The sequence below is a fragment of the Mustela nivalis genome (assembly GCF_964662115.1).
Source record: "Mustela nivalis genome assembly, chromosome: 3".
In the NCBI taxonomy this organism is placed as follows: domain Eukaryota; kingdom Metazoa; phylum Chordata; class Mammalia; order Carnivora; family Mustelidae; genus Mustela; species Mustela nivalis.
Genome location: NC_139022.1, coordinates 135,184,704 through 135,461,648, shown reverse-complemented (window position 1 = coordinate 135,461,648; position 276,945 = coordinate 135,184,704). Strand labels below are relative to the sequence as shown.

General features: G+C 45.3%; 6 protein-coding genes and 1 long non-coding RNA gene across 27 annotated transcripts; 4 read left to right on the top strand and 3 right to left on the bottom strand.

Moving 5' to 3' along the window:
- Nucleotides 1-28,318: 28,318 nt before the first annotated feature.
- On the bottom strand, nt 28,319-45,775 carry LOC309861829. The gene is made up of 3 exons (XR_014310223.1): nt 42,176-45,775; nt 41,711-41,956; nt 28,319-29,706 (listed from the first exon to the last, which is right to left on the bottom strand). It is a non-coding gene; the product is annotated as an uncharacterized lncRNA (long non-coding RNA).
- Nucleotides 45,776-57,416: 11,641 nt separating this feature from the next.
- LARP1 (La ribonucleoprotein 1, translational regulator) lies at nt 57,417-146,374 on the top strand. Of its 4 annotated transcripts, none has more exons than XM_082725123.1 (19): nt 57,417-57,684; nt 121,169-121,230; nt 121,473-121,538; nt 122,491-122,665; nt 123,600-123,728; nt 123,805-124,011; nt 124,111-124,273; nt 125,152-125,296; nt 128,384-128,558; nt 128,678-128,847; nt 130,857-131,249; nt 132,013-132,136; nt 132,255-132,460; nt 132,909-133,015; nt 133,743-133,894; nt 136,532-136,676; nt 140,557-140,666; nt 140,837-140,964; nt 142,725-146,374. In XM_082725123.1, the coding sequence occupies exons 4-19, from the start codon at nt 122,542-122,544 to the stop codon at nt 142,932-142,934; spliced, it is 2,688 nt and encodes an 895-aa protein (XP_082581249.1). In that variant the 5' UTR covers nt 57,417-57,684; nt 121,169-121,230; nt 121,473-121,538; nt 122,491-122,541; the 3' UTR covers nt 142,935-146,374. The 4 variants fall into 4 exon arrangements, with proteins under 4 accessions (XP_082581249.1, XP_082581248.1, XP_082581247.1 ...); XM_082725122.1 differs by lacking the exon at nt 57,417-57,684 and adding an exon at nt 86,763-87,500 and having other exon boundaries at nt 123,805-123,912; XM_082725121.1 differs by lacking the exon at nt 57,417-57,684 and adding an exon at nt 86,763-87,500 and having other exon boundaries at nt 123,805-123,933.
- On the top strand, nt 88,257-91,732 carry LOC309861828 (uncharacterized protein; the record flags this gene model as incomplete). The annotated part of the gene is made up of 3 exons (XM_082725135.1): nt 88,257-88,467; nt 90,225-90,366; nt 90,813-91,732. The coding sequence occupies 3 exons, from the start codon at nt 88,257-88,259 to the stop codon at nt 90,850-90,852; spliced, it is 393 nt and encodes a 130-aa protein (XP_082581261.1). The 3' UTR covers nt 90,853-91,732.
- Nucleotides 146,375-147,354: 980 nt separating the features above from the next.
- On the bottom strand, nt 147,355-176,020 carry FAXDC2 (fatty acid hydroxylase domain containing 2). Of its 4 annotated transcripts, none has more exons than XM_082725125.1 (10): nt 175,830-176,020; nt 165,985-166,089; nt 161,729-161,776; nt 159,649-159,740; nt 159,420-159,523; nt 155,378-155,499; nt 151,183-151,388; nt 150,584-150,689; nt 150,049-150,215; nt 147,355-149,213 (listed from the first exon to the last, which is right to left on the bottom strand). In XM_082725125.1, exons 2-10 carry the CDS (start codon nt 165,985-165,987, stop codon nt 149,057-149,059), a joined length of 1,005 nt encoding a protein of 334 aa, XP_082581251.1. In that variant the 5' UTR covers nt 165,988-166,089; nt 175,830-176,020; the 3' UTR covers nt 147,355-149,056. The 4 variants fall into 4 exon arrangements, with proteins under 4 accessions (XP_082581251.1, XP_082581252.1, XP_082581253.1 ...); XM_082725126.1 differs by having other exon boundaries at nt 155,396-155,499; nt 175,830-176,015; XM_082725127.1 differs by lacking the exon at nt 165,985-166,089 and having other exon boundaries at nt 155,396-155,499; nt 175,830-176,014.
- A 4,712-nt stretch (nt 176,021-180,732) lies between these two features.
- CNOT8 (CCR4-NOT transcription complex subunit 8) lies at nt 180,733-199,957 on the top strand. 5 transcript variants are annotated; one of them, XM_082725131.1, is made up of 7 exons: nt 180,733-181,832; nt 189,380-189,563; nt 190,716-190,909; nt 194,979-195,140; nt 195,681-195,825; nt 196,541-196,651; nt 198,444-199,957. In XM_082725131.1, exons 2-7 carry the CDS (start codon nt 189,447-189,449, stop codon nt 198,591-198,593), a joined length of 879 nt encoding a protein of 292 aa, XP_082581257.1. In that variant the 5' UTR covers nt 180,733-181,832; nt 189,380-189,446; the 3' UTR covers nt 198,594-199,957. The 5 variants fall into 5 exon arrangements, with proteins under 5 accessions (XP_082581257.1, XP_082581256.1, XP_082581258.1 ...); XM_082725130.1 differs by having other exon boundaries at nt 180,733-182,005; XM_082725132.1 differs by lacking the exon at nt 180,733-181,832 and adding an exon at nt 182,248-182,369.
- A 3,389-nt stretch (nt 199,958-203,346) lies between these two features.
- Nucleotides 203,347-246,490, bottom strand: GEMIN5 (gem nuclear organelle associated protein 5). 10 transcript variants are annotated; one of them, XM_082725112.1, is made up of 28 exons: nt 246,220-246,490; nt 245,254-245,414; nt 244,367-244,548; nt 241,375-241,526; nt 241,044-241,163; nt 239,542-239,674; nt 238,033-238,198; nt 236,942-237,154; nt 235,405-235,490; nt 232,668-232,750; nt 231,204-231,340; nt 228,571-228,644; nt 227,928-228,109; nt 225,631-225,770; nt 224,041-224,212; nt 220,598-220,825; nt 219,135-219,248; nt 218,542-218,664; nt 217,281-217,376; nt 216,728-216,865; nt 215,145-215,292; nt 212,316-212,435; nt 211,702-211,912; nt 209,623-209,871; nt 207,951-208,113; nt 206,679-207,183; nt 205,244-205,340; nt 203,347-204,664 (listed from the first exon to the last, which is right to left on the bottom strand). In XM_082725112.1, the coding sequence occupies exons 1-28, from the start codon at nt 246,383-246,385 to the stop codon at nt 204,497-204,499; spliced, it is 4,527 nt and encodes a 1,508-aa protein (XP_082581238.1). In that variant the 5' UTR covers nt 246,386-246,490; the 3' UTR covers nt 203,347-204,496. The 10 variants fall into 10 exon arrangements, with proteins under 10 accessions (XP_082581238.1, XP_082581243.1, XP_082581245.1 ...); XM_082725117.1 differs by having other exon boundaries at nt 217,281-217,379; nt 245,538-246,484; XM_082725119.1 differs by having other exon boundaries at nt 245,538-246,484.
- A 1,267-nt stretch (nt 246,491-247,757) lies between these two features.
- Nucleotides 247,758-276,727, top strand: MRPL22 (mitochondrial ribosomal protein L22). 2 transcript variants are annotated; one of them, XM_082725133.1, is made up of 7 exons: nt 247,758-247,897; nt 247,980-248,022; nt 255,902-256,037; nt 261,953-262,018; nt 262,804-262,881; nt 268,433-268,502; nt 276,433-276,727. In XM_082725133.1, the coding sequence occupies exons 1-7, from the start codon at nt 247,870-247,872 to the stop codon at nt 276,642-276,644; spliced, it is 633 nt and encodes a 210-aa protein (XP_082581259.1). In that variant the 5' UTR covers nt 247,758-247,869; the 3' UTR covers nt 276,645-276,727. The 2 variants fall into 2 exon arrangements, with proteins under 2 accessions (XP_082581259.1, XP_082581260.1); XM_082725134.1 differs by lacking the exon at nt 255,902-256,037 and having other exon boundaries at nt 247,829-247,897.
- Nucleotides 276,728-276,945: the final 218 nt, after the last annotated feature.

Sequence of the window (276,945 nt, the reverse complement as noted above, 5' to 3'; positions counted from 1 at the left end):
GGGCCAAGGAGAGCGCGCCAGGCTCCCCGACGGGCACAGAGGAGGTGTTCAGTGAATGTCACTGAGAGAGAGAGACAGGACAGGAAAAGTGAGCAGAGAAGGAAAGAATGGCCTAAAAATAGGCACTCTGGAATCAGACAGCCCTGGGTTCAAATCTCAGCCCGGCCAGTTAGCAGTGGTGTGTAGGGGGAGGGTATCTCAGACAGGATCCCTCCCCTCTCTGGGCCCACCTTCTCCATCTGACCCCCCGGGGAAGACGGTCTCAGCTCCCTCACAGGACTGTGCACACAGCCCACTGCCCAGGCTCTCTAAAGGAACAGAAGAGAATAACAATCGTTTTTACTAATTCCCATGCTCACTCTCAATAACTCCCTTCCAGAGGTGAGCAGAGGGAAAACCCAAGGTGGTTCCACTCTAAGTGCCAGAGGCAAGAATCAAGCCCAGGCACAGCGCATAGGCCTCGTACCCTCAGTGCACATAGGTTCACACGTGCACACACGCGCCCTCTTTGTCCTTGATAAGCGCTGCTGAAGCCCCATCTGACACAGGTAGGCAGAGCCCCAGGACTCAGGGTCAGTGGTCAAATCAGTGTTTCCCAGCCTCATCTGTGCTGAAGGAGAACCTAGCAAACGTGTTCAATAGAGAAATTCCTGGCCCCACCCTTGGCGGTTCTGATTCTGCGGGTCTGTTTCAGGGCCCCAGAAACTGCATGTTAACATGTTCTTGGGGATTCTGATCCACAGCCAGGTCCTTGAGACTTGCTCTGAATTCCAGCTGTTTCAGAACATGTAGGTCTGGAACATCTGATAAGGAGATGGAGGTCTGACTCACACAGGACCCTGTACTCAGTCCTGATACTGCCCCCCCCCACCATGAACCCTTTTCTCCCCAGGAAGCTACCTGCCCACCCATCTCCACGATGCCCTGTGCTACCTACCGCTCCCTTTGTGGCTTGAAGCAGGGAGAAGGGGCAGCTGTATTTTTAGGTGACTTGGATGGGGGAAAGAGCACTGGACTGGGAGTCAGGAAACGCTTGCCCCACCACCTTCAGGCACTCAAAGCCTCCAGTCCTGCATCCGTACGTGGGGCTGACTCCCCTGACAGGAGGTCAGAGGTGGACGCTCACCAGGGCCCCACACTGCACAGCAACCCTCCCGCAGCCTGCACCAAACTTGGTTTTCTCCTCTTGAAGTAAGGGCCCCATAAAATCCACCCTGGACCCTGGCTGAGATAGTGGCTCCGAAAGTGCCAAATGAGGGACAGACCCGGCAGCGGCTCTCGCCCAGGAAACTCAGCACCTTAGGAAGGGGAGAGATAAGGCCTCCTCCGTTGCTGCTGGGGGAACACCCCCTCCTCTGCCGCTTGGATTTCTCCACTCTCTCCCAGCCAGAGACGTGCCTGGGAGTTTATCAGCGGGGAATGGCAGGGCCTGCTAATCAGAGGCTGCCCTGGGCCAGGGGATTAACTCTGCAGAGCGGAGCAGGCCAGGGTCAGGGGCCCCGGCTACCAGCTGTGCCCCAAGGGTTCTCCGCTTGTGTTGGGGAGGAGGGGGGTTCTGGGACCCTCAGGGAGGAACCCAGGGCAAGGCAACAGATTAAGGCTAAATGTTGCATTTCACTGTCCTGCTTAGGACCCTCCAGGGGGCTTCCTCTCTACATAGAATAAACCCCCAAACCATGCTATGCCCACAAGGCCCTGCTGGCCTCTAGGCCCTCTCCCTGTGGGGCTCTCCAGCCCCACCTGCCTTCCTTCCCTGCTGGACAGCTGCCCCCAGGTGGTTCTCACTCTAGGGCTCTGGAACTGGCTCTTCCTGTGTCTGGGACTCCTCCTTTCCAGACTTCAAAAGACTGTCTTCTGGGTGTCTTCTCAAATGGCACATCCCGAAGAGGGCTCCCCCAGCTGCCTTCCTGCGGGAGCCCCTCCCACCCCACTGTCACACTGTCATCGCTCTGGATTTGTTCTTTCTTTCCTTTTTTTGTTGTTGTTTTTGTTTTATTTATTTGAGAGAGAGACGGCATCGTTGGGGAGGGGAGAGGCAGTGGGAGAGAGAGAAGCAGACTCTGCTGAACGTGAGACTTGATCCCAGGACGCTGAGATCATGACCTGAGCCAAAGCCAGGCAGTTAACAGACTGAGCCACCCAGCTGCCCCTCTCTGTTTTATTTTTCGGTCAGAGACTCAAATTCATACCTGTTTTCTGCTTCTTGTCTGTCTCTGCCATGTGGAGGTGAGCTGAGATTCTCTCCCCACTGTTAGGACAGTACGGGCACCGGCTGGAGGCTCAGAGCAATTTACAGGATGAAGGGTATAGATTTGGCAAGATGTCCTGGGCTCTGGTCAGGGACCAGGGTTGGGGAGGTAAGGAGGTTATGCCAGGAGCCCTACTCTGAGGAGTCCACATGCTTCCCTTTGTGGGAGAGCAAACACCCTGGGTATATTTTTTTAATTTTCTTTTTAATTTTTTAATTCAAATTCAATCGGCCAACATATAGTAAGTACATCGTTAGTCTCAGATGTAGAGCTCAATTATTTATCAGTTGCTTAGCACATCCCGTGCTCATATCACGTGCCCTCCTTACTTAATGACTCTCAGACTGGGTGTATTTAAAAAGGCAGGCAACAAATGCTGGTTTCAGGTGCAAGCCTGGGGTTGGGCTTGGAGGAGGTGGTCCCATACCTGGCCACGTGGCTCGATGCCCAGGGAACTCGTTACAAAGATGGCGACCTGAACTTCCCCTCCAGGAGCCGGTAGGATGGGAGGGACTTTGGAGCCTCAGTGGTGAAAGAAGGCTTCCCAGAGGGGCTGTGTGGTGAACAGAGCCAGCAGGTACATCTGGGGTTGAGGAGGAGAGGGTCACAGGGAAGGCTGGACACCTTCCCTTGTCCCAAGGGCAAGACCCCAGGGTGGAATATGGTAAGTGTTGGGGAGGCCCTGAAGAAAGGAAGCTGGGCAGAGTTCAGGCCCTCTGAGCTCCTCCCAGTCACCCCCTCCTCCTGGGATATCCACCATCTACTGTCCCAGATGCAGCTCTGCCTGTGGGCTCACAACCAGCTGGCATCAGAGACCAGTTCACACCCTGCCTCCTACCCACTCCCAACAAGACCTGGGCCAGCTGTCAACCCCTGCTTCCCTACCTGGTGGTGAGGTGCTTCCTGCAGAGCACAGCTGACCCTCTGAACTGGGTTGCGGCCATGGTCCTGCCACAAATTTGAGTGGCCATAAGAAAGTTACTTAAGAATCCCTGAGTCTCAGTTTCCTTATCTGTAAAATGGGATAATAAGATAATGTGAGGGTAAAACAAGCTAATGCGTGAAGGGCCCCCAGACCAGCGTTGGGCGCACAGAAGTAGTGCCAGTCCCTACCCCAGAGTCCAAGATCTGCGGGCCTGCGGGGGGCTGGGGAGGGGGGGGGGGTGCTGAGCAGGCCAACCCTGGCCTCTAGCGCCACCTACTGGCCCACTGGCAGAATGGAGGCCTCAGCAGCTGGGAGGACGAGTCTCAGAGCCGCCCGGACTCGCTCGGGACCCGGACGCGCCCCTCCGCTCCATCGGTCTCCCCTTCCTCATCCGTTACTCGGTGGTGTCCTTCGGCCCTCAGGTCAGCTTGGTTTGGGGCTTTCGGGGCGTCTTCAGGGGAGAGGGGGCGGGGAAGAATGCTTTCCTGGGGGGATTGGCTTCAGGCTAAGTGCGGAAGACGGGTCCCCAGGGCAGACGTGCACGTGCGGATGCTGCTCTGGCGGGCCATGCTCCTTGCGCCCGAAGATCAGCTGCTGCAGGGCGAATGGCCGCGGAATCCCGACGCATTCCGCTGGGGTTTACGACAGGTTCAAGGCTCGCTCCCTACCCCCACTCGGAGCGCAAGGTCAGAGGCACAGCCGCTTGCCTCGCCTCCGCTGCACCCACTGGCAGGGCAGAACGGGTGCTCCAGACCCCGGGTTCCTCCATCACGCGCGCGCCATCTCCCAGACCCAGACCCACGGACCCATGAGGTTGATTTTGGTTTTTCCTGACTTGATTTAAGGTTTGTCCCCTCGACACTTCTCAAAGTGCCCGCTTCTTGAGGGCAAGGTCCTCAACCATTTTGTCACCCTGTGTCCCTGGCACCGGCCCCCGGCTTGGCATGGGGCTGACACACAGCTAGCTCTGCACGGCTGTTTGGTGAGTTAGTAAACGGAACTACGCTCCGGGCACACACATCGCCTGCGTCCACACGCAGGCACAGAAGCAGATGAGCCCACGAACTGTCGAACTATCAAGTGTGCGCGCGTGCGCTTATACACACACACACACACACGCACGCACGCACGCACGCACGCACGCTCTGTCGCCCGTGTGTGCACCCTGGGTGCGAGCGAGCCCATCTGGCTTCCGTTCCAGCCTCATGGCGCCTCCCTCCTTTGCTTTTGGTAGGAAGGGTTCCACCCAGCCCGCTTGAGGCCATCAGAGGGAGTCCGGCAGGGCCCCAGTGACCCACCGGCAGGCACAAAGATTTTAGCAATTTGCTGGCTGTAAATTTCCCCCAAGGAATCCTATCCCCTACCCCTGCCCACCTGCCTTCTCACTTGATGGGGAATATTTCCTCACCCTCTGCACACCCCCAGGGTTCACCTCCAAATAATCAGCACAATTTTCGTGGGGCCATTCACCTAGCCATCAAGGGCACCACACCACCATGGCTATTTAGACTGATAATGCCTGAGTCCCATCTAGGCTCTGACCAGGTGGGTGTCAAGTGGGCTTGAGCACTTGAACAAGTGACTTGACCTCTCTTGGCCTCAGGGACTTCCTCTGTGAAATGTGACTAATAACAGTACTTACTTCCCGTGGGAATAAGTGACAATGAAAAGAGATAATGCACAAGCCCCTGCCTCAAGCCTTTCACCTGTGAAATGCTCAGAAAATGGAAATAGATTTATTCTTATAGGGTCCTTGATATGACTAGTCTTAGGCTGCTATGTAGACTTAAAATAGCAGAACTGAACATGCTCTTACAGAACCTCTACTGCAATCATTTCATTGTAAGCTGGAGATAAAGAAGCCTGGAGAGAGGGAGGTGGCTTGCTCAAAATCACACTGCCAGTCAGCGGTACAACCATGTCAAGAATTCTGTTCTCTCAGAGGGTTCTTAGAGACCCCCCCCCCACACACACACACACACAATCTATAAAAGAAAAAATTAATAAATTGGACTTTATTGAAATTAAGAACTTCTGTACTTGGAAAGACTTTTTTTTTTTAAGATTTTATTTATTTGTCAGAGAGAGAGCATAAGCAGGGAAAGTGGCAGGCAGAGGGAGAAGCAGGCCCCCGCCGAGCAAGGAGCTAGATAGGGGACTTGATCCCAGGACCCCAGGATCATAACCTGATGCTTAACAGACTGAGCTACCCAGGTGTCCCTTGAAAGACATTATTTAGAAAATGAACAAAACAAGCCACACAAAGGGAGATAATATTTATATTATAAATCTGATCATATAGCTGATAAATCACAAGTATCTAGCATGTATATATAAAGAATTTGTAAAATTCGATAATAAGAAAACAACCCAATGTTAAAATGGGCAAAAGATTGGAAGAGACAATTCACCAAAGAAGATATATGAATGATAAATAAACTGGTGAAAAGATGCTCATCATTAGTCATAACGGAAATGCAAATTAAAACTGTGATGAGATACTACTACACTCTCATTCAAATGGCTAAAATTGAAAAATAAAGCGGACAATACCTAGTGCTGATGAGGGTATGGAGTGACTGGAATTCTCTTACATCACTGGTGGGGATGCAGAATGGTGCAGCCACTTCAGAATATAGTTTCACGGTTTTTTATAAACACATACTGAACAACAAAACCCAACAATCCCACGTCTAAGTATTTAGCAAGGGGAGGTGAAAATTCAGGGGCACACAAAAATCTGTACATAAGTGTTTGTAAAGAGCTTTATTTATAATCACATAAACAATCCAAATGTCTTTCTACTGGTGAAAAGAGAAAAACTATAGCACAAGCTTACCCCCAGGAAATGCTGTTTCTGAAATTCCATTTGATTTGACCAGGGTCCCCTGGTGGGAAAAAAGCGTGCAAAACTTGAAAAATACTGTTTTAAATAAAATCACAGTGTATCGGGGCGCCAGGGTGGCTCAGTGGATTAAGCCTCTGCTTTCTGCTGAGGTCATGATCCCAGGGTCCTGGGATCAGGTCCCGAATCTGGCTCTCTGCTCGGCAGGGAGCCTGCTTCCCCCCTTCTCTCTCTGCCTCTCTGCCTACTTGTGATCTCTGTCTGTCAAATAAATAAATAAATAAAACCTTTAAAAAAAATCACAGTGTAGACCATAACATTATATGTGATTTATCTCCAAGACAATTCCTCATGGCTCTAGGAGAATCATCTGCAGAATTTGAAAAAACACAAATTTTAGGGTGATTGCTGGAATGGTACTCAGGAATCTTTGAGGCCTTTAACTTTTTTATTGTGATATATAACACATCCTGAAAATTGCACAAAAAGTAATTTTTATAGCTCAAGTAGTTCCCATAAAGTGAAAATACCAATGTGGTCAGCCCAGGTCAACAAATAGAACATGGTCTATCCCCCCAAATCTTCTTCACTCCCTTATGGTTCACACCACCCTCCCTCTTCCCCCAGAGGTCACACTAAACACTCTGACTTCTAACACTAGTTATGCGTGGTTGGGGACTTCATGTGAGTGAAATAATAATGCATGAACTTATCTGTGTTTGCTTCTTATTGAGCAACATGTTTTAAAGCTTTACTCTTGGGCGCCTGGGTGGCTCAGTGGGTTAAGCATCTGCCTTCGGCTCAGGTCATGATCCCGGGGTCCAGAGATCGAGCCCCCCATCAAGCTCCCTGCTCAGTGGGAGTCTGCTTCTCCCTCTCCCAAATCTCTCAAATCTCTCAAATAAATCAAATCTTTAAAATAAATCAAACAAGTCAAATAAATCAAATATTTAAAAATAAATAAAGATTTATCCTTGCCAGCATATAAAACATTTTTATTTTTTTTAACTCTTTTTTAAGATTACTTTTTAAATTCATTTGACAGAGATCACAAGTAGGCAGAGAGGCAGGCAGAGAGAGAGGAGGAAACAGGCTCCCTGCTGAGCAGAGAGCCCAACTCGGGGCTCGATCCCAGGACCCTGAGATCATGACCTGCACCAAAGGCAGAGGCCCCAACCCACTGAGCCACCCAGGTGCCCCTTTATTTTTAAATAATGTCTACATCCAACATGGGGCTCAGACTTACCACCCGGAGATCAAAGTCACATGCTCTAATGCCTGAGCCAGTCAGGCACCCCTGAATGGAACATGTTAAGTCAGCTCTGCTGATTCTTAAGCTCATCTAGGTTTGAAAGTCTTCTCCAAGAAAGCTGAGACTCAGAGGGCGGAGGAAGTTACCCAAAGTCACAGAGGCAGTCCATGAAAAACAAGATTGAGCTCTTCTGACCCACATCCTGAGCTTTTTGTGTGTCATCACATTTTAGTTGTTATTTATGGTTCCGGGAACAGAATTTTGGTTTATTAATCGCATTTAGGTGTCAACCAACATAATGGAATAAAACCATTCTTCCTAACTGGGACAACCTTCACAGGAAAACACCCAGCGCACTGAAAGAAAGCCCGGATGAAGAGCCCAGCTCTGCCACTTACGGGTGTGTGAGCGTGGGTAGGAGTCATGACCGCTCAGAGCCTCAATTTCCCCAACTGTGAAAGAGAGAGAGAAATACCAAACCTACTTCATAAGATTGTCAAGAGGGCTGAGAGAAAGCATGGGAAGTGTCTCATCAAATGGCCTCAATAACTAAATGGCTGCTTTCTAGTATTTTCATCCCCAGGGACTTGCACTGACCCACCACTCAGGGGGACAGCAGCCGCTCAAACAAAACAATGGAAAATCCCCCTAGGGTATCAGGGGACAGGGGGGCATCATGGTAGAAAGTTCAGTGTAGAGAGCATGATTAGGAAGGGCTTGCTGGGGATACAGTGGTCCAGAGACCCCATTCCGGCCACTAACTGCCTTGTAACCTTTGGCACGTTTCTTCCTCTCCCTGGACTCCAGTTTGCTCCTACTTAAAATGATGGTATCGAACTAAACATTCCCTGGGTTTCAAAGTGGAGATCTCAAGTCAGTGTACCTCCTCACGTTCCCCCAGCTTGAGTGGTGCTCCTCCTGTCTCTCCCTGAGCAACGAACGTCCTACCTGCACCTTACCAGAGTGAGAGACCCCACCAGGACACAGCGTAACCTTGAAAAATGCCCACGTACCCCTACACCACTGGCCATGGGATTTCCTCGTGCCAGGGCTTCCTGGGACCTCTTCCTAGATCCCCTCATTGCCTCTAACCCCCAGGTTAAGAGCCTCCAATCTCCATCCTAGCCTTGAGTTCCAGACCCTTTTCTCCCAGTGGTTCACAGGCACTTAAAAGAAAAAAAAAAAAAAAAAACACCTATAGTTGCATGGAAACCAAATTCACATACCCTGTTAACATGTATACTTTAGTGGTATTTAGTATATCTGGAGAGCTGCACAACCGTCATCGCCACTAATTCCAAGACACCCTCACCGCCTCTGCAATCACTCCCCATTTCCCTCCATACCTCCCAGCCCTGGGCAACCATTAATCCACTTTCTGTCTTTATGGATTTGCTTGTTCCAGACATTTCGTATAAATGGAACTGTACAGCAAGTGACTTTTCATGTCTGGCTTCTTTCCTTTATCCTAATGTTTTCAAGGTTCATCCGTATGTAGCCTGTTTTGGCACTTTCTTTTTACTGCGTAATAATATTCCTCTGCACGGCTGGGTATACCACGTAATATTTGTTCACTCATCCACTTTTGGGCATTTGAGCTGCTGCCCCCTCTTGGCTGTTGTGAATAATGCAGCTGTGAACATGGGCATACAAATAATCCGTTGGGAGTCCGTGCTTGCCGTTGTTCGGCTCTCTACCCAGACATGGTAATTCTATGTTCGATTTTTTTTGAAGAGCCACCAAACTGTTTTCCATGGAGGCTGCCCCATTTGCCATTCCCATGGGCACGAGAGGAGAGCTCCAGGTTCTCCACGTGCTCTCCAGTCCTCGTTTTTGATTACTAGTCATCCTACTGTGCCGGACGTGACACCTCACTGTGGTTTTGATTCGTGTCTTCTGGTGGCTAAATGATGGTGGCATTTTCCATGGGTTTCCTGGCCATTTGTGTATTTCTTCTGGGGAAATGTCTCTGTTTTTCCCAGTCCCACACTGCTTTTACTATAGCTTTGTAGTAAATTTTAAAATCAGCAGGCGTGAGTCCTCCAACTTCGTACTTTTCAAGATTGTTTTGACTATTCTGGGTCCCTGGTGTTTCCATATGAATTTAGGATCAGCTTGTCATTTTCTGAAAAGGAGTTGGCTTTGATTCTGTAGGCAATGCATTGGATTTGCAGACAGTTCGGGGGAATATTTCCCATGAACATAGGATGTCTTTCTATTGGGGGTCTTCCATTTCTTTCAGTAATGTTTTATGCTTCTGTTAAATGTGCTCCCGGTGTTTTATTCTTTATGATGCCATTGTTAAGTGGAATTATTTTTCTTAATTTCCTTTTCAATCTTTCCATGCCGGTGTGTAGAAATACAACTGATTTTTGCATATTGAAAAAAAAACTAGTGCATCTAAAGAGTCTTTCAAAATGCTGATTCCTGGACCCATCATAGAGTCTGTAGTGAGGTCTGGAAGTCTGCATTTTTATTTTATTTTAAGGATTTTATTTATTTATTTGACAGAGAGAGAGATCACAAGTAGGCAAAGAGGCAGGCAGAGAGAGGAGTGGGGAGAAGCAGGCTCCCCGCTGAGCAGAAAGCCCGATATGGGGCTCGATTCCAGGACCCTGGGAGCATGAACTGAGCTGAAAGCAGAGGCTTTAACCCACTAAGCCACCCAGACACCCCAGGAAATTTGCATTTTTAATCCTCATCCCAGGTGATATGCTTTAGGAAGGGCTAACCTGGTCCTTTCTGCATCATGTTCAATCTCCCGTCTGGGTCTTTGCACATACTATTCCCACTGCTTACGACAATTTTTGTCCAGGTTTCTATGGTGATGAGACCTATTCAGTCTTCAAAACTCAACTCAGTCTCCCCTCCTCAAGGAAGCAAGGGTCCCTCCCTTCCCTGATGACCACCTCCTCCTAACTGCATTGGGCATCCCCAGTACTCTGAGCTTCTCCCTCTCTCTTAGCGTATATAACACATCATGTCGACTGTCCTTTCTAAATTATTATTTTCTAGTTTTCTAAATTATTATTATATTATTCTAAAATAAACACATTTTCCTTGTAAATACTGAGAACACTGCAGGTAGATGCTAAGTCCTCTTGACAACCAGTCCCACTGTTTGGTGTGTGTTTTTTCCCCAGAAATGTCTCGATGCATTAAGACTACAGTATTTTGTTTTGCATAAGTGGTATCGTACTGTGTCTATTATTCCACGAATTGATTTTCCAGCAGTAGCATACCGAGGAGACATATCTACAAGTCAGCACCCACCGGTCCTGTTTGACTCCGGCACAGCACAGCGGAGGGTGGCCATACCCCACTGACTCCACATTCCTTTTTCCTGTTTCCCCTTCACAACTGTCTTTTCATGTCTCCAGTTCCTCGTTCGATTGTCAGCTCTTTGAACAGAACCCACAGGCTCTGGGTCAGACCACCTGGGTTCAAACAGCAGTTCTGCTATTTACCAGCCATGCAAACTTGGGCAAGCTCCCAGCTTGCCTTTCTCATCTGTAAGGTAGAAGCAACGGGGACTGACGCCTCCCGGGGCTGATTTGAGTCACAATACGGAAAGCACCTAGCACCAGCATCTGGTACACAGTAGCTGCTCAATAAATATTTGTTAGATATATCAACAGATGAAGGTGGGCAAACTGGAAGCCCCTTTGTATCCCCCAGAACATCATGCCCCTAAAGAACAAAGAGAAGTATCGTGGTTAGCAGAGATTAGGAATGGCTGGCATTAGAGTGCTTGTTTTCCGCAGCTGGGGGGCTCGGGAAGCTGGATTAGGAGGCAGCTGCTTGTGGTCATAGATCTGTTCAGCAGGACTTGCCATGGGCTTTCTAGCGTAGTCATAGGGCCTTCCATAAGTCAGGGAGCCAGAGTTTGTCTAGCGGCAAAAGGTCCAGCCTTGGAATCAAATTCCAGACAGAACTGGCTTTGAGTTCCTGTTCTACCACTTGCCAGTTGCATTGACCTTGTGAAAGTCGCTTAATCTCCCTGGAACTCAGCTTCTTCAACTGTAGAATGGGAAAGTGGTGATGCTTATTTGGGAAGATGTTATGAGGATCACTATAAAGAGTTTGCCTTGGGGCACCTGGGTAGCTCAGTCATTAAGCCTTTGGTTCAGGTCCTGATCCCAGGGTGCTGGGATTGAGCCCCACATGGGGCTCCTTGCTCAGCGGGAGGTCTGCTTCTCCCTCTCCTTCACCCACTCCTTCAGCCTGCCGTTCCCCCTGCTTGTGCATGTGCTCTATCTCTCAAATAAATAAATAAAATCTTAAAAAAAAAAAAAAGTTTGCCTTGGTGCTTCATATATGATTATGCTCACTTTGTTGGTCCTCTGGATCTAGCTGTGCCTGAAGCTATGTGCCCCCGCCCCACAACTTTTCAGCTAACTGAGCCAATAAATAATTAAATAATTTTTGCTTGAGCCCATTACAGTTGGATTTCTGTCCTTAACAGCTCGAAGAGTTTGATTAATACACAGTGTGAACTTCGTTGTAAAGCTCCATGTTCAGATGCACTGTCCAACTCCCAGTGTCCAACTTCCTTCTTTTTTTCCCTTATTGAAGCCCCACTGCACATGGTCTGGGGAAGCAGCATTTATTCCCGCACATCACGGTAAAGGCACAGTCTTTCATCCTGACCATGGGGGAGCACCTCACCAGGCTTTTTCACAAGCATCCCCCCCCCCCCAATTCTTTCTGACTAAGGATGCGGTTTCCCTCTGTGCATCACCGGAGGCAGGGATAAAAATAACTCTGGAGCCATCGGTACTTGGTTTAAAACCCAAATCTGCCACTTGCTAGATGTGTGACCTTGGTTACTTGCTTCTCTGGTCTCCATGAGGTCAGCTACAATACAAGGAACATAAAGACAATAAATTCTGTCTAGGGGGATTTTGACACCAAATATACAAAATGCTAACACAAAGCCTGACACATAGTAACTACAGAAAGGGCAACCACTGTTACTGTTAATAACAACAAAACATTAAGTGTAGTCCCTGGTAGAGAGAGCAGCCAGGCACTCAATAAATATTTCACTCAATAAATATTTGTTGGAATGAGTTAAATTCAAATCAGTGTCATGAAGACTGGGGGAGGAAAGAAAGGAAATTGTGACTTATTTTTAAGGACTTTTTAAAATATTTAAGAAAAATTCATAAATACGATGAGTAGGTCTACTCATCATATGGACCTTCGTTTGTATAAAGCAACTGAATAAGGGGGAAATTTTAATTTTGGTGAGTGCAACAACCACTTTGTGGTCACATAAGAAACTGTGTCTCTTTTTTCAGATGCATACTGAGGAATCTAGAAGTGAAAGACATGACTCCTGAGATTGGCTTTATAGCACTCCACACAAAAAGCATTAAAGGTGGAGAAGGATGGAGAGAGGAAGTTCGCCAAGGGCAGAGAGTTGTTGAAGTTGGGTGATGGTACTTAGATGCCCACTGTACTCTCTGCATTGGTATATGTTTGGAAATTTTCACAATGAAAAAGAAATGAGTTACCTTGACTTTACTAAGCTGTCTGAGAGTGAGGTGGGCTATCCCCTTGTCCAGGAACTCAGGTCTCACAGCGCGAGCACTAAGACAGGCTTTGGGCAGGTTGAATGCTGTAAATTCTGTAACAGGGGTTCCCAGGGCCCGGGGGTGCTCAGACATGCCCTTCTGGGGAGCCTGGGTTCCTGGTGGGGACATTTCCGATTTGGGAGCCACACAGGCTGACAGAAGAACCCCAGAGACCTCCTACCCCACCCACACTCACACACACAAAACTGCCATAGAAGTAGGGGAGAATCAGGGTTCCTTTTGATGAGACCCCTGATTAAATGATGGCTGGCTTTGGTTAAAGTTCCTAAGTAAGTTTCTGTTCAGGCTAGAGCCCCATTGTGAAGTTGTTGTTTCACATGGCATCTCGAATTTGTGGTCCTGTCAGAAGTACCTAATGTCTGAGAAGTTCACCTAGAGGTTCTTTCTGGGTCACTGGGGTCACTGGGGTCTCTGAACTGCTGCTGGAGAGCTCCTGGCTAGATCTTTTTTTTTTTTTTTTAATATTTTATTTATTTATTTGTCAGAGAGAGAGAGCACGAAAGCACAAGCAGAGGCAGTTGCAGACAGAGGGAGAAATAGGCTTCTTCCCGATGAACAAGGAGCCCAATGTGGGACTTGATCCCAGGACCCTGGGATCACGACATATGCTGAAGGCAGACGCTTAATTGAATAAGCCACCCAGGTGTCCCTCCTGGCTAGATCTTGAGGAAGAAACACGGCATTGGGTGAGGAGTTAGAGCCCAAGTCCCAGACCTGACTCTGAAAGTCTTCTCGTGAGCGACAAGATGAAGCACTCAGTGTAAGGATAGAGGAGTCCATGGAGACCCACAGACCAGGCACAGAACAGGTGCCAACCACTGGGAGCAAACTGATGTCCGGGCACCTCCACCCACTAGCTTAGGTGACCTTCAGCCACCTACCTTACTTGTGGGAGTCTCGGTTTCCTAGTTCATCAGATGGGGAGGCAGATCTCTCTGGGTCTGAGCCCATGTCACTTCCCTGACTTCCGGAAGGGGTCCCATTTGCGCTCTGTTCCTGCCCCTGGCTTCCCCAGTTTGCATGGCTTGTTGACCTGCTTATTTCCTGTGTCCCTCCCCAAGCCCACTCCCCACTTGTAACCTGCTGGTGGTCGTGCTCTGTTTAATCCTTTGTCGCATCACCAGCACCCAGCTCAGTGACCGACCCCTGCGTAAGTATATACTGGATGGATGCATGAAAAGGGCCTGGCCCCTGGTCTGATACTCAGTAAGTGCTCAATAAATTAGAGCTATTCTTCTTATTAGGAGCAGTATTGCTATTATAATTCCTGGGCTTCCGTTTCTTCTCTGTAGAGTGAAGAACTCATAGAGTACCTTCTGGGGAGAAGCCAGTGGGATGTCATTTTTTTCAATGTGACACCACCCCCCCCTGCCAGGTTCTGGGAGCTCACTCCCTCAGACTCTGCTGGACATTGAGGAGAGGCCTGGCTCCCAAGTCACATCTGCCGCAAAGGACTCCACGTGCATCTCTTCCCTGTCTGGGCTTGCTTCTCCCTCTGGATGGTAAGGCAGACACTCTGGAAGGGTCCATCCAGCTGTGACTCACGCGGTGGCTGCCTTGTCCCCACCCTAGAGACGGCCTTTCTTATAACTGTAAGCACTGTGTGCTGAGAAGACTCCTTTTCTCCTTTATTCCTCAGGCCAGCACTTAAAGAAAGTCTAATATGACTGTATCAGACAGGTTATACCTTCTGGGGCCATGCGACCCAGGAGGGCAGAGCAGCTCTTCGTCCTTCGTGGGTATGACACCCAAACTCTGCTGTCTGTCCTCTCTGCATTTCATTCCCTTTCCAGAACTTCCCCGTACCCTGTCTCTGCGTGGAGACCCCAGCAAGAGGGAGAAGCTGAGTGGGAGCTGGGGACACGTTGAGGGTCCTCTGCGCCCCCCCACACACCCCAGCCCCTTCCCGTCTCTGGCTTCAGTGCGGAGAGTTGGCCCACCAGTCATCCAGCCCAACCCAGGCGCCTCTAGAGGAAAACAAATAAAAATAAAACAGTCATAACTTGGGCCCCAGCCGGTGCATAGACAACAGCTTAAGCCAATTAACATTCCTTCAAGGTTTGGGGAGGCCCCCCTTCAGCAGCACCTCGTAAATGTCAGAAGGGGCTTGGGTCAGGGTTTCTCCGTGGCCTGGCTGAGGGCAGCACCCCGGGCCAGGCCAGCCGAAGGAGCTTCTCAGGGGGCAGCCTCTCTGGCACAGCCTGCCAGGGGCTGAAAGCAAACCCGAGTGAACTCCCTGCCAGGAGTGCTAATCAGCACCCCAAGACCAGGGAGAGATTTATGGCGATAACGGGAGAACCCGCCTGCCTTGGGCCTGCAGTGTTAAGCTTTGCCCAGCCAGAAAGAGGGGGAACCAAGGCAGCCCCTCCCTGGCTTGATTCCCATTCCCTTTCCACATCGACAAGAGATGATAAAATCTTGTCCAGTCTCCTCACATCACCCACTGCACCCATTTCACAGGTACAGAGAGTGAGGCCTGGAAACCGGACATGACTTGCTTCAGGAGTCCATAAGGCAGTATAAATGGCAGGGAACACAACATCGTCTGTGCCCTCCTTCTCTGTACTCCGAATGTCCGACCCTCACACCCCAGCCTGTGGGGGGGATCCGCCAGCTCCTACTTCCTTCTCCCTCAAAGCTCAGCTTCCTTGAGGCCCCAGGCAGGATCTGGGCTTTCTGGCCGCTTCTCCTGCCTCTCCAGATCTTTCTTTCAGAGCACATTTTGCACTGTGGGCTGATGACTTTCCATGTTCTCCACTGGGCTTGAAGGTTCCAGGGCAGGGGCAGGGGCAGGGTCTGCTCTGCTCATGTTGCGTGCCCAGCAAGGGGTCTGTGGATGGGTAAATTTGTAAGGGGACAAATGCCCCATCTCTGCCTGAAGTCTCCCAGGTCCCTGGGGGGACAGAGGCTTTTCTAGGGCTTCTGTTTGCGTTTCGAACAGGCAAGGATCCCAAACATGCTGGCACATCAGATCTCCTTGGGCTGCGGCTGCGTGTGGTGATGTGGGTTCCCTAGCCTTCACAGCCAGAAATCCTGAAGAAGGAGTGCTGGGAAGCTGCATTTTGCATTTTAGCAGATGCATTTAGCATCTCACATGGTTCCCATGATCCCGGGGAAGATCTCTTTACCTTTCTTCGCCTTACCTTCCTCGTTTGCGAATTGGGAGGAGATAGAACAGACCCCAAAGGCCTACGGACAGGAGTTAAGTGGGATTTTATAAAGGGCTGCAAAGTCACACACAGGCTACTGGGATCCTATTCCATCTGTGTCACTGTCATCGTCCTCGGTAGCTTTGGATGGGATCAAGGTGGCTTTGAATGCCAGGGTGAGGGATGTACATTTAGATTTAAAGTCAGAAAGGTGTGTTTACTCATTCATTTGTTCAACCAATGGTCACTGTGTTATGACTGTGTTCCAGGCCCAGTGCTGGCACTGGGGATACAGATGCTGTCCCTGTTCTGAGAAGTTGCCTGGTCAGACCAGGGGCCCCAGGGCCCACAGGGCCAGGCAGCTCATGTGGGTGGTGTCCAGGGCTGGCAGGGGGTGTTTGGCAGCAAACCAGCAGCCTGGGGACACCCCAGAGCCTCATCCCCCTCACCAAACCCCCAACGAGCACCTGCTATGGGCAGCCACTCCTCAGCCCACCCCTAGGAAGTCAAGGTCAAGGGAAGCCAAGTTTGGAGATTCACGAAAGAAGGTGGGAATGTTCTCAAATGTTGGCCTCTAATCCAGAAAATCACTTTAAGCTGAGCACTGAGACGCTGAGTGAGAATTCCTCGGGGAATTCCTATCAGCCCAGGGAGGTGGGCGCGCCCTCCCCAGAGGTGGAGCCTGATGCAGGCCCCTGGGTTTCTGCTCAGAACAGCAAAGCGGCAGGGTCTGACCCTCCTCCTCCTCCTTCCCTCCGGGAACAAATGCCCCCTGCGGCGAGGAGACAGCGCAGACCCTGCCTTACCAGGAGGAACACCGAGTCCAAGGAGCGACCAAAGTTGCTTCCAGAAATCATCACCCAGGTGAGCGGCAACACGGGCAGGCGTGTGAAATCTGAGGGGATCTTCCAGGGAGCCAGAGCCAGAGACCTAGATGGGGGCTAGACCCAAGCAAGGTCCCACAGCAAGGAGCTGTCAGGCTGGGCTGAGAATCAGCCTTCAGGGATCCCAGGGCGATTTCCGCCGTCCTAGGACACCTCCCCGATGGCGTGCTGCTGCTGCTGCTGCTGCTGCTGCCTGTCCGGGAGGTGGCGGGAGGGGGCTGGCCGGGACTGGTCAGCCAGGCCCCGGGATCAGAGGGCAGACACGCTGGACAGGTGGAGGACAGAGGCGGAGTCCGATCTTCTGTCGCACTCTCCCTCCCCCACGGACACACACCCGTACGGTCAGCACCGAGCTGGGCACGTGCCACAGGTGGAAATTAACTGCGTGCGGACGAACTTGTTCTCTCTGGCTAAGACTGGAAGCTCCCCCGTGCCTGGCCGGTGGCGTTCAGTATCTCCCCTCTCCCCGCACACCCACTCTGGGGAGCCTGGAAAGTGGGGGGATTTCTCGGAGCGGGTGTGTTGGAAGCGCCACGATCACCGTGACCTCAGCTGTTCTCCGCCAGGGGCACCTCGGAGCGCGCGGGGTCGAGCTGGGCGCGCTAACAAACGCCGCCACACGGGGGCGACAAACCCCAAGGCCTGAAGCTGGGGCCCCGGGAGGTAGGGGTCCTCGAGATTGCACGCAGTTGGGGCACTCGACCCGCTTCCCCGGACTTGGGCCGCGCCTCCGCCGACCCGTTCCTCCAGGGGAACGCCCCGCAAAGACTCGTAGCCCCGAATCCGAAGGAGGAGATGGCGCGCGTTTGAAAAGCCGGCACGGTGGGAGGAGGGGCGAGAAAATGCTGGAATACCGGGGAAGGCTGCGCTCCCGGCGCCGGCGGACCCTCTTCTGTGTTTCGTTGTCTCCCTCTAGCGGCAGTCGAGGGAGCTTTACAATCTTTGCAACCCGGAAGATTCTTTTTCTTTTTTTTTTTAAGATTTTATTTATTTATTTGACAGACAGAGATCACAAGTAGGCAGAGAGGCAGGCAGAGAGAGAGAGAGAAAAGCAGGCTTCCTGTGGAGCAGAAAGCCCGATGCGGGGCTCGATCCCAGGACCCTGAGATCATGACCTGAGCCAAAGGCAGCGGCTTAACCCACTGAGCCACCCAGGTGTCCCGCAACCCAGAAGATTCTTGTTTCCCTTTTCTCTCCCTCCCTCCCCCCTTCCCTCCTTACCAGTGCTTTATGCTTGTGTTTGTTGTTTCTTTTTTTCCTGTTGAATGGTAAGAAAACGGAGTGGAAGACAACAGATGAAATAGTAAGCTTTATCTGGTTCCCCACCGAGTTCCCAGTCCCATTGCTAATCTACAAAACCAAGCTATGGAGAAAGAGAAATACAGAACTCCGCGTCTGCATGTACACGTATATGAGTAGGAATAGCTTGAAAAGTTTGGGAGAAGATCTGCAAAAATGAACGCCCAACAGGGTGGTTTCTGGGGAGGAAGGGACGGAGAGTTTGTTTTACCTGTGATGTGTGCATGGTTACATGAGAAGGCACCTGGCCGCATTAAAGATTAAGGTAGCTTTTTTAGCATATCGTTACGCTTTTTGAAAAAAAATTACAGTATTCGATATATAGTTAAGCAAAATGCTGGTTATGAAGTAAAACATATGGTATGATTCCATATCTTTAAATATTGTGTGGGCATGTGCAGGAAAAAGGCTGGGAAAATATAAGCAAAATGTTTACCGATCATTATTTCTGAGTGGTAGGGTTAAGGCCATCTTTGGTATTTACTCAGAAATCTGTGTCAGTGCTATAGGTCTGTATTTTCGTTTTTAATCGTTTATGATCTGGTGTTGTATGGGCATACCATAATTGATTTCACCAAATTCCCTCATGGATGGACGTGTAAGCAGCTTCCAACATGCTCCTATTCTAAACAATGCTGTGAGAGACAGCTTTCATGGCATAAGGATAAATTCTGGAGGAACAGCCTCTGGGTGGGAGAGCATGGCCCCTTACATCTTAATATTATCAAATCTCTGTCCAGAAGTTTTGACTCATTCTCAGTCCCCCCGACATACACACGCACACAGCAGCGTAGAAAGGGTCTGCCTCGGTCTCCCCATTTAACCCCCACCACTGGAAACTATTGTTCTTCGTCTTTGCTAGACTGATAGGTATAAAAGGTGATCTTGTTCTAATCTATGTTTCTTTCATGACCAAAGTGGTGAAAGGTGACTGGTTTTCCTGATGCTTTTCCTTTTCTTCATCTGTATTCCCGGAGCAGTACTCTCTTAATTATAGATGAAAAGCCCTTATACTCAGCCTTGCTATTTGAGAGGAGTAGCCCTTTCAGATCTTCCAGTTCCATGAATTTCTTGATGGTCGTTCACTCTTCCGTGTCATTCTAAAATAAGTGTATTAAATCCTGCAGAAGAACTCAGTGGTGTTTTGATGGGATTCCTTCGCACTTCTAAACTGGGAAGAGTTGACTTCTTTCATCGATGGTGGTGATCTATCTTGCCATTTATCAGATTTTTTTTGTTTTGTTTGACATCCTTCCTTGAAGTTTTCTAATTGCCTTTATAAAGCTGACTCCAGGGTTCCCACCGTCAGCCACGGCACACACCCAGGGAAGCAGTAACAACCGCCACCAAAGGAGCCAAAAGCAGGAGTTGGCTGCTAATCGTGTAGTGAACAGGTGCCCCTGCCCACGGGTTCTGCTGAAGACCCAGCTGCAGGCTCCGTCCACACTCCATCCCGACACACTTGGGCAGGTCTCTTGGCCCAGTGAAGCTTTCGTAAAGCAGATTTAATGACGGGGGCCACCGTGTGCTGGCAGTTCAGGGAGGTGATGCCTATGAAAGTGTCAGTCAGCCCAGTGCCTTGCGTGTCGGAGGAAGGATTTTAAAATGTGCCCCCCCCCCCCACCGTTCAGCTGTGGCACCAAGTACTAGCTGCACGATTCTGCCACGTTCATCAACCTTCGGTTCCCGGCGGTTTTCTCTTTTGTAGAAAGGGATGACTGTAGCATCTCATCTCAGGATTTGGTGTGTGCGTTGACAGTGGCTACTCCCGGGTACAGTGCATCCCAGACGGAGGTGGCCATTTTACACCAGGGCTGTCACTGGTCAAGTGCTCAGCTGGGGGCTGGGAGCAGTGCAGAGAGGAGCCCCAGGGGATGCTCCTCAAGAAGGGAGGGTGTAACTAAACCAGATGATATGCAGTTTAAAAGGGTCAAGTGGGGGCGCCTGGGTGGCTCAGTGGGTTAAGCCGCTGCCTTCGGCTCAGGTCATGATCTCAGGGTCCTGGGATCGAGTCCCGCATCGGGCTCTCTGCTCAGTGGGGAGCCTGCTTCCTCCTCTCTCTCTGCCTTCCTCTCTGCCTATTTGTGATCTCTCTCTGTCGAATAAATAAATAAAATCTTTAAAAAAAAAAAAATAAAGGGTCAAGTGGGCGGCACCTGGGTGGTTCAGTTGGTTAAATATCTGCCTTCGACTCAGGTCATGATCCCAGGGTCCTGGGATCCAGCCGCACAGAGGGCTCCCTGCTCAGGGGGGAGTCTACATCTCTCTCTCCCTTGCCCCCGCCCCCTGCTTGTGCTCTCTCTCGGTCAAATAAATAAATAAACTCTTTTTAAAGAATACAAATAAAAATAAAGCAAAAGGGCCAAGTGGGAAAACAGCACCAGCAGAGGCACACAGGGGACCAGGCGGAGGAGGGGCTGGGATGGGGCAGGTTTGGCCTAACCAAAGGGGCCATGGAAAAAGCTCTGTGTTTCTGGGGCTGACTTGGCTGCTTGTTGGAGGGTCTCTTGCCTTGGCACTGGGGCCTTCTGACTCAAGGGTATCCTGCCTGCCACCTGCTGCAGATGAGGACGGCTGGTGGCTTTGGCTGAGTTGTCAAAGAGCACCAACACCAGAGTCACCCCCCTGGGATTGACTACACCCCCCAATCTGGGAGACTAGCCAAGTGACCCGAGATCAGACCCATCCTGCTCAATAACCCCTTGCTGCTTTTTTTTTTTTTTTTTAACTTCCCTGGGCCTCCCCTGGGTCCATTTCCCATAACCACATTGAGTCACCCCCTTTCTGGACCCGTTTGCTCAGTACTAACGCCGGAAGTGGCAATCTTCTTCCTACTATCCATTTAGCTAATGGATGCAGAAGGGACTTGTGGCGAATAAAGCACCCTACAAATATAATGTCCTTTCTAGCCTGAAACCTTAGACCCCACTGTCACTTAGCCTTGCAGGGCTGTGTTTCCTTGTGTGGGAGTTGCAGGCATATGTGACACTTCTCCACGAGGTTTTTCACTCATGTAGCCAGCCAGTTTGGGGGGTGCTGGGCACTGTGTGGGCCCTGGCCATGCTCAGGCCAGCCCCATCCCTCCTCTCTCCACTTCCCTGAGCTGGTATGCTCTCCCCCTCCGGGCAGGACGTTCCCGGGGCTGCGCCAGGCACCAGGGCTCTGCAGAGTGAAAAAAATTGGCACCATGTGTGCATTTCACACGGGGCCACATGTGTTCACCCACAAGGACTATCCTTTATTCTGAAACCCTCCCCCTGTACCTAGACGAATAGTAAAAAGGTCTGTTTCATTTGTGAGATTATGGTAGCCAGGGGTGGGAACTGATTTTCTAAGTGGGTAATTGGTGTGGCGGAGAGGCTCTAGCACGGCCCTCTATGATCCCTTCTTCCTGATATTCAAGCCCCTGTGTTCTCCCCTCCTTTGGAGGATGGGCTGGGCCCAGTGACTCCCTTCTAACAAACAGAATGCATCAAGCATCACTTCCACGATGAGGCTACAGGAGATTGTGACTTCTTTCTTGCCTTCATGCCCTGCTTTACACTCTGATGAAGCAAACTCCCACGTGAGAGAAATTGGTGGTGTGGCCAGGAGCTGGGGGTCAGTGACCTCTGACCAGCAGCTGGGAAGATGTCAGTCCACCTGTCCTTGAGAATGAATCCTGCCAGCAGCTGCCACATGACCTTGGAAGCAGGTCATTTCCCAGTTAGTGCCCTTACGATTAGCCCAGGGGCACCTGGATGGCTCAGTCGGTTAAGTATCCGCATTTGGCTCAGGTCATGATCCCAGCATTGGGCTCCTTGCTCAGCGGGAAGCCTGCTTCTCCTTCTCTCACTCTGCTTGCTTGTGTTCCTTCTCTCTCTGTCAAATAAATAAAATCTTTAAAAAAAAAAAAAAAGATTACTAGAGCCCAGCTGTGGGCTGGACTAGGGGCAGTAGGGCATCTAGGATACAAAATGGGTTTTAAAGCAATTTGTTATAGAGCAATTGTCAATCTACATCTAGGTATTACTTTTTTTTTAAGTTCCTGGTATGTGGAATCTAAAACTTAGGCACAAGTGGTCGTTGGTCGTTAAAGACAACAACAAAACCTGTGCCCTACAACTCCTTTTCAGATGAGCATGTGAAATGGTATCCTAAGCTGGGAGAGGCGGCTCCTGGCCAGACTTGGATTCTCATCTTAGCCGTTACTGGTTTAGCCAAGTAGCTTCAGGCAAGTTCCCCTGACTTTTCTGAGCCTCAAGTTCCTCCTCTGTGAAATGGATATAATACTGCTTTCATAAGCAGCAAAGAGATCTGTGTGTAAATACCAATAATTACCATTTCTCGGACATTCTTTTGTGTCGGAGCCAGTGTTAAATGCTCTACATGAATTACTGCGTTTGGTCCTCACAAAGGTATGAAGTGTGTTGTTATTACTCCCCCCTCTTGAGATGAGAAAGCTGAGTCTCACATAAGCGTGGGACCGTTCTCGAGCTTGTCCGTGTCCAACTCCAAGGCACAGGACCTCTGTGTGTCTAACACCTTCTAGACCCTTGATAAACGGGACTGGAGTGAATAAAGGCAGGAAGGGAGAATGCATTCCAATGTGTACTTTCTCACTATGACCACTAGGTGGCAGCAAAGACAGGCAGGCGAGCCTCCAGCACTGAAAATTGACTCGAAAATACAATTGTTTGGCTGAAAATTGATTCCTGCTTTACTTCCCTAAACATTTATGGACTGCTTGTTAAGTGCCCAAATGATTTACAATAATTAGTTATACTGATGCTCATCACAACCCTATGAGGTTTGTTATTACCTGCTTTAAAAAGGGGGAAACAGTCCAAGCTGTCCTTCCCCAAGTTCACGCAGCTAGAAACGGCATGCATCAATCATTTGTTGTAATTCCTTCCAGAACTTTCCATGGTAATATACTTGAGGTGCCATATGCATTCATTAAGAAAGGGAAGTAGCTTTAAGTCACGTATGTATGGTTTTCAGAGTTCCTGAAATCTTCAACTGGCTTCTTTCACCTGCGGTGAATTTTGGAAACATTTCCAAGGGACTCCACGCCTTGGTATTCCATAGGGTGGCTGGGTCACACAATGTGTGGCTAATAACTGACTGTGGACGGTCACGTGAAATACTTCCAACATTGTTTTTGCTTTTTCCCACCCCCTCCCCAAAAGCTTTCACAAACACGCATGAACAGATGACTCTGCAGGGGGAGGGGGGTTCTGTCCCGTGGATTCCCAGGAATGTGACCCCTGGGGTGGGGGTTGTGTATGTGGTTGTGTGTTGGTAAAGATATTTATCACCCCCCTGGGTGCTGTGCTCATCGTCATTCTCACCCACGCTGAGGGAGGGCGGAGCCGGTCTCCTCTGTACCCTCAACCCCGGAGGTGGTCCGTGTTCACGCTTTCTGCCAGTTTAATATAAAGAATTGTTGGTCAGTTTTTGAGCCTCCTCCTTCCTTGCTGGTGAGTAGTAAAAGTCTGTGCAAGCAAGACTGTCTTGGGGGAAAGACAAGAGAAGATGTCCCCTACTGGGCAGAGACTGTGGCTGAGCGCACACGCCCTTTGTGTGCACTGGGTACTGGTCTTTTAGGTTGCAGTGTGCAAAGCCCAGCACTGCACCCAGCCCAGAAGCCCTCTAGGTTGCCTTTGGGCTTCCGGTGACGTTAGCTGAGTAACACGTATGGTGACCCCGGCCAGGAGAGGGGACAATGGGCTCCAAGGAGAAGGTAGGATTTGCAGGTGGTGGGGGAGAACATGGAAAGGGAGGCAGACTTCCAGGCCCCACCCTGTGACTTCAGGCTCAGACGGGGGGCGGGTATTCCTAGGCCTCCTTACAGTGCAGTGGGGGCTTCCAGAATGTGGAGCTGTCCCTAAAATTAGAGGGGTGACCTGCCCACTCATCTGGCAACACCCCACCTCAGCCCCCGTGCTCCACTCTGCACCCTATCCGGAAAGAGCTGTGATTGTCCCCCATTGCACAGACAAAGCCGCTGAGGCTCCAGGAGGTGAAGGCACAGAGCAGCGTAAGGGAAGGGGTGGGTGGTACCAAGCAGGCAGAGGCTCAGGGAAACAGAGCTAAGTGGTCTCCAGGGTGCCCCTAAGCTCACAGAGGAGGTGGAGCTCATCCCAAGCAGGGCCTGCAGGAGCAGACCTGGCAGAGCCTCTACCAGGGAGGGCCTCCTGGGGGTCACTCTTGTCCCATCCCTCCCTGGGACACATGTTATCTACGTCCCCAGCGCACAGCTGCAGACTCTCACCAGCTGAGGCCCTCCCTGGCAGGCTATACCCGACCTTTGGACATGTAAACAAGCCTTGACCTGGCCCAGGGTGGCCCGGCTCAGCGTCCTTGGGGCCTGCAGATGTGAGTATGCCCAGACACGCAGGTGTACCTGCGCTCAGCGTCCCAAGGGTGCCTTGGAGCCGCCACACGTCCAGTCAGAGTTGAAGCTGGGCGCTGAGGACATCATGTCTATTCTGCTGTCTGTCCATACACTGGGGACTATCGAGGATGGCTTCAGGGTCCAGGTCACTTCCTAAAAGAGGACCAAGCTGGAACCAAAGGATCCCAAGGGAACCTGAGGATCAGAGAGTGCATGAAGTGATGAAGTGTGCCCAGGGCCTCGCAGCAGACAGAGCCAGGTTCATATAGCCCAAGTAGGTCACACCTTCTCTGGGTCTCAGCAGACTTGTCTGCCCAGCGGGGAGACACCTACCAACCCCTCTGACTTCCCACCCCAACTCCCCGCTGCAGACCCTCACGTCACTGGTCCTCACCACCAAGCCCGAAGGTCCTCTTATCTCCAGGGCCCTGGAGCCTGCTGATTTCTGGAACAGGGCCCTCCCTCCCTGGGGGGACCAGATGGATGGGCCCTTCAGGGCTGCTCCGGCCTGATATGGGGCTCAGTGGGCCCTTGTCTTTATCAGTGGAACTTGGGGCTCTTGGCAGGCATGTGGCCTCATCTAGAAGAGGGAGCGGTGCGGGGAGGCTGCAGATGAGATATAGGACAGGGATGTTTTTCAGTATTTTTTTTTTTTAATCTATACTGCTTTCTCTGATTAGGAAAGTAATTTGGGCTAATTAGAGTAAGTTCAACGTAATAGAAGTAGATAGTTTTGAAAGTGAAAGTGCTTATAAATCCACCTCCCAGACACAATGCCTGGGCCCAGATTGGGGTCATCTCTCCAGATTTTGTCCGCATGTAGACTAACATTGCCAATTATTTGCTAGATTAGAGTCACTCCATAGAGCTCAGGGTGGTGGCCCAGAGTGTGTCCAAGGTCCCAGTGGTGTGGCTCCTGGGCTTCATACCCAAGCATGTGACTTCATCTCTTTGAGCCTCAGTTGTCTCTTCTATAAAACTTCATATGGACATTGTCAAGTTTAAATAAAGTAATGCCTGTGTGGCCTTAGCCTGACCCTGGCCCATACTGAGCTCTCCACAGCCGCCCATTTACCCAGGGTGGTCCCATCACTTGCCTTTCTTTTTTCACTTAATGATACAACGTGGACATCTCTCCATATTGATGCCAAAGTTGTAGCCCTCTTTTTGACAAATCCAGAGCTTTCCTTGTGTATGTGAATCATCATTTGTCTTCGTTTTTTTTTTTCTTTTATTCACTTATTCATGAGTGACAGAGTAAGGAGGACACGGAGGGAGAAACAGACTCCCCGCTGAGCAGAGAGCCCGATGCGGGGCTCGATCCCAGGACCCTGGGATCATGACCTGAGCCCAAGGCAGACGCTTAACCAACTGAGCCACCCAGGCGCCCCCATCCATCATTTTAAATCAATTTTATTATTGTATAATTTGCACATAGTGCAATACACTCATTTTAAGAGTACTTTTCAGTGACTTTCAAAAATTACATAGTCAAAATCTAGACTATTTCTGTTACTCCAGAATTCCTTCATGCTCCTTTGTAGTCAATCTTTTGCCCCCACATCCTGCCCCAGGCAACCCCTGGACTATTTCCTGCCCTTATCACTTAGATTTCCTTTTTCCAGAATTTTATTTCAAGGGATTCATCAGGAGGCACTCGCCGGGGCTTCTTCATCTCGCACAGTGTTCTTGAGATTTGACCCATGTTGTTGTGTGACCTAGAGGTGATCGCTTGTCATTGCTGAAAAGGTTCTGTGGTGTGGTTGCTCCGGTTTGTGGGTCTGTGCACCTGCTGGAGAACATCTGGATCGCTTCCAGTGTGGGACCATTATTCCCAGATGTTTAAAATCCCAGCGAGGAAAGGACATTGAGATGGCTTCTCAGTGTTTACTGTTACTTTATAAATGATACAACAATAAATAGCCATGCACGTTTTCACGGTCATTACTGCCAGGGGAATGTCATGACGCTACAGGTACAATAGATCTCTCTTAAATGGACCCTTCCCACCCCGACCCCCATTCCAGCTGGGGCCACAGAGACCCAGACCTGCCAAACAGTGTGCCAAAACCACCCTGTCAATCAGTTTCCATGCAGAAAACAGAACACAAGTCCTCATTCACCCATCTCTTCCCGGGACCTTGAACAAAGCAGGGCCATGATGGCAGTGGTGATGTGCTCCCAGAGGTAACTACTGGCATCCAATGCTAGGGAGTGTTCTTTGTGTGGATCAACTTGCTTTAGTTCACACAGTATGCCAATAAAAGGTAAAATTGTGATTTCCATTCTATAGCTAAGAAAGCTGAGGCACAGAGAGGTTAAACCTCTTGCCTGAGGTCACACAGCCCAGAAATGGCAAGGCTTAGACTGGCACCAGACCGTCAAGCTCCAGAGCTCGCGAGTCCCTGCTGAGCAAGGAGGACAGCGTTGTACGGTGGACACAGCCTGAGTCAGACGCCAGCTGGTCTGGGCCTTTTGTCCCCACTTGCTGTGTGATGTAGGCCATCCGGTCCCCTCTCTGAGACTCAGGTGCTTCACTTACCAGCTGGGAGAGGGAACGGTTTGGCAAGATAGTTCTCAGATCGTCCAACACTGTGGTTTAGACTATGTTCTAGAGCTGGGAAGAGGAGCAAAGCAGGGAGCTGGAGTCTTCACACCTGGAAGCAGGGCAGGAGAAGAGGTGGTCTGGTGGCTCTTCTGGGCCCAAAATTGGAAGCCTGTGGCCTTGAGCAGGGGATCCCGCCTCTGCCTGGGAACGCGTGAGGCTGGCCCTCCCCTCACGCTGCATCTCTCTGCTGGCCTGGTCGCTTGAGTCGCTGCGGTTCAGGCCAGTCTGTGCCCCCCCCCTTTGAAAACAACATGCTCCTTGTCTGGAAACCCCTCCCCCACCCTCCAGGCCCCTCATCTTCTCCCTGCCGTGGCCCTGCCTTCAGGACCAATGCCATAGCTGCCCCCTGCCTCTCTCCAGCTTCAGCAAAACCACATCCACGGCCCTGTTCCCAAATCTATACCAACTCAAAGATGTGTAATAGATTTATATTATATGTATGGAGCACTGAAACAATTTGCATGAATTAACACTGAATCCTCCCCATGACTGCATGATGTAAATATCATATTATGACATTTTACAGGAGTATCTGAGGCTCAGAGGAGTTGAGCACTTTGCCCCTGGTTACACAGCATGTAAGGGCACAGCCAGGGTGTGTGTCCAGGTGCTGTTCCCAAGCCCATTATCTTAACCACCACGCTACGTCTCCCCCAGAACCTCTGCTCCTTCCTGATCCATTCCTCCTACGACATCTGTCCATCAGCTAGGGGCTGCAGTACAGTGTTGCTGTTAGGAACTCACTTTCCCAGAGTCGATGATCTTGGGTGCAGATTTTGATACCACTGCTCACTGGCTGTGTGTCTTGGAGCAAGCCTCAAACCTCTCTGAGCCTCGTTTTGCTCATCTACAAAATGGAAATAACAACAGGATGTACTCCGACGGTGTAGTGAAAATTAAATCAATAGTGTAGGCCAGTGTTTCTAAAGCATTGGTCCCTAGGGACTCCTGAGTTCCCTGAGACCCTTTCAGGGAATCCATGAAAGGGGTTGAAATTGTTTGCACCATCAGACCAAGGTGTTATTTGCTTTTTTACTCTCATTCTTTCATGAGTGTACAGGGGGTTTTCCAAGAGGCTATGTGTCCTATCTCAAAACAGACTAAATAGAGAAGCAGGTATGGGAACCCAGCTGTCTTCTTTTAAGCCAGGCAATAAAGAGATTTGGAAAAATGTAAAACAATGCTACTCTTTGCAATCTTTTTTGTTTGTTTGTTCTCAAAAATATAATTTTTCATAAAATAGATTCTTTATATTAGAATGTTTATGTTATTTTTACATTAAGTAGTACTTATTAGAGATCTTAGTTTTAATTTTTAATACAATAAATGTTGGTGGATATAATAACCACAAAAAGAAGATCCTTGGAGCCATTGATAATCTTTAAGGGTACAAAGGGGTTCTGAGACCAAAAAGTTTTAGAACGACTCTGGGAGTGCAAGGCACTGGCTGTATTTGTGGAGGGAGACGCCCTTGACCTTGGGCTTGCTAATACTCGTAGTCTTTTTCACCAGGGCTCTGTCTGCCCTGTCTGCCTGCCCTGCTGGAGGTCATTGCTAAACCGCAGGGGATTGAACACTGGCCAAGAGACACATGTCAGACCTTGGCCTTGGTTCCACCGTGCCTGATTGTATGTGACCCTGGACTAGACCATGGGATGCTCTTGGCTTTCCGCTTCCTCACCTGAAGGACAGGCATGGTCAGTCACGCAGAATTCTCGGGCACTTTGAACTGCTAACACGTGGAGAAAGTGTGAACAATAAATCCTAAATCTGCCAGCCTCGAGGTTGGAGCTTGAGAACACCAGTAGGAATGCAGCCGTTTGCCCCTAGGCTCGGAGGTGACATTTGCCATGGCCAGGTCACGAGACAGGACACCAGTGTGAGAAAACTCCACAGTGGGGTCTCCTGGTCTGGGTTTCTGGACTCTGCAAACTCTTTGTGGTGCAGGACCCGCAGCCTCACGGAGCCTCAGCGACGGCATCTGTGAATGGGAAGATTGAACCCGGGCTTGCCGATGTTCTAGCGGGAACTTGGGAAGCCCCAGTCATGCGCCCCTCCTTTGTCTTGTCACCTGGAAGGCGGCAGGTTGCAGAGGAGAAAACACTGAACAGAGGCTGGATTGGAAGCTGCGCAGCCTTATCTGGCTCTGCCAGAGTCCCCGGTGACCTCAGGCAAGTCTCTGTCCTCATCTGAGCCTTAGCTCATAGGAATTTAACATGGGCACAGCCTGGTGGGACAGAGTTGGCCTCTACCTGCCTTGCAAACTGATGGCTCGTTGGGGATTCAGTAGACACCCCATTCTCAGGGTCTCATGTCCCAGATTGGGATGCCATCCCCAGACTTCCTTGTTTTTCTCCAGACGGCCTGTCTGCTCCTGAGTTTCTCAACACAACTTTATGCAGCACTCACTGTCACCAAGCCACAGAGCAGGTTGGAGCCCAGATACTTTCAATTCTTTGTATTCCAGTCTGCTTAATCGGGACTCCAGAAACATTCACTTGGGTCCCAGGGCTGTGCTAGAAATAAGAGAGGAGTGAATTGTGGTCTTTGTCTTATAATGAGCCTGGGACCTTACTATGAGATGCGTTTGTTTGTTCATTCGTTTGTTCATTCATTCATTCAACAAATACATACTGAGCACCTACTCTGAGCCAGGTTCTACGGTATGAACAAAACAGACATGGGCCCTGCCCTCATGGAAATTATAGTCTAGTAGAGGAAGCAGACATTAAATAAATAAACACACAAATACAAGTATTATCATACATTCTGATGACTTACCTGAATGACGTGAGATGGAATAATAGGGAAGATTTTTTAGTGGGCATTTTGAGCAGCTGTTAGTAACACCTTAAAGACAGTTACATAAGCACATAAGAGTCTGAAGGTAGTGACTGCTAGTATTAGTTCACCAATTCAGCAGCAGAAGTTTTTGTTGTACCTCATGTTCCCAAGATGGCTGCTGGAGCATTAGCCTTCATGTTTGTATTCCAGACAGAAAGCTCAAAGGATGGGAGATCAAAAGAGCACACCTTGGTTCTCTATCCCCCTTTTAAGGAATCTTCACAAAAATCCACACAACCTCTACTTATATCTCACTGGCCAGAACCTAGTCACATATGCACACAAGGCTGGAAAGGAGGCTGGGAAATGAAGAGATGAGCTGGGCATCCTTCACGAGATAAGAATTCTGTAAGCAGAATGAAAGGGAGAAAGAATACTGAGTAGGTGTATTTGTTTCCTGATGCCACTGTAACAAATCACTATGGTCTGGGTGGCCTGAAACAACAGACATTTATCCACTCACAGTCCGGGATGCCAGAATCCAAAGTCAGTATCACTGGGCTGAAACCAAGGGGTTCACAGGGCTGCATGGCCTCTGGAGGTTCTACAGGAGAATCAACTCCAGCTTCCGGGGCTGCAGGCGTTCCTTGGTTTGTGGCCACGTGACTGCAGTGTTCAAGGCCAACATTTTCACATCTCTCACTGCTTCATCTTTGTGCCCCCTTCTCCTCCATGCACGTGTCCAGTCTGTCCCTGCGTCTCTTACAAGGATAGGTGTGACTGATTTTAGCCCCACTCCGCACCCCCCATCCCCACCCCTACCCCCTGCCAGATAGTTCAGGATAATTCCTGAATCTCCAATCCTTAACTTAATCACATCTGCAAATGTTACCCTTTTTCTAAACAAGGTAACACAGGTCCCAGGGATTAGGGCCTAATAGTTTTTTGGGTTATTGGTGGTTTTTTGGGGGTTTTTTTTGTTTTGTTTTTTTAAGATTTATTTATTTATCTCAGAGAGAGCAAGAGAGCCAGGGAGGAGCCGAGGACGAGGGAGAGAGAACCTCAAGCAAACTCCACGCTGACTGCAAGGCCCAAGGGGGGCTTGATCTCACAACCCTGAGATCATGACCTGAGCCAAAACCAAGAGCTGGGTGCTTAACTGACTCTGCCACCCAGGCACCCCTAGGGCCTGACAGCTTTGGGGGCCATTTACTAGCCTTCTAGAGTAGGGAACGCCAGTTTCTTTTCCCTGCCACTTCATTTAAACCGAGGTGTCTCCAAAGAAGAGATACTGCACCTGAGCTGGAAAGGATGCATGGGAGATACTGCACCCCACCTGGGGAGGGGTGGGGAAGAGAGTCCCAGAACAGCATGTGTGAAGGCCTGAGGTGACAGAGAGCTGGCCATGTGGCCAGTGGAATCGGCAAGGGTAGAGGGCGGTAGAGAAAGAGGAGCTACAGTCCACAAGCCCGGAAGCCATGGTGGGGCTCTTTGTGTTATTCTATTTTTATCCTTTTTTCAGTAATTGGTTTTGGTCTTTGTTTTGGAGGGTTTGTTTTTGTTTTTTTTGCTTTTTGTTTTTTTTTGTTTTAGTAATCTCTACACCCAATGTGAGTCTCAAACTTACAACCCTGAGATCAAGGGTCATATGCTCCTCCAACTGAGCCAGCCAGGTGCCCCTGTTCTACCTTTAAGATTGCTTAGGCAGCCATTTGGAGACTGAGGCTGCTGCCGTAGTCCGGGGTAGGGGCGGATGGCAGCTTGGTCCGGGCCGTGACTGGGGGCTGGGAGCAATGGTCAGGGGTTGGTGACAGATTGAATGGGGTGGACGTGCCCCCTTGATGCTGGGACATAGGATTCAAGGCTCTCTTTAAAAAATGAAAAAACCCAGCACCCTGTAATTCCATAGTTCAAGGACACTTAGACTTCATTTTCCGTTTGTGGAAACTGCATCCCAGAGAGGGGACTATACTGGCCCACACCACCGTGAAAGCCATGCAGAATAGGGACATACATATCTAATGATCCAAATAGAAGGAGGCCAGAGTGGGCCCATGGAGTCCTGAGGGGCTTCCTGGAGGAGGCAGAAATTGATAAGATCTGGATAGAGAAAGAAAAGGGGCTTGGAGGTTGAGGCACAAAATATGTTTGGCCTTATAATAGCACTTATTTTTTCCAGGTTTCCGATCTTCTCCTTCTAGCTTGGGAGTGCTCTGGGGATGTGTCTGAATTTATTTACCAAACCCAAGAGTCATGGGTGTGTAGAGCCGGTTAGAGTGAAGGTCACAGTGGAGAGCAGATGACCTTGGACAACCCGTTTCCTTTCTAAACCTCAGTTGCTCCATCTATGAAATGGGGTTATAACAGTGCCTACAAGATAAAATTGTTGTGAGGATTCAGTGTAGAGAATTAAATCTAGGGGTGGATTTAGTGAGAAGCTTAAACCTTTCAGAGGCCCTCACTTGCCCTAATTCTTCCCCTGCGAGGGGCCCTCAAAATGCATTCACAGAGTGATTTAGAGAGGGAGGGGCCAAAAACCTAAGCCCAAATACAAGAAGGGTGTATCAGGCAGTTAACTAATAAAAGTGTTATTTTATTTATCTGTATTTTGTCATGTTTATGGAATGTGTTATTTGCTGTGCTTTCTTTTCACATGCTATTTAGAATTTCGCAATTTGCGCCCCTTTTCCTGAGGAAGGTTCTGATGGTTGCATGAGCTCCGGGCCTCCATACACCTGCACCCACAGGCCCAGACGCATGTGCTGTGCTCATCTGCTTGACGATGGAAAGAAGGGCACATTGCTAGCAGCCTCGCCTGGTCCCCAGTCAGTGCCCTGAGCAAACAGCAGGCACTTACCGCCTTTTCTCTTGCTACTTGAAAACTCTCTCCCCGGGACTAAAGTCTCTGAGGGTGGGGGTCTGTCCCTCTTGACCCTGACCAGACCCCCAGCACTCACGCAGCACCTGGCACGGGGCGGGCCTGCAGTCCTGAGGACAGGCATGGCTGAACACAGAGGAACGATGGGTGTTCTGACCTGGTCTTCGGGAGACAGGTGCTGGAGACCAAACCTGAAGGCAGGACAGTGCATGAGCAGGCTGGCCTGGAGCTCTCCCAGGGGCTCTGTGGGGTGGGGGTAGGGGCCGACCCTAGACCAGTGGCCCAGGGCGGCGGGGGGTGATTCAGAGGGAGGACAGCACAAGACCTTGGCTGATGAGAACAAGTTCAAGACCCCATTGCTAAGCCACAAGAACACCTCTCAGAGAAGACCTCTCTAGTCAGGCCACCACACCCCTGACTGTACCTCACTGGGACCTGCCCTTTTGTCCCCTGACTTTGGACTGAACTTCAAACTCAGGGCAGGCTACCCACTGGTTCTCAGGGCATAAGGCGGGCAGAGAGCGAACTACCTGGAAGTAAAGTGGGAACTGCCATAGTTGACTTAACCTCTCTGGAGGTTGGCTTCCAGGTATGTAAATTAAGATATGTAAATGTCACCTTTCTGAACCTCAACTTCCACATCTGTGAATGGGCCAATAATAGTTTCCATTTCTGAGGCTTATGGTGAGGATTAAGTAGAGCCCTGTAGAGCATTTAGTACAAGGCTTGGCATGTAGGAAGACTCAACAAATACCATTTATCATCTATTCATTATTTCCAAATATCTGTTTGTGGAAGTTTTCTTTGATTCAAGGTCCAATAAGAAAAATTAATATGGCAGAAAGCCTAATTAATATTAATATCTTCATTTTCTTCTGTTTATTTTTTCCTACATTTCCATAAATGTACTACTCCTACAATAAGAAAAAAGGAACAGAATTTATATATAAATTAGAAATACACTATATATGTTTAATAAATACTGTGAAGAAACAGCTGAAATGTTAATGGTAATTACCCTCTGGGTGCTGAGAATAAGGGTGGGTAATTTTTATTCTGTTTGTGATAAATTTCCCAAATGTTTTGCAACGAGTATGTGTTTCTTTCACTAAACAGTATGTGCTTATTCTTGGAAAACAGGAATAAAATTTTATCCAATTCTCTATTCTGTGCTTGTGTCCTTCTAATTTCATGTTAAAATGTTCTTTCTTGTTCTGAAATCATGATAAGAATAGATCATTCCTTTTTAAAAATTTTTCCCTCCCCTCTCCCAATAATTCATCTTTTTAAAAAGATTTTATTTATTTATCTGAGAGCTCACGAGCAGCAGCGGGGGAGAGGGTTAGAGGGAGAAGCAGACTCCCGGCTGAGCAGGGAGCCTGCTGCAGGACTCCATCCCAGGACCCTGGGATCATGACCTGAGCTAAAGGCAGATGCTTAACTGACTGAGCCACCCAGGCATCCCCGATAATTCATTTTTTAAAAAACCCATTCTGGGCAAAATTTAAAACAGACATCCCTGTTGCCGATTTTTTTTCCCTGAAATTTCATTTGTCCGTGTAACCTATTATCTGATAACCACCCACATTCTAGATGAACAACCTTATTTTATTTTATTTTTTTAAAAGATTTTATTTATTTATTTGTGAGAGAGGGAGAGCGAGAAAGCGAGCACAGGCAGGCAGAGGCAGAGGGAGAAGCAGGCTCCCTGCTGAGCAAGGAGCCCGATGTGGGACTCGATCCCAGGACACTGGGATCATGACCTGAGCCAAAGGCAGCTGCTTTACCAACTAAGCCACCCGGGCATCCTGAACAACCTTATTTTAGAGATGGAGAAAGTGAGGCCTAGAAAGACCGAGCAAGCTTTTTTCCTAAAATCACAAAAAATACAAGCAGTAAGATCACAAACCTCCAAGTCCTTCTACTTAGAATTGACAACTGGTAGGAAGTAGTGATAAATGCTTAATCCTGTGTTTTTACTTTTTAATTACAAACAGAGTCAAAGCCCCATTGGCCTCCATCTCTGACCCATTCCCTCCTCCCCACTCCCCTGTGGGGCCCCCACCATCCTCTATCAAATGCAAATAACAATATGTATAGTATTGTTTAGTGTATGTATTTTGAAATTACGTAAATGGTACAAAACTATACCTGTCATTGTCACTTGCTTTTTTTCTCCCCTCTCAACATTGTATTTTCCAGGTACATCTGCATATGAACAGTGAATCATTTCTCCTTAGTATTTAGTGTTCTGGCTGGTATAGCCGTTCTCCTTTGAGATACACTGAAGTTGTTTCCAGATGACTTTTCCCAGGTCACACGGGAATCAAATGCCCTTTCTACTGCCCAGTGGCCCAGGCACATACTCCCTCTGGGGGAGATACAGTTCAGAATTCAGAGCTTCATCACGGTCACCCATGGTCATGGGTGGGATCCAGTTGTCTCCCTGGACCCACACTCCTCTGTTCTCTTTATATCCTGGAGCCCCAGAAATTTAGGGCAACTGGGATTCACAGTATGGTCAAGAGGGGGATGAGAGACCAGGGTCTTTCCTCAGGGTCAGAATGCTGACAGATGCCCAGGCACTTCTGGCCTGGACTTAATGGTTCCAAAACGTGGTGCTTAGGACTGTCAGACTGTCAAACTGTCTCTAAATGGTCAGCAGACGACAAGGCCTGTGGGGGGCATCAGTGTCGTTCAGTTCTCCCCACTTGGAGCGCATGGAAGAAAACAACCTCTCCTCCCCTCTTAAGCATACCTTAAATGTGATTTGCTTTGTCCAAAAAAAAAAAAAAAAGTGACAGGAAGTAACAAGTCACTTCCGGGTGAGGCTTGAAGAGCCAGTGGGCCACTGACTACATTCTTGCTTGCCTCCTAGAATGGCAACTGGTCGGGTTGGTGGCTGACCACGCAACAGAACCTGTCGCAGCCTCACAATGAATGTTTTAAGCCCCTGTCTTGGGGTAGTTGGTCACGGCAACATAACCTGGGCTATCGTGTCTGTTACGGGGCCGTGTCTGCTGTGTCCAGGCTGCCGGGGGCCTGGTGATAAGCTACCAAGACCTGTCCTTTCAAACCGATGCCTCTTTCAAGTCCAGTGCCACTCACAAACCTGCTGCAGAGCAAAGACAAGTACTCCTCAGGGGCGCTATTGGAATAAAGAACTTTAGGACTGAGAAAGCAGGGAATTATCCATCCTTAAAACGCACTCTGAGTTAGACAAGAGCGTAAAAGTGTCATTGTCTAGCTGAGTTTCCCTTGGCTGTGGAGGATTAAGTGAGGTGCAGCCACATCAGGGACTTAGGACAGCCCGTAGCACTCGATGAGCTCTGGGCTCCCAAGATGCTCACTGACACCTCATTATGAATAGGGAAAACTTGGAAGCTTAAGTGTACAACAGTAGGGGAAACAGTTAGCTAATTATGGCATGTCCATATATATATAGCTGTCCCTTACTTTTGAAAAGTTTGTGTTACGCCACTTGCTTTTACAAAAGACCTACATCAGGGGCACCTGGGTGGCTCAAGGTCCTCGGATCGAACCCCACTCTCCCTACTTGTGTTCCTTCTCTTACTGTGTCTCTCTCTGTCAAATAAATAAATAAAATCTTTAAAAAAATAAAAATAAAAGACCTAATCAGCACCTATGTGAGTACTTTGTCAGAGACCCCAAGCCAGAGCCCATGCAGCTAAATCACTCCTGAATTCCTAATCCATAGGAACTGCGAGATAATACATATTTGTTTTAGGTACATTGAGGTGGTTTCCAGATGACTTTTCCCAGGTCACACAGGAATCAAATGCCCTTTCTACTGCCGTAGTGCTTGTCTACACTTTAGGGTTATTTGCTACATAACAGTAAGTAACTAATACAACTATACAATCACAGTACAAGAAAAAACGACGCCTTGAATATCTTTAAAAGAAAGCAAGACAATTACCACATGACTCTCTTTGTCCCCTTTGGCCAAGTGTTGGAAGAACTAACACTTGTGCGCAGAACCACCTGGCCACGTTCTCACAGCTCCTGAAACGCACACCGTCTTTCTCTGGCATCAGCTCTAAAATGGGCCACCCATCTGTTCCTATGACTTAATGCCTTCCTTACCTTTCCTACAACCCAGTTCAAACAAAAGCACCAGAACAATATATACCCTGGCTCAGAATACAAATAAACTTTATGCACTAATAAAAACTTGGCAACACCTCTTAGAGGTCATGAGACCATGGCCCACTGTGCTAGGAATTTCATCAAAAGCTGAAAAAGGGCAACTTCTTCCCTTTTTTTTTTTTTTTTAATCTTTTTTTTCTTAAGAGAGGAGAGCACAAGTGGCAGAGGGAAAGAGAGAATCTTAAGCAGGCTCCCCACCCAACATGGCACCCAAGATGGGGCTCGATCCCATGACCTTGAAATCATGACTTGACCTGAAATCAAGAGTCAGATGCCCAACTGACTGAGCCACCCAGATGCGCTGATCCCTTTTAAGCCAAACCTTTCCTCTGCCCAGGGACCTCCACCACCATTGCCTTCTCCATGTCTCCCACATTTCTGCTGCCCACCCCAGCTGGAGAGGAGCCCCACTTCCTATGGGGAAATCTGCTTTCAGCGGAGAAGATCAGGGTGATTAGGCTTTGCAGGGACAACACTTGGGTTCAGATTCCTCTTAAGCTCCGTCACCCTGAGTAAGTCACTTAGCATCATCACATCTGAGCTTCCCCTTCGCTGCTGTGAGACTAATAATAGCTCTTTCCTTACAGAGCTGTTGAAGGGATCAAAGGAGGAAAAAAAATTGTCCGGGGCTGAGCCCAGGGCCTGGCAATTAACAAGTGCTCACGTGCCTTTCCTTGTTCCTAAAGAATAATGCCAATAGTGGGAGCCGCTGTTTATTAGGGGCTCCCTGCATACCTTGCATCCTTTACACGTACCACCTCATCTAGTCCCGCCAGACCCGCCTCTCAGTACCCCCACTTTAGAAACGAAGAAGCTGAGGCACGAGGAGGTGAAATGCTTGCCCAAGATCACCCAGACTTGGGCAATGAGATGCCAGAACCCCACCTTTATTTATTTATTTTTTTAAGATTTCATTTATTTCAGAATCCCCACCTTGAACCCCTCTGCAGCCTCCCAAGAGGAAATGGAACGAGGCCTCACACACACAGGCACGCCGCACAGGTTGCGGGAGAATGGACGGAGCAGAGGGAGAGCCGGGGCAGCAAAGGAACACACGGTGGGGAGAAGAGAGCTTCGGGGGCGGCGGAGATGGTGGTGGTGTGGAGGTCCTCTGCGACCATGGCCTGCTCTGTCTCGTCTATAGCAGGAGCCTGAGGCCTCCGGCTCCTGTGGCAGAGCTACAGCTCTCTCCTCCACCTGCCACCCAGGCCCGCCCAGCAGCACGAACACCCTGCCCAGGCCTGGACACGCCAACGGCCCTGCATAGGACTCCACTTTGCCCTTCCTGAGCACCTGCGCTGGCTGTGAGGCAGCTCTTGCTCATTAAAATCAGGCCCTGCTGGTGGGGAAAGTCAAGCTGTTTTATTTGCAAAAACAGAACAGCATAATTATGACAGCGTCAAAGGGGACCAGCTTTGGCTCAACACTATATCACCGAACCAGGAAAGCAAACTCGCAGAACCAGCAGCGTCCACAGCTCTGGGCCAGAGAGAACTGGCTGGCTTGGGGCCCTCTTTCTCCACGTTCTGACCCCCGGAAACCCCTGTGACTCACTGGATAACAGTAAGAGCTGTTGATGTATCAGTGAAGTGCCAAGTGTTCTGTGGCTGGAGTTCAGAGAGGTTGAGTTGCTGAGCAAGGTGGCCCAGCTGCTCAACCCTCTGTTTGTGGCACAGGCAAAGGGCTACCTGCATGAAAGCGATGATCCCTGTGGAGGAAGAGGGGGCAGCTGAAGCCACCGGACCAGGTGGAGAAGGTACAGCCCCTCAAGAAACATTTAGCCAGGGAGGCAGGACAGGTTTAGCACAGTGATTCTCAATCAGGGGGTGATTCTGTCCCCAGGGGGCATTTGGACTTGTCTGGAGACATTTTGGTTGTCACAACCAGGGAGGAAGGTGTGACTGGCATCCAGGATAGCTGGAGACTATCCTATGGTGCCCACGGCAGCCCTACATCACTGAATTCTCTGGCCTCCAACGTTAATAGTGCTGAGATTGCAAGCGTGTGGTCTAGCCATTGAGAAGGCACGCCTGCCTCTGGAGTCGGAGGCACCCTTCCTAGCTATGGAAATAGCAGCAGGCACTTGACCAACTTAGATTCCCCTATGAAACAGGGGATACTAGATTTCTGCCTCCCAGAGTTGAACCAATGCCAGTTCGCTGCTTTTGTGGGGGCTCACACAGCCAGTGAGCCCCCACATTACTATTGTTCATGAGCTCTGCAGAGCACCACTGCCCCTCGCTGACATGATGAACCGACCAGGGAGGAGGCCTGGAGACAAAGAGACCAAGCACCTGAGGGGGCCCCAGAAGCCAGAGGAGCTGGCATTCGAGGTCTTGCTTTAGCCTACCTTGTTCCCCAAGCCTCCCACTGCTCTGAATGGCCCCTGGGCCGGTACCACAGGAGATTTTTCTTCCTTCCACGGTCCCCGCCCCCCACTACACGCACCAAGGGCCTCTTCCTCCAGGAGGCATCTCCAGTAGCCCAACCCTTAAGAATCACATGGCCCTAAAAAAAAAAAAACAAAAAAAAAAAAACAAGGAAATCCTATCAGTTACCACAATACGGATGGATCTTGTATGCCTTATGCTGAGCGAAATCAGTCCGAGGAACAGAAGTACTGTATAATCTCATTTCAATGTGGAATCTAAAAACAACAACAACAAAAAACAAGTGATTAAAAAAAGATCAGAGGTGTGGTTGCCAGAGGGAGAGCAGAAGGGAAAATGGAAGAAGTGGTCAGAAAACACAAACTTCCAGCGAGGAGGTAAGTAAGCACCAGAGAGGTCCTGCACGGACTGTAGCTACCATCTTCGGTGATGCGTCGGAAGGCTGATAAGAGTAGATCCTAAGCGTTCTCATCACAAGGAGAAATTCTCTTTTCCTTTTTTCCTTCTTTTCCTTTATTGTATCTTGTATCTGCATGAGAAGATCGATGTTAGCTGAGCCTGCTGTGGTATCGCTTCACGATATACGTAAATCAGACCATCACGCTGTACACCTGACACTTAGGCAATGATGTATGTTATGTTTCAATAAAACTGGAAAGGATCACATGCCCCTTATCTCAGACTAAATCAGGAGAATGACTAGAGAGAGGCATTAAGACGCATATGCAACTGTATCCATTCAGACTCTGAAAAAGGAATGTGTTCTCACTTATACACACAGACACACACATGCCACCTGAAGACACACTCCAGCTTAGGTCACAGACTCACAGATGTATTCTCCTACGGACACACACAACTGCATAACACAATCTCACTAAGACACATGCAGTCCCCCATACACACACATCAGCACATAAAAGCAATACATACTCAAGGACATGTAGTCATATACACAAACCTACAAATTCATGTGCAGATATCTATTTACATTCAAACTTAGGGATGCCCGTAGATCTCATATGTACACACGTTTAACCTTGAGGTACATAAACACCTGTGCATATCCACAGAGATACATTCTAGGCACACAGACTCATACACAGCTATCAATATGCTTACATGTATAAGCACGCATATACATATATCATTCAAGACACACACACACACACACACACTCCTATATATCCCCCCAAACACACAAGAACACACGTTCGTATAAAAAGGCATTTAAAAATAACTGTGCCCTCATATACACGCATACATGCGCCCACTGCACATTTCATTCATTCATAGATTCATTTATATTATCAAAAATTTGTTAAGGAAACTTCCTTGGGGCACCTTCCAAATTCAACTTTGTGTTACAGCTATTTGTGTAAGCCCCCCAAAATGAGCCAGTAGATTATTTCTCCCTTTAAACTTGCACTTCTAGGGTAGTTGTGTGGGCTCTCTCTCGCCCCAAGCACCCCCGCCCCCCCCCCCACGCAGAGTTTAGGCTCCTTCATCTCGGTCTCTAACTGCCCAGGACCCAAGGCCCCCACCGGGAGGTGCTCCATAAAAGTCCACGGCTAAAGGTGCATTTCCTCTCGCCAATTCACCAACGGCAAGGGTGGGCCTGTCGGTGCGGCTGGGAAGCGCGCGTCCACACGCGCATTCGGGAGTGGGGCTCCTCTGCGGGGAGCGCACGAACCTCCCTTCTCCGTCTCAGCCGCGCCCCTCCGCTATTCCCCACCCAGCTCCCCCAGCACCCAGACAGCCCGAAGTCTGTAGGGTTGCGGGAGCAGGGGGGCGGGGCTTCGGCCTCCCCCTCCCCCCGCTCAGCCCCTCCCCTCCTTCCTCCTCCCTCCCCGAGCCCCTCCCCTCCCCTCCCCTCCCCCCGGGCCCCTCCTCTCCGCCTCCCTCTCCTCCCCTCTCCCTCCGCGGCCGCTTCTCGTCCCCTCCCTTTCCCGTCTTTCCTCCCTCCTCCCTCCCCTCCCCGCCCTCGCCCTCGCCCCTCCCCCGCCGCACCAGGGCCGCCAGAGGCTGAGTCATCGCTGCGGCGCTGCGGGGACGGCGGGCGAGCAGGTAGGGAGGGTGCGAAGAAAGCGACGTGCGCCCGTCGCCGCCACCACGGATGGGACCGAGTCCCTGCGCACGGCCCTCGGCGGGAGAGGCCTGGGAGGGGGCACCGATGGGCGCCCGCGCCGCGGCGGGGAGGGGCGGGCGGTCCCGGAGGGCGCGGATTCCGCCGCCCTTGCAGCAGCGGCTGTGCGGCATTCTGAAAGAGCTACACGTAGGATGGAGTCATAAACTTACACCATTAGGATGGCATCCAGGCCGGGCAGCGCGAGCGGGCGGCCCACGGGCACATCTCCCCTGCACCTGATCTGCGTTTGACCCACAGAGTGTAGTTTAAGTTGAAGCAGATGCCCGTATTTAAACACCGTGTGATACTGCGTAGGGGGAACACCAGATTCCCAACCCTTGAAAAATTAGAATTACATGGCGACACCGGTCCCCTATTTCCCAGTACAACAATAGCCTAAGGCTGAGTGAGGCCGCCTTTTTTTTTTTTTTTTTTTTTTTTTTTTTTTTAAAGATTTTATTTATTTGACAGACAGAAATCACAAGTAGACAGAGAGGCAGGCAGAGAGAGAGGAGGAAGCAGGCTCCCCGCTGAGCAGAGAGCCCGATGTGGGACTCGATCCCAGGACGCTGGGATCATGACCTGAGCCGAAGGCAGCGGCTTAACCCACTGAGCCACCCAGGCGCCCAGGCCGCCTTTTTTAGTCAAGGTAATGCATCCTCTGGTTCGCCACAGTCCCCACTACGCCTTCCTATTTTCACCGAAGCCCCTAAACTTCCTTGAGCCAAGCCTTGGATCTAGTGATTCCTGCCCTGTCCATCCTACCCATTTCTCAGATGCCAATGAGGAAGTGGAGTTGGGAGTTTCCCAGGGTCGCAGAACATGTGGCCTTAACGGGGAAAGAGAACCCAGCTTTTTCTCACCCACTCATCTTTTTCCGGCAAACCATCTTGCCTCCTTTGGTATGCGGACTGAGAAAGGGAATTGTCTTGCCAAAGGTGGGTCCCAGAACATGATCTGGGGGTCAGTGCACCCCAAATGGAAGATGATTTGGAGCAGTAATTAACCAGGAGAAGGGTCAAATCGCTTCACATTTATTCCTGGATGAGAGCAGATCATACTGAGAAATTGAGCGGAAGCGGAGTGTTTCAGCGGCCCCTCCCTGGCGTTGATGGAACATTCTAGGTCTTTCTTTTGGAGTCACAACAGAAGGCAAAACTGAGGCGGTGGATGGATCGAGCAGTTGGCAATTCCGGCAAAATTGGTTAGAATAAGCTGTTTTCAAGTCACTGGAGTCCTGCCTGTGAGACTCGAGACTGTTGTGTAAGGGTTGCAAAAGCAGTCATTGCTTGGATTAGTCTCGGTGTTCTTAGCCTGTGATGTGTACATGAGTCGGGTAAGACGCAGATTTGAGGTCAGTAGGACGGGGATGGTACGTGAAAGTCTACATCTCTGACAAGTTTCCAGGTGATAACCAATACCTCTGGCCCCCAGACCCCACTCTGAGTGGCAAGGTGCCATACTCCCTGTGCCTTCTAGTTTATTCCTGAGCGCTTCTACCTGGCAACCAAAGGAGGGGCTCAGAATCCCGGAGATCTGGGCGTGGGTCCCCGCCCACCCCTGAGTAGCCAGGTGATATTCCGGCTTATCTTCTGTGTGCCTCAATTTTTTCATCTGTTCGATTGGAATCAAAGGATACTTCCTTAGGAGGATAGGAGAGGAAGAATGGGCTAGACGTGTGGCCCCAGCATAGTGTGTGGCTCTTGGTAGGTGCTCTGCAAAGGTAGTTTTTGTTAACCGTGCACTCTGTAGGCCTGCCCAGAAGCAGTGACCCCCAACAGCAATCTGGTCAGAGAGGGGGATACAGAAAATACTTCAGAATAAGAATCAAACCCCGTAATAATGGCTTTCCAGGCTTTGCATGGGATGGTCACTACCCAGCCCACCCTTTGCTGCTCTTCCCCTTCTCTGTCCACACTGCAGCCGTGCTACCCATGTATTAGGCCCTTCAGCCATGGTACTTTCTGTCCTCAGAGGCCTGGTATGTGCTGCTGTTCCCATACTTCCACCTGCCTGTATATATCACTATATCACTTCCTCAGAGATAACCACCTTGATCCCCAGAGTCTCTGAAGTAAGGATTTAGGAAATATATTCTGGTAGAAAGCAAAAGCGGGGACTTCTTTTGAGGCTGTGTCTATATAGAGAAGTCACCCTTTTAATTTCGATTCTACATTTATTTAGAGCAGCTTTTAGGGGGAGTTGGGGGGTGGTCAGAGAAACTAAACACTGCCCCTACATTTCTGCAAAGTAGAAAAGGGCACAGCTTGGGCAGGCAAGCAGGATCTGGACTTCAGCTTTCGTCTGCCCTCTCAGCTGGTTACCTTTGTGCAGTATACGGACTGTGCAACCTTATGTGGCAGCCTGGAGTGCTAACGCTTCACCCAGGCTGCCTCACCCAGGCTGCCTCGTGACCTGCTTAATCCTCCTGCCTAGATTAAGCTCCTTTACAAACTTTCTTAACTCCATAAAAAACAAATCACCAAAAACGAACAAAAACGCATCACAATTGGAATTAGGTATCTTGGGAATAATTTTTTTAAGCTCTGTCCCCGGCAGTAGACTCCACATTCCATCAAGGCAAAGTCTGTCTTGTTCTAGGCCGCAGTCTTAGTTTGATGCCGGCAACAGAGCAGGTGCTTCTTAAATATTTGTCAAATATTCCAGGAGCTCGTTGTCTACCAGGGGAGATCGGACTCATTAAAATCAGTTGTGGCATGAGATGGGCAGGCACAGACCCTGGTGTGGCCCCAAGGAGGGAGAGGTCACTTCTAGCCAGGGTCATCCGGGGATGCTCACGGAAGATGTGGTGTCCCAGCTGGGTCTGACAGAATAGGTAGAGTTCATCAGACCCAGTTGAGTGGGAGGGTGTTCTTGGCAGTGGAAATAGCAAAAGCAAAGGTACAGAGGGAGAAAAGTTCAATGTGTTCCTATGAGAAGTCACAAATTACGATCAGCCGACTGGCCAAATGTGTTTGGTGAATTAGCTGCCAGTATTTAAAAAAAAAAAAATGAGATTTCTCATAAAGATCCAGATTTCCGGATTTTCTTTAAAAGAAAGTGGAAGATACCACCAAAGGACCGTTGCCTGGCCCTGAGAAGTGACAGGTCCTGTTGGCTAGGGGACCGTTTGATCAACTCATGGAAGATGCTTGGGAAGCTGGTTCAGATGGTAGGGGCACTTACAGGCCAGACTAAGGAGGTTGGCAGATGCCCACCCTGAGGGAAATGAGGAATCACTGAAGGATTAAGAGCTGTAAACCTTTACTGTAAATCACGGTAAAGCTGGGGGGGGACTCCGAGAAGGTCCTCGAGGCCTGTAAAGAACACACGAAGAAGCATAATAACCCAGAGTGGGGGAGAACCCATGCCCCAGCCGGGTTTTTGTTTGAACTGGTAAATAACAGGCCTCCTCAGCTCACCAAGTAAGCTGGTAACTGCAGGGACCTGGGGGTCATCTCCAGCTCCCCAGGGCACAGCCCGCAGCTTCCCGTGGCCAGGCTAGGCCTGACTACAGAAGCAGAAATTCTGGGCCAAGGAGGCTGGTGAAATTCTGGAAGATGAAGGAGTGGGGAGCTCTGCATGGGGCTTTCAAAGAAAATAAAACATGGACTGACCCATGGTTGGGGGACGGGTGCTTGCTAAAGGCAGAATTGTCATCCTAAAGAGTTCTGATTGCCCACAGATGGGTGACCTCGAACTTGTTTCAGCTTAGCCTTGACTAATTTCAAGCACATTATTTTTCTTTAAAAATCACTGTCGTCGTCTTCTATTTATAAAAATAGTATACTTGTTAGAAAGAGGGAAATAGAGAAAAGATGGAGACAATAGTTATCAGTAACCCTACTACCCAGAGGTCACTTAACATGTTGGTGGGTTTCCTTACCATTATTTATTTTTGTTTTCAGTGTATTTACACTTTTTAAAAATGTAGTAGGGGTCACACTTCGTATACACTGGATTGCTCTTTTCTGATGAACATTATATCATGAATATGTTACCATGAGAATGTATTTATAAGTCTTTGTGTAAAATCCTTAAATAAGAAATTCACAATAGGGAAGTAAGCCTTATATATTGGCATCACTTTTCCTGGTTATTAAATATGCTTTGAAAAAACACTTTGTATGTTTGTTTCCTTCCATTCTCAAAGTAGTCAGGAATCTGCTCAAAACAGATAAAAGAAGGATTATTATCCCCATTTGACAGAGAATACTGAATCACAAAGATGAAGTGATTTACCCAAGTAGGTGGGGGGAGGCAGTGCCTGAACGACAACGCCTTAGTGCCGTGGGGAGAAGGGTCCACAGAATGCTCTTCCCCACCCAGTCTTAGTACAGCTGTGCTTTAAATACTGGAAATCAAGGAGGCCTTTAAACTGTGTGCAGTTAATCTGGATGGACTTTGTAGAGGAGGCAGGTTCTATTTCGGATCTAGAAGGTTTGTCCACCACGTAAGTAAATTAGTGGCAGGTACCCGTGCCTCCTGAGTCCCAGGTTAATCATAATAACCAGCCTTTATCATGTGGCAAGTGCCTTACTAGGCCCTTAAATACTACTTATGTTATTTAATTCTCATACCGAACCCTACGAAGCACTGTTATTTTCACCAAGTTAAAAATGAAAAAACAGAAGCACAGAGGGGACGCGAGCAGCTCAAGGTTGCTCAGCTGGTGAGTGAGGACAGAGATTTAAAACAGGCAGCATGGCCCCAGAGCAGTTCCTGTCACTCCATCTGTGTGCCCTCCTCACCTAGACTGGAAGGGAGCATGGAGTCTGCACCCCCAGCTGGGGATGGGGCCTCGGGACAGGGGATGGTCCCCTGTCTGAAAGGCTGTGCGACAAAAACCAACCGGGAGGACGCCCTGTCCCTCAGAGAGGATCCCCAAAGTGGGAAAATATAAATTTAAAATGAAGTGTTCCCCAGAGTATGGGGTAACCTGGTGGCTAATCCAAAACGGTTGTGTCTTTGTCCCTCTTTGATGCTGAAATAGACTCCATCCTGAAAGAGTAGCACACTTGGAATTAAGAGACACAGTGCCACTAGTCCTGTCTCTGCTGAGATATGACTGTGTGACCTTGGGTCAATCGCTTTTCCTCTCTGGCTCTCAGAGGTTAAGGCTGGGGCTGCAGCGGGTCTTTGCAACTCACCACGTCTCACTGGGATATGGCTCACAGGTTGCTGATCTCTGGGATGAGGCTGAGATAAAGCAGTCTGCCAGGCTGCTGGGGAGTCCAGAGTGCGGAGCCAACCCGATGTTTGCCTGCCTCCTTGGGAAGACTGCAGGTGTCACACAGAACCCACCCCGAAATCCTTTCTCCCTCCCAGGCCTCCTGATGACTGGGAAAGTAAGAATCCGCACACAGGCCTGGGAGGCATCTCCCAGGTCCTGTTCATGTCTGTTCACCTCTGTTCACCAGGTCCCGCTGGCCTGAAGGGACACCTGGCTTGCCCCTGAGAGCTCCCCCCATCAGCTGTCCACTCATCCTTCACAGGGCTGAGTTCCCAAGGTGCATGTTCCCAGATACAGCCCTGCCGCCCAGACCAGGAAACCTGCACTTGCCGCTGGAATAACGTTCAAACTCAGGATGACTGAGAAGGCCTGTCTCCACCTGTCCCCAGCCTGCCTCCTCAACTCTGTTGCCCCTGTCACCGTAACACTGGAGCTTAGTGCTTCTTAAAGGCAGAGGTTCAGGAGTCAGGCAACCGGATTCAAATCCTGAGTCTGCCTGACTCTAGCTATGTAACCTTAGACAAGTTACCACGTATCACTCAACCTTGATTCCATACCCTTCAAATGGGAAAATGGAGGTGGTGGCACCCACTCCATAGGACTGTGTGAAGAATTAAATGAGTCACTTAGCATAGTTCCTGGAACGCATTAAACTCAGCTTATGTGTTTAGTCCTTACAACTATTCTCAGCCACATTCAGCTACCACCTCCTACTTCCTAAAGCCAGTCATTCTCTTCCCCAACACTGTGCCTCCATGTATGCCTGGAGAACCCTTCCTCTTCCTTTATCTCCATCCAGTAGCCTCCTACAGAGTCTATAAAGCCCTATTCAAATGTCACTGGGAAGACTTAACCACCTTTCCCAGTTCCTTTCTCCTCAATGTGTCTGTTATTTCCTTAACCCAGGGACCACACAGCATGGCCAGTGATGGGACAGCCAACGTTCCCTGCCTTCTGATAGGATGCAATAGAATCCACAGCCCCACCTGTTTTGGCTCTTGCCAGAAATGTTGAGCCTAAACCTAATCAGGTCTTTAAGGCTAGCTTCAGTTTACAGGAATTTCAGGGGCAGAGGAACATAGTGAATAACACCCAGAAAAGCAGCCAGACACATCTAAAACGTGGGACAGTTTATAAGACAACAGTTGGGATCTCTCTTAAAAGTCAATGTCATGAGAACAAAGCAAAAGCAATGGGAGAGGAGATTCTGGGTTTAAAGAGATCTAAGAAAGATGTGACTCTTGATTATATATATCTTTGTTCATTTTTTTCCCTTAAGCTGAGACCATGTATTCAGACAATGGGGGAAATCTGTGAACTGGACATCAGATGATGTAAGGAAATGATTGTTAGTTTGTGAGTTGAGGTGAGTATACTGTGGTTATGGAGGAGATTTTTTTTTTTTTTTTAATGCACACTGAAGTGTTTAGGGCTCAAGTGCCAGAATATTTGTAATTAACTTTCAGATGTTTTAGCCACAAATTTAACATAGAGTGAGATGAAGTAAATATGGTGAAATATTCACAGTTGTTGAATCTGTGTGATCAACATGTAGGTATTCAGTTTACAGTCCTATCTCCTTTTTTGTAGGTTTCCACATTTCCATAATGAAAAGAGTCTTCACTGAGATTGGTTTCAAGTGTACAACCAACAATTTGGTCTATGCATATATTACAAAATGATCACCACAATAAGTCTAGTTACAATCCATCACCCCACAGTTACAGGTTTTTTTTCTTGTCATGAGAAGTTTTAACTCTCTTAGTAACTTACAAGCATATAGTACTATTAACTACAGTCACCATATTATATGGTATAGCCCTAGGACTTATTTATTTTATAAAAAGGTTTTTTAAATGCTCCTTCTCCCGGGCTCCCATGGCGAAGTTTTGGACCTTCATTAATTTTTTAAAATTTTTATTTATTAGAGAGAGAGAGCACGAGCAGGGGGAGTGTCAGGCAGAGGAAGGGGAGAAGCAGACTCCCTGCTGAGCAGAGAGCCTGATTTGGGGCTCCATCCCAAGACCCTGGGATCATGACCTGAGCGGAAGGCAGTCAGTCACCCAACCAACTGAGCCACCCAGGTCCCCTTTGGGCCTTCATTAGAACATGAATCACAATATAGGTTGGTGACGTATACCAGTGAATCTTGCCATTCAGATTACAGATTATGAACTCCTGGGGGTAGGATCTAGATCAACTGTGTTTCTCTCAGGGTACCAAATTTATATACTAAATACCCATTAAACATTTGTCGAATGAATGAAGACTGTACGTTTGCTATAGTAGATGATTCATCAGTAAACTTAGGAATTTCCAGAATGAAAAATGATGATGGCAAACTTCTATCAAGCACTATGCACCAAGTTTAGTGTTAAACCCCTAATTTTGTTTGTCATGGATTTTTTTTGCATTAATTTTGGTTTTTAAAATACTACATTTGCTTGTTATTTATCTAGGTTACTAAGTTTGGGGGAGGTCCCTTATTTAGTGCCGGAGGCACCTTGATATGGGCCCTGATAAAACAAGTTTTGGGGCACGTGGCTGAGTAATGGCCCATTGCCCTCTGGGAATCCTTCCAGATCCTATCAGTTTGTCTGACAGAATTGAGGCTTGTTTGGCCTCACTGTAACATTGCTCTTGTCATCTGACCTGAAGAGAGGTTTGGAATCTGCAGTGCATATTTATTTTGCTGCCCCAGCAACATTCTCCCTTCTTTGGCAACAGCAACTCTGGGCTGCTTGGGGATCCTCCCCTCCGTGTCTGCAGAGTGGACTCAGGCCAGTAGCCCGAGGTGCACATGGGACTCAATTCTACCAATCAGAGCCTTGCAAATCCTGATCACAGTGATTGCTTTGGAGAGGGCATGTGACTTAGTTATAGCCAATGAGACTCAGTTCTGGGAGGTTGGCCTGAATTGGGGTAGGGAGACCTTTTCTCATTTCTATGTATCTGAGGTAGGATGGAAGCCACCTTGGAATCTTGAACCTCTCTTGAGACTGGAGCTCACACAGAAGACCGTATAGGGGAATGGAATCAGGGAGGAGACGTTCTGAAAGTGTTTGAGCTCCTGGACCAGTTGTGCACAAAGCCGCTCTGCTGTCTGGGCTTAAGGGATGTGTGGGCCAGATTTGTCTAAGTCAGTTTGAGTCGTGTTTCTGTCCCTTAGATGATTCACTCCCTCTTGCCTGTGGTCTGTCCACGCTGGCCCCAGGAGATGCCTTGGGGAAGCCCGGCACCTAGCGCCAGGCTAACGCTCTGAAGAGCTCCTTCCAAGGTGCCTTTCATCCCTAGGCAGCCTTGGAGGGCAGATTGAGAGCAAAAACAGTAACTCCACAGAGCCTTCCTGAGCACTGGGGCCCTGTCAGGTCCTATAGTAAATATTTACACATCGATTTACTCTTTGTGTCCTGTAACAGATTCCATGAACTCCAGGCTGAAATCATCCATCTGCTCCCAGGCCAACTGTCCCAAATCACCAACTAGAGGCAAAGAGAAGGCCCCAGTTAACCACCAGACAAGCCTGCTTCCCACTCCATTTTGTCTCTTTTGTAAATGGGTTGACTTTCTAGGAGGCAGGTTCTTTCAAAGAGCAGCTGAGCCTGGGTGTTAGCAAACCCCTCTGCTGCTCCCCTCACCCCCCACTTTCCCCTAATACTCTTCGCTCCTTGAAGTGAAGGGCCTAAGGGCAGCTTCCTTTGGCCTGGTTGTGTGCTCAGCACCTAGAGCAGTGTATGCTTTCAAGATTGGCATGCGAGTTGACCCAGTGGCCATGGCCATCTTTGCCATCTGTGTTCATTTGTTCGTTCAACAAACATTGAGTATCAGATCCATGCCAAGCACCAGGAATACAATCATGAACAATACCAGGGGCAGTCTCTGCCTCCAGGTTGCTGACAGTCTTGTCAGGGAGGCACACATTAAATAAATAATTGCACACGCAATTATTTAATTACAAGCACGATAAGCAGTGAAAGGGAACAGTTCGGGTTGTTAGGACTGTTATGATCGAGTGCTCACTGTGGCACTGGGTTTGATGCTGAGTGCTGGGCAGAGTGGGGAACCAGGTCTGGTCCCTGCTCACAAGGAGATCACGGTGCACCAGACCCACACCATCGGACAGGTTGTGTCCCCAGCCTGCCGCCTGTGAGCAGCTGCAAGGTGACAGCTTTGATATCCGCTCCAAAGGACAACTTCACTCCTGCTTCCACAGAGCCAAATATATTTAACCGGTTCCCTTCGCCTCACATTGGTCTGACTGTGTCTTTCTGTGACCCTCGGTGGTTTTCATTCTGTAGTGTTGGGGAAATTGGGACCAATGGTCACTGAGCCAACCAAGAATGTTTTGTTGGGCTCTGTGAAAGTGGGGTCTTGGGTGAGAAATACACATGGTTTCCCTGAGAGGAGAAGGCATCAGGAAAGGGAAGGAACTGGGTATTGAAACTCCCTATGCTCTATGGCTCCAGCAAGCTGGGGACAGGAGCTCAGCTTTGAGGGCAGGCTTTTGTGATATTTCTGGCTGCCTGGCCCCAAGGGTGCAGACCAGAGTGTGGTGCCCAGCTCACCACAGGGAACTTTCTGGATGGCTTTATTATTCAGAGCATGTGATGCTTTGGCTCTGGCAGCCAGAGGCAGTCAGGGAATCTGCAGAGCTGGGGGAATGGGGTTCTCGGCAGCAGAGGTGAGCACGTGTGTGCATTCAGACCCAGCAGGTCAGGCCTGGTCATTTTTAGAGCCAGCTTGCCTGCGGGATAAAATAGTCAGAATCACTTGGCCCCCGGGTCCCTGATCCAGGCCTGAAATGTAACGGCATGGGGAGACATGGAAAGGAAGGAGTGGCCTCTGACCGTGTCGCCCACTGGACTGAAGCACTCTGAGGGAAGGAAATGCAGTTGATTCTTTTTTGTGTCTCCCGAGCCTGACACCCTGGCATAGATGTCTTCCTCATCAGCAGCACAGCTCCTATATATTGAGGGCATAGCATGTGCTAGGCATTAGTTCATCCTGACAACAACCCCATGACATTCGTTCTTTTTTATTTTTATCTTTTTAAAGATTTTATTTACTTGTTAGATAGAAAGTGTTTGAGCAGGGGGAGAAGCAGAGGGGGTGGTGAGGGAGGAGTAAGGATCTCAAGCAGACTACGCACTGAGTGCAGAGCCTGACATGGGGCTCGATCTCACAACCCTGAGATCATGACCTGAGCCGAAACCAAGAGTTGGACGGTTAACTGACTGCACCACGCAGGTGCCCCCATGACATAGGTTCTATTATTATCCTCATTTTACAAGGAACTGGGTTTCAGGATGGTGGAGCAGAACCCACACACATCTAACCACTTGAGAGCAACATAGAATGTAGCATTTCGTCCTTTTGCCGGTGCCTTTCCTTCTATCAATAATAGTAAAAGTAAATAACCTACTCACTAAGGTCTAACTCCTTTATAGTCATGGGGTTAAGTGCTTTATGTATATCATTTCATTTAATCTTCACTTTGACCTATGAAGTAAGTATTCCTATACTTCTGAGAAAAGAGAATAACTTGGTCAAGATCACAGCTAGTAAGTTACAGGGCCGGGATTCTGCTGAAGAATGTATGGCTCCAAGATCTGATTCTGCAGAGCATCAGAGACCTCTTTCAATTCCTGGTTCCTCCACAAACCAACCATGTGCCTTGGCAAGTCATTTAACTTCTCTGGGCCTCATTTTCCCCATCTGTAAAATGGGTAGGTTGGGCTCAATGATATGTTAGGGTCAGCCTCCCTCTAGCTCTTATATCTAGACTTTAAAACTCTTTTTTTTTTTTTTAAAGATTATTTATTTATTTATTTGACAGAGAGAAATCACAAGTAGACAGAGAGGCAGGCAGAGAGAGAGAGAGAGGGAAGCAGGCTCCCTGCTGAGCAGAGAGCCCGATGCGGGACTCGATCCCAGCACCCTGAGATCATGACCCGAGCCGAAGGCAGCGGCTTAACCCACTGAGCCACCCAGGCGCCCTAGACTTTAAAACTCTTGAGGGACATCACCTCTGTATTCCCAGCACTCAGAAAAGGAGTGGGTACCTGGGTACTCCTGGGTACTCCTGCCCAGGAGTGGGTACCAAGTCAACGTGTTGAGCCAAGTCTATCCTGATGGGGTTCTGGCTCCTGTGTCCCCACAGACTTGCCATTTCCAATCCCTACATGTCATATCCTCCCCCTACCTCTCGGGGTCCAAAGATGTCAGAAATTATTCATTTGGGTTGTTTTCCATTTTTGCTATATAAAAAATGCTTCTGTATGTCTCTTAATGGACTCAAGTTTCTCTTGAGTATAGATCCGGATGGGTCAAAAATTGTAGGAATTTACATTCCCACCTTCTGTGAGAGCTCCCTTCCCTGTATCCTTTCCAAACTTCGAGTTCGTCAGATTTTAAAAATTTTGTCAATTGGTTAAGTGTGAAATGTTATAACTGTATTTTAACTTTAAATAGCAGGAATTTTTAAGTATTTGCAAAATAACAAGAGAGATTAGGGAATGAATTTCTATGTATCTGTCACCCACCTCCAACCCCTTTCCAATTTTGTTTCCTTTAGATTTCACCACCCATTCTTTTCAACCAAATCCGAGTTATCGCTCCATTTCATCTCTAAATGTTTTAACAAATAGCTGTAAAAAAAATAAGGACTCCCCCTTTTAAACATAACCACAGTGGGGGCGCCTGGGTGGCTCAGTGGTTGGGCCGCTGCTTTCGGCTCAGGTCATGATCTCAGGGTCCTGGGATCGAGCCCCACATCAGGCTCTCTGCTCAGCAGGGAGCCTGCTTCCTCCTCTCTCTCTCTCTGCCTGCCTCTCTGCCTGCTTGTGATCTCTCTCTGTCAAATAAATAAATAAAATCTTTAAATAAAAAAAAAAACATAACCACAGTGTATCATCAACTATCTCCAAATGTTAACAAGAATTCTTCCATATTATTAAGTATTCAGGTCAGTGTCCACATTTATCCAATTATCCCATATTTTTAAAAAATAATTGCTTGAATTAAGAGTCAAGTAAGGTTCATACGATGTGACTGGCTAATATTTCTTAAGTTTCTTTTACTCTAGAGGTACTCTTTTCTCTCAAGATATTTTTTTAAAGATTTTATTTATTTGACAGATGGAGATCACAAGTAGGCAGAGAAGCAGGCAGAGAGAGAAGAGGAAGCAGGCTCCCTGCTGAGCAGAGAGCCGGGTACGATGTGGGGCTTGATCCCAGGACCCTGAGATCATGACCTGAGCTGAAGGCAGAGGCTTTAACCCACTGAGCCACCCAGGCGCCCCTCAAGACATCTTTAATATCTTGACATTCATTTGTTAAAGAAATCAAGTTGATTTTCCCATTAGACTTTCCCCCAGTTTGGCTTTTGTGTATTGTCTCCCGATGGTGTTATTTCATGTGTTCCTCGTCCCCGTACTTCCTGTAAATTGGTAGTGGGGTTCAGAACAAGGGTTGGCAAACTATGGTCCATGGGCCAAATCTAATATCTACCCTTTCTTAAAAACAGGATTTTGTTGGAACAAACTGCCCATTTGTTTGGCTATTGTCCACAGCTGCCTTTTGTGCTCCAACAGCAAAGTCGTTGCCACAGAGACCAGACATAGCCTGTAACGTTTAAATTACCTGGCCCATTAAAGACAAAGTTGGCCAGTACCTACCTACTCCAAAGGCTTGATCAGAATCCTGCTTGATTCTTGGGGCCTGAGTTCTTCCTAGGAGGTGGCGGTTAATTCCACCAAGAGGCCCATTAAGTCTGGTTGTTTCTTTCTTTGGAGGATTATCAGCTAGAACAACTAATTCATAAGGAGTTGCAAAATGCTAATATTCCGAGTTAATCCTTCTTCTTTCCTATTTCATTTAATTCATTGGAATGCTTACATAAAAAGCACCTTCCTCTCCTCTACTCTTTGGTTGCCTGAGGCACAGTTCTTACAGGAAGGACAGAATAAATGCTTAATTGTCTCCCTTTATTTACCAGGTTTCAAAATATAATGAGTTGATTTCCTAATCCCTTACAGAGATGATCAGTGAGGGTTTTTTGCTTATTTTTAAAATATCATTATGAACTCACAGATTGAAATATATTCAATGTTTTCTACTCATTGCAATTATTTTCTTCACTGATGAAGTTGTCTGGACTTTGGCATATGGGAGTCTCTTCTGATTGTCTCCTGAGTCCCTTTGCTGTGACCCCAGTTTCCTTGATTTGTGGCATCAAGAGTTGATGTACATGTTGTACATTTTCTGTCCCAAAGTTGGAATCACCTTTTTTTTTTTTTTTTTTTTTTTTTGAGGAGCCTGGGTTCCTTTACAGAACATCGTATTTAGAGACCACAGTCTGGGCACTGAAGGTGCTCACTCAAATGTTGGTTGTTGTTTCTACCCCTGACAACAGTAGGCATGGCTAGGGAACATGGTGCTTGTTTTCAGATCGGCGACATCAAAAATTCACACTGGGACTTCTGATTTTAATCCAGGACTGTAAAATTTTGACTTCACCCCTTTTGTCTTTCATTTGTCTCTCCTTTCTCTCACACCAGAAGTCCTGGTTCTCAGCACTACCGACCTGAAACCCACTTGTTTTAACCCATACTACCCATTCGACAGTTTCAGAATAACAACCATAACAACTCCAGTGTTCCCACCACAAACATGATGGCTGAAAACAGGCAGCCCTTTTTAAAAATCAGAGTAAGGGGCACCTGGGTAGCTCAGTGGGTTGCAGCCTCTGCCTTCAGCTTTGGTTGTGATCTCAGGGTCCTAGGATTGAGTCCCGCATTGGGCTCTCTGCTCAGCAGGGAGCCTGCTTTCCTTCCTCTCTCCACCTGCCTCTCTGCCTACTTGTGATCTCTGTCAAATAAATAAATAAAATATTTTTTAAAAAATAAAAATAAAAATCAGAGTAAAAAATTCTGAAAACAAAAGTGGAAAGGCATTGAATGGGAAGGGGCTGTGCTGGCCCTGTGTCACCATAGGGCAGTTTGCGTTGCTGCTGCGTATTTTAGTCCCATATTGTTGGTCAGGATTTGATTCTTCAATGTGGGAAACTCCTGAAATCATAGCCCTTGCCCTTTGGGAGCTTACACATGTCTACAGAGTGGAAGAGACATGAAGTAAAAGCAGTGTAGGCTTGTGGAATGATTGTTTTATTGGTGACTCAAATGTGCTGATGAACTCCACACTTCAGTTTCCCTCCATAATGAATGAGGATAAAGAAATGGGCAAGAGGGGATCTTGGGCAAGCCTTTGCTCTGAATCATTTCCTTATCTATTGAAAAGGGAGTGCAGGGATTGGACTATGCTCTAGCCACAGCAGCTTTCATTGTAGTCTCCAAATACACCTGCCTCGGGGCCTTTGCACTTGCAGTTCCCAAAGCCTGGAACACTCTTGCTCCAGCTCTTTTAATAACTGGCTCCTTGTTATTATTCAAGTCTCAGCTTCAATATCCCCTCCTCAGAGAGGGCCTCACTGACTACATACTCTAAAATAGCCTCCCCGTTCTTTATCATATCAACCTATTTTTTTTAAAGATTTTATTTATTTATTTGACAGACAGAGATCACAAGTAGGCAGAGAGTCGGGCAGAGAGAGAGAGGAGGAAGCAGGGTCCCTGCTGAGCAGAGAGCCCGATGCGGGGCTCGATCCCAGGACCCTGAGACCATGACCTGAGCCGAAAGCAGAGGCTTTAACCCACTGAGCCACCCAGGCGCCCCTCATATCAACGTATTTTATTTCTTCATGGTACTTTTACCTATCTAGCTTGTTTACTTGTTTATGTCTGTCTTTCTTCTCTCTAGAGTGTAAACTCAATAAGGTCCTTGATTTTCCCGTTCACCGATGTAGCCCTAGGACTTAAAACAGGTGTGGCACTAATAGTTGCTGAAGAACCATGCCTGCAGAATGAGGGGATGCCTGCTGTATGAGTGGATGAGCTAGATCATCTCCCGAGTCCTTTTAAGCTCTAAGTCTCTGAGACACTCAATAAATTGAGTAGAGACCTACATACAACCATGACTGTACCGTCTTACAGATGTGGAAACTGAGGCAGTGAGCGGCTTGCCAGAGGCCTCACTGAGAGAGGGATGTGGTGTGGTCCAGGAGCAGCGTGTGGAAAGTCAAAAGCAGGAGACTCACGTTTGGGTCCTCACACCCTCCTACTCGGTCGCCCTTCCTTCCAAGAGCTGCGTGAGCTGGACAAGCCATTTCATTTCTCCAAGGACAGTTTCTCCATCGACCGAGAAGACATACGGGTAACTCTGGTCTAGGGTTACTGTGAGCTGGTGAAGCTTGGGAAACTGAATGGCACTAGGCACTTTGCAGGATGTTTGCCCTTTCTTTACCTCCCCAGCAGGTCCTGCGGTGGGGGGCGGGGATAAGGAAGGAAGCCCAGGAAGGAAGGGCTGTCTGTGGAGGAAGGGGGAGCCAGCTCATTGTCACTGTTTGTTTTCTCACCTGAGTCCCCCAGCCCTCCCCTAGCCTTGCTTCTCTCACCTGCTCAGGTAAAGAGGTAGGGGGAGCCTTGCTCAGCCAATGAACTGCAGTCATGCTCTTAAAGGCACCCAGCCACTGGCAGGAAAACCAGCCATGCCACCTGGAGAGCTCCCAGGTGGGGGCTGGAGGCAGCTGTGCCAGCTAGGTGTAATTAAGCCCTCCGTGGCCACGCCGTGACCCCAGGGCCTGGTCATCTGGTGGTGTCCTAGTGGGTGCTGTCTTCAGAGAGGCCACCTTCGCCTTTGCCCAGAGCTGTCCTTCCAGGAGGCTCCCTTGTCTAGCTGCCCTGGCAGACACCCAGGAAGGAAAGACAGCGTGGCCTTGGCAACTGCCCGCCAGGAAGGAGCCCACAGGTGTGAGGGAGAAGCCACTTCCCTGTCGTGACCCCCTGCAGCAACCCCGGTGAGTCCGGACAATCTGGGTTTCTTGATCCTCAGCCCAGCAGGGTTGGGGGTGTGGGGCGGGGGGAGATGTGTCTCTTGAGGGTCAGAAACCTTGGGTGCTGGTTTGGGCCCTGCTGTGTGACCTTGAGCAAATCACTCCAGCTTTCTGAGCCTCATGTTCTCCATCTGGGAGAATGAGAAGCTCAAATTTCCATGTCAGCTTTCTCCTTTTCTTATTTTCCCCTGTCACACCCCCTGTTTTGAAAGATTTTTGTGTTACATAATGTCATTAATTGGGACCCTATACTGGCCGATCTGTTTTCTGGGCAGCAGGAACGCACCGCGGTGATACCGCTGAGCTGATGTAAGTTAAACCAAAAGCAAAGAAATGCAGTGTTTTAGGCTGCCTGTGCGAGCTTATCTAGAGTCAATATTTGCTTTTCATTTGGCCTTTTGAAGTACGAGAAATACGGGGCGCCTGGGTGGCTCAGTGGGTTAAAGCCTCTGCCTTCGGCTCAGGTCATGGTCTCAGAGTCCTGGGATCGAGCCCCACATCGGGCTCTCTGCTCAGCGGGGAGCCTGCTTCCTCCTCTCTCTCTGCCTGCCTCTCTGCCCTTGTAATCTCTGCCTTTCAAATAAATAAATAAAATCTTTAAAAAAAAAAAAAAAGAAATACGAGAAATAGGGCAATTTTCAGGGAATGGGGAACTTAGGTGGGAGCCTCTAGATCTGGCTTGTATGGTTTATGAAGGAACCAGGCAGAAATACCGCCTTCATACCCCAGCCCAGTTTTGGTCTCTACAACACGTGGGATGTGTTCTTGAAAGAGGGCTCCTGTGGCCTGAAAATTTCCTATATGGGACTGGACTACTCCTAGGAGATCCCATAGTGGGTTCATCCCCCCTCTGCCTGAGGATGGACAATCCTGGATGGCAGAGCTGAGGTGTCCCTTAGTCCTCTGCTAGGGTTTGGCCAGTGGGGTGATGGAAACAGGTAGGTGTGAGCACAGTATCTAGAGTCCAGGAGCGGAAGGTGGACCCAGCTTGTGCTGGGAATCAGGACACAGGGCTAATCTGCATTGGCTGGCTTTGTAACCTCAGGCAAGTTACCTAACCTCTTTGAACCTCGGTTTTCCCAGCTGTAAAATGGGGATTGTAATCTTGGCAATGCTTGCCTACCAGGATTATTCTTAGGGCCAAATAAAATAGTGTATTTCATGGAAGCTCAGAGACCACAGATTTTTAAGTGCTTCCCAAACTCAAAGATTGAAAACAAAAACCCCACAGGCATGCATTTTAGAATTGACAAAATAGAGTAATGAATGTTTTATAAAATGTGACCTCCACGATAAAGAAGTATTCCAATTATGATGGGATTGTGGTTGCTTGTTAAGTTCTTTTGCTTTTTTACAATATCATTTATTGGGGCTTTTTTTGAAATACAGACTCATATAAACACAAAGCAGGGGGAAACAGCTCACTGAGTCATGGTATTTTTTAATGACTCCTGGAACTGAACCCCAGGCCGGAAACGTGGCCTTAATGCATGAGGTGGTGTGATATGTGGTTGGAACATGCACTTTGAAGTCAATCTTGAGTTCAAATACAGACCTTCAGACCTACCGGTAACCTTGGGTATAAGTCACTTTTCTCTGCCTCGATGTCTTCTAAATTCTAATATGAGGTGTGAGTGGAGGAATATCAAGAGTGTTGCTGGCTAAGAGGTAGCGATGTTGTTGTTAAGCTGAGGTTCAGCTTAGGACAAGGACTCAGAACAAACACATACTTGATCCATTAGAGAGTCCCACATCGGGAGGGCTCCTGATCCTTGGCATGTATTGGATAAACTGAGTCAGAGGAAGACATTCGTGTCTGTCTCCCCATCTGTGAAGTACAGCCCCTCATAGTCTGGCCATCATCTGGGGGTGGCAGGAGACTCCTGGAGACATGGATGGGCGGGTCTTTGGAACCAGTCCATTCCCCTGAGTCCGGGGGGCTGTTGTCGCTTCTTGCTTCAAGGGCCCAGACTAGGTTCCAAGGCCCTTCTATTCAGTCATTTGAGCTTCTTTGCCCTGTCCCTTCTCCCACAGCTCCCTGCTGAGCAAATCGGTCTCAGGGAATGCTGTTTCAAGGGTCAGGATGGTACCTCCCTTCCCAGCGAACCTGCAGGAGAATGAGAGGAGTAAGAGCTAGAATAGAAGTTTCCCACGAACAGGAAAGGCAGCCCCTTTTGCCCAGGCTCTGGGCAGATAGTGTGTGAGAGCCTATATGTGCGTGTGTACTGGTGCATATGAGCTAACAAAATTCAAGCTGAAAAATTCCAATGCTGTGAAGCACCCCAACAGGTCACGTTCGGCAACCCTCTGCACTGTATAGGCCTCTCTTCTAAACAACACTAGAGGTTGTGGCTACACTCCAGGGAAGCCTCCTAAACATCTTTCCTTGGTAACCACACTTGGCATCTCCAAATCCTCCCAAGGGTGTGTGCAGGGTATGTGTGAGCAGGTTTGAGGGCCTTGCGCATCTATGTTAGAGTTTCTTGGGCACTGAGCTCCAAGACCTTGCAGAAATAAGCTTGAGGTAGATGGGCTGTGGGGTTCATCCAATCACCATGAAGCCTAGAGGCACTTTGGTGGAGGAGCTACATTTCTTGAGCACCTATGGTGCTCATTTCTTCGATCAAGAAATGAGCACCATTTCTTGATCGAATGACTGGGCTAATTGTTTACAACTCATCACCTCCCTTAATCCATACTCAAGTCCATTTTAGTATTCCCATTTTACAGATGAAAGCTGTGGGGCCCAGAGAGGCTACAGATCTTGAGTAAGACTGCTCAGCTAACAAAATGCCAGAACTGTGACTCAGGTCTTTGTACTGCTGAATTCAGAGCCTGGGCTCTCACCTGCTCTCCCAGAAGTTGCAAATCAGGCCAAATTCTAAAGTCCCCGATCCAATCTGTTTGGTCTACTCAGTGTTTTGTTTTGTTTTGTTTTAACCTCTTAAAATTTAGACACCAACATTTGAGAATGGAGTTGTTTAATTAAAAAAAAAAAATCTCAATTCTGACTTCTCTTTAAAATCAGAAGAATGGGGCCCTCTAGGTCCACACCCTCCCATGCCAACTATCAACTTAAACTGATAATCAGCTGCTGCCTCTCAACAGAACCCATGACCTCTAATTTGACACAGTTCCCATCATTCCCTACTATCTACCCAGCACACTCTCTCTGCAGAGACCTGGGCCCTGGTCCTAACGCTTGAACTGGCTGTGACCTTAAGTAAGTTATAACACTTGTCTGGGCTTTAGCTGTAACCTAGGCTAGTGAACACTCGGAAATAACTTTCTAACTGGCTTTTTGTGCCGTTTGGGAGAGAAACCACGTATCTACAGCACAGCCACTCTTGACCACCTGGCTGTGCATGATGTCAGGCCCTGTAAATGACACTAGGAGTGGTGGGTGTTATTCACTCTTTGTCATCATCATTCTGCTGCACCACATGTCTGTTACTTCTTGTGACAGAAGACATCTGGGGACAGGTAGGGCCTGGTGGTACTGGTCCTGGCGTGATACCCATTCCCAACACTGCTCAGAGTTCGACTTCCATGTGCCTCTGCTCATCTGTTCTAGGAAGTCTGATTGAGATTTCAACATCCGAGTGTCCTCTTCTGACCCCATTTTTGCTCTAGAGTGTACAAGAGAAAATCTATAGCCCAGCTAAGAATGTTCTCTTTCCTGTCTCTCTCTCTCTCTCTCTCTCTCTCACACACACACACACACGTGTCTGAGTGAGAAATAGCCATGCTTGAGAGGTCTGCACTTCTAGCTACTGTCTGACTTGAGTTCCTGGAATCAGGTCTTTAGAGACATGGACAGACTAGTCCAGATGGAAATGTGTAGATGATCTGGTCCAGCAATACCAGATATGATACATTTGCTAATTCCAATCAACTGGTAGAGTGTTAAGATGGCTTCTGAAGCTGCCTGTGAACATGGAATGATCGTGTGCTGAGATCTCTCAGCAAGGTCTACTGTGGGCATGGTAAGGGCTCGTAACCGTACTTAGGAAGGCAATTACACCACCCCGAAAACTGCCTGGGTGAGGGAGGTGACTTGCCCAAAATCACTCAGCAAGGCAAGGAAGGGTCCCATCTGGAAACAGGTCTCTCTTCACCTCGAGGCCACTGTTGCTTCTGCTATATTAGCTCAGAGAAGACAATTGAGACTGGGCAGGGAAATGAGAAACAGGACTTGGACCTATGAGTCCTGGCTCCCTCGGAAGTCTGACTGGGGTCAGGGCTGAGGAATTCAGTTCCGTCCCACTAGACTGAGCCCTGCCATCCTGGCCCGTTGGCTTCTGCTCCACTTCTCAGAGTCCCTTTGCTCCTGCCCCACTTTCCTGTCTCATTTTCCTCGGTCTCAGAGTGTGCACGTTGGAGCATGGGGCCTCCGGGGACCCTGGGTCCTACATGCCCTCTTTTGGCAGAGCCTTCAACAGTTCCCAGCCCCCTCCATTCTGGAAGAGAAGTTCTAGAACAGGGGCTCGTAACCTCCTGATGCCCTGGACTCCTCTGGCAGTCTGTGAAGCCAGAAGGACCCCTTTCCAGACCATTTTTAAATGCACAAAAGAAAATATATAGGCATCAAGAAAAATTTTTAATTGTATGCATAATATGTACTTCTTTATTAATAACTTTAAAATGAGATTTGGCAGCAGATATAATAACTATTGTCATTTTCGAGTAATGAGCATAAATGATGTTTTGAAAGATCTATGACAACTATAATACAAAATATCTGATACAAAAATATCTGATTTCTCTTAGTGACAGAGTCACAGGAACGGTCTCTATTAGTGTGGTCACTGCTGACATTTACAATGGAACAAAGTATTTAACTTGAGTTAGAGGTCAGTGAAATAAAGATGGAATGTTTTCCTTCCAAGTTCGGAGAATTCTATTTGTGGATCCAGGTGGAGAATCCCTCACTCTAGGATGCTGAAGTAGGAGCCTCCAGCCCATGGTTTACAAACTGTGGGCCGTGGAACCCTGGGGATTCTGATAGTGTCACGGAGGCTACCAGATGGTCGGGGCAGTCAGGACAACCAGCCAACCAAATAGCCACCTCTGCCTCAGCCTGAGAAGGTTCTTTTTTATTTGAGTTCAGGTTAGTGATCCGTAAGATTCCTTCATTTAAAAAAAAAGGGGGGGGTCACCTGTTTATGTCTGAATGTCAAGAACCTTCATTTGGCCCCACCCACCTCTTCATACGATAAAGAGCAAAGCCTGAGCAGGGGCGTGAAGGTGCTGGAAGAACACTGACCTTTGGCAGCAGGCTTGGGGCTGTGGAGTGCAGGGGAGGCAGTGGGAAGCAGCTGGGCAAGGGCAAATTTCCCACCACCTCTGCCTGCCGTCAGTTCAGAGAAGCCATTTTTGTGGTCAAACATGGGGCCAAGAGTCAGGAGACCTGAATTTGACGTTCTAATTGTGCCCCTACCTTACATTTCTCATTACCAAAACAGACAAGTGTTGGGAGGGCCAAATGAGAAAACATTTCCTTAAGAAAATGTCATAAAGTGCTATTGAAGGGATTTTAATGTGTCTGTCTCTAAGTCTGAGACCGTTTTCTCTACTCTTCCTTAAGGTCTTGTTCCCCATACTGACAGAGCAGATTGTGCCTATGACTCATGGCAGTGTAGCATGTAATGTGTAACTGCCATGTAACATGTAACTGCCATGTAACATGTAACTGATTTGTGGTTGAACCACAGATCAGGAGTCACCCAGTCTGCCAGCTGTTCCTCCCCTTTGCTGGCGCTACTGCCATGTCATAGTCTCTGGCCTGCATTCTCAGACAGCCCCCCATCTCTCTCTCTCTCTCTGCCCCCACTTCTGCCCCCAAGCACTTAGTAACTGTGTCCATGACCTTCTTCTGCTTCAAGGCCCTTGGTGTCTCTTCCCTGAAGACCAGGCCAACTCCAGCCTCCAGAGAGTCATAGCCCAGGTTCTTCAGGATCTACCTCCAGCCTCCCCCCATTCCCCCAGCACCCCTCCTTCCTCTTGCTGGGAGGCTGTTATGCTCCTGCCGCTGGAGTCTTCTCTGCCTTTTCCATCTGATTCTCCCAAAGCCTGGGAGCTGTGGGAAGAAGAGAAGGTCCAGGAAACTAGGAGTGTTTCTCTCCCAGAGGCTGATTGGGAGGGCGGGAAGAAGCTGAACATGCACAGGGCTCAGGGGAGTTCTGTTGATGGGGGCCGGGGATAGGTGTGGCTCTGCCCTCTGTCAGGACCAGGCAGGGGTTAATTTCAGAGACCAGCCAGTAACGTGCTGGAAGAGCTGCAAGCACCAGCACAGTCAGAGAGAGTCTACTATTTGCTACACTTATCTGAACCAAAGGCAGGAACCAGGTTACCAGGAAAAGAATACTGCTGAGTGATGGGGAATTCACAGAATACCTGACTCATAGAATGTCAGAGCCAAAAGGGACCAGGTAGATCTTTCCTCTAGTCTAATTCTTTTCTGCTCCAGACGGAAAAGTAAGGCCCAGAGAAGGGTAATGGCTTGTCCAAAGTCACATGAGTTTGAGGCAGAGCCGGGACTGGAGCTGACATCTGATTTTCTTCCCAATCTTTATGTTCTGGGCTCTGGCCTCTGGACTCCTACTAGAAGACTGAGTAACTGATCCAGGACTGATTTACCAACAATGGGTTAATGTGTCACTTTTGGGCACTGCAGTGTTGGCTCTTATGTGGGGTTGTCAACTTCTTAGTGCCGAGGGCCCCAGACAGGTTATAATTATACTGAAATATAGAGCCCTCAGGTCTCGAGTGGCGAGGTGGAGCCTAGGCAGCCAAAGCCCCCAAATCTGATGAGATAGTCACCTGCAGACCTCTGATAGCCTCATTAGCATAGCCTAGGTGGTATCCAAATGTTATCATGTACTGCAATAGGGAAAGTTGAAAAATAATGCCTTAACCCTAGAGTAGGAGAAATTTTAGGGGTGCTGTGGGCAAAGGTGGGGAAAAGGAGAATCTGAAGACACAGGTTCTATCCTGGCAGTACAGAGTGGAGTAAAGCATGGTTTCTTCCCCTTTAAAAATATAACATAAATGTTAGATGAGCAAGGGTTCTATATTTCCAATAATTCTGTAGTTCCAATAATTACAAATAATTCTGTATTTCCAATATCTTATTAAAGACCAATCCTTACACTGAGAATTGTTAAATGAGCTGCACAAAATAAGTGTGTGTGTGTGTGTGTGTGTGTGTGTGTATTAGCATTAGAGAGCTACCAAAGCAACAAGGACCTGAGGGTTCAAGATTCCAGAGAGAGAAATGCAGAGAGGTATAGTCCATATTCAGGGGCCACTTTGCCCTTCAAGGCATATGCTGTTTCTCAAGAGATGACTAAGAAGCTAAGCAGAAGCTGAACATCTGAAGGCATTGTAAAGCTAAGATATAAAAAGTGGATTTCAGTGTCCACCAAGTAGGAGTGTCCCTAGTAAACACCAAGGCTTTCAAATGGAACCCCTGAAGGATTCTACCCTAGGATAAGAGACAAATCAGAAATAGACCAACCCCACAAAACTGGAGACAAGCATATAATCAATTCAGTCCCTTACACGACTTCTAAGACTCTTGCTTGCCAAAAAGTAAAAATTTCTCTGAAGGAAGATAAAATTTTCCTATAATATTTTTCACATATAATATCTAGCATTCAATAAAAATTTTTCAAAAAATATTAGTAGGCAAACCACATGGCCAAAAACCAGAAGAAAAAATAGACAATAGAAATAGGTCAACAGAAGATCCAGATACTGGCATTATAAGATATGGACCCTTTTTTTTTTTTTTTTTAAGATGTGAACTTTAAAATGTGATTTATGTAATCAAGAAATTAATTGACAGTATGGAGAATTTCATCAGAGAACTGGAATCTACCAAGGAAGAGTCAAATAAAATTTGATCAAGTGAAAATTCTAAGCCTGAAATACAACTGAAATTAAGAAGTCACTAGATGGATATAACAGTACAGTATCTTAAGCATAGCTGAAGATCAACTTAGTGAACTGAAAGAGGTCAGTAGAAAGTACCCAGACTACAGCACATATAATAAAGAAGAGAGTCGTATGGAACGTGGTGAAAATGTCTAATTATGTATGATTGAAGTCCCAAGGGAGAGTGGGAACAAAGCAGGTACGGGATAGAAAAAAGGAAAAGGAGGGAAGGGAGAAGAGAAGGGAAGAGAGACTCAGAGAAATGAAGTGATACTGGAGGCAATATTTTATGATAGTAATTTTCCAAACCTGATGAAAGACATCAAGCCACAGATTTAAGAATCACTTTAAACCGCACACAGAATAAATAAAGAGAAAACTAAACTAGGGTCTATTATGGTATAACTGCTGAAAACCAAAGATAAGGGGAAATCTTGAAGGCAGCAATAATGAAACTGATAGGTTCTTACCAGAAATAATAAAAGCCAGAAGGCAATGGAACAGCATCTTCAAAAGTGGTGAATGAGAACAGATACTCTGTGAGCATAGGTTAATGGTTCTCACGTTTTATTATGGGTATGAATCACCTGGGCTGGAGTGGGAGGAGAGAAGGAGTGTTAAAATTTTAGACTCCCAAATCCTACCCCAGATGTTTGGATTTAGAGGTTCTAGAGCAGAGTCAAGGAATAGACTTTCAAAGAGTGTTCTGCTGTCTCTAATGCTGTTGGACTGTGGTAGACTGATTGCAATGATGGCTGCAACATTCCCACCATTCCTGTGCCCGTGCACATTTGCAATGTGACTTTGCCATTTTTCTAATCAAGAGATAGGATCTATTTTTTCTCCTTTTAAATCTGGACTTGCTCTGTGGCTTATTTTGACTGATAGATATCACTTAACCTGATGTTATGGGACTTATGAGTTTTGGCCTCAAGAAGCCTTACATATTCAGCATTCACCTTTTGGGATACAGCTGCCATGGTAAAAAAAATCAATCAATCAATCAATCAATCAAGACTATTATGCTGGAGACATTTGGAGAAAAAGGCACAGTCAATAGCCAGACAGATAAGTGAGGCATGGGTCCAACCAGGAGAGAGAAACTGTGTAGTATGTCAAACAGGAAAAGTTTAAAGAATTGTTCATTGTAAAGGAGGTTGATGTAACAAGGGACTGACTAACAAGAAGTAAAGAGAATTCTAAAGAATTCAAGAACAGCAAATACAAGGGGCAGCTAGTATCTCTAGAGGTACGTAGAACACCCAAAGAAGAGCTTCCCCTGCCGCCCCCAGGGCTGAGATCCAGCTCTTATCACAGAGGATGTGACTGTGGCCTCTAAATGGCAGAGAGGTCCCTGTGGTACCATGCCAGGCGATCCCCTGGAAGTTGCTGGAATTGTGTCCTCTCATGTTCCAGGAAAGCCATTCATAGGGAAGTATCTCTCCAGAGACCTTGCTACAAAATCACTGAAGAGAGATTCCTGGGGAAGCTGTTGGCTGCCAGATGCTGCTGGTCCCTGTCCCCTGCCAGAGCCTGATGCTGGAGAAGCTACACACTGCAGGAGCTAGGCATGGGGACCCACAAACACCCCAGGAGGCTGATGAGATGGCACATGAAAACCAGGAAGCAAAACGCTTTCTTACTTAAATGTCTCCCCAGCTCCCTCTACTGATAAGAGGGAGGCATCCTGCTAGCTGCCAAAGAAAACAAATTTAGAAAGGGCCCAGATTAATTTTCCTGGAGCAGGCAAAAAGGGTAAACAGCACAGGCTGTCTTGGGCTAGCTAGCCCCAGTTTATCTGACTACAGTCGTTTGAGTGACCTTAGAGGAGACAGCACTGTCTGGCTAAGCCCAGCCCATACTGTCAACTTTAAGAATTCTGAGCAAATAAATGTCATTGTTTTTAAGTCCTAAGTTTTAGGGTCTTCTGTTTACGGCAAAATGTTGTAATACCAATGTTGCAAGCAAGCTGGACTGCTTCTTGCAATCTTGCACTCTTGCAACTTTCTCTGTGCTATTTACTCTGCCTGAAGTGATATCCTTGGCCTTCTTTACCTGATGGATGTATTTACCTGGGCTTGCTCTAATTAGTTGGTGTTTTAATTGACTTGTAGAACATATGTAGAAAAGCACATAACCAGAAATGTATAGCGTGATACATTTCACCAAGTGTTTATATGGTCTTACCTACAGTCAGATACCTACCCCCACGGTCCCTTCCAGTCACTAACCATGCCCCCAAATGTAAACAGTGTCCTGACATCTGTTTTTAATTTATATTCAATTAGGCCACTTATAGTACTTCATTAGTTTCAGATGCAATGTCCAATTACTATTAGTTGCGTGTAACACCCAGGGCTCGTCACATTGGGTTGTTCTGACATCTTACAATCTGACATCTGATGTCTTAACCATATCATGGTTACTTTTGCCTGGTTTTGCACTTTATATCACCAGATTGTAAGGTATGTTCTTTTTTGTGCCTGGCTTCTTTTGCTCAATGATATATCTGTGAGATGCATCTGTGTTGCTAGGTGTAGCTATCGTTTATTTTCATCACTGTATACTTTTTGATTAGGGAAGTATAGCACAATTTATATATCTATGCTATTGATGGATATTCAGGTTGTTTCCAATTTGGGGCTGTTTTGAAAAGTGCTGCTTCCATATGCCTTTGGGTGAACATAGGTATGTACATATTTGGTTATTCTTAGAATTAACATTGGTTATTCTTAGAATTAATGGGTTATGGAGCACTCTCATAGTATATTAAAAGTTTAAAATCAAGGAGTACCAAGGTGACTCAGTCAGTTAAGCATCTGACTCATGATCTCATCTCACATCTTAATCTCAGGGTTGTGGGTTCAAAGCTCCATATTGGGCTCCATGCTCCACTAAAACAAACAAACAAACAAACAAACAAAACTTTATAAAAATCAAAATATGAAATGACACACATAGATTAACAACCATGAGAAAGGAGGGGGAAAAACCCAAATATCTATGCATGGAATAAAAAGATACTAGAAGAGAAAAATAAAACAAAATGTTGACATACCTTATGGATGAAGGAACTAGAAATGATTTTACCTCTCAATAGTCTGTCTTTTCAAATAATTGTGAAATGACCATGTATTATTTTTATAGTTGAAGAATAATTTAGGCCATTTGATCTCCAAAGTCTTACTCAAATGCCATCTCCTTCCAAGTAGCCTCACCATGGCCAGATCACTGTAGCCGGCCACTGTCTTACTTCATTTTTGTAGTCTGGAGCAAAAACACCTTGCACCTAGAGAAGGTGCTCTCAAAATATCTGACCCTTTGCCTACAGTCATAGAAATTTCAGCAACAGCTCACATTTCTCAATAGAGCACCCAGATTTCCAGTAAGAGAGGCAAGGATATGAATCCAGACGACAGTCTCCATTTTCAACTTGAAAACACCCAACACAAAATTTAAAGGGATAGGTTGCCTGCCTTGGCAAATCACTGGTAGGGGCATTCTAAACAGCTCAGCCAGGAAAGAGGAATCTAGTGCAAAACATATGATCTACCAAGTATATTCTGAACAGAGCAAAAAAGCAGGGGTGGAGATTAAGAAAAAAGCAAAAGTTTGGAAACGGGGGCACCTAAGTGGCTCAGTTTGTTAAGCATCTGCCTTCGGCTCTGGTCATGATCCCAGAGTCCTGGAATTGAGCCCCACATCAGGCTTCCTGCTCTGTGAGAGCCTGCTTCCCCTTCTCCCTGCCACTTCCCCTGCTTGTACACTCTGTGTGTGAAATAAATAAATACTAAAAAAAAAAAAAAAAAAGAATTTGGAAACCTCAGCTTTATATTACCAGCAGTGTAACTTTGAGCAAGTTAATTTACCTCTCTGAACTCCAGTCCCCTCTCTGTCACATGGGAAGGATGGGAATGGACCAATTTCCAGGACGGCAAATAGGATTTGAGTCTGATTAGGTGGGGGTAGCTGCTGAGACTGCTATGTTGAGAAAGATTCTGAGATTAAGTCCAGGCTTAGTGAGAAAGAGTGCTGTGATTGATTAAATTCCATCATAAGCAGGGAATCTGAAATTGATTTTATGTTTATTACATATTTATTTGTCTTTTTTAAATAAACTGCTTATCAAGATCCTTTCCAGCCTTAAGTTCAACTCTTCCGAGTTTAGATCTATTTAGGTGTCTAGTGGTATCATATTCATCCCACAGGGAATTCTCCTAATTACAAAGGCAAAGGAATTTTAGTTATCTTCTAAAACTCTAAAACTATAGTCTTTAGGGTGCCTGGATGGCTCAGTCAGTTAAGCATCTGACTGTTGATTTGGGCTCAGGTCATGATCTCAGGGTAGTGAGATTGAGCCCCATGTCGGGGTGGAGCCATTTTAAGATGCTTTCTCTCCTGGGGGTGCCTGGGTGGCTCAGTGGGTTAAGCTTCTGCCTTCAGTTCAAGTCATGATCAGGTCATGATCTCAGGGACCATTGGGCTCTCTGCTCAGCGGGAAGACTGCTTCCTCCTCTCTCTCTGCCTGTCTCTCTGCCTACTTGTGATCTTTCTCTCTGTTAAATAAATAAATAAATAAATAAAATCTTAAAAAAAAACACAAAAAAACATTCTCTCTCTCCCTCTCCTTTTCCCCTCCCCCCCCACTCTCCATCTAAAAAAATTAAAATGAATAAAAAATAAAACTATAAATTTTGTCTCCAACAATGTATGTGATATATATTTAAACAACCTGACTCTCAGAGATCCTTAGAGATGAAAATGTTTGAATACAAAGTGTTAATTACATAATCATAATCATTCTTTTGAAATCATATTATTACAGTGACCATCTTTGACAGCCTTTCTTTCCTGTCTGCCCATTGGCTTCCCCTCAGGTTGAAGTTGGTCCTGGGAGGTGGGTGTGTGTCCTGCTTGGTTGTAGTGGGTAGTAGAGTTAATATCTACACGAATAAGCTAAGTGTCCAGGATACAGTCCCACAAGCCCAAACCACTCAGAGTCCCTAGGATTGGCTCATTCATTTGCTGTTTGTGGACCTATCTGGAATGTAACGTGGCTTGAGATTTCTGGAGAGAGGTTGACCTTTGCCTTATCTGAGAAACAAACATCCTACGACCACCAGGAGAGTGGTAGGAGAGCTTTGGGATCAGACTGCTGTGAATGTCAACACAGCCTTGACATTTGTAAATGAGTTTGTACCAGCTACTTAACCTCTGTTTCCTCCTCTGCAGAATGGGTTTATAGTGGTACCTACTTTGAAGGGTGATTGTCTGAGATAATTCATGAGAAGCCCAAATGTTGAGCACAGATTAAGTTTGCCCTACATAGGAAATTTTACTGTTGCTATTGTTTTCTTAAAATTATTAGCAGTGATTTCTAATTATATACACAATAAAACCTCAGGAATGTGAGTTTTGCTTATGAAAATTTTGTGGACGTAAAGACAAGGGCCAGAATGGGATCAGGTTTTTGCTGTTGTTTCAGTAAGGAACAAAGTGCTTCCCTAAAAAAGTTAGAAAAAGGGCGCCTGGGTGGCTCAGTTGGTTGAGTTACTGCCTTTGGCTCAGGTCATGATCCTGGAGTTCTGGGATAGAGTCCCATGTCGGGCTCCCTGCTCCATGGAGAGTCTGCTTTTCTCTCTGACCCTCCCCCATCTCATGGTCTCTCTCTCTCTCTCTCTCATTCTGTCTCTCTCTCAAATAAATAAATAAAAATATTTTTTTAAAAAAAAGCTAGAAAATACAGATGGTAAAAAGAACAAAATCAGTACTCAGAAGTAGCCATTGTTAATCATTTGGTGTATATTTGAATAATGAATATGTATTAGAATAAAAAGGGACATTTGACAAAAATAGGATCATACTGAACAGGCTATTTTATAACCAGCAGTTTTTCAGTGAGTAAAAGGAGGTCTACAGGCAAATGTATTGGTTTCTTTTTTTTTTTTTTTTTTTAAGATTTTATTTATTTATTTGTCAGAGAGAGAGCGAACGAGAGGGAGCATAGGCAGACAGAATGGCAGGCAGAGTCAGAGGGAGAAGCAGGCTCCCTGCGGAGCAAGGAGCCCGATGTGGGACTCGATCCCAGGACGCTGGGATCATGACCTGAGCCGAATGCAGCTGCTTAACCAACTGAGCCACCCAGGCGTCCCTGTATTGGTTTCTTATTTATTTGTTGTAATAAAAGACATCTGATATAAAATTTACCATTTTAAAGTGTGTGGTTCAGTAGTGTTATATATGTTTACATTGTTGTAAAACAGATCTCCAGAGCTTTCCCATCTTGCAAATATGAAACCCTATATCCATGAAACAGCTCCTCCTCCCCGTTTCCCCAGTCCCTGGAACCCACCATTCTACTTTCTATTTCTATGAATTTGACTGCTTTATTTTTTTTTTTTTCCAGTGTAAGTTCTGTGCCCAACATGGAGTCAAGAGTCTCATAGTCCACTGACTGAGCCAGTTAGGCGCCCCTGAATTTGACTGTTAGATACCTCATATAAGTGCAATCATACCTATCTGTTGTTTTGTAACTGGCTTACATTCAGTAGAGAATCCTCAAGGTTCATTTATGTGGCAGAATTTCCTTCCTTTCTCAGGCTGAATAATATTCTTTTTATACGTAAACACCACATTTGTGTGTCCATTCATCCATTGCTAGACACATAGATTGTTTCCACCTCGTGGCTATTTTGAATATGGCCACTATGGACATGGGTATACAAATATCTCTTCGAGTCCCTGCTTTCAATTCCTTTGGATAAATACCCAGACATGGGGTTTCTGGGTCATATAGGAACTCCATTTTTAGTTTTGTTTTTAAAGATTTTATTTATTTACTTGTCAGGGAGAGAGAGAGGAAAAACAAAACAAAACTAGTGGGGGGAGGGGCAGGCAGAGGGAGAAAGATGCTCCCCACTGAGGGGGGAACCCTATCCCAGGACTCTGGGATCATGACCTGAGCCAAAGGCAGACACTTAACCGACTGAGCCACCCAAGCATCCCATCTGTTTTTAATTTTTTGAGAAAGCTACATACTGGTTTCCATAGCAATCGCACCATTTTGCATTCCTACCAGCAGGGCACAAGGGCTCCGATTTTTCCAAGTCCTCACCAACACTTGTCCATCCATCCTTCCTTTCTTCTTTGATAATAGCTTTCCAAAGGGGTATGAGGTGAAAAATGTATCATTTTAATACAGCCCTAGGAAAAATGTTTCAAGTCCTAAACCTTTTTGACACTGAGCAGCCCGGAAATCCTCCTTTTTATACATAAACAACTAACAAACTGTTCTGAAGCGTATCAGATCTAATCTCATTAAACACACCCTGCTTTGTGGATTAACCACCTCCATCTCCATCCCTCCACATTTGGGGGTGTTTAGTTGTTAAAAGATAGTTACTCATTGTGCAATAGTGCAGCAGGTCAACCTAGGCAACTTGCTTTCTCCTCAAAAACTCGGCTCCCTCCAAAGCCTCTCTTTGATGTCCTCCAGCTATTTATCTCCTTCTCCTCCACTGGTTCCCACCACAGCCCTCCCTTCTTGAATGAGAGGTTCTCCATCGTGTCAGCTTTTTCCAGCCCTCCTCCAACCTCTTACCCTCAGCCCTGCCCCTCAGAGGCCCGGAAATTCTCCTGACTTAACTCACATTCTGGGTCCCAGGAACCCTCAGATCCTGGTCCCCAGCTTCAGGCCCTCTGTTAACTTGCTCCAGCATCTGCTCAGGAAGGTCGTGTGTGTGTGTGTGTGTGTGTGTGTGTGTGTGTGTGTGTTGTAGTACCAAAAGCTACCATTCCCTTAGCAGTCTTGGTTCCCACTTGTGCCTTTCACCACCCCACATAGCCTCCTTTTGTAGAGATACATTCTTTCCCCCTGCGTGGCAGCAGGTATCCAATGCAGACCTTCTGAAGAAGCAGCAGGCTGTTACAATGCTTGCAGAAACACCGGCTGAGAGACCCTACTGGCTCAGTGTGTTCCCTTCCGAAGGGCTTAATTTTGCCTTAACACTGGCCTTAGACACTGATTCCCTCATGAAAAAGAACTCTGCCACACCATTTTATCACTTTAAAAAACTGAGTACGGGCACCTGGGTGGCTCAGTGGGTTAAGCCGCTGCCTTCGGCTCAGGTCATGATCCCAGGGTCCTGGGATCGAGGCCCGCATCGGGCACTCTGCTCAGCAGGGAGCCTGCTTCCCTCTCTCTCTCTCTCTCTGCCTGCCTCTCCATCTACTTGTGATTTCTCTCTGTCAAGTAAATAAATAAAATCTTTAAAAAAAAAAAAAACTGAGTAAAATTTAACCCCAGTACTGCTTAGGTTTTAAGTGACAGTTCGATGAGAGTTTTGGGTTGTGTTTTTTTGTTTTTGTTTTTGTTTTTTAAGATTTTATTTCTGAGTAATCCCTACACCCAAAGCAGGTCCTAAACCCAGAACTCCAAGATTAGGAGTCACACGTTCCACCTACAATGCCAGCTAAGCACCCCCAGTTCAAGGAGTTTTGACAAATGTTAGCCCCCACGAATTACAGGATTTTGATACACAATTAGCTAATTTAGAGAAATCACAAGATTCCATAGAACTGTTGGAAAGAGTATGGGGTTTGGAGTCAGGAGACCTGGCTACCTGGTCAAGCCTCTGCTGTAAACAAGCTATGTAACTTCGGGTGAGTGCCTTCCCCTCTCTGAGCCTCTGTCTCTGATTTGTACAGCAAGACACATTCTGGGGACCTCTTCTTGCTGTAACCCCACATGACATGACAGGTGTTGACCAGAAGTCACCCCAGGCTTCCTGAAATTATGCAGAGCTCCTGTGTCCTGCCAACATTTACAAAGTGAGTGCACCCAATCTAGATCCTTCCCATCGGATTCCCAAACAAGAGAAACATAAGATATAATTATGACAATAAACAAAGATGTCAGAAATCAGTCAAACCAAGCCCTGTGTCCTGTAGGAATGTACCAAGTGCTTATAAACAAATCCTTCTCAAATTTGTTTGCTCCAGTGCATTAATGAAAGAAGATTCTGAAGGGATTAGCTTCAAATTCACAGCAAGTATCAAACACACACTGTTTGCCAAATAGGTTGAGTTTAGCTATTTTGCTGTGTGGGAGCTAATGGGCCTGGTTAAAAGAGGACAGGACTCTCCAACAAAATAAGACAAATCCCTCACATCCATGGACCATTTTTGCACTTTCCAAAGCTTCTTGTTTATTTCTCATTTGATCTACATCAGTTCTATGACAGGAAGCAGGACAGAGATTATTCTCTTTCCTTTCTTCAGGTGAAGTCCTGAAGCCTGGAATGGTAAAGTCAATTCTCATAATCCCAAGTGAGCCCACCGCTCTGGATTCCCAGCCCTATATCTTTGGGCTGGCCCCTGCTGTCTCTCTTTGCAAACAAATCCACCAGCCCCAAGAACAGAGTCGAAGGAGATCTAAAAACGATAATAACAAGGAGAACACTCCTAGGTAGCAGTTAACAGAAACAGACATTTATTGCCTTCGCACTGAGTATTAATGCTTATAGTATCCCCAACAGCCCAACAAGGGTTCTCCCTACTTTGCAGAAGACGAATGGAAGCACAGAGACGGTTCATGGCTTGCCCAAGCTCACACAGCAAGTAGTTCCAGAACTGGGATTCTGCCCAGGCCAGTTAGAGCCCAGACTGTTTGCCTCTATACTCCACTGCCTCGTGTTCCATCATGCTGCTGAAAGGGCTTCCTAAATCTTCACTGGTGAGATGAGGGGCCCTGAGAGTTAATGAGTCCTCTCTTTCCAAGCACTTCAAGGGGAATTCAGGTGATTATGCTCACTACTGAGCAAGGGTTAGAGGGCAGTTACGTTTAAGACAGATGGTCAGGCCAAGTGTCCTGGAGGGTCCTTTCTAACCAGAGTTTACAGGATTTGTTGAACACTCCCAAAGAGCCCAGTCTTTCCTATCGGGACACTGACAAGTCTTCTTGGCCTTTGAACTTCCAGACTGAACATCGTCTCCCAGGTGGCTGTGTAGGGTTCATGCTGGAAATCTTATAGCATGGTTCCCAGCCCAGGGACAGGGGAGGAGGGACAGCAGAACACAAAATTACAGGGTGTCTGCCACCTGATTAAATCAGCGTGCTGTGTGCAGTGCTGTGGCAACAGAACATACCAGGCTCACTCCTGGGCCCGGAGCCCAGGTATTAGTCATAGAGCCACAGTCCGAGCTGCCGAGGCGCTCAGCAGCACCTCATTCAAACACCGCTTTTTACACGTGGCCCAGAGAGGGGAAGTCACTTGCCAGAGGCCACACAGCATTCATTCAACCAAATATTAAGTGCCTACTGTGTGAAGCACTCTACTTGGGACTGGGAATGAAGGGTGAACAAAATAGCCACAAGCTCCAGGCCCACGGAGTTTATACATTATTGGAGAAAAGGGCAAAAGAAGATAAGCCCATAAAGTCAGAGATTGTGATCTGTGGTATGGAGAACACGGAGTACTTCAGCCAAGGCGATCAAGGGAGGTCTCTCTGAGAAGGGGGGCAGCGTAAGCTGAGGCTGGAACACGGGAAGTTTACGTGTGGCCTTTGTGTGTGTGTGTGTGCTGGGGGCCATGTGTTCTGGGCTGTGGGAACTGGGCCCTAGAGCCCCCAGACTGAGAAGAACTCCGTGTGCTTGAGAAGTTGGCGCAGGGCAAGGGCAGGGAACAGGAGCAGAGACAGGGAGTCAGAGGTGGATGGAGTCGGGAGCACATGGGGTCTTGCGGGCTAAGGTGACAGGTCTGGAGTTCATTCCTGTTGTGATACGGAGTCGCTGGAGGGTCTTTTTTTTTTTTTTTTAAGATTTTTTAAATTTATTTGACAGACAGAGATCACAAATAGGCAGAGAGGCAGGCAGAGAGAGAGGAAGGGAAGCAGGCTCCCTGCCGAGGAAAGAGCCCAATGCGGAGCTCAATCCCAGGACCCTGAGATCAGGCAGAGGCTTTAACCCACTGAGCCACCCAGGTGCCCCTGGAGGGTCTTTTGCAGAAGAATGGCAGGCATGCCCTAACATTTCCTGCTTTTCTTGGTTGAGGGGCCCCCTAGAACTCCTGTCACCCTGGAGGCTTGCAGAAAACACATCAGGCAGTGCTACTCATACAAAATGAGCTTGGCTATTCCTCGTCTTTATCTGGCGATCTCTGTGCACTTTAGCCACGTTAAGTAATTAGGCCACTCACATTATTTGAGGTTTTCTCTTCGTGCCATGTGTTGCAAATCTAGAAACTCAAGTGCTGGGGGACCTTGTGGGAATTGGAAAACCTCTCTGATCCAGTGATGGTTGCTGGGACATGTAGTCAGGCAGCTTCATCACCTTGCCGTGGGCTTTTCCCATCTCATTCCTGTGACCAGCACTCATGCTCTTCATCAGAGAGGTATGAAATGTGAGAGACTGGGGCACCAGGCGGCTTGGTCGGTTAAGCATCTGCCTTTGGCTTGGTCATGATCTCAGGGCCCTGGGATTCAGCCCCACGTAGGGCTTCCTGCTCAGAGGGGAGTCTGCTTCTCCTTCTGCCGCTCTCCATGCTATTCTCTCTCTTTCTTCAGATAAATGAATAAAATCTTTTAAAACAATTTTTATTTATTTGACAGAGATCACAAGTAGGCAGAGAGGCAGGCGGAGACAGAGGGGTAAATAGGCCCCCCGCCGAGCAGAGATTCCCAATGCGGGGCTCGATCCCAGGACCCTGAGATCATGACCTGAGCCGAAGGCAGAGGCTTTAAACCACTGAGCCCCCCGGTCGCCCCAAATAAATAAAATCTTTTTAAAAAAAATGTTGGAAACTGCTATCAAGACTGCTAGAATACGAAGAAACTTCCACGGCATTCAGACTTTTTTTTTTTAATGGAAAACTAAAGTACAGAGAAGAAAAGAGACTTTTCTAGGTTCCATAGAACCTAGAAGTAGAAACAGAGCCAGAGCTGAGAGGCAGACCTCTTCCTACACCTCTTTGTCTGACACCACCCCAGCAGAAAGGGAGTCAGTGTTTCTCAAAGGGGGTTCCACAAATACCCAGCTCTGATTTGCTTGTATTACACGAGTTTGAGGAATATGCTCTTTCTGAGAGATTCACCATGAATGGTAAAAGCCCCGATCTATCCCATAGCAAAACATTTATTTAACATTGCTTTTTTTTTTTTTTTTAAAGATTTTATTTATTTATTTGACAGAGAGAGAGACAGCGAGAGAGGGAACACAAGCAGGGGGAGTGGTAGAGGGAGAGGGAGAAGCAGGCTTTCCGATGAGCAGGGAGCCTAATGCTGGGCTGGCTCCCAGGACCCTGGAATCATGACGAGCTGAAAGCAGACAGCCAATGACTAAGCCACCCAGGCGCCCCATTATTTAACATTGCTTAAACCCAGTGTCTTCCCAAATGGTTTGGTGACAGATTCCATCCTAGTGGACTACCTATTTACATTCTGGAGAATTTACCTTGGGAAGTGCCACCCTAAACAACAACAAGAAGGGAAAAACCCTATCTGTAGACTCTGCCATTATCCTTATTATTCTTGGTATTATCACTGAGGGCAGGGGCCCTAGTTCATACTTCGGCTTGTGTGATCACATCTCTCTCCAGGTATCTTGCACGGTGCTGAGTACTCAGGGATGAGGACACAGATCAATTAATCAACAAACACAGACAATGTGTATTGGCTCTGGACCTCCTAAGTCATATGGCCTCATATGAAATAAGGGGCAGCGTATTTCTTTTCTCTTCTCCACTAAGGGAAAAACCTGGGGAAGTGCTAGGGAGGAAACTCATCATCCCTGAAGGTCACCAAATGCTAAAGTAATCTTCTCTACCTCATACCCTCCCTTCCATTCTGGACAAAGCCCACTTCCTAATATTAACTTGTAACCCACATACAGCCACCTGCAGGAAGGCTTCCCTGACTACCTCTTCCCTGTTCCTCCAGCCTGTGCCCCTCTTTGCCTCATCTTTAGTCTCCACAACTCGTCTATACCCTGTGTTTAGTGACTGGTACCGTAAGAGCCTGTGCAAGGATCTAAATGTGGGTCGTTTGCTGCTTGACTGGGAGTAACAAACACCAGAGGAAGGGTTAGGCCTGATGCTCACTAGTGTGTACTAGGCCCATCAAATCACAGTTAAATTCAATTAAAAAAAAAAATACTGTGTGGGCCAAACAAAACATGCCTGTGGGCTGAAATTGGTCAGAAGGCTGACAGCTTGTGACAGCTAAAATATGATCTGGAGAGGGAAAGCATTGCATTTGGAATATCTAGCAGTCCTGGCATCAGGACTAGCATCGACTAGCATCAGGGTTCCAGATAAATGCCTCATCTTTCTGAGAGTTGGTTTCCTCATCTACAGATCAGGGTAACACTTGTTCTGCCTTTTGTGTGTGGGATTCGAAGAGTGTTTCTCTTGATTCTGTGCCAATGATAATAATAACAAACATTCATTCAGTGTGTACTATTTGTCAGGCACTGTTCTAAGCACTTTGCATGTATTTATTAACTTAATCCTCACAATTACCCTAAAGGTCAGTGCTGTTATCATCTCCATTTTACAGATGAGAAAACCCACACAGAGGCCAGGGAACTTTCTCAAAAGCATAATGAATTTTCTCAGGCAAGTATTTTCCTTTCACCATTTTATAGATGGGGACAGTAAAACTCAGAGAAAGAAAGGAATTTGCCTAACATCACACAACTAGGAAGTAGGCAAACCTGAATCTGAACCTAACTTAACCTCAAACCCTTTACCCCTTTTTTCCTCCTGTGCTATAGGTAAAGGACAGGCAAGTGGTCTGTGATGAGAACACTGCTAGTATATGGAGTTTTGTTCCCTGGGACAGAGAACATGTCTTGTCCTTTATTGTTTCCACTCTAGTCCCTAGGTCAGGGTCCTTCTGTTCTGGGAGCTCAGTAGTTGTGACTGATTACAGTCATGTTGCCAGGAAAATTGCCTCCTGTCTTCGTTTTAGCTGCTAATTTCCACCTCTCTCCATGAACTTGGATGTTTGCAGACCCTGGAATGATTTCACATAGTTGTCTGAGTTTGTCTGATTGGTTGGGGGGGGGGGTGCATTTCAAAGTGTGCTGTGTCTCCTGTGGGGTTGTGGAAAGGTCTGGAATGGGAGGGGTATGACTTGGGTTCTCACCTTGAGTCTGTTGCCCCAGCATCTTGAAGCAATTGACCGAACTTCTGGGAGCCTCAGTTCTTTAGCTGCCAACTGGGGACAGTCACACCTGTCCTTCTCCATGAAAGCCCTTTGGGAAATGCAGTGTAGCACAAACAGAAGGCAGGCAGCTGTGAAGTAGGGCAAACCATAGGTGCTCAATAGATGGCATAAGTTACTGAGGGTAGGGAATTTGCAGTGCTCATAGTACATAGACAGGGCTCATAGTACAGTGTTAAGGTGGGGAAACAAAAAAATAAAGCTGCTGAATGTGCAATATGATCTCAGTTATTTGAAATATCTAAAATATATCTAAAATATGCATAGAAAAAAAGACTAGAAGAAAATACATCAACATGTTGCCAATGATTGCCCTTGGGCTGTGGGCTTATATGCGGGTTTTGCTTTGCTAGACTTAAAATACTTTCCATTTGTTAAAGTTACCACATTTCATTTTCATATTTTATCATTTAAAAGTACATATGTAATTTAGTTATGTATAATTAATATATTTATTATATGTAATATATATTAAGTATCTATAAAATTTAGCACTTGGCCCTTGACAGTGTCACTCTAGCTACCAAAACATTGATGTGATTAGGAGTGAGTCTGTAGTCATTAATTTTTTTTTTTTTTTTTTTTGGTCCAGAAAATACACTGAGGGCCAGCTGTGCAGAAGGCACCACTGGTGAGTGCCATAAGGGACACTAAGAAGAATGGGGTGCAATCCTTAACTTTAAGAAACCTTATAATGTAGATGGAGAATAAGGCATACTCATAAGTAACCATGATTGAGGGCAAAAAGAAAGTAAATATCATGTGCTTTAGGGAAATTGCCACCAAGAACTAAGAGTGGGGAGATATCTATTCTAGTTGTGGAAACTAAATAAGATTTTGTAAAGCAGTTGGCATTTTGTGCTGAGCCTTGAAGGACAAGTAGAATTCTGGACAAATGGAGATGGAATGACATTACTGGCAATAATACATGTAATGAAAGGTAATATTTACTTAGCATATACTATGTGCAGGCATTGTGCTATTAAATTATACACATTTTCTCCTTTAAAGGTCACTGAAGGTCTATGAGATAAGTAGTTTATTATAATTTCCAATTTACAGATGGGGAAACTGAGGCTTAGAGAGAAGTTAAATATTTGCTCGAAGTCACCAGATAGTTGAGCTGGGATTTTCACTCAGGACCTCGCTCTCAACAGAAACAACACAGTGAGGGGAATTCCGTGACTTGAGGTAGGAAAGCGTGGGGCCCACAGGGTGAGACCAGGAGATTCCCGAAGGCAGGAAACCTACGTATCTTGCTCACTTGTCCAGCTCCAGGGCCTGGGCAGTACCTGGCACATCATGGATGCTTAATAAATATTTGTCGAAGGAAAGCTACAGTGAGTGGTCCCCTGCTGTTGGAATATAAGGTGTGGTAGATGTGGCAGGACAGGGTGGGGTGTGAGTAGGGAGATTTTTAGCAGAGGCAGGGCTCATCAAAGTCCAGGAAAGAGTCAGAGAACTGGCTCAGGCAGTGTGGTAGGCTGCCTGCAGTGGGGAGAAGTTAGAGGGCAAGCTCATCATGAGACCATTTGAGAAGCGCAGCCATGCTGGGGAGGGGAGCAGGGCCTGGGAAAGAGGATAGTATCGAAGAGAAAGAGGCTGGGATGAGGCCAGTATGAGCCTGGTCTCTAACTCAAAATGGTGACTATGTTAGAAGTTAAATTCTCTGTTCGACCACTTTCATTACAAACCCATTCTCCTCTTTTCCTAACCCCCCTGGGGAGGCTGGGCTGCCTCTGAGCCTACTTCCTCATCTGTAAAATGGGGATAATCCTACTTACACAAAAGTGTTGCTCTGGGGGTTAACCAGGTCTTATGGAAACAATCAGTATTCCCCCGTCCTCACCCCACTGAGCTATTGCTGTTTGTACTGACTTCACAAGAAGAAGTCTAGGCTGAGCCTCCTCCCACGAACTGAAATAAATTTCTTGGCATATGCCAAAGAACCCAAGAGTTTTCAGAGTTTGGAATAGCACTCCGCGGCTGGCACCATTCGTATTGGCCCAGGCCCCTCCCTTGCTGACCCCACCCACTCCGTGTCTGCCTAGAGGCCTCCTGCCCAGGAGCCCCTGATATCAGAAGATAAGTTATGCAGCCCAAGTTCTTCCAGAAACTCAAGTTCCTTTGGAAAATCAAACTGAAAGAGGAGTACAACTGTATATCTACGTGTATTAGAATTTTTCTTGCTAATACAGATTAAGTGGAGGAACCTCTACACTACCTTCTCCCTATGCTCCCCACAAAAGAATGAAGCTTCCTGGAAACTGAACCTTTCACATCCATAAGCCACATAGATAGGGATTACACTTCCCATTTTGTGGATGGAGAGATGGAAGCCCAGGAAGACAGAGAGGCTGCCCAAAGTCATTGGGCAAAGCCAGAGATGGGCTGTAGCTTATCAGTTAGGTCTCCTAGAACTCTGGAGTCCCTCAGTCCCTGGGGTGGCTTCCTTTGTCTCTCTTCAGGAAGTTGTCAGCACTGGAGGCAAACAAAGCACATAATTAAATACAAATAAATATTTGGACCCACACCACAGTTTTTATTTTTTATTTTTTTATTATTTTTTTTTTAAAGATTTTATTTATTTATTTGACAGAGAGAAATCACAAGTAGATGGAGAGGCAGGCAGAGAGAGAGGAAAGCAGGCTCCCCGCTGAGCAGAGAGCCCGATGCGGGACTCGATCCCAGGACCCTGAGACCATGACCCGAGCCGAAGGCAGCGGCTCAACCCACTGAGCCACCCAGGCGCCCCTACAGTTTTTATTTTTTAAGTTTGATTTTCTAATGCTTTGTCTCTGTTTTCAAGCACTGGTGTGTTGAAACCACACAAGTTAGTTTGATCCCTGTCACTTTCTGCCCAAAGCAAATCTTGTCTTACCTCTTTTTTAGCCTAGGTTCACATATTGCTTAATTGCTTGCCCCTCTCCCTGTCGTTGGAGTTTGCCTTTTGGGGAGACAAGATTCAACATTTTTAGCATCTTTCCCAGGACAATATATTTGATGGTTTCTGTATAATTACTTGTAGGTTTCGCAGTGGGAGGAAGAGAGAGGCAGGCCTTACAGTGTGGTGTGAGTTAGAACAAGGCCTGGGAAGTTACACTGCCCTGAAACAGGTCACTCTGATATTTAGCTGCTGCCCGTGACCCCAGGCACCCACCTTACTTTCCTTTTTTTTTTTTTTTTAAAGATTTTATTTATTTATTTGACAGACAGAGATCCCAAGTAGGCAGAGAGGCAGGCAGAGAGAGTGAGAGGGAAGCAGGCTCCCCGCTCAATCCAAAGACCCTGAGATCATGACCTGAGCCTAAGGCAGAGGCTTTAACCCACTGAGCCACCCAGGCGCCCCCTTACTTTCCTTTTTTAAAGATCTATTTATCTGGGGAGCCTGAGTGGCTCAGTCGGCCAAGCGGCTGCCTTTGGCTCTGGTCAGGATCCCAGGATCCTGGGATTGAACCCTTCTACCTCTCCTCCCTGCTTGTGCTCTCTCTCACTGTCACTGTCTCTCTCTCTCTCAAATAAATAAGTTAAAATCTTTTTAAAAAAAGATGTATTTGGGTGCCTGGGTGGCTCAGTGGGTTGGGCCGCTGCCTTCGGCTCAGGTCATGATCTCAGGGTCCTGGGATCGAGCCCCGCATCGGGCTCTCTGCTCAGCAGGGAGCCTGCTTCCCTCTCTCTCTTTTTGCCTGCCTCTCTCTCTACTTGTGATCTCTCTCTGTCAAATAAATAAATAAAATCTTAAGAAAAAAAAAGATGTATTTATTTATTTGAGAGAGAGAGCATGAGTGGGAGGGGGAAGAAGGAGAAGAGAGAATCTCAAGCCAACTCCACGCTGAGTGGGAGCCTGACACGGGGCTCAGTCTCACCATCCTAAGATCATGACCCTGAGATCCTTACCTGAAGCAAAAGCAAAGGTTGGGCACTTAGCCGACTGCCCCACCCAGGCACCCCAATGCACCATGCTTTCTTTTCTGAACTTCAGTGACCTTTTGTGATTGACGAGTACAACCACAGGACCTTGTCATGCCAGGTACATAGTAGGGACTCAATGGATAATTTGTGGCAAGAATTAATATGTATCTCATTGGGTTATTGTGTGAATTAATTGAAATAATGAATGTCAAGGATTTTTCATAGTACCTAGGATATAGTAGGTACTCAATAAAAGCAGCTACTCTTAACTGGTTTTAGTAATTTTTAATATTTAAAACTGAATATTAAATGTCACAGGGGATCAGGAATTTTAAAGACCTGAACTTGAATCCCAATCCATCATTTTATATTGAAAAAACGACTGGATTTAGGGTCAAGAAATTCAGGTATGAGACCTGGCTCTGTCCTGAACTAGCTGTGTGACCTTGGTTAAGTAACTTCACTTCTCTGAACCTCACTGCCCTCATCTGCAAAACAAGGAAATTGAGTAATCGTTAAGATTCCTTTTTCCAGCTCTAACAGCCTCAGTTTAAGATGTAGTCTTTTTTCTTTTACTGTCTCTGGCCCCAGTTTGCCCGTCTGTAAAATGGCATGCTGATATTTAAGAGCCCCTTTCTGGGACAGAGCAGGCCCAGGGTGTGCAGATCCCAGTGACCCTCTAGCCTCTAAACAGCAATATTGAAGGTGCTTATTCAGCTCAGACTGAGTGCTAGGTGGTGTGAACAGGTTACTCATCCAGAGTCCAGGTTCCCTTACAAGTTGTCTGGGGCAACTCTACTTTCTACCTCCAATTACAGGAATATAGAACAGAATGACCAACAGTGACCATAATGCCCCTTATTAACAAATAAGGCCTAGTGTGAATTACCTCTTTAGGAAATACTTAACAGTAAATATGACAAAAAACAATAGTGCATTTGAGGGACAAGGTGAAATAATTTACCTTCTGATTAAGGGCATATATAATGCAATTATGAAGAATCCTGCTTAAATTTATTGACATTCCTGTAATCATTACAGGAAGAGGTACCGTTTCTTAGTACCTCTTTTGAAGCACTGGCCTGAGTCTCTATAATTTACACAGCACTTTGACTAACAGTGTCTCACTTGACTCCTTACAAAAGATGGGAAGGTAGAAGCAAGTCAGGCATAATTTACCCCATTTCTCTACCAGGAAAGTGTACCCAGGAAAGAGTGGAATGCTGACCATGGTGCAGAGGCTGAGTTGCAAGTTAGGGAAGAGCTGGGACTAGACATCAGATTGCCTGGCTGTCCCCAACAGCTCCTCTCCCCAGTAGTCATGGTTACAGCCACCCTACAACCAGCCTTATCCCCTGGGGCAGTTCCAAGAGGCTATTCAATAAGCCTTCTCCCATACCCAGACCATCATGTGCTCTAATTCTTGCCATGGAGATGGCCAACATCCCAGGCTGTTATGTCTTGAGCAGGTGGGATCACAGCCCTTCAGAGAGGCCAGGAATTCTCCAAGGGAAGTGTAGGACCGGCTGATCTGTAAGCACCCAAGGGGAGCTTCTTAGACACGCAGGTTTCTAGGTCCATCCCATACATACTTAATCCTTAAAACATTTGGAATCTGCATTCAGAGTTATCCCTCATCATTCAAACTGAAGTAGCTGGTTGAGTCCAAGCTACCACTGTAGTAATTATTGTCTTCATAGATACTAGACAAGTGCTTGTTTACCAGTTTCTTTTTCCACCTGAGAGTGTAAAGTTCATAACGATAGAGACCTCGTTAGCCTGACTGATTGCCGAACCCCATTTTCTAGAACTCTACAGGTCCCCACAGTACAAGGTTAGTAAGTATTTACTGAATGTGCACCCAAGTTTGAAATCACTGTCCTACACAACTGGTTCCTTTTACAGAAGAGAAACTGAGGCCCACTGAGGAGACCACTGCTGCAGAGATAGTAAGGCGCAGGGCCAGCGCCTGGATAAAATCTCAGATCTCTGAATCCCAATCGGGCATAGGTTTAACTCCGCCTAAAGCAATTATTTAGAAAAAACGAAATGCAGTTGAAAGAAAAAAACATTTCCTGCCTATAAACACTAGGCTTTAGGGGGCTTGGCGGAGCGGGGCGGGGGTGCCGTTGGTAGTTCGTTCCCACTTTGTAGGCACCCTTGTCCCCAAGGGTTAAGGGCCTGCCTTCGGGTCGGGCGTCGAACCCAACTCAGGGCAGTGTCCCAGCCAGAGCCCGCGGGGAGGAGCCGAGCACTGCCCACGGAGGTGAGGGCGGCTCGCCCAAGGTCACCCAGGCGGCGCCCAGAGGGGCCAGGCCCATGGGGCGCCAGGGAGCCGGCAGTATCGGTACGTGTTCGGGGTAGATGGGCACCCTTCTCCTTCACCCTGCAAATCAAGGGTGACATTAATGGCTCCTTCTCCCGAATTTGGCGCACCCAACCTAAAGAGCGCGGCCAGGCCCGGTCGGCCGCGTGGCCCGTTCCCATGTGCTCCACCTGCGGACGCCCTGACGCGCTGGCCCTTTAAGACACCTCCCCCTCTTCACCCACCCATCTCTCCTGCCCCCCCCCATTGCCCTCCCTTCCGAATTGCATCAGGCACGTGCTCGCCCCCGTCCGGTCAGAGCACCCCTCACCCCCCAGTCCGGGAGGTGCTCCGAGGAATTGGAGGCGAGGGGCGGGGCGAGGGGCGGGGCCGCGAGGCTGTGTGCGCGCGCGCTCCCGCCGGCTTCGCCCGCCCGCCTGTGGCCAAGGTCCGGCCTCGGCGGGCGCGTTCCCGCTGCGCCGTCCCCTCCCCTCGCCCGCCGCGTCGCGAGGCGCGCGCCCGCCCGCCGCCTGCCGCGGATCGCGTGGTCGCCTCGGCTCGCCGCGCCTCTCCCCCGTCCGTCCATATTGCTGCAGCCCCCGAGCCGGGAAGCCCGGGCCGCCCCGGCGGCGGGGGGGAGGGAGGGACGGGACGAGAAGCCTGCCAGGCTCGGGGTGGGGGCGCCTTGCGAGGAACGGGCGGGGGGGGACGCGCGCCGAGGAGGCCTGGACCGCAGAGTGGGGGGCCTTCCTACCCCCCCCGCCCCGCCAGCGGGCCTCGGATCTACGGCGGCTGCATCCGACCGCGAGGGGGGCCGCGCCTAGCGTGAACCCCGACCCTTCTCCGCAGGGACTGGGGCCCAGCGCCCCGGAGGAAGGCGTCGCGGGTGCCCTGAAAGCCAAGTTCGAGGCGGGGGAGGCAGCCTCGGGCGCGCCCGGCTTCTCCGGGGGGGCGGGCGCGCAGATGGCCACTCAGGTGGAGCCGCTGCTGCCGGGGGGCGCCCCCCTCTTGCAGGCCGAAGAGCACGGGGGTCTGGTGAGGAAGAAGCCGCCGCCGCCACAGCCCGAGGGCAAGGGCGAACCCGGGGCGAACGACGTCGGAGGGGGGGAGCCGGACGGCGGCGCCCGGAGACCTCGGCCGCCCTGCGCCAAGCTACACAAGGAGGGCACCGGGCAGCTGGAGCGCGAGAGCCCGCGGCCGCCGCAGCCGCCGGGCGCCGAGGGCCTGGCGATCAGCGACGGGGAGGAGGGCGGCGGCGGTGAGCCGGGCGCTGGCGGAGGAGCGGCTGGAGCCGCGGGCGCCGGGCGTCGTGACTTCGTGGAGGCCCCTCCGCCCAAGGTGAACCCTTGGACTAAGAACGCGCTGCCGCCGGTCCTGGCCACGGTGAACGGACAGTCCCCTCCAGGTGGGTCTCCCTGCTTGCTCTCTTGGACCCGGGGACCTCTTCCGGGGACTTGCACGTCCCCTCCCCCAGCGGCCTTCAGGGCCCGGGGGTCCGCCACTGGTCGTGGTGACTCGGGATTTTTTTTTTTTTTTTAAATTGCCTCCTGGCTCGTTTGGGTCGCGGTTCCCTCTCACACACTGGGGAAGCCGCCCCTGCCGGAGGGCCCAGCCCCCGGGAGCCCATGGCCACCGCCTGGGCCTCAGCGGTTAGTGGGCAACGGCGTGGTCCGGGCCTACCTCGCCAGGAGAGGGTGGGCGCTGGTTTCGGTGAAAAGCGCTCGCCCTCCCTCCCGCGTGTTGGTGTCGAAGACGGTTTCTAGCTTAACCCTTTCTCGGGAAGCCCCTCTTCCCACCCCGCCCCACGTTCCCCGTTTTGGTAGCGTTACGATCGTCCCCATGTTGTAAATGTTTAATGAGCATATGCCACGGGCAGCGAAGCGCGCGGTGATGAGTTCATACCGACCACACGGATTCGGGCTTTAAAAGTTAACAAGTTTTGTTCTCTGGTAGATGATACTAGATGGTGGAATCGCCATTGGCGACGGGTTGAGGGGTCGGTTACGGGGAGAATGATGAGAAGAGGAAACCCAACGTGTCATTGAATTCGGTGGTTTCCCTTCCCGATCCCGGGGACCTTCCGCCTCGAGAGGGAGCCGGATGGCGAGTGTGCGGGGATCCAGTTAGGGGTTGGCGGAAAATGTGAGGCGAGGAAGGGGGCATGCGGCGACAGGAGGGGCGTGTGGCGGCGGGGGAGGGAGTGGCCGGGCTGGGCGGGCGGGTGACAGTTGGGCGCCATGCGCCGCGCCGCCGGCCCGCGGGCTGCTCGCGGCCGCTGGGCCTGTGCGTTCGGCCCCCGCCGCCGCGCTCGGGGTGGAAGGCGGGTGCGGGCCGGCGGCGCGGCGCGGCCCGGAGTGTGCGTGTGCGCGAGTGTGAGTGCGCGGCCCCCCTTCCCGGCATTCCTCCGCAGCCGGGACAACGTGGTGCCTCCCCGCGCGGGGAGCGGCATGTGACCGCCGGCCGGCGCTCCTGGCGCCCTCCCTCTCCCTGCTCGGATTTTCGGTTCTGTGGACCCCGTCCCTTGGGAGGTCCCGGAGGAGCCGTGTCATCTTGGGGGGAAAGGCGGTGAAGAATATGGAGGCTCGTCTCGGCCTCCCTTCGCCGAGACGAGATCGTCGGTTGGGTGGGGGGCGCGCCCTGCTGCCTCCCTTTGCGGGCGCGTGGAGGCTCAGCGGCTCTGTTTTGGGTCCTTTTGAAGTGGATCAGTATCAAAACCCGCTTGCGGCTAGAATGTTGGGCCTGTGGCCATAGCCCTAGTGCTTTTCAAAACTCTCCTGTAGTCGCTGGTTGAGACTGACTAGTTTAAACCGTCAAAATGGGGAAAGTTGAGGAGAGAGCTTATTAATGCTTTTACATTCGAGGGTTTAGGACCACTCATAATCTTAGGGAGACTTGAACAGCCAATTCGGAAAATATCATGTTGCAATTTTTATTTCTTTTAAGGTTGCTTCATTTGGAGGAGGGGACATTTGGGGTTTACTAATAATACCTCAAACCGTGTTCTCTTCCTTCTGCCCTCTCCTCCTTCCCCCCTTTCCCTTCCAGAACTCTATTATGCAAAGGGCAGTGCTGAAACGTCCATTTTCTTGCATATTCCTCCTGATCCACCCACAGAGGGAGGGAATGTAACTTTAAGACACTCTTTAGTCCTCCCCCCCCCCCTTTAAACTCAAAGGGGTATAATCATCCCCAGGAAAGAGCACTCCTCAGAAGTTTAAATGGGGCTACTCACCCTGGCTGCTGCTGCTTAGCTAATGGTGAACCTGCCTTGTGGGTTTTAAATCAGCCATGACATCAGGTGGTATTGGGTGCCTGAGCTGGCGTTTTGTGCAAGTGCAGGGGCCCTTGATAGGGTGCGTCACTGGGGTTATTGATCGTGGGAAGAAGACAGCTTGGCTGGCATCTCGCCTTCCCTGAGTGGAGAAGCCAGCTTGGTTTAAGTGCCCAAAGCAAAATTCTGAGTCTGGTAGTTTTGCTCTGTTCTTGTTTTTCTGGAATCTTAAGGCAACAAAGTGTCTTGTCTGCTGGTTGGTTTTTGAACCTGAGGACTAGTTTTTGACAGACTGACTCCGAATTGATCCAGTAGCTTTTCTGTTTAAGTCTGTTTTAGGGCTTGGTTGCTTTTTGAGGGAGAATTCTGATTAAATCGTCTGTCTAGTAAGGTTAGATGGAGGCTCTTTTTTTGGAGAGTGCATGGACTGCTACGGCCGTTTTTTCAGCCCTGATTTTATTTGGAGCTTGGACAAGTTTAAATGTGACACCAGTGGAGTGGCGGTGTGGTCTTGGGAATTTTTGTGTTCTGTGATGCATATGTTTTTGGGAGTCTACAGAAATGAGTGCCTCATAAGCAAGCTAAAAGCTTTCCAGAGCTTGCTGCAAATGCCTATTTTTAGCCCTCCTTTTGGCTCCGATACTAGTGTTTTAGTGCTTTAAGGGACACATGCAGTAACTAGTAATAAAAGATGTTTTTCAGTACCCCCCCCATTCTTGTGGGGTTCTCTCTTCTGGTTTAAGTGTCCACATCTTAGATTTGTAGTTTTCATTTTAAATCAGGATTTGCATTTTGGCCTTTTGTATATCCCTCCCCTAGACAATTTTGAAGACTTTTAATTTTTTTTCCTTATTCTAGCTACAACTCTTGTGAGTATGAAAGAAGCAGAATGGGAAATGATCCACAGCAAACGTTCTGGGGTTTTATTTGGGTTTAACCCCAGTTTTAACTGCGTTGGTTCAAGTGCCAGCTCTATCACTTGCTGGCTGTGCCTCCTTGGGTAAGGTACTTAACCATTCTGAGTCTCAGTTTCTTGGTTTGTAAAAAAAGGATTAAATTATGATTTATCTGTTTCATGGGGTTGTGAGCATTGACTGTGGTGATAGCCCAATGCTTAGCATGTGGTAGCTGTTCTACCATGTCTGGGAGACTGGGGCTTTCCAGGACTTTTTCTGGGTCTTCTTTTTCTCCACCTGGAAGAGGAGGGGGGTGGAGAATACAGTACTTTCCTTTTTTGGTATTGTGTCAGTACTCAAATATATGGGATCCATCTCCTTGAAAATGGAGTTTTGCTTATCCATAGACAGGAAAGGCATATTGTCTATAATCTTAAAGGTTGCTGACCCAAGGAATTGGCTATTTTTGCTTTGGAATGTGGTATGATGAATGTTTTAAAAATAAATTCTAATTTGTTTATTTGCGTTTTGTAAAAACTACCTCTGGTAGAGTGCACATATGCTCTCAAGGCTGTGGGGAAAGACCATAACTGAATTAAGTTTGCTGTGGCTAGTGCACGTGCGGTGGGTTGAGACCTGAGAGTGTATCATCACCACAAGCTTCTGCCCACCCCAGCAGGGGGAATCGGTGGATTGGTCGTGTAGGACTTCTAACTTCATGTAACAAGAAAATTAAGCAGTGGTATAGTGTTCTTTAATCTTATTTTATTTTTTTAAAGACTTAAAATTTATTTTTTGGGGGTGGGGCACAAGCAGGGGGAGCAGTAGGTAAAGGCAGAAGCAGGATCCCCATATTGAGCAGGAAGCCCGACATGGTGCTTGATCCCAGAATCCTGGGATCATGACCCGAGCCGAAGGCAGATACCTAACTGACTGAGCCACACAGGCACCACAGTGTTCTTGACTTTAAAAGGAAATCCAGGGGCGCCTGGGTGGCTCAGTGGGTTAAGCCTCTGCCTTCGGCTCAGGTCATGATCTCAGGGTCCTGGGATCGAGCCCCACATCAAGCTCTCTGCTCAGCAGGGAGCCTGCTTCCTCCTCTCTCCGTCTCTGCCTACTTGTGATCTCTTGCTCTCTCTCTCTCTGTGTCAAATAAATAAATAAAATCTTAAAAAAAAAAAAAAAAAAAAAAGGAAATCCAGCCAAACACTCTGACGTGAGTATTTGTGTTCTGGGCATCAGTTTTTTGTGTGTTCTTTTGAAGTGTAGCTAACTGATGGCACAAAGTAAAGAAGAGGCAAAATCTCTGCTAACCCAGAGCAGCCCTAGGAATCCTCCACCACAGGGAGCTGGCCCCAAATAAATCTCTACTCTCTTTGTCTACTTTTCTTCTTAGGTTTAGGCCCTTTTTCAGGCTCCTCCTAGTCACTAGGGAGGCGTAACTGTGTGGATCTGGGGTATCAATTTTCAGTACGGCTTTTATTTTTTTATTTTTTAATTTTTTTAAAGATTTTATTTATTTATTTGATAGGCAGAGAGGCAGGCAGAGAGAGGGTCAGAAGCAGGCTCTCTGCCGAGCAGAGAGCCCGATGCGGGGCTCGATCCCAGGACCCTGGGATCATGACCTGAGCTGAAGGCAGAGGCTTTAACCCACAGAGCCACCCAGGCGCCCTCAGTATGGCTTTTAGAGCTTCGTCAGACCCTTGCCTTTTCCTTTTCCCACGATGAGAAGTGGACTATGGAAGCAACAGCTCTGCCTTGGAATCCTACAGTCTACAGTTTTTAGTCTCAGCTTCACTTCTTTTGCTGCTGTTGCTGCTTTTTTAAAAAATTGAGGTATAATTGACTATTAGTTGCAGATCAGTAACATAATGTTTCAATATTTGTATATATTGAGTTTTGATTCTAACTTGCTGTGCAATCTTGGGTGAATTACTCAGCCTCTCTGAGCCACCATTTTCTCATCCCCAAAATGAGAATAATGATAGTTACTACTTCTAAAGGTTGTGAGAATTGAAGAAGATAATGTTTATAAAGCCCTTAGCATAGTGCTAGGCACAGACCATCCAGTAGGTGCTACTTATCCAATAATTGCTATTTTAAAATTTTTAAATAAATGATGACCGTTATGAAGCATGTTCATTCCACTTCTGATTCTGTTTTTGAATAGTATTGTGGATACCAGCATGCCCTAGGCTTCCTCTGCCTCTCTTCTTCTCAGAATGAGGGAATCCAATTAGGTCTAAATGTCTTTAAATTATTTTTCCTATCAAAAGTTTTTCAGTACGGGGCGCCTGGGTGGCTCAGTGGGTTAAGCCGCTGCCTTCGGCTCAGGTCATGATCTCAGAGTCCTGGGATTGAGTCCCGCATCGGGCTCTCTGCTTAGCAGGGAGCCTGCTTCCCTCTCTCTCTCTGCCTGCCTCTCCATCTACTTGTGATTTCTGTCAAATAAATAAATAAAATCTTTAAAAAAAAAAAAAAAGTTTTTCAGTAGGATACCTGGGTGGCTCAGTGGGTTAGGCCTCTGCCTTCAGCTCAGGTCATGATCTCAGGGTCCTGGGATGGAGCCCCACATCAGGCTGTCTGCTCTGCGGGGAGCTTGCTTCCCCCTCTCTCTGCCTGCCTCTCTGCTTAACTTGTGATTTTTCTCTCTCTCTGTGTTAAATAAATAAAAGCCTTTAAAAAAATAGAATAATTTTTAAAAAAAAGTTTTTCAATAAACCACCCCCCCCCCACACACACAAGAAAGAAACCAAAACAGAGTTTTTAATATGTGTTTATTTCTATTTGCTGTAGCAGTTAAGAACTCAGTTTGAATACAAGTTCTGTAAGGGCTGGAGAGACTCTTCTGGCTTTAGGAACCTAGACAGATTGCTTGGGGTGCATATCAGATACTGTGGAGCAAGCAGACAGTATATGCCTTGCAGTGTCGTGATAGAAAGTACCCAGCACTGCCTGTGAACATTTCCCCCCACCAAAGAAGAATTGAACCCAAACCTAACAGAGCCCTAGATCTGTGGACATGGAGGAACAAGTTAATGGACCTTGGGGTAGCAGTCCAGTTTCCGAGTGTGAGAAATTCTTCAGGACAGGTTATCGATAAATGACTTTTTTTTTAAAAAAAAAAGAGTTGAGACATCAGTCAGATGCATTGTGTGGATCCTGATTTGAACCAGTTTCAAGAAGACGTTTTGGTGACAATGGAGGAAATCTGATCCCTTTAGAGAATGATAAAGGAATTGCTTGTCAGGCATGATGAGACCCCTGTTTATATGGCGCACCCTCAGCTAAGAACTGCTAGGTTAGCCTCCATAAATGAGGCTTTAAAGCTGTTTTCCTGCATTGCAGATTACTTTTTCCCCTTCTAAAGAAAGCACACAGTTAGGACCCTCTGAAAGGGAGGTGGGAGGAGGCTGACTGTCCCTGAAACTTCAGGGTAAGGTGTTTGAGTTTTCTACTTCCCTGGGGAAATGAGTGCCTGCTAGGAACGGAGTTATACCCATTCAGGCTGGGGGGGTACGGGGTGATCTCTGCATTCTCAAACCCTGAACCTCCTGAGCTGTGGAGTGTCTTGGCTGACCCACTCCCGGTCTGCAGTGGGACCAAGCCTAGAGTAAGCATTTTATTTATTTATTTATTTATTTAAAAGATTTTATTTGTTTATTTGACAGACAGAGATCACCAGTAGACAGAGAGGCAGGCAGAGAGAGAGAGAGGGAAGCAGGCTCCTTGCTGAGCAGAGAGCTGGACGGGACTCGATCCCAGGACCCTGGGACCATGACCTGAGCCGAAGGCAGCGGCTTAACCCACTGAGCCACCCAGGCGCCCACTAGAGTAAGCATTTTAGAGCTGTTACTCAGCACTGGGTTCCCTCCCAGAGGGAGGCGGGGAGAGGAGGAGTGGGTCTGAAACCACAAAAACCTCTTTAAAATGGAGAGCTTGGCAGATGGGAGTGCCACTGTTTGCAAAATCCAAGACAAGCTCACAAAGGGGGTAATTAGGGTGCTGGGGCCTCAAGAGGGCTCACAGGTCCTTGAGTCTGGGCTCACAAACATCCCTGGCTGGTCCAGAGTTACCTGGTGGAGTGGTCAGGAGAGAGGATGGCCTTACCTTGCTGGGGGTTCGTGAAAGGAAGTAAGTTTTGCTGTCTGGCTGATGGAAGCATAGGGAACAGCTGAGTGAGGGAGCAGAAGGATAGGTAGTGATAGGATTTAAATCAGAACATGGGCAGAGTACCTCTCTCTGCCCTCACTTGGTGACTTGGCCTACCTAACTTCTGTTTTTCTTAGTCTCAGAATGGGTCTAATCCCTGTGCTGAGGTGGTTTTGAGGATCAAATTAATTTGAGTATGGAGTAGCCCCATTCATTAGTTAAAATGTCCCACGCAGGTGTAAGTGGTTTATGTTCCAGAAAATGCATTACAGAGCCAGATATATGTAATTTCAGTTATCCCTTCTGGGGGGTTATTCATAACTTTCCTAAGTGAGGATGGGTAATCAGGAGTTAGCTTAATTTTCAAGTAACGCTATTTGCGGAAGTTACCAGGGCCATTTGGCCAACTTCTTATGGCAGATAGCCTAGGGTGTCTCCCTGAAGGATTTTCTGAGAATCACAGGGACACCGTTGACTTGGCATCTTTCTTTTGGCTGCACCTTGAACTGGCAAAGCCATAGGTGTGGGGTATGAGGAGTGTAGGCCTTTGTTGATGAATTTTGTAAAGCCAGCAATATAGATCAGTCCTGTGTAGTGAGGGGCTTCCCCATCTCAGTATGAGATACTCTTAGCAAATCCAGTTGACCCCTTCCATCAGAGGCCTTGTTTAGAGGACCCTTTGTTTTTTGTTTGTTTGTTTTTTGGCTTATTGTTGTTTTAAGATCTTATTTATTTGAGAGAGTACAAGCGGCAGTGGGTGGGGGTCGTAGCAGAGGGAGAGGGAGAAACGGGCTCCTCGCTTAGCAGGGAGCCAAGTGCAGAGCACGATCCCAAGGATCCTGGGATCATCACCTAAGCTGAAGGCAGACACTTGTAATAATAATCCTCCCTACTTTTGATAACCACCTTACCTAACTCCAGACGTCCATTCCAGTAACTCAAGGTAGCCTTTTCTTTTCTCTGCCTTAAAGTGAACTTGCAGGAAGCTTCTCAGAGAAGCTGAGTCCCACCATGGCCAGGAGCCATCTGCATAAATGTTCCACCTGGGCTCTGTATGGTTTTTCGCTCTCCTTTTCACATACAGCAGCTTACTTACGTTCCTGCTGATCCCAAGATAAGTCATGGTGATACCGTAGTTACCCCTTACTGGATACTTGATGTGTTCTAGCCCATGTAGTACCCTGCTTCACAGATGAGGAAAGTGAGACTCAAATTAGTAAGCAACTACCGTTCTAATTGTGTGGACTAAGAGTCTTGGGTCATCCTTGCTGAAGCAGCTTCCCACCTGACCTCCTGTCACTCTTCCCTCAAGATCCTCTCATGGCTTCTCTTTGTGGAATAAAGTCCCAAGTCCTTGGAGTATTCTCTAATCTACCCTTGGTATGGCTCCCCACACCACCCATTCGTATCCCCCCCCCTCCCCCCCAGTTCTGACCTTCTCTTTCACCGCTTTTCCTGCCCAGCAGCGTTGGTCTTTGCATTTCCTAGATTATGTTGTGTTCTCTCTGCTTCAGGGGTCCAGTTCTGGAATGCTCTTTCCCCAGATAGCCACATGGCTCACACCGTCACTTTGTTCAGGTTCCTGTTAGATAATTAGTGAACGAGTGGCTAAATCTCATACTTTGACAGCATCATACAGCACATTTTGAGTTTGGCATAGAAAATGCCACAGTGAATAACAAAAATCTACGTTGGGAAGGAGCGCATGTGCTCACAATGCAGTATGAGAGGTGCTGTGTAGGAAAAGGGATGGGATTCTCTGGGAGTGTGGGTAGCAGGGGTACCCACTCAAATCTAGGTCAGAGAATTCATTCTGGAGGAAGCAATGGCTGAACCCCTTGAAATGGGAAGGATGGGTAGGAGTTACTTGAGAAAAAGCCTGGAAAGAGAGCTCATGCTTGGTGAAGCAAAGGCCCTAGTGTTCAGGGAATTAAGTAAATTCCTTGTGGCTGTAGTGTAGATGACTTAGATAAACTGTGATTTTTTAACTGAAGGCAGAGGGAAGCCATTAAAGATTTTAAAGGAGAGAGTGGCCTGGTCAGATTTTTTTTCTTTTGAAAGATTATTCTGGCCATGTGAGAACCTCTTAAGAGTAGATGGTTTGGGGTTTCCTGTCTGATCCTTTGGGGCAAACTTCCCAGATTACAAAAGGGAGCAGATTTCCAAGTCATTGCTGAAGTGTTGGGCAATTATCAGCTGTCATCCTTTAGGCATAGGGAGCGGCTCCAGTTTATGGGATTTCTCTGACCTTTCAGAAGGCCACATTAGCTGGAATGCGGCTCAGTTGCCGGAAGAAGCAGTTTCTGATGGACTGGCCTCAGCTGAGTTCACGCTGGAGCTTGGAACCACCAGCGTGCTTCACCCTGATGCAGCAGCACAGGCACGAAGAAGAGGAAGCCCTGGAAGTAGTAGCAGGGGACAAGCTGGCCAGTGGGCTGGTGTGGCGACTCCCACCTCCAGCAGGGAGGCACCCCTGTGGCAGAACTTGCTAGGCTCAGCGGGCTGCCTCTTGTCAACCATTCTGCAGCTTGGCTCTGTAGGCTTTTCCACAGATAGCCGTGTGCACAAGGTTCCCTTCCATCAGAGCCGCCTCCCCTCAGCTTACTTCAGCTGGTTTGACTCTTGAGGGGAGTGTGGTGGGTCTGCTTTTGCCCATGGATAGACTGCTATCAGGTGTCCCTGAGAACTTGGGACTCTCATCAGGCTCACCCAGCCCAGTGCCCAGTTGGCAGCTCAGCTCTGTCCTGATTGCTGTGCTCTTTCCCTTTTTTTTTTTTAATATTTATTTATTTTAGAGAGTGGATAGCAGAGGGGCAGAGAGAGAGAGAGTCTTAAGTGCAGTCCATGCTGATTGCGGAGCCACCGTGGGGTTCGATCCCACAACCCTGAGATCACAACCTGAGCCGAAACCAGAAGTGAACACTCAGCTCAACCAACTGCGCCACCCAGGCACCGCTCCCTTCTTTTTGAGCGGAAAGCGTATACAGCGCTGGAAGGGACCCCAGAGGTCACTTTATCTAAACCCCTTGTTTACAGGTTATGTGCTTCAGGCCTAGAAAAGAAATGGGGAGTTGCCCAGGGTCACAGTTGAAAGGAATGCCAAGACTTGAACCCAGTCATCTTGGCTCCCACCCCAGTTCTGTTTTCACTCCACCTCTGGAGGAAGAGGTAGATGGGGTGGTTGATCAGGAACTTGGGAGTCAGTCGAGCATAGTTTGAGGTCATGCCAGCCGCTTAGCAACCGAGTGCCCTTGGACAGGTTGGTAATGTCTAGGCTTCAGTGAATGTGATGTGTTCTATCTAGGGTACTCACACGCTGGAGGCCCTGTTGAAAATGAGGGGGATGAACACGAGAGCTCAGCTGGAGCTCTCAATAAGAAGTGAGAGTTTGAGAGTGTCAAGGGCTTGGTTTTGACCTGTGTCTTCATGTGCTAACAGAGGTCAGGTGCCTAAGCCAGCCTTTCTTGTCTCTTCCTGGATCCTCTGCATCTCGATCCCTTCTATTCAGTCCTGTTAGGTAGTTGTGTCAGTTAGAAATGGACTCCGGTGCTACTCCATCTTTGATGTCTTTCTACAGCTTTGGGTTGGTTTGGGGGGAGTGGAGGTCTTTGCTTTTCCTGTTCTGTGTATATGTATTAACAGCAGCCTGAGAAAGAGATACCTATTATGTGTATAGAACAGCCTGGTTTGGGTTTTGCCCCATGTGGAGCTGAATGTAGGGGTAGAGTTTAGACGTGGTAAGAGCAAGGTTCTTGGGTGTGGGCAGCCAGATGCTGCAGATAGGGAATGTGGGAGGGAGACAGGAAATCAGGAACACAGAGCAGCTCACAGGGATGCTTGCACCTTTCTGTGAGGAGGGAATGGTTGAAGGAACTAGGATTATTTTGTCCAAAGAATCAAAGCTTGGGGTGGGTGGAAATGTTCTGAAATACAGTGTTTGAATAGACCTGCTTCCTGTGTCCCTATTGGGTAAAGCTCTGAATGCAGATGGGCGGGGGGGGGGGGGCGCGGTGTTAGAAGGTCAAGAAGTAACTTTCAGCAGTGTCCCCAGATGCATTCAGCTGTTGATGAGGTGTACTGAATTTCTTGATGTGGTGATAATATTTAAACAGGTTGGTTGGTGATGCGTTCCAGGGGCCTGCAGCTGCAGATTTGTAAAAGTAGTTGCCCAGATTTGTTCATTTAGAAATTTTTGAGTACTTGTAGGTGCCAGTCCCTGAAATTCAGGGATAGACAATTTAGGGGCTGTCATGATGGGGCTTACATTCTAAAAGGGAGAAGTCCCGAAATAGTATTCCTCATCTTACATCCTGAGGCCCATTCCAGCTGACTGACAGGTTTTTTGCGTGTTTTTTTTTGTTGTTGTTGTTGTTATTATTCATCTATTTTATTATTTATTTATTTATTTAAAAGATTTTATTTATTTATTTGACAGACAGAGAGCACAAGTAGGCAGAGAGGCAGGCAGAGAGAGAGAGAGGAGAAGCAGGCTCCCCGCTGAGCAGAGAGCCAGATGCGGGGCTCGATCCCAGGACCCTGGGATCACGACCTGAGCCGAAGGCAGAGGCTTAACCCACTGAGCCACCCAGGTGCCCCTTATTCATCTATTTTAGAGCAAGAACACGCGTGGGAGTAGGGGAAGAGCAGAGGGACAGGGACAAGCTGACTCCACACTGAGCATGAAGCCTGACATGGGGCTTGGTCCCGCGACCCCAACATCATGACCTGAGGGGAAATCAAGAGTCAAACGCCCAACTGAGTCACCCAAGTGCGCCCCTCCCTTTTTTAAAGTTTGAACAGACTGATGGGTTTTGATTGGCCTTCAGTTTAAAAACAATTTAAAGCATGGGGAGGGTATGTGCTATGGTGAATGCTGTGAAGTATGTAAATCTGGCGATTCACAGACCTGTACCCCTGGGGCCAATAATATGTTATATATTTATAAAACAAAACAAAACAAAACAAAACACAATTTAGAGTAATCACCTATATTTTAAAATCTGAAAACCCAGAAATTTGCAGCTTATTTTTAAGAGGGCAGACTCGATACATAGAAAAACCCCAGATAAACAAGCAAAACCCATTGAATTTTGTACTTTGAATGGATAAATAGCATGGTATGTGAATGATATCAGTAAAGCTGTTAGAGAAAAAAATGAGAAGACCTGGCCACACTGAATCTGTGTTCTTGAGGACTCAGTTTTTGACCCGTGCTGATGAGTGCTATCGAGTGGCAGTACCCGCCCCACTTTAGACTGGGACACCAGCGTGCGTCACCTGGGCCCAGACTTCGTGTGTTTGATCATACAAAGCAGAGACTGGCAGCAGTCTGTCCAGCCTGCAAGCTGAGAGCATCCTCATGGGAGGAGTTTGGGAGAGGAGTGGGGGAAAGGCCTATGGCAGGAATTGGGAGTCTCTAGGGGAACTCCTTACACACGGGGAGACCTGATAGGACTGGGCATTGTGGTCCCAAGACTCCAGTACCGTGATAGAAAGCTATCTGGGAGCGAAGGGATGGGAAAACTGGCTTGTGTTAGGTCCCACTGAGCCTTTGTTCCCCTCCTCTTTGAAATGGGTATGGCATCTTTGGTCTTTCTCAGGCCCCTTCATTTCCAACACTAGGTGTGAGGGTGGTTGAGGCAGGTGTTACTAGTTCTCAGCTGAAAAGGAGAAAGCTCCTGACTAGGTCCTGTGTCATTGGAGCATTGAATTCTCTCTGGGGGAAGAAACACTGGAGAGAAGCTTCCCCAAGGCTGGCCTGCTCCTCACATTGCTGTTGGTGTAAGCCGTGTGGTAGGGGTAGGATGGAGAACTCTGAGCAGGAAACTGGAGACCAGCCTTCTAGTCCCAGCTGTTTGGCTCACTTGCTAAGACACTTTGGGCAATTTACTGAGTCTGTTTGGGTTTCCTTTTCCTCTCTGTAAATGAAAATGGTTAAGCCAGAAGATCTTTCAAGGTCCTTTCCTGCTGGGGTAAAGTTTGATACATCAAATTGGAGGTGAAGACTACATTAGATTGAGAAAGATTCCATCTAAGGGGAATTGCTTTCCCCCACCTGACTGGCCTGGTTTTAGGGTTACACTTGAGAGCTTGCCCAAGGCTTTGGGATTCTTCTACCTAGGCATGAGTTCTTCTGGCTTAGGCTTCTGGAAAATGTTGGGCTAAAATGAGCTGCCGCAGAAGGTTATGAGTACCCGTCACAGTGTATAAACAGTGGTGGCCCGTCTCTTGACAGAAGTGTCATTGAGAAGATTCTGCCATTCTGTACCTGGCTGTGCTGGGTTGTTGCTGAGAGCACCCCCTGCTTCTGGCTCTGAGATTTAGAACCTGTGTCTTGTGGAGGCCAGGGTCAAAGTGTCAGCCAGCTCACTGGAAGGGAAGCTGTCCCATCTCAAGAGACTGAGTGCTCAGAGTTCACAGGCTAATCAGGAGGAGCACCAGGGCTTGAGCCTGCCCTTTTGTGTGAAAGGATCTTACTTGGCTACCAGCAAAGTGAAAATCATTCATTTAACATACTTGAGTAACCTACTGAGTGTTAGACCATGGGAGTACTGATGGGAACAAGACAGAGGAGGGCTGCCTTCATAGTTTACCTTCTAGTGGGGAGACACAACAGGGTAGTTCTTGCTATCTCTTGCTGCCTAACCAATCACCCCAAACTTAGTAACATAAAAAACCCCAACTATTTGTTCACTGATTTGTGTGTGGGTGTGGATTAGGACAGGCTTCAGCCAGGTGAGTCTTTCTGTATGGCAGTGATGGGTGTAGCTGGTGTTCTGGTCTGGAGGGCCCACCAGGCTTCACTAACATTTTTGGTACTTTGGCAGGGGTGGGTGGAAGGCTGAGTTCAGCTGGAACTTGAGTGCCTTCAGGTGCCCTCTCCAGCCTGGTGGTTTCAGAGTGGTAGGACTTACTGCACAGTAATTTAGTGCTCCCTGACGAAGCTTTTTAAGAGACGAGAACTAGATGCTGTCAGTATTCTAAGGTCTGGGTCTGAGCACTAGCACATAATCACTTTCACCACCATGTGATGATAAGAGGCCACAGACCCTGCTGAGATGAAGGGGAGGGGTCATGGGCCCTCCCTTTCAGTGGGAGGAAGGCCAGCTTGCAGCCATCTTTAATACAACATGGTGGCTGCCAATCATGGTTAAGTGCTGTAAAAGAAAGTAAGGCAGTGTGCTAGAGAGGTGGGAATATGTGGCTGGGGACAGCTTAAAACACTTGTCCAGGAAGACCTCCAAGGATGAGCCAAGGTGAGACTGATAAGGAGTATGGTGGTGAGTATTCTTGCCTGGAGGAACAGCAAGTACTAGGCAAGGAACAGATCAAGAGGCTGTGAGGATGAGAGGTGAGGGCCCTCAAAACTCAGAAGCAAGAGGCCCTGGGAGGCCAGCCTAGGGAGTTTGGATTCTGCTCTGAAGGCGCTAAGAGAGGTAGTGTGATAAGATTTCTGCTTGAGGGTTACTTTGTCCTTTGCAGAATGGACAGGGGCAGGGAGAGCCCTTGGAGACTTGTACAGTAGCTAGGGAAGAGATGGAAAGGAGTGGACGATGGCATGGTGACTGGGTCTGATTTTTTTACCTTATAGTTTTCCTTTGAGACTAGGCCACTTAAAGAGTAAGTTTTCTGGTTGCTGTTTCTTACTTCCTCTTGTTTGTCCAGAAGCCAAATCATAGTTGTATGGTGCCCATAAATAAGAAGAGGATGGTCTGAGGCAGGCAGCTGTTTCACCTGGGTTCCTGGTAAGCCTCTCAGACTGGGAGCCTCTCAGACTCCGTGTCCCAGGGTGGAGGTGGAGGGAGAGTGTGGGTAAATAGCCTGGAGGCCTGGGGCTGGGGCTCATTCCCCATCCTCCAGGCCCCACCATCCCAGCCCCAGCTCCTGGTGCCCCCATGCTATTTGCCACACTCTCCCTCCACCTCTACCCTGGGACCTGGAACCTGAGATAGGCGATGGGAAGCCGCCTAGCTGGGAAACACCAATACTCTCCTGGCGCTGGGGCTTTCTAATTCCAGGTAAGATCTTCAGGGTGGGGTCAGAGCAAGCTGAAATCTGTGGATCCAAGTTCTGTTTCTAGCCTTGCTCTCTCCATTCTCCTGGCTGAACCTTCATTTCTCACAACTTGTAAGAAGGGATTGGGTGTGTGCTTATGAACACATTGCTCGTCTATCACTATGTGCCTTTATCATGTCCCTGGGCATAGCCAGGTGTCCTAGAATCTGCCTCATGGGTAGCTTGCCTTGAGGACACATGTCTCAAGGGGCCAGGTCAGACTGCCCCAGACCGTCCACTTCTGACATGATTATCAAACTGAGCCACCGTACCATCTCATTCATTATCTAGGTTCATTTTCACAAAACCCCTGTGGGATCTGGCTACAATCTTCTAATCCTTGTTTTATGGATGAGAAAATAGAAATGTTCAGAGAGGTTCAGTAATTTGCTTAAGTGTACGCAGCTTTTTTTTTTTTTTTTTAAGATTTTATTTATTTGACAGAGACCACAAGTGGGCAGAGAGGCAGGCAGAGAGAGAGGAGGAAGCAGGCTCCCTGTTGAGCAGAGAGCCTGCGGGGCTCTATCCCAGGACCCTGGGATCATGACCTGAGCTGAAGGCAGAAGCTCTAACCCACTGAGCCACCCAGGCGCCCTGTACGCAGCATTTATTGAGGAGCTGGGATTGCAGCGCCTGGCATGCTGACTCAGGAGTTGGTGCAGTACTTGCCATCTAGCTGTGCATTCTTCCAGACCACAGATGTATATGTACCCTACCTGGAAACCTTTCTGGAAGAGAGTGGACCCATACAAATTTTCAGGCAGCAGGAATCTACAGAACCCCCGTGCCGCAGCCTGGATTTCCTACGTCTGTTCCTTGACCACCTTTAGTGGGCATGAACTAGGTCCTGGAACTTCTGATCTTCTCTCTCTTCCCCCAGAGATGTTCCTCTTCAGCTCTGTCAGGCCGCTTGCAGCCCTCTGGAAAGGGCTGTGCTGACCTTGTGGTTTCTCAGGCGTGGCCTTGGGGCCAGTCGTGGGGGTGGGGGGTGGCTCTCTGCAGGCTCAGGGAGGCTCTCTGGCTCTTCTCAGAGGAAAATACTGTTAGGTATTGGGACTTTTAACTTCTTTTCAAAGGGGAAATCTTTTCAACTTACTTAAGCAACACCAATTCATTGTAGAAAAATGTCCACCAACCACCATCAACACTACTAAGCAACCACATCCTTTTAGACTAGTGTTGCGTAATAGAAATACAACACAAGCTATGTGTATAATTTTAAATTTTTCAGTAGCCATAGTTTTAAAAAAGTGAAGATAGGTGAAATCAATTAAAATGATGTAACCCAGGATAATCAAAAGAGTATCATTTCAACATACAATCAACATCAAAATTGTTAGTGAAATATATTCTTTGTGCTAAGTCTTCAAAATTTGGTGTGTCTTTTACACTTAAAACATGTCTTGGTTTGGACTACTCACATTACAAGTGCTCAGCATCCACATGTGGCTAGTGACCGTTGGACAGCACATTTCTATACTTTTTTTTTGTTGCCTGTGAGTATGTGTGTGTGTGTGTATCTGCTTTTAAAAAAAAGTAGGATCATAATATCTCATGACCTATGTCCCATCTCCCCTCCTAACATTTAGAAACATAAGCGTTAAAGGGCATTTACCTGCTTATAATCCTCAGAGCAACTCTTGGTAAGGAAGGTAGCATTTTCTTGATAAGGGTTAAGGAGCTGGCCAGTTCTGTGTCACCACACACAGCCTAGCTCTGTTGCCCCTGAAGCCCCCCCCCCCCCACTGCCCCCCTGCAGGCACCTGGAGTGGACCCAAGCCCACTGAGCCCAGTCCAGAATTCACATACACCACGTGCACATGCCCGCACACCATGCACTGTGCTGAATGAAGCAGTCCCCTTATAGGGGAGGCTACTGACCAAGGCTGCCGAACAGGGGTGCAAGGTTTAAAACCCAAGCACTCAGATCCCCAGGTTAGTGCTCTTTCCACCACACTTAATCGGCCCTCCAAGAGCTTACTGCTTGGTTTGCAACTAGCCAGAGTACAGAAGGAAAATCAGTGCGGTGGGGCGGGGGCAGAGACTTTCACTTAGGTTTGTTCCGGGGTTCCCCAAGCCCCATAGTACATGCCCCATGGAGGAGACAAGCTAGGTCATAGTGGATGCAGAAAGAGACGTGGTTTGACCTGGAAGGGGTTCAGACTTAGAAATCTCTAAAGATCTTTTTGTCAAGAACCACTGCCCCCTCCCCCGCCCAGTGCTATTGCAGGGATGTGTGTGCTTCACACCAGGCCCCTTCTGCGGCAAGTACCTCATTCTCTGGCAGCTCTGAGATTTGTTAGGAGCCTGATTTCAATCCCTGCCCCCCCCATACACACAAAATTGTGCTTCAGTTTTTCAGACTGTAAGATGGGGTTCCTTTCTAAGTAGATCACATGCTTCTGGCTACCCCTGCCCCTTTGTAGGACAGCTGGGGACAAGTAGCAGACCTTGGATTAGCCCTCAGGTAAAGGGAACTGGCATACTGATGATTGAGGTTTGGAAGACTGGGTAGATAGATCCAGGGAAGCCAGCCTCCTCCCCCATTACCGTGGCACCTGGGAATGTTGAGCCAAGTCTGCACAGGCTGGGTGCAGCCTGCTCCAGTGGACGAGGAGGTGACTTGTTCTGCATTCTTTTGGGAGCTCTGTTGCCCTGAGGTGAAGGATACTGTCCAGGGTGGCACCTTCCAAAGCCAAGGATTTGAAGCCATCATCCATCAGTTTATCTAGGGTCTAGTCTTACTCAGCAACTCTTATTCAACTCTTGGATTGTAAGAGTTGGTACTGCCTTTGGGATCACCCTTAAGGTTTTAGAAGACTGTACAGAACATTTCTTTATTTGTATCTCATAAGTGCCTTTCAGGGGGTGGTAGTTGGCCCCCTCTTAAGGAGAAATTCCTTTTCCATAGTCTTATGGTGATTAAGGGACCTGCCCAGGGTCAGAGTTAAAAACTTGTGAGGCCAGTCTGTTTTTTTTTTCTCCTTTAAATCAACAACTAATAAAGAAAAGATAAGTATCTGTCTTCCTATTAAGTAAGATATTGCAAGGGCGGGCGGCACTTAGCACAGAGTTCATACTAAGGGCTCAGTAGTAGCTCTAGAAACACTTTTTTAAAAAAGATACTCGACTCCACCCATCTTTCCAGAAGCAGTGAGCACAGCAGTTTGTCCACTGAGCTGGAGGCCCTCCTGCCAGGCATGGGGCAGGAGCACAAGGGCAACCACCGCCTGGGAATGCTAGACTGCTGGCTTGGAGTGGATAGGCTACTCAAGTTCCCCCTTTTGCTGCTGGGCTTGGAGTTGCTCTAGAATGTTCTTTGCCATTCTAGGCTTTCTCAGTCCCAACCCCTGATTTGCGTCATCCTGCCACTGCCCTTCAGAGGTGGCAGCACTTTGGAGATCCTCAAGGAAGGCCAGAATCCAAAGGGACTTTGGAAGCCATCAGGTTACTTCTCATTTTATAGAAAACTGAGGCCATCTCTTGGCCAGAGTCTCCCACATGGCACTAAGGGAATCATGATGCCTGTGCTTGGTCTCTTTTCATTCTGCTTTCTTCTTTCAAGGAAAGAAAAATGGGAGCCCCCTTTGTGTGGCAGGAGCTACAGGAGCATAGATGAGAAGAGGACTAGGTCTGGCAGCACCAGCCCCCAAGACCGATCTGCCAGCGGTCATTACTGCTCCTCCAGGCATTGAGCCTTCGGCTCTCTTCCCTCCCACCACGTGGGCCAGCCGATGACACACCCGGAGGCCTCAGAAGGCCAGGAGGTGTTGCCCAGAAATGCTCTACATTTCCTGGAAACAGGTCCACCCTTATACTCTGCCCTGCTGGTGAGCTCTTTTTAAAAAAATTTTTTTTTAAGATTTTATTTATTTATTTGACAGAGAGAGATCACAAGCAGGCAGAGAGGCAGGCAGAGAGAGAGGAAGGGAAGCAGGCCCCCTGCTGAGCAGAGAGCCCCATGCGGGACTTGATCCCAGGACCCCGAGATCATGACCTGAGCCGAAGGCAGTGGCTTAACCCACTGAGCCACCCAGGCGCCCCTGGTGAGCTCTTTAAGATAGAGCCCAACACATGATTCTGGGAAGACTGGAGGCACTTCACAAGCTTCCAGGACTGAGTACCTAATAGGAGGCTCACTTAGAAACTGAGCTTGGGGGTGTGTGGAAATATTTGCCAGTGGCCCTTCTACAGAAGATTGATTCTGCAGCGACTTTTACTGAATTCATAGAGGAATTCCTTTATGAAAAATAAACTAAAGCTGTACAGGCATGCTTTGTAATGGGACAAACCAGGGATGAAGCCTGCTCGGATACACAGAGATGGCCTCTGAAGTTCCAAGATAGAGGCACCTGGGTGGCTCAGTGGGTTAAAGCCTCTGCTGTCGGCTCAGGTCATGATCCCAGGGTCCTGGGATCAAGCCCCACATCAGGATTTGCCCAGCTGGGAGCCTGCTTCCTCCTCTCTGCCTGCCTCTCTGCCTGCTTGTGATCTCTCTCTCTGTCAAATAAATAAATAAAATCTTAAAAAAAAAAAAAAAAAAAGTTCCAAGATAGTAGCTAACAAGTGTTTGGTGCTTACTGTGTGCTAGGTGTTTTTCTGAGCACTTCACAAATAGCAGCTCAGTTAGTCCTTATAGTCCCATTAGGTTAGAAACTGTTCCCATTTACAGAAACCGGAGTCACCAAGGGGGAACAGGTGTTGGAGCCCAGGCACTTACCCATTGCACCATGATGATGCTGCAGGGAGGTAGGTAGTTTTCCTGACTCCTAGCCCAGTGCTCTTCCCACAGAGGCACCTGTCCCATAATCCTCACTTGTGTTTCTGCATTTTGTTCTTCCTGGGACTTGGCTTAATGCCTCCAAAAGAGCCCAGGCCTAAAGGTTTTTGTAGATCTTTTCTGAGGTAGGGACATAGCAGCTTTTGGAGGGAAAGAGCATTGACCCTGCGGCGCCCATGTCTGCTGCCAGCATCTGCTACTAGCTTCATGGGCTGGACCCTTGGCAGTGTTACCTAATTTCTGTATCCACAGTCGGTAGTGTGTGTTACCTTGTTGTTGAGAAGAGCATTTTTCAGTCACTGCAAATGGGATGCCCACAGCAGATGTTGAGCCCATTTACTACATCGCACGCAGTGGAGGTGAAGCAGTCACATGTGGAGGTTAAGATTAAAGCCCTTGTATGAAGTGAGCCCTCAGAGGACAGGGACTGTCTCACTCACCACTGCTTCCCCAGTGCCTGGCACACAGGTCCCTCCATAGCCCCGTTACCCGTGGTCAGGTGTCATGGTAGGGTGGTGGGAACCCAGGACAGGGACCTCAAAAAACAAGTTGATATTCTTAGCACAAGTCAGGGCGCTCTTTTTCTCAGTTCTTGTTCTGTGATAGGGGGAGAACCACGTCTGCCCTTCCTCAGACTGTTGGAGACTTTGACCCAGTGATGGGTGAGGAAGTGTCTTACAAGTTCATTAGTCCTGGTCAGCAGGGCGAAGGAGAGTTTACCTGAATGGATGGTGGTGTATGCTTTGTTCAGCTTTCTTCTGTGCCCCAGAGCGGGGCCTGTACAAAGTCCCTGTTTTCTCCACCTCCCTTTCCCTTCTTCCATCCTTTCCTTTCTGATCTGCTGGAGGCGGCAAAATCCTCCTGGGCTTGGTGCTGGCTGGAGCTCAGGCCTTTGGGTTGCAGGTGGCCTTAGAGCATTGCCTTTCACTAAACAGTGCTTTGATTCCTGACGGTGCTTTGCCCTTCTTCCCTTATACTGTGTGATGGCATCCCCACCTGATGGCAGGTAAGTAGGCTAATAGGCTCAGAGAAGCAGATTCTGGCGCTGGTGGCCTCAGTCCCTTGTTCAGCCTGCGCACGTGAGCTGGAGCCCTTTGGGGACTTGAGGAACCTAATGTTTGTCTCCTGCACTGCCAGAAGAGGCCTCAGGTAGCCTGGGATTTCGTATCCTTAGGGTCAGATGTCTTCTCACGTGACCTTGGCTAGCCACTTAGCCTCTGAAACCGGGATTGAGTTCCACTGTTGTGAGGATCAGGAGACATGATGTACAGAAAACCTGCAGCCAGAAGCTTGCGTGGTGAAAGCTTAGTAAGTGGCAGCTGTTATTGTGTAGCGGACCCAGACGTTGGGACCACTGGACGAGCAAGGAACAGGCTTAGCCTAAGAGAGTGGAGATTATTTGGCTGTGAAGGAGGGAGGCAGGCAAACAGTTCCTTTAAAGAGCCTTCATTCTTCTTCTGGCACAGCCATACCAAGCCCAGCCCAGACTGATCCTTTGTGACCTCAATGTCTGTCAAGACATTGAGCCCATGGCTTCTTGGCCTGATGAGTCTTGGTTCCCAATGCTAGAGATTGAACTTGTGGGTAAATGGAGGGGTTGTGCTCCTTGTGCATCCCTCTGTGGCTGCTGTTTGTGTGTGTAATGAACTCGTGTGCTACGTCCTGCTGTGGTGAGCCTGTTCATTCCTGTCTGCAGATGGGAGACCCTGGTCGGAGGGTCAGAGACTGGGCTTCCTTCCCAGCACTCTCGTTCCCAGGCAGCTCAGTTCTCAAACATTAACTGGCACCCGTATTACATAGGAAGCTTGCTAAAACTGTAGATGCCCAAGCTCTGTCTTCCTCAGACTGATTCCTGGAGCTCGAGGGAATTCAGGAATGTGCATTTAAACCAAGCCTTCCCTCTCCACTAAGTGGTGTTGCAAGCCTGCTAGCTCCCTGGTCCCAGTTTCCACAGCTGTGACGTGAGGGCTTTTCATACAGGCTTTTCTGGCTGAGCAGAAGGTAAAGGGGGAGGGGGCTTGGGATACACATCCATCAGAACAGCTCTGCCAAGTCAGAGTATGTGACTCTTGATCTCAGGGTTGTGAGTTCAAGCCCCACATTGGGTGTAGAGAGATTACTTAAAATATTTTTAGAAAAATTATTCAACATACTTTTTAAAAAGAACATAAATGTAGAATTATTAAATGTTTTAATTTTAATCTATGTTAAATTTAATTATGAAAAAGTAGATGTATTATTATTAATTTTAATTAATATAAAATAGGGGCACCTGGGTGGCTCAGTTAAGTGTTTGCCTTTGGTCTAGCTCATGATCCCAGAGTTCTCGGGTTGAACCCTGCTTTAGGAATCTGTTTCTCCCTCTCTCTCTACTCCTACCCCTGCTTCTTCTCTCTCTCACTCCTCAAGTAAACAAAGTCTTTAAAAAATATATAAAATATAAAAATGAGACCCATGTACCCACTACCAGTTTAAGAAGTGCAGCCATGATTTTAAAATGTTAGATGCAGTGTTGAGTTCTGGGTAACCTGTATGAGAATTTAACAATTAAAACTCTGCGTTCAATAAAATAACTCCTAAATGTGTCCAGAGAAGACCTGCGTTAGAATTAGCTAGTAAACAAAATCTTTAAAAAGGGAGGGGGTGCCTGGGTGGCTCAGTCTGTTAAGTGTCTGCCTTTGGCTCAGGTCATGATCCCAAGGGTCCTGGGATGGAGTCCACTGCGCGATCCCTGCTCAGCCGGGGGGCCTGCTTCTCCCTCTACCTCTGCCTGCCCCTCCTTGTGCTTATGCTATCTCTCTCTCAGATAAATAAATAAAATCTTTTAAAAAATGAAATCTTAGAACTGATATCCTTTGTAGTAGTGGTTTTGATGGTAGCTTTTTCCCCTTGGGAAGCTAGCTTCATCTATAGTTGTAGTTAGGGTGATCAGTGAATGTAGGTATAAAAGTCAAAGGATGTTAGGCTTGGAAGGACTGCAGATGACAGGATCCTGTCCATCCTAACCATAGGCCTCTGAATGGAGGGACTGAAGACCCCCAGATAGGAATTCACCAGAAGCTCACACAGCAAGGGCTCTTGCACCTGCATTGGTGCTGGCCTCCCATCCCCTGACTCCCAGCCGAGGGCTTTGCTCACCACCCCCACTGTCCTGGAACATGGGGCAGTGGTCCTTCTTTCCTGGTCTTTCCTTCCCCTGGTGGCCAGATTTAGCAAGTAAAAATAAGTAAAAATATAAGTCTCCCAATTAAATTTGAATTTCAGATAAATGGTGCATGATTTTTTAGTATAAAGTGTCCCAAATATTGCACAGGACATACTTACTCTGAGAGATTACTTGCTGATCATCTGAATTTCAAATATAATCAGGTACGTTCTGAGATTTTTTTTTTTAATCTGGCAACCATAATCCATTCACTTTTTTTTAAGGCATCACATAGATAGAAGAATAACCTCAAAGAGAGAAAAAAAAATAGCATGCATTGTGCGTTTAATGAGGACCTCATTTAAGCTGTTAAATGTGTGAGCTACCAGCTGTCATAAACCTCACAGTTAGAGATCCTGTCTGGCTCTGGGATCTCCCATATAAATTGCCTTTTTGCCTCCATCTCAGACCTGCTTGTTTGGCCCTCATTCTTGTATGGCGTGGTTAATGCCTATCAAGTTACAAGTGCATGAAAGGTTAGTCAGATCTGACTGTGCACCCTGGCCTTGTGGGTTCTCTTACTTGATGCCAACTGATGGCTAGAACGGCTTTGGGTAGACCCAGTCTAGTACGTTGGTGATGCTTTGGGGTTTGGGTAGAGCGTAGACACCTTCTTCATTTGCTGAAGGGGAAGGGACCTGCCAGTGGCTCGAGGACATCAGCAGTGGTGGGAAGTCTGCCCGTGATGCAGCCCCCCTCTCTTCACCCATGGCTTCCCAGGGCTCTGCTCTTTCCCAGCAGGGTGGAGCATGTGGCACTGAAGGGGCCCCCAGTCTGAAATCCTCAAAAGAGACAGATCAGCTGCTTCTGGGAAGCAAGGGCTGACCAGCTGACCTGGGTTGGGATAACTAGTCCCTAGCCAAGAACTCCAGCTTGCCATCCGCTTCCAGGATTCCTGGCAGGTCTCTTCCACTGCCGTGGAGTTGCGCTTTGCCTGGTATACCCAGCCTGCAGGGCTGGAGCTGTTAGGGCTCCGTGATCTCAGAGAGCAGGAAACTGAGGACTGGCGGGGGTGCCTCTTGCCCTACCTCGCCACACGGATGAGGGATCAGTCCTGTCTGTCTGCATCCTGTCTTGCAGAGGGAGCCCTGGGGAGGTGTGAAGGAAAAAGTTGGAGGTAGAAATGACCTCTGCCTCCTAGATCCACTTCTACAAGAGCACTCTTCCTCTGTCTTGTGTTCCAGTTCCATGTGAGAAGTTGTTTTCTGAAAAACAGGGGCAGTTCCTCTAACGCTTGGGTTCCTAAGCCTGCCCTCCAGCCCCCACGCATGCCCTTGCCCCCTTCCCATGAGTGGGTGTCCGGTGCATAGAGCATAGTCTGTTTCGGCAGGAAACTGGCTTCCCTACCAGCTGGGAGAGCTCTGGACTTGGGGGCAGGAGCTGGGTATTCAGCGGCAACTCCACAACAATTCACTGGCCACTGTGGGCACGGCCTGGCCCCTCCTGGGCTCACTTCCTGTCTGTACAAGGAGATGCCTTCTGGTCTTGACTGGGTCTCAGAGCCTCTCGGTTCCAATAAAAGTGATCATCGAAGTAATTGGGACGGGGGAGGCTGAGAAGCCACTTGAAGCAGAGAATTAGGTTAAGACAATAAAATGAAGGGTGCCTGGGTGGCTCAGTTGCATAAGTATCTGCCTTCAGTTCAGGTCATGATCCCAGGATCCTGGGATTGAGCCCCACTTCGGGCTCCCTGCTTAGCTGGGAGTCTGCTTCTCCCTCTCCCTCTGCCTTTCCCCTGATAGTGCACAAGCTCACTCTTTCTTCTCTCAAAATCTTTCTAAAAAATGAATTTGTATTACCTGAGGTGGTGGGTGAGCACTAGGGACGGGAAAATCAGCTTTCAGGTTAGTAGCCTCCCACATCAGGATGATGGAGTCAGGCAGGCAGCAGACCATCGCTTGTGCCTCAGAACCTTCCCGAGACGGGTAGCTCCTGAAATCCAGGGCTTAGGAGAGCATGCGGGAGCCCGGAAGTAGAATTTGGCTTGTAGACGATTTTTTTTTTTTAAGGTGAACTGTTTAGCAGTATTTATAAAGCAGGAAATTCTACTTTATTTTTCTTCTTTTCTGGGAAAACTCAGAAGCCCTGGCAACACCAGGTCGTTGGAGGGGAGAGCTTGGCTCCTTCTGAGCAGGTGCTTCTGCTGCCCCCTTAGCTGGTACATGTGCCTCCCGGCTTGCCAAGGCTGCCAGCCCGCCTTGGGATTTCTGCTACGGCCTAAGGCCTGGAGGCTGAACGTCTGGGAGGTTCGTGTGCTGTGTTTTTTTGGCTGCATACCGTCTCTTGTCCTGTCTTTTCCACAAACTGGTTTGGGTTAAAGCTCACTGATTCCAAGTCTGAGAACAGAACAGAGGTCTAGACTCCACAGGGGTTGCCGGTGCCGGACCGTACCACTGTGCTCTCCAGTCGTGATGCAGAGGGGTCATTCACCTTTCCTCCCAGAAGAGAACGCTTTGGGAGTTCTTTGAGAAGCACCCATACTTAGGTATATTCCTTCATTGAGTAGAATGTTGACTGTGGGCCTGCCATGTAGGTGCTGCAGTCTCGGGTTACACAAGCCTGCAGGCAAGGTAGAAAAGATCCCTACCCCATGTGGTTGGTGGTCGCTGTCCACAAAAGGTGTGTCACAGGCTGACAAGGCCCAGGGGGTCAGTCTGTATGAGGATTTCTCTCCCACTCTGGAACCTGGTAGCCTGCTGAGCTTGGACAAGTCATTTAGCCTCTCAGCCTTAGTGTCCTCATCTGTGATCTGGGAATCATCCCAACCCTACCTCCTGAGTGGTTGTGAAAAACAAATGAGCTGCTGTATGTAAAGAACTTTGGCATCTGAGGGGCGCCTTGGTCACAGTTGGTTAAGTGTCTGCCTTTGGCTCAGGTCATGATCCCAGGGATTGAGCCCCACATCGGGCTCACTGCTTAGCGGGGAGCCCGCTCCTCCCTGTCTGCCTGCCCCCCTCTCTCTCTGTCAAGTAAATGAATATAATCTTAGAAAAAACAAGAGAGAGGGGAACTTTGGCACCTTGCAAGGATGTAATACGGCCTCAGTAAGTGATGAGTGGGGTTGAGATAAAGTTGCAGTCATTTCTGGGGGTGGCTCTGAAGACCCCAAGTTACAGACTGAATTAGAATTTTCTCCAGAGTTCCTAGTTGGGTTGCTCCTTACATTGGGCACTCGCAGAAAAGACTTCCTTGGAAGAAATCTGAAATTAATGCTGAGGTCTGTGAGTAATGTCATCTGGAATATATACTAAACCATTTTGCTTTCTGAGCAACTGGAATAGTAGTGTCTTTTTGAGGCAGCTTAGTAAAGTCACACCTCCAAAGCAACTTAGACTAGCACCCAGTCAACAGGGTGCTAGGTCTAGCTCTTCGAACCTAGAACCAAATGTGCTCTTCAGCAAGGCCAGGTTAGGGTGCTGGCGCTCAGTGCTTGTGTGTCGCAGCTGTGATGTTTATTAGTTAGCTTGTGGGTAGGACTTCAGGGGCTAGCGCCAGCCTTATCCATGTCTGGTTAGGGAGAATGGGGGCGCCAGGCCGCTTGGTCACCACAGGCTAAAGATAGTCCATTGAGGATGGGCCTGGGCCAGGCCGGGCAGCTCCATGTGACTGGAGCCCAGTGGCCCTGCCCCTCCTCCCAGGCCAAGGGGCACAGACTGTGGCTGGCAGCTTCCTTTGAGCCAAGCCTCAGAATGGTCTGATGTTCTGAAGGCTCCCCACACCCGCAAACCTCCACACAGGGATGCCCTCCAGCCCCTTTCTCTGTTTCATCCACAGGTCTGGTGGAGTCAGGATGGGAGGGCTGGGCAGAGAGAGGTCTCTGAGGAGTGGTGGCAATGGCAGCAGCAAGAACTGGTGAGCAGGGGGGAGGAAGTTAGCTCAGCATCCTTTTTACTCTGGAAGGTTTCTGCCTAAGGTCTGTTAGGGTCAGTGGAGACTGACCCTAGCAGAGAGGCTTGTGGTCACCAAACTCCTCCGTGACCCTACCCCAGTCTCCGGGGTGGGTGATAGCTGAGAATATACCAGATTTTCAGACTCTGCCCCTGGGCTGGCATAGGAGGGATGAGCACAGGTGGGCGATGTCACCCAGACTCTTCTGCCTCACCTTCTTAGCTGCTTTTGCTGCCTTCTGCATTCACGGTCCCAGGTGCAGCGTATGCAGATAGTGATGGCCTTCCCCATATTGGGAGGCTATAGGTGGGGGCAGAATCCATGTTAGCTGGAAACCCCCAACCCCCAGAACCTCATTACATTGGAGCAGAGGCAGGAGTGGAAGAACTGGGAATTGGGCCTGGAAGCTGTGCCTCTTTCTGCACCAGGGCTGCTGGGGTGCCAGAAATAGGGACTTCAGCTGGGTGCGTGGTGGCACTTTCCCTTACCTGTCTCTGTGTAGGGAGAGAGGGATTGTCAGGTTGTTGGCGTCCCATCATGGGATTGTGACTTGCCCTGCTCTGTGACCTTAGGTTTTCCTGCAGTGAGCCTTGGTTTTCCCCAGTGTGTAGAATGATAACGCCACATCCCTGCCACTGAGGGCCTGCCCTGTTGGCCACAGTGAGCAGGGAACTGGGACTGTGCTCCTAGTGGTTGAGAGCACAGGTTTTAGCATCAGACTGCTTGGCATCAAATCCTGTCGGCGAATCCTGTCGTCCTGCTTGTTGCTTGTGATCTTGGGCAAATCTTTCTGCCCTGTGCCTTGGTTTTCTCATTTGTAAAATGAGACCAATTAGAGAAACTAGCTAGTGTTCCAGCAATGCATGGTATCTAGTGAAGGCTCACTGCATTTCATAAGCACTTGTTACTATTCTGACCACAGCTGATTGCTTGCATGAGAAATCTCAGTGGTCTAGGGCTTGCCTTCTCTCCCCTCATACCTCTAGACCTCATGTTACTACCTTTCCATTCATTTGAGGAAGGTCAGGCTTGGGCAGGAGGGGAGGTAGTGCCCGCTCCCCGGCAAGGTTATACAAGTGCCAGAGTCTGGATTAGGACCCAGCCCTGATTGCAGGTAATGGGGTGCCTCAGAGTCAAGGCATGGCTGGGTGTGGGGTTCTTCTGGAAGCCAGCAGTGCCTAGGTTTCTTGTTTCTCTGCCTGGGGAGAGCTCTGACTAAAGGTGGGAGGGTGAGACTGTAGCCTTGGGAATTAGCACTTGGAAAGCAAAGCCTCTTTTCTTCGGTATAAAATCATGGAGGAGATGGGTTTGTGAACTCATTCATTCAACAGATGTTCCCAGGCCCTGAGTTAGACACTGGGATTACTGATTATGTGGCACTCAAGGAGCCACGTAATCAGGGAGTGAGGGCTATAGTGCTGGAAAAGCATGGAGCAGAGGCACTTGAGTGGAGGGTCTGAGAGGGCTCCCCAGGAAGAGTGACCTAATGGCCAGATGAAGGTCCACAGGTGGATGAGTGTGAACTCGGGTAATGCAGCCCCTTCTTTAACCTAATAAATTCTCCTGTTCCCCCAGGTAGAAGTTCTTGCCAGTCCGGGTAAACACCCTTTTCAGATGCCAATCTTCAGGCAGTGGTGCCAGCCCCAACATAAACATTAGGTCTTGTCCGTTCTGCTGGCACTGAGGCTGAACTCTCTGGCCACCCACTCAGGCCTGTAGTGTCTCTCCCATCCAGCCCACCTGGTCTCACCTTTTATCCACGTTTGTCCCCCAGTTTCATTTCTAGCTTCTCCCTCTTACCAGTTCTTTTTACCATGACCTGTTGAGTTCGACTCACCCTTGTGCCATCTCCCCCAAAGCCTCTAGTCTCTCACTGGGAGACCAAGCCTTCGCTCTCGAGGTCTCCTGGATCTGGCCTCTCTGGGTTGCTTTTATTGCAAAGGGTCGGTAGTATTAAGATTTTTCTAGAACAAGACAGTATAGAAAATGTGTGTGTTTGTTTTATCTGGCTTTGTACCAGGTGTTTATGGGTTTGGTCCCGTTTTAGGCTGAGAGATACTGCTGGGGGCCAGGCTCTCTTCCTCCCATGCTATGTAAAAAATGGAGGCTGGTGGGGAGGGGACCCAGAAAGGGATTTGTAATTGAAGTCAGAACTCCAAGCCTTCCCTGTGCTCTTCCTTCCTCTGGCGTGGCAGGGGCTTATGCCAAAGTCTCCCCCGGGGACCTGTGGTGAATTTCCCCCTCTTTCTTTCCTCTTTCCTGGGGAAACCTGCCCTGGAGCCCAGCCTGTCTATGCAGGGCGGGTCCGGAAGAAGGGCCAGGCTGGAGTTGGCGGGAACGGGGCGGGTGTTTGTAATCTGAATCAGGGAATGGAGCCGGTTGATCCTGAGGAGTTTTTCTCCACACAGTCTGATTCTTTTCATGTTGAGAGATTGTTTTTTCCTTTTTAATGGTGAGGATGAAGATTACTTAGAAGTAGTAAACTTTGTGTGTGAATCTGAATTGAAGTATTTTGCATTTGCTGTGTGCTGGGCCCTCTCCTGTTCTGTTCAGGGAACCCTCACGGCTGTGCTGTGAGATAATCAGGACTTCAGTCTTAGAGATGAGGAAACTCAAGTTCAGAGGGGTTCTCCCGGGGCAGAGAATGTGTAGTAGATAATAAATCCGTGTAGTTACGATGGGCTGTCTGCTCTCCTCCACTGTTTGAATGAAGGGGCGGCAGTTGAGGCTGAGAGAGCGAATCTCGGGGTGTTACGCAGGCAGCCGCTCCACTTTGCAGGGAAGCTGCCCTCTGTCCGCCCCCCCCCCCTCGGCACCCACCTCTGCCCACCTCATTCCCTGCTATCCCACATTAGCCGTGGTGGTTTAGCTCCCCTGCTGCCTGCCGCTCTCAGTAACCTGAATGAAAATGGTGAGTTGGCCATGCAGATCCAGGTTCACGAAGTCTCCGGACGACCACAACCAGACGTAGAGGAGAGGCTTTGGTGGGCTTCATTTAAGACCCAAATGCAGGTGTATATTTAGGAAGCCCCTTCACCCCCTGGAACTAGAATCATTAACCTACTTCTTTGCTGAGGATGGTCCTATGGGACAGAAAGTGGCTTTTCTCCTTTTCCAGCTACCTGTTAGCTCCTGACTTGCCTTTATCAAGGAGGAAGGTCCTCCTGCAGCCCCTTTCTGCCATCCTGCTCCTGTAGAACGGTGGGCCTCAAGCAGGGCCCGCCGCACCACACTTGTACCTCCAGTACCTAAGAACCTCTCTCTGTCTTCAGTAACTCCATTTATCAGGAAACACCAAAAGTGCTCTAAGATGGCGCCAGGAAGGAGTTTTGACCCTACCGGTGGACACCTGGGGTTCATGGCAAGCCCAAAGAGCACTTGAACAAAGAGGGTTGGGACTTCTGGCTCTCATCCTGGCTGTTCCTAGGGAGGCACCTTCAGGGCTCAGTTCCCTATCTGCAGACAGAAGGGATTAGAACCATAGTCCTTTTTGCTGCTCTAACCTTCTATGACTGTTTTCTTGTCCAGGTGCAGGGTGGCGAATTTAGTGTTTCCTGAGCTGGGCTTGGGTCAGTGGCAGCTGGCCCAAGTGTCAGAACACAGAGGCAGGAGGGAGGGGGCTTATTCCCTGTTTTGGCTGGGATGATACTGGACGTGGGGACTGGCACCTGCGCAAAGGATTGGTTTTCATTGGGAGCCATTTCAGATGCCAAGCCCTGTATATATTGTGGAGCTGAAGAGTGTGTTGGTTGGTTGCCTGGTGAGGGAGGATGCTGGGGGGTGAGGAGGATGGGGACCCAGAAAGGGATGTGTAATTGAAGTCAGAAAGCCTAGTCTTTTTTTCTAGTCTCCCACAGGGCCTGACATCAGTGCATTCGAGCCTTCCCGGCTTCTCCTAGGCCTCCACAGGATTTTAACAGATCTAGGAATTTTACATAACGGCAGAAGTAGTTCTCTCTCCCTAGTGCACCCTTATGTCTCTAGGAGACTTTGTTCTTCCTTAGAGTAGAGGCAGTCTAAAGTTCTATCTGTGAGCAGAACAAGAGCAGGGCACTATGGGTCCTGGGGGCAACAGGGGGCTAGCTGGGCATGGGGTTTTTTCAACAAACTGCACATGTGTATGTCCAGATCAGCCATATTTTCTCAAGTCATCTTGGGGTTGGTGAGGGAAATAGGGATTCACTGTGGTCTTGTAATGGCAAGATGGCTCCCCATTAATTGAAGCCCCAACTTTCAGTACATTACATGTCCTTTTGTGATCTTGGTGGGTGAAATGTCAGGCAGGGTGATCACAGGATAGGACTCCTCCCAATTTTAAGAAAATTTTAAGAAAATAGAAGAAACAGTGACCTAAAGAACTTCTCCTCACCTTTTCAAGGAAAGTCTCCAGGAACACCTTGCTCTCTGAGCCTCATTCTCTTCTCCTGCTCATGGTTAATGAACTTGAAGTTGCAGGCCCTTGGCCTGCTCTTGTCCTGATAGCATGCAGGGAGTGTTTTGGGGGCTGGAGCATGGGTCCTTGGAGAAGTGATGACTGCCATAACTCAGGTGTAGTTAAGGGAGATAATCCTGTACCAGCTGCTTCTGCCAAGTCCTGGCTTCAAGCAGCAGCCCAGTTGAGGAACTGGGTGGTGGTAAGCTTCTTGGAGCCACCCAGGATTGGCAAGAAAGTTGGTGCATAGTAGCTCCCTGGTTCTACAAGCTTCATCCTCTTGGGACTGAGAGATTTTCTGGGTTTCCCCTGTCTGGCACCGAGGATGGAAGAGGCTGTGGGCTGGGTTCCACAGCTCCAGCTCTCAAGGTCTGTGGGGTATCTTGAGGGGCAGTGGCTCCGGTAGGGTTTGAAAGTCAAAGATACTGTGGCCAAGGGATGCCTGGGTGGCTCAGTTGGTTGGAGGACTGCCTTCAGCTCAGGTCATGATCCCGGAGTCCTGGGATTGAGTCCCACATCGGGCTCCCAGCTCCACAGGGGAGTCGTCTTCTCTCTCTGACCTTCTCCTCGCTCATGCTCTCTCTCACTGTCTCGCAAATAAATAAATAAAATCTTTAAAAAAAAAGGTAATACTGCGGCCTCACAGTAGTCACGGGCTCTTTCTACTCATTAAGAGAACATGGGTCTGTTCAAAGGGTAAAAAATTCCTTTTGAGGCCAACTAGGGAGATTTCTTTGCTCAGGGACTGGGGGCAGCTCTTGCCTTGGTATGGTTGGCCAACAATGGAGTCAAGGTGATTGGAGAGAAGTGGGTGAGCAGAGCCCCAGGATGTACCTTTTCCCATGGATCTCTGGGGGTGGCAAGGTTCAGAAACCCTTGTTCTTCAGATGTGTGTTTGGAAAATAAGTGTAGGTGTAGAAGGGACCAGACCCTTTAGAGTTACTTCTTTTTATAAAAAACCCATGTCTTTGTTGAAATGACCAGAAAATTCCAAACAGAATTAAATCACTGTTAACATACTACTTTACTCCTGCTAATATTTGGTTATATGGCCTTCTAGATGTCCTACTAGTGTGTATGTGCATATACATGGGGCTTTTAAAAAATAGTTGAAAGAACTTGAGCAAGCAGGGGGAAGGGCAGAGGGAGAGGGAGAGAGAATCTCAAGGAGACTTTGCTGAGCATGTGAGGCTCACAACTCTGAGATCATGACCTGAGCTGAAACCAAGAATTGGTGCTCAGCTTACTGAGCCACCCAGGTGCTCCTAAATATACGTTTTTTATTTGCTTTATAAAAATAGGATTGCAGGGGTGCCTAGGTAGCTCAGTTGTTCAGTGTCTGCCTTCGGCTCAGGTAATGGTCCCAGGGTCCTGGGATCAAGCCCCACATGGGACTCTGCTCAGCAGGGAGCCTGCTTCTCACTCTCCCACTCCCCCTGCTTGTGTTTCCTCTCTCGCTGCCTCTCTGTCAAACAAATAAATAAAATCTTAAAAAAAAAAAAAAAAGATTGCAACTCTTCTCATTTATTGCATATATCTTTTTATATCTTTTATCTCTGGCAGAGAGCATTATCTTTTTTAATGACTGCTCTAAAAATTGTTGAACTAATTTCTTTAGCCATTTTTCTGCTGTAGGACATGAAAGGTTTTCAATTTTTTAAAGTTAGACATAGCAACTTGTTATGTACAACAGGTTTTTATGTAACTCCAAACACGCATCTAATTTGTATGATTGGGATAAATTCCTAAAGGCAGGACCATTGAGTCAAGTGGGTCTCACTTTTGCTTTGGGAATTTGGAGAGCAGTCTTTTCCTGAGTGGCTAACCCTTCTGTTGACTGCAGTCATTGAGGACTGAGCTGGCCTGGGTGAGGGGATGGGGAAGCTTAGAAGAGAGAGCCCTAGACTTGATTGCCAGCTCAGGGTTTTTATCTTGCCTTCCCCGTGATCACTAGTTTGGGCCTGCTCACCCACAGGCTTCCACAGTATTAGAGCCTGAGAAGGCCTTTCAGATCCTTCCTTTTTGGAATCTGCTGGGATTAGGGAGCCTTCCGCTATAGAGCCGGCTCTGGCATGGCCTCAGTCATGGACTTTTACCCTCCCCAGGACTCAGGGCCCTCTTTATGGGAAGGTGCAGAGCTGGGAGGGCCCTTCTGCTTCAGAGCTGAGTTCCTGGGCTGTTGGCTGCTGTTTGTGTCCATGATCTCACTTTCTGTGATTGCTTCTGAGAGGCTGGTACAGTTGTTGCTGTGTCCTTTCCCTCTTCACCACGTCTTCCTCCTTTGGAAACCTGCACGTTGTTTGATGGTGTAGGGATGGTAAAGAGGGTGAGGAGCTAGTGGTGGCCTCCCTCCATGGGTTTTGCATAACCACCTCTCCCTTCTTGTTCCCACAGAACATTCTGCTCCAGCCAAAGTGGTGAGGGCGGCAGTTCCTAAACAGCGCAAAGGCAGCAAGGTAAGGAGACCTAAGCAACCGAAGGGGACTTTCTTAAAGAAAGAGGTGGTGGCCTCTTCTGAGCTTCCGGGTAGTTCTGGATCTTCTCTGTAGTGGCGGAGCCCTCCGGGCCTCTAGTGTGGATGGTTGTAGTGGACAAACTGATTGTGGCTTCTGATCTCTTGGGGGAATGGTATGTGGGGTGAGGGGCTGAATGGCAGAGACAAGGCCACCCCAGGGCCCTCATAGAATGTGTCTTACAGGTTGGTGACTTTGGAGATGCAATCAACTGGCCCACACCTGGAGAGATAGCCCACAAGAGTGTACAGGTATGTCTGTGGGGAAGAATGGGCAGGTTTGAATGCTCTGGACATACACACATTTGGTTTCTTAAGTTGTCAGATCTTGGATCTTACCTTACTCGGTTTTTTAGGAGGAGTGGTTGGTATAATATGGCAGCACTGAAATAGCTAAGGATCATCATCATTTGAGCCCTTGCTGTATGTCAGGAACTGCCAAGTGCTGCTTACCATTGCACCTGTCCCTCACGGTGACTTAGAGACGGGTCCTTTAGCAATTCCTGTTTTACAGATGAGGCCACTGAAGATAATAACTCTGAGCCCTTGGGAGAGGCTCATAACCAGCCCTTGATGGTCAAGTGGGGATTGGAAGTCAAGTATGTTAACGTTGTTCCAGAGCTTGTGTTTTCCATCAGCTGTACTTGGGTTGCTAGTGAGTGAAGCAGGAGACTGGCCATTAGGCCAAGTACCCACCTCTACCATATGTCTTAGGGAAGCTTTTGTAGCGCACTCTAGTCCCAGCAGAGGGGGAACTCCAGATCAGTCCTGTCTTTCTGGTGTTTTTGTGCTGGGCTGATGGCCTAGATTCCTCACTAGTTGTGACTTCTGGCCTTTATGCCATAGACAGGGTTGCTGTGGACAAGCTGAGGGCCAGCAGCTCTTCCATTCCACAGACTGCCAGGACAGTATGGTCTTGTGGGGAGTAAATATATAGCCCCTGTGTCCTAAGGGTTGTTTCTCAAGACTCAAGGAAGATGGAGAGACCGATTGTCTCCCACCTGCTGCCTGCCTGACCACGCTTCCCCAGTGGAAGCCTCTCCGGCATAAAAACGGGACCTTAGAATACATCTAGTCCAACTCCTCACATGCTTCAGTTCCCAGTTCCTGCCCTGTCTCTCTAGTAGCAGGGGTTCCCTCCTGTCCCATCCCAGGAGGCTCTCAGGTACACGTCACCACCCTATTACTCTGCTTCCCGCTGCAGCCACAGTCCCACAAGTCCCAGCCTGCCCGGAAGCTGCCACCCAGAAAAGACATGAAGGAACAGGAGAAAGGAGAGGGAAGCGATAGTAAAGAGAGCCCGAAAACCAAATCAGATGAATCTGGGGAGGAGAAGAATGGGGACGAGGACTGCCAGCGAGGGGGCCAGAAGAAGAAAGGTGAGTGACTTGGCAGCAGGGCTTGGGAGAAGTGGCAGGCAGAACTGTGAAGCGTCAGAACTTGGGACTGCCAGATGGGTTTCCGGAGCCCCGAGAACTCCTTGGGAGGCTGACTGACGTAGGCCTCTGGGCCCGCAGTCTTCACTTCTGCCTTCCGTCTGTCAGTTCCTTGTGTTACTTAACAAGCATCAGTAGGCCCTGTTCTCAACAGTTGGGCTCCTAGCAGTGCACAGAACAGATGAGGTCCCTGCCTCAGAATAACGAGTGTATTTCGCTGTATTGCTGTCCCATGTAAGATTTTGTTTAAAGGCAAGAGTTCCCATTTCCTTGGCTAAGGTGTTCAGGGTTATGGGTTAGCTTCTCTAACAGAGATTCAAAGTAACAGTGTTTTAAACAAGATAGAAGGTTCTTTCTCTCACCTGACAGCTGGGTGTAAGTAGGCCAGCTGTAGAATGGCGACCATTTCATCTCGTTTTCCTTTCCTCTTGCTGTGGTGTGTTGGCTCTTTTTGTCCAGGGTGGCTCACTCTTTGCTTCTCATTTCAACTAGCAGGAGTGGAAGAGGGGGAAAGTAGCTCCCTTTGAAGGACTCAGCTTGGAATTGACTACTTTAACTCTTGGATTTTGGCACATGTCTAAAGGGAGCCTGGAAGTGCAGTCTCAATTTTGGGCTCCCATGTGTCTGGCCCCAGAAGGGGGTTCTCGGACCATGGAGAAATTGATATTAGGAGTCAGCCAGGACTGACTGTCACCCTGAGGTCCATGGCTTCCTTATTTTAGAGGTAAAATGAGGTCCAGTGTGGGAGGAGGAATTTGCCCAAGGTCATCAGATTGGAATCAGACCTTTTGCTCCAGACAGAGGAGTAACAGAGATAGGGATGGCTAGAAGGGACCTCTCCTTCAAGACTTCCTCATGTCCTCATGCCGTCCTCCAGGGAACAAACACAAGTGGGTTCCATTGCAAATAGACATGAAGCCTGAAGTGCCCAGAGAAAAACTGGTCTCGCGCCCTGCTCGCCCGCCAGAGCCGCGGCACACAGCTGCCAGCCGAGGGGAGATCAAAGGTATGCACCGCCCACTGGGGAGCGCCTGGGCACGGGGGTCACCCTCAGGCGTGACCCAGTGCCCCTCTCCCCATAGGGTCTGAGCCTGCCACCTACGTGCCCGTGCCCATGGCCCCCCCAACCCCAGCCTGGCAACCAGAGACCAAACCGGAGCCTGCCTGGCACGACCAGGACGAGACATCGAGTGTGAAGAGTGATGGGGCTGGTGGGGCGCGGGCTTCCTTCCGTGGCCGTGGACGGGGGCGTGGTCGCGGCCGGGGACGCGGCCGGGGTGGCACTCGAAGTACGTGAGGCCCCTTTGGGCTCCGGGATGTCCGAGGGAGTGTGGCGGGGGCGGTGGGCAGGGATCTCCCTTCCCTTATGGCACCCATTTGCCCCGTAGCCCATTTTGACTACCAGTTTGGCTACCGAAAGTTTGACGGTGCAGAGGGGCCTCGCACCCCCAAGTACATGAACAACATCACCTACTACTTTGACAATGTCAGCAGCACTGAGCTTTACAGTGTGGACCAGGAGCTGCTCAAAGACTACATCAAGCGGCAGATGTAAGTGGACGGGAGCCTTCTTCCTGAAGAGGCATAGGGTGTCGGGACCTGTCAGAGGGTGGCTGGCGGGCAGAGCAGCGATGGGCAGGTCTTCCTGGAGTTCTGCTCGCCCCAGGGGCTGCCCCTGGCTGGAACTGGGAGAGAAAGAACTGCTGCTTATCCTTTAAAAGCTGAATTTTCATAAAGGTAATATTTATTGCAAAAGTAATACCATATCTGCCCTAAGAAAATTAGAAATACCACCAACAAAAAGGAGAGGGAATGTCCGTTGTCTCTTTGTAATGGCAGCACGGTCAGAATGCTGGCAGACACGTGCAGGGTTCTCCCTGTTGGCGGGGTGCAGACTTAAGTGTTTTACAGGATTGTCTTATTTGTCCTGCACTAGTCCTGTGAGCTAGGTCTTACCTCTGTTTCAGAGATGAGCAGACAGACCCTGGAACTTGCCCAGAGTCTCACAGCTGGTAAACAACAAGGCACAGATTCTATCCATTTCCTTCTAATGGCAAAACCCTAGCTCCTAACCACTCCCATATATTGTCCCTTGGTCCAGTAGGGAAGCCATACAAGGAAGTAGATCATTTCAGGAGAGTGTGACAGTATTTTGGGAGAAGAGAAAGTGACTGGTAACAGTGGAACGGGTTGTAAAGGCGGATGAGGGGTTTGCCAGGTGTACAGCGAGCCTGAAGGGCTGGGGGAATGGGTCTGACCCAAGGTTAGGAGCCACAACAGGATAACATTTCTTTTTAGCCTGTTACTGTACATACGTACAATAGGGTCAGGGTTGGTCAGAGGCTATGTGAGGTGGCCGGGGTGTACAGGATGAGGAAGGCAGTCTCCTAAGTGATGCAGCAACCCTCCATCTTCTCCCCTCCACCTAGTGAATACTACTTCAGCGTGGACAATTTAGAGCGAGACTTCTTCCTGCGGCGGAAAATGGATGCTGACGGTTTCCTTCCCATCACCCTTATTGCTTCCTTCCACCGAGTGCAGGCCCTTACCACTGACATTTCACTCATCTTTGCGGTAGGTCTCCCTCCCTGGGGCTGGGGTGCAGGGGAAGGAAAGGTCCTTACTTACGGAGCTGGAGTGTGGGCCCCCGCAGAGAACCCTGGAGGAGTCCTCATCTGATGACCTCTGCTAAAGCTTCAAGGCTTGGCTGGCCTCTCTGCCTCCCTCCTTCTCTCCTCTCTCTCCCTCTTACTATGGAAAATTGCAGACATTTACAGAAGTAGACAGAATGGTATGATGAACCCATCGCCCAGCCTCAGCAATTGTCAACTCATGGCCTGTCTTACTCCATCTATCCCCCATCTGTTTCCTCTTCCAAATTACTTTGCAGAAAATCTCAGGTAACCTGACATTTCATCCATGTTTCAGTACTTATCTCTAAAAGATAAATACCTGGTTTAAAACAAAAACAAAAACAAAACGTGGTCACCGTATCATTATCACATATAAAGATATTAATAATTCCTTAATATAGCCAAACAGTCCATTGCAATTCACCCTATTTGGGGGGAAAAAAAATTTGTACTCGATGAGAATCGGGATCCAAATAAGACCCATGTGTTGTCTTGCTAAGTGTCCTCTTGCCCTTTTTCCTTGCAACTCATTATTTGGATAAAACTGGGTTGTGTATTTTGTCTAATTTCTCATGGGACACAGTGGTGGCATCTGACGTGTTCATCTGTATTCCAAATTTTGTGTAAACTGCTGATGCAGAGACCTGATCAGATTCAGGTTTGGGGGGTTTTCCTCCCCTTTTTGTCAAGACTCCTTTATAGATAATGATATGTTCTCTCGGTGGCACAGAGCATTTCATTTGTTCCCTTGTGATGCAAGCTGCTGTCGATCACTGCCTGCTATTTCAGTAGGGACTGTGGAGTGGTGAAATTCTAATTCTATCACTCTGTCTTCATTTGTTAGCCGGAATACCTTTTTAAGGAGGGACTTTGCCTCATCGGCTATTCAGTTACCAAGAGGTATGGTTTGTACAGAAAGGGTTGATAAAAGCCCGATCTTTCCCTTTGTTAACCAGTTGTCAGAATTATGAGTTGATCCCTAATAACTTGCAAGGGCTTGGGTTGGTTTGGTTGGTTTTTGTTTTGCTTTAGTGTCTTTTGGTAGTATCCCAAACCTGCAGATTCAGCCTTACTGCAGCCTCAGCCCGTTGCAGTTCCTGTGCTGAATCCAGTTTTCCCTCTGTGGCTAGCAGAGCCCCGCTTGATCTCGTACACTTCCTGCCTCAGATCTGGAATAGGCCATTTTTTCAAGGAGCCCTAGGTCCTCTCTTTTGGGGAAGTGGTGTTTATGTACCACACAGTCTGAGTTATAGGAATGTTTGTTGCTGCTTTGATTGGTCATTGTTTCTAGAGCTTTTTTTTTTTTTTTTAAATACATCAGGAAATTATACTGATATTTTCTATTAAAGTTCAGGATTACACAGTCTTTACTTAATACCAATGGTCTTTTTTTTTTTTTTTTAAGATTTTATTTATTTATTTGAGAGAGAGACAGTGAGAGAGAGTATGAGTGAGGAGAAGGCAAGGGGGAGAAGCAGACTCCCCATGGAGCTGGGAGCCAGATGCGGGACTCTTATCTTGGGATTCTGGGATCATGACCTGAGCTGAAGGCAGTCACTTAACCGACTGAGCCACCCAGGCGCCCAATACCAATGATCTTTTATGTCTAATACTCCTTTCTCCTATACCCCAAGTCCTCATTGCTGTTGACCTCAACGTAATTCCACATTTGTTTTATTTGATAGTTTATATACCTTATTCTCGTAATAATACCTCTACTACTACTAAAAATGTGGGAGGTTTTTGCTACTTATACCTCAAATGACTGTATTCTCAAGTACTTGGAATAATCTTTGTGTAATTTTGTCTCTAATTTGACATATATTTGTTTTGTTAGTTTCATCTTGCTCTCAAGTTTTAGGGATTGCTTTTTCCCCTCTAATTTCTAATTTGTTTTGCATTTAGGTAAAACATTTACATGGTTCTAAAGTCAACATGGTATCCTCCTAGAAGTCCGATTTAAAATTCTTTCACTTCTGCCTTCCTTTTATTCCCCAAAGGCAACTTGTTTTGAATCCTTCCATTAAAAAAAAAATTAGCAAATGCCACTCGGTGTATTTGTATCCTTCCCCTGTGTTAGTTGGGTGGCACCATGTAATGCATGCATTTCTTCACCTGTACTTTTGCTTTCACTTAATACATTTGGGAGCTGACTGCATGGTAGTACATAAGAGAAGGATGTTCGTTGTTCCTGCTTAGAGCTGCATATATATCTCGCTGTATTTTTGCCAGTGTATCTTTGATGTAGATTTCTAGAAGTGAGAAGGCTGCACTATGGGGCAAATTGCTGGGTTCCCTTTCCTCAGGGACTCCCTCCAGCAGTGTAGCAGAGCGCCTCTAGCTGTGGCCTCACCGACAGCGTATTGTCCTGTGTCGCACTGTGGAAGTGTCTCCCATTTCCACTGCAAAAGATTCTTAAAGACAGCTCTCCTCTCTTCTCCACTCTGACCCTTTTTCCTAGAGATGAACACCCATAGGCGTTTACCTGTGAATCCTAGAAGAATGTGTATGTAGTTTGTTTGTATTTATTTAAAAGTTCAAACACCAATGGCATCTTAGACACATTGACCTAGGCCTGCTTTTTTATGGCTCTTTCCCCCTCAGCACATGAGAAGCTATTTTTTAACATGTGAGTCTTATAGCACTGAATGGGTGCGCCATCATTTATTTTAAGTTGTTGGTGTGCTGGCAAGTTGGGTAGTTTCTAGTGTTTTCCATATTACAGACAATGTTGTGAATGGCTTTTTATCTGTATCTTTACACATAATGTAATCTGTCTATGGCCCTATTTCTCTGGGGGTAGATTGCTAGATATCGAATGGCAAGGTCACAGGGCAAGTGTGTTTTTCATGTTGGTCCCCTCTTATAAGTTTGATTTCGTAATTTGATGCCAGTTGTGGAAGATGGTGCCAGTTTTCTTATACCCCCGTCAGCACCAGACTCTTAACTGAGCTCGTGGGGCCCAGTCATCCATCTGCCAGCCGCCCAGACCTCATTCTGTCTGAGTCATTCCTCTTCTCCCCTACAGGCCCTAAAGGACAGCAAGGTGGTGGAGATCGTTGATGAGAAAGTCCGCAGGAGGGAGGAGCCAGAGAAATGGCCTCTTCCTGGTCCCCCAATAGTGGATTATTCCCAGACTGATTTCTCCCAGCTTCTCAACTGCCCCGAGTTTGTGCCCCGTCAGCATTACCAGAAGGAGACAGGTAGGTGCTGCTGGCCTGTGGGCGCCTTCTTGTTGTCCTTGTCCTTCAGCCAGCACTCCTCCTCAGAGCTGGTGTCAGGAGGACTGGAAGGTTGAGGACCTCACCTTTCCACCCTTCAGAGTCAGCGCCTGGCTCTCCCCGGGCCGTCACCCCAGTGCCAACCAAAACGGAGGAGGTCAGCAACCTAAAGACGCTGCCCAAGGGCCTCTCTGCCAGCCTGCCTGACCTGGATTCTGAGAACTGGATCGAAGTAAAGAAGAGGCCGCGGCCGTCCCCAGCACGGCCCAAGGTGGGTGGGGCTGGGCCTCAGAGGGGCTAAGCCCACAGGCTGGCTGGCTCTTGGCTGTGACGTGAGCCGAGGTCAGCAGTGACTGAGGGAAAGCTGCTGGGCTCGTGTCCCCTTCCAGTGAGGATCACCTCTCAGGACAGCTGTGTGAGTTCCTGAGTGGCATTCTTCACAGGAGGAACTCCTATAGCCCCTGGCAGCAGTGTCCCTGGTTTCTTGGTGTTTGGCTCTTTGTTTTGCCCCATTGAAATCACTGGGGCTGCCGTAGTGCCCGAGCGTGTCCTCACTGTCCCCTATATAAGCCACTCAGGCTCTGTGAAGAGTGAAGGGAAAGAGCAGACACAGAGCCTGGATGTAGAGTTAGTCTAGACAGGAACACAGGTTTCCTATCACTGATGGCTGTTGACCTTGGGAAGCTTGTTGTTTAGTATCTCAAGTCTTCAGTGTTCCCATCTTCAGAGAAAAGAAAGAAGGGCTTAGACAGCTCTCGAAATTGTAAAGCAATATGCCAGCAGTACACATTGAGTCCACTCTGAGAAGTGTTTCCATTTCAAACTAAAACTAGTGCCCCCTTTCCAGGAGCAAATGTGTGCTCCATCTGCCCCACTCCTCACCTTCTCTTGGGAGATCTCTTTGGTTTAGGGCTTGTGAGGAGGCCTCACAGATGACCTTGGACTGTGGGTCTCTGAAATGCTGTGTCCCCTTTTCCATTGTACCACTGAGACTGCCTCCCTCTTGTTCATACCCCGACTTCCCTCTCTGTTCTGGCTGTGATCCTTCACACCGTGTCAGGGATCAAGCCAGTCACGAGGAAAACATTGGAGAGGGACCTTATGAGTTCCAGGCCTGTAGGCTCTCAAGTTTTGGAAAGGCAGGCAGGCTTAGCCCCCATTCCACAATTAGAGCCCTGTTGTTCCCACCAGGCCTATCCTGAAGCTTACGAGAGAGTAGGTTTGGAGTTTATATGGGAGGTTTTTTGCATAGGAGGGAATTGACCTTTTGGATAGAAATTGTGAGGTAGACAAATGCTTCTGCCCTGAGGTCTCAGATAAATTCATTCTAGCAACACTCTGGAATATTTTCTTTTTGCCAGAAGCAGCCTGTTTTCTCTTGCCTCTAGAACATGCTGTTCTTTCTGCCTCATACACTCTTTGTTCCTGCCTTCATCTGGCTTACTTATGTTCCTCCTTCTTCTGTCATTACATCTCCCAGGAAGCCTTCCCTGACTGTCCTCACTCCCACCTCTAGCTGGTTAAGTGCCGATCCCTGTGTAGTCCACAAATTCTTTTTTTACTCTTGACCAATACCACACTGCATTTGGCTGGCTGGTGGTTTGACTTTTCTCCTGCCAAACTGTGAGCTGCCTTAAGTTCAAGAATTGTGTCTTCTATAGGGCCTGGTATCAGTGGGTTCTTGTTAACTCATCAAAGAGTTGAGCATCTGGGGTAGTTAAGCATCTGCCTACAGCTCAGGTCATGATCCCAGGGTCCTGGGATTGAGCCCTTCATCAGGCTCTTTGCTCAGTGGGGAACCTGCTTCTCCCTCTCCCACTCCCCCTGCTTTGTTCCCTCTCTCGCTGTCTCTCTCTCATTCTGTGTCAAATGGAAAAAAAAAAAAAGAGTTGAACATCTGCTATTGCTAAGTCCCAGTCTAGGTACTAAGGATATGATGGAAAGCAAGGCAGCCGTGGTCCCTGTCTGATGAAGCTCTCCTTTTCTTGGAGAGATTTTGGATAGATGGAATGGATGGATCAACGGGTAGAATCGTGTGCCCACTCCCAGGCTAGGTAAATGAGAGCACAGGTGGCTGTAGGGCCTTGTCCCCTCACCGTTTGAGAATGACTGTGATGTCAGCTGGGAGAGAGGAAGCCTAGAGTCGTAGGCGACAGGCTGCAAGGCTGGCAGCTGTGGCTTGCTGGCATTGCCAGGGCCTCTCTCTCGGTGACAGCTACAGAGGCTAGTCCAAGACCCCCTGGTAATCTCACCCCGCATTCTTCATTTTCCCCATTTTAGAAGTCCGAGGAGCCCAGGTTCCTCCACCCAACCTCTCTGCCCCAGCAGCTGCCCTCTCAGCAGCTCATGTCCAAGGAGCAGGAGGAGCAAGAGGAGCTCGATTTCCTGTTTGACGAGGAGATGGAGCAAATGGATGGGCGGAAGAACACCTTCACCGCCTGGTCTGATGAGGACTCTGACTATGAGATTGATGACCGGGATGTGAACAAGATCCTCATTGTCACCCAGACGCCGCCTTACATGCGTCGGCACCCTGGGGGGGACCGCACAGGCAACCATACCTCGCGTGCCAAGATGAGCGCGGAGCTGGCCAAGGTCATTAACGATGGGCTCTTCTACTACGAGCAGGACCTGTGGACCGAGAAGTTTGAGCCTGAGTATTCCCAGATCAAGGTGAGGCTTGGACACAGCAGTGGGGGTGGAGCCTGGGGTGTCTGTAATCTGCGGGAGTGAGGAAGGCTGATTCGCTGTGTGCCCTTGGGCACAGAGTCTCAGTATCCTTGTGTATGAAGAGAGGGTGGTAAGTCACACTTTGCAGGGGCATGAAGTGAGGAGAGATGGAGAGACACTTTGTAAGCTGTGTCCCTGTTAGAGGCAATCACTATGCTGCCTCAGCATCCATGTTCAGTGTCCTGATAGCCACACTTGTGGGGAAGAGAAGAACAGACTGGATTATTCTCTTCTTAAAAATTTAGGCCTATATAAAAGTTTTCAGGAGCCTGTTTTGAGTATGGAAATTAGAGAAAAGACAGGTTTAAAAAAAAAAAAAATCCCTGCTGACTGGAAACAGTCAAAACTTGCAGATTTGTCCAGAGTAGCTGTGAGGTGAGCCTGTGCTGTAGTAAGCAGCAGGGAGTTTGGTGGAGGTGAGGAGACAGTGGCAAGAGGAGAGTCAGCGGCCTGTGCCGAGCTCCTCATCTAGCCTTGCTGTAAAGAGGGCTGGGCCAGCACTCAGCCCTTCTGGGTCGGCACGCTGGTGTCCAGGTAACTGGGGCTGGGGAATGGTGTGGGGCAGCTGAGAGCCTGAGGACCAGAATTCCACGTATGTGGACGTGGGAGCTGCCCCCTGCAACTTCCTGCATGTCTTGATTCCTAAACAGGCTAGGGCAGTCTTCTTACTAACACCGATACCCCACCCATTCTGTATCCTCCACAGCAAGAAGTCGAGAACTTCAAGAAAGTCAACATGATCAGCCGGGAGCAGTTTGATACACTAACCCCAGAGCCCCCCGTGGATCCCAACCAGGAGGTCCCTCCTGGGCCACCCCGCTTCCAACAAGGTGAGAGAGGGGTACCACTTGGCCTGGGTGGGAGAGTACAGCCCTCTGACGGGGGGCTTCCCAGGTGCAGTCAGTCACAGGCCCATCCCCCGCTCACTGGCCCACTCTCTCTCTGCAGTCCCTACCGACGCCCTGGCCAACAAACTGTTCGGTGCTCCTGAGCCCTCCACCATTGCCCGTTCTCTACCAACCACTGTCCCAGAGTCGCCAAACTACCGCAATGCCAGGACCCCCCGCACTCCCCGGACACCACAACTCAAAGACTCAAGTCAGACATCACGGTTTTACCCAGTAGTGAAAGAAGGACGGACGCTAGATGCCAAGGTGAGGGGCTCCTGCTGCGTGGCTAAGAGTCTTGGGCTCACTTGACCGCATTCCAGTGCTTTGCTGCATTCCCTTGCCTGAGCCAGGAGACTGCCAAATCCCAGACCTGCTCTGTGTTCTTAGGAAGGTGGGCTGCCTCAGGATCGGGTGGCCACATCTGAGGAAGCACTGGGTGTGAGAGTTGGTGGCCCCGTGTCGCCATGATAAGGCCCAAGGAGGATTGAGCAGCTGGCTCCTTGGGCTCCCAAACCTCAGTTTTCTCACCTATGGGATAGACATGACCAGTCTCTGGCTCAGAGCTGTGGACCTCATGTGTGAGAGACTAGATAAAGAAATTTTTTCTAAATTGTGAAGAACTCACACACATGAAGGAATCTTAGTCCTACAAATGCTTGGTGTTTCTCAGAGTTCTGTGTGTTAATAACATACTCTGGCCTGACCTTTGCAGATGCCTCGAAAAAGGAAGACAAGACACAGCTCAAACCCGCCCTTGGAGAGTCACGTGGGCTGGGTGATGGATTCCCGAGAGCACAGGCCCCGGACGGCATCCATCAGGTGCTGGCGCAGTGGAGAGGAGAGATGAGGCTGATGGCAGGGTGGGCGGGAAAGCCAGGCAGTGGATGGGACCAAGAGGAAGGAACCTCTTTGGTCTGTAAATTAAAGAAGGGGTCCTTACCTAAACCCCCAAATCTGAAGAAGTCTAGAGAAGTAAATCCAGGGCCTGGGAAAATTTTCCCAAAGAAGTGGTGTCACAGCCCTTCAGACCAGAAGCTCTCAGAGAATATCTGTGAATTGATTTTTGGAGGTAATACCCGCTGCCTGCCTCAGGATAGCCAGGTCATTAAAGAAAAATACAGATTCCTGGGCACTCTACTCCTTGCACAGATGGCACAGACTGGGAATAGGTGTGGTTTTAAAAAAAAATACAGATGGATTACCCCATAATAGTTCATCAAACAAAGTTAAATGTGAACCTGGGTTAAATAAATGCTTATAAGCTCAGGTTTGGGCATTATGCCGATCTGGGATGTACAACAGTCCATGACCCAGGACAAGTCTCCCAGTCTGTGTGAGCCTCAGTGGCTGCTTTGTAAAACCCATCAAAGGTCGACTCGAAGAGTGATCGGGCCGAAGGATGTCGGTTGGCCTACCATAGTACTTAGGTCTCTTTGTTGCCCTTTGAGAGGCTAGATCTTGGCTGATGGACCAGAGGAGCCCCTCCTTACCTGATGGCCAGCTGCTCCAGGGAACCTGGTGACACTGTCTCTCTCCTGGCCTCTAGCTCCAGCCCCTCAGAAGGGACACCTGCAGTTGGCAGCTATGGCTGTACCCCACAGTCTCTGCCCAAGTTCCAGCACCCTTCCCATGAGCTGCTCAAGGAAAATGGCTTCACACAACACGTCTACCACAAGTATCGTAGGCGCTGCCTTAATGGTAAGTAGCACAGGGGCAGAGGGGCCTAGCCTCTGGGGCCAGAGTGTAAGGGCTGGTGGAGCAGGTGATTCTGCTTTCTTCTGACCTTAGAGCAAGAAAGATTGGAGTTAGACTCAGGCCACGTAGTTTTGGAATACAGGAAGCTAAAAGAATCTGATACTCAGAACATTTCTGTTCCTTGATCTTCCTCTATTGATAATAAAAAGGTATCAAAAGTTTACCTATTTCTGGCATGGCTGTTAAGTCGGCTGTTGTCCACTGTGGCCCACTGTTGATCATAAAAGGGTGTGCGTGGGGCGGCATAGATTCTCTAGAACAGGGGCGCTTAACCATGGCCTGTAGACCAAATCCAGCTAGCTGGCTATTTTTGTATGGCCCTTGAGCTTAGAACAGTTTTTACATTTTTGAGGGGTTATGAAGGAAAAAAGAGGAACCTACGACTGAGACCACATGAAGCCTATAAAGCTTAAAATATTTACTCTGGTCTTTTATAGAAAAAAGTTTGCTGACCCCTGCTTTTAGAAGGTGGTGTAAGGAAAGACTGTCTAGATACTCCCATGTGTTTCTTTTTATCATACAGTGAGATATCTTTTAACTGTAGATTGTCAGTTTGGCTGTAAAGATGCTCAGAAGCAATCTCAGTGCTCCTGCGGAGTTGTTACTTTTAATTCCCCCCCCACACCCCTCCTCAGTTAGCAGCACATGGCTGCTAAGTGCTTCGCTCATCTGTCTTACTCCCCTGTGTATTTGGGTGTGTGGTGACTGCTTTTTTGAGACAGAATTCACATACTCCACAGTCGACCCATTTAAAGTGCGCGGTGTCGTGCAGTGGCTTTTAGTATATTCTAGCATTGTGTGTCTGTCCCCGGCATCGATGTTGGAATATTTTCATTAGCATCGCGGAAGAGAACCTGTGCGCCTTACCAGTCACTTCCCACCTCTTCCCCTGCAGCTCCTCCCAGGCCTGCACAACCTGCAGTCTTAAGGATTTGCCTGTTCTAGACTTTTCCCGTAAATAGAATCATCCCATCAGCGGTCCTTTGTGGCTGGCCTCTTCCCGAGCGTGCTGTTCTCACACTCGATCTCTGTGGTAGCACGGTACCAGTACTTCACTCCTGTCCGAGGCTGGCTAGCACTTCAGTAGAGGGACATTTCATGTCTCTCAGTCACCGATGGGCCTTTGGGTTTCCAATTTCTGTCTCTGCTGAATAATGCCACCATGAACATGTGCATTTTTCTGTGGGCGTAGGTTTTCATGTGCAGAGTCATGTGATAACTCTGTTGTTTAACCTTCGGAGGAGTTGTGAGACTTTTTCCCAAAGAGGGGCCTCCATTTGTTGTTCCTGATAGAAAGCATGAGGCTTATGATGGCTTTGAGTCCCCCCAACACTTGTTGTCTGTCTTTCTGGTAGTGGCCATCCTACTAGGTGTGAAGTGATAAGTAATACCTCCTGGGGGGTTAGATTTGCGCCCCCCCCCCAACCCCATAGCTGTTCGTGCTGAACATTTTTTTTCATGGGCTTATTGGCCATTTGTATATCTTTGGAGAAATGTCCATTCAGTTCCTTTGCCTACTTTTTAACTAGATTATTTGTCTTTATTATTAAATTATAATATTTATATATTGTAGGTACAAGTCCCTTATCAGATTCATGATTTGCAAATAGTGTTTTCCACTCTGTGGCTTGTTTTTTCACTTTGTTGATGATGTCCTTTGAAGCACAGAGGTTTTTATATTATATTTATTTTGAGGAAAACTTACTTATTTTTTAGTAGTTTTAAGATTTTATTTATTTGTCAAAACAAGAGTGTGAGCACAAGCAGGGAAGGGAGTGGCAGGCAGAGGGAAAAGCAGGCTTAAGGAGCCCGATGTGGGACTCGATCCCACAACCCTGGGACGAAGACCTGAGCCGAAGGCAGATTCTTGATTGAGCCACTCAGGCGCCTGTGGTTTGTTTTTTTTTTTTTTTGTTTTGTTTTTGTTTTAAAGATTTTATTTATTTATTTGACAGAGAGAGATCACAAGTAGGCAGAGGCAGGCAGAGAGAGAGAGAGGAGGAAGCAGGCTCCCTGCTGAGCAGAGAGCCCAATGCGGGACTGGATCCCAGGACCCTGAGATCACGACCTGAGCCGAAGGCAGTGGCTCAACCTACTGAGCCACCCAGGCGCCCGCCCGTGTTTTTTTTTAATGATACTAAATTTATTTCCTCTTTTGTTGTTTGTTCTGCGGTGTGTGTTTTTAATGTTACTCTTTTAATTGTTAATGTCTAGGATTCCTGAAATAATAATTGGTAATAAATAATTAATATAAGTTGTTAGATTACCAAATTATTTGTTGATGCTTTTCCTTCTTCAGCTACACTTGAGAGCAGTCATATTTGAGGTGAAAAGCTAGACTGCGGTGACTTAGTTTAGAAACCGATGCCACCTGCTTCTGGGTGCCCCACAGCAGGGCCTGACACAGGATCATGTTCAGTAACTGTCTCTTCAAACACCACAAGGACAGGGATGAGCCAGGGAATTGGCGGGGGAGAGGGTATAGGAGAAAGGACCAAGTCCTTGAGCCCAAGAACATTTGTCCCCTGAATCACAGGCAGTGTGGCCCTAACACGTCTTTCCTCCTTCCTCCCCCCTCAGAGCGGAAACGCTTGGGCATCGGCCAGTCTCAGGAGATGAACACTCTCTTCCGCTTCTGGTCCTTCTTCCTCCGAGATCACTTCAACAAGAAGATGTATGAGGAGTTCAAGCAGCTGGCTCTGGAGGATGCCAAAGAAGGCTACAGGTGAGCGGCATGTTGGGTGCGGGGTGGGGGCTGGCTGGTGCTTGTGTGGGGGGTGAGCGATCCTGATGGGTCTGCTTCCAGAACTGTAACCAAAATCTCTGGTGTATATCCCAAATATACTTCATAAAAGGATGATAAATTTTTTTTTTTAAGATTTTATTTATTTATTTGACAGAGAGAAATCACAAGTAGATGGAGAGGCAGGCAGAGAGAGAGGGAAGCAGGCTTCCTGCTGAGCAGAGAGCCCGATGCGGGACTCGATCCCAGGACCCTGAGATCATGACCTGAGCCGAAGGCAGTGGCTTAACCCACTGAGCCACCCAGGCGCCCCTAAGGATGATAATTTTTGAATGAGTAATAATGTTCACGTGGTTCAGATGCAGAGAGGTCAAAGATTGTATCATGAGCGGTCTCCTCAGCCACACCCTGCCTCCAGTTCTTTCCCCACAGACAGTGAGCATGGTCAGAAGCCTGTGGGCTTTCCTAAAAATACTTTGCTTGAGTAAGCAAGGATATCCCCGTAGTCTCCTACTAGGTCCCTGTTGTTTACCCAGAGATTAGTCTCTATTAGATACTATTTTGCAGTTTATTTTTTTGCACTTATTTTTTTTTTTTTAAAGATTTTATTTATTTATCTGACAGAGAGAGAGGTCACAAGTAGGCAGAGAGGCAGAGACAGAGAGAGGAGGGAAGCAGGCTCCACACAGAACAGAGAGCCTGATGCGGGGCTCAATCCCAGGATCATGACCTGAGCCGAAGGCAGAGGCTTAACCCACTGAGCCACCCAGGCGCCCCGATTTTTTTTTGTACTTTTTTAAATAAAAAAAATTTTTTTTTAAGATTTTATTTGTTTGTTTATTTATTTATTTGTCAGAGATAGCACAAGCAGCACGAGTGTTTGGCAGAGGGAGAAGCAGGCCCCCACTGAGCAGGGAGTCTAATGCGGGACTTGATCCCAGGACCCTGAAATCGTTACATGAGCCGAAGGCAGGCACTTAACCAAATGGGCCACTCAGGCATTCCTAATACTGTGTTTTAGAGATCATTCCATGTCCATATATAAATAACTTTCTTGTTGCTTTTTATAGCCAGTATAGGCTTACGCTGTATGGATGTATCCCAGCTTATTTAACCAGTCTGCTGTTAATAGATACTTTGGTTGTTTTCAGTATTTTGCTATTAAGAAACAAATACCTGGAGCACCTATGTGGCTCAGTCAGGCATCTGCCTTCCTCTTGGGTTGTGATTGCAAGGTCCTGGGATTGATCCGCAGATCGGGCTTCCTGCTCCATGGAGAGCCTGCATCTCCCTCTCCCTCTGCCTACTGCTCCCCCTGCTTCCATGCTCGCTCTCTCTGTCAAGAAGATAGAATCTTAAAAACAAAACCAAATACCTTTTAAAGATACTTTTCTTTCCCCCAAATAAAAGATTCTCTCTGTAAGCAATTTGAAAAGTACAGAAATATATTTTTTTAAGATTTTATTATTTGACAGAGACACAGCGAGAGAGGGAACACAAGCAGGGAGAGTGGGAGAGGGAGAAGCAGGCTTCCAGCTGAGCAGGGAGGCTGATGCGGGGCTGGATCCCAGGACTCTGGGATCATGACCTGAGCCAAAGGCTGACACTTAACAACTAAGCCACGCAGGCGCCCCTCAGAAATGTTTAAGACGCTGTGGGGAGAGAAACCCTTCAATCCAGAAATTACCAGTGTTAATGTCCTGCCATATTTAATGCATTTAGATCATCACATGAATGCCTATTGGTATCTTTTTTTTTTTTTTTTTTAAGATTTTTATTTATTTATTTGACAGATTATAAGTAGGCAGAGAGGCAGGCAGAGAGGAGGAAGCAGGCTCCCTGACGAGCAGAGAGCCCGATGCGGGGCTCAATCCCAGGACCTTGAGATCATGACCTGAGCCAAAGACAGAGGCTTTAACCCACTGAGCCACTCAGGCACCCCGTTGGTATCTTTTTTTTTTTTTTTTTTTTTTTTAAGATTTTATTTATCTGATGGAGAGAGACACAGTGAGAGAGAGAGAGAGCACAAGCAGGGGGAGCAGCAGAGGGAGAGGGAGAAGCAGGTTCCCTGCTGAGCAGAGAGCCTAATGCAGGGCTCAATATCAGGACCCAAGCTGAAGGCAGACACTTAATAGCTGAGCCACCCAGGCGCCCCTCCTGTTTGTTTCTTATCATTTATAAGCATTGCTTTTTTCCATGTCATTAAAATATTTAACTTTCTTGTCTTACAGAAATTCTTGCATGCTTTTTGTTGAAAGTTTCGAAAATACAGATAAGATCATTTGAAAATCCCAACTCCCAGAGATAACCAGTGTTAATATATTTAAGTATGTGCCCTTCCAGGGGGTGCCTGGATGACTCAGTGGATTAAGCCTCTGTCTTTGGCTCAGGTCATGATCTCAGGGTCCTGGGATCAAGCCCCACATTGGGCTCTCTGCACTGCAGGGAGCCTGCTTCCCTCTCTCTCTCTGCCTGCCTCTCTCCCTACTTGTGATCTCTCTCTCTGTCAAATAAATAAAATCTTAAAAAAAAGTATGTGCCCTTCCAGACTTTGCATACCTGTGTAGATGTGAAAATTACATATTTGTTTATAAAGTGGGCTCATTATCACATAACATTTTTTTTAAGATTTATTTATTTATTTATATGACAGACAGAAATCACAAGTAGGCAGAGAGGCAGGCAGAGAGAGGAGGAAGCAGGCTCCCTGCTGAGCAGAGAGCCCGATGTGGGGCTCGATCCCAGGGCCCTGGGATCATGACCCGAGCTGAAGGCAACAGCTTTAACCCACTGAGCCACCCAGGCGCCCCTTAAGTTGTAATTTTTTGGAAAGATTTATTTATTTGAGTGAGAGTGAGCGAGTTAGCACTGAATGCAAGCACACAAGGTGGTGAGGGGCAGAAGGAAAGAAAAGAGAGAGAGACTCCCAATCAGACTCTATGCTAAATATGGAGCCCAACACGGGGCTCGATCTCACAACCCTAAGATCACTATCTGAGCTGAAATCAAAAGTTGGACATTCAACTGACTGCACCATGTGGGTACCTCAGGTTATAATTCCTAACAATTTATATTCTGTTGTACAGATTTACCATGATTTTTCTTAACTGCTTTTCTAAGACATTTAAATTTTAATAATGTTATGATTAGTTTTATATATCTGTAAAATACAAAAATGTATTTTTTTCATCTCCCTGGCATACTGTTCGTAGAAGTAAAATTTTTATTTTTTTAAAAAATTTCATTTATTTGCGAGAGAGAGAGAGAGCAAGCACAAGTGGGGAAGTGTGCAGAGAGGGAGAAGTAGGCTTCCTGCTGAGCGGGGAGCTCGACACGGGGCTCAATTCCAGGACCCCAAGATCACAGCCTGAGCCAAAGTCACGCTTAACCAACTGAGCCACCCAGGTGCCCTAGAAATAAAGTTTCTGAAGTCAGATAAGCAAACTTACTAACGAACATGGCCACATGACTTTGTAGAGAGCTCATCCCTGGCAGACTTTTTCTGTACAGGGACATATGAGAAATATTTCAGGCTTTGCCAGACATTGGAGGGGGAGCTGTCTGTCACAAGTACTCAGCTCTGCTCCTCTGGCACAAAGAAGCCAGTGACGTTTCATGAACAAATGAGTGTGGGCAGGGGTCATTGTTCATTTTTCTGGAGTTTGCTGGCCCCTGGCAAACCATAAACTGCTAGACCCGACTTAGACTAGCATTAAATATTAGTCTTCTTGAAGATTAGTTAGCATTTTCTTGAAAATCCTTATGCTTAAATGGTTTCCTAGTTCATTTGTGATGCAGGTATATTTCCCTGTTGTACAAATACAGAAACCGTGTCCCAATTTTACTGGCTTGTGTTCTACAGATATGGTTTGGAGTGCCTTTTTCGATACTACAGTTATGGCCTGGAAAAGAAGTTCCGGCTGGATATCTTCAAGGATTTTCAGGAGGAAACGGTGAAGGACTATGAAGCTGGTGAGAGCTGGAGTTGGAGTTCTGCAAGGCCTGGTCATCCAGGCCTTCTTTCCCTTCTCCCTCCCTGGGTCAATCCAGGTCACATCCCACCTCCTGGTTTCCTGAGCCTCTTTATTCTCAACTCCTCACCAGCCTGGCTTCTCTCTGACTCTGCCTCTTCTTTTCTGTAGGCCAACTCTATGGACTGGAGAAGTTCTGGGCCTTCTTGAAATATTCCAAAGCCAAAAATTTGGACATTGACCCCAAACTTCAAGAATACCTCGGCAAATTCCGACGTCTGGAAGACTTCCGAGTGGATGTGAGTGAAAGTCTCTCCTTTTTCTGACCCCTGTCCTGGACAGAAAACTGGACCAGAGATCAGGATACCTGGGGTCTTGTCCCAGTTGTGCCACTGGCTTAGGGACTTTTACAGGTCTTCACCTGTAAAATAGAGGGTGAGAAGTGGACTCTGACCCCTAATTGGAGGGGTTTTTATGGTTGCTTCTCCCTCCCTCCCATGTTCTCGTAGCTAAATATCCTAATGCCCTCTCCTTTTTATCTCCTACCCCTCCTTACTGGTGAGCCCTGGTCAACCATAACTAGTTGACTGGGGTGAGTACTCAAGTAAATGTCGTTTTTTCTGGAAGACGCCAGTTCCAGCCCTAGAAGTTTATAGATTCTGTTTAACACCCCACCACCACAGCCACGGTCTTGTCTTCTCAGAGCAGTGACTCAATGGTGACATCCAGTGGTGGTTCAGAGTTACTGCTGCTAGACATATCCAGGGAAGCACTAGAGTGATGGATGTCTCTGTGTTACACGTGCTTCAGGGAGTCCAGAAATGAAACTTTTTCTTTTACAGAGTTTGTAATATATTAGATGTATGCTAATCATCTTATTCCCTTTGGAGCCTTTTAGCAAAAAGATAAATATAAGTAAGTAACAATAGTACTCCTCAAATGTATTAAAAAACTGCCTCTGATTGAGTGATTACCATGGGCCAGGCACTGTGCTGGGCACTTTATATTGATCTCCTTTAACCTTTATAATGTGGTGAAGGAGGCAGAGTTTATTGTTACTGTTGCTGAACCAGTGGGTAAATGGGAGCCCATGACCACCCAGTGAGATGGTGGCAGTGCTGCTCAGCCCTCCCAGTATAAAGAGGAATCTGTTGTCTTCCATCCTTGAGCACCTCCTCATTTGGGGGCTAGAGGGAGGCACATGTGCACACATGTACAGAGGAGCCTTGTAGTAGGAAAACCTGTGGAGGTGGGGACAAGAAGGGCTGAGCTTTGACACCTGGAAATGGAAGGGCATGTCGTTGAGGTCACCTTTGGTAGCCATGAGTCCAGACTGGATCATGGTCTGACTCTTAGGTCAGTGTCCTCTTTTTTTTTAAAGACTTTACTTATTTATTTGACAGACAGAGATCACAAATAGGCAGAGAGGGTGCGGGGGGAAGCAGGCTTCCTGCTGAGCAGGGAGCCCGATGCGGGGCTCAATCCCAGGACCCCGGGATCATGACCTGAGCTGAAGGCAGAGGCTTTGCTTTAACCCACTGAGCCATCCAGGCGTCCCAGGTCAGTGTCCTCTTTGGAGCATCATAGGAGATGAGGCAATCCCCAAGAGTATCCGGGCCTTCTGAGCAGAGACACCTTGGGGTTTGCAGGCCACATTCCACGCATCGTCATCTGAGCAGCAGTCCCTTCTCAGAAGGGGAGCAGAGACTTGCGTAGGTGAAGGCCTGGGCTTCGGAAGTAGATGGGTCTAATCCACATTTTGTCTTCACCGGTTACAAGCTATGGGACCCTGGGCAAATTATTTTTTTTGTGCTTTACTTTGGGGACGATCATGTCTCCATCAAAGGGTAGTATAGACCCCGTGAGTGAATATGCAGAAAACAGCATGGGGCTTGGCATCTTGGCACAGAGATGTGCGTTGTAAAACAGGTAATTGGTTTTTAAGGTTACACCTGTTACCTACATTTGGAGGTAAGAAGGTAAGTCTCTAGAGAGGCCTGGCAAGGAAGGGGGTCTGGGTCGTGGCTGCTAATCACCGTAATCCCCTTCTCTGTTACAGCCCCCCATGGGTGAGGAGGGCAACCACAAGCGACATCCAGTGGCGGCAGGAGGTGGCAGCGGCGAGGGCAGGAAGCGATGCCCCTCCCAGTCTTCCAGCAGGCCCACCACCATGATCAGCCAACCCCCTACACCACCCACTGGCCAGCCCGTCCGGGAGGATGCCAAATGGACGAGCCAGCACTCGGACACACAGACTTTGGGAAAGTGAAAAGCCCATTAGCCCTGGGGTTTGGGGGGGTGGGGACGGGGTGGGCAAGAGTCCATGGGGGTGCCCAGTCCCAGGAGAGGGGACAGAAAAGGGACAGGCCTCAAGTCATTAGAATGGGCCTTCGTGCTGAGTAGCAACGTGTACACCATTTGGGCTATCAGAGGTACCCCTGGGCAGGAGCCTCCACATACCCTCTTCCCCCTCCTCTCTCCATGACTCTTCTTCACATCCTAGCTTCTTCTAAGGGGGGGAGGGAAAGGGGGGAGATTTTTTTTATATATATATATATATATATATCAAGTTTTAAATTATTGATAGTTCGTCTGGATTACCAAAATCACTCTGTAGCCCTGCCCGCGGCTGGTAGGCCGCCACCCTGGTTCCCAGCCACAGCCTCCTGCTCCCCCTCAAGCCAACTATGCAGCCCACAAGAAGGCCCTGTGGGCCCCATTGCCCAGCACTGTCCCATGGAAGGCTCTGGCAGCGTCCCTGGGCCCCAAGCATCAGCCCCCTGATCATCTGGGGCTTGTCATCACCATGTTCTCCCCCTGCTGTCCCCACCATGCCCTTCTGCCATCTTCTGGGAGAAGGAAACCAAAGGATCTAGAAGTGGGGGCAGGGGAAGGTTTCATCCTCTCCCCACCCCCCTCTCCCCATACCCCTTAGTCCCCAGCCCAGAGAGACGCTGCTCATACCAGAAAAGACTATTGAAAGATGATTTATTTTATTTTTCTCTGACCTTTCCATCCTTGGAAAAATGGAAAAAAAAAAAAAAAAAAGACAAAATCGACCATAAAAGACCAAAAAAATAAATCAGAAAACCCCCACCTAATCCACAGAAAGTGATGTCTTTCCCCTACCCTTGGATTTTGTTTTTTGTTTTGTTTTGTTCTTGGAAATAATATTTTTTTAAAAGTTGCCTTATTGTGGAGCGGGAATCTGAAATACCCAAATGCCTGTTTTCCTCGGTGGAGTCAACTCGAAGAGCTCACACCTTCTCTGGATGTGCCTGGGCTGGATTGGCTAGAATCTTCCTCTGGACTGAGTTGCATGTACAGTGCCTCCTGCCTGTAGGCAAGAGAGTTGGGGGCGGCTCACATAGAGCCGTCCCTGAAATACCCCTGCTGTTGCATCGTTTGAAGCTGACGTCCTGTGTCTGTACACTGCTGCCACTGTCGTGTCCTCGCTCTGCTTGCTGTTGCTTCATGACAGGCCCCGTCCTGCCGTGACACCCTTCATCCTACCCTGGGAACCCCAAGGCCAGGTTGGCTTCAAACTGTTGAAGAAGAGCATCGGCCTGGATCTGGGACACACTTGGCCTCAGCTTGACCGTCTCCCCCCACCTCCAAGGGGAAAGGTGAACGCCTGGCAGCCGAGGCTGGGGAACGTGTTGCCCGGAAAGCTCTGAGACCTCAAGGAGGCTTTGTCTCCTAACAGGCGGAGAAGGATGCTATTTGCCTCCCTTGGGTCTGGTGGGGTCTCCCCATCTTGCATCCCCCCTCTGCAAGCCATCTCTGCCCACCCTCCCAATTGACCCTGCCTGGGAATGAGGGATGAGGAGGATTTGAGGGCTGGGGGGAATCCTGCCAGTTGGAGAAGCCCCGCGGCAGGAAGGTATATGTGGACATAGAGTATACCTGACTTCTCTTCTCCAGCCACTGACTGCTGGGGTCGGGCTGAGCGACAGTGGCATGGTTGGAGTCCGCTGGCACCCGAAACTAGGGAGGGTGACGAAGGACTGACCCACACAGATTGAGCTGTGTGTCGGGTGCGGGCATGACGATATGTTCCCCCGTAGTGGGGACCGGGCAGCATGGAGAAGTTGATGGTAGTGTTGCTCCATTGCTGACACTTCTTGGCCCTCTTTTTAACTGTTTCTTCTGTTGGGCCCAAAGATCAGGAGCAGGAGACAATATCCCAGACTGGCAAGCTCTGCGCACCCAGTGGTTAGTATGTGGGAAGCCCACCTCAGTTCCTGTGACCTGGTTTGTCTTGAAAGTCAAGGATGAGTGTCTGGTCTTTGCTCTGTAAGTGGGATCGGAGGCCTTCCCTGCTGTTTGGTGCCTGCCCTGCGTTGTACCAGATGCTGGACTCCTGCATCCCTTCTTCCCTTTTTACCCCCTTTCGTTGGGTCGCTCAGCCCTGTACTGTATCCAGCACCATAGAACCTCAGTGTTTGTCCTCTGCTGGGTTTGGGGGCGCAAGGAAGCCTTGGGGGTGTGCGGAAAGGCTTTTCTTACCTAGAGTTTACTCCCAGGCCAGGGGGCTGCCATCCCCTCCCTGATCCTCCCACAGACACCCCAGAGAGAGGAAGCCCCTTTGGGGTGGGGAGGTGAGGACTTCATCTCATCACAGGCTGAGGATGGGGGGGAGGGGCTTTTTCTTTTTCTTTTTTTGTAACATGTTAGGAGTTAATGTTGCAAAGAGTAGTTTACATCTTCACTTTCTGAAGACACTTGAATTTAGGACCGACGTATCTGTGACAGGCATGCCAGGAGCGGCCGGAGCCATCAGGGGCTTGCCGCTTCACACCCACCACCCTCCCGTGGGGGTCCCAAGACCTGAGACACAAAGCAGCCTGCCCAAACCCTTCCACTCATCCTGTACCCCTCCAGGAGTGGTCCACGCCAGTATAACCTCTGGGCATCAAACATCACAAGGTCTGAGTGCCTCAGCCCTGCTAAGGGGCAGGGTTCTCTTGCATTCTTCTGAACCTGGTGGCAGACTCACTCCCAGCAGAGTGGCTGCCTGGCCCTGCCCCAGCCTGGACCCCTGGGGCTCAGGCCCAGGTGCTGAGCCCCCATGTCAAAGTTGTTACGTTTTTGTTTTGTTCCATTGTAGCTCATTTTTCCCCCTTTCCTAATGATTGATTTTACAAAAGAAAGTAAGCTGCTCAGCAGGCCCTGGAAGTGGGGAGCAGGGGCAAGGAAGACGACTAGACAAGGGGCAAGGGCGGGTGGGCATGGGTTTTGGTTTTGTTTTTGCCAAAAAGCCTGAGTACAGTGGTGTGGATGATCTGGTGCCCTCGTGAGTGGGACCCAAAGTATGTCCTGTGTGGAAGGGCCCCTGGATTTGCCCTAGCCCCTGCCCTCTCCTTCAGCCATGTCGATGGCAGAGGCAGAGGAGATCAGAACTTCTAGCCCGTTTCTCACTGGCGAGGAAAACTTGTCATCTGGCTTTGCGGAGAAGGTTCCACCTTACGCTCATAGTACATTATCTTTACCATGTGCTAGGATATCACATTTAAAAGGACAAAAAAATGTAAAATACTTGAATGAGCTTGTATTATAACATTAATATTATTGAGAGCATCTGCTTTCCAGGCTGAAGTGATTCATTCATTATTCTAGTCCTGCTTTAGTCCTTTGTAATTTGTGGTAATTATGCTTTTCTTTTTAATACAAAAAAATGTATAAAAATAAAAACTTGAAAAGGCAAAACATTGGCTGGTCTCCCATCTGGGGTACAGCTTTTGAGGGATGGAGCCTCAGATCCAGGGAGTCCTGCAGTCGGAATGTACAATGTGCAATGAAAGCTTTTGCAGGACTCTGCTGTCGGGCTTGTGAGGAGTCTGCCTAGGGAGCAGACTCCCGGAGCTGCTGCTGAATGGTTCCAGGAGGAATCCCCAGTGGTTTTTGAAGGCTCTTGCCAGCCTTGAGTTCACGGCCATCTTGGGTCTCAGGTGAGACGTGGCAGCGGTAGTCGGTACCACAGAATGGAGAGCTGCCAGGCAGCAGCTCTGGGGGTTCTGCCCACCTTGCACGGCTCCCGGGATTTCTGTTCTCTGGCTGTGGTTTGGCATCTTGTAAGGAGACAGCCAGCAGGGTTGCTGGGATGCCTCATGGACAGCCAGCACCACCCTTCACTGAAGACTTCCCCTGCTAGGTTGTAGAAGGCTAATGGGTCAGTGCTCTGTGGCCTTAGGGAAATCCAGGCCAACCAGCGAGCCTGGAGGATTGAAATGACTATACCCCACCCAACCCATCACCGGCCCCTGGGCTCTCGGTGGCTTTTCCCTGACCTGTGAGGCCAGGCCCTGGCAGAAGAAACGTTTGGAATGCCAGTCTGGCCTAGATGTAGAATCATAAAACTGGAAGTGAGGCATGGCCTTCCCTACCCATTAATCCGAGCACTCTTATGCCTAGCACTGGAGCATCCCAGCAGAAGTGTTTTTCCAAAGAATTCCACCATTATTTCCGTGGGCAGGTGCTTTAGGACCACTGCTTGCCTCCATGGGCTGAAGGAGAGTCGAGGTGGCAACCGGGGCTTCTGTAGGAGGATCTGGGGACAGGCAGACACCCTACTCCCAGTCTGGTAAGGATGCTCAGAGCGGCCATGGTTTACTTGCACGGCTGTGGCTCCCAGATGCCACGTGATTAGGAGTGTCGGGACTAGTCAGAGAAAACATGGAAGCACCTACTGGAATTAAGAGATCAGTTTATTTTCCATGCCTTCCACTTTCACCCTCACAAGGTCTATTGGGAATTTGGTGACGTCTGCCTTTTTGTAAGTCTCACTTGTTCACCAACCTCCGGGCCATTCTGTTTGGTGAAGAAGAGAACGGGCCCAGGCCCCTCTTTCAGAGCCCAGACACCTGGCTCCCAAAAGGTATGAGAGACTGTCAGCCTCTTGACCCTGTAAGTACTTCAAAGTCTAAAGCCCTCACAGGAAGAAAGGCATCTATTCTTTCTCCTCCTCCACATTCCTCATTCCCTACCCTATTAAGTATACTGAAGATGGGCTGTTTCCTAAGTGTTTACTTGTAAGAATAGGTTGCGCGTGCAGGCTAGCAGCTGCGGCAGCTCAGGGCATGGGTGTTTTGGGGATGGGGCCAGGCCCACCAAGGTCAGACTAGGCGATGGGGTGGGTGGGGTTTTGAAGGCCAAGGAGGACACTGGTAAGTGCCCAGTTGGTGTACTGGGCAGGTCTGGAGTTGTAGGGCTGATAGGAAGGAAGGAGTCTTAGATCTGCCTGGAGACTTGGCTCCATCTAGTATTAAGGTGGTTAATAAAACAACGGGTGGTTTTCTTGACAGCTGAAAGTCCAAAGAACAAGAGTTTAGTAACTGATAATGGTGGTCTTCAGATTGTCCTTGGGAGCTGCAGGGTTCCTGACAATGTCTGGCTGCTGAGGTAAGGCCAGGCCGGGGACTGCTGCAGCCCACGCAGGTCTTTGGTTTTGTTTTAGATAATAAGGTTCCTGACAAAGTTTCATTAGAAATCAATGGTGTTGAGACAACTGGTTAATCCTCTGGGGGAAGGAAAAGGGTTTTGCCCTTTGGTCAGCCATGTTTTTCTTGCCTTTTCTGAGAGGGTTCTAGCCCCCTCAATTGGGTGTCCCCAAAGGTCAGGAACTCTGACCCTCCCTTCTGTGGATAAAAGGACCCCCAGCTTAGCAGGTCAGCAGGGTTTGGCCTGTGGTTTCTGTTTCCACATCTGACTGAAGATGGGAGTTGGTGTGCATCTGTTTGATATCCCGGTTTTCATCCAGGGAGGGGCGCTCTGTGATAGGCTTTTTTCTTTTCACAGAGGGATGATGTTTGTAATGGGGCAGAGTTGAAATGGGGCCTGTGTTAGCTGACTGTGTGTTTGTGTGTTTGGGAAATGAGGGTGTCCTGGCTCTGGCCAGAGTAGGATTTGAGAAAAGCTTTTAGCGACAGGAAGGGGCAAAGTAATCCCTTCTGGTTCCCTCACCCCCTGGCACCCGGAGGAGATCTCCCAGAGCTGGCAGTAGCTTCCTATCTCACCGCTACTTTTGCATTCTCTGTATCTTGTCTAGGTCATAAAAAGGTCATCTGGGGTCATCTTTTCCCTTCCTCAGCAAACGACCAGAGGGACTCACCAGGACCGCTCTAAAAAGTGGTTTCTTCTCACTGGCCTCCATTCTGGGGAGCTGTTTTACCCCCTTCCTTAAGCCAACTTCTTGTTCCTTCTGAGGGACAACAGGGGCAGCTGGGGGAGCCCTGACCCCATCCTTGGCCTGCTTTTCTGGGAAGCTGATTTAACTCCCTGCCCCAGTGGTGCTGTCATTAGTGAATGGCTGGAGGAGCAAGTTTGGTGCAGTCAGAATGCCTCGAAGCAGTCTACTGAGGGGGAAAGCCAGGATGGCCCTGGGGCCCTCTCTCACTCCATCTTCTTCAGGGCATCCGGGATGCTCTCAGACAGTGGGGTGAAGCCCAGCAGGAGGATATGTCTTTCGTAGGCCTTAGTCTGCTTGAACACTGTGTCGGTCCCATGGAGGTGGTCCAGCACCCCCAGCACCCCATAGCACTGGTTGAACCTGGAGGAGAGAGGACAGTATGGGAGACTGGTGTGCTGTTCTTTTCATTCATGCTAGCCTTACATTTCTAAGCCCTCTGACCCCAAACACCCATCCCCAACATGCTGACCGCCTCCATCAGAACATCCCAGGGAGTTGTGCACATTCATGGGGCCACTCTGGACTGACAACCTATGCTCTCCTTTTGAAAAGCTATCTGACTCCGCTGCACACAAGTCAGAACGTGTGGCCGAGCTTGGCTTGTTCAGGTTGGTTCAGGGGCCACCTCCATCAGAATCCCCCACCAGAACATTTAACTAAAACGCAGTTTGCGAGTCCTGCTGCCCCACACGCTTTGGTTCAGCAATGTGCAGCAGAACCCCAAAACCTGCATTTTATCAAGGTTATCTCAGGTGATTATGGCGCTGGAGGTTTGTAGACCACACTTGAAAAAGCCTGGAGGCTTTCAGAGAGGACAGTCCCCCTTGTGAGGTGGACGCGATAACCACTATGCTGAGGAAATGGACAATTCCCCTTGAATTGTGTGCAGTATTCTTAGGTGTATATGCATTGTTCTAACAGTGTCTATAGCTTACATTAGATACTCAAAGGGCCCAGGACCTAAGTAAAGGTTAAAAACCCACAGCTGCAGGAAGACCCAGTGTTCAGAAGAAGGAAGAGAGCAAGGTGATCTGGGTCCAGCATGGTCCTTATTCTGCCAACCTCTAGAACTCTCCCTCCACTAGTACCATCACAAGGAAACTGAAGATACCTGGGTCATGTCTGCTCCTAGAATCTCCAGGAGAGAAGGTGAAGGCTATTGCCCAAGGACCCACAGTGGGGAAAGAGGTCTTACTTGAGATGATGGTAGTCATGGAATTCAGGTGAAGGCAGGAAAGGTAGGTGGTAGCCACAGTGGGAAATGGTGGTGGTGATGAGGGCCAAGGAGAACCACGTGGTGATGGAGGACAAGTGGGAGCCCATTATTAGGGGACCCACCATCACCGGCAGCATGTTGGAGACCTGCAAAGGGAGGGCTGTTTTGAAGGTGGGCCCCAGGTAGATGGAGGGGACCCAACGGGTGTCCACTTTGCCCCAGGGTGGCACCAGCAGGACTTCTTTGACTCAGATCTGGAGAAGCTGAAAGAGTTGCAGGACCTTGAGTCACTGGAGTCCTTCAGCTTTTTAACTTTCAGACAAGTTACTGTTTGAGATAACTTCTGCTGGGCATCTCACAAAGCCTAGCACAGACTGGGTCAACAATAAATGGTAGCTGGTGAATGGGAAGAGGGGAGAAAGGGCCACTGTGGTCTTAATTCTTTGTGGGAGGCCTTTGGGAAGGTGGTTGGGGCTCTCTGCCCTTTGCCTCTGAAGAGGAGACCTCTACTGACCACATGCTCGATAGGGTGGGCGTAGAGTGAGATCACGCCAATGGGAGCTGTCCACTCATGGTGTTTCTTGTGGATTTTCTTGTAGAATGCTGGGTGGTGAAGGAGCCTGGAAAAATAGTTAACAGTTAATAATCTGCCAGTCTCCCTTTTCCCTTTCCCACCAGACTATGAGAAGCCAAAGGTAGGAGCTAAGAGTTCCACCTATGGAGCAAAGTTGCAAACACATTGGATTGGCACTCAGACCTGCCTTTGCATTCTAACCCCGCCTCTTATGCTGCATAATTTGGGGGTGGGTTACTTTGCCTCTCTCTACCTCAGCTGTACTAGCTGTGGGGATGGCGGGAATGGTGCCCACAAAGAATTCAGTAAGGAAACAAATGGGAAAGCGCCCCACTGCACATGAATGCAGCGGCTTTCTTTGCTGGACGTCTGTCAGTTGCCTCAAGTTGTCAGTTTTGGAACAAACAGTTGATGCCCACGTTAACTAAGAGGCGGCTTTTGAGGCCAGGTGGTGTTGCTCTGAGGCCTCAATTTCCTCCCTTCCGAGTGAGCCCTAGGAGAGTGAGCAGCCAGCTGTGTCTGGGCCGGGACCAGCTCACCGGTGCGAGTAGTAGAACAGGACTTCCTCAATCAGAGTGAAGATAGCCAGCTCCAGGAGGAACCAGTGGAAGGTGGGTAGCTCTCGGCGGCAGGGGTCTCCCCACAGCTTGAGGATGGGATAGAGGAAGACCAGCATGGGCAGAGAGATCACGCACTGGTTGAAGAGAACTGTGCGGACAGACTGGCGTAGTTTCTCGGCGTCCACCTGCCCAAGGTAAGGAAGGAGGTCTTTCCATTCTAGAAAGGCCTTCGCTGTGATCCGCTCTCAGGGGGCCCTCACTCTGGGGTGGATGCTCGGTGTGACGTCTGGCCATAGCCAGCAGTCCCCGGCTGCTGCCCAAGCCCTGGGGTGGCCCATCCGGTGATAACCCTGCTTTTGGAAACTCCCTTCTCAGCAGCCTCCAGTCAGCCTGAGCCTGTCTTCTTCCTGCCAAATGTCACCACTGTTCTCCCCCTTTCTCCGGCCGGGCCCAGACATGCTCCTGACAGGCACTGTAGGGTGCCTCCAGGGTGCTTGGAGAAGGCTGTCCACTCTCAGGTTGATCTCCTTTTTCAGCCTTTGAGCCCCTCCTCATCCACAGAGGCTTGACCATAGCAGGTGCAGAGATCAAGGTCACCTGCCCCCTCCTGTGGCCCAGCCTCCCTGACCAGACCCAGAGTGAAGAGAAGGTGAGCTAGAGAACTGCCTCTCCAGGTCTTGACTAAACTTCTGTGACTTGGTCTTCCTGGTTTTCATGGTGGGGCTGTCAGGATGGGACCTGCCTGAGCACTCTGTCCAGGTTTTCTCTGGTGAGTTGGCTTCAAAATCTCTCACCCTCAATACTGGGCCTCAATACTATAGCCAGCATTTGCCCAAGAATCAGTACCTGACCCTTCCCTTCCTCAGAGCACTGGGGCTCCCTGGAATAGCCCCATGACCACGGGTCACTTCCTGGGTCCTGACAAACTAGTTTGGGGACTGGTCAGAAGGGATTTCTTCCTGAGTTGCCCCCGTGAGCCGGAGGGGTTCTGAGTGGTCGTCAGGCTTCACCTTTGCTCTTCCTCCAGCTTTCTCTGGCACGGCATGGACTAACTGACTTGAATCCACTCTCTAAGCTTTCAGTTCCATCCCACGTGAAGCCAGGCCAGGCCAGCCTTTTTTGGGAGCACCTGTAGATGAAGTCATACACCTTCTGGAAACCCTGAGCCAGAGGAGGGTGTTAAGCATGTTTACTCCTTCAGTGATTTGGCTGATAGGTCTTCAGCACCCTCGACACTGCAGGCAGGGTCCTGTGTGCTGGGAAGCAAGCATGAGCAAAACAAAGGTTTCTCCCCTTCTTGAGTTTCTATTCCTGGTGCCAGGAATCTTAAATAGAATGGTCAGGGTGAGCTTTGTGGAGATGGTGAGATCTGAACAAAGAGAGGAAGGTGAGGGAAAGGAGAGCTGCAGGGGGTCTTCAGGCGAAGGGCACAGCTGGAGAAAGGCTGTCTGCCTCTCGCGGGCATCTCTGACCGGAGACGAGTGTGGGAAGGAGGAGGTGAGGCCAAAATGGTGGGGAGGCGCGAGAGCATAGACGGCCTTGTAGGTCATTGGGAAAACTGGCTTTTCATACAAGGGAAATGTGGGGTCATGATGGGAAGAGAAGTGACAGACTCTCACAGGATTACTCCAGTCACTGCGCGGACCACAGACTGGAGGAGCAAGACTAGACCGAGAGAGACGAGTGAGAACAGTCCTGTAGGCAGAAGAGAATGACCGCTCGGACCAGTGGGGGTAGTGAAGGGCGGCCCTGCCCTGAACTCCCTTCCAGAATGTGGGTGGCAGATTTTGAGGGGATGATGAGAACTTCTCTTGGGGACATTCTGGATGGGAGATGTCAAAGAGGCCTCTGGCAATCCAAGCCTGGAATTCAGAAGAGAGCCCCGGCTAGAGAGAGACATCTGTGCGCTGTCGGCATATAGACTGTATTTAAAGTCATGACACTGGAAGAGAAAAGTGAGGGAGTGGAGACAGAGGTGGGGAGCAAGGCCTGAACCCCAGGATGCTTAGCATTAAGAGGCGGGGCAGCAGAGGAGACACCAGAAGGGAGACCGTGAAGGAGCGGCCACTAAGATGGGAGAAGTGGAAACCCAGGTAGGAGAAGATACAGCACGATGCAGAGACAAGCCCCTGGGAAGACAAGCCTGCTAGGGCTAATGAGAGGAACCTTTGAGAGCACTTGGGGTGGAGCGGCGGCGGGTGAGGGCCTGACCTGAGCAGTTTCGCACAAGAGGGGAGACGGTGGGTTTGCGGTTATCAGGGAAATACCAGCTGAAGCACTGCAGGCGAGATCTGTAATGTCTGGAACTTACTTCCGAATGGTTAAGCTAAAAATTACAGGTGCGTACATATTTGTATTTCTACTATCTACATAATGCAAATACTGTGAAATGTTTAAAAGCGGTGAATCCAGGTGATGTACTGCTTTGTTTCAACTTCTGGATCTATGTTTACCTTTTTTGGTAATTACAATATGCTGGGTGGAAAGAGTGGACCGAGAGGAGCTGGAAACCCTACAGACAACTCTTTCAAACAGCCTGCTTGCAGGTACTGCTCACGGGCTGAGGTGGAGAGAGCCGGTGGGATCTTTCTTCTGCTTAGTGAAGGAGGAAGCGAGGCTGTCCCCCTCCTGAAGGTCAGGGAAGGAAGTGTTGGGGATGTGAGGAGGGAGGGGAAGATGCAACCGGCTGTCCAGGAGAGCAGGGGAGCAAACAGGCCAGGGGGCTGGGCGCCTGTGGAGGCCTACACTGCGGGAGCACCAGACCTGGAGTCCGATGAGAGGGGCCCAGGCTGTGTTTCCTAGTGATACTCTGACCTTGAGCAAGTCATAGCCCCTTTCTGAACCTCGGCTTTGGCAGCAGGCAAAAAGCCCTTCCCTGTGTTGCTCTCCAACCACTGTAGACTGTCACCATGAATGTTGTCAAGGTGGGGGATACTCTTGAGAGCTCATGTGGCCTGGGGGTGAGAGCATGAGCCCTGGGGTCAGAGTTGGAGCGTGCATCAGCTACCCATGTCACACCTCAGAGCCTGTTTCCTCGTCTGAACCATGAAGGTTACACAGTCCCTGGCCTTGAGCATTTACTCCATGGTGCCCAGTCAGGAGACCGCCACAGTCTGACAGATGAAGGGCTCTCAACAGCCCAGCGACTGGCTTTGACATCAGCCCCAGCCCATGCGTGCAAAGCTGAACCCCTAGGAAGCCCCCGGATCGGCCAGCAGGGACAGTCTCAAATGAGCAGAGCCAGTAGCTCTGGTTCAGGAAGAGGCTCTTCTGAAATCCTGGGTCAAGGGCATTATTTTTCACCCATTCTGCTTTCAAGAGTGCTGGGCTGTGGCAGAATGCCCTGATGCCGAGATGAGCCACCTAGGCACCTGGGCCGGCATTTAGAAGATGAGTGTGTTCTCTGGGAAGGGAGCCAGAATGTCCTTTCAGGTGGAGCTGGGGAAAGAATCTGGAGTTAAGAATGAGCTTGTTGCATAAGAAAAGGCTCCTGGAAGTTGTCAAAGCACAATCAGGAGACTGGGCTGAAGGCCGGTCTAGGGGTGGGGGTGGGAGGGTTGGAGGGGTAGGAGGGGTGCGGGTGTGGAGGGAGGCTCCCTTCCAGTGCCATGTAAGTGGAAGACCTGGGTACTGGGTCAGGAGTTCCCTGTAAGCAGGGTCCAGGACTGGTTTCTTGGTGATAAGCTACACACCTGCCGTTGAAGTGAATGACTGGGAAGGAGGACCTGCTTGAAAAGCAGCCACCGCCCACACATCACACCCCTCTATCCATCGTGGGCCAGCCACTGTGCCAACAGCTATCTTCCTCTGTGCTTTTGGCATCCAGCCATGGCCGTCCCTACCCTGGCCACTGAGGGGGAAGCTGCCTGCTGTCTCTGCACTCAGCCGGGTACTAGGCTGAGCCCATCATTCTGGTTCCCAAAATGCTGATCACAGTGCTGTGGGGCAGCGCAGGCAGGTGCAGAGCCACGGATGGGAATCAGAGGACCAGGATATTCGTCCTGCCTGGGTGGCTCTGAGATCTGGGGCAGATTACTTCCTCTCTCCAACCTTCTACACAGTAACTTGGCTTGCAGAGGCCATGCTCTCTCCCAGGCCCATGGTGAGCATTGTGAGTGTGGCTTTTGCTCGTGCCCTCTATGCTTTGACCCAGAGAAGCCACTGCCACACTTACTGGTTCATTCTTGCCAACCTGAATTCGGTAGCGGGAGATGAAGTTAGGTTTTCCGGTTGTGTCAACCACCAGCAGAAGCCCGTTGAAGGCCCAGAAGAACAGAACTGGTACTTGGGTGGCACCTGAGGGTAGGGAGCAGAAGGAAACAATCAGGGCACTTCGGGTTCTCACAGCACATGTATTAACGGAACACAGCCTGACGGGACCAAGGCTGTGTGGTAGATGGTCCCTTGCTGGGGAGGTCTTGGTGCTCCTGGCCAGAGGGTCTTATCTTTAGTCCTGGGGTGACCGACTAGCTGGGGGAACTTGGCCAGGTCACTTAAGGAGTGTCTCTATTTTCTTAGTTGTAAAATTGAGACCACAACTTTCTAGGTGTTGAAGACAAAAAAAAATTGTTAAATAGAAATAAAATTTATAATATAAAATCCATATAATAATGAATAAACAAACTACAAATAAATTTAGGTTGACAGCTGGGAGTCTGTGTCCATTGAACACTTTATGAATTTCCAAGGGAGGGAGAAGCAGAGGAAGTGCTTGGTAGGACAGGGTTCCTAGTGACCACTAGACTAGGAGTCAGTCAGAACCTTAATCTCTAGGACCCTATGAACTAAGCAGTGGGAGTTCAGGTATCTAGCCAGCAGTTCCCAAAGTGGAAAACTCCTCTCTCTTAAGGCATCCTTGGTTAAACAGTGTTCATACCCACTTTCTTGAAAAGCCATGGTCCAGAATAGCCTGCTAGTGACTCTAAGAGAAACCCATTTGACTTGGTTAATTAAGCCCAGCCTTTCCCAATCCTTTTTTACACCCAGGAACTCTATTTTCTCAGAACACCTAAGAACATGATGGCCCTGCACCCGTTTGCCCAGGACAGTTTGAATTTACATCAGGCAGTCTAGCGTAATTATTAACACCACCTCATCTAGTCTCACAAATGTTCCTCTTTGGTTAAAAAATTGTACGGCCACCCCACCCATTCACATCCCACAGCACTGATGCTCTGCAAGATACTTTAGCAAACTGGTAATCCACACTTGAAAAATTTAGATAGGACTTTTTTTTTTCCTGCTCTGCATCCCACTTTCCAGTAAAGTCATTCTGAGAATCTCTGATCTCTGACTATAAACAAACAAGCACTTTCTCCACTAGGATTGCCATTTATTGGAATAACAATACAATGTTATTTAACTCTTGCACTAGTAACTTTGTCCGTGTTTTGCTGCCTCCTTCTAAATATTCCAAGGGCCAAGGGCATTTCACTTAATTCCGTGTCTCCGTACTCTCCTTCCTGTACCTTCTTGCTCCCACCAGAAACCCCAGTGCCTGCGTCCACTGGGACATGAAAAACACTTGGCCAGTGCTGTGGGGAAACAGGATTAACACAGGATCCTAGGGAGTAATCTGGCAGTATCCAAAGAAGAGAAGAGCAACAGAAAATTTGGGGGGGGGGGGGAGAAAGGCCACACATGTCCATACACATATGTAGTCATTACCACATAAAACAAACACAACAGAACCCTTAAGGAGCCTGAGTGTCTATTTTTTTTTTTTAAGATTTTATTTATTTATTTGACAGACAAGAGATCACAAGTAGGCAGAGAGGCAGGCAGAGAGAGAGGGGGAAGGAGGCTCCCCGCTGAGCAGAGAACCGGATGCAGGGCTCGATCCTAGGACCCTGAGATCATGACCTGAGCTGAAGGTAGAGGCTTCAACCCACTGAGCCACCCAGGTGCCCCTCCTGAGTGTCTATTAATAGGAAATGGAATAAACAGATTAGAGTATCTCTATATAACGGACTAGACTGGGCAGCTTAAAATAGTAAAGTCAGTTTATATGAACTGACATGGAAAGATGCCCACAATCTATTCAATAAAAAAGAATAAAAAAATAGTTTATTGTCTAAGTTCAACCATATATCCAATATAGACTCTTCTATATTTATACTAATTTATACATTATTTATAGGACTTATACTAATATATTAACTGTGGTTATTTCTTGGATATGAGTGGGTGACTTTCACTTTATGCTTATTGGAATTGTCTGATATTTATTTTTAACAATGAACATGTATTTACTTTTATTCTCAGAAATTATATGCTTTCTTGGGGCGCCTGGGTGGCTCAGTGGGTTAAGCCTCTGCCTTCGGCCCAGGTCATGATCCCCGAGTCCTGGGATCCAGCCCCCAATCAGGCTCTCTGCTCAGCAGGGAGCCTGCCTCCCCCTCCCTCTCTGCCTGCCTCTCTGCCTACTTCTGATCTCTGTCAAATAAATAAATTAAAAAAAAATTATATGCTTTCTTAATTTGGAAAAAAATAATGTTATGTTGGTGGTTGCCTAGCGGGCCAACCATCAAGGTAGTGCCTCCTTGTAGATCCAAAGGCTCCTGAAGGAATACAGAATAAAAGCCCCAACAAGATAAGATCTTGAACTTTTTTCCAGCTGTAACACTTAAAATTTGATCTCCTTCGTATTTGCTTATCATTGGGGTGAAAGGCAGTTTTCCCATCACTGTAACAAATATGTATGTATATGTATCAAATGTTTTCCCACTACTTCCCCAGGTATGTTTGCAATCTACATTGTTCTTTCCAATGACTTTTCAATGACAGCTTGCACTGAACCTGTCATACTTAATGTTTAGCCTGTTTTCAGAGTTCTTCCAGCTGAAAACAATTGTCAAGGACATTTGATTTGTACTTTTGCTTATGACAATTGGCACTTTTTTTTTTATTTCCCCTTCTAGACTGTGACATAGTTTTTTATTACTATTTTTTTTTAAGATTTTATTTATCCATTTGGCAGACAGAGATCACAAGTAGGCAGAGAGGCAGGCAGGAAGCAGGCTCCCTGCAGAGCAGAAAGCCCAATGTGGGGCTCGATCCCAGGACCCTGGGATCATGACCTGAGGCGAAGGCAAAGGCTTTAACCCACTGAGCCACCCAGGCGCCCCTTTATTACTATTTTTTAGAAAAAAACATTTTTTTTAAAGATTTATTTATTTATTTATTTGACAGAGAGAGAGAGAGAGAGAGAGATCACAAGTAGGCAGAGAGGCAGGCAGAGTGAGAGAGGAAGGGAAGCAGGCTCCCTGCTGAGCAGAGAGCCCGATGCGGGACTCGATCCCAGGACCCTGAGATCATGACCTGAGCCGAAGGCAGTGGCTTAACCCACTGAGCCACCCAGGCGCCCTTTTTTTTTTTTTTTTTTTTTTTTTTGAGAGACAGTGCACACGTGGGAGGTATGGGAATTGGGGAGAGCAGCAGAGGGAGAAAAGGCACAGGATCCCAAGCAGACTCCTCACGGGGCACAGAGCCTGAAACCGGGCTCCATCTCAGGACCCCGACATCATGACCTGAGCCCAAATCAAGAACTGGAGATGCTTAACTGACTGAGCCACCCAGGCACCCCTGTGACATAGTTTTTTAAATGAGATAAACAATTCATCTTAAGTATCTCTATATCCTCCATAAAAATTTGGCAGAGTAACATTAACATTCTTTGCGTGAATGAACTCGTGATTGAGGACATTCACCATTGTCGATAATGCTGATATAAATATCTATATTAAAATGTCTTTTTTCTTTTACCATATTATCTTTGGCTTGTTGTGAGTCATTCACAACATCAGTATATATTAATATTAAGTGACCACTTGTTGTCAAGCCCCAAGAGCTAAATTATACCAGGGATGAGGACACAGTCTCACAGGAGATCGAGCAGCTCTCTGTGCTTGTGGACCCGACCTCCAGAAGCAGGACTGGTACTCGAAACATGCATTCATTTTCAGACACACGGTTTGTTTTTAAAATTTTCTATTTTCAGGGGGAGGGGAGTCTCAGGTTCTTTTCTTAGAAATCCTTAGGCAGCCATTTCAGACTGCCTATGATTAGCCCTCTTTTGGATTACCGCCGTCATAAACGTCTTCATTCCTTGAAATAAGGAGCTGAGAAATCTCGAAGTAGAGAAGAAAACCACAGACCAAGAATTAAGCTGTGATCGTGTACCCAAACCCTAAGCACTTGTGGTCCGGAAGGCTCACCTATAATGTAGAGGGCCCACTCCTTCCCTTCGAATGTCGACAGCAGCCTCTCCCACTGGGCTTGCCAAAAAGAGCCAGACGCGCCCCAGAATCTCTGAAGATGCCTTGGAAGAGAAGTCATAGAGGTTTCTGGGTGAAGACCGGAGGGTGGACAGTTTGTCACCACACGCTCCGCCTCAGGACCCCCAGCACACTGTCCCCAGGTCGTGAGGGAAAGCTGGCAGCTCACCATGTGACTGAGTTCCAGAAGGCCACGAGCAAGAGAAGGCCAGAGCCCAAGATGAAAGCTGTCCTCCTCATGGAGCCCCAGATGTGTCCCTCCTAGAGGACAAGAAAGTGTCAGGCCCCAGCGAGCCTCCTGCTGTTACAGACAGCTCACAACTAGTCCTGGCAGGAAGATGTGGGATCAGTATCTCAACCACGTCAGCATCACACATCTGCTGACCTTTCCCCAGCTTCTGTGGGAGGCTCTTCTTATCAAGAGCTCTGGGGCTGTATTTGGGTGTGTTCAGGAAAATGAGAGTTCAAGGCTGGGGAAGGGAAGAGAAGAAGCCTGACTCCAGAGCAACTAGCATGCAGCTCTGTCACCCTGAGAAGGACAGGTACGCCTTCCCCGGCAGTGGGCCTTCAGTACCACTCCTCCTGTGGAGCAGAGATGCCCATTCTCGGGGCACTGGAATCACCTGGGAGCTTTTAAAAAAAATCCCAGTCCCGAGATTCCTTCCCTGCCTGATTACATAAGAGTCTCCAGGGTGAGACCTGGGTCTCTCTGTTTCTTTTTGTTTGTTTATTTTTGTTTTTGTTTTCTTTTTAAAGCTCCCCAGCTAATTCCAGTGGGCAGGCAAGGCGGAGCCAGCCAGCACAGGAACATCTGCAGAAACTGTTCATGGGCCACACCTCTTTCCCCATCCCCATTCCCCTCTTGCTCAGGAAGAAAAAAGAACGAATGAACACATGTTCTGACTTTTAATAATTCCTCTGCTTCTAGTGGGAGGAGCCTGGGCTGCCCCTGCCCAGGATAACAAGCAGTTCTAAGGGAAAGAACGGACCCCTGGCCATCACTGGGCGGTCCCTGACCTAGTCTCCTCCAAAAAGTCTAAAGTAGAGATCATTGCAAACTTGATGGTCAAATGAGCTGCCAGATTTATAGAAAGAAAATGCTACTGGCTGTGTCACCAATTTCCACTGTACCGTGGACAGAAATGACAAAAGTCCCTTCCCTCTCCTATTTCGAAGCCCAGATCGAGTCTACTTATATCCTTTCCCGGGAGAGAGCTGGCTGGTCCCTGCAGCTGTGTGCCCGAAGTTCTCCTGCAGTCAGCGAGCTGGACCACGGACACAGGCTCAGGGGCCATTGGCTACAGGAAGCTGCTCTAACAGGACACCATGTTTTAACTCAGACTTTGGAGCTCTGAAGGAGCAGGCTGTTTGAACTGAGCTGTCTGTTTATTTTCAGCGTTACCTTCTCGTACTTCTGATCGAAAGACCAAAGAGAACAGTTATTTTCCGTGGCCAGTGAAAAGTTTTTGAAACTAATGCCCCTCAGGGCCCTGAGCTCTGGAAATGAACTTTCCCCTCTCTCCTTGAGGGCTGGATGGACCAATCAGGGGAACTTGTTCTTTTAAGCAGGCCATGGAACACTCACCCTCAAGCTTGCCAAACATTTAACTCAGGCTTGGCGATTATTCCTTTTTTAGTACTCAGAGGACCCTTTTCACAAACTTTTCCAGACTCGCTAGGAATTTTTCATTTGCGTGTAGTCAGATCAAGCTAAATTAAATAAATAACCTCAATTTCGCATAGAAGAATAGCTACTTTTTGGGGGGCGAGATTGTGTTATCTCTCTCTGGCAGCCCAAGTGAAAGGACTATAAACAAGCCAAAGGTCTCTGTGCCACGCAAGAGCACAGGGCAGAAGTCAGCTCAGAAGTCTGCTGGGTTGGTTTCCAATCCCAGTTTCCAGCCTCCAGTGGGCTTCTCCTATCTCCAGAGCAGTTATAAAAAGGGGTGGTTTCAAAGGCCCGAGGGACAGAGCATTCCTTGGGGCCAGGAGACAATGGGAAGATGGCCTCAGGCTTTTTAGGTCTTCTCCAGGCATCCTGCTACCTCACCTTGCATGGGCAAAGGAGTTGAGTTATATGGCAGCCAGGAATCCAGTGGTCTTTGCCCAGCTACTGAAATGAGCACACCACCAAGGTGTCAGCAACTCCTAGACCTTGGTAGAGACCCCAGATACATAGCACGGGCAGCTATGGAAGGAGCCAGTAGCTGCCTTCTCACTAGCTCCGTGGGTGGGGTGCCAGGAGTTACCTGCTTTGGCTTGTCACTGTGTTGCATTCTTCCAGCTTCTCCCTTCATCTGGAACAAGAAAGCACCAGTGAGTCATGAGGTCATGTTCAGAGGCAACAAGCAAGTGTAAAGACTGGCTGAAGAATGTCAAGGGGAATGGCTAGGTGTGGTTTTTTAAAGCTGGCTACTGACTAAAACCATCTGGGGAGTTAGATAACCTCTGTCTGGGCTCCCACATCTGGAGATGGAATTGGTGTGGGCACAAGGTAACATGAATCAGAGTTGGCAGTGGGGGACTCCCTCGGCAAGGAAAGGGTTCTCTACAGGAGGAACTGTGACAAATTCTCCGCTGGAATAGCTTTACTCCCTGCCTCAGCACAACCTCGTCTCATTCAGGAGAAAGCTTTCCTCTGTACCTCCATGGCACCCTAACTGCTGATGGCCTACAGCCCCAAGACTGAAGCCAGGGCCAGGCCCATGATCTGCATGGACAGCTGGTGTAACCTCTGTGAACTCAGGCTACCACACACAGGGGCTGTTTTTTGTAACACTGACTGAAATGGAAGCATTTTGTAACCTGTTCAACAGGATTTGAATGAACGGTGTATTTACATGCAGGAATCATTAGACAGTGAGTCTGGAAATCTGACACCTTTCTCAAGGTTCTATCATCAATGGGTCTGTCACTTACTGGTTTTATGACCTTGGTCAAAATGTCCTCTCTGAGCCTCGATTTCCTTCGCCATAAAATGAGAATAACAACAGGGTCCCCGGTTGTGTGATCCCTGCTGGGGGACTATAACCACCATGAGGACGGGCTTTCTGGTGTGCCCTTCCTGCGGCCTTTGCACAGGACTTGCATAGCCCATGTACACGGAGAGGCTGAATCAGAGGATCTGGTTCGTTGGGCCAGTGTTGGCCCAGATGGACCTCGGGAACTCCTACCTCGGTCACCTGGGGATTGGTCGAAGCCTGGATTTCCAGGCTACGCTCCAAATCAGAGTCTCTTAGGGCAGAGGCTAGGAAACTGCATTTCCTTGTTCCTGATGTGGTTCTGGAAGGCTACGTAAGCTATGGGCTGTGGGTTGGTAAAGGGAATGGCCATCACCTGAGGTCTAGGAGGCACAGACTGGCTCTGGCAAATGTCTTCTCACCCAATCCCGACTCCCATCCCTTCTTCTTGGCAGAAAGCAGAAGCTAGAAGTTTGCACTGCTAAAGAACGGAACTTCCCTAAGTTGACCCACTGGGGGAGATACCAACGACATCATGAAATCCAACCCACGTAATTTAATCAAACAAGCACGAACCACTGGGACCTACTGTGTACCAGGCCCCGTGACCTTTCATGGGTACTGCAGAGCACACTGGGCAAACCACGGCAAGGACACCGCCTTCAAGTTGCCCATAGTCCAGCTGGAAGCAAGCCTAGCAATACAGGCTGAAGTCCAGCAACTAAGAGAATGGCAGGAAAGGCCCCAGGATGGGACGTAGAGAGGAACCGGGGGTGGAGCTGGAGCCAAATTCAAGATAGCACAGGCCTATGAAAGTCTTGAACGAAAGATTTGCCTTTGCTCATTGTCACTGCAGTTTGTTCCCAGGCTGCCGTGGCATCAGGTTTAGGCCTTAACCTCAAGAAATTAATTGCTTGTTTTTTTTTTGTTTTTTGTTTTTTTGTTGTTGTTGTTTTTTAATTGCTTGGGTTTTCTGATGGTTTGTGTCTTTAGTATGCATTCTTGCAACTTTTGTGTGCCCTTCTAAATGCCCTTTTTAATCTTGGCCTTTTCCAGTAGCTTCCTCTTAAGTGTTTTTGCAACAAACTTAAAGCGTTTCTCCGTATCTGAAACAATGCCATGGTTTCTCCAGGAAAATGGCAGCCTGGGACAGTGGCTGGATTTGGTAGTTGGGTGGCTGGGGATGGCACTTGCCCTGAGTTGCCAACCAGCTTGATTTGCTGAGTATCTCACTACCTGTCTTATTGCAAAGCTCTAGTAAGTGTGGTGCTAGCACATGAACAGGCAGACATATATAATGCATGAGAAAGTCCAGAAACAGATATATATAGGAATGTAACATATGATAAAAGGAAATCAATGTAAATGCACTTTGAACTGAACAGATGCTGAACTGCCTCTGTGATAAGAGAAATGTGAACTAAAACTACAATGAGAGGGGACACGTAGGTGGCCTAGTCAGCTGAGTGGTGAACTCTTGGTTTTGGCTCAGGTCATCATCTCGGGGTCATGGGACTGAGCCCGGCATCAGGCTCCTCTGTGCAGAGTCTGCTTGTCCCTCTCCCTCCCCCTCTGCTCCGCTCCTCATTCTGTCTCTCTCTCTCAAATAAATAAAACATTAAAAAAAATAAAACTACAATGAGAAATTATTTCTCACCCACCAGCATGGCAACAATCTAACAGCTGGATCACATGCTCTGCTGGTAAGGCTGAGGGGACTTTAGAATTGTATTTAGGGGCGCTTGGGTGGCTCCGTCAGTTAAGCGGCTGCCTTCAGCTCGGGTCATGATCCCACGGTCCTGGATCGAGTCCCATGTTGGGCTCCCTGCTCAGCGGAGAGCGTGCTTCTCCCTTTCTCTCTTTCTCTCTGAGAAATAAATAAAAACCTCTAAAAAAATAAAAAATAAAATTGTATTTGTTCTCATTTTTTAATAAGATATTATTTATTTGACAGAGAGAGCACCAGCAGGGAAGCAGCAGAGAGAGAGGGACAACCAGGCTCCACGCTGAACAAGGAGCCCGATGACCCCAGCAGAAGGCAGATGCTTAACTCACTGAGCTACCTGGGTGTACCTCAATAAAGGCATTTAAATTTTAAAAGATAACATGGGGTGCCTGAGTGGCTCAGTTAAGCATCTGCCTTCTTCTGGGGTCACGATCCCAGGGTCCTGGGATCGACCCTGACACTGGGCTCCTTGCTCATGGGGAACCTGCTTTTCCCTCTACCTATTGCTGTCCTTGCTTGTGCTCTCTCGGACAATATCTTAAAAAAAAAAAAAAATGTCTTGGGGCTCCTGGGTGGCTCAGATAGCTAAGCATCTGCCTTCAGGTTAGGTCATGATCTCAAGGTCCTGGGATGGAGCCCCACGTTGGGCTCCCAGCTCAGCGGGGAGTCTGGTTCTTCCTCTCCCTCTGCCTCTCCCACCGCCAGTCCTCTCTCTGCCTCCCAAAGGAATAAATAAAATCCTAAATATATGTCTTTATTGATACACAATTCACATACCATATGATTTACCCATTGAAAATGTGCATTCATTCAGCTTTTAGTATGTTCATAGAGTCGTGCACTCATCACCATGATTCATGTCAGAACATTTTCATTGTCCCAAAGGGAAACCCTGCACCCTTTACTCATCAATTTCCAATTCCTTTCTCCTTCTGCCCCAACTCTAGCCCTAAGCATCCAGTGATCCACTCACTCTCTGTCTCTCGGTTTTGCCTATTCTGGACATTTCAGATAAATGGAATCATACGCTATGTAGCCCTTTGTGAGCGCCTTCTTTCACTGGGCATGTCTTCAGGAGTCATCTGTGTTATAGCATGGATCACTACATCATTTTTTGATTGCCAAGGAACATTCTGTTACGTGGATATATCGTATTTCACTTATCCATTCATCTGTGGGTAGACAGACGGCTGCTGGGTAGACAGCATCTGTGGGTAGATAGACAGTGGCTGCTGCCACTCTGTAGTTCTCATGGTAACTCATGCACAAGCTTTTGCATGGACATGTTTTTATTTCACTGGATACATGCCTAGGGGTGGACATGCTGGGCCCTACAGTCACGACACTGAACCTTTCCAGGAATGTAAAGTGGTTGCACCTTTCTACATTTCCAGCAGCAATGTATGAGGGCTCTAATCTTAGATCCTCACCAACACTGTTTATTGTCCTTGTGGAAGGGTGTCCTAAGCTGGCTGAAGGGAAGCATTACAGATCATCTGGTCCTGCTCTGTGATGAGGATGAAGGAAACTCAATAAAGGAGGGCTGACAACCTCCCAGAGTTCATAGATGGCACAGCCAGGATCAAAGCCTGGCTTTCAGTATCTCTAAGGATATTTTATTCTTTTGAGTTTGATTGTTCTCGCTTGTATTATTCTAGGTGCATGTTGACCAACTATGAACTTAGGAAATACTTCTTCTCTATGATCCACATTTCTTGTAGATTATTTAGGCTGGAGAAAGACAGCAGTGACCTATGAAGTGCCTTCCAGGGTCTGAGGAGTGAGGACAGCAGGAGGAGGTGACATGCAAGCTCCTCACCATCTCACTGGGACGACGGTATGCAGGAGGGATGCGGTCAGCTCAGAGGAAAAGCTGTCAGGCAGGAATACTGGGACATCTGATATCCAGTCAGGGAGACAGCATCTGATTTAAGGAAAGGAACCAGAAGGCGTAGTGTGGTGTCAATCAGCCCAATCCCCACCTAGAGGCAGGAGAAAGAGTTTCAGCCACGCTTTGGCCCCGCCCCTAGAGGCCAGCTTCTTTGCCATCCCTGCTCCTTCTTCCAACTCCCTCTGTTCCAGAGGATAGAGGAGAGCCTGTTAGCAGGCCTTAGGTGTGAACTCTGCCTCCTGCGAGTTGTCATGGAAAGCGATGGAAGAGAAGCAATGGACTGGAGCAAAGCCACCAGCATTTTCTCTTGTCTGACCTGGGATGGCAGCCAGGAGTGCTTTGCTTGCTTGCGTGCTCATGGGTGCTCTGTAGTCATATTCCTCACCACCCAAGGCTTCCAAAAGGAAGGGATGGGAAGTCAGCCCCAACTGCGGTGAACACCCCTGCACCCCATCTCGGACAGCACATGTTACTTAATAATCCAGGTGTTAAAGCATTTCCAAAAACTCTCCCTTAAATAACAGTTTTCTCTGTCTGCCCTGTCTTGAGCAGCTCCTGTTGGCCTGATTCCAAGTTTGCTCCACATCCTGCATGTGGTTAGGGGCCCGTTCCAAGAAGTCACCCTTTACATGGGGACAGATTCTTGGACAAGACAGGGTCATTTTTCAATCTGGCAGCTTGCTGCCTGGAATTCTGAAAGGCACAGATCTTTCAGCATGAGGAAGGTAGTGGTTCTAGGACCTTTGGGGCTGAGCAGACCAAGTGTCTTAATGATAAGGAACCAAGGGTCAAAGGAAGCACCTTGAGCTGAGACTCTCAATGTGTACAAGTTATTTGCAGACCGGCAGAATCACCTTGGATCACCTTTTCTATCACCTTGGATTTCCATCCTCAGTTCTTGCTGGGAACTGTGAAAGGCTCTGTTGACCCTGTTGAAATAACCATCCCTTCTGGAGAAGGAAACAAAAGGACTGGGGTTTATTTGGTAAGCTTCTGGGACTGCTCTGCTGTAGGAACTTCACTTATAAGCCAGAGCCTCATCCTAGCTTTTCCCCAACTTAGCATCATTATCTTTGCCAAGAGGTCAAGAAGCTAATGGGACATGGTCTCTGATCTTTAGAAACTCATCTGTTCCTTTCAGGGACATTTGTTTAGAACTTACTTTGTGCAAGGAACCATGCAGATGCAACGATAAATGAGAAACCCTCATTTACATAAACCCATCATTCCAAAATCTGTATGGAAAGTATTAAGCTAGAAGTCCGTGCCAGAGCTAAGAAAATACTGAGCAGGGCAGGAGATCCGGCATACCGAAGAAATCTTTAGAGGAGGACAATGCCCAGGTTTTCTCTGCACTCAGACACATGATCCATGATCTCCAACCTCAAAACTGAAGCTTTTCCTCCTTGATTTCATTTTAGTTTATTCAAGGAATGCTGGGTTTTAGTTAGATCATTCTTTTTTTTTTTTTTTTAAGATTTTATTTATTTCTTTGACAGAGATCACAAGTAGGCAGAGAGGCAGGCAGAGAGAGAGGAGGAAGCAGGCTCCCTGCCGTGCAGGGAGCCTGATGCAGGACTCGATCCCAGGACCCTGGGATCATGACCTGAGCCGAAGGCAGAGGCTTTGACACACTGAGCCACCCAGGTGCCCCTAGATCATACTTAAAAAAAAAAAAAAAAAAAAAGATGCTATTTATTTATTTAACAGAGATCACAAAGTAGGCAGAGAGGCAGGCAGGGGGAGAGGGGGAAGCAGGCTCCCTACTGAGCAGAGAGCCCAATGCCTGGCTTAATCCCAGGACCCTGAGATCATGACCTGAGCCGAAGGCAGAGGCTTAACCCACTGAGCCACCCAGGTGCCCCTAGATCATACTTTTTAAATCTTTTTTTTATCTATTTATTTGATAGACAGAGAGAGATCACAAGTAGGCAGAAGGCAGGCAGAGAGAGAGGGGGAAGCAGGCTCCCTGCTGAGCAGAGAGCCCGATGCGGGGCTCGATCCCAGGACCCCGAGATCATGACCTGAGCTGAAGGCAGAGGCTTAAACCACTGAGCCACCCAGGTGCCCCTTTTTAAATCTTTTTTTAAAAAAGATTTTATTTATATGAGAGATAGCACAAGATGGGGGGCGGGGCAGGGAGAGGCAGTGGAAGAGGGAGAAGCAGACTCCCCAATGAGCAGGAATCCTGATTCAGGGCTCGATCTCAGGAACCTGGGATCATGACCTGAGCCAAAGGCAGACACTTAATCGACTGAGCCACCCAGGCACCCCTACATCATACTTAAAAAAACAAAACAAAACAAGATGTCACAAAATCAGACACACAGATCAATGGAACAGAATAGAAAACCCAGAACTGAATCCACAATTATATGGCCAATTAATCTTAACAAAGCAAGAAGAATATCCAATGGGAAAAAAGACTATCTTGTCAACTATGTTGGGAAAAACTGGACAGCTACACGCAAAAGAATGAAACTTGACCACTGTCTTACACCACATACAAAAATAAACTCGAAATGGATTAAAGACCTAAGTTTGAGACATGAAACCATAAAAGCCCTTGAAGAAAGCACAGGCAGTAATTTCTCAGATATCGGCTATAGCAACTTTTTTCTAGATAGGTCTCCTGAGGCCAGGGAAACAAAAGCAAAAATAAACTACTGGGGCTACAGCAAAATAGGAAGGTTCTGTCACAGCCAAGGAAACATCAACAAAGCTAAAAAGCAACCTATGGAATGGGAGAAGATATTTGCAAAGGACATATCCGATAAAGGGTCAGTATCCAAAATACATAAAGAAATTATCAAACTCAATGCCCCAAAATGAATAATCCATTTAAAAATGGGCAGAAAACATGGATAGACACTTCTCCAAAGAAGACATCCAGGTGGCCAACAGACACATGAAAAGATGCTCCACATCATTCATTATCAGGGAAATGCAAGTCAAAACTACATTGAGAGATCACCTCACACCTGTCAGAACGGCTAAAATCAACAGTACAAGAGACAACAGGTGTTGGCAGGGATGTGGTCAAAGGGGAGTTTTCTTGCACTGTTGGTGGGAACATAAGCTAGTGCACCTACTGTGGGGAACAGTATGGCGGTTCCTCAAAAAGTTAAAAATAGGGGTGTCTGGGGGGCTCAGTCAGTTAAGCGTCCACCTTCAGATTAGGTCATGATCTCCGGGTCCTGGGATTGAGCCCCGGATCAGGCTTCCTGCTCTCAGTAGGGAGTCTGCTATTCTCTCTCTCTCTCTCTCCCCACCTTTGGCCCTCCCCACAGCTCGTTCTCTCTATCTCTCAAATAAACAAATAAAATCTTTAAAAAAAGAAAAGAAGTTAAAAATAGAACTACCCTATGATCCAGCAATCGCACTACTAGGTATTTACCTGAAGACCACAAAAACACTAATTCAAAGGGATACATGTACCCCGATGGTTATAGCAGCACTATTTCCAATAGCCAAATTATGGAAACAGCCCAAGCATCTATCGATTAATGAATGGATAAAGATATGGGGTGTGTGTGTATGTACAGAATATATATATTATATATACATATGGAATAGATAAACTATATATATATATCCACGTATGTACACACACACATACGTGTACACAGTGGAATATTATTTAGCCATCAAAAGAGCGAAATCTTGTGATTTGCAATAACGTTGATGGAGCTAGAGAGTATAATGCCACGTGAAATAAATCAGAGAACGACAAATACCGTATGATTTCACTAGTAGGTGGAATGTGAAAAACAAAACAAATGAACACAGGGAGGAAAAAAAAGAGAGGGAGGGTAAACCAAGAAAGAGACCCTTAGCTATCAAGAATGAGCTGGGTGGAGGAGGTGGGGCACGGGTGCAACAGGTGACGGGCATGAAGGAGGGCACGTGTTGTATGACGTGCTAACTCAGTACACAGTACGCCTGACATATCACCCTGTATGTTAACTAACTGGAACTTATTTGTTTTTTGTTTTAACTGAATGGAATTTAAATAAAAACTTAAAAAAAAATAGGAGCACTTGGGTGGGTCAGTCAGTTCGGCATCTGCATTCAGCTCAGGTCTTGATCCCAGGGTCCTGGGACTGGGCCCTGCATCGGTTTCCTTGCTCAGCGGGAGCCTGCTTCTCCCTCTATCTCCCCTCTGCTCATGCTCTCTCTCTCGCTCACACTCTTTCTCTCAAATAAATAAATAAAACCTTAAAAAAAAACTTTAAAAAATCAAGATAGATGTGTGAACATGAATATCACTACTGCCACTGAAGGTATTCCCTACTCCATTATTTCATTCTCCAAAGGAAGCCATGTACTTTGTATGAATATACAGATGCTAAAGTCTACATAGAAATTAGTGTACAGTTCTCCTCTTTGGAAGAAGTAGTATACTTTTTTGTAATATGCAAAACAAAACTGAGGCGATCCATTTTGGTCCCTCCATGTGCGCCTTTTTGCTTTGGCTACCGATTAAGCTCAGAGTTAAATTTAATGCTCAAATACACTTTGGGGGATTTTTTTTAAATTATACAGTCCTATATAAAAAATGATGTATGTATAAAGATGTTCAATGTAACAGTTTTTAATGGCTAAAGATTAGAAACAAGTTAAATGTCCATCAATAGCAGCTGGTTAAGAAAATTATATTGCATCCAATGGTGAAACAATTTTCATTCAGTAAAGGAATAAGGCTTTGTGTGTACTCTCCAGAAGTATTAAGTGGGAAAAATAAACAATGCATGGAATATTTGTGTGTGTGTGTGTGTCCTGTTTAAGTGTGCATGGGATAATACATAGAATATTAGACTACTGCTGGAAGAGTATCTAAGAAACTGTTTACAATGGTGGCTTTTGGTGAGGTGAACCGGGCCACTAGGGGACAGGATAGAAAGAAGGCTATCTTTTTACTATATGCTGTTTCCTGCCTTTTGAATTTGGTACCGTGAGTATGTTTTTACCTATTTAGAAAATTACAGAACTGTTAAAAGTTTTTAAAATAAATTCAATGCCCATTTGTTGGAAACATTTTATTGAAGATTTGAAGAGTAATTAGCTCTCTCTTTAATTAACTTTCCCTTTCTCAAAAATCAGATTAATTTCAATTCCTTTGAGAAGTCTGTTTCCCCTGAAAGTATAGGCCAATTTTTTCCATGTTCATTCTTCAGGATAGAAAGGTCCATAGCTTTCATTAGATTATTAAAGGTAACTCTGATGGAGTCAAGCAGAGAAAGACAATTATCATAGGGTTTCACTTCTATGTGGAACACAAGGAATAGCATAGAGGATATTAGGAGAAGGAAGGGAAAAATGAAGGCGGGGAGGAAATCAGAGGGACTGTGGACTCTAGGAAACAAACTGAGGGTTTCAGAGGGGCAGGGGTAGGGGGATGGGGGGCCCCAGTGATGGATATTAAGGAGGTTATGTATTGCAATGATCACTGGGTGTTGTACGCAATGAATCATAGAACACTACATCAAAAACTAATATACTATATGGTGACTAACATAACATTGAAAAAAAAAAAAAAAAGAACCAGTGCTTTGTTTCTTCTTCTCCTTTTTTTGTGGTGACAGGGAGGGGGAGGCAGAGGGGATCAGGAGAAAGGTTAACAACTTTACATGGTCCCAAGGAAGAGCAGTAGCGGCAAAGCTTCTGGTTCTTTTTTCTACAGATCACAATTCAGAACAGTACGAAAGGTATTTATTTGTGCCGGATGGTTTCTTATCAGGTTTTACCTATTTGCAGCTGTTCAATTGTATATATCCTTTATTGGGAGCTATTTCAAACTCTTTGGAGATGGAGACTGGGTCTAAAGTATAAATAAACAGAACCAGATATTAAAATTAAAAACAAGAACTAAGAGAGATGAGGATGACTGTCTGTACCATGAGACCTTGACCCTGGAAGGAGGCAGCTCTGCTTGATTCCAAAGGCAGAGAGAGTCCTGGGGCACCTGGGTGGCTCAGTGGGATAAGTGTCTGCCTCCCACTCAGGTCATGTTCCTGGGTCCTGGGATCGAGCTCTTCATCAGGCTCCCTGCTCAGCAGAGTCTGCTTCTCCCTCTCCCTCTACTCCTCTCTCCACTCATGTGCATACTCTCTCTCTCAAATAAATAAATAGTCTTTAAAAAACAAACAAACAAAAAAACCCCAAACCAAACCAAACCAACCAAACAAAAAGCAAAGGCAGAGTGTTGACGCCCACTGTGTCCATAGGATGGAAACCGAGTGCCACCAGACTGAGCAATGAGAGAAGTTCTACGTGGGAACCCTCGGCTCCGGGTAAACCTTCTGGCCAAAGGAAAGGTGACTCTTTATCTTCTGGTGCTGGGAAGGCCTCTTTGGCAGCAGGAGTCCCAACATTTTTCTGTCCACATCTGATCTCAGTGGAGGCAAAGAAGCACTTCCAAATATGTGTTCTTTGGCTAAGCTAATACGCCCACATACTATCTCCCAAGATATTTACATAGGAGGCTGACTCCTCTAAGCTGCACAAGCCTATATTCTGCTGAATATTTTATGCCAAAGAAGCTTGTTTTCTGTGCCTCTCTACCTGCTGGCAGATGTGTTTTCAGTTTTAAGTGGACAGAGTCTGTAGGAAGGTTCTAGAGAAGTCCCCAAACATGGTAGGCAGATGTGTCTTCAACCGCAGAAGTTCCTTCACATTGACTGCCAGTGGGAATGCTCAAGTTAGAGATTTTGGCAAATAAAGCCAATGGCGATTATTAATATGTGATATATTCAGGTGCTATAATCACTCCACTTTTATTGTGCTTTCTCTCTCTGACCTTTTCCTTTACCTTTCTAAAGTCTCCCATCCAACAACTAGACGTGATCTCAGAGCCCTTCAAGTCAGATGCTACTGTTTTCCACTGGAAGACATGGGGGCATAGAAAGGTTCAGTGTTCAGTTCAAATTACATGGCTATTTAGTGGCAAAACTTGATTTCAGTGCTTATTATACCAACCGAGTCTGCAAACAGTGTAGAATGTGCTGATGTTGTGCATGCAGGGTGGGCATCAGGGTTGTAAAGGAACACAAAGGAATGAGATCAGCCTCTATCAGCCATGAATAATGGATTAGATACTGCGAGCACACGCGCCTGTGTTTTAATACCAGAGGGAAAACAGAACATGTTTTCTCTAAAATAGTAATAATTCTTTCAAGAAACCTTTACTGTATGCAAGATACAAAGGTAGCCATAGGGGATAGATACAAAGGTGAATAGGAGATGCTTCTTGCCGTATTCAATAAAGTAATACTGCATAGCTTTGATTTTTCAAGTGAGAAAGTATGTAGGAGGAGAATATGAAATTGCATAGGATGGGAATGCATTTAGGGAAGAGAAAGAAAGAAAGGCACCAAAGAAAAATATTCTAATACTTCCTAACAACGAACCGATTCCCCTTTAAAGGGAAGTTGATACATATTGTGAGATTATCCAAATTAGATACTTTTTAAGTATGGTTCTTTTGATTCTGACTATACAAGCTATTTATTGCAGAATTCTCGGTCTAGTAAAATGATACAGTGAGGCTAAAGCTGATGTTCATGACCTTGAGAATCTGAATACAGACAAGAGACAGAATAGACGAATGGGGTGAGGGTATGGGGTGGGTAGAGACTTTTAAGTTTTTTCTGCAGCCTGACACTTTCAGATTTTTTTTTTAAGCTTTTATTTATTTGTCAGAGAGAGAGAGAGCGAGTGAGCGCACAAGCAGGGGGAGGCAGGCAAAGGGAGAAAGAGGGTCCCCGCTGAGCAGGGAGCCATGAGGGACTCTATCCCAGGACCCTGGGATCATGACCTAAGCCACAGGCAGATGCCTAACCGACTGAGCCACCCAGGTGCCCCTCTTTCAGATTCTAGGTCCCTGAATATTCTGCATGGTTGATGAGGGTTCCCATTTTATAGGTGTAAGACATACCATCTTTACATGACTATGTACTGTTTCTTTGTAAACATACCGTGAAATTACTAGAATTATTTACTTTCAAAGGAGAAAAAAAGAACAAGTGAGACCTCGTTGATTGTCTACTCCACCTTTTCTATTTTATAAGCAAAGATTAGCCTCAATGAGCTGAATTGACTTGTTCCAAACTCCACAGTTTCTGGGAAAATCCAGGCTTCCTGAGACTTTGCTGGGCGCCGAGTGTGTGTTTGGATGAGCACAAATTCTCTTTCGTAAGTGGGAGACAACATCGGGAGAGGGCGACCAACAGGAGGATGAGAACTCCCACCACCTCAGTCTCTGCTCTCAGGCTGTTCATTGTCTTGGAAAAAGCTGAGCAGACTGTCTCTAAGGGGGAGGACACTGACCAGAAATGTAGTTGCCCAGCTTAAAGCCTGTGGTGAGGAAGATTTGAGGAGCTGCTGTGACCAAGGTCTAAGAACAAGTGAGGCTTTTGTGGATGAAAAGATTCTCATTCCAGAAGACGAAATGCCGGAAAGAAAGGTGAGACTCCGAGCCAAAAGACTGAGGATTGTTCTACCAACGTTCCCTTCCCTGCCTTTTCTATGGGGTATGTGTATCGTTTAAGAACGGCCTGTCCCGCCTGATAGCGTGCCTGTGAAAATGAGCCTGCCTGTTTGTTTACTGTGAGGTCCACAAACCTGCCATGTGGCAGACAGTATCTGCTGAATAAAGGAAAGGAGAACTGAATAAAAAGTACTGTGTTGTGGCACCTGGGTGGCTCAGTGGGTTAAAGCCTCTGCCTTCAGCTCAGGTCATGATCTTGGGGTCTTGGGATCGAGCCCCGCATTGGGCTCTCTGCTTAGGGGGGAGCCTGCTTCCTCCTCTCTCTTTCTGTCTGCCTGCCTCTCTGCCTACTTGTGATCTCTGTCTGTCAAATAAATAAACAAAATCTTAAAAAAAATAGTAATGTGTTTTGCCCTCAGAAGGTGTCCAATATTTGCTTTCAAGGTATCAGCACCTTTCCCTGGGACTAAGGCCTTTTCTTTCCATGGCCAGAGGCTGGAGTTCAGAGCTTTTCCATTTTATCAAGTTGATTTTAGAATCATGATCTCTCAATGTAAGAGATGTGGTTGGAACTGTGCATGGAACTGAAGCAAACCGCAGTCTGTATCCTGTTTTGCTTGCCTAAAGCCCCAAAGGGTCCATATGAGCCCCTGGAAACGACCAGCCTTATCGTTCATCCCCATCAAGGTACACAGACTGCATCCTCTCACCCAGGAAGCTTTGTGGGAGTCCTTCCCGGCAACTACGGAATGGCCAGTAATTCTAAGACCACTGATACATCTTTGTATGTGGCGACAAGACAGCTTGGACACGGTAGCCCATCTCTAGCTCACACCTTGATCTTGTTTTAAGACCCTTAAAATTGCCTATGTGCCCTCCAGGTGATCCGAAAGGTCAGAGAAGCAGTTTGTGGTTTCCCCGCCAGACTTGCAGTTGGCTTTTCCTCTTCGGAGTTCTGACTAGAGAGTTTGCCCTTTATACACAGGGTTGTGAAGCCCAACCCTGACCATCTGACAGGACAGACTGTCAGGTGCTAGCCGGACAGGAGGACAGAGGAGGGGATGGCACAAAGGCAGAGTCTGCAGACATCAGCAAGGGCCTTGTCGGGGGCTCTGGGCAGCAAGAAGACGGCCCAGATCAACGATCAGAGGCAAATCTCACCTATTTTTTACGTGGGGGAGGACTGAGAGGGAGCAGAGGGGAGAAGAACGCACTTTTTCTTTCTTTAAGGGAACTCGCCCAGACGGTGGCGAACAGCTCCCTCCCCGGCAGTTCCCCCGCTCACCTCTGCAGGGGTCCGTGTCCCAGCTCTTCCGAGGTCCCGGTCCACAGCCCACGCTCGCCTCCCCTTCTCCTCCGCCCCTACCTAGGCGGCTGCTGTCACTGCGCGGCTGCCCACCCTCGCGGCTCCTCGGTGGCTTGGGGAGGCCGGTCACAGTGATCGAGTTACGGAGCAGCCGACTGGCTCGGGCCAGGCACGTGATGAGAGAAAAAGTTTGGGTCTGCGTAGACTGGAGACAAAAAAAACGCCCTTCTGGCCGAAGGACATCTCCTTAAAGCCAAGAGGAAATGCGCACTTAAGCAGGAGCTTGAAGGAGCGCCTTTGGCCAAACTCCGAGCTTTTTAAAATCTTCTTTTTAAAAACTTCCTTCATCTTCCTCAGCTTAAGAAGATGTTGCTGTCTCCAGGAGGCAGGTGCATTAAAAGATGTGGACATCAAAAATAAATAAGTAAATAAAATAAATTTTTTAGAAATGGAGCTCCTGGAGCCTGCAATTACTGATCTCTGAGTCCTGAGTTCAAGCCCCACCTAGGGCAAAGAAATTAATTTTAAATAAATAAATAAATAAATAATAAGTAAGTAAGTAAAATGGACAAAGATTAAATAAATAAGTAAATAAAGAATAAAAGATCTGGGCAAGAAGATTAATTTAAAATAGAAAGAAAGGGGGCACCTGGGTGGCTCAGAGGGTTACAGCCTCTGCCTTTGGCTCTGGTCATGATCCCAGGGTCCTATGATTGAGGCCCGCATCAGGCTCTCTGCTTAGTGGGGAGCCTGCTTCCTCCTCTCTCTCTCTCTGCCTACTTGTGATCTCTGTTTGTCAAATAAATAAAATGTTTAAAAGAAATAAAATAAAATAGAACAACAACAACAAAACAGATAGATTCAGGTATCAGATACTGTGATGAGCAGTCCAAGTAGATAAAAAGGTTACATGGACCAGAGAATCTCATTTTCTCTTTTTTTATTACTTCTGTTGCTGCCGAGGGCAGGCAAAGGAAGAAAGATGCATCAACTATACTAGTGAATCTAGGTGCAGGGAAGGTACACCTGTGGAGGTTAGGTGTGCTTGTTAACTGAAACAGGTAACGTTAGGATAGAGGATCCATAACATGAAATGGTAAACACCTTTGAAAAAGAACTGAGTGGGGTGCCTGGGTGGCTCAGCGGGTTAGGCTGCTGCCTTCGGCTCAGGTCATGAACTCGGAGCCCTGGGATCAAGCCCCACATCTGGCTCTCTGCTCAGCAGAGAGCCTGCTTCTTCCTCTCTCTCTGCCTGCCTCTCTGCCTGCTTGTGCTCTCTCTCAAATAAATAAATAAAATCTTAAAAAAAAATGAAAAAGAACTGAGCTTTATTTGTAATTTTCTAAATATTATTTTTGGAGAGGCAATATGTGCAACTGATATAAAATACAAAAAGATAAAAGATATATAGTAAAAAGTCTTTTTTCGCTCTTCCCCAGTCCCCTAATTTTCCCGTGGGATAGAGCTCCGCATCAGGCTCTCTGCTCCGCAGGGAGCCTGCTTCCTCCTCTCTCTCTGCCTGCCTCTCTGCCTACTTGTAATCTCTGCCTGTCAAATAAATAAGTAAAATCTTAAAAAAAAAAAAAGAAAGAAAGAAACAGCACACCATATATGCTTCTTCTGCTCCTTCCTATTTTCACTTAGCACACAAACATGGAAATTGCTCCCTGTAGTTCCTTTCAGAGCTACCAGATTCTTTTTAATGACTGCATGCTGTCCCATTACCTAGATGTGTCATTATCTGGCAAAAAAAGGATCATGTATTAGTTTCCTTTCTTCGCCTAATTCCTGGCACAACACAAGAGCTCAGGTAACATGCAATGCCTGGTCCCAAATTAATTACATTTTGTACAACTTGCTTATGTTTTTTCTCCTCTCTTCTTTTGGAGGTAACTATTTTTTTTTTCAATATTCCAGATATTTATATAATGTATATATTCCCCCACAACCAAGCCTGTCTCCTGCACTGCTCAAAACAAACCTTGCTACCTGATCCAGTGCCCGTTTTAATCTAGCTCCTTTCATATAACATTATTCCCCACTATTTCCTATTTTCTAATGTTCTGAGGATCACCTCAGACGCATTTACCAATCACTTAGTATGTGCAAAATTTTTTTTTCTACTTTGTTATCCTTATCTCTATGTCACTGCTCATAGACTTTCCATCCAGATTTTCCTTCCTGATCCTGTCCACTAATCTACCTTTGGTTCTTTTCTTTCTGAAGTTTTTTAGCTGATATGGTCAGTGCTTCCCTAGAGTAGCAGGCACTTTTTTCCTATAATCATTTCAAGTGGGAGCTTTATGTATTTCCATGACATAACTCTGGTACATGGTAGGTCCTTGGCAGGGCCTGCATAAATGAGATGTTCTCTCTGGTCCTCCTGGGTTTTCTCTCCAGCCTATCTTTGAGGAATAGCTGGGCTTTCTTGTTATCTCCAGGTTGCCTAAAACATCCTCCTCCTGGGTTCTCTCTTTTAAAGGAAGTGCTCTTGAGGAGAGGTCCAGAGATCCTGGAAAAAAGTGGGTCTGGGTTCAAACCGCCACCCACCAACTATATGACCTTGGTTTCTCTGAGTCTGTCCTTCTTTGACCCCTCAGTAGTTTCCCCTATCTTCCCTCAATCCAATTATTCTGTCAATTTACCACATTAGCTTCTTTCATCATAGCTATCACCAGTTCTCTTCATCCTTTTATTTCCTACTTGAATGCTTGTTCACTTGTTTTACTGTCAGTCCCTGGCACCAAATATCAAGCTTCATGAGGCTAGGAACCTCATCTGCTTCTAGCACATTCTCCAGCATCAACGAAGGACACAGCACATAGCAAATGGACCATAACTACAGCCCACGGGATGAACACCTAATCTCATATTGGACTGGGAAATCAGAAGACTCAAATCTTGGTCCTGTCGCTGGGTGCTGGGTGACTTAAGTTACTTTCTGTTAAATTGGGGGAATATATTAGTTAGAACATCTTTATGGACCCTCACAGATTTGGATATTTAAAGGTTAAGGTTAGTTTTGTTATGTTAGTAGACTCTGAGGGGGAAGGAAAATCCAGGAAAAAAAATCAAATGAGATATGAATAAAATAGGTTTGATGTCCATTTCCAGAGAAGAAAGAACTCTGATTTCATCAAAGAACAGAGGTTTTTTTTTTTTTTTTAGGTTGAAATCAAAATCCTGAAACAATACTCAAATGCTTAGTCAAGAAACATGACATTTGCTTTATATTTAGGGGAAGTCTGATGATCTTGATAATTTCCAAGAGTCAGAAGAAGGGTTTTCTATTATGTAAACAAAGCAAGGACAACACACTTCAAAAGCAGGGAGTTAACTCCATCTGTACCAAGGAAAGAAGCCAGCTGGGGGCATTCTTCATTTGAATTTAAAGGTAAATGTATTATCTGATAAAAGGCATTTTAGGAAGTGTCAGACCTTGGCTAAACTTGTTTGTGTTGGTGGCTTTTAACAATGGAATCAATTGACAGACATCTAGGTATTATCAGCACTCTAATGGTAAAATTGTTTCTGAGACTTGAGCTCAGAGGGTAGTTATATTGGAATGAAACCTGGAGGCATTTACCTTCTTTTCCATTTTCATACTGTACTCTTACAATAAAGTAAGCTAGAATTTTTTTTTTAAACTCTTAAGGAGGAGAAAATGCATTTGTAGTACTGTGCCATATGGTAAAAAATCCATGTATAAGTTTTTTGTGGGGGGGGTCAAAAGTTATACCCTAACCCCTGCATTGTTCGAGGGTCAACTGTATATTTTTAAAATTTTATAAAATTTTAGGGTGCCTAGGTGGCTCAGTGGGTTAAGCCTGTACCTTTGGCTCAGGTCATGATCTCAGGGTCTTTCGATCAAGCCCCCGCATTGGGCTCTCCGCTCAGCAGGGAGCCTGCTTCCCACCGCCCCCGCCCCCCCACCTGCCTCTCTGCCTACTTGTGATCTGTCAAATAAATGAAAAATCCTAAAAATAAAACAAAATTTTATCTTCCTACACATACTTTAAGAAATGCATCTCATTAGATTTGGTATTTAGATTTCAGAATAACGGAAAGGCTTGTCTGGCCAATGATTTCACCCTGTCTGCTTTTTAAGAACCATTTCACAACCAGTGTTTCAGTTCATTTAGTCTTTCTACTCTCCTAGCTGAGATTATGTTCAAGCCTTTTTATAGTTTGTAGACCAAAAACAATAGGTTTTTTTCCTCCCCAAACAGTAAGTTATATTACTGGATATTTTCTTCTCCAACTACCCTCTCATTTGTTTGGGGCCTCCCTCCCTTTGAGAAATAGTGATTTGTACAATTGTTCTAATTTTGCAGTAGCATAAGTACAGCATGAACCCCAATTGTTTCCAACAAACACTCCAAATGCCTCCTGAAGTACAAGCCATCTGTGTGTTTTTCATTTCTCTTCAATAACCTGAGAAATGAACACCCAGTTCTAGGTCGAGGGCAGTGGGGGGTGGGGGTGGGGGGGTGGATTCGGGGACATGGAGATGCTGTGTTTCCTGTTTGTTTCCATGCACACCAGGCCCAGTGCTGCAGGAAGAAACAAAAGTCCAAGAAAGGATTGTGGAGGCTGCTCTTCATGTGACTAGCTCCCCATAGGGCTGCCCTCTCTAGAATCTAATTACAAGCGGGTGAAAGGACACTAGAAACCCAGGAGACGGGTGGGGTGTGGGAGTGTTTTGCCTGCTTTCTTCATGCCTGTATTGCTCAATGGACTGATTGTTGAGCCTGCACCAAAGCTAATAAACAACAAAGATCTTTGTGATAGCAACAGAGACAGGCCAGAAACGATTGTTTATTGAGTAGACTGACACGCTCAGTGCGGTGTGATTTTTCCATTTATTAATACAACAACCTTATGAGATAGTTACATCCCTGGGTTACAGATAAGCAGACTCGATGCGGGAGCTGAAGGCTGGTTAAAGACAAAGCTAAGGCTGACACCTGCAACCTCTCCCTCAACCAGACTCTGGGGTGGGAATTGTGTGACATTCTTCCGGGAATCTCCCAACTATCTTAATGTTAATGCCTTGCTACACGGGACAACAAACAACTTGACAATGGCAAGGCCTTCCGTATCCTGTAGGTCTCCTTCAGAAAGTTCTTTTGAAACCTTCCTGTTCCTTACTCCCCCAACCCCATCGTATATAATCAGGCACCCCTCATAACCCCAGTGCAGCAGCTCTGTTTGCGCAATTTGTCCCTGTGTTTTAAATGAACCAGCATTTTGCACCCACGAAAGATGTCTTGGTCCTGGGCTTCGGACTCCACCCCCCGCCCCCCCAATCTCACCTGCTTTCCAAAACCACACCAGACAGACACTGGAGGGGAGAAGGAGAGTGGGGTTCAGAAACTGCACCTGATGCTCTACTCTGGGGAGGGGAGGTGGGAGTTCATCTCCCCAGAGGATAAATATTGGGAATCCCGTGAAATTGCCACTGAAGGCCTGCTCTGCCTCCAGCCTTGGAAATGGAGGCAGGATTTTTCAAAATCCCCTTAGGAGGCAACGTTTAAAAACAAGGAGGTCTAGTAGCTTGGATATTTGCTATCCAGCTACCAACAGCCCCCTTCAAGCGAAGGCACCTAGGGTATGGCTAGACCGCTGCTTTGGGCCGACCCGCACCAGTCGCAGACAGCGTGGCGCTCTCGCGGGAGAGGATAGAGAGCTGCGTGCGGGAAGTCAGTGCTTTGTCCTCTTCGCCACTGCGGGACAACGCGAGGCCCGGCTGCGGCCGAGGCTGCCCGGCTCAAATGCTGCCGAGGCCAGGCGCTGGCAAACCGCCCTCTGTCCACGCAGGATTCAGAGGATCGCGGGAACGGATGGAGGCTCTAGGGGCTCCTAAGCCCAGCCCAAGCCCAGGGCTCTCGCAAGGAAAACGTGCAGCGCCTTCCTAGCGCCCGCCGCCCCCGAGCTCCTCAGAGGCCGGGCTCCTTCCCCACCCGAGGCCGCGTCTTCTTTGTAAGTCGAGCAGGCCCCGGCGGGCCGGTTGCTGTGGTAACGCTGCTCGCCTTCTCTGTGAGGCAGACAGGAGGGAGGCGGGCCTCGCCGGACGTCACCCAGACTCGGTTTGGGGTGCTGCCCCACCCCCAACCAATTGTCTGCCAGAAAGGAAGCCGAGAGATAAACGTTTTGTAAGTGAGGGGTCCAGGGAGCTGCATTAGTACAGGGAAGGGGGTGAGGATCCTCTCCCGTCAACGACTTTAACGGCCCATCAAAGCAGGGTGGCGAGGACGTTACAGTTTGAGGGATTTGGTCTGAAGTTCCACGCCCCATCCTCGGCCATTGGGTCTCGACCACGCCCCCAAGCGGGGGCTTGTTCTAGGCCACGCCCCTCCTTTGGGCGCGCGGAAGGAGAACCGAAACAGTGTGTTGTTGCGAACTGAACTGAGCCGAGCACCGGTCGCGTTCCGCTTGCGTCTGGCGAGGCCGCCCCGCCTCTCTGCTTTCCGGGCGCCCTCTTGGTTTTGCGCCTGCGCGTTTCTCCCGCGAGCTCGGGTTGGTTGAACACGCACAGAGTCTCCGGGGCGCGCAAAAGGGGTGGAGCAGGCTTGACCAGGTGCGCGCGCGCGCGCGCGTGTCTGGAGTGACGTTAAAGGAGCAGGCGAGTCGGGAGGATCCAATGGGTAGAGTGGTTCGGCCAGGTTTTTAGGTGGGTAGTGCGTAAGGCCGCTCTGGGCACGAGGGCGCCCATCTCGCTGGCCCGCTCGATTCCCGGAGCAGATCCGGGGCAGGAAAAGAGCGCCGGGTCAGGGGCCGCTGCCGCTGCCGCCGCCGCCGCTGCCGCCGCTCCCGGGGGACTCTACCCGCCAGCCCGCAAGCCTGCGCTTTGCGGGCCCAGCTACTCAGGGTAAGCGGGCTTGCGCTTACCGGAGAGGAGCGTGAGATGAGAGTGTAGGAGGCCATCGGGGACCTGTGGGAAGAAGGGGAATGGGGGCGTAAGTGAGGGGAAGGGGGTGTAAGAAGAGAAAGAGGCCCATCGAATAGTGGTAATAATACCAATCACTAGCACACAGTAATAATATTCTAGTGTTATGTGCCAGGACTTTATACAAAGCACTTTATATGCTTCATTTTTTTATCCTCCACTACAGTTCTCCGAGGTGTATGTTATTGAACCCATTTTACAAGATAGGAAAACTGAGGCACCGGAGGGCTTAAGTAACTTATGCAAAGCCACGTAGCTAGTTGGTGGCATGGGTTCGAATGTAGGTCTTTCTGACCTGAAAGCCTACAATTGTAATGTCTTTTCTTCAGGGGAAATAAAGGTGGCTACAAGGGAAGGGGCGGGATGAGTGTTTGGAGAGGAAGGGTGATCGAGAACGGGAAGAGAATGATGATAGGAGGCTGTGTAAGGAGGAGGACCTGAATTTGGATCCTTCCGGGCCTCTCGCTTCTCGGTTCTTTTGGCCCCACAACTTTTCCTTGCCGTTCTGTGTTTATGAACCGTAGTTATTGCTCTGGAGGCCTGGACCGCATGGTTGGTTTTAAAGAACTGGTTGAACTGCGGTTCAGTCTATGGTAGTTGTGCTCGGACACTGTTTTGGGGGCGGGAGTGATGGAGGACGGCGAGGGCAGCCGCGACGATGTATAGAGAGGACCCTCTTTCAAGCTGCTGTGCCATTTCTTCTAACTTGCTCCTACTTCCTTTTCCATTTTATCATTGCGCGGCAAAGCCTTTGTTCAGTTCTCGGAATGGGGAAGTGATGTTGTCTCCTTGCATCCTTAGGCTTAAACTTAAAAAAAAAAAAACCCGGAAAACCCCAACTTTCTTTTCCTAAGCAAGACCTGGTACTCTGGATTGCTTGCAGAGAAGGTTTTCAGTTGGCTTTATTCGTCGTTGCACTTTAGAGCTTTCCTGGGTAAATAGGAGCTTTGTTTTGGAGTTTACACTATAGGTTAGCAAGAGCGATCTGCACAGATTTTACTGCAGATCAGCACAAGGCAGGGACCTTAGTAATTCCTGTGTGTGATCTTTTCTTCTTGAACAGTCGAAACAGCAGGTATCAGTGCTTGTTTTTTGCTTTCATATGGAGTGGAGGTAGGGTAGCTCGTGTGGTAGTCAGATTTTCATACAGTGGAGTAACTCCTCCAGTATGGGTATCAGTACTTGTTTTTTGCTTTCATATAGAGGAGTAGCTGGTGTGGTAGTCAGATTGTCATAGAGTGGAGTAACTCAAGTGGGAGTCAAGGTTTAATGTCAGCCTGTGAGGGAAACTTTGCATGTGATCATAGTTATCCTTAAAAATTCCTTAGGAAGGTTTAAAGTTATAGATAGACATTCTGTTTCTCAGTAATTCTAGCACAGTGTTTCTTTCAACTTTCAAACTTGTTACTGTTTCTCTGGTTGCAACTCAGGTAATTAATTAGCTTTCCTTTAGGGGCTTTATTGTACACATAAACATATTTGAATGGGGTAGTCCCTTCGTATTGTGAAGTGTACTGTGTGCAGCTGGCACTAAGAGGCTTAAAAGGAGAAAGAATAACTAAGGAGAACAGTGTGTTTGTGATTTTCTGGAGCATGTGCTCACTGAGTGGAAAGTGGCAGGCAAAACTGGTATCATTTATTATTTCTCTCCTTTTTGCCTAGCATATTTAGTAGTTTATGCTAAGCTAAATGTGCATAATGTGATTCCTTTTTAATTTTTGAGTGGCACTACATTTTGAAATTGCAAGCAATTTCCTGACAATTTTCCTAGATGAGGGTTTGGTGTGAGGATGTCTTACATATTGCCAGTGGTCTGTACTTGTGTTCCATATTTATCACATACGTGTAACAAGGGTTAGCTTTTTGAAAGTAGCTTAGATTTTTGTTTTTTTAAGGTTTTATTTAGGAGAGAGAGAGTGCACAAGCTGCAAGAGGGGGAGAGGGAGAGGGAGAAGCCAACTCCTTGCTGAGCAGCGACAGATGACAGTATGGTGCTTGATCCCAGGACTTTGGGATCAGGACCTGAGCCAAAGGCAGACGCCCAACTGGTTGAGCCACCCAGGCACCCATGGCTTAGTTTATTTATTTATTTATTTATTTTATTATTTATTTTTTTAGATTTTATTCATTTATTTGACAAGAGAGAGAGATCACAAGTAGGCAGAGACAGGGGGAAGCAGGTTCCCTGCCAAGCAAAGAGCCCAACATGTGACTTGATCCCAGGACCCTGAGATCATGACCTGAGCTGAAGGCAGAGGCCTAACCCACTGAGCCACCCAGGTGCCCCAGTTTTTTTTTTTTTTTAATATATATTTTATATGTATATACACACACATGCATTTATATATACATATATAAAATATGTATATAAAATATGTATATATTTTATATGTACATGTACATATTTTATATGTATATATATATATATATATACACACACATATTTTAAGATTTTATTTATTTATTTGACAGACAGAGATCACAAGTAGGCAGAGAGGCAGGTATTGACAGAGAGGGGCTGAGCAGAGAGCCCCATGCGCAGCTCAATCCCAGGACCCTGGGATCATGACCCCAGCCGAAGGAGAGGCTTTAACTCACTGAGCCACCCAGGCACCCCTTGCTTAGCTTTTTAAAAAATTTTTCTTGGAAATGGAGTCATGATAGTGCCTTTTCAAATTAATGTCTCTGGGGCTCCTGGATGATGGCTTGTTCTTTAAGTCTCTGCCTTTGGCTCAGGACATGGTCCCAGAGTTCTGGGATCAAGCCCTGGATGGGACTCTGCTCAGTGGGAAGGCTGCTTCTCTCTTTTTCATTCTCCTGCTTGTGTTCCTTCTCTCACTGTCTCTGTCAAATAAATAAAAATCTTAAAAAAAAAAAAAAAAACTTATGTCTCTGAATTTCACTTATCTGTAAAATGTAGAGGAAGGAACTGTACAAAGTTGTAAGTTTTCTCCATTGTTAATTTTGAAATAGAACTCCACATTTCATATCTTGCCCACCTATATCCGTGTCACATTATCTCTAAAAGATAAGGACTCTTTTTTAAAAAACCCATGATAATGTAACACCAAAAAAAAAGCAAAACCCATCCAATAAACCAAAATCAGCCATTGTTCAGACTTTTGTCTTGAAAATGTCACTTTTTTAAAAAAATTCTAACAGTTTAAAGATCTATTTAGGGTCTGTAAATTTTGATTGATTGATAAGTCTATTGAGAGTCTTTTATTTTTATTTCTTGCAGTTGTTGAAGAAGCTGGGTTTTCCTGTAGTTTCCCACAGTAGTTTCTGGATTTTGATGATTGCCTTCCTATTGTGTCATTTAACATGTTCCTCTGTCCTCTTTATTTCCTGTAAATTGGTCTAGAGGTTTGATCAGATTCAAGTTAGATTTTTTTTTAAAATATTTTATTTATTTTAGAGAGATAGTATGAGCACATGGGGCATGAGGCAGGGGAGCGAGTGAGAACAGAGGGAAAGGCAGAGAATCCCAAGTAGAATTCCTGATGAGCACAGAGCCTGCTGCAGGGTTGGATGCCAGGACCCTGAGATCATGACCTGAGCCGAAATCAAGAGTGGAACACTTAACTGACTGAGCCAACCAGGCACCCCTCAAGTTAGATTTTTTTTTTTTGACCCATGTAATTCATAGTGGTGAGGTGTTCTGTCAGGAGGCGCATAATACCTAGTTGTCTCTTTCTGTGGTTATTACAGCCATTGTGATATTTTAACAACTTTATTGAAGTATAATTTAAGTACTGTAAAACTAGAGTACAGAGATTTTTAGTAGATTTATGGAGTTGTGCAGTAATCAGGTAGTTGAGTTTGGTAACCTTTCCCTCACCTCGGTAAGATCACCTCATGCCATTTACGGTTAATGTCTGTTCCCATTCCATTGCTATAGTCTACTTTCTGCTTTTATAGATTTCCCTTTTCTGAATATTCCATATGGATGCCATTATGATTATTGCCCAGATCTGTGAATTCTTCAGGATCCGCAAAACTGATAATCTATCATTCTGTATTCGTTAGCTTTATAACTTCTATTTTTTTTTTTTTAAAGATTTTATTTATTTATTTGACAGACAGAGATCACAAGTAGGCAGAGAGGCAGGCAGAGAGAGAGAGAGAGAGAGAGAGAGAGAGAGAGAGAGAGAGAGAAGCAGGCTTCCTGCGGAGCAGAGAGCCCGATGCGGGGCTCAATCCCAGGACCCTGAGATCATGACCCAAGCCGAAGGCAGCAGCCCAAACCACTGAGCCACCCAGGCGCCCCGCTTTATAACTTCTATTAAAGGAAACTTTCCTTTAGGATTTCTCTCTCTGTCAAATAAATAAATTAAAAATCTTAAAATAAATAAATAAAATCTTAAAAAAAATCCATGAGTTCATAGTTTGAAGACATTGATTGTAGTAACTATTCATAATGGTGTTTATTATAATCTTTTTTTTTTTTTTTAAGATTTTATTTATTTATTTGACAGAGATCGCAAGTAGACAGAGAGGCAGGCAGAGAGAGAGAGGGAAGCAGGCTCCCTGCTGAGCAGAGAACCCGATGTGGGGCCTGATCCCAGGACTCTGGGATCATGACCTGAGCCGAAGACAGAGGCTTTAACCCACTGAGCCACCCAGGCCCCCCTATAATCTTTTATATATGTTTATCTTTTATATATCTTTCTTCGACCAGAGGGAGCCTCTTCAGGATATTTCCTGAGTTCTTTTGACATAACCTTAAGAGCTGCTTTACTAGGGAGCCTGGTTCTAAGAATTTAGTGTAAATACCCAATTGTCTTCTTTATAAGCCTGCTTTTTTCTGCTTTGAGACCTAAGGCATTTTTTTGCTTGGGTCCTTTTTGGTGCTTTGCTTTTATGGAAATGTCTTCACAGTCATACCCACTTCCTCTAAAGTAGTTTATGATAGTGCTTGAAATGACACCAAAAAGGAAATGCATTGTTTAAGTTAGAAAAATAAGGAAGTGGAGTGGTACTGATTTAACATTAATGGGCATAGAAATGGCTTTGTGCCCTCTTGCAGGGGAAAATCTTAAACACAGTTTATAATCTAATCAGAGTCCTAACATTTTCTTAATTATGATTATATCGTGGGATTTATTCCATACCCAGTTTGAACTTTTGCCCTTGTTGGATGTTTTTATTCATTTGCAAGCCTTTAATTCATGGCCATCATGTACAGGACTGAAATGAGAAGAAATGGATTCTGTTTTTGAGAAGTATCCACCATATTTGTTAGGAATTTAACCACTGTCTCCTTAAGTTTCAGAGTAATTATAGTCAGTATATTATAATTCTAGAGAAACATCTGTTAAAGTGTTGGGTACTTAAATAAATGGGATCTTTCAGGGTTGCTGACAAACCAAAAGATCAGTTTCTCAGAATTTTCTCAGAGAAATGATGACATTTGAGGATGACAGTTTTGTTTTGATCTAGATTCTTATCATTGGCATCTGCCTGTCTTGAAAGTAGGAAGCAAAGATTCATTTTACTATTTCTAGGAATTTTCCTTTGAATATATATCTGTGTACTGGAGCCCACTCTTACGTTGAGGGTGCATGTGGTGGGGTCACCTTTATAAATAAAGGCCATTATGATAAGCTCCTTTTGGTCTTTTTGTAACTAAGCATCTCATTATTATAATAACAGCATTACTCTGAAGCTGAATCATGTTGAGTTTTATCTTGCAGAATACTGTGCCCCTCCATAGTTTCCTCCCAGAATATGCACTAAACTCATATTATGCTTTCTAGTTGAATTATTTATACTTGCCATCTTCTCTATTCCTTTTGTTGAATGGCTTAGTTTCTTTCTATTATTATGTGTTTAAAAGTAGACACTAATAATTCCAATTCTTTCATTCTGGTGGTTAAAGTTTCAAATTAGCAAGTGGGGTTGGTTTTTACCACTTAAATCCCTCACTTCATGATCTATTTGCACAGATCTAAAGAGGCACTATATTAAGTTACTTAATTGTCTTTAGTTTATATATGACTTTTGGATTGTGGAGAAAAAGAATTTCCCCTTTTATCAGGGGCAGAGGGAGGAGTCCCATGACCATATTCACAATGTAGTTGTTAACACTTACATGTGAGAGTTTAGGGCCTATTTTAATCTTTAGATAGTCTGAAAAGGACTCAAATACTGATTTAAGGTAGTGGTTTCACTTCTGTGCTAAAGGGCAGCTTGGGCAAAAGTTTCTTCAGATTTATTTCTTTCCTTTTTTTAAAAGATTTTATTTTTAAGTAATCTCTACATCCAGCATGGGTCTGAAACTTATAACCCTGAGATCACGAGTCACATGCTATACCAACTGAGCCAGGCAGGCACCCCAGTTTCTTCAGATTTCTTAATTGTAGTTTCTTTGGGTTAAAGAAATGTGTGTGTGTGTGTGTGTCTGTGTGTCTTTGTCTTGACAAAGGCAAATTTTCCCACCTTATAAACTGAAGAATGAATGTAAATTGTCTTAATGTTTTAGCTTAAACTGATGAAGTGATTTTTTTTTTAAATCTTTGTTTTGTTGACATTATCCCAGTGAAATTTGTGTGATTTCAAAATATGTTTTTGAATCTAGATCAGATCAACCAACGGCTTACCCTCTTACAGAGTCAGCTGAAAGTGACTTACCAAGTTTCTTCAAGATGCCTGCAGCACTTGTGGAGAATAGCCAAGTTATCTGTGAAGTCTGGGCCAGCAATCTAGAAGAAGAGATGAGGAAGATCCGAGAAATTGTGCTCAGTTACAGTTATATTGCTATGGTAAAGAGCTCTGCTCTGTTTGACTCACCTTCTACTATGGACTTAGGGAATGTTCAATGTGAGATTTTGAAAGAAAGGATAATACTAACCCATGGTAAATTAAACTTGGTGGAAGGTTGTGATGCTTTTATAAAACATGGTAGCCAGTGTGTCTGAGAGGGATGTAACCTATAATATCTTAGGGTTTTTTTTTTGTAATGTTACTTTGTGTTTCATTGTTTTTAAGGCAGAAGTTATGTCAGTCCATAGGGCAGGTCTGTCCTGTCCTGCAGATAGGGTGAATTTGACAGTGTTTAAAAATGGTTTTTAAAAATTAACTATCACCATTTAATAATTAAGAGATCTCTTTTAAAGTCCAGATTTCTGACATCTCTGGAAAAAAATGGGAAGATCTGGCATTACAGGATCCACATTCTTCTGTGTTTTTGAGTGGCTGGAGAGGCAGATGTGTGTCATGGTGATATTGAGGGCCTCTTCTAGAGGAGGCATGTACTGTCTAGTTTGCTCTAATCTGCATTACTCATAAGCAGTAAGTCTTTAGCCTCATATTTAAAACTGTCTGTGATCTTGTTCCAGGCTTTTTACTCACGGTAAATGTAGCTATTGTTTTCTTCTGAATAGCTATTTCCTTTCCCTATATTTGTATTTTTATTTATACATGTTCTCAAACAAAACTTTTTTTTTTTTTTTAAGATTTTATTTATTTATTAGAGAGGGAGTGAGTGCACAGAGGGAGCATGAGAGAGAAGCAGGCTCCCCGCTGAGCAGAGAGCCTGAACTGGGGCTTGATCCCAGGACCCTGAGATCATGACGTTAGCTGAAGGCAGCGGTTTAACGTACTGAGCCACACAGGCATCCCTAAACCTAAACTTTTAAAAATTCACTGTATATGAATATAGAATGTTCTTAATCTATAGTTATCATTTGTTCTTACTCACATCCTGCCTAGAATTTCCAATTTGCTGCCCAAAACTTAATGATTCTAGTACTCCTTGTGTAGGTATCAATGAGATTAGTATTTTAATACTTGTGCCCAAGCTTGGGTCTTGTCACATAACTTTTATAAATTAAGATAAAATTTTTATTTATGAATTACCAATTCTCAGCATCCTTTTGTGAAACCTTATGATGAGAGACCTTTTACTTTTCTAGGACACAGAATTTCCAGGTGTTGTGGTACGACCAATTGGTGAATTTCGTAGTTCCATAGATTACCAGTATCAGCTTTTACGGTGTAATGTTGACCTTCTAAAAATTATCCAGCTGGGCCTTACATTCACAAATGAAAAGGGAGAATATCCTTCTGGAATCAACACTTGGCAGTTCAACTTCAAATTTAACCTTACGTAAGTGTCTGAAACATTTCTCAGTGTTTATTCTTAGATCTACCACATTTGTGCAGACTGTGATTTCTGACTTTTTATTAATATGAAGTTTTATTACCATTGAAACCAAGTAAGGATTGGACACAGCAGTCAGGTAGACAATGGAATAAGGAATCTCAGAAAGTAAAGTCCCTCTTAAAGAACTCTTTTTTTTTTTTTTTTTTTTTTAAAGATTTTATTTATTTATTTGTGAGAGAGAGAGAGTGAGAGCGAGCACAGGCAGACAGAGTGGAAGGCAGAGTCAGAGGGAGAAGCAGGCTCCCTGCGGAGTAAGGAGCCCGATATGGGACTCAATCCCAGGACGCTGGGATCATGACCTGAGCCGAAGGCAGCTGCTTAACCAACTGAGCCACCCAGGCGTCCCTTAAAGAACTCTTATAGGGCAACAATAAAAAGGCAATCCAGTTGAAAATGGGCATTAGATCTGAATAGACATTTCTCCCAAGAACATATAGATATGGCTAATAAACCCATCAAAAGATGGTCACCATCACTAGTCATGAGGGAAATGCAAATCAAAACTACAGTGAGATACCACTTTATACCCATTAGATGGCTGTAATAAAAAAGACACAACAAATGTTCGTAAGGGTGTAGAGAAATTAAAAGCCTTGTTATATTGCTGTTGGGAAAGTAGAATGAATGATGTAGCCTCTTTGGAAAATAGGCAGTTTATCAAAAGGTTAAATGTAGAGTTACCATGTGATCCAGCAATTCCACTTCTAGGCATATACCCAAGAGAAATGAAAACACACTTTTATACAAAAACTTGTATGGGAGTATTCATAACAGCATTATTTATAAAGGTCCCAAAGTGGAAACAGTCCATATGTCTGTGATCTGATGAATGGATAAAATAAATATGGTATATCCATATTATGTTTTTGGACAGTAAAAGGAAAGAGGTAGTAATATATGTTGTACATTGATGTGCTTTGAAAACATGCTAAGGAAAAGAAGCCAGAAACAAAAAACCACTTATTATAGGGTTCTTTTTATAGGCAAACTGATAGAGTTAGAATAGGTTTAGTGGTTGTCCAGGGTGTAGGTGGTGGTGAGATTATGGGGTACTGGGGATTGATTGCATAATGGGTATGGGTTTTGTTTTTGAGGTGATGAAATGGTTTATAATTGACTGTGGTGGTTGTTGCACAATTCTGAAAATACTAAAGGTGATTAAATTGCATACTTTATTTTTTAAGTTTTTAAAAAAGATTTATTTGAGAGACAGAGTATAGAGTTGGGGGTGGAGGGGTAGCAGAAGAGGGAAAAAGTCACAAGCAGACTCTGTAGAGAGTAGAACCTGACACATCTCATGACCCTGAGATCATGACCTGAGCCGAAATCAAGAGTCAGTCATTTAACTGACTGCCTCCCAGACACCCTGAAGTGCATACGTTATTTATTTATTTATTTATATTTATTTTTTTAAGATTTTATTTTTTTTTATTTGACAGAGAAAGCAAGAAAGTGAATACAAGCAGGGAGAGGGGGAGAGGGAGAAGCAGGCTTTCCGATGAGCAGGGAAGCCTGTTCAGTCCCAGGACCTTGGGATCATGACTTGAGCCGAAGGCGGATGCTCAAGGACTGAGCCACCCAGGTGTCCCTACTTGATTTTCTTTTTTAAAGGGTTTATTTATTTATCGGAGAAAGAGAGAGAGAGGGAGAAAGAGAGAGAGAGAAATCATAGGTAGAGGGGCAGGTAGAGGGAGAAGCAGGTTCTCCGCTGAGCAGGGAGCGCGATGCAGGGCTTGATGCTAGGACCTGGGATCATGACCTGAGCCGAAGGCAGATGCCTAACTAACTGAGCCACCCAGATATCCCAGAAGTGTATACTTTAAATGAGTAAATGTTTAGTATGTGAAATACATACTTAATAAGTCTTTTCAAAATGAAAAAGTTAATTCTCCAGTTAGGAGATAAATTGCAGTTCTGCCATTTTTAGCTGGGTCATTTGGGGTTAGTAATTTTACCTTCCTTATGTGTTTCCTTATGTGTAAAACAGGATTATTATTATCTTTCATAATAGAAGAAAAAAGGAAATAAGGACTTGATGTTAATTAAGGGTAATTGAAACTGAAGGGAATTTTGATGTTTTAAAAGGGTGGTAAAAAACACAAAATTTACCATCTCAACCGTTTTTAAGTCCACACTTCAGTAGTGTTGAAGTATGTTTGCGTTGTTGTGAAGCAGACCCCCAGAACTTTCTCATCTTCAAATCTGGCACTCTCTACCCATTAAACAATTTTTTCTTCTTCCCCAGATCTTGATGAAACACCATACTGCTTTCTGTTTCTATGAATTTGAATATTTTAGCTCCCTCATATAAGTGGAAACATAAAATACTTGTCATTTTGTGACTGGTGTATTTCACATAGCATGATATCTTTAAGGTTCATCCATGTTGTGGCATAGACTATAGCAAAGACTGAATAATATTCTGTTGTATAGTAGACCACATTTTTTTTTAAGACTTTATTTACTATTGGATAGACAGATATCACAAGTAGGCAGAGCAGCGGCCGAGAGAGGGGGAAGCAGGCTCCCCACTGAGCTGAGAGCCCAATGCAGGGCTTGATTCCAGGACCCGAGGCGAATGCAGAGGCTTAACCCAGTGACCCACCCAGGCCCCCTAGAACACATATTTTTATCTGTTCATTCACTGATGGACATTAAGTTATTTCCACCTCTTGACTGTTGGGAGTAGTGCTGCTATAAACACGGATGTGCAAATGCATTCATGACCGCGCTTTTCATTCTTCTGGGATATAGACCCAGAAGTGGGATTGCTGGATCATTTGGTAGTTCTGTTTTTAATTTTTTGATGACGATGTAATTTTTTTTTTTTTTTTTTTTTTAAGAGAGTGAGCACATGAGAAAGTGTGCTTGTGAGTGTGGGGGAGGATTGGGGAGGAATAGAGGGAGTCTGGAGTTAGTGCATAGTCTGATGTCAGGCTTGATTTCAGACCCTGAGATCATGGCTGGAGCCGAAATAAGAAGTTGAATGCTTAACTGAAAGCCACTCAGGTGCCCTGGGAAGATGTAATTTTTTGAGGGGAGAATTTTGGGGAGACTATCATTTTGCTAATTATATGAGGTAGTTTTAGTGTAATTCTGATTGGGTCACAGTACTCAAGTACTACTGCTTTATTTAACAGCACCAGGAGCATTTGATAGCTCAGGAATAATTTTTTGATTGTTCATCTGCTTTGGAGATTTCAGTTTTAGGAATAATTTGGGGAGATGATCTGGATCTCTCCTTTAATTACGTTTTTTCCCCAGTCCTGTGTGTGTTTAAAACAATGCTTATTTTAGGTGAAAGAAAACAGAATGATTCAACACTGGTTTTAATTTAATAGGAAAAAAATTAAGATTGCATTTTTCTTTTCCTAGTTGTCTGTCCTAAGTTTATGTGAAGAAGAAGTGAAATAACAGTGAAATCTAGTGGGAAAGGAGTTACATAATTTATTTTCCTACTGTTGTGATATGTGGTATTATGAATATTCCTCTGTTTAAATTGATGGGTGTATCTTTGCAGGGGAATATTATGCCAGAGTTGCAAAGGATGTGGTATATCTCTGAGCATTGGTCTGGAAAGATGGTCTGTGCTATGTAGATATAAGACTGGAGTTGTGTATGTGTATGTAGAGAAAATAGCCTTCAGGGATATATAAACTGAGTTATTAGCAGTTGTTTCTATGATATAATATTACAAGGACATTTTAAAAAGTTTTCTGGTATTTTAAGTATTTTTGTATTGGTTGATTCTCTTTTTCTATAAATAATGGGAGAAATGTGGGTCTTTTATAATTAAGACATTTATTTTGTGGGGGAAAGTCTCACTTTTCTATCAGCCACAGAGATAAGATTATCTACTTTGCATGCTTGCTGGAATACTGGAAAGAATGAATTGATCTGTTACTAAATTATGAAAGCATTTCAAGAATACTCATTCTGTAATTACAAGGTGATGTTAATATTGCTGCCCTCTACTTCTCTTAGATTAAGAAGTGAATACCTTCTTTTTTAGAGAGGACATGTACTCCCAGGATTCCATAGATCTCCTCGCTAACTCTGGACTGCAATTTCAGAAGCATGAAGAGGAAGGGATTGACACATTGCACTTTGCAGAGCTGCTTATGACATCAGGGGTGGTTCTCTGTGACAACGTCAAATGGCTTTCGTTTCATAGGTCAGTCCCAGTTAATGTGTATTTCCCTTGCTTTGGGAATAGGAAATTGCATTCTTAAGTTATTGCTGTAGTTCTATTGGCTATTTTTTTTTTTTAAACTACCTATTGGCAGTTACGGAGTAGATGGTAACTTAACCATGTTTCAGTGTTTCAAAAAAGACTTTGGAGCTTATACTGGTTTGTTTCACACAGTACTGGGCTCTGTCATGTGGCTGGCTATCAGTAGGTACATTCCAGGTGGAAGGATGGAGGGTGGGGAGGATCAAAGCACTTGATCATCTTTTTCTTGTCCTGTAAGTGGCTGGCCTGTAGTTTATGATGAATAAAACCCACATTTGTAACCCCTTGGGTTCTCTTGTAAGTCTCTCATCTTAGTCTGGTTTGTTGGTATTTGAGGGAAAGTTCAGATTACAGTAGGATAGATTATGGAAAACTGAAAGTTACAAGGTAGCACCATTAAGTTTTGAGAAATAAAGCAGTTGAACTTGGGGGCCTGGTAATTGCTGCTTTTTCAGCTCATTGCCTCATTCTCTTCTGTAGTGGCTATGATTTTGGCTACATGGTAAAGTTACTTACGGATTCTCGTTTGCCAGAAGAGGAACATGAATTCTTTCATATTCTGAACCTTTTTTTCCCATCCATTTATGATGTGAAATACCTGATGAAGAGCTGCAAAAATCTTAAGGTACACAATATTTTTCTTAATATAAATAGCAACAAAAAAGACAAAACAGGCTTGTCATTTTGCTTTATCACTATTTTTAGAAATTAAATTACTATTATTATTTATTGCTCCTTACGCATTCTTCAGTGCCTTCTAGGTGCCAGCATTGTACTGAAGTGGGTGTATGTAGAGCTGATTGGCACAGGGATTTGTGTGGTGAATGTATTTAATCTGGGGATGAAGGGAGCCCTCTGCTTCTCTTATTCTGGGGGAGGCATTTGTCACGTAGGGCTCACAAACCTAGTGAAATAGTTGGTGGCATGAGGTGTGTATGTAGTTTGTTAGGGATAGGGTCTGTAGTGTACCAGACTCAGAGGTTCTTAACCCTAGATAGTTCAAGAACTCAGCACCCTAGTAAGTTGTTGACATAAGAGATTTTCTGTCTAGAATTGGATTGGTATTTACTATTTCCTCAATCTTGTTTTATAGCCATTAGGACTTTAAAATGGGGGAGAGGTCTGATAAAATTAATGATATGTAAAAGGAAGGAATGAAAAGTGAAATATAACACAGTGTATTTTTTGGAGGGTTAAAAAGGGGATATTGCTGGGGTAAGGCCTTAGTAAATGACCTGTTCCCACTTGTCATCACCAAAAGAATTAAACTAAAAAGTGGACTTGTTGATTCAGTAGAGGAGGGGTGCGTCTGAAATACTCTGTTTTCTTTACATTTGCAGGGTGGTCTTCAGGAAGTTGCTGATCAGTTGGATTTGCAGAGAATTGGAAGGCAACACCAGGCAGGCTCAGACTCGCTGCTGACAGGAATGGCGTTCTTCAGGATGAAAGAGGTAAGGGAGGTGGGTTATCTTTGTAGGCTGAGATTTGTTGAAAATTTATAGTTCTGATGGAAGTTGATCACTTTGAAAGTAGTTGTTTTGTTTGTTTGTTAATGTTCAGTATATTATATGCAGTTTGGGAGGCAAAGTTATCCTGAAGTGGAGGCTCCCTCAGCTTATTCAAGCCTAGACATATATTTGGTGTTCTTTGCAGTTCTCATTCTTGTTGTAATTTGCTTTTCTTCTGATTTCTCTAATGTGGGCACATTTGTACACTCACTTATTTTATGCTTATGTTCTGTGAGTTGTCAAATGTCTGCAACCAGCATATTCCATGATAAGCTGAAAGGTTTTCCTCTAAAATCAGGAACAACACAAGCATGCCCATTCTTTCCACTTTTATTCAACATAGTATTGGAAGTCCTAGCCAGAGTAATTAGGCAAGCACAAGAAATACAGGGGATCCAGATTAAAACGGAGGAAGTAAAACTCACTGTTTTCAGATGGCATGATATTATATATAGAAAACTCAAAAGAGTCCACCAAGAAGCTCTTAGAGTAAATGAATTCAGTAAAATTTCAAGATACAAAATCAGTATACAAATACCTTGTGTTTCTGTATATTAATAATGAGCTGTCAGAAAGAAGTTAAGAAAGAATCCCATTTACAACTGCATCAAAAACAATAAAGTACCTAGGAACCACTTTAACCAAGAAGATAAAAGACCTGTACCTGAAAATTATAAGGCATTGATGAAAGAAACAGAAGAAGACACAAATAGTGGAAAGATACTTAGGGTTCATGAATTGGAAGAATTAATATCCATTTTTTTAAAAAAAAGATTTTATCCATTTGAGAGAGAGAGGGGGAGAAGGAAACTCCTGACTGAGCAGGGAGCCCAACGTAGGGCGGAGTCCCAGGACCCTGGGATCATGACCTGAGCTGAAAGCAGATGCTTAACCAACTGAGCCATCCAGGCGCCCCTGGAAGAATATATATTCAGAAAATGTCTGTACTTCCCAAAGCAGTCTTACAGATTCGGTGCAGTCTCTATCAAAATTCCAGTGGCATTTTTCACAGAAGTAGAACAATGATCTTATAATTTGTGTGGAACTATAGAAGTCCTGAGAAAGAAGAACAAAGCTGGTGGCATGCTCCCCCGAGGTTGCTTAGGCAATGGCTGGAGACATTTTTGGTTGTCACAGTCTGGAGAAGCAGAGGGGCGGCCCATTACCAGCCAGGGACATTGCTAAACATTCTTCAGTACTACAGTACACTGGACAGCTCCCTTCATGCCACCACCCCCACCCCACCCCCAACAAGGAATTGCTCTGCCCAGTAGGGCCAGGGTTGAGGTACCCTACCAAAGTGTGTAATATTCACTCTCTCACTTGTAAAGGCCTCCTATTGGCCCATTTTCTAGATAGGGAACTGTGGCTGAAGGAGAGTTGGAAGATCACAGAGTGTAGAGCCCAAGCTCCTAAGCACTGCACTGCTTGTTAAAGAGAAGGGAGGAGATGGAGATGGTTGTACTAAACAGTGGCAGCAGCCCACAGATCCTGGCAGTAGAAGATCTCTTGGAGAGTCGAAGTCTGCTCAGAAAGGAGAGCCTATATATTAAGAAGGGAGCATGAAAAGACTATGTAAGAGGAGAGACTTGGAGCCTTTCTTTATGAAGTTACTTCCTAGTTGGGTAGATCGTCAGGGCTTGGAGACGGCTGGGAGGTGCTGACGTAGTAGTGTTGAGACTTGGCATAACTCCTGGCGGGATTCTCACCATGGGTTCTCTGTCCTATCCCACAGTTGTTTTTTGAGGACAGTATTGATGATGCCAAATACTGTGGGCGGCTCTATGGCCTAGGCACAGGAGTGGCCCAGAAGCAGAATGAGGATGTGGACTCTGCCCAGGAGAAGATGAGCATTCTGGCTATCATCAACAACATGCAGCAGTGATGGTGTCGAGGCTCTGTAGGGCGGGCCTGATCCCAGAGTGGTGCTTCTCTGCTGACTGTGTACTTCCCTTCCTCCCCAAGAGAAAACGCTTCTTTTGAGCAAACTGTACTTACCATCCGCGTTGAAAGACTTTTGTTGTATTGAAGACAAAAGGTGTCTTTATTTTAGATCCAGAAGAGGGGAGTTGACTCTGAATTTGTAAACAAGTCTTCCCTATTCCTCATCCCCAAGCCTGCCTCCAGTTGCTTCCTGCCACCAGCATCCATGGCTCATTTGACACCTTTTTAAATATCCAGGACAAGTCAGAAAGACTAGTAAAATATATATATAACTCTTTATCTGTTGTCATCCTTTTTTTTTTTTAAGTCTTGCTGCTCTCTGAGGATGAAGACTTTTTGATGGGATTCTCAGCTGAGCTGAGGGTTTCCAGGGAAAGTGGAACAAAATGGGTGTTTTGTGAATTGGTTTATAGATGTCTTTTCCTTCTTTTTTTTTTTGAACCTTTCTCTAGTCCTTGCTTTCCTCACACTTTGTTAGTCTTTCATTATATGCTATTATGTGGAAATGAATTACTCAGTGCTGAAATTTTGAAGACCAGATAATGAAAACTTTTATTAAAAACAAAATTCTTCTGAATCTGTTTACCCTTTATTCATGAGGAACTCCAGAATTGATAATGGGTATTAAGTTAACCACTTTATGTGTCTTTAAGTTTGTGTTCCATTGTGCCACTGAGATTTGCTGTCACATGTCTATCATTTGCAATCATTTTAAGTCTTAATATAATAAAATATCCTATATTTGTTCCTGAACGAATTAAGATCAGAATTTTGGACCATAACTCTTATATTTTCAGTAATGCGATTTCAGATGGTCTTTTGTATTTTTCCACGTCTCTTTGTTCTCCCTGCTTTTCCTTTTGGCAAACCTGAGGAGAAGTTAGGGAGACTGATTATGTGAGTACCAGGAATGTGAGTCTTTGAAAAGTTAATAGTGGTACATGTAAACAGGGCAGTAAGAAATTTGGTTAGAGTTCTCTTGGAGTAATATCCCACAACTGGGGTAGGAAGCTCAGGACTGTGATTTTTTTTTTCTCCTTAAACTAGTCATTTAAAAAGTACATTATATTGTTTTTTGAATGACTACAGTATGGACAATTTAGAAAAACCAAAAACCCCTTTGAAATATGAAAACTGGTAACTCACTGAAGTGGATGAATATTCTTACATTTTAAAAGCTTATGGAAAACTCAATTTCACATGATTCAAAAATGTCAAGTATTATAAGCTGGTATTTAAGATGCTTGTAAATATTATTTATGTTTTTAATTTTGTAAAATAAAGATTTCTTTTTAACCACTGGCATGAAGGTTTGATCTTTCATAGCTATTAATTGCTGACTGTAGAAGATAGCTGTTTGCAATCAGTGATTAGAAGCATCTCACCTGCCCCCAAACTCCATATCCCACAAGTTGGCTTGCATATAAAATGTCTCACTTTCTTGGAAGTTGCTCTTTAAAGATTTTTTTATTTATTTGAGAGAGAGAGTGTGAGTGAAAGAAAAGAGACCATGAACCAGGGGTAGAGGGAAAGGGAGAAGCAGGGCTCCATCCTGAGACCCTGGGATCATGACCTGACCCAAAGGCAGACACTTGAGCGACTGAGCCACCCAGGCATCCCTGTAGGAAGTTTTTAATGGCTAACTGTGTAAATGGAATTGTCTCCTCACTTCACAAGCCCTGACTGATTGTCCAGCCTTAATAGGAAAACTAGTTTTAATTCTGTCCTGGGACCACTCCATTACATTTGGTGGATTAGCTTTTTAATTAGTGGATTTTTAAAACAAACTGAACTTCTGGTATTGTAGCACTGGCTCCAGACTATTTCCCACCCTTTCAGCTGGCATAAAACAAGGAGTTTTAAGAAGTGTGGTATACGAGCAGATCTAAGTTTTCATTGGGATGTTCACGTACAGGAAGAGATTCTCAGCCAAGTTCTTTGGCATGCTGGTGATTGTGGGGCCTGTACAGATGGCCTAAATTTATTTATTGGGATCGAGCCCCGTATCAGGCTTCCTGCTTCTCAGGAAGGCTGCTTCTCCCTCTCCCCCTGTTTGTGTTCAGCTCTTGCTATCTATCAAATAAATAAAATCTTTAAAAAAGAGAAGATTTTGAGGGAGTGAGAGTATGGATGAGTGTTGGGGAGGGGAGTAGAGGAAGAAAGACTAACTGCTTAGCACGGGGCCCGACGCAGAGCTCCATCCTAGGACCCTGAGACCATGACGAGCTGAAAGCATACACTTTATCAGCTTAGCCATCAAGACACCCCCAGATGTCCTAAATTTAGATTCAGATAGGGAATTTATCTTTGCCACAGTTGACAGATTTGTATGTCAGGAGAAATGTTGAGATGAATGGTTGAATTAACTCATTGTTGAGCCGGGGATTTGGTCATTGCATGGGAGGGATGAGACAGTTCATTAAAGTGTTGCTAAAGAAAGGGCACACCTCTAGTAGAATTGGCAAGAACTTTGTATACATATATATGAGCACATGTAGGACTTTGTTAATGGTTATGCTCAGAAAGGGATGGTCCTGTAGAGGGTAACCAGAGAATGCTAATTAGGGGTAAATTCAAGCCCCTCCACATAAATTGCCAAAAGTTATTAAATTTGTCTTCTGGTAACTAGTAAGGCTGACTATCAACTACAAGCCTAATTGTCAGCTAGTGCCAGTATGAATGAGCTCAGTTTGAGTCTTAAATCTAAGCTGTTAATATTCTTTCAATTTCCTAACTTACTCCATAAGTTTCCACTGTACACCTTCTAGATACTGTAAATAGGAGCTAGGGATAAAAAAGCACATGGAAGACAAAATCTCTACCCTCACTGGAGTTTACAGTCTGTGTAGCCAAAGAGTACTTAATTCACAAAAGTACAATTTGTGACCTGTCAAGTACAAGACACTGATGTCCTTTAGGTTGAGGTTGAGGGGCAGTCTCTTGAGAAGGAACACTTAAGCTGAGATATAAGAGATGGGTAAAGAATGGACCAGGCAAGAGAACAACATGGGCATAACTACTGAGATGACAAGAAAAACGAGTGGGTTCCCACAGCCTAAGAAACCAGTGTGGGTGGAATCTAGAAACAAGGTGAAGTGTGTAAAAAGAGGCTAAGAGGTAAATGCTAGTATTGGGCAGGGCCCTGGAAGCCCTGCAAGGTGATCTTTTTCCCACTAACAATGGGGAAGTGCTGAAATAATTTTATTCCACTTACAATGGGACAGCAGTGAAATAATTTTTTTAAACAGGAAGTTGATAAGATTTGATTTGTAATTTGGACTTGTCATTGGTATATGAAGAATGGAGAATCAGTAATAAGAGCAGATTGAGAGGCAGTGGGAGGTGAGAGCAATCATCTGATTAATGAGGTGGTGGTTTGTATTAGAAGGTTTGGATTGGGTAAAGGAACAACACTAATTCTTCATTTGCCTATTGGTATCTACTTAGCTTGAGTCACCTCCTCAGTGCTTTGGCTCTTTGTGGTTCTGATAATTAGGGAGATAGAAATGAAAACCATCTATTCGGGGCGCCTGGGTGGCTCAGTGGGTTAGGCCGCTGCCTTCGGCTCGGGTCATGGTCTCAGGGTCCTGGGATCGAGTCCCGAGTCGGGCTCTCTGCTCAGCAGGAAGTCTGCTTCCCTCTCTCTCTCTGCCTGCCTCTCCATCTACTTGTGATTTCTCTCTGTCAAAATAAATAAATAAAATCTTAAAAAAAAAAAAAAAGAAAACCATCTATTCAAATTGGAAGTGGCTTAACTACATTATCTAATATGGGAAAGAATTTGGGAGGAAATGGAATCTTGTCACTTCTGTTCTGGGTAGTTTCATTGCTTAGTTGTCTAGTAGTAACTCTTGTTCTTACTATAGCAGTAACTGAGGAGTGTGTATGATTCCTCCAAGCGCAGATGATGGTTCTGATAAACTGTGAAGGAGTTTAGAATTTCTAGTTTAATAATACTGTTCTTTAAGTGGAAGGGAATAAATATTTTTCTGTCTCTGCAAGTGAAGCATTTGTTCATTTCAGTGAAGATTGTAGAGCTGGTATCTACTTCTCCACATAGCCATGCCTGTGTATAATCTTTGCAACCAAGATTTTCTATCCCTAGTAACAATGCATCTTCTTCCTCAAGTTCAAGTAACTGTGTAAAGAATCATGAGGATCTAAGTTCTACAATATTTGTTTTTTGGGGTTTAGCATTTTTAAATTCTAAAGCTAGGTCTAATTTATTTTTTTTTTAAAGATTTTATTTATTTATTTGAGAGAGAGAGAGATATCAACAAGTAGGCAGAGAGGCTGAGCAGAGAGCACGATGTGGGCCTCCATCCCAGGACCCTGGGATCATGACCTGAGCTGAAGGCAGAGGCTTATTAACCCACTGAGCCAGCCAGGCACCCTAAAGCTAGGTCTAATTAAAACAAACAAAACCTCTGGTCAGTCAGATCTTTAAATAATGGTCTCTTAAACTCTTTCCTTCCAAGAGTTTCTTTTTTTCTTTTTTAATTTTATTTATTTATTTGACAGAGAGAGATCATAAGTAGGCAGAGAGGCAGGCAGAGAGAGAGAGAGAGAGAGAGGGAAGCAGGCTCCCTGCTGAGCAGAGAGCCCGATACGGGACTCGATCCCAGGACCCTGAGATCATGACCTGAGCCGAAGGCAGCGGCTTAACCCACTGAGCCACCCAGGCGCCCCAAGAGTTTCTGTTAATGAATTTTATTCTTGCTGCCACAACAATCCCAACTTAGAAAATAATTGAAAAATAAACCGGACACTCAAGCAGAAAAGTTTTCACAATGAATCCCAAAAGAAGATAGTTATACTATTGGGAAAGAGTGTTCCCTCCCAGCCTTACACCAAACTATCTGATTTTTATGCCCCAGCAACTGGGATATTACAGAAACATCTCTTTCTGACATTGTTCAAGAGGATGCTCAGTAATGGGGTGGGGGGGGAATGAACAGGTTTTACAATTAAGTAGTATATAGGATCCCATTATGCTGAATTTGGAGTCCACTGATCCAAAAGTTACATACTGACCCAAAAGTTATATATGCAGAATTATTAATTTTTCTTCAAAGACTGTGGTTTTGATTCTCAAAGGGTCCTGTGATCCAGAAAAGATTGCAAGCCACTGAAACAGTAATTTCTTCCTGAGCTCTTTTGATCACCATTTCATTTTATAAAACTGAAGGGATAAGACACATTGTTTTAGTTATTTGTTCTTCTAATGCTTTAGTAAATGATTTGTTCAAATAAGCAGTGACAAAAAACAATAAAACCAAATTTTTGATCTAAAGTTCAGATGGATGGTAGAGTCAACATGATGGGTAAAGGCCTATTTCACATTCTAAGTGAAGTCTTCGAAAGAACAGAAGGGGAGAACTCATATTAACAAAAAAGTAAGAAGAATGATACCAAGGCATAAAATGTAGCAATTCTGTCTCCAACAAGAACGACATGTTTACCATCAGGTGAAGTATTTATAAAGGTAGCTGTGTTTAAGAACATAACACTTTGGGTAATTAAAAAGTTTCTCCTCTTTGGGTGAAACCTACATAAGGCTTTAGAGTTGACCAACGATCACACTGCAGGTGTTAATTCTGAAAACCTACTGCTGGCTTTTCATGATCCTTGCTCCAGGAGGAAACCACAGTTGAGTCCAAAGTCTGATTCCACGATGTGTAAGGTAGAACAGAGTCCATTCAAACTTGACCCTCATTTGTATTACTTCGATCACTGCAAAAACACCTAGGGATGAGCGTGAATGTCTGGCATGGTATAACTGTAGAGATGAAGGGTGTCACAGGTTTTGAATTTGGCACAGTTTTCTTAGAGGTCCTTGAAAATTCACGTGCAGAAGGTCTCGCAGTATCTTTTGTAAACTTTAGTGTTGCCGTATTTCTGAAGGAGTTCTCGGGCCTGTTGCTGCATGTCTTGGGTCACGCTGCCAGGACACTGGGACCCAATGTGAAGCAGGATAAGGCAGCACTCCAGCACATCGGGGAAGGGCCAGATCTGAAAGATGACACGGGAAGGAAGCATTTACAAAAGAGCCACATATACCTGCTTAGAGGCACCAGCAATTCAAAGTCTCATCTAGTGATACTTCTCCGGCATGACTGAGCCATTTCCCTTATAAGGCTCTTCATCAGTTACTCTAAGGTTAGAGGATAATCAAAACTGGGATGGTTACTGGGATATCCTTTCTCAAATGAAAGAATCTGTCTCTAGAGCCCTATTTAATTAATTTAAATCATGGTTCTCCTTTAATGGCACGGCCACATTCAAATACACCCAGTCCATCTATAAGTTATCAAATACATGGTACCAATTTTTATTTTACCTTCCAATTCCAAAATTTGTTCCATTTTGCTAAAGAATGAGGTATAAAATTTGCTTGTGTTGTCAATAATCCTATTCTCACAAAACATTTTAGTTAACCAGACACAATGAGATCCTAAACTTTTAAGCATATACAGATGTGAAGAGACTTAAGAAATGGTACAGAGAATCAGATGACCTTAAATAATTTGGTATAGTCAAGTGATAATATAAAAAATCATGTTTTACCAAGTGAACTGTTATAAATCTTACCTTAACACTCTCAGGAAATTTAGCTATTTTCTCATTTGCCTCTGTAAGCCTTTTGGTTAATTCAGGCAGAGAAAGTGGCTGATTTTTTTCTTCTTTACTAGTAATAATAAAAACAAGTGTAAGTCATATGCGTTGCCCCACATAACTTTTAACTTATCCTATAAGTAAAATTCTTTTGTCATCTGGGTCTTATCTCTTAATCTCTTATCTTTAATACAGAGGTCAAGAGGAGGGAATTTAATGTGATGTTAAGTTTTCAAAATGCAATACCATTCCTCACTATTTTCCAAATCCCCACTTCTTAGACACTTAGCTCTAATGAAAGTTTAGGACCTCAAGGGGATTCAGTTCTGCAGCTAAGTGCAGAAAGCCTGGATTTGTCTGGGGAACAGACATAGCTGGGGCTCCTAATCGTAGGTGTATGGATGCACATTTTTTTCTGCGAAGAGTGTCTTAAGCTTGTTAAAGGAGTCATGTGATTCAGAGGTTAAGAGCTGCAGGGCTGGAGAACTTTTTAGTGTTTTTCTTGTTAATAAAACCAAGCCTAACGCTGCCTAGAATGTGGTGGCTTACTGAAGAAGTGACTTAAAACTCTGACTCAAGATTTCAGTGGGAGCCTCCCCCCCAGCCCATCGGAGTGTTTATACAGCAATAAATGTATAAGTGTTTATACAGCAATTAATTTTTTTTCAGTTACTAATACAAGTATCACTTATCAGTTTATTAATGGTACTAATTACTATGTTTTAAGCCTTGCTTGGGAGACTGTCTATGTAAAAGGCACTCAGTATAATAACCAATCAGTAACTGTTAATCACTACAAATGCCCAAGGCAGAAGGCCCTGTAACAGTGCAGATGAACTTTACAGTGATTGGTGATTAGCCCCTGTCATCCACCTGTCCCCTGTGTTCAAAAGAAATGAGGGTGCTACAGCATTCTGATCACTTGGGATTTTCTCAATTCAGCATGCACTTTTGTATGCTACCCTTTTTGTGTATTTTCTGGGATAGCACACAATGGTTGAAAAACTGGTTTTCATTAATGACGTGATAATTCAACTCCCCATTTTACATGGTTCTTTTTTGGGGGGGGGGGGAATCTACTTTTTGCTCAAAGGTAGGATTTTATTGTCTGTCCTACTGTTACTGACATTATTCTTGATTTCATTTAATTGCCCCAACAAGCGAGGTAGGAGTAGGTAATCCCAATTATAGATGAGGGAACGAAAGCTCAGGAACATAAAGAATCTTGCCTGAGGTCACTCGGCAGAGCCAGGATTAGAACCCCAGGTTGGACTCCGAGGCTGGTGCATGCTACATTATGGTGCTGGCAAGTGACCTCATCAGGCTCATCATGTGCTGATTTTTATCTGATGATGATGTGGGAACTCAGCAGGGTATTTCCAATTCCACCTTATACCGACTCATTACTTACCACTCATTCTGAGGACTAGAAAGGGACTGTTCTGCTGCCTGCTCAGATTCATTCTTATCAGGACCGTTTGTTGTAGATTTACAGACTTGACTCTTCTGGTGTTGGCGGATCATTTCTGCCAAGGTCTCTTGGACTTCAGCAACGGTTCTCTGTGAGTTTTGGAGACTGGCGTGCTTTTCTGAAAAGAGCTCTTTACAAGTGATTAGCATTTGCTTGCTTTCTTCTGTGAGTCTCACATCTAATTCTGGAGGCCTGTTTGGCTCTGGCTGAGAATCTCCGGAGTCCGTTTCTTCAGGGGTGGCATTGTTTATCTGCTGGCTTTGCTCAACAGAGGCTGTCCTTCTGTGAGCAGCTCTTACCCAAACACTGGATTTGGGGCAATGCCTGGAGAGAGACCACCAAAATTCGTACAGATGTCCATAAATAAAAAAGGCCTCCAAACTTTTGAAAGCTGGTGTGATGAGGGACTGAGGTTCACCCAGTTTGTGTTTTAGATGGTCACAGCCTAGAAGAAGAAAAGGATTTAGGGTTGTGTGTTTCTTCATCTGCTAGAAATCTGGCCCCTCCCCTTACGTTTGCTATCACCCACGGAGAGGATCTCAATAAAGGACAGCTGTGATCCATGGGACCACATGCCCTTCACCAAAAGTCAACCAGAGCTAAACATCTTGTGACCTAGGACAGTATTCTTGTTGCTGTAGTCTATGTGTCAAAGCGTTATAGAAAAATAATCCATCCTCCTATGAAAGCTCTGGGGGGGGGGGGCTAGTATCCCACTATGTTTCTGAAAAATCACAGTGATTTAGTTTAGTGACTATGCAGCTCAAAGAATATCTTTCTGCTGTACTTCTCTATTTTCTTAAAATTCATTCGTTTGTTTTAAATGTTTCTCTACACCCAGTGTGGGGCTCAAAGTTATAATCCTGAGATCAAGAGTTGCCTGCTCCTCCAACTGAGCCAGCCAAGCACCCCATGAGCTTTTCCATTCTTAACTGACTGGTGAACACATTACTATTTCTCTCAAACTGAGTAGGAGAATTTATAGACGACAGTGTGGTAGATAAGGCAGGTAGGGCCAGGTAAAGGAAGACAGCTCAGTCATTCTGGCTACCTCTTAAGGAGCTTGGGTAAGAGAATTCAAACTTGGTGCTAAATGACATAGCTGGCTGGTCTCTATCTTTCAGTGATGTATGTCGTGCTAGTGCCACACCACTGGTGGTGGTTTTATCATCCATTAGTAGGCATGCCCCAGCAGAAGTGGGGGTCATTTACCCTCAGGAAGAAAGGCTGAATGCACTTCCTGCATGATGGTGAAGTTTCCCGAGTCGTAGCTCCGGACCACAGCCCGAAGCAGGGCTTCCACAGCTGCATCCCAGGAGGCCACTTGCTGGCTCAGCACTGCCAACGTCAGGTCATGGCAAATGTGAAGCAGAAGCTGGAGGGAGGAGCCAGAGTTTCAGTTAAACATTCTCCCACAGCAAGCACTGGGATGATACCAGAATATTCCTACTGACTGCACTTGGACCAAGTACAGACAATGTACGTTTAAGAAAGCTCCTCATATCTCCAACACCCATTTTTGCTTCCGTATCTGAGAAACTTTCCTACCTAGTTGCACAGTAACATAACATACTTTGTCTGGTGTCAAAAAAGTCTGTTCATGCTTAAAAAAAAAAAAAAATGCCTTGACATTTGTATTTAATTAAAACAAAAACTGAGTTTTGGAACTAAGAGTTATAATTCAACCAACCAAGCTGGAGTATAATTAAAATTTATAGGGAGCAATTTGATGAGTTTTGATAAATCCATCTATCTGTATAGATATAAATGCTACAATCACCACCACCATCAAAACCTAGAACATTTTCATCAGTGTAAAATATCCCCGTGTACCCCTCTGCATGCACTCTCCTCTCCCCAACCCGACAACCACTGATCTGGTTTTGACCATATAAATTTTGTCTTTTCTTGAATTCATATAAATAGAACCACAGAGTATACAGTCTTTTGTGTCTTCCTTCTTTCACTTGTCATAACAGTCTCAGGATTTGCTGACAGTATCTGTATGTCACTAGTTCGGATGTTTTTAGGGTTGCAAAGTATTCTACTGTATGGATATAACATAGTCTGCATATCCATTCACCAGCTGATGGACATTTGGGTTGTTTCTCATTTTTGGTTGTTGTGAACTAAGCTGCAACAGACATTTGTGTACAAGTATGTGCGGATACCTGATTTCTTGTCTTTTAGTGAAATATCTAGGCAGTGGGAATGCTGGGCCATTGAGCATGTCTATGTTTAACTTCATAAAAACTGCCAGACTGTTTTGCAAAGTGCTATGTATCATTTGAGGAAGTCTTGTGTCTCATAAATATTGTGCCCTCATTTTCCAAAGAACAAGCAGATAAACTGGTATCTATTAATAGCACGTTTACAGCTGTTACAGTGGATCAACTGTATCTCCTTGCATCAATACGGAGTGATTTTACAAACTGCTCACTGAAAGAAGCAAGGTACAAAATACATATGGCCTGACTTAGGGGCTGCCTCTGGTGAGCTAGCAAAGGGGAACGGGTACCAGGAACTTCAACCTTACTGTATTTCTTATACTAAAAACTAGTACATACAAAACAAAACCAGAGAACTATGAAGCAAAACTGACAAAATGTGACCATCTGTTAATTCTGATTGATGGGTATTCTATTTTTCTCTACACTTTTCTGTATTTTTAGACTTTTTTTCTAATTTTTTTTTTTTTTTTTTTTTAAGAGAAGACTGAGCAAGACTAACTTCAAAGCCAAAGGGCTTTAATCAGTCTGGAGATCTTTCCAGGTTGCCTGGCCTGCCTTGGTCTTTTCTGAACCACAAACTAGCATTCAGCTTGTTTCCTTATTATGCCGGACACGGACTACGGAAGTCTTACTAGAGAGTATAGACAGGGTACCTGTTTGGAGGGAGTGTTATTTGTAGCCGATGGGTACTTGATAGTCTGCAGTTGCTGCAGGGCTGCCTGGTACTGCTCTGGGCTCTCCAGGCTGAAGGTGCTCTTCCATACAGCGGTCACCCTCTCCACAAAGGGCCCTGCAGTGCCTGTAGCCCAGGTGTTGTAGGAAGAGCTTTTGGCCTCTAAAAGCTGCCTTTCCTCCAGGTGCTTGGACAGTAGCTCAAGAAGGCAAAACACCAGTCTTTGTCCCTGGAACCCAACAACAAAGGATAGGAACTGTTAGGCAGCGGGAGTGCCTGATTGTCTTGAGAGCTCTCCGTTTCTCAGTGTGTTCCCCATTAAATCTGCAGCAACCAAACCCTGTCGTGGGCTGCCTCTGGATACTGTGAGTCATGAGTCATGGGGGAAAAGGATGTGATCTAATAGACATTTTTCCAGACGCCGTTGCAGGGATCCTCGAAGTAGCCAGGACCCAAGCAAACATTTTTTTTTTTTTTTTTTTTTTTAGATTTTATTTATTTATTTGAAAGACGGAGATCACAAGTAGGCAGAGAGGCAGGCAGAGAGAGAGAGAGAGGGAAGCAGGCTTCCTGCGGAGCAGGGAGCCCGATGCGGGGCTCGATCCCAGGACCCTGAGATCATGACCCGAGCCAAAGGCAGCAGCCCAAACCACTGAGCCACCCAGGCACCCCCAAAGCAAACATTTTTATAACGCAGAACCCCAACTGTAGCTCTGCCCACTGTAACATAAACCACATGCTGGCCAGCCACCCAAGACTTGTGGCCCAGTTTGAGAAAAGATGGCCTGGATTCATCCAGTTCTTAGCCCCTGCCCAAACTTTAGATTAAAGGATACAGAAGTAAAGTGTAATGGGCAGAAGGTGCTAGAGCAGATAAGCTGTGTAGTTCTGAGGGTTGGGGTAGGTATTAAGGCAGCCTGTCTCAGCAGGTTTAAGAGGGAGTCAGCTGGAAGAGAAGAAGCTCTTCTAGAAGAAGAGGATTAGAAGCTCAGAGAGAAGCCCTAGAAGCCCTAGTCTAGCAAAAAGAAAATCTTTCTTTTCTAGCCCTAGTTTAGCAAAAAGAAAATCTTTCAGTTGCTACGAGATTCGTGTGTACCCTTATAATATCTTCTCAGTTAGGCTTGGGAAGGCCTCTGTTGATGAGCCAAAATAGCCTCATCATTATCAATAGCATTTAGCATAAAGTTGAAGGTTTTCTTGCTTTGATGAGGATGCTGCTTAAGAGAAAAAAAAGAAATGCTAAATAACCATTTTTGGAAATTTCTTTTTTTTTTGCTATGGACAAATAAAACTCTCTCAAGATTTGGTCACTTTATAAATAATACACAAATGACACTATCTTTGAGGGTATACTACTTTTGCCTCCGTTTTTATTTTGCAGTTCCCAGAAGGCTACTGTTTTTCTTGGGCTATGAATATTTAGCTAGGAACTGTCTTTAGGCCCAGTAACGCTACTAGGGAAAGAGGAATTTACAAAGTTCATATTAGGAACTGGCCAGCAAAGTTATCTAAAATGGATCAAATGTTTATATGTTTTGGAAATTCAGAGTGCTGATGCTTTTAAAGTAATCTCGGTTTTGAGTGGTAAATTACTCATTTTTAACCAGAAAGGGATAAAGTAGACACTTAACAAAATACTGATTTTACCACACTTCTCTATGGGTTAAAGCTAACATGGAGTGCAGTGACAGAGCCATGATTTCGGTCAGATGTTAATCCCTCTTCCTCTCCTTCTTCAAAGAAGACCTGATGACCCCAACGAAGAAACACCAGACCGGAGCCCAGGGGCTGAGCGAACTCAAGTCTACTCATACATGTTGTACCCAAATTGCTAAGGGAGGAGAATCACTGCGAATGATTATGTTCTCTCTTTGAATACGGCAACTGACAAGCCACGGTACTTCCACGGGATAGCAGGGCCAGGGTTTGCGAGACACCTCTGAGGAGACCTGCCTAATTGGCATAGCTTGTTCAACTGGGTTATTAATTTGGAATTGAACTAGAAAAGGACTTGGGGCCCTTCCCTCTTAAATACCAGGAGATACAGTAACAGACTGACCTTTAGACTTTCATGTAGCTTCAGGGCTTCCTGGGCTCCCACCCAGTTCCTGGCCAAAAGCAGCTCCTGGGCACAGCGGAGAGCCAGGGAAGAGGACAACTCATTCTCTCCTACAATTGAAGCCAACTCCGCAGCCGTCTTAAGTGATGCTGCGTCCCCCTTCTTGGACAAAACTTTGGCTGCGTCGTAAGCACAAGCAGCCCCTAAATAGCTGTGATAGAGAAGAAAACCCCAACGTGTCACAAGCAGATCTCCGTTCCCTCTTCCACTGCCATACACAGGATGAGTGATAGCATCACACGGGATAAGGATATAAAGGAACCTCAACATTTGCTGAACTGAAGAGTCTTCATTCCCTTCCAGTTTCCCTGTTTGATGGTAAAGACATCACTAGAAGAAGGGGACCTCCTGAGTCTGCTACTGAGGTTTCCTGAATAGTTACGGTGATTCAAATAAATACTGAGGAGGCAGGTCCTGATGAATCTTACGAAGCTGGGTTTAATACACATATGCCTTTTTATTTTCTAGTCACTTTACCCCCCCCCCCACCCTTCACTTACTGTTCTTATCCTGTTCCTCTATGTTCCGATTCATGCCTGTTCCCTCAGCCTTACCATTTGGCGGCTACAGCATAATGGCCATCTTTTTCCAGGATGGCTCCCCAGGTGAGGTACAGGTCCTTTAGGATCGGGTCTTCTGGGCGCAGTCGGGCCTTGGCAACTGCAATAGCTTCCCTAGAGGCAAGAACAGATATTGGCCAATTTGAAAAGGCTAGAAGATAGGACAAACTGTCCCGCTTGTATTGTTCAAAAGTTCCAATAGCCTAAGTGTTATGGAAGAATTTAAAACCACATGCTGAGCTCAGTTCTTTCCCTAGGTCAGCAGTTCTTAAAGTATGGTTTGTGGATTCCTGGGGGTCCCCAAGTCCTGTCACTTCACAGAAAACCACCACCTATACTGTCGCCAGTGATAAAATTTGAGCTTTCAAGTGAAAACTAGAATTTTAGGAAACCTGTGCCTGCTGCTGTGGCCTGATCACTTCCCAAAAGTTAAAGATTCTTCTGAAGACACTGATGGTGATATTAAAGAATGTGACTTTTTTGGGGGGATATTTTATAATGAAACGTGTTGACATTGGGAGTATCTATATAATTCTGTGAGCTAATATCTTCCAAGTGACATACAACTTCTGAGTTGCACCAACAAAGTTGTAGCTGGAGTTGAAATATTTTGGATTAAGTTGATCTAGGCAGAGGAATGTATTTTGAGACAACCACCTGTAACCACGATAGAGTAACAGGGACCAAACTTACCCTCCTGCCACAAAACTAGACAAAATGTGTCTAGTGCAGGACTGTCATCCTGGGGAGAGGGGAACCAAGGACATGAGCCCTGTCAGGGACCCCCTGCAGCCATCTTCCTATAGAGAACCCCAGCAGAGCCTCAGCAGTCTCATCAAGTGGAGGAGAGACAAAGCAATTGGAATTTGAGGGCCAGGATGATAGGAAGGAAGAAGCTGTCCAGAGAAGGGTCTATAGAACTCTGTTTGCGGATCCCATGGAGTCTTTGGCTAAACACAAAGGCCATACATGTGTAGGAAACTCTTCAAGGCTAGACAAAGACCAACCAGGGAAGTGTAAGCTCAGTAATTCCCAGAGCTCACTTTGGGGCCTTGGGGACTTTTGTGTTTTGACTAGCCAGACATCTGAGTTCTGATCTGTTGAATACACAAGGCATTCAGTAAAGACACCAGAAGGTAGAAGGACAAACCAATTCTAGAGTACAGATTTCCCTAAACTTGTCCTAAGAAAGCCATGGAGAGATCAAGCTGATCCAGAGCAACTTTTAAAGATTTTATTTATTCATTTGAAGGAGTGAGTGAGTGAGCGAGCAAGCACGAGCTGTGGGAGGGGCAGAGGGAGAGGGAGAAGAGAAGCAGGCTCCTCACTGGGCAGGGAACCCCGACATGGGGCTCGATCCCAGGACCCCATAATCACTACCTGAGCTGAAGTCAGCTGCTTAGCTGACTGAACCACCCAGACTCCCCAGGTCCATAGCAACTTTAATGCTCTCTAAAACAGAGTTCAACTCACTCTAAAGGAAGACAGACTAAGACAGAATAAAGAAAAAGAAAGTCTCTCTAAAGCCATCACATCAAAAGACTGAAAATCAGTGATGGAGAAAGTCCTAAAAACAGTAAGAGAAAAATGACATAGTTCAGTCAAGTCAAAACCAACATAAGAGAAAACAATGTCATCTTTGATGCCATGAAAGACAAAAACTGCCAGAGGAAGATCCTTTAAAATGAAGGCAAAATTAAAGGCTTTTATAGACAAACAAGTTGATGGAATTGGTTGCCAGAAGAATCACACTACAAGAGTGAAGATCTTGTTCAGGTCAAGAAGGAGCTGATAGCAATTAGAACCTTGGAGGACCTATATAAGAGAATGAAAAATGCTGGAAATACATGTATGGGCAAATATTAAAAAAAAATTTTAAAACTAATAAAAATTTTTATAAAAAGATGGTTAAAAAAAGGTGACAGGTTAAAGCAAAACTTCTAATAGTGTAATGTGGGACTGTAACATGTCAAATACATGACAACAGCAGAAAGGACAGGGAGGAAGGAAAGAAATACATTGTCTATAAGAAGTAATAAAATACCATTTGAAAGTGAACTGTGATAAATTAAAAATGCTAATCATTACAAGCTGTCAAGCAACCATAAAATAAATGAATATGAGTACAGCTAATAAGCTAGAGATAAAAAAAAATACTCAACTGATTCAAAAAAAAGCAGGAAAAGACAAAATGAACAAATAATGGATGGGACAAGTAGCAAGATGGTAAATTTTAATCGCACTAATATTTACATTAATTGTAAATGGCTTACGCACTCCAATTAAAAGACAGAAACCATCGGACTGGATAAAAACAAGATCCAGTTGTATGCTGTTTACAAGAAATATTCCATTTCTTTTGTTTGTCACTACTTACAAATGTTATTATGGTGGAGGTGTAATAACTTGGAGAGGAAGGATTCATACCAATCTCAGGAGAGAGGTATTTCTAGAGAAGGGATGAGGACAGAATTGGAAAAAGGCAATTCAACCAAATCTGGAATGTTATACTTAAAACTGGGGGCATGGGGAGCTTTATGGGGTGGTTGGCAAGAACCTGTCCCATTTGTATTACACTGTTTTCTCTATTTGTGTTACTTTAGGGATAAAGAAGTTCTGAAAAAATCAGTGGCAAACACTGATAAAAATTAACATTTGTTGAGGGTGCATTAATGCTTGTTAAACTAATGTATGCATATTTCTGTATGTTTGAGATGTTTAATTATAAAACGAGGTTTGTGCTGGTTATCAGTAAGCAGAGCTGCTTAGCAGATAAATTTCACATCTTGTCCAGCTATTGGTTCAACTGAGGGTCATACAAACCTGTAGAAATGATTTGACTTGAGCAGCTCTACAGCTTCATATACTTTGTGGATAGAAAGTAGGTGAGAGGCAGCCTTGACATACTGATCTTGAAAACACAGCTGTTTGGCAAAAGCTTCCACGGCCCACAGCCACACATGGTAGCCGGCTTTAAAAAAAAAAAAAAAAAAAAAAAGGTGGTTGAATAAAAATCAGGTTAGGGGGGGAAAAAAAGCACATACAGACATCTGGGTTGGAAATGCTTTTGTTTTAGTAACTGCATTAAGTACATTTAGATTCTAATTGAGTTGCCATTACAGATCCCCTGCTTCATCTACTCTCCCAAATTCTACATTTTAAAACATCAATTTTTTCTTTGATTATATAACACACACAAAATAGTGTAAAATTCAAAAGGTACAAGAGTGTGGATATCAGGGGGCGCCTGGGTGGCTCAGTGGTTTGGGCTGCTGCCTTTGGCTCGGGTCATGATCTCAGGGTCCTGGGATCGAGCCCCGCATCGGGCTCCCTGCTCCGCAGGAAGCCTGCTTCCCTCTCTCTCTCTGCCTGCCTCTCTGCCTACTTGTGATCTCCGTCTTTCAAATAAATAAATAAAATCTTTGGGAAAAAAAAAAAAAAAAAAAGAGTGTGGATATCAGGACAATGATTACCCTGTTGGGGTGTGTGGAGACTGACTGAAAAGCAGCATGAGAGAGGCTTCCAGCATGCTGGTAGTGTTACACTTCTTGATATGGGTGTCAGTTTTAAGGGTGTATTCAAGTTTGTGAAATTCATTGTCAGTCACGACAATGACCTGTGTACTTCTCTCTCTTTATATATAAATAATATACTTGAATACAGTTACAAACTGGGTATGGCATAAAAGCTTTCCTTGTTATCCTGGCATCTCCCCACCCAAGCTCGTCCAGATTTCTTTCCCTGAAGAAAACCATTATTATTAGTTTCTTTTGAAACCTTTTTGAAATAGTCTGTGAAGACATATTTAAATAAAAAAGACAGAGTAGTAAATATTGTTGTGCATCTACACTTTGACTCTTTTCACTTACTACACTTTGGAGCTCCGTTCCATATCAGAATGCAAAGAGTTGCCTCATTTTTTCATAGGAGCTCCTACTGTCTAGAGGTATGAGATTTAACTGGTCTCTTCCTGATGGACAGAGAGGTTCTGGCGATCTTTTGCTATTACAAATACTGCTATAATGACAGCCCGTGTATACCTGTCATTTTGCATGTGTGAGTATGGTTAATTCCCACACTTAGAATTGCTAAGTTAAGGTTATTAGATATGACCAAACTGTCCTGCAAGAGAGGTTCATCTTTTTAAAAGATTTTATTTATTTGAGAGAGAGTGTGTGCGAGAGAGCATGAGCCCAGAGGTGGGGGTGGGGTTGCAGAGGGAGAAGGAGAAGCAGACGCCCAGTGGAGCAGGTAGCCTGATGTGGGGCTCTATCCGAGGACCCCAAGATCATGACCTGAGCTGAAGGCAGACACTTAACCAACTGAGCCACCCAGGCGCTGGAAGAGTGTCCATCTTTAGCAGACTTAAGCTCAAGGTGAAAGAACTGTAGTTGAGAAGAACATACCAACTGGCGCCATAGCCACAAGACTGTCTGTCAGCTCCCCTCTTTCTGCTGCAGTCTGAAGAACACCTTTTAGATCTCCTTTCCAAAGCATTAGCTGGTGAAATAACTCGGGGTGGCCATTTTCCAAGTGACCTTTTCCTGTTTGGAGGAGAGAGAATGTTGGGAAAATGTTTCAGAAACCTCTGTCAACACAGACTTCTGGAGTAAGAAAGGCCAGATGAAAGAGGAACAAACTCCTAGAATACGCTGTTGCCAGCTGCTGGGAGAGTCATCATCCAGAGTGTTCATAATGTGGTGTGAGGCCCACTCAGTCCCTCGTCCACCCACTCGCTCACTTTCACTTATGTTCACAGTGAACACTGTATGTTCCAGGACCTATGATAGATGCGAGGGGTGTATGGGAATATGCAGACCAGGCAGCTCAAAACCTAGTTAGTTGACATGTAAAATGAGCCATTAGGATGTTCCAGGAAGACAGTCATAATAGAGATACGGATAAGGAGTTAGGAAAGCATAAAGACAGACTGCATTATGCTGACTGGATCTGCCTCACCTTCGACTTCAATCATTCTGTACAGGGCCCCCCGGTCTGTGAAAAGCCCCAGGTGAAATCTTTCCTCAAGATCAGCAGACACCTCCTTACTTAGCTCTGCTAATTCAAAAAGACAAAGAAAATGAGGTTACTGTTTTCTGTCCAATTCTCCAGAACACCCCTTTCAGAGAGTGAAAAGAAGAGTCTTTGGGACCTTGTTTACCCTAACAGAGACCCCTGCTGGTTACAAGGGTAGAAAATAGGAGAATACTTTGAGTTTGTTAAACTCAGCCTTGGCAAAATCCAATGAGATAATTTAGTTTACAGATTGCTCAAATAAAGATTTGGGGAAAAAAGGGATGTAAAAAGCAAATCCCAAATTCAACATGTATTTTGAATGCAGTAGAAAACAAACAAAAAAAACCTAACAAAGGTCCTTAACATTCACTAGGATCTACCACGGAGGGACGCAGTACTCATTTTGTTTTTAAAAAAGTCACATGAGCAATTTTCCAGTAAGGTTAATAATGTAAAACTATATGATTAGATGTATTAAGTTACAGGAAGTCATCAAAAAATCCCCCGAAGAGGATTATGTATATAAGAAGAGCACAAAATATTCCTGGAGAGAGACAGAAACTGGTAATAGTGTGGCCTTAAGGGGAAATGGGAGCAATAGGTATCAGGGAATATAAAAAAGATTTACATTCTTTTTGAATCTTTGAGTATCATTTTATCATATGCATCCTGTTTTAATATGTAAAATGCAAAATTAAAAAAAAATACTTGCTCAAATATCAAAATAATAGGCACTGAATGAGGGCTTTGCAAAAGTAAAATAAAAAAACCTTCTTAAACAAAAACTTCCACCAAAATTCTAAAAAAGGAACTGCCATCTTATGGGTGTATTTCTAATAAGCAAGATTTTTTTCCCCCCTACATGAAGATACTGTTTCCTGAGGAAAAGACAGTTGAAGGAATTGACTCATGCTGAGCTATTTAAGCCATCATACAAATTCTGGCACATAGATGGCTGGTAACAACTCAATTTATAACAATAAATCAGAGCACTGCCTCTCAAAGTCACTGGGGAGTGCTGACAGTGGATCAGAATGGGGAGCCTGGCACTGCGGTCTGGGTGGGAGGGAAACCTGGAAGAGAATGTAAAAATACAAACAGTTTTAGACATTGGTTTGCACATTCATTCAACAAATATACAAGCACCTCTCATGAGCTAGTTCCCAGAAGACTACAGATGGGCCAAGGAAGTCTGTTTTTGTACCTTTGGAGTGTTTTGCAGTTGCTAATACCAAACAGTCCTGATGAAGCTCCTCCTTGGACCTGTGGTCCAGGCTGGTAGTCAGTGGAAGCATGGAACGAGCTTTTCGCTTCTTGGTTAAGGATTCTGAAATGTAATAAAAATACAGACTGCCTGAAGAAGAGCTGACCAGAATCAGTGACAGTAACCTACTGCAAGGATACTGCTGGGCATCAGAAAAATTCCTATGCTTACAAAGCTTTCAAGTTAAATTAGCTGGGGGCAGTGTTTACAACACACACACACACACACACACACACACACACACACACACGTCGCTGTGAACACCCTGTGAAACATTATCAACAGCTGCAAAATGACACCTCGCCAGGAAAACATTAAAAAGTGTTTAAAGTTGTTTAAGTGTTTAAGCTGTTTAAAAACATGATCCAAAACTGAAACAATCAAGTCAACAAACAAATACTTAAAACCTAAAAAAACAAACAAAAACCCCAACAAAAAACCAACAACAATAAGAACCAAACACTATGGAGTTTGTGGTTGCATGTGATACTTGAGGGTGCTTTCACAAAATATTTTAATCATTAGACACCAACCTGGCTTCTCTTTAGGTGGCTCCTTCTTCAGTAAAGTGACTTTGTTATTAACAGTGACCTTTGACTTTTCAAAGCCTAATGAAACCGGGGTGCAGGTAACTGGTTCTCTAGAAGCTACATCATGGGGGATAAAGAAAAAAAGTTTGGAGGACAATGCAGAATCTAGTTCTTTTTAATAATTAAGAAGTATGCTAGGAGTAAGTGTGATTTTATGTATTCCATAAAAGGAGAGAAGATACTTCGGAAAGGAAACGTGCAGTCTTCCTTTTCCCATCTCACAAACTGTCTGTCCTAGGAACTCGGACTAATTGGGCTAAGAAGAAGTTGTTTCTAGCCCCCACAGTTTTATACCACAGGCCCAGGAGTTCTGAAACTTTGCTCAGATGGCACAACACTTCTTAATCTATTTAGATGACAAAGTACTAATAGCATGCTTAATTATAATAGAGAATATTAAGGGTATGTGATATGGAGTCACAATCCTTTAAAAAAGAAAAAAAGCCCCACTGTTGATCTACAGGGGTCAAGGACACTTTGTGCAACCACTTTGTGATAAAGAGGTATTTTGATGAGCCTTAAAAAAATAAATAAACAAACCCATTAAACTTTTAGCTCTTTATTTTCCTAAACTATGAGTCCAACAGCCATTCCTTGGGATGGAAAGGGTCTGGATGTACCTGTACCATAGACTTTGGCCATTTTAATTCTGTCACATCCAAATATTTCATTTTAGAATTAAACATGAGTCACTGCTTCACTTTCTGCTCTTTAATCATTTTAATAGGTCATAGGCACCACAACTTGAAAGTAAACATATAAAAAAAGAAAGTACTAAAATTTCATCCAGTAATACTTCAAACTAGGAACAGACTACATTAGAAATTAGGGACAAAGCCCTGAAAAACTGTTCTGTGAGAAATCTAACTGCCACGATAGCTTACCAAACTAGAAGAACCTAACTCATATTTTTTTCAGAAACAACAACACAGACACACTAGGTACAAACCCAGTTATGAAGGGTGAGAACTTGTGAGTTTCCAGAGTGGTGGCAGCTTCTAGGCTAGATATTTGTACACAGTAACTGTCTAGATGTCCTAGACATCTGGGACTGGGAAAACTTCTCCCATATGCATGTCTATGGATAGACGCCCCTGGTTTCACTTTGCCCCATAGTCTTGTCCTCGTTAGTAAGAAGTTTTTTCTGAGGACCTTCACTATTTCTATGCCAGGCTTCCACCAGATTCCCTTTAACACTTCAGAGGTTTACAATACAGGCTTAAAACAACTCTTTAAGAAACTAATGCAGTTTCTGACGGCACCAAAGATACAACCTAAGTTAAAGGGATGGGACAGTAAGTAGGTCAAAGGCAGTGAAGTTTCGAACTGAGTAAGGACCTGGCTTAGTTTGCTGGACATGCCTGCTACCTGCCAGAGTCTGGGAAACACAGGATTTGGCCACATACCCACTGAGGCAACACCACTGGGGAACTCTGGCTCCCGGGCTTCCTCTTCACCCTCCTGGTCTGACACGCCATTCTCAACAGGTCCTGAGCTCTCTCTGATGCTCTCGTCTTCATTTCCGTCATATACTTCCTGCTTTACGGGGGCTCTCGAGGTAGGCTTTTTCTTCTTTTTGGGCTTTGGCTTAGGTTGAGAGAGTCTCTTTTTCTCTAATTCAATACTTTTCTTACCTAGAGGAATCACAATTAAGACAAGGACAGACTAAAATATATATTCTCCCATCCCAGTACTAACCAAGCCCAACCCCGCTTAGCCTCCGAGATCAGAGGCGATTGGGTGCATTCAAGGTGAGATGGCTGTAGATAAAATATATACTCTTGGTTAAAAGCCCTGTAGGAGATATCTCCAAAACTTCATCACTCTTCTTTTTGATAGTGTTCTCACCATTTCCCTTCCTTCCCAATAAATTTTTAGAGCTGTATTATCAACATGGTAACTAAACCCTTGCAGGATTTCATTAAATCATTAATATGATGCCCAATTATCCTTGAACACTTGTAGTATGTATTCTATACAGAGGGACATTCTCCTGCATTACTACAGCACAGCCATTACAATCAGGAAATTAACATCAATACATTACTACTGTCTACATACTGTATTCAAGTTCTGCCAAATGTACGGAGAATGTCTTTCATAGCAAAAGGAAACAATCCAGGATTACACAATGTTCTTGCTTGTTATGCCTCTCTAGTTTCCCTCAGCCTGAGACAGGCTTGTTTTCCTTTAACTTTCATGCCTTGAAACTTGTTCTGTAAAAATTACAGGACGGTTACTTTGTTGATTTCCTCGATTGCCAGATGTTTGTCATGATTAAATTTAGATTTTGCATTTTGGGCTGGCATACATAGGAGTGATGCTGTCAGTACAACATTGGAGGTAGCACAAAATTTGTTTGTCTCATTATTAGATTGTTTACTTTCACCACCTGGTTAAGGGGGTGTCTTGCAGGTTTCTTCTTGAAAAATCATTTTCCTTTGTAATTACTAAGTATTTGCATCCACTAGTTTTAGGATCCATTGATGTTTCTTTCTTTCTTTTTTTTTTTTTTAACTTATTTGACACACACACACACAATCACAAGTAGGTAGAGTGGCAGGCAAAGGGAGAGGGAGAAGCAGGCTCCCTGATGAGCAGAGAGCCTGACGCAGGGCTCTATCCCAGGACCCTGGGATCATGACCCAAGCCAAAGGCAGATGCTCAATTGACTGAGCCACCCAATGGAGGCACCCTCCATTGATGTTTCTGGACCACAAACTGTTACTGTAATGACTGCTGAATGGTAATTTGCTGATTCCATCATTCATTCTACATTTATTAGTTGGCATTCTATTAGGAACAAGAGCTTTTGTTTCTCCCCATTTATTTAGACCTTCCTTATTTTTTTCCCCTCAATATGGACTCATGGATTCCCATTTTGTTTTAATTGGTTATTACTTATTTTACTTCCTTTTTTTTTTTTAAAGATTTTATTTATTCATTTGATAGAGACACAGCAAGAAAGGGAATACAATCAGAGGGAGTGGGAGAGGGAGAAGCAGGCTCCCCACTGAGCAGGAAGCCTGTTGCGGGGCTCAATCCCAGGACCCTGGGATCATGACCTGAGCCAAAGGCAGATGATTAACAACTGAGCCACCCAGGCGCCCCTACTTATTTACTTTTTAAGTATTCTTTTTTTCTTTTTTTAAGATTTTGTTTCTCTGAGAGAGAGAGCACATGAACAGGAGGGAAGGGCAGAGGGAGAGGGAAAAGCAGGCTTCCCACTGAGCCGGAGCCTGATGACGCAAGGCTCCATCCGAGGACCCTGGGATCAGTACCCGAGGCAAAGGCAGATGCTCAACCGACTGAGCCACCCAAGGCGCCCCTACTTTCTAAGTTTTAAGCCCTTTATCCTTTGCTTTTTAAAAGTCATCTTTATTGCGGTATAGTTTAACATACTATACCCACTTTTTAATACTCTGGTGAGTTTTGACAGATGTATAATCATGTAACTCACCACCACAAATAAAATATGAAATATTTCTATTATCTCAAAACATTCCCTCCTGCCTTTTTGCAGTAAGATGCACTTTTCTGAGTCCCAGGCAGTCACTCATCTGCTATCACTATAGTTTCACTTGTTTTAGAATTTCGTATTATATATGATTGTATTTTCTACTATACATTAGAATTATACAGCATGTAGTCTTTTGTGCCCAGTGTCTTCTGCTCAGTGTAACATTTCTGAGGATTCATCCATATTGTTGTTTTTATCAGTAGTTACTTTCTTTTTATAGCTGAGTAGAATTCCACTCTAGGGATAGACCATAGTTTATTTACCAGCTGATGGACTTGTGGGTTGTGTTTAGTTTGTGGCGATTACAGATAAAGCTGCTATAAGCATTCTTTTATTTATTTATTTGTTTTAAAAAAGATTTTGTTTATTTGACAGAGAGAGAAACAGCGAGAGAGGGAACACAAGCAGGGGAGTGGGAGAGGGAGAAGCAGGCTTCCCACAGAGCAGAAAGCCCGATGTGGGGCTTGATCCCGGGATCCTGGGATCATGACCTGAGCCAGAGGCAGACGCTTAATGACTGAGCCACTCAGGAGCCCCTGCTATAAGCATTCTTTTATAAATTTTTAATATGGCTGTATCTTTTTATTTACTTGGATCATTTTTACTCATATATTATTGTCTAGTTTTTTAAAAAAGATTTTATTTATCTATTTGACAGAGAGAGAGAGAGAACAATCAGGGGGAGCAGCAGAGAGAGAAGCAGGCTCCTTGCTGAGCAGGGAGCCCAATGTGGGGCTTGATCCCAGGACTCTGGGATCATGACCTGGGCCAGAGGCAGACACTTAACTGACTGAGCCACCCAGATGCCCTGCCCCTCTGTCTAGCTTTCTAGCTGTATATGGCAGGTGTGCAAGTTGGCACCTTGATCTTTGACTGCCAGAAATGGAATTCTTTTTCTCACTATTTTCAAGTTTAGACTGTCCCAGATTTGGTTAGTGGGAGCCCCTGCGAGCTGGCTTTTTTGTCCTCTTGATATATCTCAGTTTTTGAGCACTTCCTTCCTTTGTGGCACCAGATGATGTTTGAGGCCCATATCTTATTTTTTCCTTTCCCAACCTGGAATTAGGCATTTCTCTAAGAAGCTCTGGTTGGTCTCTTTTAACAGAAAATGATACATAGAAACCAAGATCTGGGGGTGCTAGGTATAACTCATTAGTATTTGTATGTTGTCCTCATGGCTGCATTCTTTGGTTAGGAAGGCAACCCATGCCATACTATCACTGTGACTCTACAGGAATGTCCTCTTTTCTTGATCTTGATCAGCTCAATTACTGAGGAAGGGAGAAAGGGAATTAGACAAGCATTTATAGGCTCCTGGTTCCGACTGACCTTGAGGAGGCCGGGAATGTTCTTGCATGGAAGTAAGCCATTTGTACACACAGAAGTCATCTGCCCCTGAGTAGATGCAGTCTGGGTCCAGCGGGGACCACGCCACACAAAGCAGTCGACCTCGATGTCCTCGGAAATTGCAAAGAGGCTCTTCTCGGAGAGTATCCCACACCTAAAACCCAAAGTCACACAATAGCATAGATAAATTCTGGTTAATCTATTACTTTGGGGGATTTAAGTTAAAAAAGATTTAAAAAAAATATGTATACTCTTATTTCCCCTTATGATTTATTATTTTCTCTTAGGAGTTCAAATTTTAGAAGTATTTTTTCTTGTAGAAGGCTTATGCACTCTGGGATATAGAGACATTCTTATGGAGATGATTCCGAATGGGCTTCTAATGGTGCCCTATGGATTTCACTGTACTAAATGAGCATTCTAAGTTTTTTGGGCTGGGGAATCTGATGTCATGAAGAGAATTTTTTTTAAGATTTTATTTATTTATTTGACAGAGAGAGATATTGCAAGCAGATAGAGAGGCAGGCAGAGAGGGAAGCAGGCTCTCCGCTCTGCGGGGAGCCTGATGCAGGGCTCAATCCCAGGGCCCTGACACCATGACCTAAGCTGAAGGCTGAGGCTTAACCCACTGAGCAACCCAGGCACCCCTCATGAAGAGAATTTTAATTTAGAGCCTATACTTGCATGTGGAGGGCATGTGTAGGATTCTGATTTCTCACAGGTGATTCTTTTGTCCCCATCTCTGTGAGATTATCAATTTCCTTATAGTTTCTTGAATTACCCCATCTCCATTTTCACAGAGGGCAGCCCCTCCTGGTTCCTAGCTCTGTGCAAATAGCTTGGTTACAACTCAACACTGAGATGGACATCCATCAGAGGTTAGCTCTCCAGTTCCTCACGTTCTGGTTCTGGTATCTGAAAGTCCTACCTCATAGCTATGGCTTGGCATCTCATCTTTATTTTTTCCAGTTTGAAGATTTTTGACTCACCAGTTTTTTTTTTTTCCCCAAAGATTTTATTTATTTATTTGACAGAGAGAAATCACAAGTAGATGGAGAGGCAGGCAGAGAGAGAGAGGGAAGCAGGCTCTCTGCTGAGCAGAAAGCCCGATGCGGGACTCGATCCCAGGACTCTGAGATCATGACCTGAGCCGAAGGCAGCGGCCTAACCCACTGAGCCACCCAGGCGCCCCTTGACTCACCAGTTTATCATTAAAAACTGTTATTGATTTATAGCCCCCGTTTCTGTGTTTAAAAACAGAAGCAAGTACTTCTCACATCAATTTAGTCCATCATATGACAATAAGAATGAAATGTTAAAAAACAGTTCTTATCAATACTTTCCCTGTCATCTAAATAAAACAAAAATAAATACAAAACCTCAAAACCCAATCTTAGCCTGCCAAGGGCTCAGATACGTGGGATGAACTAAAATGCCTTCCAAAGCTCAGAATACCCCTTTCTGTAGAAAATAATGGCCAGGGAAGAAATGTACACAGCTGGGGGAAAAGAGGAAAGAGTTCCAGTTAGCGTATATAGTAAAAAACCTACAGAATCAAGGACACAATAGTACCTGAGCTGTACCATCGTAGGAAGCAGATACCAGCCTTCCATCATGATGTGGGCTCCACGCCACACTGGTAATCTTGGCTGTGTGCCCTGACAGGGTCCGGTAGGGCTCTGTAATGGTCACTGGAGTTTCAGGATTGCTCTCTAAGAGACAAGGGGAAGATGTCATCTACCAGCAACAACAAAAAGACACAGCGGAGTTAACATGGAGAGTCAAGATTTTGCCATGTGCTTTCTAGACAACTTTCAGCAGGCAGTATTATTTATTGGTTAAGACAATGGGCACGTAAGCAGTGCTTCCCACATGGGTTTACCACAAGAAGCGCCAGCTGTCATTCTATCTTTCTAAAAGCCACCAAAATGAAAATAGTATCTTTTTTTTTTTTTTTTTAAAGATTTTATTTATTTATTTGACAGAGAGAAATCACAAGTAGATGGAGAGGCAAGCAGAGAGAGAGAAGCAGGCTCCCTGCCGAGCAGAGAGCCCGATGCGGGACTCGATCCCAGGACGCTGAGATCATGACCTGAGCCGAAGGCAGCGGTTCAACCCACTGAGCCACCCAGGCGCCCCGAAAATAGTATCTTTTGCATATAATATCAAGAAGGACGTGTCATCACTTTTATGGTGGCTGAAGATACATAATGTGAATTTAATCATATTTTCATACCAGGCTATCCCAGACTAAGGGAACATCTACAAAATAACAGGGCAGTATTAAAAAGATTAAAAAAGAAAAGGCTTAAAAAAAAAAGAAAAGGCTTAGAGACTATTCTAGATATAAAGGACATTGCTGGATCAACTGACAAAACTAGAATATGAGGGATGCCTGGGTGGCTCAGTGGGTTAAGCAGCTGCCTTTGGCTCAGATCATGATCTCAGCATCCTGGGATTGAGTCCCACATTGGCCTCTTTGCTCCGCAGGGAGCCTGCTTCTCCCTCTGCCTCTGCCTGCCTCTCTGCCTGCCTGTGCTCGCTCTCTCTGACAAATAAATAAAATCTTAAAACAAAAAAACCCTAGAATATGGATGGTAGATTAAACTACTGTATACATATTGTTATATTAACTGAAGTTCATTATAGAATTGTAGATTGTAAGGGAATATCCTTATTCTTACAAAATACACAAATATTAAGGGACATGGGGGCATGATGCACGCAACATCAACAGCTTGGAAAAAATATGTACTCAGGCACACACATACACAGAACCACGTGACTATGACAAAAGGTTAACAGTTATTGAACGTGTGAGAGGGTGTATGAGAGTTCTTTGTATTATTCTTGCATCTTTCCTCTAAGCTTGATAAAGTAATATTGGCTCTGGCCATTTTTTGGTCTTTTTCTGTTATTCAGTAGATATAAAATAAAAAACAAATGGAGATGTTAGTGTTAAAGTAGACAAAGATCTACATTGCTCTGAACAGTTAAGTTAATGCCCTCTGCCAAAGTGGATGCTTAATTTGGAATCCCACTAATATTAAGGACCAGGAAAAGCTATCTAATGTGTCTACTACTTATTGTTAGGAAAGTCTGTCTATACTTTAACAGTTTTTCCATATTGCTTTTAACTTGAGGGAACCACTGCTAGAATCGGTTTTTTTTTTGGTGGTTGTTGTTACAGATAAGGATTTTCAGAAAACTATGGAAAATTCTAGAGAAAATAAAAATGTCAACTATGTTCTCTATGGCTGACAGCATACACTTGGCAGTATTCTAGAAACAGTGTAGTGTTAGATTATAATTTCGTCATATTAGGAAATTAGGAAAAAAGTAATCTCACTGCTTCTATGTTTTAAAAAGCGGCTCTTTTAACCATGAACGCAGACTCTCACCAACCCAAGATCATGACCTGAGCCAAAACCAAGAATCTGATGTATAACCAACTGACTGAGCCACCCAAGCACCTGTCTTATTTTAATGAAGAAGAATATGTTACTTTTGTTTTGTTTTTTAAAGATTTTGTTTATTTACTTTGAGAGAAAGTGAGATTGAGCACACGCAGGGTGAGAGGCAGGCAGAGGGAGAGAGAAAAGCAGGCTCTCCCCTGAGAATGGAGCCCAATGCAGGACTTGATCCCTGGACCCTGGGATTATGACCTGAGCCGAAGGGAGACGCTTAACAGACTGAACCACCAGGCGCACCAAAAATATGTTACTTTTGAAAGCAGAAAAAAAACACAACAAGAATAACATTTTAATACCGAAAAGCAAGTAAAACAAAACAAAACAAAACAAAAAAACTTAGAATGCAAAGTAGCTGGAGTGTAAAGAGTGCAAAGCAGTGTCAGAAACCAAAGGTACCTATGACAGTCTTTAGGTTGTGCACATAAATAACGGCATTGTTGGACCCAGAGGCCATCAGGTAGCTCAGCTCCGGCTGACTGCCATGCTCATGATGCCAGCTGATGGTGTTCACAAGCTTGTGATGCTGCTGGATGGTGCATATCAGTTTCAGGTTGGGAACCTGAAATATTTCTATTGATCTGGAATAGCGAACACATGAGAAGAAAGACAGATGCTTAAATTACAGTCTAATGCAAACAGGTATCTCCCTCATTCCATCACTCAAATAAAGGTGAAATGGAATAGGGTAACCCTATCTATCACTGCAAAGTTCTCTTACAGAGAACTAGAAACAAAAGGTTGTTCTTTCAACAAGTATATTCAGCTTTAAGAAAATCCCAACAATCTCCGTAAAGTTGTGTTTCTCAGCCTTTTGTGACACATGGTGCTATGGAAAAGCTAAAATAGAATTAATGAATCAATGGCTAAATTAGGACTATTTGCTATTATCAACATCAGAAAGAGCACAGTGAGGTCTAAAAAGCATTTCTGCCCAGGCTTACATTAAAAAAATGAAGATTTAGAAAGTCCAGTGCAGTAGATGAGCATTTTGTGAAGCATAAAATAATTTTTTTTTTTAAATAAAGAAACAAACACATACCCGTCTTCGTTGCCAAGAGCCATGATTTTGCCATCTGCTTTCCAGCTGATCTCTGTGTGTACAGGCAATTTGTACTAGAAAGCAAAACAAACCGATCTTGACTAAAAGCACTGTTCTTCTCTCTGCATATCTTACAAATCAATGATGACAGCATGAGAAAAAAGATCCCTGGAGTTAAAAATGTTCTAATTATGCAACCTGTAAATAACCTACATAGAGTTACCACAAGTGTTACTAAAAGCAAGTATTCTAATTGTAATTTGCTTAATTGGGACAAAAAGAGAGGTCAGTAAATATTAAAGTTTACAGTATCTAACCTTCATTAAATGAACTTCATTTACATTATGTCTGAACTTCATTAAAATGATTTTTATGCCACAGAAGAGAAGGTAACATGTCCATTGGCTTGGTAACATGGGGGTCATGTCTCCTTAACAAAAGGATTTGTTTCTTTTCCTTCTACATTTAACAAAAGGATTTCTGTTTCTTTTCCTTCTACATTTTTTTTTTTCTCCCAACTGTTGGTGTTTCACCAAGGGACACCCTCTTGTCTTCTTATCTCTTTAGACCATTTCATATATGCCCACAGCTTCTTCAGCTACCATTCATCTGAAGGAATTCCAAATTTCTTTCTTTTTAAAATAGAGAGAGAAAATAAGTGAGCTCTCAAGCATTTGGGGAGAGACAGAGGGGAGGGAAAGAGAGAATCCCATGCAGGTTCCACACCCAGCATGAAGCCAGATGCAGTGCTCAATCTCATCACTTCGAGATCATTACCTGAGCCAAAATCAAGAGTTGGATGCTTAACCGACTGAGCCACCCAGGTGCCCCAGGAATTCCAAATTTCTAACCTAAACTACTTGTATGAAGTCTTTTTTTTTTAAGATTTTACTTATTTATTTGACAGAGAGATATTACGAGTAGGCAGAGAGGCAGGCAGAGAGAGAGAGAAGCAGGCTCCCAGCCGAGCAGAAAGCCTGATGCAGGGCTCCATCCCAGGACCCTGAGATCATGACCTGAGCTGGAGGCAGAGGCTCAACCCACTGAGCCACCCAGGTGCCCCATATGAAGTCTTTTTTTAAGCTTTTATTTTTAGGTAATCTTTATACCCAACATGGGGCTTGAAACCACAACCCTGAGATCAAGAGGCACGTGCTCTGGGGGGTGCCTGGGTGGCTCAGTTGGTTAAGCGTCTACCTTTGGCTCAGTTCATGATCCTGCAGTCTTGGGACCAAGTCCCTGGCTCAGCAGGGAGTTTGCCTCTCCCTGCTTGTGTTTTGTACTTATTTATATTAATAATTTAATAGTTAATTAAATTATTATTATTATTTTAAAAGACTATTTTCTCAAAGAAAAAATAAATCTTGAAAAAAAAAAAAAGAAAAGAAAAGAAAAGATAAGTCTTGGAAAAAAATAAAGTCACATGCTCCACTGACTGAGTCAGCCAGGTGCCCCTCCTTGCATGAAATTCTGATGCACATATTCAACCACAAAACTAAAAGCTCTTTCAGAACAGAAATTTTATCTCTTTTATTCACTGCTGAATGTTAATACTGAGATAATATTTAATAAAAGAATACAGTTGATAAAAATCAGTTTGATTAAATGTTATTTTTGTTGTTCAAAAATTAAAAAATAGGGGCCCCTGGGTGGCTCAGTGGGTTAAAGCCTCTGCCTTCAGCTCAGGTCATGATCCCAGGGTCCTGGGATCGAGCCCCGCATTGGGCTCTCTGCTTGGCGGGGAGCCTGCTTCCTCCTCTCTCTCTGTCTGCCTCTCTGCCTACTTGTGATCTGTCTGTCAAATGAATAAATAAAAGCTTAAAAAAAAAATTCAAAAATAATGAGTGCCAATAAAAATGCTCATCTGGGGTGCCTGGGTGGCTCAGTGGGTTAAGCCGCTGCCTTCGGCTCAGGTCATGATCTCAGGGTCCTGAGATTGAGCCCCACATCGGGGCTCTCTGCTCAGCAGGGAGCCTGCTTCCCCTCCTCTCTCTCTGCCTGCCTCTTTGCCTAATAAATAAAGAAAATAAATAAATAAATAAATAAATAAATAAATAAATAAATAAAATCTTTAAAAAAAATTTGTCTGTCAAATAAATAAATAAATAAATAAAATCTGTCAAATAGTGTCTGGCCAGAAAAAGATCTGAATATTTATCATCTATCACTATGACAACTGAGACAAAACTTTTATTTGTATGTATGTGTGTGTGTGTGGTTTAGTTCCTTGGTTTACTCCGGGATTAAGATTTCTACATTATGGGGGCGCCTGGGTGGCTCAGTGGGTTAAGCCGCTGCCTTCGGCTCAGGTCATGATCTCAGAGTCCTGGGATCGAGTCCCGCATCGGGCTCTCTGCTCAGCAGAGAGCCTGCTTCCCTCTCTCTCTCTGGCTGCCTCTCCGTCTACTTGTGATTTCTCTCTGTCAAATTAATAAATAAAATCTTTTAAATTAAAAAAAAAAAAAAAAGATTTCTACATTATGTATTATAAATCACAAATTCACTAATGCTTTTAGGAACATCTAAGAAATCTGTTAGCATAATGGATATCTCTAATAACGGCATTCTTATGCAAGATGGGAAAGCAAGAATATGTAGAGATTCAGAGAAGACTTTAGACCACAAGAACTCACTTTGATTGAATTGGTGTCCCTGATGAGTTTGTTGATATCATAGGCCTCTCCACCAAGCTTCCAGGGGTTATGCTGTAAGACAATCCCTTCCCCTCCACAGCTGTATAAAGTGAGGGAAGGTCTGTCTCCTTCTCCTCCTATAGAAGATAAGAAAGTTTATTAGTTTCGCATTTCATCAGCTTAACTCTTTGTTGCTATACTGTTGCATACTATGAGTTGTTTTTTTTTTTTTTTAAAGATTTTATTTATTATTTGACAGAGAGAAATCACAAGTAGATGGAGAGGCAGGCAGAGAGAGAGAGAGAGAGGGAAGCAGGCTCCCTGCTGAGCAGAGAGCCCGATGTGGGACTCGATCCCAGGACCCTGAGATCATGACCTGAGCCGAAGGCAGCGGCTTAACCCACTGAGCCACCCAGGCGCCCACTATGAGTTGTTTTAAAAGAATTTTGTTAACACATTGGAATAAATTCACTGTTCCTTGCATATGAACACAGTTATTGGGAGAAATAAAAACAATTACTAATTCTGCAGTAATATTTATAATACAGCATATTTGTTTTAGCCATTCTTCTCCTATTCAAATAGTATGGGTATTAAAGCTGGGATAAAAAAAACATGTTCACAATGTTTATGAGAATCTGTGTTCCTTTCCTTTCAGAAATGAGTCCTCCATTCTATGCACATTTAAACATACGGGTTTCCTATGACTAACTATAAGGGGCTGTCCTCAAAGCAATGGTTTAGTATTCCGGCAATCCTCTTGCTGACTTTTAAGAAGCAAACAGTGGTTCTTGTGGGTTTCTTTAAGGACAAATTTTATTTTCACCGCTGCTAGAACTATGCCTGGCACCAAATCAAGGATCCACTAAAACAGTTGTTGATTGAATGAAGGAATGACCTCCAACTGCAATGCTGCTTGGGTTCTGATGATTTACATTATTTTCTCTGTGTACTGCCATTACTTATGGATATCACTTTAGGGGTAATAAAGATAAGGCTGAGAAGCAAGAAGAAGTAAAGGGTCAGATTACAGTGATGCCAAAGAGATCATTTGAGGAATTCTGTGTGCTTTAACTGTAGGTGAAAACAGATTATCAGTACTCCATTTCTATACTCAAATGTGTAATTCTGATAAAATTAAAAAGAAATAGCAAATTTTAGTGAGAAAGCATTAGACTGGGGACCAGAAGCCAGCATGAGGGAACTACATGCACCATGAAAAAAAAAATTCAGCTTGAAGAGACCAAATGATGCTTTCGAGTTTGGGGATTCTTATTATGGGTGAATGGATTCTAACTTATTACCTGCTGTGACTACCCTTATGGATCCTTGGGGAGACATAGCAGTCTGTCTAAGCAGTCACTGTACTAGAATATTTATGACTTTCTAGCTTGAGTATCTTACAATTAAACTGAAAGAAAGAGAATGCACTCATGTTTGCTAGAGAATGGCTCAGGTACTTACCGAGCGAAATGGGGGGTAGTGGTGGCCCCCAGGCTAAAGTGTACACAGTCTTCTTATGATATGTGCTAGAAATCTGTGGAGGTCTGGGGGGAAGGGGATGACAAACAGAAATTTAAACAGAAGGCACAGTGGAAAACAGAGCCACCTTTTTCTAAAACGTTCCTACCTACTAGTTGCTGATACTAGAGAAAAACAATTTAACAGTATCCTTCTCTAAATAGTTGATTTTGGAAAAGCCAACCCTTAAATAACATACCATGGAATGGTATCTGCCACCAAAATGATTAAGTCCCAAAAGTACTTTACGCAGAAAAATAGGTTATCCCTCCCCGCTACCCCCTCTCCCTACTGTGGGACCAGTTTGGGATTTTTTTCCCCCTCTCCCCCCAGCCGTCCACTTCACTTAAATGTCATATATTCTAATGTTACTGTAGTTACAAGTATGGTCAAGGTTATGACAACTAGAGAAAAACAGAACAAGACAGAAAATGTGAACTGTTCAACCCAGAACCAAGGTTACTGCTAAGTGTCTGCTATCATCATATAGATGGACCCACCTAACTTTCAAGTAAAAGATCAGAAGTCATTTTAGACTTACCCTGTCATTAACATCACATTCTTAAACTAAGGCAAGATTTTAGAAAAGTCTGATTTCAAAGTTTTTGACTGGAGACTTCTTGCTCTTGAGGGTCATGTGGAAGGCTGGGGTGGTTAAAGACACATGAAGTGTCAGTAAAGGGCGGTATGGCTGTTATCTTCACCATAAACCGTGTTCTCTGTATGATGTGTGAATTCTTGGGGTCCAGAACCTACGACCAAACTAGCTGTTGTCTTATTTACTTCCACATTTCTGACACATGCAGCATCATCATTCTGGACAATAAACCCCAATTTCTTTGGGCTCAAAGAAATAGAACAAGTGATTCTGGCTGAATACTCCCTAACAGCATATCTACAGCAGCACTCTTCCTCCTACTATACACCCTTCCTGTGTGTGTTTGGACATTCAGCTCGTAATAACCAGAAGATATTAATTTAATAGAATTAGTCAACAATTTTGTGAAGACACAGAGCTATTTATATTGAAATCTGGTTTTATTTTCTTCAGTGTCCCTTTGAGATAGTATATTATTATTTTTTGCAAATTAAAAAATGGAGTTAACTGCAGAACAGAAAATGCAATAACTGACTGCATATAGGTTTATGTATGTACTTAAAAAATTGCATATAAAAAAGGTTGCCTCTGCAGTGTAGTTAATAATTCCTACTTAGAAATGAATGATCTAGAATAGAGATTGGCAAACTTAGACTGAAAAGGGCCAGCCAGTACCCATCTCCTCTCACTGTGCTCTGGTGCTATGAAAGCAGCCTCCGATAAGGTGTAAACAAATGAGTGTGGCTGGGTTCTGATAACGCTTTATCTGCGGACATTGAAATCTGAATTCTGTGTAATTTTCATGTCATGAAATAGTAGTCATTTGGTTTTTTCCCCCAATAATTTAAAAAGGTAGAACCATTCTTAAGTCATGAGCTGTGGCTCTCCAATCCCTGGTTTAGAACAGTGCTGTTCAATAAGCACTGGGCCTTGTGCACCCGAAATGTGGCTCAGGAGAAACAAGGAATGTAACTGCTAATTTGATTTAATTTTAATTATTTTAACTATAAATAGCATTTTGGGGCTACCAAAATGAACAGCGTAGGCCTGGAATCTAAACAAGCATCTAGGATAGCTGTGTGTTAACAGACTCATAGAGTGAGCCATACAGATGAGCCACATATGTAGCTTAAAGCTTTCTTATAGCCACATTCAAAGAAGCAGAAGAAATAGGTGAAATTAAATTTCAATAGTATATTTTATCTAGCTCAATATACAAAAGTATTATCTTTTAAAATATCAAAATAAAATAATTATTGAGATATTTTACATTTTAGAGGAGGGGGGAGGCTGTCTTTGAATTCGAGTGTATTTACACTTACAGCACAGCCCAATAGTCACCTGTGGCTAAAAAGACTACTGGAATGGACAATGAAGCTCTAGATATAACTTCCAGCTTGCAGGGAATATGGGGAATACTGAAATGAGTTAGAAATCCCCACAAAGAAATAACTAGGTAAGCCCAAAATGTAGAATATTTTCACCAAAAACTTATCTGGTATCTTCAAACTGAAAAGGCAATGTTATGGAAAGAAGTGGGGGTGCTCTTTTAGAGTAAGAGAGACTAAAGAGACATAACAAAATGCAATGGGTTGAACCCTAATTGAAATGAATTTGAAAAAAAAAATAGCTAGGAAAATCATTTTTGGCTCAACTGAAGAAAAGTGCATACGGACTGGATATTAGATCATATTATGGAATTACTATTAATTTTAAGTGTGCAAAGATAAGGTAAGTATAGCAAAATGTTAACCAATGGTGAGTCTAGGTGGAAGGCACAAAGCTGTTCTTTGTACTAGGCTTTCAGTGTTCATGGACACCTGAAAGCTTCTGTAAGAAAAGCTGAAGGAGAGCAAAAGCAAATGATTTATTTTCGTGGTAACCACAGGTCCGAAAGCCTGAATCACTATCACCTGAAAAAAAAATTTAAAAAATATAAATCCAAGTTGTAAGCATCAAGTCTCACAGCCAGGATCTTAAAGATGTTTCCCAGGCCAATTCTGATGTACATCCAGGTTTATGCATCAAAATTAACTCCATCAATGACATTATGGTCAGTGGGTCAAACACTCTATTTCTTACTTGTTGGAGTAGGTGTCATACAATCCCACTTTCCCGTCATCAGTCCCAAAAGCTAAGCAGCCTTCCTTGGCTGGGTGCCAGCACAGCTACAAAACACAGGAGGAGAGGGGCAAAACTGTCAAGGGAACCATTGGGTTATCCTTTGAGTATTCAAATGCACAACTTTCTTGCTCGTGGTATCTTCTAATTTTAAAAGTAACAAATTCTCATTATTTAAAAGAAGCAAAGCAATAAAGCAAAGTAAAAGTCACTGGTAAGTCCACCATCTGAAACATCCCATTGCCAATTTTGTATCTTTCCCGTTTTTTTTTTTTTTTTTTTTGTGAATAAAGTTAAATATATACAGTTGAAAAAAAACAAAAATAGGCTCAAACATTTAAATGATGTGCATGATCACTGATGAGTGGGGAGAAAAGATTCCATAATACTTTAGAAAATAGGATTCTATTCATATAATCTGCAACAGTGGTTCTCTGCTTTATACTAGTGGGAGAATAGGGACACATGGGTGGCTCAGTCAGTTAAGCGGCTGTCTTCAGCTCAGATCATGATCCCAGTGTCCTGGGATTGAGTCCCACATCAGGCTCCCTGCTCAGTGGGAAGCTTGTTTCTCCCTCTGCCTGCCAGTACTCTCTCTGTCTCTCTGACAAATAAATAAATAAAATCTTTTAAAAAAAAAGGTGGGAGAATAGAGTGGAGGGTAGGATGATTTTTTGCGATCTACACTTCTATACTGTTTGGTTTTCTTTTTTTCTGTTGTTATTATTTTATTATTTTTTTAAAGATTTATTTGTTTGAGAGAGAGAGAATCTCAAGCAGATTCCGCACTGAACGCTGAGTGCCTGCATGGGGCTGGATCTCAGGACCCTGAGATCCCAACCTGAGCTGAAACCAAGAGTCAGACACTTAACCAACTATGCCACCTAGGAGTCCCTGTTATTATTTTTTTATTGAAGTATAGTTGACATACAATGTTATAATTAGCTTCAGGTGTACAACATAGTGATTTGACAATTCTTTTTTTTTTTTTTTTTTTTTAAATTTATTTGACAGAGAGAAATCACAAGTAGATGGAGAGGCAGGCAGAGAGAGAGAGAGAGGGAAGCAGGCTCCCTGCTGAGCAGAGTGCCCGATGTGGGCCTCGATCCCAGGACCCTGAGATCATGATCTGAGCCGAAGGCAGCGGCTTAACCCACTGAGCCACCCAGGCGCCCTGATTTGACAATTCTGAATGGTTTTCCTTTTAACCAAACATTTATTGCTTTTAGACTAAATAGAGAAAACAAAAAACATATATAGTTGTATAATCTGCAATTCATGTTTTATAATTTTCACTTTCCATGAATCATCAACACCTTTCCACATCAAAGAAGGAGCCACATTAACATTTTTAATAGTTTGACACCATTGAATATGTTTTGTATTATAACTTAAATATATCTTCTATGAATGCACATCCAGATCATTTTTAATTTCTTACTACAAGAATTACTTATTCGAAAAAAGTTCAGAGCAAGCTCAAAGAAATCACCCTTACCGCTGTAACCTTGGACTTGACACCCTGCCAAAAATTTTTCACATCGTAGTTGTTCTTGATGGACAGTGTATTCCATACACGGATCATGCCATCCCCAACGCCTATGGCCAAACAGCCCATGTCCACAGGAGAGAAAGCTAGTTTATAGGCAAACCCACCGAGGGAAGGTAGGGTCCAGCAGCACTCAAGGGTGGCCATGTCCCAACATTTTACCTGAAAAGATCAAGAGTTAGGGTCTAAATATAAAAAAAGATCAGAGAAACTGGAAAAAGACTTAACATCTCAAATTGGATGGACTCCAAGAATGGGTAAGAATAATGTAATTTAACTATTCCAGTAGGTAGTGGAAAAAGTACCTCTTAGATTAAAAAAAGAGGAGAGCTCTACAAAAAAAAATTGTAGAGCTCAAAGGGACCTTAGAATACATTTATTCCCAGTGATGTCAAGTGAATTTAGGGTCACACAATGAATAAACCAGACCCAGGGCTCCCATATCCCAGAATCCACTGGCGTTTCCATTCTACGGTATTATAGTATTGGTAATTGCCTCATTTGGCGAACCCTAACTAAAAATGAAGGTGGCCTCAGGACACTGGAAAATGACTAGAGCTATCTCAAAAAAACAAAATATCTTATGCCCAGGGGAATGGAAAGTGCTACGTATTTAATCTTCACTTATTGAACAGAGGGGATTGGGAGAAAACTGTGTGTCAAATAAGGCTAGCATAACTGCAAAACAATTAAGCCAGTTCTCTCTTGGAGATTTCACGAAGAGCAGATATTTCTCTACCTAAACTATAGACAAAGATATTTTAAAGCCAGAGCTTGATGATCTCACACATCCTTCCCTGGGCACGTGTACAATTCTTTATCCTACCTGCTTTAACAAAGAGGCATTTTGGTGGTTCCTCACCTTTCCCCAAACTTTTGCAGTTGACATAGTTAGCGGTGAGCACTAACAGTAACTCTGATTGGTTCGAGGGTCTAAGGTAGGGCATGAGAACTGATGGATGGTTTGAAAAGCCCTCTAATCCCATCCAAGTCATAAATCACTGCTCTACAATACTGAATGCAAAATAAGCAGTTCTTACGTCTCTGTCCATTGATGTAGAAAGCAGCAGCTGTTTGTCATCCTCAGTTTGTAAAGGGCATAAGTTAAATACAATTCTTGAATGATTCTGCCCTTCTGATGAAGCACTAAAGAGGGTATATTTCCGTCTCCAAGACTGAGTGAGATCCCACAGTAACAACTCGCCTCTGTGAAGGAAAAACAAGCACGAGTTCTCTTTCATAAATGATCTGAAAACAAGTGATTTAGGGACAGGGCGTAGGGGCCCTCTGTTGCAAAATGATCTGCTAACTGTTCTTTTAAGGAGAAGAAACTGCAGGGGCGCCTGGGTGGCTCAGTGGGTTAAAGCCTCTGCCTTCGGATCAGGTCATGATCCCAGGGTCCTGGGATCAAGCCCCACATCGGGCTCTCTGCTCCGCGGGGAGCCTGCTTCCTCCTCTCTCTCACTCTCTGCCTGCCTCTCTGCCTACTTATGATCTCTGTCTGTCAAATAAATAAATAAATAAAATCTTAAAAAAAAAAAAAAGGGAGAAGAAACTGCATATCCTGAAATATGCACAAAATAGCTCAGAAAGAACCCACGCAAGACAAAGAGCCACTGACCATGGAGAAGGGACTCTAGCCACTTGAGAAGACTGAGGTAGGAATAGTAAGTAATTCCCTATGTTCTTTCTGAAAGACACGAATGTACTATATTACCTTTACAGCAGACTTTCCTAACAGCTTTAATTGTAAAATGCCATCATAATTTACACAGCCCTGGAGCTTTAAGATATACTCTCTCTTTTGGGGGGCAGTGTGGGAGAGTAGGGCCAAGACCAACATTTTTTGGGTGGGGGGAGGATTTTTTTTTTTTTAAGATTTTATTTATTTATTTGACACAGAGAGAGAGAGATCACAAGTAGGCAGAGAGGCAGGCAGAGAGAGAGAGGGAAGCAGGCTCCCTGCTGAGCAGAGAGCCCAATCTGGGGCTCGATCCAAGGACCCTGGGATCATGACCTGAGCTGAAGGCAGAGGCTTAATCCACTGAGCCACCCAGGTGCCCTGGGGGAAGGATTTTTATATGCTTTAACTCATTTCATTTAAAAGCAGGGCCCTTCCTTGTCTGCGGCTAGAAGCCAGTACCCAATACGTTTTGTTCAGTAAATGGCTTATAATCACCCTAAGAGACAGGAAATCCTGTACGCTCCCTCTTTTTCATATGAAGCAATTGAAGCTCAGAGTAAAGGGTCATGCTCATGAACACATAGAAGATAAGAGACTGATTCTGAAATGTAGTTCTGCCTGGCTTCAGAGTTCATGCTCTGAACCACCAGGCTATGCTTACTGGATTTTCTTTCTCAGCACTGTTATTAAAGAAGGCATAGGAATTTGTATCATGGTTTTTCTATTACAAATGGCCCATGGTAATAAAAGACTTAACTATTGCTTTTTCCGTCTTGTCTAGAAAGAGAAGCGAGAAGCCTACAAATTCCTCAAGCTAGAGTGGAAAATAAAGTATGTCAGAGAGTGTGACCAAAAAAACACTTACCCAAAACAGCTGGATACCAGCTGTGTTGGTTGGTCCTTAGGCCAGTGGAGTGTCAACCAAAGGCGTTCTTTAACAGTCGGGTCTATACCCCCTCCTCTTCTCTTCAGAAAGGGCAATTTCAAAATCATCACCCCTGCAGATTAAAAAGGTCAGAGGGTGCTCAAAACAGTGAAACAACGTAAGTCCCCAGCAGTTCACAACATAGTTTGTGGTTTAAAAGTCTGTTAGCTTGGTTACTTAGAATTCAGACCTCATTTGCTCATGGAAATGTTATACAGGGTTTTAATACAGTCTAATTTAAGCGAGACAAGCTTTCACAGGCTGTTCTGGCAACCTAAGCACATTAAGAATATTGTCTGTCTGGGAAAATGAGGTTTCAACTGAACTGTGAACCCAGGGGGTAACACAACTCCAGATTCTCCAAAGTTGGCAGGACGGAGAGTGGGATTCCTTCTTCTAGTTGGCAAGAAAGCCAACAAAAGGGGCAAATATGGCGGTCAACATGGGAAGTCCCTCCACCCCCAACAGGCTACTCACCAGTGGTCCTTAATCCCTATTATATATCAGAACGACTCACTGGTGGAGCCTCTAAAAATATATATGTGAGGGCCCAACTCCTAGAGATTCTGATTCAGTAGATCTGAGGTGGGGTCCAGGCACCCACATTTTCCAAAAACTCTCCAGGTGATTTTGCTGCATGACTAGAATCAAAAACTGTTGTATCAAGATTTCCATAGGCTTAGAGGCCCTTCTGGAGGGATTCCTGGCCTAATGTTGTCCCCACTTAGGAGGATCAGCCATAGTATGCCCAAAAGCAGCCCACAATTCTTTAAAAAATTCTGTTTTCCAGAATTACACTATTCGTTACCACTGACTAAGCTATAACTATGTGCCAGTACTGTGTTGTTTGCTTTATATGCATTAGTGCACTTGGCTAATGATGATAAAACCTTCATGGTTTTTAAGTAAAGTGGAGAAAGAAGACTGCTATAAAGAGAAAGGCTCGATTTTCACTATAAAGGTCAAGACCACTCTGCCTGGAGTCCCTCTCAATTTGTAAATTAAAGGTGAAAGTTTTGTTCAAAGAGAGAAGCTTGGGAAACTGAAGGACTGAAGGTCCCTGTAGTTTGGATAAACTAAGCTTTAACATTTAAACATGTGCTTTTACACTGGGTATAGATTATTTATCCTGCATTTGTGCATTAAAACCTCTAGCTCTTTTCCATTTCTCTGATCCAGACCATGCTAAGTTGGAATATTCCTTTCCTTATAACGGACATCTTGCCTTCTCTTTGATGCCCCTTCTAGGAATGCATCAGAAACCCTCATCTCCAAAACCAAAGTCAGACTGGGAGGAGCAACTTTCTGGATAGAAAAGTAAAGAACTGCCTTCTTGCAGGTGATGACACACCCTTAGGATAACAAGACACAGTAAAAAAGTTTCTACTTCTACCAACCACTGTAGGTTATATCACAAAAGAAATCTCAAACATCAGTCTTACCTCGGCCTCTAGAGCAGCTCCAGATTCGAATGGTCTGATCTTTGCTTCCAGTGGCTAAGTAGCAGCCTTTTGTTACTGGAGTTTGTTCTATAACTTTACCGTTGGGAATTTCAGGTTCTTCTAGGGTAGAGATGGTCATTTTGTTTTTAATTTGTATGAAACATGAACTTGTCAAAGAAAAACTAGTTTGCAAGGTTGCTGAAACTTAGCTATTATGTCGATAGATCTGATCTGTAAAACCTGAAGTTTTAAATATAATTCAAATGATACAGTTTAACCCACATTGTTCTTTAAGTCTGAGGAGTACTTGACCCTCTTAAATCATCTCTACCTGAATTTTCCTCCTGATTTATGGATAAACAGTCTTCACCAGGCAGGGGACACCAGGCTATGGAGTGGATCTCATCATCATGGCCTCGAAGCCTGTGAATAACTTCTCCTTTCTTACTGATGTCAATTATAACCACTATGCCATCCTTGTAGCTAAAAAACAAGAGTTAGAAAAATTGAAAAATGAAGACAGAACAGTAAACATTTTGGATTAGGAGCTATCACTGTGCACTTCTAAAAGGTAAGTGTATTTGGGTGAGGGAGAAGGGAAAAAAGCAAGAAATAATCTTGTTTTGTCCTTTTTCCAAAATGTTCATTTTCTGTTTTCTGGTGTGGTTCTAACACATGGATCTCCCCGCCCTTCCAATCAAACTCTTGGCACTAAGTAATAATGTATACATTGCCTGGCATACAGTTCAAAGTGTTCGAAGGGACCTCCCAGAATGGTTATTTGTGGCGCCCAGCAAGCCCTCTGACTAGAGATAAATTTGTCCTAACACACTTACACCTCTCTCCCTGCCTCCCCCCCCCCACCTTTTTTTTTTTTTTAAACAAGTGATCTTATTTCTCTAACTATGAACTTAACAAAAGCTGTAGTACTGTAGCTTCTAAATCTGGATATTCCAAGGCTATCTTTTTTTTAAAATTCAGAGGACACTGAGAAATTTGAATAGCTTTTTAAACAAAAAAGACGAAGTACTTTATACACATAAAGTAGTCCACCAATCCGCTTAAGGAAAAAAAAAACCCCTCCAATTACCCTGTGGTTGAAGTCCTTTGTACATCCCACCCCAATCAAACCTTGCTCCCTCTCTTCTCCAGAGGTAAACTGGAGAATTTGTTTATTTGTGAAAATTTGTGAATTTTCTGTTCTGTCATTCCTAGCCTTTCTTTGTCTGCATTCCCAAAGATGATGGAAAATGATTCTGTTTATTTTAAAACTTCATACAAATGGTGTCATGCAGTCTGTTTTTCTGTAGCTTGTTATTTTTCACTTATTGTTAGTCACCCACGCTGATGCGTGTGACCCTGGTTCCCGGTCAGTCACTATATGATTGGACAGCGCTCTGTTGTGTGAATATGGCACAAGTCTATTCAATTTCTCTTTTGGAGGGGTTCCGTTTTTGGCTATTACAAACAAAACCAAACAAAAATGCCATTAATAATCTTAAGCACACTTAAGACAATTTCAGATTTGATGCGCAGAGTGGAAGTGCCAAAATGTAAGATGTGTCTACCTTCATTTTCCTAGAAAGTGCACAAGTGCTCTCCAAAGTGGCTGTACCTATTCACATTTCCTACGTGCTAGATGGTTCTGTAGGGAAACACACCATTACAGCTCTATTTATTTTTCTCCTTTTATTAAAAACATTTCCCCCCCCCATTATAGCTTTATTTAAAGGAATAAAATCATATATCAATCTCTGCAGGCGTGGACTTCAAAAACCACCAAGTTTTGCAACCTAACAGTCAAGTGATCAAGCTGTTCTGCAATTTTAATCAGCCCTTCAGGGAATGATCACCATTTTGAAGATCCTCTAAAAACAAATCATTCTGATTCCATCCTGTGTCTGAACGTGCAGTTCCTTCTACCTGAAAGATTTCTTCTTTTCTCGTGAATTCTTGCTTTCAAGGTCACTTTGATTCAACCTTCTCTGATCCCTGCCTACCACCCAATCTGCTTCCTCTCTAGCACTCCCACTTCACCAGCAGACCACTGATCCACGACCCCTCCCGTTTTCATTGTTAGGTACCCACACCTGTCTTCCTCTCCTTCTCCTCATGCCCCAGATTTCACCATCCATCATTATAATCATTCCTTTAAAAACACCCTTAGCTTCTTTGTCCTGTCTCTTTCAGAGGTATTTACTCCACAAAACACCAAACTTTGTCAAATCCAACCACACCCTTTCTCAATAAGTCTGAAGTTTATTTTGAATTCGTGACTTTGATATAAAGCTTCACACTCAACAGGGACCACTGGACTCTCTCTCAGTAAGCTCCGTTTTCCTATTCTCTGAGATGATTATTTTCACATCTTCTTGCATGTATCCCAGCCCCACTTTGACCTTGACTCTACCTTTTCTGATTTATGTCTCATGGAGAAAATCAGAAGCCATCAGAATGAAACACCCTCCTCCTGCAACCAGATCAACAAACCTACCTGCACCTGTTTCCATATTCTCACTTGTCCTTTCTACTTGTGATCTGGAGCCAGTCCCCTCTTGACTTCTCAATATCACTGCTGTCTTTATCACTATCTGTGCAATCAGCTCTTCCTCTTCCATCAGTATAAAAACATGCCTTTATTATCTTCTATTTAATATTCCCTTGACTCCCATGTACCTCCTCTGGCTTCCTGTCTATGCACATTTGTACAACAAACAAAAGTCTCCACGTGTATCTTGACTACTGTACCCCCAGTTTCTTGAATCCACTCCAGCCAACATTCTAGAGCTTATGTCAAATCTTCAAACTAGAGTGAAAAGACATCTTTGGGAGAGAAGTAGATGGAGTGGTGAGGGGAAGGGGGGGGGTGCCTGTTTGGGTAGTTTATGTGAAACATCCCCTTGGCGATGGAGGTGGAGGCAGAGAGCCCAATGCCAGACTGTTCTCCCCATCCAGACGGAGGGCTGAGAACCAGGACGGAGCAGAGTTCTCTGACACTCGGGGAGTAAATGTTATCTCTAAGAGTAAGTATCTGAGGAGGAAAAGGGGGAATGAGAGTATTTCCTACATTTGGAGGCTGACTGAAGAAGTCAGATGTGAAGAATGAGGAAAGTACATTGTTGTAGAAACTAAAGAAATAAAAACAGAAAGTGAGAGAGATGGTAAGGGCCTGGACGTCACAGGAATAAATGTTACCAAGGGCTCAGGGAGTGGTTAATACCTATAAATGGCTTCCTCTGAGGAATAAAGGGGCAGGAGAAGATAAAGCAAATACAAATATGCTCATTAAAATAAACTACTGGAAGAGATGATACAATACTTACCCAATGGCTACTAAATCTTCATGATGAGGTGAGCAAGTAAGACAGAAAATTGTCCTGGGTTCTATAAAGTGGTGCTGGCTGTCATTTCTGTTAAGCCAGTAACAGAAAACTACTCCCTTTTCATCTCCAGATACTATTAAATCCTTCACTTGAGGAGACCAATGCAATGCTGATATTGTATGCTTTAAAACAAGAAAAAAATACATTCGCTTCTCATTTGTCAGTACTAAATTTTTACTTTGTTTTTAACCTGCACAATACTAGGCACATTGATAGGTACTTAATAAATACTACCAATGCCACTTGTAATACCAAATGTACATGAACCAAATGGAAGGTGAATTTACCCTCCTAAGGATCAAAGGACCATTTAAAAACATTCCTTCCTTTAATAGCTTAATACAAAGTTCTTACTAAGATTAACTGAGTCTTTCCCTTTTCTACATTCTCTCAAAAGGCAGGTTTATCAAGTAATTACCTGGTTTAAAAAGAAGTTTCATTCACTCATTTACAGTTTATATCAGGAAGTCTTTTTCATGTAAAGAACCAGAGAGCAGACATTTTAGATTTTGTTAGCCATAGTATCTCTGGTACCACTACTCATCTCTGCTGTTTTAGTATCCAAGCAGCCAATACTTAAGAATGACTGTGGCTGTATTCCAATAAAGCAGTTTGCAAAAACGGGCAGCACTGTATTTTGCTGACCTCTGGTTTATATGTATCTTCTTCCAAAAAAGTTTTGAGGCATCTTACAATATAGCGTTTGTCATGCAGTTAAGGAACATGATTATAAAAGCTAACTTGCACAGATGAGCTAGCATACTTGAAACAAGAGAACCCCCAGCAGATAGACTGTAATGGTCTGAGAAACCAGTAAGCCATGATACCTGATGGAGTGCGTGTTCTGTCACAACTGCTTTTGTCTCTACATCCCAGATTTTCACAGTTCCATCATCAGAGCTGGTGGCACAGAGGTTGTACTGACCCGGGTGATGAGAAAATGTGAAGCCAGAGACCCTTTCGGTGTGTCCCACCAACTCCCCTATGACTTCAAGCAAAACAAGAATTCAGGTTAGAGTGCTACCTAAGATTCCTGGCAGAATCATACTGTAGTTAGATGAGTGGGACCTCACTTATCCCGTGGTATTACAAAAAGTATCCAGGCACTCACAATCAGAAATTCCAAGTGCTGGTTCTGGCTCTGCCACAAGACTTCAGCCCAGTCATTTTATCTCCTTGAGCCTCACTCTTTTCAACCGTAAAATGCTGCTGATATCCCTTGATGTTCACAGTTCACAGGCTGAGGAGTGGCTCAAATGAAGAATGTAAAAGTGATTCTTGTTTAGATATGGCCAGAGGTCATTTGGGAAAGAATAAATACCTGGCTTGCCATATCCCAAAGTTTAATCAAACCTACTTTGGAGCATGAAAGCATCTGGCTCAACTCATTCATCTTACAGAAACAAGTATGTATTTCCAGGATCTTGCTTTAGGGCCTGGAAGCTGTAGGCAGCCCCTAAACCCAGAAAGGCTCGCGGGGGCCCGCGCGCGCTGCGTTGGGGAGGGAGGCCACAGATGTTTTAAATGCCTGAGTCTACAAAGGGATAACTTCGGTGAGCGAGCGATCCTACGTTGAGAGCGCCAGGAGGCGGGACCGCTCAGCCACAACGTGGTGTAGCTCAATCTTGGAAATGGGGACGCACCTCGGCGTAGTAATGATCGTGAGCAGATCATTCTGCCTACCTGGGCCTCAGTTTGCCCATCTGTGGAGAAAGGTAGCTAGAAACGCCGACCGGGCGCCTCAGGCGAACCCAAAAGGGCAGGAAGGCCGGAGCCCAGAGGTGGGGGGTTACCTCGAAATGGGGGCGTCCCAGGGATCGCGCCGGCGCTCGGGCCCACGCGGACAAGAAAGACAGAGGTCCGCGCTGCGAAACCGAAGAGGCCCCCGGGCACGGCATCGCTGCATCGGGCGCAGTACCAGTTAGGAGAGGGCGGCAGCGTGCGCGGATCCTGTCCCATGATCACAGGCCAGTAGAGATGAACCAAGGATGAACCACCGGGACAGACCGTTCGCAGTCCCACGCCGTAGCCGGGAAGGGGGCGGGGTTGGCTTGGAGCCCCGCCTCGCCGGGCCCGCCGCTACGGCGCGCGCCGAGGTCCAGGCCACACCGCGAGCTTTGCGCGCGCACTCTATCCCCCATCCCACCCCCGGCCCCGCCGCCGGCGGGCTGGGAGGGAGGCAGTCGCGAGCGCTGGGCTCTGCCTCCCAGCCTACCCGGGGCCAGAAGGTCTGGTGCAACCTGAGCCTAGCCCGGGGTTAGGCATTCTCAGGTCCTACAGCAAAGTACATAATTAAGGGCTTAGACTAGTGGAGTCACCGCCCCGCGCAAACGTTTTATTTTTGGACCTGTTCAACCACTCTCCCATCAACTATTTTTGAACGCTATGTGCCAGGGCACTTTGCCAGCTCTAGAGATTCATTCCAAGCATCTACAACAAGCCAGTTAACAAAAAGATAAAAGTTCGAATCAAATCAAAAGGAAAGAAAGAGTTAGTTTGGGCAAGAGTTAGTCTGGGTGGAAATTCTGGCTCTGAAGTCTTACTATTCCAAGAGGAGCAGAGCAGAGTGACTGTTGATTGAGTGCCAACTCTGCGAAGGGAATTGTATGTGGTTAACTGCTGTGGAGGAAAGGGAATGGAAGTTTCAGATTTTGCGCTTGCACTCTCCTACTCCTGTATTGCTTGTTTGCATAGGGTATGTGAATAGCCGTCCTTATGTAGAGGGGTCAAGCATGTATTTTGGCTGTGGGTAGGAGCACCAATTTTGGAGGCATCCAGCCCCAGATTGAATTAGTGGTTTTGCCAGTTGTTGGAGAGACTTTAATCTATCCTAATCTGTTTCCTCATTTGAAGGAAGATGATAATCCATGCCTTGTTGGATTGCTACGAGGAATACATAGATTTAGTGAAACGTCTGCGGGGCACATATGGTAGCAAGTTGCCGATGAGTATTAATTCATCTTTTGGAGGTCAGCTTGGAGATTAATATGGGAATTAGTAATCATACTTTGTGTTTGAGCTGTTTGTACTTTGTAGAGCTTTCCACACGATCTCTAGTGATCTTCACAACAAGCCTGTGTTGTAGGGATATTTCTGCTTTGTTGAGAAGAAAACTGAGGCCCACCCAGGTTAGGTGGCTGGTTCACCGTCTCTTTTCTATAATCTTTCCGGCCATTTGTGAGGTGAGGTTTCTCAACCTTTCTTCATCTCGATGAATGCCCGGAAACTCACTAGTTTTGGGCTTTATTAAAGTCATTCATTCCCATGCAAGGCTGGCCGTATCACACCCAAAGCGCAGGCGGTGTGTTCGCGGTCTCCATGACAGCATCCCGGGTGTAAATACTGCAGCGTCTCCAGCGGGGGAGGGCAAATTGAGGACTGCGCATGCGCTTTGTCCAGACAGTGCTTGAACTCCGAGGCTCCCGTAGAGCTGGGGGAGAAAGATGGCGGCGTCCGTGCTGGAACGTATGGGTAGGGATTTCTTAGTGGTTTAGGCGCGGTAGAGGGGAGTGGAGGTGGGAGTCTGAATTGACCACTTGTGTTAATGTTTCAGGTACATTATGGATGCAGAATCTGAGGGGCAAGCTGGCCTTAGGGTAAGTCTTTCACATCGGAGTTTCAGAGGGCTCAAGGCCTTCTTCCCAGTTTGTCAGTCTCTGCTTGGTCACTCCATCATTCCATCGCCGTAGCTCGGAGGGAATCAGGATACCCTGTTTGGGGACGTTGTAAATCTCATCTCTAAATAATCTCTGAACATGGTTACACTCTCCCAACCGTGTTGGGAGCGTCCGACCTTTCCAGTTACCTCTCTGGTTACTTGCTTCGCTGAGCAGGGACTGTGCTATAGATCACCGCGCTTTACAACGTCTCTGGCATTGTGTTAAACGCTTTACACGCATCATCTCATTCTCATAATATCTTGCATAATGTAGGTATTGATGGACCCATTTTTCCGACAAGGAAATTGAAGAGTAAAATGACTTTCCTAAGTCTCCCCGAATCATTGGAAGTTTTAAAGCTTTATACTGTATTCTCTAGAGCATTCTTAGACCTCAGGACAAATGCGTTTTTTTAAGGTTAGGGAATGCAGTTAAGTTAGAACTGTCAAGGAGTCTATCTGTCACCTTCTCGTCCCTCTTACCCTCTTATGCAGTACAGCTATTGATAGTTGGAGATTGATAATCTGAGTATAAATGATCTGATTGGCGCATTTGTTGGAATTTATTTTGGTTTAGTTCATAGGCTTCCGGGACAGATAAGTTGGGTGTGTATCCACTTTTTAAACTGTATGATTTTGGAAAAGTTACTTCTCCTAAGTTTTAGTACACATGCTAGAAGAGTAATATTAGTACCTGTGTCATAGATTTTTTATGAGGATTAAATGAGGTAATGCATATTAAGTATTTAGTATTGTGTATGGCATGTAACAATCCCATTCCAAATTCTAACTGCCATTACTGTTTTAATCATTATACATTGTTACTGAGTTCACATTATATTTAGCTCTGTTTCCAGTTATTTGGTCAGTAGACCCAGGAGGTGGGCTAGAGAAGAAAATAGGAGGCAGTGCCCCTTAGGATTTGTCTATACTTTGCTTTTTTTTTTTTTTTAAGATTGTCTCTTATTATTCCATCCTAGCTATGCTAATTTACATACTTCACCTGAATATGCTGTTATTTATTTGCTTCTTGGCTTTCATGCTGTGCCTTCACTTCCTGTCTATAATATGAGTTCTAATTATTTAAACCCTGTTCATATGTTTCTTATGTAGATAAATCTCAGATCTCACTGGAAAGGAAAGAAAATTAATCTCTTCTTTTATTTATTTTTATTTTTTTAAAGATTTTATTTATTTATTCGACAGAGAGAGATCACAAGTAGGCAGAGAGGAAGGCAGAGAGAGAGGAGGTAGCAGGCTCCCTGCTGAGCAGAGAGCCCGATGGGGGACTCGATCCCAGGACCCTGAGATCATGACCCGAGCCGAAGGCAGCGGCTTAACCCACTGAGCCACCCAGGCGCCCTAATCTCTTCTTTTAGCACGTGTGTCTCGAATAGTGGCTTCATGTTATGTTTTTGTGCCCTTTATCATTTTGTATACCCTGGATAAGTATGAACAGTTCTCGTTTCTCTTTATAGTTCCAGGTTAGGGTCTTGCACAAAGTGAATATTTTGTTAATGTTTGTTGGCTTAAACTGTCCTGCACTGACTTACACTTGGTAGCTCTGAGCAAGCAACTTAAGCAGTTTGTCTTCAGTCTTTTTATCTATGTAATACAGGATTTTGCTGAATAATCCCTAAGGCTCTTTTTAGCCCTGAAGTTAAATACTTTTATGAATCTGTATTCTGGACTTTGTTTTTTAAAATATTTATTTATTTATTTTAGAGAGAGATGGGAGGGGCAGAGGGAGAGGGATAGGGAAAGTAAATCCCAAGCAGACTGCCCATGGTGCATGGAGCTGGAGGTGGGGCTTGATCTCAGGACCTTCAGATCATGACCTAAGCCTAAATCAAGAGTCAGACACTTCACTGACTGAGCCACCCAGGCTCCCTGAAAATCTGGCTTATTAACCATCCACATGGGTATGACATAACAAGAACCTTTTGGAACAGAGAATTCATGCTCCTTAGTTTGCAAAATCCCTTGTCTGCCCTTCCCCACCTCCCTTTTTCCTGTCACTTTAGCTAATAATGACTTTCATCTGGGGGCAATTTTGCCTCCATACACTACCTTCAGCTCCAGAGACATTTGGCAATGTCTGGAGACATTTTTGGTTGTCACGACTCAGGCAGAGGGTGCTATTGACATTTAGTGGCTAGAAGTGAGGAATTTTACTAAACATCCAACAAGACACAGTACAGTCCCCACAACAAAGAATGATCTGGCCCAAAATGTAAATATTAGAGAGGTTGAGAAATTTCTGAGTTTGTCATGGTTCAAAGTTGCTGGAATTTCTTTTTTGTTTGTTTGTTTGTTTGCTAAACTCTTGTTTCCTTGTTTGATTGTCCTTGACTTTCACAAAATGAAATTATATTGAGTTATGATAATACATGTATCACTTCAGTCCTTTATTTTAGATTCTAACTGAGGCAAGATTAGAGAATGTTCTTTTATTTCACTCTCAAGTGTGTGATTAACTTAATGTTAGCTGAAGTAAATTGAGAATGAAGAATTTTTTTACCTGGTGCATGTAGTAACAATAACACGATAATCTCATGTTGAGCCAGAGGCCAGTATTATCTTCACTTGGGATTTGGGTGTACCAAAGTTCAAAAGTTCAAAATGAACTTTGAGCAATAGATAGGAAGTATTATTTCTCAAATTGTGACTTTTAAAAAATTTTTTATTTATTTGGTACAGAGAGAGAGAGAGAGCACGTGGGTATGAGCTGTGGTGGGGTGGCAGGCAGAGGGAGAAGCAGACTCTGTGCCAAGCAGGAAGCCTGATGTGGGGCTGGATCCCAGGACCCTGGGGTCATGATCTGAGCTGAAAGCAGATGCTTAAGCGATTGAGCCACCTGGGTGCCCCTCAAGTTGTGACTTTAGAAACTCAGATACTGTTTTATCTGAATTCTTAATCCTAAAGTTGGCTTTGTGTCTGCAACTTTTCCATGTCTAATGACTATGGGAAGAATTTGAAAAGTGACACTCAAACTGAATCCTTAAATATTGGTAGATGGAAGACATGAGAGTAACAGGAGTAAGGAAGTTCATATGCTAGTCTCAGTATACCACCTACTTTATTTTTTTTTTTTTAATTTTATTCATTTATTTCACAGATAGAGATCACAAGTAGGCAGAGAGGCAGGCAGAGAGAGAGAGAGAGAGAGAAGGAAGCAGGCTCACTGCTGAGCAGAGAGCGGATGTGGGCTCGATCCCAGGAGCCTGGGATCTATGACCCGAGCTGAAGGCAGAGGCTTTAACTCACTAAGCCCCCTAGGCACCTTTACCACCAACTTTCTGTTTGAGGTCTGACAGTTTAACCACAGCGTGGGCACCCATGTGTACAAACAGCATGTATATACAGGGACTTCGGAGAGTTGGTTCAGGCCTACCTTCCTGAAGCTAAAAGGACTTGAACTTCCCAATAAATGAAAGGATATAATAAATATCAGTAATGATACTTGACTTTCAAAATGAAAGTTAACTAAAAGTTAGTCCTGGATGCCTTTCATTTTTTTAAAAAAGGTTTTAACTAGTTTTGATTCTTTAGAATGCCAACAATGAACTAGGGTGCTAGGCAGACTTAAAATTTAATGTTTGTTGGAAAAAATTTTACAGAAGGAGATGGATTTCAGCAGTAACTCAGGTTCTCCTTTGTTAATTCCACAAATTTCCTTTTCTTGAGTTCATTTTCTCTAGTGAGTCTTCATGGTATTTCTTACTTTAAAAGGTCTCAAAAGTTGTAGGTTTTGAATTAGGTAGTTAAGCGTTGAATTAAAGATTTTTGATATACTTTATAATTTCTTCATTTTCTGCTTTAATTTGGTATTATTCCAACAGTCGATCAGGAGAGAGCTTTTGATTTAATACACTCCTGAATTAAGTGCTGTGTATGGAGTAATTTTTTTTTTTTTTTAAAGATTTTAGTTACTTATTTGACAGAGAGATCACAAGTAGGCAGAGAGGCAGGCAGAGAGGGAAAGGGAAGAAGGCTCCCTGCTGAGCAGAGAGCTCGCTCGATGAGGGGCTTGATCCCAAGACCCCGAGATCATGACCTAAGCTGAAGGCAGAGGCTTAACCCACTGAGCCACCCAGGCGCCCCTGGAGTAATACTTTAATTTGATTATAGTTGTTTAGTATTTGCTTGATAATTCATTTTATGAGCCAGTTGAGCCCTGAAATTATGGTAGGTATTCAGACATCTTTGTCGTTATTTATTCATAATGTATTTAATTTATTAAGCACCATATTTAATTCATTGAATGTGTATTGATTTGAGTATAAGACACTGTGCCAGATATGATGGATACAGAAAGCACAGGTCTTACCCTTGAGCATTTTTTCAGACTGGTTGGTGTAACTGATTTCATTGAAGAAGAATTAAATTAGAAGCCAAGGGATTTGTGTTCCTGTAATCCTGTGTCAACCATGGGATTCAAGATAGAATTAAGGTTCAGAGAGCCCCTAGAGATGATGTACTCCAATTCCTCTTTTCATAAAAAACTGGAGGCCCGAAGAGTTGATGAACTTAGTGTACCCCTGAATTACAGCAGCACAGAAGCAAGCAGTCATGATTACAAACTTGAGAAGAAGGTTTGAAATTGTGTAATAAAAGTTTACAGTTCACAGTGTTTAGTTTTTTAGAGAACAGGAGAGAGGAACTCTTCAGAGGGTCTAATTTAAAATAAATATTAATCAGCGTTTATCATGTGCTGGGCACTCTAGGGTGCAGTACATTAATTATTTATCCACCAGCGACAGAATAAAGTGGGCATTATTCTTCTCATTCTAAAAGTAATAACATCAATTTTATTGAGCCCTTTTAAGTGTCAGGTTAAGTATTTTACTTAAAGTATCTTATTTGAGCTCCTTAAGAAGCCTGTGAGGTAATTATGGTTATTATTCCATTTACCAATGAGAAAACTGAGCTCTGGAAAGTTATGTGACTTCCTTAAGGTCATTTATATCATATTAGAGTTAAGATTAAGACTCAAGTTAATTGGAGAGGGAGATGAACCATGAGAGACTATGGACTCTGAAAAACAGTCTCAGAGTTTTGAAGGGGAGAGGGGTGGGAGGTTGGGGGAGCCTGTTGGTGGGTATTATGGAGGGCATGGATTGCATGGAGCACTGGATGTGGTGCATAAACAATGAAATCTGTTACACTGAAAAGAAATTAAATTAAAAAAAAAAAAAAGATTTAGACTACGGTTTACCTGATTCCACCGTCTCTGTTCTCATCCCTTGGCTTATAGTTTTGTTTTGTTTTGTTTTTAGGAAATTCTGCTAACATCATGTATCCTAGTCTTGTGCTTTTCAGTTAAAATACCAAAACCTAAATGTGGATGGCAAGGGTTTTGGCAAGTATTTTGATGGTACTGATCTTAATATCAGGATGTAAAATGGTGAACTTGAGGTAGAGCAGGAGAAATGAGCTAGGAGGAAAATAGATTTTTTTAAAAAAGATTATATTTATTTATTTGACAGACAGAGATCACAAGTAGGCAGAGAAGCAGGCAGAGAGAGAGGGGGGAAGCAGGCTCCCCGCTGAGCAGGGATCTGGATGTGGGGCTCGATCCCAGGACCCTGGGATCATGACTAGAGCTGCAGGCAGAGGCTTTAACCCACTGAGCCACCCAGGCACCCCAGGAAAATATATCTTTAAAGTTCTTTAGTCTGGGGGAGCCTGGGTGATTCTGCTCTCTACTCAGTGGGGTGTCTGCTTCCGGATTCTCTCTCTTCCTCTGCTCCTCCCCCCTGCTCACGCTTGCTTGCCTTCTCTCTCTCTATGAAATAAATAAATCTTATAAAAAAAATTATTTTTAGTCTGAATGGTGTAAAAACTAAAAACAAAGGCCTTGCTAAGTGTATTATCCAGTTGCATAAATTGTGTGAAAATCTGCCAGTTTACAACAATTTTGAATATTTAAGACTGGGTTGACATGGTATCCATGTGCTGGATATTGTCCTTCTTGCTAGATTACAGAGGATGGTATACTTGCCCTCAGAATGCTCAGATTCACATTTACTACAGGAACTCATTCTTCTACAGCCACCTTCTAGTACCATTGTCCCAACTCGCTGCTGCATGGCTGGCAAGAACAGAGTACGAAGATAGTGGGGAGAATGGTTGGTTGTCTGGGAGAAGGGATCAGTCCATGCCTTGCATTCAGGTGACATTTGAGCTGGAACTTAAAACAGGATAAGCGTTTCATTCAGGAGATGATGATTGAGGAAAAATCAATATAATCAAAAGTATAAAGATATGAAAGTACGTGGTTTGTTCAGAGAACAAGGAAAGTTTGTGTGGCCAGCCCATAAGGTGAATGAACCAAGATGGCCAGGGTTAGATTAGAAAAGGTCTTCTGTGTCTTACTAGGAATTTAGACTCTGTATTCTGCACAGCAGGGAAACCCCCAAGTCTGTGTGTTATTTGGATATATCCAGACATTTAAAGACCGCCCCCCCGGGGGTGCCTGGGTGGCTCAGTGGGTTAAAACCTCTGCCTTCGGCTCAGGTCATGATCCCAGGGTCCTGGGATCAAGCCCCACATCAGGCTCTCTGCTCAGCGGGGAGCCTGTTTCCCTTCCTCTCTCTCTGCCTGCCTCTCTGCCTACTTGTGATCTCTGTTTGTCAAATAAATAAATAAAAATCTTTAAAAAACAAAACAAAACAAGACCGCCCCCCTGCCAATTGGGGGAAGTAGATAATATGATGAACTTATCAACCAGCTTCAACTCATGGCCAATCTTGTTTTATCTATGGCCCCTACTATCTCCCATATATATGTATATATTTTAAGATTTTATTTATTATTTGACAGATCACAAGCAGGCAGAGAGGCAAGCAGAGAGAGAAAGGAGGAAGCAGGCTCCCCGCTGAGCAGAGAGCCCGATGTGGGGCTCTATCCCAGGACCCTGAGATCATGACCTGAGCCGAAGGCAGAGGCTTTAACCCACTGAGCCACCCAGGCACCCCCCCATCATATTTTGAAAAAAATCCCATATACCATATTATTTAATTCATAAATATTTCACTATATATCTCGTTAAAAAGTATCAAATAGCCAGTTAATGTTCAAATTTCCAATGGTTAAATAATTGTTGTATTTTTAAAATTGCAATCAACATTATTGAAATTAGTTGATATTTTAAGTCTCTTAATCAGTAGGTTCTTTATTTAGCTCTTTATTTTTCCCCTTGTAATTGGTGAAAGTAGACTGTTTGTCTTGTAGAATTTGTACAGCCTGGATTTTGCTGAGTGTATGCGTCTCATATTGTTTAACAAGTTCCCTGTCTCTGCATTTCCTATATTGAATCTAGAAGCTCCATTAATTCAGGTTTGTTTCTTGCAGAAAGACTACTTTGTGGATGGTGGGTAAGGATTTCTTTCCTCAGGAGGCATGTGATGCCAGCTTTATCTATTAATTTCTTAGGGTTTACAAAATACTGTGATTTGTCTTGCCTACTCCACAAAACGGGAATCCCACAGGTTAAGTTAGGAATCTACTGTATGCTTCTGAAAAGTCTGTTTTAGGACTGAGCTGGCTTATATTAGAGAGTCGGTATTTTTTGGCCAGTCAGGGCAAGAGATCTTGAGTTAATATCTGTTTATTATTTGACTTATGCTGGTTATCAACTTTTTACTCTTAGCTTTCAGTGAACTAGTTCTTTATGGTATTTTATGTAAAATTGTTCTCTGTTGATGAACATCTAGACTGTTTCCACTTTGATCCTTAAAGAGTTTGGATCAAAATGGAGCTGATGTGGTTTAGGAGATTCGTGGAAAAGACTCTGAGTGTCTTTTATTTTACAGGCTTCTTTCATCTCATAATGTGTTACCCCAATCACATATCCATACAAGTGGGTCTCTGGATATTTCTCGAAAATGGGAAAAGAAGAATAAAATTGTTTATCCTCCACAGTTGCCTGGAGAACCTCGGAGACCAGCAGTAAGTTTGTGGGTAGAAATAATCTCTTGGGTTGCCTGGGTGGTTCAGTCATTTGGGCATCCAGCTCTTGGTTTCAGCTCAGGTCAATCTCGTGGTTGTGGGATTGAGTCTGCATGGTGCAGTGTGGTGCAGAGTCTGCTTCAGAGTTATTCTCCCTTTCCTTCTACCTTCTCCTCCTCGAGCGCATGCCCTCTCTCTCTAAAAGAAATGAAATCTTTTTTTTTTTTTTAAGAAATTATCTCTTAGGGGCGCCTGGGTGGCTCAGTGGATTAAGCCGCTGCCTTCGGCTCGGGTCATGATCTCAGGGTCCTGGGATCGGGTCCCGCATCAAGCTCTCTGCTTGGCGGGGAGCTTGCTTCCCTCTCTCTCTCTCTCTCTGGCTGCCTCTCTGTCTACTTGTGATTTCTCTCTGTCAAATAAATAAATCTAAAAAAAAAAAAAAAAAAAAAAGAAATTATCTCTTAGAGCACTTACTCTTATGTGGCTAGCATTGATTTATTGTTCTACGTGAAGAAAGGGAAAAAATATACCACAATTTGTGTGATCATTAGATTGATGCAGAGGACGTTCTAGATTTATCTTCTTGGAGTTTTTAAAGATTGTCTGTGTTTTATTTGTTTGCCTTGACTTAACCTTCTGTTTGGGGGCCTTAACTCTGTAACTAAGTTAATAGCTTGAGACATACTGACAGATTTTGGATTCCTTTCAGAGATACTGAGGTTTTGTTTTGTTTTTTTAAAGATTTAATTAATTTATTTGACAGATGGAGATCACAAGTAGGCAGAGAAGCAGGCAGAGAGAGAGGAGGAAGCAGGCTCCCCGCTGAGCAGAGAGCCGATGCGGGGCTCGATCCCAGGACCCTGAGACCATGACCTGAGCCGAAGGCAGAGGCTTTAACCCACTGAGCCACCCAGGCTCCCCAGAGATACTGAGTTTTATCTCATTTTTAGCTGCTTGGAATTCTTGTACCCTCTCCAAACTGCTTGTGAGTGCTTTAGTCTGAGATACAAGACTAATTTCTAGCTTAATGTGAATTTGCTGTAGAATACAAAGGCATCTGTTAAAAAGCTTAAACAAGTAATGATAGCATAAACAAGATGGAAGCATTTGAATCCTTAAGAAAATAAATTGTGCTTCCAAATAGAATAATCAATTAATAACTTATTAATACATTCAGTGGTGTTAATTATAAATCATTCAGTTCAGAAAACATTTAAAGGCCTTTGGGATTTAAGGCTGGCATATAATCAATATCATCTAAGTAATGTCATTTGCTTAGTTTTTATATGGATTTGACAGCTTGCCTTTCATTAGGATTCAATTTGTAAGTATTGGTCTAAGTTAGTACAGTTTTATATTTTCTTTTTTTTTTTCTTATTTAGGGGAGTTAATTTATTGATTTAAAGAGCTCCCCCCTCATTGGGGGAATAGAGATGCTAATAGTTTAAACAAATAACTTTCTAACTTTCATATTTTATTTTTCCATCAGAACTTAAAAATTAGATTTGTGACAGAATGTGTGCTGTTAGGTATTAATTCCATTTTATAATTAATCAAAGTTTAGGAAAAGTTACATATTTCTACAAATATAAATAAAATATTTCCTATTACTATTTTTTTAAGTTTTTTTTTTTTGACACAGAGATAGAGAGTACAAGTAGGTAGAGCAGCAGGCAGAGGTAGAGGGAGAAGCAGGCTTTCCACTGAGCAGGGAGCCCGATGCGGGCCTGGATCCCAGGACCCTGAAACCACGATCTGAGCTGAAGGCAGCCACCCAACCAACTAAGCCACCCAGGCGCCCCATAAAAAATATTTCTTATTATTAATGAGCTTTCTTTACTTCTTGCTTGAGCTCTTTGAACTTAGATATTAATTGAGAAAGAAATCATAACATTTGACAAGTCCAGAATCTAAAAGCAAACTTTTGAATTTATAGTACTAGTCTTTTTGAATATAAAACTAAATGCACTTCAGGATATATCTCTAGTGGCAAAATTCAGGTAGTTAACAGTAGATCACAGATTTTGTTTGTGTGAATAATCCTTTTGGGAACAAACTGACTTTTAGAAAATACTTTAACATTTTCTGACTTTAAATAGTGCTTGTTAAATTGACTTGGTACATCATTTATACCTTTTATGATTGAAATATTAATGCCTTTCATTAAATACTAGCTTAATAATGGAGTACTTTGCACACCTAGCCACATGGTTCTTATACTGTCATTATGTGCAGTGTGACCTTGCCAATCTGCTAACTGCAAACATTTTAAAAATTAGTTTTATCTCTAATTTAGAAGGGGGTCAGACAGGGGCGCCTGGGTGGCTCAGTGGTTAAATGTCCAGCTCTTGGTTTCAGCGCAGGTAATGACCTCAGAGATGTGAGATTGAGCCCAGAAGTAGGCTTTGCCCTCAGAGGGTGTCTGCTTAAGATTTTCTCTCCCCCTCTGCCCCTCTTCATGATTTGTGCTGTCTCATGAATAAATAAAATCTTAGAAAAAAAAAATCAGGAGGAGTCAGGTAATATTTACCATTCTAACTCATTCTGATCTTCAGCATTGAAATATACAGTTAAAGTGGAGTGGATCAGGGGCGCCTGGGTGGCTTAGTTGGTTAAGCATCTGCCTTTGGCTCAGGTCCTGACCCCAGGGTCCTGGAATTGAGCCCCGCATCGGGGTCTCTGTTTGTTGGGGACCTGCTTCTCCCTTTCCCTTTGTCCCTTCCTGCTTATGTTCTTTCTCTCATTTCTCTCTCAAGTAAATAAATAAAATCTTTAAAAAGGAAGGACAGTGGATCAGTCATGAGTAAATCGATAGCAGTAAGTTAAAATGAATGTCACCAGTTTAGGTATGTTTTAGGCCATTCCTATTATCTTTAAGATTATTTTCCCAACTTAGCTAGCCCCAATTTCCAAACAATATAGAATCCCATGTAGACCTTTTTTTTTTTTTTTTTTTTTTAAGATTTTATTTATTTGTTAGAGAGAGAGAGAGAACAAGTACAGGCAGACAGAGTGGCAGGCTAGAGGCAGAGGGAGAAGCAGCCTCCCTGCTGAGCAAGGAGCCCGACGCGAGAATCGATCCCAGGATGTTGGGATCATGACCTGAGTGGAAGGCAGCCGCTTAACCAACTGAGCCACCCAGGCATCCCACCCAGGTAGACTTTTATCTTACCTGTGGCTTCATCCTGGTGAAGAAAATGAGTCAGAGAGAAATTAAATGGCTTTATTCATAATAGTCAGCCCTTGTTAGTTTGGGCTTGGGTTTACTTTTGCAATATCTATGAAGAAAGCTATGTTAAATAAACTAAAAATATAGTGAGCCTATATCAAAACTGTTTGAACAACCCTTTCAGTAGGAGGCATGTTTTAATTTATTGATTGACATACTGATAGTAAGTCATACTTATAAGTAATGTGAATCCCATAAGGCCCTAGTTTGGATTCTTACTAGGTGATGCTTTTTTCCCATGAAGATTTTATTTATTTATTTATTTATTTATTTATTTGACAGACAGGGATCACAAGTAGGCAGAGAGGCAGGCAGAGAGAGAGGGGATGTGGGGCTCCATCCCAGGACCCTGAGATCATGACCTGAGCTGAAGGCAGAGGCTTTAACCCACTGAGCCACCCAGGCACCCCTAGGTGACACTTTTTTTTTGAGAGAGAGTGTGGGAGTGGGGAGGTGGGGTAGGCGAAGGGGCAGAGAGAGGAGAGAGAATCTCAAGCAGGCTCCACACCCAGCACAGAGCCCCATGTGAGGCTCAATCTCCTGACACTGAGATAGTGACCTGAGCTGAAATCACAAATTGGACATTTAACTGACTGAGCCACCCAAGCTCATTAGGTCATTAGTGTCATTAGGTGACACTTTTTTTTTTTTAATCATTGGAGTTATTACATGCTTTTTAAAATTAGTTTTTTTAAAAGTTACTGGTTTAGACATTTCATAATTTAGGCTTCATTTTACTTCATTTGAATTACTACCTTGCATATTGTATCCTAACTTTATCTAATTTACTGTATAAGTTGGTTAATAGTGACATTTAATTGGATTTCCTGACATCCAGCTCTGCCACTTTATTGATTTGCTATGACAGGTTTGTCTGGTTTATCTTTAGAAAATGCCTTTAGACTATTGCACCTGCCTAAGCACCTGAGCCTAAAGGAAATGTTGAGCTTTTTTGTTTTAAAAGAGTATGATTGGATAACTTTCTTCTTTTTGGGTAAATACTTGATTCCTTTTTTCCCCATGCTCCTGCCAGGAGTACAATATCTTTTTTACAGAATTTGAAGATAATCATATACAGTTCATGTTTGGAGGTAGCCCATCTTGGGAAACCAAGAATTGAAGGGTTTCTATATAAAAGATTTTATTGTGTATATTAATTTTTGCAGATGAATATTATCAGTCATGATGGTTCTTCTTTCTTCTTCAGTGCTCCCTTGGACACTTTATTGCTGAAAACATAATTGGGCTGTTGCTACAGTTTTCAGTCTGTCAGCTTCTATTGCAACTGAAGTGAAATCTGCTACATATTAAAAGATGGCCACATGAGAAACTGCTGTTTCTAAGGCATTTGAGAATTTCTTCAGGAGTCAGAATGTTAGAAAGTTCTGAGGTCTCCTTGCTATTGTTTGCCATGACAGATGTTTTCTAATTGTTTTAAAGGGGTGATATGGTGTAGTGGAAGGAATGTGGGTTTTATAGTCATAGGAAAACTTTAAAGATACACTTGTCAGACATTGTGTTAGAGACTTCATATACTTCCGCTATGGGACTTTGACTTCCAGCTTTGTCTCTCACAAACTTTGTGGTCTTAGATAAGTCATTTGATTTTTCTGATTTTTTATTTCTGGTTTTTACTTTGTGAAAGGATTATTATTATTTTTAATTTAAATCCAATTAGCCAACATACAATACATCATTAGTTTTTGATAAGATGTTCAATGATTTTTTTTTAAAGATGTGTTTATTTATTTGAGAGAGAGTAGGAGAGTGAGCGACCAGAGGAGGGAGGAAGAACAGGGAGAGGGAGAGAATCTCAAGCAGACTTTGCACTGAGTGTGGAGCCAAGCGTGGGACTCCATCCCACCCTTGAGGTCATGACCTGAGCTGAAACCAAGAGTCTGGTGCTTGAGCCACCCAGGTGCCCCTATAAAAGGATCATATAGTGTTTTCTTTCCCAACTCTAGAGTTAGATTAAATGAAATAATGGGCTTGAAAAGTACTCTGTTAACTGTAAATTATATAATTGATGATTGATTAAAAAAATGAAATGGGATGTCCTTACTACTCTAAATAGAAAATAATAAAAACTGGCATTTACTAAGATCTTACCAGGTACTAGGCACTGCAAAATGCTTTCTTTTCATAGATTATTTTCTTTAATTCTCAGTGTATTTTTATGAGGTTGGTATTATTATCTTCATTTCAAGGAAGAGGAAACTTAGGCAGAGAGGTTAAAGAGCTTGGGTTCTGTAGCCAGGAGATGAGAGAATTAGAATTTAGACCCAGGCTGTCTGATTCTAGGACCTGTGCTCTTGACCAAATATCTCAGTGTCTGTGAAACCAGTTATTTTGTCCATTTCACCATATTCTCTTATTTTCCCCACTGAAAGGAAACTTTTTTTCTTGTACCTTTTCTTTTCTTCTTTTATCTAGCTTAATGTTTTCATTTAGATCTTTTATTATTCCTCTGGATAGAAATGTTGCAAATATTGGCACAAAGTAGCCATTTTCACTGCCTTAATGATCTTTTTAACATAATGAGACTTTGGAAAAATACAACTTAGTGTTTTTATTTCTTGTGGCAGCATTTTCATTAGGCATAAAAAGTTAAAGTTTTATTAACAGTGTATGTTACTGTTATTTTGATAAATTTGCTAACTTTTTTTTTCTTTTCCCTATTTGCAAGGAAATCTACCATTGTCGAAGGCAAATAAAATACAGCAAAGATAAGATGTGGTATTTGGCAAAATTGGTAAGCCAAAATGACATTACCATATAATACTTAAGAAATAAGAAGCTATGAATTCTCCCCCAGGATTTAAAAAACTGAAAAAATTTGTCCTGATTTTTCCAAAAAGTGAGGAATATAATTACATGTTTAGACAGTTGGTAGGTAATCCACAAATGATTGCTCAGAGATGAGTGATTTTGCTTAATTTTTGCCTTTCTTCTGAGAATCCGAATCACGTTGGATACATAGATATTTAGCCCAAAAGTGTCAAGAATCTGGAAGCTAAGAGAATGTAGGAAGCAAGCTCATTTATCTTAAAAGTTAATTCAACCTATTTCAAAACCATTGCTTTTTAAGATTTTTCCTGGGAGAATAAAACTAATGTGTGAGAGAAGACAAAGCCCCAGATAAATAAAATACACTTATCCTGTAGAAGAAGATGACTTTCACGCCTAATGTGGTGCTTGCCACTCTGTGATTTCTGTGATGTCTGCTCTCTCAATATTACTAAAACATTTATAATCGAGGTGTTATGGTTATAATATTTAAGTTTGATTTTTGACTTAAAGGGTGGCATCCCTTCTCAAACTTCTTTTCTTCTTCTCTGCCTACGTTTTGTTAGCTATTTTTATTTTAATTTTTAAAATCGTGCCCCCTCTACTTTTATTGAGATATAATTGACATATAACTAGTTAACTATTCTTAGAAGTTGTTTGTATTATGTAAGGCTTTTCTTCTCATTGCAAAGGGAGATTTGGTTTTGTAAACTAATTTATCTTTTCTTGTCTGTTACCCTTTAATTCTAGATACGAGGAATGTCCATTGACCAGGCTTTGGCTCAACTAGAATTCAATGACAAAAAGGGGGCCCAGATAATTAAAGAGGTAAATTAAGATATGTGGGGAAGGAGTGCATAGCTGTCTTGCCGGTGTTAGTAAGCTTAGCCTAAATCCTGAATTCCTTGGTGTAAATGCATAGTTCATATAATACAGATTCAGGGCACTCAGTTTTATTAGTGTCCTTGTACCTTAGGAATGTTGTACCTTAAATATTTTTTTTTTTCTTTTTCTGGAGATGCTTTTATTTGCACCAGACATTCATTCTTTTTTTACTGTATCTGTATGATAAATCTTTGTTTTGGTGATTTGGGACTTGATAGATTTTTTTAGAAGATTGATTTTTTGTTTGTTTTGGCCAGTTCCGTAACTGAGAGCTTATGATTTTATATGTAATTGGATGGAAAGAGCACTTTCTGGGACTCAGGAGACCTAGTCTTGTCTTTTCTGTGACAGTTTCTAATGGGATGATGGGCAAAGCACTTAACCTGTCTGGTTCCATTTTTCTTATTTGTAAACTGGGTGGAATTGGATTAAAAGATTTCTGAAGACCCTTCCACCTCTGAATGTACCTGAATGTAGCTGAATCAGTTTGTGCAAATGTGCTAATGGCATTTGTGCTGACTCATTTTAGACACATGGCATTTGTTGGTTTGTTTTTTTGTTTTCTGTTGAGGTTCAGTCATGTTGATTTTTCCAGGAACCAGTTACTGGTTTCTTTGATCTGTTCTATTATTTTTTCTAGTTTCTATATCATTTGTTTCTGCTCTGATTTCTATTATCCCCTTCCTTCTGTTGGCTTTAGTCATTGTTTGTTCTTTTTCTAACTCCTTTAGGTATAAGGTTAAGTTGTTTATTGAGGATTTTTCTTGCTTCTTGAGGTAGGCCTATATTGCTATGTACTTTTCTCTGAAGACTGCTTTTGCTGGATCCCAAAGTTTTTGGACTGTTGTGTGTTCATTTTCATTTCTCTCCCTGTGTTTTTTTTTTTTTTTTTAAAGATTTTATTTATTAATTTGACAGAGAGAAATCACAAGTAGACAGAGAGGCAGCCAAAGATCGAGAGAGAGGGAAGCAGGCTCTCTACCGAGCAGAGAGCCCGATGCGGGACTCGATCCCAGGACTCTGAGATCATGACCTGAGCCGAAGGCAGCGGCTTAACCCACTGAGCCACCCAGGCGCCCCATCTCTCCCTGTGTTTTTTAAATTTCTTCTTTGATTTTTTGATTGACCCATTCATTGTTTAGTAGCATGTTGTTTAACTTCCACGTATTTGTGGTCTTTCCAAATCTTTTCTTGTGGTTGACTTATAGTTTCATAGTGTTACAGTCTTTAGAAAAGGTACATGGTATGATTTCAGTCTTTTTCATTTGTTGAGACCTGTTTTGTGACCTCATATATGATCTGTTCTGGAGAATGTTCCATGTGCACTTGAAAAGAATGTATATTTTGCTGCTTTAAGATGGAGTGTTTGGAATGTACCTGTGAAGTCCATCTATTCTAGTGTGTCATCCAAAACTGTTTTTCCATGTTGATTTTCTGTTTAAATGATCTATCTATTGGTGTAAGAGGACTGTTAAAGTCTCCTAGTATTATTGTATTATTATCCATTGGTTCCTTTATGTTTGTTATTAATTGTTTTGTGTGTTTGGGTGCTCCCTATTCACTCCATAAATATTTATAATTGTTATATCTTCTGGTTGGATGGATTGTGATTATATAATGCCTTTGTTTGTCTCTTTTTATAGTCTTTGTTTTAAAGTCCAGTTTGTCTAATAGAAGAATTGCTACTCTGGCTTTCTTTTGAAATTCATTTGTGTGATAAATGTTTCTCCACCCCTCATTTTCTTCTTCTTTTCTTTTCTTTCTTTCCTTTTTTTTTTTTTTTTTTTAAAGATTTTACTTATTTGACAGAAGAGAGATCGCAAGTAGGAAGAGAGGCAGGCAGAGAGAGGGGGAGAAGCAGGCTCCTCACTGAGCAGAGAGCCCGATGGAGGGCTCAATCCCAGGACCCTGAGATCATGACCTGAGGCTTAACCCACAGAGCCACCCAAGTGCCCTCACCCTTCACTTTCAACTGCAAATGTTTTTAGGACTAAAATGGGTCTCTTGTAGGCAGCATATAAATGGGATTTCTTTTTTTAATCCATTCTGACACTCTGTCTTTGATTGGAGCTTTTAGTCCATTTACATTCAAAGTAATAATTTATTCTTTTAAAGTAATTATTGATAAATGTATATTTATTGCTATTTTATTACTTGTTTTGTTGTTGTTTCTGGAGATTTTCTCTGATCCTTTCTTGTCTTTGTTACTTCTGATCTTTCCTTTGCGCTCAAAGAGCCCCCTTTACTATTTCTTGCAGGGCTCGTTTAGTGGTCATGAACTCCTTTAGTTTTTGTTTGTCTGGGAACCTGTCTCTCCTATTTTGAATGATACCCTTGCTGGATAGGGTATTCTTGGTTAAAGAGTTTTCTTATGCAGCACATTTAATATATCATGTCATTCTCTTCTGGCTTGCTAAGTTTCTGTTGAGATCACCAGCTAACCTTATGGGTTTTCCCATGTAGGTTAAGGTTAAGGGCTTCTTTTGTCTCGCTGCTTTTGACATTTTTTTCTTTATCACTATATTTTGTGAATTAAATTATAATATGTGTTGGTGTTGGCCACCTTTTGTTGATTTTCATCAACAAATCAACGAATCTGGATGTCTGTTTCCTTCTCCAGATAAAGGAGGTTTTCTGCTGTCATTTCTTTCTTTTTTTTTTTTTTTTTAAAGATTTTATTTATTTGACAGAGAGAAATCACAAGTAGACAGAGAGGCAGGCAGAAAGAGAGAGAGAGGGAAGCAGGCTCCCTGCCGAGCAGAGAGCCCGATGCGGGACTCGATCCCAGGACCCTGAGATCATGACCTGAGCCGAAGGCAGCGGCTTAACCACTGAGCCACCCAGGCGCCCTCTGCTGTCATTTCTTGAAGTAAATTTTCTTCCCCCTCTTTTCTCTTTTCTCCTGGGACTTCTACAATATGAATGTTACTATGTTCGATGAAGTTGCCGAGTTCCCTAAGTTGGTTCTCATGTCTCATAATTATGCTTTTTTTTCTTTTGTTCAGGTTCATTATTTTCCATTGTTTTGTCTTCTATGTCACTAATTCATTTCTCTGATTTTTCCAGCCTGCTGTTCATTGCATCAAGCCTGTTTCCAATCTCCTTTATCTTCTTCATCTCTGATTTTTTTTTAACTCTTATCTCTGTGCAACAGTCTCATTGATATCTTCCATTCTTTCCTCAAGTGCAGCGAGTTTCCTTATGATCGTTGTTTTAAATTCTTTGTCAGACATGTTACTTACATCTGTTTTGCTTAGATCTCTGGCTATGGCCTTATCTAGTTCTTTCATTTGGAATAAATTCCTCCATCTTGAATTCTGTTTAATTCTCTGGTTTCTTATGTGTAAGAAAAGCTAGTTATGTCTCCTGTTCCTAAAAGTAATGACTTTATGAAGAAGAGATGAAGTAGTGCCCATGGCCTGGTGCTTCAGGGAGTGTCTTTGGTGTGTGCTTTGTGCCTTCTTCTGTTGTGCTCTGGCTGTCCTAGCCTTTGGGTCATCTGCAGAGGTTCTCCTTGGCTGTTGTGGGCAGTGTTTGGTCCCTTGCCTGAATGTGGCAAGTTTTGACTAGAAGTGCTCTGATCTGCTTGTGAAATGAGACGTGTCACCATCTCCACTGGAACTAAGTCCCTGCAAAACAGGGAGACATGATGTAGACAGGGGTTTGTATTGGTCTTCTGGGGGAAGGGCTTGCCCCACTGGGTCTGAGGCAAGCTTCACTGAGAGGGGCAGTCCCATCAGATCACAGGGGGTTGAGGCTTGGTGGAGGCCAATTAGGTAGTCATTGTTGGTGCTGAGTGCTTCCCTGAGGTGGTTCTGATTTTGTCCTGAGGGTTGGGGAGGGAAATGGCATCGCCCACTCCTTTGTTCACAGATTTTTCTGTGAATGCTGCCTCTCAGGGAAGTGCTCTGAGAAGACTGAATAATCTCCCCACTGTGTGCCCGGGGTGCTCTTCAGATCACTATTTCCATGATGTGTTCCCCTGGGTTGTTTACCTGCCTTCTCTCCAGGGGTGGTACAGTACCCTCTGGGGTCTATTCCCAGCCAACCCTGATGACCATTAAAACTCCAGGCATTAAGTCCCACTGTTTGTAAGAACTCACAGAATTCAGCCCCTCTTGTTTTCCAAGCCAGTAGCTCTGGGGAAACATTCTTGTGCATTCCCGTGTACTCTTCTCTCACTCTTATTTGCAACAATGGTTCCCTCTCCTCTGTAGCACCTGTAATCCATTTCTCCCCTAAATCATGTCCCTGCCCTTCTTACGTTCCTCAGTGTGGATACATGATGTTCTTATTTCAAAATGCTGGGTTGAGGACATCTGGGGATATCAGCAGTATTTTCTCCATATCAGTTAGTTCTCACTTAAAACGAGATCTTTTTAGTTTAGTAGTTCAGCAGTTGAGATCGATTGGTTCAGACTTCAAGAGGTTCCGTTGTAATGCCTATATTTAATTTAGTTCAGAATACAGTGACTAAGTATTTTTTTTGTGTGTACTCAGCTTTGTTTTGTATTATCTTTAAATGAGTGAAAGATCTAGGTTTTGATTTTTTTAAAGATTTATGTATTTATTTATTTATTTGAGAGAGAGAGAGAAATAGAGCGCTTGCGTATATGAGTGAGCAAGGGGAGTGGCAGAGGGAGAAAGAATCCTGACCAGACTCTGCTGACCAGACTTTGCTGAGCACGGAGTCTCCTGAGATCTCACGACCCTGAGATCATGACCTAAGCTGAAATCAAGAGTTGTTGCCTAACCAGCTAAGCCACCCAGGCGCCCCATGGTGTCTGTTATTTTTAAAAATGTGTTCTGGATGGGGTGCCTGGGTGGCTCAGTGGGTTAAGCCTCTGCCTTCGGCTCAGGTCATGATCTCGGGGTCCTAGGATGGAGGGCCCCGCATCTGGTTCTGCTCAGCAGAGAGCTTGCTTCCGGCTCTCTCTCTGCCTACTTGTGATTTCTCTGTCAAATAAATAAAATTAAAAAAAAAAAAGGGTTCTGGAGCAGGTTAACTTAATTAAAAATATCTAGATGTAAATTTAATAATTCTTAAGATTTTCAAGTATGATTTTCTCTACTTGTTTGATGTTTAATGGTTATTTTGGATCCAAAGTTTAAGAATTTTCCATATGATCTAGCTCTTAAGCTTCTTGAACTTTTTGACAATCTCTGACTCAGAGGCATAATGCTGATCACCAACAGTACTGCTACCAGTGCTGCTGTTTCTTCCTTTTCAGCTCATACATTCCATTGTATGTACACTTAGCAGGATGGATCATGTTGTCTGCATTTGCAGTTCTTGTCTGAAGAAGGAAAGCTCAGTGTATCCCTTCTCCTTAGTACTGTTATCATTTAATACTCTTTTTTAAAAAAAAATTGGCTATAAAACAGAGGCATGTGATTAGCGGTCATATTATAGAGATAACAGTAAGAAATGAGAAATTTAATTCCATTTTAGTTCAGGGTCAGCCTATCAATGCCTGTCTTTTCTTTGTTTAAGGTTCTCTTAGAAGCACAAGATATGGCAGTGAGAGACCACAATGTGGAATTCAGATCCAATTTATATATAGGTAAGATGTTTAATATTCTTAGCATTGGGAAATGTCTTCCAATAGTGAGGCTGAGTTCATTATCTAACAATAGTCTTTGATACCTAACTACTTAGGACTGGGTTTGCCAGTGAAAATTGCTGGTAATAGCTGATTCTTCTGCCTTCAGCATGCTAATGTTAGTCTGTTATAAATGGTAATAACCTCACTGCTTTATTGTTACCTGTCCTATAATGTGAATGAGACCATGAAACTTATTGCCAATAATTACTTAATAACGGGTACCAAGATGATGGTACATGGAGTGGTCCTTTAATCATGAGAAAACGAGGAAGGAACGGAACTGACTATTTATTTATTTAAAAGATTTTTATTTATTTGGGTGAGAGAGAGAGAGCAGAGAGAGAGAGAATGAGAGCAGAGGGGGAGAGTAAGAGGGAGAAGCAGACTTCCCGCTGAGCAGAGTCTGACCCGGGACTCTATCCCAGGACCCTGAGGTCACGACTTGAGCGGAAGGCAGACACTAAACGACTGAGCCACCCAGGCTCCCCAGAGCAATTTTTTAAAAAATAAATTCTTTGTCAATCCTGAAGGAGGTAAATAAAGAATCACAGGTGGATTTTAAAGAGTATTTATTTATGATGGGCTGAGCCAGGTGCCTAATCCATAAAGGTGTTCCATAATTTAACCTTCCAATCACCAGAATGGAAAATCTGTTGAATTGTAAAACCCAAGGCTCAGATGATCCAGATGTGTTTGGTTCCCTTTGTTACCACATTCTGAAGCATTATCTCAGGTTTTGTGTACTTGTTCCATATCAAATTAAATTAATGTAAGTGAAAATGCTTTGGGAAGCATGATGCACCATACAAATGTGAGGGATTTTTTTGTCGCATACCTTCGTACAGCTCTTTCTAGAAAGAGATGAATGCTTATTACAAAGCTCCCTTGCCCTCCTCTCAGCGCCGGAGTAAAGCGAAGCGGTGGGTGGAGTTGCTGTTTTCCTCTCCCTTCAGCAGCAATTACTCCTAACCTCAGCAATTTTGTAATCAAACAGTAATGTTGATGTCGAAGCAAAATTTTCGCAGTCTGCCAAACCTATGAGTAAGGAGAACTGAAGATATTTTAAATTGAAGATAGGGGTTACTGCTACTCTCCAAATAGAGGGAAAAAAGCTGAATCATTATGGGAGAAGTTAGTTGTACATTATGATTTTTTAACAATTAGGGTAAAAACAAATCATCTAATTTTCTATTTTGTTGCATTTCCACCTTACTGGAGATGTTTATTCTGGTGAAGTTAAAATCTTAACCTCAGCTCACCTGGAATTGATGCTGGCAACCACACCTACTCCTGAAATTCAAATGAGTTACGATTTTCAATTGAAATATCTTATTTTAAAGCTGAATGTTGTAAAACTGATGATATTCTGATACATGAATAGATATAGAGAGAAATCAAAATGGCATCTCAGAAGATGCAGGGCCATAGTAGTTACTCATAAGCTTTTTCTTCTGAGAACAGCATGAATGAATAAATGCAGGGAGGGCCCAGAATCACTGGAAGAGATGAAATGGATGAAGAGCAAGACCAGTTGCTTAAAACCTCTTGGTGACCTTTCCTGCTTTATGACTGCATATCAAATCCGACTTAATTACTTTTATTCATTTCCATAGGAATATGGTCTTCTTAGCTGACAGACAGACTTTGTAATGGAACTCAGGTACAAATGAAACAGAATTTGTCTTTAAATCCTTTTCAGTAATTTTAGTAAAGTGAGAAAAGGTGAGGAGCTTAATCTTGTCTTCCCAACTGAAGCAAAGTCCACAAAAGTAAACTTAAGCAGTCCTACGTGAATGGGCCTTTAATTCATCCATCTCCTTATGCCCATTTCTACTGAAAAATCTCTACTGTACCTGTGCCCTTTTTTCATCTAGTTTTGTGTAAAAATCTCTTCTCGAGTAGGGCTGATAAATTTTGATTTGTCTTACGATTGTAAAAACTCATCTGTTAAGTATTTTGCTGCCTAATTCTTTTATGAAGGTAAAAGAGAGGAGTACCCTTAGGAAGATGAAGTATCTTACCGTGATGTGTCAGTCATTTTGTCTTTGGTTTTGTCAAACTTTCCTCATAAGAATCATGTGAGGTTCTTAGTAAAAAAAAAAAAAATACAGATTCCCAGGACACACCGCAGACCCACTGGGTCTGAAACCTCAGGAGAGAGGCTTGGAGAGCTATTTGTTGAATAAAAATCCCAGTGATTTGTACCTATAAAATACAAAAAAATGATTTTTCTCATCGTATTCTTGGAAAAGGCATAGACATTTCATTCCATGGATAAATGTCTTCTAGAGTTTTGAAAGAGTAGTCACTTGTTGGCTACGATTTCAGCTCAGCAGTGGCTCCTCAGTCTCTTGACATTGTAAGTATAGGCTTTTTAAGGGAAGTGCTTTTTTGGTAGTGTGTGTCTCATTATATGGTAATTCCTTCAAATGCCTGTCATCAGTCTAAAGCTAATACCTGGTGTAGCATAACCACAGATTTTGAAAATTCATTTCCTTTTCAAACTTATAATGATGACTAATGGCACTGTGAATAGACCTTAACAAGTGGACATGGACTAATAAAATGTCACTGCTTAGTGATTCATGGCATCTAAAGTGATTTACTTTAGGGAAAGTGATTGACTGACTTTGTAAATCAGTCTTCTGGGCGAAGAGTGATGAAGGGGGAAGAGGGTTTCCAATTTTAAAATGTCAAGATTCACATTTACCTAAATACTAGTATATAGAAAATATTGACAGTATTTTAAATATTCTTGATACCTATGGGGCATCATCTTTAGATGAGCATCATCTTGGGCATAATTTTTTTTTTTAAGATTTTATTTATTTAGGGGCGCCTGGGTGGCTCAGTGGGTTAAGCCGCTGCCTTCGGCTCGGGTCATGATCTCAGGGTCCTGGGATCGAGTCCCGCATGGGGCTCTCTGCTTGGCGGGGAGCCTGCTTCCTCCTCTCTCTCTCTGCCTGCCTCTCCAACTACTTGTGATTTCTCTCTGTCAAATAAATAAATAAAATCTTTAAAAAAAAAAAAAAGATTTCATTTATTTATTCGAGAGAGATTGAGTGAGAAAGAGCACAAGCAGGGGGAGTGGGAGAGTGAGAAGCAGCCTCTGCTGAGCCGGGAGTTGGCATAATCTTTAGGCTGTTCCCATTTCTGAGGGGTCTTAATGTTTTTTCTCTGATTCAGAAAGTTTTTGAGTACCTTCCACGTGCATACTGTCCATACAGTTAGGTGATGGTGTATCTTTTTTTTTTTTTTTTTAAAGATTTTATTTATTTATTTGACAGAGAGAGAGATCACAAGTCGGTGGAAAGTCAGGCAGAGAGAGAGAGAGAAGCAGGCTCCCGCTGAGCAAAGAGCCCGATGCGGGGCTCGATCCCAGGACACTGAGACCATGACCTGAGCCGAAGGCAGCGGCTTAATCCACTGAGCCACCCAGGCGCCCCGGTGATGGTGTATCTTATTAAAGCAACTTAAGACATTTAGTTTATATAGTTTTGTTCTTTGACAGTAGTAGTCTTTTGGAAGGATCTATAAATTGTGTTTCTGTGTTGGAACAAGTGATACATGTCACTAGTACTGTATGTACTTGGAAAACTTTGAAACTTTATTTTAGAATTTGAGCAAATTTATCAGATAGCTATACTGAAAAAATATTAATTAGCAGAGGTTGTAATTTTCAAAATCATTTCTATTCCTTGTTGCATATGAACTTTAGGGGAAATATAAAAGACATACAGAAGTTTGGTTGAAGAAGTGACTTTCACAGATTAGCCATGAACACTCAGATAAGGTAGCATATGCTTTGAGACCAAAAAGAGTAATAGAGGTAAATAGTAGGAGTAGAGAAGAGGAGGTCAGTATTGGTTAGAAAAGTGATGGCAATTTTCTAGAAGAGTTTAGCTTTTGAAGATAAGTGTTTGGGTATCCGAAAGAGAAAGATTTTCAGAGTGGAGTAAGCACAGGAGCTAAGGCACATAGGTTGGAATGAGCAGTAATTGTGTGGTCCAGTGAGTAGAATAGTTGAAGGAAGCAGAGGGTTGACCTTGAGTAGATAAAACTGAAAGGTGTATTGGACCTAGATCCAGAGGGCTGAGCATGGCAGGTTGTAGAATTTGGTTCACATGATAGTGAAGAGGATGCACAGAAAGTTTTGGGGTCGGAGATTTACGTTACTAAGGCAGTGTTTTAAGACTATTAACTCTAAAGCAGTGGTTTTTAAATTGTGCTTTGGGCAAGGGTGCAGCCCAGGGTGGAGCCTGGCACCCGGCAGGAACTTAGAAATATTTGGTGAGTAAATGAATGGCACAGTTTTGGATCTCCCCCCCCACTCGTGTTTCGGTTAGAATAGAGCCATAGCACGGTGGGCTTCTATTTATTGTTTCATTTTCAATGAAATGGTTCTATATAAATGCACTTAAACTCCTCACATACAGAATTAGTAAAAGAGACTGGAGGAGGGTAGACCAGAAACAAATTTGCAAACTATACTCCTAAGTCCTGATTTCATTCTGACCTCATGGTGGCTGTGTTGCATATTACCATTACAGTGTATTAAAGAATCCTGGTGGTTCAGAAGAATTGATGCTTTTGTTCTGACATAAGAAAATGTGGCATTATGTGCTCCAAGATAAGCACATGGTATTTCATGGCTTTACGATGAAATCATGACTGGCAATTAGCAGTTATTGATGTTTGCTCTTATGTATTTGGGGGAGATGGAAAATGGTGGTTAACACAGACCCTGGTAGGCCGATCATTGTGCTTGGATAGGTTATGTGGTACTGCATAGTTAGCTAATTCAGATACTATTTTCACTGGAGTAGTGTTCCTTTTCCTCAGGCTATTTGGAAATGGGGCTCAAATTGAGTAGAGTTGCAATTTTGGATAGAAGCAGCCATTGTGTTTGTAAAATGCCTTTTAGAGGATTTCTACACTTTTTCTAGTGTCATTGTGCTTATTTGTGGGTTTCCTCCTGACAGGTGGATCCAGAGGAACTAATGGTACTTCATTCTAAAGTGATTTGTGTAATTTGGCTTTTTCTTTGGTAATTCTTCAAACACATTTCTTTAGTGCCCAGTGATGAAGTTGGTGTAAGGACAGTAGCTCTTTCCTTATCTCACAGAGGCCCTAGGCAATTTTCTTAACCACTCTCATCCTTAGTTTTCTCTCTGGTCAAGCTAGGATGGTTCTGCCGAATCCCTTTTCATGAGAGGACTGTAGTTAGAGGGTTATCAAGCATATACTTTGACACCGTCCCTGTATTTATAAAGTTATTTCACAGTAAGAATATAAGAATGGTGAGTATTGAAGTGGATTAATTTGATATGTCTTCTATAGGTTTTGGCTTTTTAAAAGGCTTTATTAACTCAAGGAGTCACTGACTGAGTAAACTCAGAAAACAGCAGAAGGTGGATATTCCTCTGATTCACGTGGGTGAAAACTGGTGAATAGATTCCTTCTTAACTAGTATTTGAAAATTTTTTTTTAATTTTGCAGGGTCAGACGTTGATGCGCAGAATTGGGGAGGGGAGATGAGGGAGCAGTTGTGATGTGGGAATTCCTAAAACTGGCCATAAATCAGAGTTACTGGAGGAAGAGGATTGATGTTTGTTCAAATGTAGTTTCCAAGGTACACCCCAAATACAGTAAATTAGAATCTTCAGAGATGGAGCCTCAGCAGCTGCATTTAAAATATGTTTCATAGGCTAGTCTGATGTAGCCAGAGGACCAGCATTTGGGTACTTTTGGTTCCAGGGGCCTTCTCACCATAGTTGGAATGAAATAAAAACTCCTTACCGCAGCCTTTAGGGCTCTTGGTAACCTTGTCTTCATCACTGATTTCTTTCCCCTGTTTGTACCACTCTTTGCCTTGTTTATTGTGCTTTCGCAGGGTGGTATTCTTTCTGTTTCTAAAACAAGTCAGCACACCAGTTAGAATAGCTAAAATTAACAAGTTGGGAAACGACAGATGTGGCAAGGATGCAGAGAAAGGGGAACCCTCTTACACTGCTGGTGGGAATGCAAACTGGTGCAGCCACTCTGGAAAACAGTATGGAGTAGTTTGTCAAAAAGCTAAAAATAGGGGTGCCTCAGTGGCTCGGTGGATTAAAGCCTCTGCCTTCAGCTCAACTCATGATCCCAGGGACCTGGGATCGAGTTCCACATTGGGCTCTCTGCTCAGCAGCAAGCCTGCTTCCCCCCTCTCACTCTGCCTGCCTCTCTGCCTGCTTGTGATCTCTCTCAGTCAAATAAATAAATAAAATCTTAAAAAAAAAAAAAAGCTAAAAATAGAGCTACCCTCGACCCAGCAGTTGCACTACCATGTATTTATCCAGAGAATACAAAGATAGGGATTTGAAGGGGCACCTGTACCCCAGTGTTACAGCAGCAGTGTTGACAATAGTCAAACTATGGAAATATCTCAGATGTGCATCAACAAATGAATGGATAAAGAAAAAAAAATATATATATATACATATATACAATGGCATTTTTATTCAGCCATCAAAAGTGAAATCTTACCATTTGCAATGACATGGATAGAACTAGAGGGTATTGTGCTAAGCAAAATGAGTCAGAGAAAGACAAGTATCACATGATTTCATTCTTAAGTTGAATTTAAGGAACAAAACAGAGGAACATAGAGGAAGGAAAGGAAGAATAAGATGAAAACAGAGAGGGAGACAGCATGAGAGACTCTTAACTGTAGGGAACAAACTGAAGGTTGCCGGAGGGGAGGTGGGTGGAGGATGGGGTAACGGGGGAGATGGGCATTAAGGAGCGCACGTGATGTAATGCACACTGAGTGTTATATGCAAATGATTAATCACTGAATTCTGCCTCTAAAACTAATAATACACTATATGTTAATTAAATCAAATTTAAATAAAAAATAAAACAAGCCAAGCACATTAGATACTAGATATTAAATAAAAAATTAAGCCCACCATTGCGTCTTTGCATTTGCTTTTCCCTCTACCTGGAATACCTTGCCCATAGATATTTGCATGGATTCTGGTCTTCGTTAGATTGAATGTCTGCTCCTCAGAGAAGCTTCTTAGTTAGATTGAATGTCTCTTCCTCAGAGATGCTTCTTTTTTTTTTTTTTTAAAGATTTTATTTATTTATTTGACAGACAAGAGATCACAAATAGGCAGAGAGGCAGGCAGAGAGAGAGAGAGAAGGAAGCAGGCTCCCTGCTGAGCAGAGCGCCCGATGTGGGGCTCGATCCCAGGACCCTGGGATCATGACCTGAGCTGAAGGCAGAGGGTTTAACCCACTGAGCCACTCAGGCACCCCCTCAGAGATGCTTCTTGACACCTACTGGTCTGATGTTGCCTCTAGCACCCCATCAGTCTCTCTCACATCACTGTTTAAAGATTTTTTTTTTTTTAAGTTTATTTATGACAGGGACAGAGAGCGAGAGAGGGAACACAAGCACAGGGGAGCTGGAGAAGGAGAAGCAGGCTCCCTGCTGAGCCCAATGGGGCGCAAGTCCAGGGCCTGGGATCATGACCTGAGCTGAAGGCAGACACTTAAGTACCGAGCCACCTAGGTGCCCCTCCCACATCACAGTTTAATTCATGGTACTTGTCACTAACTGGAATGATCATGTTTATTTTCTTTTTCCTCTAGAATGTACACTGTGCGGAGGCAAGGCCCTGGCTAGTCTTGTTCACTCTTTTCTCTCCACACCTAGAATAGAGGCTGGTCCTTAATAAGCACTCCAGAGATACTTGTTTTGAGACCGATCTGCTCTCATCAGCCAGTGAACTCATGGAGTCTTAGAATCCGGTCAAGGAAAGGACAGATATTGCTCAGGTGATGAGCTATAGTCTTGGGGATGCAGTCATTTCCTGTAACTCTCTCTGTCTTCCCTGTCTAGCTGAGTCGACGTCAGGGCGAGGCCAGTACCTGAAACGTATCCGATACCATGGCAGAGGTCGCTTCGGGATCATGGAGAAGGTTTTTTGCCATTATTTTGTGAAGTTGGTGGAAGGTCCCCCACCTCCCCGTGAGGCACCGAAGACGGCAGTCACCCACGCCAAAGAGTATATTCAGGAGCTCCGCAACCGGACGATTATTCACACTCTGTGATGGGCTTTCAGACTCCGCAGTGTATCTATTTTGCCATTTATTTCTTATCAACCAGAAATTAAAGACAAATGCTTTTTATGGTTTGTACTGAGTTAGTGCAATGTGAAGTATAAGTGCTAATTTTATATGAATATTTATAAGGCTTTGCCCGTCCCTTTTGAACCTTTGGGTTTATTTATGCATTTGCAACTTGGAAGGGGAAATCAGCTTTAAACAGTATAATTCAGAAGGCTTGAGTACCTTTGGAAGGGAATGTAAGCTTGCCACCTGCAGATGGCAGTGTAGATACTGACGTTGAGTA

Coding starts and splice junctions, on each gene's coding strand:
- LARP1 (XM_082725120.1), top strand. CDS start 87,059: ATGGCCACTCAGGTGGAGCCGCTGCTGCCGGGGGGCGCCCCCCTCTTG. Junction 125,297..128,383: donor ACATTTCACTCATCTTTGCG/GTAGGTCTCCCT, acceptor TCTCCCCTACAG/GCCCTAAAGGACAGCAAGGT. Junction 132,461..132,908: donor GACGGACGCTAGATGCCAAG/GTGAGGGGCTCC, acceptor TGACCTTTGCAG/ATGCCTCGAAAAAGGAAGAC.
- FAXDC2 (XM_082725125.1), bottom strand. Junction 159,741..161,728: donor ACAGTGACAAGCCAAAGCAG/GTAACTCCTGGC, acceptor CTTGTCCTCTAG/GAGGGACACATCTGGGGCTC. Junction 151,389..155,377: donor AGGTTGGCAAGAATGAACCA/GTAAGTGTGGCA, acceptor TACCTTGGGCAG/GTGGACGCCGAGAAACTACG.
- CNOT8 (XM_082725131.1), top strand. CDS start 189,447: ATGCCTGCAGCACTTGTGGAGAATAGCCAAGTTATCTGTGAAGTCTGG. Junction 189,564..190,715: donor GTTACAGTTATATTGCTATG/GTAAAGAGCTCT, acceptor TTACTTTTCTAG/GACACAGAATTTCCAGGTGT. Junction 190,910..194,978: donor AACTTCAAATTTAACCTTAC/GTAAGTGTCTGA, acceptor CTTCTTTTTTAG/AGAGGACATGTACTCCCAGG.
- GEMIN5 (XM_082725110.1), bottom strand. CDS start 246,385: ATGGGACAGGATCCGCGCACGCTGCCGCCCTCTCCTAACTGGTACTGC. Junction 228,110..228,570: donor GCTCTTGGCAACGAAGACGG/GTATGTGTTTGT, acceptor TCGCTATTCCAG/ATCAATAGAAATATTTCAGG. Junction 215,293..216,727: donor TGTGGCTATGGCGCCAGTTG/GTATGTTCTTCT, acceptor TTTTTTTTAAAG/CCGGCTACCATGTGTGGCTG.
- MRPL22 (XM_082725133.1), top strand. CDS start 247,870: ATGGCGGCGTCCGTGCTGGAACGTATGG. Junction 262,019..262,803: donor TGTGGTATTTGGCAAAATTG/GTAAGCCAAAAT, acceptor CTTTAATTCTAG/ATACGAGGAATGTCCATTGA. Junction 268,503..276,432: donor CAGATCCAATTTATATATAG/GTAAGATGTTTA, acceptor TTCCCTGTCTAG/CTGAGTCGACGTCAGGGCGA.